The 288,358-nt window shown below is 37.8% G+C and overlaps 9 protein-coding genes and 2 pseudogenes across 21 annotated transcripts in view; 6 read left to right on the top strand and 5 right to left on the bottom strand.

Moving 5' to 3' along the window:
- Nemf (nuclear export mediator factor) overlaps positions 1 to 22,801 on the top strand; it is a 47,317-nt gene extending 24,516 nt beyond the window's left edge. The window contains exons 17-33 of the mRNA XM_046461794.2: positions 2,259 to 2,362; positions 3,333 to 3,395; positions 8,359 to 8,471; positions 9,784 to 9,841; positions 10,218 to 10,276; positions 10,359 to 10,479; positions 12,167 to 12,446; positions 13,069 to 13,111; positions 13,244 to 13,293; positions 15,670 to 15,817; positions 17,287 to 17,364; positions 17,723 to 17,920; positions 19,814 to 19,846; positions 21,237 to 21,337; positions 21,436 to 21,479; positions 21,553 to 21,632; positions 21,869 to 22,801. Coding sequence (XP_046317750.1) covers positions 2,259 to 2,362; positions 3,333 to 3,395; positions 8,359 to 8,471; positions 9,784 to 9,841; positions 10,218 to 10,276; positions 10,359 to 10,479; positions 12,167 to 12,446; positions 13,069 to 13,111; positions 13,244 to 13,293; positions 15,670 to 15,817; positions 17,287 to 17,364; positions 17,723 to 17,920; positions 19,814 to 19,846; positions 21,237 to 21,337; positions 21,436 to 21,479; positions 21,553 to 21,632; positions 21,869 to 21,946 — 1,651 coding nt within the window. The 3' untranslated portion in view covers positions 21,947 to 22,801. The remainder of the gene's footprint in view (positions 1 to 2,258; positions 2,363 to 3,332; positions 3,396 to 8,358; positions 8,472 to 9,783; positions 9,842 to 10,217; positions 10,277 to 10,358; positions 10,480 to 12,166; positions 12,447 to 13,068; positions 13,112 to 13,243; positions 13,294 to 15,669; positions 15,818 to 17,286; positions 17,365 to 17,722; positions 17,921 to 19,813; positions 19,847 to 21,236; positions 21,338 to 21,435; positions 21,480 to 21,552; positions 21,633 to 21,868) is intronic.
- A 427-nt stretch (positions 22,802 to 23,228) lies between these two features.
- On the bottom strand, positions 23,229 to 35,665 carry Klhdc2 (kelch domain containing 2). Of its 4 annotated transcripts, none has more exons than XM_046461795.2 (14): positions 35,463 to 35,665; positions 34,790 to 34,979; positions 31,607 to 31,686; positions 29,186 to 29,303; positions 27,458 to 27,573; positions 26,866 to 26,947; positions 26,614 to 26,697; positions 26,075 to 26,155; positions 25,942 to 26,000; positions 25,461 to 25,570; positions 25,009 to 25,081; positions 23,898 to 23,985; positions 23,758 to 23,810; positions 23,229 to 23,538 (listed from the first exon to the last, which is right to left on the bottom strand). In XM_046461795.2, exons 2-14 carry the CDS (start codon positions 34,940 to 34,942, stop codon positions 23,415 to 23,417), a joined length of 1,221 nt encoding a protein of 406 aa, XP_046317751.1. In that variant the 5' UTR covers positions 34,943 to 34,979; positions 35,463 to 35,665; the 3' UTR covers positions 23,229 to 23,414. The 4 variants fall into 4 exon arrangements, with proteins under 4 accessions (XP_046317751.1, XP_046317752.1, XP_046317753.1 ...); XM_046461796.2 differs by lacking the exon at positions 35,463 to 35,665 and adding an exon at positions 33,367 to 33,457 and having other exon boundaries at positions 34,790 to 34,928; XM_046461797.2 differs by lacking the exon at positions 34,790 to 34,979 and having other exon boundaries at positions 35,463 to 35,663.
- Positions 35,666 to 44,857: 9,192 nt separating this feature from the next.
- Klhdc1 (kelch domain containing 1) lies at positions 44,858 to 96,054 on the bottom strand. Of its 2 annotated transcripts, XM_046461758.2 has the most exons (13): positions 95,921 to 96,054; positions 84,150 to 84,220; positions 83,581 to 83,698; positions 80,696 to 80,814; positions 70,346 to 70,424; positions 67,805 to 67,888; positions 64,683 to 64,766; positions 63,965 to 64,023; positions 61,493 to 61,605; positions 59,683 to 59,755; positions 54,818 to 54,902; positions 53,126 to 53,178; positions 44,858 to 49,101 (listed from the first exon to the last, which is right to left on the bottom strand). In XM_046461758.2, the coding sequence occupies exons 1-13, from the start codon at positions 96,014 to 96,016 to the stop codon at positions 48,915 to 48,917; spliced, it is 1,221 nt and encodes a 406-aa protein (XP_046317714.1). In that variant the 5' UTR covers positions 96,017 to 96,054; the 3' UTR covers positions 44,858 to 48,914. The 2 variants fall into 2 exon arrangements, with proteins under 2 accessions (XP_046317714.1, XP_046317715.1); XM_046461759.2 differs by lacking the exon at positions 67,805 to 67,888.
- A 22-nt stretch (positions 96,055 to 96,076) lies between these two features.
- Pole2 (DNA polymerase epsilon 2, accessory subunit) lies at positions 96,077 to 140,995 on the top strand. Of its 2 annotated transcripts, none has more exons than XM_046461351.2 (19): positions 96,077 to 99,867; positions 112,172 to 112,272; positions 114,063 to 114,138; positions 115,847 to 115,924; positions 116,053 to 116,146; positions 118,916 to 118,990; positions 121,936 to 122,019; positions 122,644 to 122,700; positions 123,796 to 123,844; positions 124,738 to 124,810; positions 127,012 to 127,184; positions 128,231 to 128,320; positions 128,712 to 128,766; positions 129,342 to 129,401; positions 129,491 to 129,568; positions 131,546 to 131,654; positions 132,526 to 132,702; positions 134,980 to 135,047; positions 139,752 to 140,995. In XM_046461351.2, exons 3-19 carry the CDS (start codon positions 114,074 to 114,076, stop codon positions 139,768 to 139,770), a joined length of 1,404 nt encoding a protein of 467 aa, XP_046317307.1. In that variant the 5' UTR covers positions 96,077 to 99,867; positions 112,172 to 112,272; positions 114,063 to 114,073; the 3' UTR covers positions 139,771 to 140,995. The 2 variants fall into 2 exon arrangements, with proteins under 2 accessions (XP_046317307.1, XP_046317306.1); XM_046461350.2 differs by lacking the exon at positions 96,077 to 99,867 and adding an exon at positions 108,081 to 108,869.
- Positions 140,996 to 143,538: 2,543 nt separating this feature from the next.
- On the top strand, positions 143,539 to 151,194 carry Dnaaf2 (dynein axonemal assembly factor 2). 3 transcript variants are annotated; one of them, XM_058584514.1, is made up of 5 exons: positions 144,778 to 144,982; positions 145,387 to 145,530; positions 147,676 to 147,777; positions 148,889 to 149,032; positions 150,435 to 151,194. In XM_058584514.1, the coding sequence occupies exons 1-5, from the start codon at positions 144,914 to 144,916 to the stop codon at positions 150,927 to 150,929; spliced, it is 954 nt and encodes a 317-aa protein (XP_058440497.1). In that variant the 5' UTR covers positions 144,778 to 144,913; the 3' UTR covers positions 150,930 to 151,194. The 3 variants fall into 3 exon arrangements, with proteins under 3 accessions (XP_058440496.1, XP_046317300.1, XP_058440497.1); XM_058584513.1 differs by having other exon boundaries at positions 143,539 to 145,530; XM_046461344.2 differs by lacking the exon at positions 147,676 to 147,777 and having other exon boundaries at positions 143,545 to 145,530.
- A 1,417-nt stretch (positions 151,195 to 152,611) lies between these two features.
- Positions 152,612 to 155,813, bottom strand: Mgat2 (alpha-1,6-mannosyl-glycoprotein 2-beta-N-acetylglucosaminyltransferase). The gene is made up of 2 exons (XM_046461347.2): positions 155,668 to 155,813; positions 152,612 to 155,390 (listed from the first exon to the last, which is right to left on the bottom strand). The coding sequence occupies exon 2, from the start codon at positions 155,334 to 155,336 to the stop codon at positions 153,993 to 153,995; it is 1,344 nt and encodes a 447-aa protein (XP_046317303.1). The 5' UTR covers positions 155,337 to 155,390; positions 155,668 to 155,813; the 3' UTR covers positions 152,612 to 153,992.
- A 60-nt stretch (positions 155,814 to 155,873) lies between these two features.
- On the top strand, positions 155,874 to 157,276 carry Rpl36al (ribosomal protein L36a like). 2 transcript variants are annotated; one of them, XM_046461348.2, is made up of 2 exons: positions 155,874 to 156,017; positions 156,822 to 157,276. In XM_046461348.2, exon 2 carries the CDS (start codon positions 156,853 to 156,855, stop codon positions 157,171 to 157,173), a length of 321 nt encoding a protein of 106 aa, XP_046317304.1. In that variant the 5' UTR covers positions 155,874 to 156,017; positions 156,822 to 156,852; the 3' UTR covers positions 157,174 to 157,276. The 2 variants fall into 2 exon arrangements, with proteins under 2 accessions (XP_046317304.1, XP_046317305.1); XM_046461349.2 differs by having other exon boundaries at positions 155,968 to 156,125.
- A 3,202-nt stretch (positions 157,277 to 160,478) lies between these two features.
- On the bottom strand, positions 160,479 to 171,839 carry Lrr1 (leucine rich repeat protein 1). Of its 5 annotated transcripts, none has more exons than XM_046461338.2 (4): positions 171,443 to 171,721; positions 168,273 to 168,374; positions 165,726 to 166,447; positions 160,479 to 163,126 (listed from the first exon to the last, which is right to left on the bottom strand). In XM_046461338.2, the coding sequence occupies exons 1-4, from the start codon at positions 171,653 to 171,655 to the stop codon at positions 162,886 to 162,888; spliced, it is 1,278 nt and encodes a 425-aa protein (XP_046317294.1). In that variant the 5' UTR covers positions 171,656 to 171,721; the 3' UTR covers positions 160,479 to 162,885. The 5 variants fall into 5 exon arrangements, with proteins under 5 accessions (XP_046317294.1, XP_046317295.1, XP_046317296.1 ...); XM_046461339.2 differs by having other exon boundaries at positions 168,273 to 168,371; positions 171,443 to 171,720; XM_046461341.2 differs by having other exon boundaries at positions 162,968 to 163,126; positions 166,013 to 166,447; positions 171,443 to 171,809.
- Positions 171,840 to 181,142: 9,303 nt separating this feature from the next.
- On the top strand, positions 181,143 to 182,700 carry Rps29 (ribosomal protein S29). Its single transcript, XM_046461336.2, has 3 exons — positions 181,143 to 181,287; positions 181,521 to 181,620; positions 182,592 to 182,700. The coding sequence occupies exons 1-3, from the start codon at positions 181,226 to 181,228 to the stop codon at positions 182,598 to 182,600; spliced, it is 171 nt and encodes a 56-aa protein (XP_046317292.1). The 5' UTR covers positions 181,143 to 181,225; the 3' UTR covers positions 182,601 to 182,700.
- A 33,741-nt stretch (positions 182,701 to 216,441) lies between these two features.
- Positions 216,442 to 217,181, bottom strand: LOC124104575 (transcription initiation factor IIB-like; annotated as a pseudogene).
- A 598-nt stretch (positions 217,182 to 217,779) lies between these two features.
- LOC124104571 (cytochrome c oxidase subunit 7C, mitochondrial-like) lies at positions 217,780 to 226,543 on the top strand (annotated as a pseudogene).
- Positions 226,544 to 288,358: the final 61,815 nt, after the last annotated feature.

Below are 288,358 nucleotides of genomic sequence, written 5' to 3'. Positions count from 1 at the left end.
TTCCAGCACAACTATTCACATTTTTTTTTTTTAAGAGAGAGTTTTTTATTAGTTTTTGGGGGTCACAACATTTTTATTTTATTTTTATGTGGTGCTGAGGATCTAACCCAGCGCCCCACGCATGCCAGGCGAGTGCGCTACTGCTTGAGCTACATCCCCGTCCCCCAACTATTCACATTTTATAGTAGAGTATTAAAATGCTGATTAGGGGACTGGCGTTTTGGCTCACTGGTAGAGTTCTTGCGTACCATGTGTGAGGCACTAGGTTTAATTCTCAGCACTGCATATAAATAAATAAATAAATAAATAAAGGTTCATCAATATCTTAAAAAAAAAAACTTTAAAAAAATGCTGATTGGAAGTGGTTGGACTTGTATAACGATCCATGTAGGCCATTTTGGATAAAATTCTTGTGGTCTTTTGCTCTTTTCTTCTTGATGTTCCAAAATGATTCTTTTATTCCCTTGCTTAAGGTGAAGACCTGGCTGTCAACATGTGGGTAGCCCAGTGGGAATAATAGTCTGGGGGGGGCTTAGTATCCAGTATTTTTGACATTTACTCTTTGTTTTGTTTTATATGTATCACATGTATTATGTTACTCCTACATCTGTTAGGATGTGGAAAGGGAGTTACAAACATATTTACAGCTAGAAAGAAAATACAGGGAACTAACTGAATAGATTTTCAGCCAGTCCTCCTGTTTCTGAAGTCCCATCTTAACCCCTATCTTCCTTTACTACTTGTAATACTGTTTTTGAGCTTTATATGAATTAGACAGTGTAAATTGAGTTGTTTCTTAGGTTTTTCTATTGTTAGCATAAGCATAAGATTCAGCTTCTTGAGTCTGATCACTTGTCTGTTTTGCATCCAACAGATTTTTTTTTTGTCTCCTCTCTTTTAGTATGAATTAATTTGACATCTCTTTTTATCAATAGGATAGCCTATGATTTTCATTTCTTATAATATTCTTATTAGGAATTAGTATCAAGGTCATATGGCCTCACAAAACAAGCTAAGAAGTGTTCCGTTTTCATTTGCCCTTAAATGTTTGATGAAGTTCACTTGTGAAGCTCAGTATTTCTAGAGTTCTCTTTATGGAAAAGTTTTTCATTATGGACTGAAATTCTTAGTAGATATAAGGACTATTCAGATTTTCTAGTTTTGCTAAGCAGAATTTTTCTAAGACTTTGAAAAAGATTGGCGAAAGGCTTGTTCTGCTTAAGAACTTTCAAATATTGTAGATTTGTCAATGTCTTCTTTTACTTTACATACACAAGGCTATGTAATTAAGAGATACCTATCTAGAAGTATTATATCTTCCTGATGAATACAGCCTGTTATCAACTTTAATGAAATGTCCTTCTAATTTTAACTATTTTTTCATTCTTTGTCAGGGGTTATAACTAAATCAGCTTTCTTTTTGGTTCTTGAATGATATATCTTTTTCTGTCATCATATATCAGCCTTTTAGCCTTATATTTTTAAGAAATGTGAATCTATGTGTACACATACATATATACATGGATGTATATGTGATAAGGATGTATATATAGATATATATCCATGCTGTTGTCATTATTTTCCATTCTGATAGTCTTTGCCTTTTTTTCTGGGGCCTTTAACACATTTAGATTTTATATATTCTCTAGTATCTTTAGATTTAAATCTACCTATTTGCTGTTTGTCCGTCTTGTCTCGCTATCCCATGCTAGTGAATGAATCTAGGGCCTCACACATGCTAGGCAATCACTCAGGCACTGAGCTATATTCCTAGTCCCACTTGTTCTATATTCTTTTTTGTCCTCTTTATTACCCTCTTCAGATTAACTATTTTTTATTGGCTTGTTACATATTTTTTATGAGGATGATTATCCCCCATTCTTTGTCCTTGTGTTCATCATTTTACAAACCCTTTACTATTGGCTTGATTTTTTTTTTTTCTTAAAGAGAGACAGAGGAGAGAGAGAGAGAGAATTTTTTTTTTTTTAATATTTATTTTTCAGTTTCTGTGGACACATCTTTATTTTATTGTATGTGGTGCTGAGGATCGAACCCAGCGCCCCGTGCATGCCAAGCGAGCGTGTTACCGCTTGAGCCACATCCCCAGCCCCAGCTTGATATTTTAAAAATAATTAAATCATCAAGATGTCTTAACCTACATAATCAGGGTTGTTTCCTGATTTTTTTTTTTTAAATGGTGTGAATATAGGCAGCCAAGAAGAAAAAAATATTAACTTTGTTTTCTTTCCATTTTATAGGTTTGAGAAGTTTCTGTGGTTCATAAGCTCAGAAAACTATCTAATAATAGGTGGACGAGATCAGCAACAAAATGAAATAATTGTGAAAAGATACTTAACACCAGGTAGGTAAGATTAAAATTCTAAAAAATTCTCTTAATGTTTGTACCAGTTATCTCAAAATGTTAGGGACTGATTTTCATCTGTATTCTTGTTTGATACTTTACAGTTCATGTGTTGAAGATGTGCTTTGCCACTTAATTCTCATTTAAAGTGGATATTCCTAAAGTAGTACTGCTGAGCTAACCTGTGGTGTTGGACTTTTTATATATATATTTATTTTTTAGTTGTAGTTGGCCACTGTATCTTTATTTCAACCCTGTGGTGTTGGACTTTTGATCTCCTACAACAATTATAAAATAGTTTTTAATCCTCCAATGGCAGCGTAGCAGTATTTTTAAAAGTTTAATTTTTCAGCTGGACATGGTGATGCGCACCTGTAATCCCAGTATCTTAGGAGGCTGAGGTAGGAGGATCACAAGTTCAAAGCTAACCTTGGTAAAAACAAGGCACTAAGCAACTCAGTGAGACCCTGTCTCTAAATAAAATAGAAAAAAAAGGGCTGGGGATATGGCTCAGTTGGTTGAGTGCCCCTGAGTTAAATCCCTGGTACCCATTCACCCCACAAAAAAAATTTAATTTTTTATTGTTGAAGTTTGTAACAATTTTTCACCTTTAGAAATAGGAGTTAAGGGCTAGGGTTGTGGTAGAGTGCTTGCCTCAAATGTGTGAAGAACTGGGTTTGATCCTCAGCACCACATAAAAAAATAATAACAATAAATAAATAAAGTTATTAAGAAAAAAGAAGAAATAGGAGTTAAAACCAGGTGCAGTATCATATACCTATAGTTATAGGTACTTGGGAGGCTGAGGCAGGAAGATTGCTTGAGCCCAGTTATTTGAGATCAGGATTGGCAACATCGTGAGACCCTGTTTCACACACACACACACACACACACACACACACACAAAAAAGAAGAAGAAGAAAAAGAAATAGGACTTAAAGTATCATTTCTTATTTGTCTTTTTTTTAAGGTGACATCTATGTACATGCTGATCTTCATGGAGCTACTAGCTGTGTAATTAAGAACCCAACAGGTAATAATAATATATTTGTTATTCAAAATTTAATTCCATTCCTTAAATTTTTTTTTTTTTAACTGTAAGATTTAATAAAGGATATAGTAGGGGCTGGGGCTATAGCTCAGTTAATAGAGTGCTTGCTTTTCATGCGTAAGTCCCTGGGTTCAAGCCCCAGCACCACAGACACACACACAAGAATAAAAGGTATCCTATGAAGACAGTAAAATAATTATGAACATATATGCATCTACTAGAATTACATGAAGCAAAGCCAGACAGTACTAAAGGAAGAAATAGATCTATAATCATATTTGGAGACTTCAAAATCCAGCTTTTAGTCAATTATTAGAATACTTAGACAATCGATTAACAAGGAACTAGGAGTCTTGAACAGCACTATCAACTAATTAAACTCAACAGAAAGCTCTAGAACATTCAATCTAATAATAGAATATTTATTTTTCTATAATGAACATTCTTTGGGATAAGCCATTTTGATAGTTTGTAAAATAAATCTTAATAAATTTAAGACAGTTAAAATCATGCACAATAATTTTTCTAACTTTAATGGAATGAAATTAGAAACCAGTTGTATAAAATTTGGAAAATTCACAAATATGTGAAAATTAAACAACATAATTCATATATAATATATCAAAATTAATGAGATTATTTAGAGGAAAATTTATAGCTATAAATTCCTATGCTAAAAAAGAGGAAAAAACTCAGATCAATGACTTTATACTTTGTCAGAAAAATAACTCAGAGCTAGACAAGGAAGGAAATAATAAAGATTAAAGTAGGAATAATTGAAACAAATAGGAAAACAATAAAGAAAATCAATAAAACAATTTGGTTTTTTAAACATTGGCCTTTTGGAACATATATCCCCACCCCGTGTAAAGGAGGACTGTTGGTAAATGGAAGACTCCCACATGCATGGATTGGAAGTCCTGACAGCATTACTACCCATAGTAATTCATAGGCTCAGTATAATCTGTCTCAAAATTCCAGCTGCCTTTTTCTTTTTTAACAGAACTCCTCCTAAAATTCATATGGAAATGCAAGGAACCCAGTTTAGCGAAAGCATTGTTGAAAATTTGGAGGCCTTACACTTCAGTAATCAGGTCAATATGATGTTGGCATAAGGGCACACACATAGATCACCAAATAGAATTGAGTTTCCAGACAAACCCTGTAGTTTATGATTAGTTGATTTTCATCAAGGGTGCCATGACCATTCTTTGGAGACAAAATATCGTTTATCTCTCCTTCTAAAATTTTAATAGAATTGATTTTTAGACGAGTTTTAGGTTCCCAGCAAAATTGAGCAGCAGGTACAGAGCTTTACTGTGTAACCTCTTCCCACACATGCATAGCCTGTTATTATCAGTATCCCCCACCAGAGTGGTACAGTTGTGAAAATTGACAAGCGTATATTGACACATCATTCTGACCTAGAGTCCATAGTTTATAGTAAGATTCACTTTAGCTGTACATCTTATGGGTTGGAATAAGTATAAATGCACGTATCTACCATTATAATATCATATAGTCTTTTTATTGTTATAAGTCCTCTGTGCTTCACCTGTTCATCCCTAACCCATGGCAACCACTGATTTTTTTTTTTTTAATTTTTATTTTAATTATATTTTTTGGTACTGGAGATTGAACCCAGGGATGCTTTACCAATGAGCTACATCCCCAGACCTTTTTTTTTCCTTCCATTTTTTTAATTTTGAGAGAAGGTCTTGGTTAAGTTGCAGAGGTTAGCCCTGAACTTGTGATCCTCCTCCTCAGTAGCCCCCAAATTGCTGGGATTTGATAGTTCATTTCTTTTTAGCATTGAATGATATTCCATTGCTAGAATTTATCAAAATCTATTTATTCATTTCACCTACCGAAGGGCAAGTTTTGGCAGTTATGAATAATGCTGCTATAAACATCCAGATGCAATTTTTCATATAGATAAACATTTTCATTTGGGAAAATACCAAGAAGCAAAAGTTGCTAACTCATATGGTAAGAGTATATTTAATTTTGTGAGAAACCACCAAACTGTCTTTTCAAGTGGCTGTACCCTTTTTGATTTCCAGTGATAATGAATGAGAGTTCTTGCGTTCCACATCCCTGATAGCCTTTGGTATTGTCAGTGTTCTGGATTGGGCCATTCAAATAGGTATATGGTGGTATCTCGTTTTAATTCACATTTTCCTGATGACATATAATGTGGAGCATCTTTTAATATGCGTATCTATATATTTTCTTTGGTTAAGGTCTTTGGACTTTATTTTTTTGTAGTACTGCAGAATGAACCCATGGGTGCTTTAACCACTGAACTACATCCTCAGACTTTCTTTTTCTTTTGAGACAGTCTAAGTTGCCAGCATTGGGCTTGAGCTTGAGATCCTCCTACCTCAGCTAACTCAGTAATGTTGGGATTACAGACATGTGTGTACCACCATGCCTGACTTTTGAACTGTGTTCTTATTGTTAAGGTCTAAGAATTGTTTGTCTAACAAACTTTGGGTAACCGTTTTTCATCTGATATATATCTTTTGCAAATATTTTCGCCCAGTCTGTGGTCTGTATTTTCATGTAATAATCTTTTTATCAGTGGTACTGGGTAAATTAGATATCCTCATATAAAAGAATGAAGTTGGACTCTTCCTTTACACCATTTACAAAAATTAGCTCAAAGACTATAAGACTGTTAAAAGTCAAATCTTCATAATCTTGGATCATGCAATCATTTCTTAGATGTGACACCAAAATCATAAGCAATCAAAGAAAAACAGGTAAGTTGGACTTTATCAAAATTAAAAACCTTAATTCAAAGGATGCTATTAAGAAAATCAAAGACACCCACAGAATAGCAGAAGTATTTATAGATCATTTAATAAGAGACCAATATTCAAAGAACACATAAAACTCAACAGTAAAAAAGGAAAATTACCCAATTAAAAAATGAGCAAAGGATGGACACAGTGGCACATGGTTGTGATCACAACAGCTTGGGAGGCCAAGAAAGGAGCATCACAAATTCAAAGTTAGTCTCAGCAACTTAGCAGGGCCCTGTCTCAACATAAAAATAAAAAATGACTGGAGATGTGCCTCAGTGATTAAGCACTATTGCGTTCAATCCCTGGTACCAAAAAAAAAAAAAAGCAAAGGATTTGAACAGACATTTCTTCAAAGATAGACAAATGACCAAGAAACACATTAAAAGATGGGGGAAATGCAAATCAAATCCACAGTGAAGTGCCAATTCATACTCACCAGATGGTTACCAGGAAAAAAAATGGACAAATATTGCTTAGAATGTGAAGAAATTAGAATCCTTATACCCTGTTGGGGGGGGGCTAGAAAATGATGCACAGCTGCTATGGAAAATGATTTGGCATTTCTTCAAAAAGTTAAATATAGTTGTGACCCAGTGATTCCTAGTTTTATATACCCAAGATAATTGAAGACATGTATCCATTCAAAACTTGTTTACAAATATTCACAGTGGCATTTTTTATAATAATCAAGAAATAGAAACAACTATGTTCATTTATTAATGAATAGATAGACCAAATGTGGTGTTATCCATACAGTGGAATAATTGGAAGTATCTGTGCTCTAACATGGATGAACTATTTTTTTTGTTTTTGCTACTGGGGAATGAACCTGCATCCCCAGCCCTTTTATTTTGAGATAGGTTCTTTCGATCTCACTAAGTTGCACAGGCTGGCCTAGAAATTGTGATCCCCCTGCCTCAGCCTCCCAAGTTGCAAGGATTACAAGTGTGAGCCACTGCGCTGGGCTAGCATGGATGAACCTTGAAAACGTGCTAAATGAAAGAATACAAAAGACTATATATAATTCAGTTTATATGAAATGCTCAAAATAGGCAAATCTATAGGGGCAGAAAGTTAGTGATTGCCAGGAGCTTCATATAGGAGGGAAAATGGAAAATGGCTGCTAAAAGATGCAGATTTCTTTTTGGGAAGGATGAAAGTGTTCTGAAGTTAGATAATGGTAATGGTTCCACTACTTTATAAATATACTAAAAACCTTTGGATTGTACACTATAAAAGGTGAATTTTATGATCTATGAATTACATCCCAATTAAAGAATATTTGAAATCTAAGGGATAGTACTTCTAAAAGTCTTCAAACTTGAGATTTTTCTAAATTATACTTTATGGAATGAAGTTAAAATGATTGATATAATTGAAAGGATATTTCTTTTTTTTATTGGTTGTTCAAAACATTACAAAGCTCTTGACATATCATATTTCATACACTTGATTCAAGTGGGTTATGAACTCCCATTTTTACCCCGTATACAGATTGCAGAATCACATCGGTTACACGTCCACGTTTTTACATATTGCCATACTAGTGACTGTTGTATTCTGCTATCTTTCCTGTCCTCTACTATCCCCCCTCCCCTCCCTTCACATCTTCTCTCTCTACCCCATCTACTGTAATTCATTTCTCTCCCTTGATTTTTTTTTTCCCTTTCCCCTCACATCCTCTTATATATAATTTTGTATAACAATGAGGGTCTCCTTCCATTTCCATGCAGTTTCCCTTCTCTCTCCCTTTCCCTCCCACCTCTCATCCCTGTTTAATGTTAATCTTTTTCTCATGCTCTTCCTCCCTGCTCTGTTTTTAGTTGCTCTCCTTATATCAAAGAAGACATTTGGCATTTGTTTTTTAGGGATTGGCTAGCTTCACTTAGCATAATCTGCTCTAATGCCATCCATTTCCCTGCAAATTTGAAAGGATATTTCTTCTGTGATATTTCTTATGTACATAGGTCTTTTAAAAGCCTTTCATGTAAATATATTTCAATTAAAACAATCATTTTTTAAAATCTTGAAATAAAGCATGGTGTTAGTATTTAAGATAATTGAACTGGTTATACTATATCTTGCTTTGTAGAAAGTATGTACTTGAGTATTGAAATGTAGCATTATTTTTATAGGAGAACCCATCCCTCCACGGACACTGACTGAGGCTGGCACAATGGCACTTTGCTACAGTGCTGCTTGGGATGCACGAGTTATCACTAGTGCTTGGTGGGTGTACCATCATCAGGTAATAAGGGCCGTAGTCCTTTTTTCTTTATTAAGAGCTGTACTGTGTATCAAATTTTGAGGATATAAAAGTAAATAAGGAAGGCAAACTACTTGATTTGCTACTTCCTTGATAGATCTTTCATGTAGGTGGAGAAAAATACATGTCAGTTAAAAAGTACTATTAAAAAACCTTAAAGGCATATAATGAAATAGAGAGTAATAATGGCTATCTATCACTATAAAGTATCAGGGATCTCTTTCTGGGAAGGTAAAGATTTGAACAAAGATCTAAGTGAAGAGTGATCCATTGCAGTTATATAGGGTATATATAATCCCATATATAACATATAATGGGATATCAGTTACGACTATTATACTGGCCTAGAAGGTCTTTTTCCTCTTCATCTTTCTTGGAATTTTCTTTTGCCCTTTGAAAAAAGCAGATATATCCTATTGTGGGGTTTTTTTGTTGTTGTTGTTTGTTTTTTTTTGTTTTTTTAAGTTCACTTGGTTTTAGTAATTGACCTTTTTTATTGTTAATGCTGTTATTTGATGATACTTCATTCCATATTTAACTTTGCATTACTATTGATTTCATTTTCAAGAATTATGATTGATAATGATATACTTTTACAAGGTCCTAAAGTTGTATGATAGGATAGAATTTATTTGTATTATCTTCCTATAGAATTAGTTTAATTAATATTATGTTTTTAGGAAATTAATAATACTTGAGGGAATTATATCTTCTGCCATAATACTTTGTTATAAAAGTAGTTTGAATTCTTTTATAAGGAGATATATTTAAGCTTTTGTTTGTTTTCCTGCTAAGAATTGAACCCATGATCCCTCTACCACTGAGCTACACCCCAGCCCTTTCTACTTTTTATTTTGAGACAAAGTCTTATTAAGTTGCCCAGGCTGATCTTAAACTTGGAGGTCCTCCTGCCTCAGCTTCCTATGTAGCTAGGATTATATGTGTATGGTACCATGTCCAGCCTCAGGAAAGGATTTTACTTAATAAATATAGCTTTATTTTAATATTTTGTAATAAACTTATTAAGCTATCCTTTTCTCATTATATCTCATGCTAGAAGAAAGGAGTGGATCTTTTCCAGAGCATTTGGAAACATTGATATAATAGATCCTTCTTTCTTTGTTGTTGCCAAAGGTGTATATCTATCGTTGAAGGGAAGTCAATATCTTTAGTGTTGAGAATTTTTGCTATTATGAATTTTATAGTGTTGCTTATTTGAATTATGACTACTTTCACTTCTTGAATAGAAAAAAAACAATATTTCTTAAGAATGTAACATTATTGTGTTTGTTAGGTGTCTAAAACAGCACCAACTGGAGAATATTTGACAACTGGAAGTTTTATGATAAGAGGTAATGGCCTGGCGTGAAAAATGTCCCTAACTTCCCAGTGGATTATGGAGTCAGGTTTGAGTATCATCTGTAAATATTCTCAGAACAGAAATTCATAACTTTGTGTCACATATGAAGTCTTATGAAATAAGCAAATTTTTTCCTTGTCATCTTTTTTATAGATTATTCAGGGTCTGACCCAAAACATAAGAATAAGCATGCATATTTTTTCTTAATTATTGTTACTATACCTAATGCTAGATTCTATAAATGGGAAATGTTCCCCATGTCAGAGTAAGAGACAAAATGGGTATGATCATTGGTGTCATATATTTTGCAGACAAAAAATGGAGAAAACTAATTTTTTTAAAACATCAATGTATATTATCTTTTGTAGGAAAAAAGAATTTCCTTCCTCCCTCATATCTAATGATGGGGTTTAGCTTCCTCTTTAAGGTACTCTTCAACTTCTTCCTTTTTTTCCCCCCTCATAATTCTTACCTAAAATTCTATAAATGAAAAAGAACTATTTCTATAGGTAGATGAGTCATGTGTTTGGAGACATCGGGGTGAACGTAAAGTCCGAGTGCAAGATGAAGACATGGAGACACTGGCAAGTTGCACAAGTGAACTCATCTCAGAAGAAATGGAACAACTAGGTAATTCACACATTTTAGTAAATTTGCTTGTGATATTTTTTATTTTCTAGTTTTACTTCTAAATCCTTAAGTAAATGATATTTTGGGATAATTAAAATTTCAAAGAATATTCATAAAAATACCATCTATCAGTTTGGTTTTGGATATGTTAAATATAGTTATTATTTTAGTGTGTTGAAAAGTATTTAATTGGATCCATAACTTACATAATTTAGTGTATATATAATAAAACTTCAGTGTTTAATGGCTAATGTATAAATTTGTTTGACAAAAAAAGGACTCAGGTATTTATGAATTATCATTTATATTGGGGGTTTAGGAATTAGAAATGATAATAAAGTTGGGCTGGGGTTGTGGTTCAGTGGCAGAGTGCTTCCCTTGCACATGTGAGGCACTGGGTTTGATCCTCAGCACCACATAAAATAAATAAACAAAATAAAGATATTGTGTCCATGTATAACTAAAAAATATTTTAAAAAGAAAGAAAGAAATGATAGCAAAGTATCTTGGCATGGTGGCAACATGTCTATAATACTAAGTACTGGAGAGGCTGAGGCAGGAGGATCACAAATTTAAGGCCAGCCTTGGCAACTTAGCAAGATGCTGTCTCAAAATAAAAAATTACAAAGGCCAAGAGTGTAGCTTGGTGCTAGAGCACCCCTGGGTTCAATCTTTAGTACTGCAGAAAAAGGACAAGAAATAATAGAGATGAATTTATAAGAAGTACAATTTCTCATGAGAATTTGAGTTGATTTTATAATATGTTTCAAGTAGAAAGCAACTATAGTTGCTGGAATACATTTATCTTAAGAGAGCTAGGGAAAGTTGTTCTCTAAATTACTTTTGCAGTTATACTTTTTCCTAGAGTTGTTCATTTATAGGAGTAATATTGTATTGTTTCATTTGTAACTAATACTGATTGATGGTTACTATTTCTCTGGCACTGAATAAAGTGCTTTATATTTATTTAATTTTGGGGGTGGGGGGACCTGGGATTGAACCCTGGGGTGCTTAACCACTGAGCCACATCCCCAGCCTTTTTTTGAATTTTATTTAGAGGTAGGGTCTCGCTGAGTTGCCTTTTTTTTTTTTTCTTTTTTAAAAACATCATAATTATTAAGTTGCCCAGGACCTCACTAAATTGCTGAGGCTGGCTTTGGACTCTTCATTCTCCTGCCTCAGCCTCCTAAGCTGCTGGGATTATAAGCATGTGCCATAATTCTCCGCTTATTTATTTAATTTTTATGTAATTTTCATGACCATCTATGACAGATGGGTGGTGGCATTTCATTTTACAGGTGGAGCAGATGGACCCTACTATTAGACAGCACACCTGCTATGTGCCAGTTATATAACATGCATTATTAATTCAGTTTTCATTTGCAAATAATAAAAGCTACAGAATTTATACAACTGATTTTATTGTCTTACTTTTGGGAAATACCCAAAAAAGGCAGGTTACAGTTTTCATGTAGAAGTGGTAGCAATGTCTATAATATCTACTTAGTTCAACCTGTTGATTGTACAGATTATCCTTTTGTCTAAGAGTGGTCCCCTATGAGAATGATCAGTGATCATTCTGGTGATTTTCGGGTGATCTTTTGAGACAACAGGGAGTAGAATTGTTCATATGAAGTTTTCAAGAAAATCACATAGACTTGTCAGTTTCTTTACGGTTATTTTATAGATGGAGGTGACACTAGCAGTGAAGAAGATAAAGAGGAATTACATGAACCTCCTGTAGAAGTAGAACTTGTGACTCAGGTTGACCAAGAGGATCTTACTGTTCAGAGTGGTGGTGAGGAACTAAATGAGGAACTAATTCAGGAAGAAAGCTCTGAAGATGAAAGAGAATCTGAAGTGATTATAAAAGATCAGGAGCCTATCAGTGATATGAAGGATGAAAGAGAAGAGACACTAGAGTATCCTGATACTACTATTGACTTGTCCCACCTTCAGTCCCAAAGGTAATTAAATAGACAACATTTTAAGTTTTATTTTGTAAGCTGTGATGACAAGTTAATCCTTATAAAGACAATGCCAAGATTGACTTCAATACTTTCACCCTTCATTTTTCTGTTATTCAGTGCTATTGTTCTTTTTTTTTTTTTTCCACATTTAATTTCTCTAAAGAAATTCCCAGGACCAGGGTAGAAAAATACATTGATATTAAAAATGACCAAAGTAGTTCAGAATAGAAACAAATGATTCTAAAGGCTAGTAATCCATCTAAAAAAGAGGTGTTCTAGTTATTAATGTCTTAATGATCACCAAGTAACAATATATAGTTTTAAAAAAGTGTTTTTATTGGGGTTATAAATAATGGCTTAGGAGTCAGACAATCAAAATTGAGTCTTAGGATGTGCCTTTGGGCAAGTTACTTATGTGTAAGCTTGTTTCCTTCTTGGTGAAAAAATGTGGAGATATGAATGATTTGATTGTACTTGTAGGATTATAAGTAATTAAGAGCACAATGAATTCAACTTATGTATAGTTATAGTACTCTTAAAAATAAAATACAAAAATAAAAGTCATTTAGAGTATGATATGAGAATGTTTTCAGGCTTTATACTCTTCTTGTTTTCATAGGTCCCTTCAGAAATTGGCTTCAAAAGAAGAATCTTCTAATTCAGTAAGCTATTTTAAGGTTTTATTTAAAAAAATTACATTTTTCTCAATATTTTCTTTTTAATTTTACTTTTTGAAAAATTCAATGATATTGTTGAATAATTTTATTTCTTTCTTTTTGTTCTCATTTTAATAGAATGACAGTAAATTACAAGGCCGGAGACATTTATCAGCCAAGGAAAGAAGGTAAATATATTTGTATTATCTAACTGAAAGGCATTATTTATTTAGTAAGTGCTAGAGTTCAAACAAGGGCTTCGCACACACCAGGCAAGTGATATGACCTATAGCTATAGCCTTTTTAAAAATTTTTTTCTTTTTGAGACAGGGTCTTGCTAAGTTGCCCAGGCTGCCCTAAACTTTGTGATCCTGTTTCCTTAGTCTCCTTAGTAGTGGGGATTGTAGGGGTGCCCCCACTCTGCCTAACTTTTTGTATTTTTTTTAAATGATAGCTCAGCTATCACAGAATACTTGACTATTTATTCTAAAGACTTACTTTATTAAAATTACCAAGACAAGCACAAAGCTTTATTTTTAGATATTCAACTCTTTAATGTTTTTCAGGTTTAGGTCCCTAATTTATTATCAAGTAATAAGACTGGCCTTTTGGGCTCGGTATGTAACTCAGTGGTAGAGCACTTGCTTAGCATGTGCTAAGCCTGGGTTCAATCTCCAGTACTGAAAAAGAAAAACTAAAGGACCTTTTATTATATAAACATGTATAATGATGATTATTGTGTATTAAGCAGACAGATTAGTTCTAGGATAATACTGACAGGAATAAATAAGAATACTTGAAATTAGGAAAAAATTTAAGTCTTTTTTTTTTTTTTAATAGCAGGTCTCTGGAGGCACATAGAAAGGCAGAGGAAGGGAACAACTCCTACAGGATGGGAAAGACATAAAGTACTCTAGGAGGAATGAAATAGATAATAAAGTCCTTTTGGTTTAGAAAGACAATCATTAAAAACAATTACAGAGAACCCTCAGTACATCTCAATACATGGTGCTCTACTTATACTGAGTATACAAAGAGGTTTACATATCAAATTCATGCCTTCAAGAAATTTTTGAGTCATGTATTCAGGAAATACTTATCAATACATTGTATTGTCAAAGTGATACAGTAGGAGTGAGAGATTGCTTTTAAGTTTAGATATTTTGGGAAATACCATCAGAAATATACCTTGAAGATATAGTAGCCATTAAGTATATGAAGAAAGATAAAAGACTCCAAGGAAAATTAGCATTAATGAAGGGGAGAGAGATTTGGAAGTAATATATATGTTGCTTTGGGAAAATGATAGACTAAGGCAAAAGGAAGACAAAGTTCACATTAGTGAACAGATTATGGGAAGACTGAAGAGGTGAATTTGGACCAAAAGTGGAGAACATGGAATGATAAGCTAAGTATTTGGCACTTTATCCTGAAAGTTATGAAAATAACCTTTGTAGGATTTTGAATGGGAATGTAACATAGGTAAACAATTAAAGAATATTAATATAGAAGTTTAGGTAGATTACTGGGAATACATTGAAGAAAGTTTGGCAGTTGGTGAGGTCCTAAACTGGGAATATGAAGAAAAATATAGCAATGGAATGTTTGCTTCTTCCTTAATCTATTTATTTTTTGTATCCATTTATTTATTCAATAACTAATCAACAAATGTTTTATTGAAAATGCTTAAGATCTGCCAAGGCCGTTTTTGATACAAAGACTACAAATCCTGGCCAGCAAGGTTTTCTTTTTCTTTCTTTCTTTTTTCTTTTTTTTTTGGTCAGTGGACATTTATTTCATTTATTTACTTATATGTGATGCTGAGAATCGAACCCAGTGCCTCACACATGATTGACAAGCACTGTACCACTGAGCCACAACCCCAGCTTCACCAACCCTGTGTCTTTATGTCAGAGGACATATGGGATATTGTACTTTAATCCCTAAATTTGGAGTGTAGGATGTTTTTGGACATAAGTATTATGAAATCAGTAAGTTCTTAAGGCACATAGCTATGAAATCTGGACAGAGGACTCCTTAATTTCTCATCTAAGAACAACTTCAAAATTCATTTGGAAAATTGATATAGAAGTAAATATAATAAGCCATATTTTCCCTTCTCTCAATCCCTCTATCCCATTAAAAAATATATATATATATTTATTTATTTAGTTGTAGATTGACACAATACTTTTATTTTATTTATTTATTTTTATGTGGTGCCTCACACAGCTGCTAGGCAAGTGTTCTACCACTGAGTCACAACTGCAACCCCAAGGTTTTCAATTGAGTGAGTGTGGGTAGATGAAGGATAAGTCAAGGGTGACAGAATGTTGAGCCTGGATAACACAAAGAATGATTAATCTATTACAGCTGAAAAATTTTCAGCTCTTTTCTATGTGATTCTTTGAGCCTCTTTGTATGTATACTATTCTATAGTGATTATCAGGTTAAATAGAAATCATGATCTTTTATATATTGTGCATGTTCTCTGAATTTTTTTTTAGGGCACTAAGAATTTGGAAATTCTAAGAATTTGCTTTTTTTCACTTCATTTGTTTTAGGGAAATGAAGAAGAAAAAACTTCTAAGTGACTCAGGGGATTTAGAAGCAATAGAGGGAAAGGACAAAGAAAGTTCTGTACACATGGAAACTCAACAGAACACAAACAGAAATGTTGCAGTTGCACAACCAATGAAACGAGGACAAAAGGTAATAAACTTTGTAGTGATCTGTTTGATACAGTATGATTCACAAATGAAGTTGTGAGATTGTGAGTTTTTTTAAAGTTTAAATGAATAGAAGATGTAGGCAAAAAAAAAAAAAAGAGTCTGTATGACTTCCTTTGATGACTAGCTAGGAAGACAGTCTTTAGGGAACATAGAGAACTCCAGCATCTCCTCAGAAGCTCTCAGTTTATGTAGGAGTTGTACTAGGGATTCGATCCAAGGTCTCATACATGATGGGGAAAGTGCTCAACCACTGAGTTACCTGTAGCCCCAGAGCTGATCTTTATTGAGAGAACTTAGTTTCTTTTTCAATTATCAATGTGATTTTGGGTAGAATTTTTATTTATTTTATTAAATGGAAATGATGAATAAAAAAATAATCTATATAGAATATACTTTTTAAAATGCTGTAGCAGGGGGCTGGGGATGTGGCTCAAGCGGTAGCGCGCTCGCCTGGCATGCGTGCGACCCAGGTTCGATCCTCAGCACCACATACAAACAAAGATGTTGTGTACGCCAAAAACTGAAAAATAAATATTGAAATTCTCTCTCTCTCTCTCTCTCTCTCTCTCTCTCTCTCTCTCTCTCCCTTTCTCCCTCTCCCTCCCCCCTCTCTCCCTCCCTCCCTCCCTCCCTCTCTCTCTCTAAAAAATAAAAAAGTTAAAAAAAAATGCTGTAGCAGTATTACGAAGATTATGTGCTAATATGTTACTATATCTTTTGAAAAATTAACTCAGGGCTTGGGGTTTTGTAGCTCAGTGGTAGAGCATGTGCTTACCATGCTCAAAGCCCTGGGTTCAGTCCCCATTGCCTAAAAAAGTTAGTCACTGGTAAATGCCTAGGCCTACATTAGCTGATTTCCTGTTCTTCCTTTATGTGTACCATGATTCTAACTAAATGTAATGACTGCAGTAAATTTACTTCTTTTTTTAAAAAAACTTTCAGATTTTGCTTCATTTACTCCCCACAATTTTTGCTGAGACTGAAAATGCCTCCTTTTTAAAAACTATCTCAGAAAAATTTGTTTATACTTTTCCTACATTTTTTAATTTAATTTTAGTTTTTTGGCGGTGCTGGGGATTGAACCCTGGACTTTGTGCAGACGAGGCAAGCACTCCACGAACTGAGCTATATCCCCAGCCCACCTTCCTACAATGTTTTAAATGTTAATTTATTCTTATTTCTATATGTATCTTCTCTTTACCATATGGCAAATTCTTTGAGTATGACTATGGCTTTATCCTTCTTTGTATCTGTCATATTGTTTATAATGGTGCTTTGTTCAAAAAGTTCTTTGCTATGTGTGTGTTTGGTGGTACTAGAGCCTCACATGCTAGGCAGGTACCCTACCACTTAGCTACATCCTCAGCTCAATAAGCATTTTGACAGAGTTAAAGAGTCACCTTTTCTTTACAAATATTTGTTGACCATTTTACTGTTGAATTTTTGTAGAGTAAAATGAAAAAAATGAAGGAAAAATACAAAGACCAGGATGAAGAAGATCGCGAACTTATTATGAAATTGCTGGGGGTAAGTAACATTTAGAACATTTCTTTTGCTTTTCAGTGGACACCCAGCCCATGCTTAACTTGTGATAAACATTCAGTACATCTTTATTAAAAATCTTTTTTTTTTTTCCTTTTGTTGTACTGGGGTTTGAACTCAGGGGCATTCTACCACTAGGCTACATCTCCAACCCTTTCAAAATTTTTATTTTGAGACAGGCTTTTGCTAAGTTGCCCAGGCTGGCCTTAAACTTGTGACCCTCCTTCCTCAGGCTCCCAAATCACTGCAATTACAGGCGTGTGCCACTACATCCTGCTGTCTTTGGGAAAATCTTGACAATAATATTGACAACATTAACTAAATTTTCCTCTATGAATTGAAGTCTGCAGGTTCAAACAAAGAAGAAAAAGGGAAGAAGGCGAAGAAAGGAAAAACAAAAGATGAACCTGTGAAGAAACAGCCCCAGAAACCTAGAGGTGGACCCAGGATTTCAGAGAGCATTAAGAAAGAAACTCCAGCCCTTGAGGTTTTAACTCATGAGTTACAAGACTTAGCTGTAGATGACTCACATGATGACAAGGTAAGGCTTCCACACATGTGGGCTTTTGCTTTTTACTTAGGGTGACCAACCAAGACAAGTGGCAGCCGTCTTACTAATGAAAAGGCATCTTAGAAATGCAACCTGAAAGCCTAAAATTACAGTGTCTAAGCACAAAAATGGTAAGTGTTCACTGCTAATAAAATATTTGTCATAAACCATTAGAGAATATCAGTTTTATGAAGAGGATTTGATTCTGATAGGAACTTAATTAAAGTAAGACGAAGAATTAGGCTTATCTTAAAGATGAATGAAAAATTAATTTTAAAGCATTTTTTGTATAGTATATATTATCTTAATATATGTTGAAAGTGGTTACATAATTCAAGGGCCAAATCCTAAGGTGCAAAAGCACTGAGAAGTTAACTTTTTCAGGGTTGGAGGTGTAGCTCAGTGGTAAAATGCTTGTCTGGCATGTACAAGGTCTGAGTTCCATCCCTATCATCACCCAATTCCTCCCAGAAAAAAACATTTTCCAGATAAGATAGTTGTCAATTGTTTTATCAACTGGATACAGTAAATCCAAACTTATATATCATCTTGCATGAATATATACATCTTGACATTCTGAGCATTTATTTTTACAAATTTGTGTAAAATACAGGATGAATCAAATTTTTTTACTTTCCTGATCAGGATTGTTTTTATTTAAAGCTTGAGTATAATTTGTGCTTAGGGGGCTGGAGTTGTGACCCAGTGGCAAAGCACTTGCCTAGCATGTGTGAGGCACTGGGTTTGATCCTCGGCAGCACATATAAATAAATAAATAATAAAGGTACACCAACAACTAAAAAATATTAAAAAAAAAAAAATTGTGTGCTTAGTATAGGTGATATAGGGATTTTATATTACAATATTTTCTTTTTTTTCCTCTCCTGAACAATGTTGTTTAGTAATTCTAAAAACTCATTTTGGGTCTCATTTTTTTACCATATTCTGCAGTTTATTCTGTAAATCCTAAATGCACATATATTCATAAGATAATAATTATTAATGTTCTTTCATGGGTAGGTGCTATGGTCTGAATGTCGGTAATCCCCCCAAATTCCTATGTTGTAAACTAAATACCCAATTTAATAGTACTAAGAGGTGAGGACTAGAGGAATGGGATTAGTACCTTAAAAAAAAGGTTGAAGGGAACACCCCTTCTGCTATGTGAGCCAGCAGCAATGTGCCATTTTTGAGGCATGCCCTTACCAGACACTGAATCTGTTGGTATCCTGATCTGGGATTTCCTAAAACTGTGAAAAGTATTCTGTTAAGTTTTCCAGTTTAAGGTATTTCATTCTAGCAACCTGGACAGACTCAAGTTATTTTCAAATAGATTTTTCATATCAAAGTAATAAAATTATGTATATATCTTAGTATTTGAAAAATTGTCTAAAACTATTAAACAGAAATTTAAAAATAAAAGTTCTTTTCATCAGAATTTTCCATTTTCTTTTCCCTTGACAAACATATCAAGCTTAATTATTTTAAATTGTTCCTACAGGGGCTGGGGATATAGCTCAGTTGGTAGAGTACTTGCTTCACATGCATGAGGCCCTGGGTTCAATCCCCAGTACCAAAAAAAAAAAAAAAAAAAAAAAAAATTATTCCTACAATTTTCACAGCTATAAGATGTACTGTATGTGAAGGATTTTTTCTCTCCACTTCAGGGAACTGTCTTTTTTCTCTTTGAATGGCATTGCTTTCTGAAATATAAGCACACACACCAATCCACTTCAGAGTATTGGTACACTAAATAATACAACCTTGGTGCCCCTACCCTGTGGGTTGGATATGACAGTCTTATTATTTCACTATTTCTTTCTCCGCATGGTTTAATGGTTTCAAATTTCATTGCTGACTTTTAATTTTCATATATTTGAACAGGAAGAGCAGGATCTGGATCAACAGGGAACTGAGGTATGATTTTTATATTAAGATTACTATTACAACAGTTTTCTTATAGTCCTATCCCAGAATATTTGATACAAAACTTCTACCTAATTAAAACTTAAGACTACATGATCTTGAGTCAAACTTTCAGGATTTGAATTCCAAGCCTGCTGGATATAACTGTGTAAACTTGGAAGTAGACTTTGTGCCTCAGCTTCCTCATTCTTTGTGCCTTATTGTTGTGTTTAGTAACTGTACCTACTAGGAGACTTGTTTTGAGAATATATGTGATACATTTAGAAAGGCATATGACACAAAGCCAACACTCAGGTCACCATTTTGTCCTAAATTTAAGTTTACTGACTCTAATACATAAGGTCAGTCTTATAGGCAGCCTACCCACCAAATGAAAATTCTAAGAAGCCCTGGGATTTCTTCTGAAGAACAGGTGAAAAGGCTATTCTAGCCCGGGTTTCTCAAATTTGGTACTGTTTACAGTTTGGAATGGATAAAACATCCCTGGCTTCTTACGTACCACATGCCAGTAAGCACTTCCCCTTCTTTTTTCCCTCCCCTCATTGTAAAAATCAAAACTGTGTCCTCTGGGGCACAGAAATTATTGGTTAAGAATCACTGGTCTCTGGGCTGGAGATGTGGCTCAAGCGGTAGCGCGCTCGCCTAGCATGCATGCGCCCGGGTTCGATCCTCAACACCATATACAAACAAAGATGTTGTGTCCGCCGAAAAACTAAAAAATAAATATTAAAATTTCTCTCTCTCTCTCTCTCCCTCCCTCCTCTATCTCTCTCTCTCTTAAAAAAAAAAAAAGAATCACTGATCTAGCCGAAATCCCATTTCCCTGCAACAGATTTAAATCTATTTGTGGCCAGATGTGGTGGCACATACCTGTAATCACAGCTGCTTGAGAGTCTGAAGCAGGACCTCCCAAAGCAGCTGTGATTACAGGTGTGTGCCACCACATCCGGCCACAAATAGATTTAGAGGCTAGACTGCACAAATTAGCAAGACCCTGCTTCAAAGGGGCAGCAGAGTGTTGCTCAGTGGTCAGGCACCCCTGAATTCCATCCCCAGTACCAGAGAAGGGAAAAAAAAAAATCTAACTGTGGTCATTACCATGTATCATCATAATCCACAGGATTGTTCTCCATCTCGAGTAATTTTTAGGCATTGCTGTCATTATTTAGGCTATATCAGAAAAAGTTAAATATATGTTGAAATTTCAATTGACTTAGAATTTTCCTCATTCTTTGTTTTTGTGGTGCTAGGGATGGAACCCAGGGCCTCACAAGTACTAAGCAAGTGTTCTCTACCCCTGGGCTATATCCCAGCCCCTAGTTTTCTTTTTTTAAGGCTGTTGTAAATTACTTTTATAATTGTTTTTATTTTCCCCTTTTAGGAAAATCTGTTTGATTCTTTGACAGGCCAGCCACATCCTGAAGATATCATACTATTTGCCATTCCAATATGTGCCCCTTACACCACCATGACAAACTATAAGTAAGTTACCATTAGTTTACTCAAAATAGTTGACACAGTGACTTTTACGAGCTGTTTTATAATCTCTATTTAGTAACTCATGCAATTTCTTTTTAAAGGTATAAAGTGAAACTTACTCCTGGAGTTCAGAAAAAGGGAAAAGGTAATTTTTTAAAATTATGATTTGAAGCAGTTCAGTGACTGAACAGAGCCAGATTCTTGTTTTCTGTTTACAGCTGCCAAAACAGCCTTGAATAGTTTTATGCATTCCAAAGAAGCAACAGCAAGAGAAAAAGACTTATTCCGCAGTGTGAAGGTAAAGTTTTCCTTCAAAACTCTGGAGACTGGTGGTATAGTTAAACATTTTCGCAGTTATTTTCCTATTGCTTTATAGAAATGCTGTCTTAACTTGAAACTGAAGCAGTAAAATCATTTCCACTAAAAAATTTTGGATATGCCTTTCTTTTCACAGCAGAGGATTCATAGTTGTCATAAAAGAAACATGATTTGCCATATAGAATGTGAAAATATTCAGCAATTTTCTTTTCTTAGGACACAGATTTATCAAGAAACATTCCTGGCAAAGTGAAAGTATCTGCACCCAATCTTCTGAATGTAAAAAGGAAATAGCTGAAATGAAATCCTAAAATATTTGAGAAGAGTCAATTTTATAGCCTTTTGGAAGTTCAGAGATGAAAACACCATGTAACAGGACTTCCACATTTAAAAATGAACTAAACATTGCCTTGCTGTATTCGCCAAAACGACTTAATTCTTGTTTTTTTCCAGTTTTATATAGAGGAAACACTGTCTGATAGGATTTCCTAAAATATTTGTGAAAAGTTAAATGCTAATTATATTCATCTGTAGTTATTCTCCAACATTATCTTGAAGTTTGGGAGGTTAATATTAAGTATTCATTTCATGATGTAAAGAAATTGAACAGTGAAGTGTGGCTCAGTTGCTTAAACTACTGACTTGGTAATCTACTGTATATAACATCTAATATATATATATATATATATATATATATATATATATATATGCACACACATATGTATTTGTGTGTATATAATATATAGAGAAACAGGCCAATCATAAGGGTTTTTTGTTGTGGGAATGGGGGCGATTAAACATTTAGGATTGTGTCTTGAAAACCTTGTCAAAAAATATAGTAGAGCAGATGTAAAAAATACTAATTCTTATGACTCAGAGCTTGAGAAATAACACCTAAAAGAAACTGGTATTGATCATTTCAATGCATTTATACATCTTCATTTTTCATCTTAATTTCTTCCTTGTAATCTCATTCAGTTCTGTACCATTTTCTTTTCCATGTCTAGTAGTTATCAATAGCATGTAATAGAGTATCAACCTGTAATATCAGAAGTGCACTTTAGGCTTACCACTAAAGATTCCTGACCCAGCTTTCTTCTTCTGTCTCCTATCAGAATGGAGAATAAAGTCATACATTATTTCCATTCATTTATGAGCTATAAAATATACTTTTTTAATTGATTGGACAACATCTGTCTATCTTCAACCACTTTCTTGTCCCAGCCCCTGCACCAAAGTGTTAAGGTCAAGTATTGAATAGCTGTTGGTCCCTCTAACAATTTTTAGTCTCTATTGAGAATAGTTTTCCATTTGAAATTAATGTTAAAAAAAAAACCATTTTATTGTATTTATGATGTTAGTCTATAAAATTATGGACTGTTCTTGCTATTTAAAGAAAAACTAAAATTCCAATGTTTTCTTAAAAAAAAAAAACTACCATTTTGATAATGGTAAGATTATTTAGTATGTTTCTATAGATATATATCCTGAAGTTAACAAAAGGAAATGTAATAACCAATCTTTGGGGTAAAAAGCCTAAGTGTTACTTTTTTTTGCTTTAATAGAGGAAAGTTACTGGTGTTAAATACATTTATTGTAAACTTTAGACACAAAAATAGGTTCTCTAGGCCATTCACATGCACATTAAAATCAAAAAGCTGCAAACTACAACAATGCATATAATTATACAAATGATGCCACTCTGTGATGATTACAGGATTGTTGTCCATGCAAGAAGATCTGAGGCATTATCTATGACGCCTTAAGATCCAGAAGTGTTGTTACTACCAAACCTCTGATTAACACTGTGAAGTAAGTGTTTTGGAAGGCAGTTCCACGAGTTGGCTAACATTTCTTTAAAGCAAATGACTGCTTCTAAGCTTAGCCTGAAAAGTGGACAAAAGAAAAATAATTTCACTTTGCTGTTTAAAGTACATTAACTTGAATTTAAAATTAAATAAATAAATAATAAACCTCTTTCTTTAGGAACTGATTACATCAATGAAGATTCATTGCTCTTAAATAATCCATAAACCTGTTTTTTTTTTTTTTTTTTTTTTTTTAAGAACACTGAAGTGTCAAGTGCCAAGGAAAAATTTACTTACCGTACAAGAGATTTTGGTTGAACTGAAAATATAAGAATTTCATTACTGTGTGCCTGAAAAATAGAGGTGAACACATTAAAAACAAAAAGGCAAGTGCATCACAGATAAGTTTCAGTAGTAATATGAAGTGGTATACTTACAGCTCTGTGATGAACCAGCAGGTTGTTGGCACACCCACCAAAAACAATCACTTCTCCTTCATCACTAGCACAAGCTGTATGCCATAGCCTGAATTTTAAAAAAAAACTTGAATTTGAAGTCACCCAGAAGACCAAATTGATCATTCACACTCATAACTAGTGAAATAAAGATTAGAGATCTTAAGATAGTTGTTGTGCCTAAACATGACCATGAGAAATAAAACCTTAAGGAAAAGTAGCAGAAGTAGAAAAATCAGTGTTGATTTTATATGGATATTATTTGTCTCTGTTTCGTTTATGGAGTGAAGAGGTTTGAATTCAATGATGTGTTTTGTAGGTCTTTGATAGCAATAAGTTAGCCTTACACAGAACATCTGAGGGGTGCTGAAGTTCTGCCCCAATAAGCTGAAAGTCTTAAAGCCTGATAATTCTATAGAAAAGTCATTTGAACCAAATGAAATCTTAGTGGCATGCCTGTACTTGGATTAGAGGATTGGGGGAAAAATGCAGGTGATATATCTAAATGTGCTTTGAACTCCATTGCTGAGTAAATCATTGTCCTTAACAGTTCATTTGACAATGATAATTTGATTTATCCTGTTGTACGTTGCTATTGTAAATCTAATCAGCAGTTGTTTTACCTTCCCATACATTAAGATTTTTAAATTCTCCCCTTACAAGTTCCTTTTGTTTTTGTTTTAATTACAAACTTAGGTTCGGTTCAACTCAGGTAAACAACTTGCTTTTAAGTTTTAACTGTGTCAATAATTTTTTGATAGCAGAAGGAAAGGGCAGCCCTATTCTTCCTACACAGATAATAACAGAAAGGCATTTGATACTCAAATTAATATTGGTTTTTCTTGGCTGGGAATATAACTCCATGGTAGAGTACTTGCCTAGCATGTGCATGGCCCCTAGGTCCAATCTCCAGTATCACAAAAGAAAAACATTGGTTCTCTTTGAGAAGTATGATGTTAAACCTTAATAGATACCAAGATTTTTTAAAATAAGAATATGGGTAAAATATAGCTAAAATATCCTCAGTTCTTATTAGTCTTGCACATTTCTAGGCCTAATTCAGTATAAGAATTGTCTTTTAAATAGTTCATACCTTGGTTTTTCAGTATAGGGGTGATTAAACTGTATCCATTCATTTTTACTGATGCAGTAAGTCCAGGCATCACCTGATTGAAGCAAAATTTAAAAAGCTGTGATGTATGTTTATCTTTCATTATGACATTGATGTTTAAAGGGCACAACTTGTGCAAAAAAAGTAATGAAGTTTTTCCTTTTTTCCCCTCCTTTTTTTCTCTGCAGTTAACCACCTCTGCATGTTACAGCCTTCAGGGCTTTTACATACTGCAGGTCATTTCTCTACTGGAGGAATGGATTTATGACATAATATGTACAATGTAGCATAATTTCAGTATGTATAGGATCAAAATTAATAAACCTCCAAGCCAACTCTATACACTCTTGATACATCTAAAATAAAATGATTTTCAGCTATTTATTTATTATATGTAAGTGATATATAAATATTTAAGTTTTTTAAAGACTCACTTAGTGGCTGTTTTTCAGTGGTAAATCCTCCAAAGAGAAAAAGATGATCTGAAGAAACTGGTGTTAGTGAGTGCCAGGATCGGCCGACAGGGCATATGCCTTGTGGAATTCTGAAAAAAAGTTACAACATCCGTTTCAAAGTAGCTACTATATTTAATGCAGACAAATATTTAAGTTTTCTTTTAAAATTTAGATGGGATTATTAGAAAAGGAGACTTAAGGGTCTTACTGCCGTCCCCCCCCCCCCCCCCCCCCCCCCCCCGCTGAAAATAAGGCAAACATTAAAGCCCATGCTTGCTATGCCAGGCACATAGTTTTTGAAACTGGAAATAAAATTCCATCCTTAAGAACCCTGGTAATCATGTTTATTAAATTCATAAAGAAGATTAAAGCAAGTTTATTACATACTAATAATAAGGTATAGGGAGAAAGGGTTTTTTAAAAAAAACTTTTCTGAATAATTATCTAAAGTGATACTTGCAATTCATTCCACTCCCATGTATCCAGATTAAGATAGTGAAGATCATTCATTCTAGCATCCTAAAAAAGGATAATTAGGTAGTTACATTTTGAGGAATTCAAAAGTAAGCTATTGAAACTGTTTATATACTCACTCGGTATCTGCCTCCAAAAACAAAACCTTTGTTTCCAACAGTTGCACAGGCATGGGCAGCACGAGGTGAAGGCGCTTTACCCTATTAAAAAGTAATAAAAGCAATTTAATAAATAAGTGAACTATTTAGAAATGGGGAAAATCCAGTCTTGATGTAGAAAATTATATGCAAAATACTTGAGTTTTTAAAAGCTGAAGCACAGACTTCTAGACAACAGCAATACTGAAGACTGATGCATTATTTAATATGTATCAGAGGGAAAGGAAATCTAATGTAAGTTCCCATCTAGAACTAGATTATATATTACCAGTAACAGCTGCTATTATATACCATCTATTAGGTAATAAATGTTGGGTTAGTCTCTATATACATTCATTAAACTACTCTTGAGTTCTAAGTTCCTTGGAGAATAATGAAAACTCTGGATTGTCTCTCCAGAAAACAAGAAATAATAGTTTCACATCATCTCCAACTCTGGCATATTCCCCTCTCCTCTAAATAGCCTTGTTTTAATGGTATATTATTGCTTATTAACTCACAGTAGTTAGAGGCTGGCTCCAGGTAAATGTTTCAGTGTCTAAAATATGTACATGATCATTCCATCCTCTTGGATGACTTGAATTCTACAGAAAAAAAAAAAAAGACCCTCTTTGAGTTAGTTTACAGATAACGTTTATAAAATTACACAGCCACGTTCAATTTATTAATAAGTGAACAAAACTACTAGTGTATATAAAATGTATTATGTCAACATACTAAGTAGGCCATATGCAAACATGAAATTTACTTACCCAAAAAGATGTTTCATCAAATTCAAAAGTTCCCAATACTTTATCTTCAGGTAAATAGCCATACCCTCCAAAAAATATTAGCCTGTTTGATTTAAAAAAAAAAAAAAAGACACTAAAAATTCAAACATCTACAGGATAGGACCCAAGGAATTTTTCTCACTATTTTTTTGCAATATTATGGATTGAACCCAAGGCCTTGTGCATGCTATGCAAGTGCTTTATCATTGAGCTGCATACCCAGCCCTTTTTTATCTCATTTTTAAAATTTTGAGACAGAGTCTCACTAAGTTGCCCAGGCTGGCCTCGAACTTTCAGTCCTCTTCCTCAGGCTCCTAAGTGATTTTTTTTCTTAATTTGACATATAGTACAAGTTGAAAAGTTACACTTATATATATGAATATACTTATTCAAATAATAATAGCTAACACTTAACTATATCTTAAGTACTGTGTTAAATGCTTTTATGTGTTAATATATTTAATATTCATATTGGTCCTATGAGTTATATTCTATACTGTTTATTGCGTAGGATATTTGAATGGTAAACTACTTTCTGCATAAAAATCCAAACCTACATTACTTTCTAACTCACTTGTTTTTATATACCCAGACACCAAGTTTGTCCTTTGATGATGGAGGAATTCCTTGGCAATCAATTCTTTCCCACTGTAACACTCTATCTGTAGACCTTGAATCCAGCATGTAGAACTGTCAGAAGCAACAAATTCAGTTAGATTTCGTTATGTGGAAGAAATTCAACTTTATTTAGCGATTAATTTTACTGTGGCTTATAATAATAAAGGTGCCATCTAATTCAGTGTTACTGAAATTGTGACTATAGACTGACTGCCAGGTGGGTCGGAGTCAAGATTACTAAGAACTTGTGACAGAATGTAAATTTCTAAATCACTAAGAACACAGTTATTTCAACTAATTTTTCATAGCCACCCTTTTATGATGAAGGAATCAATAATGTGTTTATTTACCGTCTGGCATAAGCTCCTTATTTTGCTGTAGACAGGGACTTTGAGTCAAACTGATTTGATTTATACAAATTAGGACAGTATTACCAAAAACCAAAATCAAGTCTGTCAATTTTACCTTTAAGTTCAATTTAATAAACACGTCTTCAGTGCCTACCTGGGAGCTCCTAATTCTGGGAGCTAAAGATCCATCAGTACTTAAAAGGTTAAATGTTGTCTACCCATCCAGGTAACTGGATATATTGACATATCAGTCACTTCTCAAACACTCAAGCTTCCTTTTGGTCAAACTTAGAACATTGAATCCTAGCCATCTGTGACCACCCTCTAAAAATCACAGCTCTCCTTTCCAAGCTTTTTCAGATTGTGTCAAAGTTATTTTTCTCCCCCAGGGCTCTGAAAAATACATGGCCAAACTACAGCTCAAACCTCTTAGGCATAGAACCATTTCTTCAAACAAAAATCTTGAAAGCCCAATATGTAAAAACAAAAGTGGAGTTAATACTTGTTTAAATGGGGGAGGAGGGGCAGTGTGGAGCCCACCTAACACTACACATTCATTCTTCTCATGGGTACCTCAAAGAAATCCCTGGTTTCTAGAAGCACAGTTTGAAACCATCTAAACCATATATCACACCTACAAAAAATCCCTGGCATTTCCTTGAGTAAAATATACTTGATTATGTCTCTGCACCATTGACTACCCCTATTATTCAGTTTAAACATTACCTCTTGGTTGACCAATTCTTTGGTTTTCTACCAAACCCAATGTCAAGGACTCTTTTAGAGTTAATAGTATTTACTATATTATTACTTGTGTCAGGCTGTGTGCATATAATCATTTACTTATGTGTGTCCCTTCCAGATTGAACTCCTTGAGGTAGAGAATTGTTATCATTCATTTTTCTCTGCAGTGTCCAACTCAGCATATAAGGTGCTTACTAAGTTGCCAAATAAATGAATTAATAGGAGTCTGCCTATATCATGTGTTCTTCTGAATCTTAAATCTGTCTCTTACTGGTCTGAAGAGAACAAATGACAATTTGGAAAAAAAAAATATATGAGCAAAATCTGAGCAGCAGTGTCTTAGGGTATCATATTATAGAAATGTTACTATCTGAATTTTTTTCAGTGTCAATTTATCCTTATGACTTTCTGAGTGTTCTGTTCATCTTTACCCTTCCCTCCATGATTACATCTTGTTTCCAATTTGTACCCTAATCAAAGTACATAATATTTTTAAACTGGAACAGATATAAACAATAACCTGACTTGGGTAATGTGAGGTCGTCTAAAAGAATAAACTTGCCTTGAGCCATAATTCTTAGAACACTAACCTTATTTGTATTGCCTCTTGAATGGTGACCTCCAAACAAGTACAGGACCCTGTCTACACACACAGCACAGCTTCCTGACATAGAAGGAGGAACATCACCTTCAGTATTAATTTTTTTCCTGAGGGAGGGAAATTGAATATATATAAGTTTACCAAAAATTAAGAAAGGCAAAGCTTCATTTTCTTCTATTTATAGTCCCTCAATAAAGGGAGTAAAATAACAGGGCCAGTATCTCTAGGGTCTCTTAGACCTGAAATCAATTCAAGGGATGAACCTTTCTCCTCTTTTTCTATTCTATGGACAATGAATAGAGCCCAGCTGGTCCTACTTGCAGGCAAAATGAGATTCTGAAACCCTAAGTGTTGTGTTACCTTTTTTAAAAAAAAAAAAAATTTAAAGTGTTTTTTAGATGTTGACAGACCTTTATTTTATTCATTTATTTATATGCAGTGCTGAGAATTGAACCCAGTGCCTCATGCATGCTAGGCAAGCATTATACCACTAAGGCACAATTACAGCCCCTTATGTTGCACTTTCTAAAAAATATTTTTAGTGTAGATGGACATTTTATTTATTTTTATGTGGTGCTGAGGATCAAATCCAATGCCTCACATGCTAGGCAAGTGCTCTACAACTGAGCCACAACCCCAACCCCTTGTGTTATACTTTATTATTCTGGGAACCATTTTATATTTCTCAAACTAAACTATGCTATTTATTCACATGGCCATAAGCAGCTGTTTTATTTTCAAGTCAAGACCACAGGAGGAAAACTTCAACATTCCCAGTCTTGATAGACTAATTCAGTCACCTTTTAGCCATTTGAATGAATCTGATTCAGATTCTTATGTAATACTCAAACACCTAAGTGGTGGTGTTTATTTACTTTTTGCCAGGCACTTGTGAGTGCTTTGGTAAGTATTGACTCATTCTGAATCTAAAAATGAATCTGAATCAAAAAATTCTAGGATTCATAATATTAATAGCACATTCAAGGTCCTCTGTTCACACAGATACATTTATCAGTTCATCTTTGCTAACCCTGAAATTTGTCTTTTTTTAAAATTTATTTTAACTTGTTTATTCATTTTGGTAGGTTTATTTTTAAAAAACGTTTTGAGTATATGTGTGTGCTATTGGGATGGAACCCAGGATAGATGAGCCACATTCCTAGCTTTTAATATTTTGAGTCAGGGTTCACTGTTGCCCAGGCTGGCCTTGAATTTGTAATCCTCCTGCCCCAGCCTCCTAAACTGCAAATTAAAGGTGTATGCCACCATGTCTAGTCTTTAAAACTCTTAATTTAAAAATATGTAGAAGTCCTCTATTAGGGAATACTGTACAAGTAAAAGTTTCCAGTTCTCTAGAAAAAGATTTGCAAATAGCTCATAGTAACGCTGATTTGCTATAATCCAGAAATAATCCTGACTCTTAGTTTAACTCTTAAGTGGGACTTCCCCTCCATTTTTGTCAGTGTTAGGACTTGACCCAGAGCCTCATGCTTACTAAGCAAGTATTCTCATCATTGAGCTATAGCCCCAGTCCTCAAGTGGGCCTACTATTCTAATATTCTTGTTCTTAGATTTACAATAGGTGAAATACCAAAGTGCAAAGTTCTCACAAACCAAACCATTGGAAACCCTTTTATAAATCCCCAAACATGGTTCACCCAGCATTTTGAGCAACATTTTAATTTGAATGACATGTTCTTTATTTATCACTGTTGTGCAATTGGCAAAAAAGATATTCCAGTTTTATATAAAAGAAAAGATTCATTTTGGTTTTTAAAGAGAACATACTCTTTTTTTCTTTTCTTTTTTTAAGGGTGATCCAGGGTGATCTAACCACTGAGCTATATCACCAGGCCAGAATGTACTCTTTTTTAAGAGATTTGTGCAGAACTTATTTTTAGCAGATAAAATTCTAAGCCATCTAAAACCTAACAATTCAAACAAACTAAATCTTAAGATACCATGTAACAGAAGACATATATCTTAAGATGTCATGTATTTAAAAAGGGTATATGGAACTTTTATCATCTTTTCATTCCAGGGTCTGAAGCTGCTGCCTCCTGGTACTTTACAGAGCTCTGAATAGTATTTACAGTGCCCTGAATAGAAATTTATTCTAAGGTCATAAAAGTATCTAGTAATTACTGAACTGTTTCTGAAAAGATATTTTAAACAGAAATGAAACAGTTAAACTAGAACATTGTTTTCAGAGTAGCATCTTTTTTTTTTTTTTTTTTTTTTTTTTTTTTTTGGTGGTAGTGGTTCTGGGGATTGAACCCAGGGCCTTGTGTATTCTAGGCAAGCACTGTACCAACTGAACTATATCTCCAGCTCCTAAAATATTTTTTTGCTTTGCAATGTAATTTGGGTTTTTTTAGTCCCTCCCCCCCCCCCCATAATACCCAGTTACCATCTTCCAGTCTCCATGTTGTAGATCCATAGTTCTTCTCTAGGCAGATAAAAGTCATATAATCCTCTGACTTGATTACTCTAAGAAGAATCAAAACAATTGCAAATAACAGTAGTTGATATTTTAAGGAGGCATATTATGAAATTAAGGATGCAATTATGAAATTAGAATGAAAAATAAATAAGCCTTACACTTAGATTAAATGCACAATTCTCCTAGACTCTTACCACATACTCAGGGTAAAGCTTAATGTAAATAGTCCTTAATACACATTTTTTTATATAGCATTGTAATGGTGCAAAGAGTTGAAAGGCCTCTGGGAACTTGCTAAGGCTGCTCTATCCTAAACAGACCATGCATCAAATTTCAGTTGCATGACTTCAGGTGAGATTGGTTATCTGTGCTGTGACCAGCAGACTACACAAAGTGGCCAACTCATGCCAACATATGTGTGGTGTTCTAAACAGGTTTTCCTTTCACTCATTTTATGACAAGAAATAGAGGGCATAACTGCAAATATGTGAATATTGAGTCTTTATGCAAAACTGTAAGTTCCTTATTTTATTCCGATTCCCTTCAGGTATTAACTCCTAAAGATAGCTTACCATATGCCAGAACCAAATGCTGTCCACAAATCTCTTTATTTAATACTTACAACAAAAAAGTAGTTGATATTACAACAGGTTTTTTTGGAGAGTTAAGTAAATTGCCCAACTTAGCAAGTTATGGTGGAAGCAGGAATTCTTCTTTCCTGAACTTTGATGACTGCCTCACATTTTCAGTCTTTGATCCTCCCTGTACACTTTGTCTTTTTTCTTTTTCTTTTTTTTTTTTTTTTGCATTTCTTAAATTATTATTTTTTACTTTGAGATATTTATAGATTCACATGAATTTGTAAGAAATAATTCAAATAATTCTTTTGTACTTTTTACCCACTTTTTCCCACTAGTAACATCTTACAAAGCTGGAGTACAAGCTTGCAACAGAATACTACAATATTAATAAAATTCACCAATCTTATTTAGATTTCCCACTTGATGTGGGAAAAATGTAGAACTAGGTACTCCTTGGCCACTTAAGCAGTGTCAACACAAACCGTAAACTGAAAATGCAGTTCACTTAAAATTAGTGTAAAAGTCCAATAAATTTGGGTAGTAAACTACAGCAATAGATCAGTTAACCATGTAAACATTTCTTTTTCTACTCTATCACTTAAGTGGTAGGAAAAAAAGAATGAGAAAGCATTGAAAGTTAACCTGCTAACCTCAAGGAGACCAGCCTGGCCTGGGGAGGAAAACCCACTACTTATGAAGGAAGCCAAAGTTTACTACCCTTGAAACAATTCCCAAGGGTTTCCTGTGCCTGCTGTCAAGAGTACCAGTAAAAAAAAAAAAATTATATATATATATATATGTGAAGGAGGGAGGGCATTTGGTAATCACGCACTTCAGTGACTGCCTCTCATGAGTCCCCCAACCTCATAAATTACCCCCAGGACCTCATAAATTAATCAGAAATCTGCTGTGATGGTCCTCTTCCTCCCCACAACCTGAAAATCCTTTTCCCTTAGTGCTGATTTTTACTGATAGAATTATAAAGTAGTATTAGACTGAAGTGTGATTGAATGCTGTTTCCCCCTCAAGTATTTACATTTTAATAATGATCACTACATACTTAATCCCTCCCTCTTTACAATTGCATACCCCCAATCCTGATCTCAATGATACCAGCCTGACATGAAGGAAGCCAAAGTTTACTACCTTTCAAACAATCTCCAAGGGTTTCCTGTGCCTACTGTCTCCCTCTTCACAGTTCCATTCCCCAACCTTCTACACACCTATTCATGGGAAGCTGGGGAAAACATGGCAGGTTAATTAGGATTGGCAAAGAAAAGTACTTTTGCAGTTGAACCAAATGACAGTGTCAGGACAGCTGTCTTTGGGAGCTACCTCAAAATTGGTCAACTGTGATCAGATCAATTGTACCATGAGCTAAACTTACCAGGGTCACAAAGCAACTCATTTAAGGCAAGGTGCAAGAAACTAGATTTCGAGTCTTCGGTAAGGGGAGATCCTCCCCATCCAACCAAGGCCTCCGGAGTGCGAGGCTAGTCTACAGGTCTACCCCTGAAGCAATTCCCTCAGCCCCCGTCAAATGAAACCTCCGCGGTACACGTGATTGAACTTGGGGTCTCAGACATATTAGACAATGCTCCCTTTGACCACTTACAAAACCAAAAAGGAATAAAGGATTTCGTGGTCGAAATGGATCACAGCCAACCCAGCTAATAAGAGAATTCTAGAATGTAGAGTGTCACTGGAAAACTAAAACCAATAAAAGAACAGAACGAATGAGCGAGCACGGTTTTACACTGAAGACATCTGGGTAGGATTCCTCGGTGGGCGGGGCGGGGCGGGAGAAGCGGTGCAACTGGCTCTAAACTGAACTAAGCACGTTTTATGATTAGGGTGTCAAAGAGCTGCGATCTAATAACATGTTGCTAGGGGTTCTTGGTTGGTTAGTGGTGGAAATATTCCATTAATTTTCTAAATGGAGGTTTCTTCTTAAAAACTTCAACCCTTTCACTCCTGAAACCAGAGGGAAAATGGTTGTGTTCAAACAATAGTCTGGTGTAGCTGGTACTGCTTACTGCACATGGGGGGAGGTTGAAGAAGGCGATTCCGTGGCCTTGCAAAATTCCAGGGTATTCCTACACCTGGGCCACCCCGAAAGTGGGCAAAGCTACCTATGGCCCAACTGGCCTCAGCTTCATAGGTAAAGTTCTCCTGAGTAGTCCGGACAAAGGGTCCGGGTGACCTCATAACGCCATCTCCTTACACACCCCCAACCCTTTTAAATAAAACCTGTTCCGTGGTCATCCACCACCAACCCACATTAACAGTGCCCTCTCCAGAATAACGCTCCAATAGCAACAATGCGGGGGGGGGGGGCGCGGCAAGCGGGCTTTGTAAGCTGAGGTTGACGTGACAACCGCCGTGGAGCCTTGAGACGGGTTGGGGGACTCACGAGAAGACACCCCCCCACACACACACACACACCCAACGGGTAGAGTCGCGTGGCGAGAGATTTGGGAAGCGCCCTGGACAGCCCGCTCCTGCTGCCCGCCTGGCCACTGACCGGCTCGCGCACCAGCCAAGCGAAGCCCGCCGGCCCCCCACTGACCTTGTAGCCGCCCCAGACGAACATGTGGCGCCCGTCGCTGACGGCTACGTGGCCGCTGCGCTCGGCTGGGCAGGCGAGCTCCATGGACTCATAGCTCTCAAAAGCTGGCCCTGGCAAGTCATCCGCCCGCAGATCCTCGTTGCCATCAGCCATCTTGAGGCTGCACTTTCGTGCACCAAGAATGTCCACACTTGTGAGCCGGGAAGAGACAAAGAAAAGGAAAGAAATGCAAAGCGGCGCGTAGCCAGGAGAAGGCAGAGGCGATGACAGGCGCGGCGTGCAGGCCTGCTGGCCGCCAGTGCTGTCTCCCGCCCTGCTCTTCCGAGCTCAGATCTCCACCGCCCCGGCGCCCTGCGTGCAGTGGGTCGGGGGCGAGGGACAGCAGGGGGGCCCAGGGCAGGAGCAGCGAGGGGAGGGCTGCCCAGTCGACTGGCTAGCTCTAGCAGCCTTGCGCCCCGCCTCCAGCAGTCCAGGGCCCTTGTTTACGCCGCGGCCGGAAGCCGCCGGTTCCGCTGACGCGGCTCGTCGGGCTCCAGAATTGCGGCCGCGCTCAGCGCCCCCAGCGCCGGGTCCTCCCGCCGCCGCGGTCGCCGCAGCCCGCCCCGCCGCCCCGGGCCTGGGCCTGGACGCCTACGTGGCCCCGCGAAGTCCACGCACGCTCCAAGTCCCCTACCTTGAGGCAGCTACAAGGATATGCTAGGGTTTAGCCAGATTCGCGCATTCCTTTTTCTTTTGGAGAGTTTTCCTTTCTAATTGAAGGGTGTTTTCAAAGGGTTCCCAGTCTGGACAAGGCATCAAAATTGCCCAACAGGAAGTTTCCAATCTTAGCTTCTCAGATAAGGAGTAAATGCCCGCTCTCCTGCGAATAGGAGGGTGGCGCCTGGGCCCGGTGACCCCAGCTCCAGTGACGCGCAGCTTCGCTGAGCGATGCCAACTGGGCTCCCTGCAGGTTCTGCTCGGGCTCCGCGGGAGTTCTGATTTTTATTGCTGCAAACTGTCTCTCAGTTTGGAGAATCGTATTAAAAGACGTATCATAAACTGTAACCGCTCAGCTCTCCAGAAGGAAAGCGAATCCTGTTCACAGTTTTTTGGGGTTTTGTTTTTTCTTATATAATACATTTAAGTTAGGCCAAAAGGAAATTACAAATTATCTAAACTACATAACTCACGTGTAACGTAATAGGGGTTGGACTAGAATACATCTTAAATTCCTAATTTAATGGTGCCTCTAGAATTTGCGGTGGGAGTGGCGTGCTTTATCGTCCTCTCTTTCCCCCTTCTTCACCCTGGAACACTACACAGAACAGCAATACACTGAACAACAAAGCATTTTTTTTTTTCACTTAAATTTTCGCTGTCTGAAACTTTCTCTGCTGACATTATGCTCACTTGAATTCAGAGAAGAGAGTTACTTAATAGGACTAATTTAAGCCTCCAAAAAGAAACAAATCCTCTGGTAGCTGTTGAGACTTTCTTTGCTACTCACCTTGGTTTGTACAAGGCTCACCAATGTGGCTCACCAGGATTTATTGGAGTAGTGTCCCTTCCGATGTGATGGATTTGTGCTTAGTACAATTTTGGGGGGAGTGGGGGTGCCGAGGATTGAACTCAGAGGCACTTGATCACTGAGTCACATCCCCAGCCCTATTTTGTATTTTATTTGGAGACAATGTCTTAACTGAGTTGCTTAGTGCTTTGCTGAGGCTGGCTTTGAACTCTTGATTCTCCTGCCTCAGCCTCCGATCCTCTGGGATTACAGGCGTGCCTGCTTAGTACAATTTGGGGTTAGAAAGGTTTATTGTGAAGCAGCTTTGCAAATCTTTATCAGGTCATTTTGACACGAGAGAAGAAGCGTCCGAAGCGGAGTCCGAAGAAGAGTTCCCGGGAAGAAGGGGGGGACTCGACTCAGTACCAGCGGGGTTCTTGGCATAGAAGGGAAAATAATTTCAATACGTGCCAGCTGGGGACATCGACGGGTCATTTAGAAACGTAGGTTTCTAAAGGTCTCACACATTCAAGGGAGAATGCAGGTCCTCATTCAGAGTGAGAGACAGGTTTGAACGGTTCCCTTGCAGTTATTTTAAGGGAAACTTGGTGCGTGGCGACGGTGGCGCACGGAATTCCAGCAACTCCGGAGGCTGAGGCGGGAGGATCACAGGTTTGAAGCCAGCCTCGACAAGTTAGCTAGGCCCTAACCAACTTAATGAGACTTTCTCAAGATAAAAAGGGCTGAGGATGTAGTACAGTGGTTCCCTTGGGGTCAGTCCCCAGTGAGTAAGTACATACATACCTATGTAAAGGGGTGTCTATGTAGGAAGATCCCAGTCTGGCAATCTCAAGATGGTTTATGGTGGTCTGGACAGTCAAGATCTTCAGGCTGACATGGTTTTCCTTATCTGATCATTCAGTCGTGCTGGAAAAGTCCCCTAAATTATCGTTTTCTTGAGACATCATATTTACTCTTGCTTCATCTATTTATTGGGGGGTTTAATTAATGATTCACAGATAAAATTACAGATTTCCCAGGCATTGGGGAGTAACAGGCTGGCAAGGGAGGACAGCTCAGGGAGCGAAGGGGCTGGAAAAATTTGAAGTATTTTTGAATTAAAATCTTTTTTCCTTTTCCTTCCTTTGTGGTTTTTTGTTTTGTTTTGTTTTGCTTTATTTTGATTTTTGGCATTGGAGATTGAACCCAGGGGTATCTAACCATTGAGAAACATCCTCAGCCCTTTTTATTTTTTTACTTTGAGACAAGGTCTCACTAAGCTGCTGAGGTTGGCTTTGAAATTGGGATCCTCCTGCTGCAGCCTCCTGAGCTTCTGGGATTACAGGTGTGTACCACCCCACCCTTTATGTCTCCTTTCTATTTATTTCTTACGCCTTCTATCCTACCTCAACTTTACTAACAACTTTTGTGTTGGCTCTCACAGTTCTTGGGATAGAGTTCAAAATTCTTATCTTGGTGAGTACAGGACCCAGCATGGCCTGGCCCCAGCTTATCTTCCAGCTCCATTTGAGGGGCTGTCCATTGCTCCTTCCAGTTTACATTAGCATTCTCTTGGCTCTTGAAACACATTTGGCTCTTTGTAACTTAGGGCCTTCACATCTTGTGGTTCCCTATTCCTAGAAATCTAAATCATCTGTCACCTCTCAACTTAATTCAAATTTTCTCAAGGAAACCCAGATTCCCCCAGGCAACTTTTAGTTTCCCTGTCAGAAACTGTTAGCTGCTTCTGCTTCTCCATAGCACTGAGTCAACTAAAACCAACATATAATTATTTGTCATTCTTGGTTCCCCTTACTAGATTGTAAACTTGAAGTAGGAGCCTATTCAAGTGATGATCCAAGTTATAAAACTACCTCCTGTCACAAAAACATGAGAAGTTTGTTTTTCCTTTGGATGAAGCTGATTAGCTAACAGTTACCTTAATTACCAGGTGACTCTAGGATGAACTATGTGCGACAAATGGAGCTGTTAAGTCTTGAGAACTAGCTATTGTTTACCTTGAGAACATGTATGTATTGGACTGTTTCTGCATCACTGTATAAAAAGATGATATTTCTTTGATTTTGTGATCTCTTAGTAGCTTGCCCATGATAGACATCACATTTTGGTTTAATGTATTCAACAACCAAAACTGTTTGCATTATCTGTTTTTGTGGAGAGATGTTCTGGGTTGAGAGATTTTGTTTTAAATTCTATTTCACCAACAGGAGCATTCAGAAAATATTTGTCACATATATGAGTTGCCATAGTAATTAGAGATATGAAATTGGGAATAGACTGAAGAATGCTTTCTAATAGCATACTTACAAAATTCTTATGAAAGACTCCTTCTTTGAACTAGGTCATTGATTCCTATGGAATTATAAGTTTATACATTACATTCTATCCTCAGAATCCTAAGGGATCACAGCATCAAGGGGACTGAATCCAGAACCATAAACAACATCTCTGGGTGCGTGAATTAATATATGTTTTACCTAGAGTCAAATATGTACAGATGCTCCTCAATTTTGGATAGGGTTATATCCCAGTAAACACACTGCAAATTGAAATCATTACAAATTAAAAATGCATTTAATACGCCTAAATTACTGACTATCATAGCTTTAGCACATAGCACACTATAGAATACCGGTTGTTTACACTGCTGGTCACATGACTGACTAGGAGCAGCTGCTCACTGCCACTTTTCAGCATTGCAAGAAAGAGTGAGTCACATAATCCACAGCCCAGGAAAATATAAAATTAAAAATTTGAAGTATGATTTCTATTGAATACAAATCATTTCTGTACCCACTATAAAAATATCACTAGGTGGAAGCATTGTAAGTTGGGGACCAACTGTGTGTGTTTGTGTGTATGTGTTTACCATTTAATACAACACTATAATAACCACTTTTAATTTCTGTACATGTATCAAGCCATACTCTTATTATACTTATGAGAATGAAAACAAAAAGTCTTAAAACACATTAACTAGTTGTACTCTAAGCAGAATTTCTCAAAGAGGAAGCATGGCCCCAGGCTCTCTGGATACCTGGAGATCTTTAAAAGGAGTTCCTCAAGTAACTCATGCAGGGGATGGGGTTGTAGCTAAGTGGTAGAGCACTTGTCTGGCATGTGTGAGACACTGGGTTTGATCCCCAGCACCACATAAAAATAAATAAAATAAATATAATGTGCCCATCTATAACTAAAAATATTTTGAAACAATCAGTAAGGTGAATACAGAGCCTACAGCTTGGTAGTAAATTTTTACTACTTGAACATCAGATAGAACACTAATCTCTAGGGTCTATCAAAAACTCAAAAAGCTAAACATCAAAATAACAAATATCCCAATCAATAAATGGGCCAAGAAACTGAAGAGACACTTCTCAAAAGGTGATATACAATCAATCAATAAATACATGAAAAAATGTTCAACATCTCTAGCAATTAGAGAAATGCAAATCAAAACTACTCTAAGATTTCATCTCACTCCACTCAGAATGGCAGCAATGAAGAATACAAACAACAATAAGTGTTGATGAGGATGTGGGGGAAAAGGCACACTCATACATTGTTGGTGGGACTGCAAATTGGTACAGCCAATATGGAAAGCAGTATGGAGATTCCTTGGAAAACTTGGAATGGAACCCCCATTTGACCCAGCTATCCGACTCCTCAGTCTATACCCAAAGGACTTAAAAACAGCATATCATAGGGACACAGCAACATCAATGTTTATTGCAGCACAATTCACAATAGCTAAACTATGGAACCAACCTAGATGCCTTTCAGTAGATGAATGGATAAAGAAAATGTGGTATATATACACAATGGAATATTACTCAGCAATAAAAGAGAATAAAAATCATGACATTTGCAGGTAAATAGATGAAATTGGAGAAGACAATGCTAAGTGAAGTTAGCCAATCCCCCAAAATCAAATGCTGAATGTTTTCTCTGATACAAGGAGGCTGATTCATAATGTGGTTGATAGGGGAAGCATGGGAGGAATAGATGAACTCTAGATAGGGGAAAGGGAAGGGAAGGGAAGGAAGGGGTCAAGGGGTGTAAAAAATATTGTGGAATGAGATGGACATCATTACCTTAAGTACATGTATGAAGACACAAATAGTGTGAATATACTTTGTATACAATCAGAGATATGAAAATGTGTGCTCTATATGTGTAATATGAATTGTAATGCATTCTGTTGTCATATATAACAACTTAGAATAAAAAATTTAAAAAATAAAATATAAAAAAGGCCTGGGGATGTGGCTCAGTGGTTAAGTCCCCCTGGGTTCAATCCCCAGTAGCCCCACACACACTAAAAAAAAAAAAAAAAAACCTATAAAAGACAGGAAAATCATGGCAGACAAAATAGAAACAACAAGGGCAATAGAAAACAAGAACAAATAGTTGGGCATGGTAGCCCATGCCTATAATCCCAGTAATTTAGGAGGTGGAGGCAGGAGGGTTACAAATTCAAGGTCAGCCTCAGTAAATTAGCAAAACCCTGAATCAGAACAAGAAAGAAGAAGAAGAAAGGAAGGAAGGAAAACAGTGACAAATATGGTAGATATTCATCTAACTATATCAATAATCACTTTAAATATCAGTGGTCTAAATGTACCTATTAAAAGATAGAGTTTGTCAGAAAGCACCAAAAACAAGACTCAACTAGATGTTGCTAACAAGAAACTCACTTTAAATTTAAAGACACATATAGATTACAGGGTAAAGGATGAAGAAAGATATACCATACTAATAGAGAGTAGGAGTAGCTTTATTAATTTCAGATAGAGCAGACTTCAAAGCAAGGAAAATTGTCAGGGAAAAAGAAGGGTATTACATAATGATGAAGGATCAACTCCAAGAAGATGTAACAATTCTTTATGCATATGTGTTAGACTGTTAAAGTACATGAGACAAAAACTGATAGAACTGCAAAGAAAAATAGACAATCCACTACTATAGTTGGGAACTTTAATAACTCTCTATCAGAAATAGATCCAGTAGGCAGAAAACTCAGTAAGGACAGAATTGAATTCAACAGCACCATCAATCAAATGGATGTAACAGACATCTATAGATCATTTCATCTAACTGCAGCAGAAAACACATTCTTCTCAGGCTCACTGGAACATTCATGAAGATAAACACATGCTGGGCTATAAAACACACCTTAACAAATTTAGAATAAGAGAATTCATATAATGTCATCTCAGATCACAATGGAATTAAACTAAAAATCAATAAAAGAAAGATAGCTGGAAAATACCAAAATACCTGGATATTAAACATGTTTCTAGGGCTGGGAGTATAGCGCAGTAGTAGAGTGCTTGCCTAGCATGGATTAGACCCTGGGTTCAATCCCCAGGACTAAAACATAAAACAAAAGAACACATAGATCAAAGAAGAAATGAAACAAATAACACATGGATCAAAGAAAACAATCTCAATAGAAATTTTAAAATATTTTGAACTAAGGAAGATGAAAGTACAACTTATCAAAATTTGTGAGATTCAGTGATAAGAGTGACTATAAAAGAGTAAAATGTAAAACATGGAGTGTATATATTAGAAAAAGAAAACTGAAAAAAATCTGAAATCAATATCTAATATTCTGCCTTAGGAATTCAGAAGAGTTAGTTAAACCCAAAGTAAGCAGAACAGAAATCATAAAAATTAGAGATGAAATAAGTGAAACTGAAAACAAATTAATAGAGAAAAATCAACAAACCCAAAGCAGATCCTTTGAAAAGATCAATAAAATCAGTAGGCTTATAGCCAGGTTAAACAGAGAAAAAAGAGAAAACACAAATTCCTAATAACATAAGTGAAAAAGGGGACATGATTTCAGATGCCAAAGATATTAGAAGGATAATGAAGAAATATTATAAACAACTATATGTCACACATTTAAAAATCTGGAAGAAGTGAGCCAATCTTCCCAAAATTCATCCCAGAAGAAGTAGGCATATGAATAGACCTACGTCTATTAAAGTATTTGAATCAGTAAATAATAATCTTCCCAAATACAAAGCAGCAGGCTCAGATGAATTCAACAGTTGAATTTTACCAAATATTTAAGGAAAAATTTATACCAATTAGTACAATCTCTTACAGAAGATGGAGGCATAGAAATATTTATTAATTCCTTTTATGAGGTCAGTATTACCCTAATGTCAAAACCAAAGACATTAGGGTATAAGAAAACTATAGACTAAACTTTTTTATGAACATAGATGCAAAAACCCTCAACAAAATCTTAGCAAATCAAATCCAAGAATATGTAAGTAATTATATATAATTTCACATAATTATACACAGTACAACCAAGAGGGATTTATCCTGGGCATGTAAGGCTGGTTCAGCATTTGGAATCAATCAATGTAATCAATCATATCAACAGGCTAAAGAAGAATTACATGATAATATTAATAGATGTGGAAAAAGCATTTGACAAAATTCAATACCCATTCATGATGAAACCTCTCAACAGACTAAGAATAGAGAGGAATTGCTCAATTTCATAAAGAACATCTCCAAAATACCTACATCATACACCATGGTTAACATCATACATAATAGTGAGAAATTCAAAGTTCAATATCAGGAACAAGGCAAGGATGTCCCTTCTCACCACTGCTTTTCAACATCATAGTGGAAGCCCTATATAATACAGTAAGACAAGGAAATTTTGTACAAATAGGGAAGGAAGAAATAGAAGTGCCTTTGTTTGAAGATGACATGATCACCTATATAGAAAATCTGACCCCCTCAAAAAAAATGAAAAAAAAAAAACCTCTCTGGGAACTAATAAGGTTGCAAAATACAAAATTAATATAAATTGCTGCCCCTGTCCAGTGCAGGCAGCTGAATTAAGGTCACTTGTGTGAATTCCAGGTGATGCAAAATAAAAAACAGACATGAAATACCTTTACACAAGCTTCAGGCTTTCCCTGGCTCCTGGCTTCAAGCCTCCCAAAAAAGGAGAGCAAGAGAAAGTCACCAGAGGCTGACCACAGAGAGGGCAAGCAGGGTGGAAAGTGGGCTTTAATTGGGGGGATTCCAAGAAATAATTCCAAGAAGATGTAACAATCCTTAATGCATATGTGTTAAACTGTTAAAGTATATGAGACAAAAAGTTCTATCTAAAAAAGGCAGAAGGGGTAGGATTACAAGGGGGCAGGTAAGTGTAACTCAACCCCAGCAGGTACACCTACACCTGAAGCCACGCCTTGCTATCCGAACTGGGACAATGCCCAAGTCACTACAAAATGTAGTAATTGGTCAGAGGCCCCTGCATCAGGACTTGAAGGTGTGTTCATTCAGAGCAGATTCCCACAATAAATCAATCATTTTCCTACACATAAGCAATAAGCAAGTATAATTTGACATTAAAACCATTACTATTTACATTAGCACTCTCCAAAACGAAAAATACTTAAGTGTAAGTCTAACAAAATATGTTCAAGATCTATATGAGGAAAACCACAACCCTCAGATCAAAGATTTTCAAAAACTAAATAAATGGAGAGATTTTCATATTTAGAAATAGCAAGACTCCTAGATGACAGCTCTTTCCAATTTGATCTATAGATACAATATAACACCAATCAAAATTCCCTAAAGTCATTTTGTGAATGCTGACAAATTGATTCTAAAGTATATATGGAGAAGCAAAAGATCCAGGGTAGCCAAGTCAATATTGAAAAAGAAAAAAGTTTGGAACTGATACTACCCAACTTCCAAGATTTGCTATAATGTATGATATTGGTGAAAGAATAAACAAATAGATCAATGGAACATAATGGAACCTAGAAATAGACTTGCATGAATACTGTCAACTGATCTTTGATAAAGAAGCAAAGATAATACTAACAGAGCTAATGGGCTTTTCAAAAAATGATGCTGAAACAACTGAACATCTATATGCAAAAGTATGAATCTAGATAAAGTAAGATCTTAAATGCTTCACAAAAATTAAATCAAAATGGAAAAGAGACCTGAAAGTAGAATGCAAAACTATAACATTCCTAGTAGGAAAATATTTCCAGGGAAATATCTGGACAACGTTGAGTATGGTGATCTGCTTTAGATACAACACAAAGCAGAGACTATGAAAGAAATAGTTGAGGGCTGGGGTGGTAGTTCCTCAGTGGTGGAGCGCTTGCCTGGCATGTATGAGGCACTGAGTTCAATCCTCAGCACCACATAAATAAATAAATAAAATAAAGATATTGTGTCCATCTACAACTAAAACTATTTTTTTAAAAAAAGAAATAGTTGACAAGATAGATGGACTTCATTAAAGTTAAAAACTTCTCTGTATAGGACAATGTCAAGAGAACAAAAAGACACACTATAGATTGGAAGAAAATATTTGTAAGTCATTTACGGTAAAGGACTAAAGTTCTATTATCCACAGTATACAAAGAACTCCTAGAACTCAACAACAGTAAAATGAACAATCTGATTGACAGTTAGTAAAAGACCTGAACAGCACCTCATCAAAGATATTCAGATGGCAAGTTAAATAAATGAAAAGATGTTCAACATCCATGTATCATTAGTGCATTGTAAATTTAATCAACAATAATATACTATCACACACATATTAGAATTGCCAAAATCCAAAACACTGGTAACATCAAATACTGACAAGGATATGGAATAAAGAAGAAACTTGAATTCATTGCTGGTGGGAATGCAAACTGCCAACACCTAATTTGGAAGAGTCGGGTAGTTTTCTACAACACTACCTATACTCTTAACCATATGATCCAACAATCTTGCTCTTTGGTATTTATCCAACTGAATTTAAAGTTTATGTCCACATAAAAATCTGTGTGTGTGTGTGTGGTGTGTATGTGTATGTGTGTGTGCATCCAGACAATGAAACACTGTTCAGTGTTAAAAATGAACAGGGATTAAAAAAAAAAAAAAATGAACAGGCTGTCAAGCCATGAAGAAACAGAGAAAACTTAAAATACATATTACTAACTAAAGAAGCCAATCTTCACTGATTATACACTATAAGATTTCTACTATATGATATTCTGGAAAAGCAAAATTATGGAAATGGTTAAGAGATCAGTGATTACCAGGGGTAAGGTGAAGAGAAGGAAGAGTAAGCAGAACACAAAAGATATTTTGCGGTAATAAAACTATTTGTATAATACTACAGTAGTGGACAAATGTCATACCCATCCAAACCCATGGAATGTATAACACCAAGATTAAACCCTAATGTAAACTATGGGCTTTGAGTGATTTAAAAAATTTTTTTTTGTGCCCACATATAGAATTGCATTAATATAGTAGTCACCATTTAGCCATGGAGGATATGTTCTAAGACCCCCTCCCCAGCGGATGCCTGAAATCACAGACAATACCAAACCACCATATATATATAATTTTTTCTTATATGTACATATCTATGATAAAGTTTAATCTATAAATCAGGCACAATAAGAGATTAATAATAATAATTATAAAAATAGAATAATTATAAAAATGTTATAAATGCTATGTGAATGTGATCTCTCAAAAATATACATATGTACATGTATACATATAAATACATATATATATATATATCCCCCCTAAGGCTGGGGATCCAATCCAGGGCCTTATGCATATTAGGTAAACACTCTACCACTGAGCCACATCCCTAGCCCTCACTTCCTTCAAAATATCTTAATTATTCAATGAACTCTAATAATATTTTTAGACTATAGTTGACCACAGGTAACTGAAACAGCAGAAAACAAAACTTCAGATGATGGGACTACTATATAATTGAAATATAGGCACCAAAAAAAGTGCTTAAAGAGGAATTATGTTTCTTAAAATTGGTTACTCCCGTCAATGTTCCAAAAGTCTAAACTTTGTTGACAGCATGAACTACCCTGAAAATTCTTAGTAATTTTAGATTACTTATCTCTCAGACACTAATACACAAACTTAAATAAGGTATTAATGAAAATGTCACTACAAACTGACAGTACAAAGTCCTAAAGAATATTTTTCAGCTTCTAGATGTGAGAGGCTAATAATTTTTAAAGGTGTTTGTGCAAATATTGTTTGTGCAAATACTATTTGTAAAAATGTATACCATTTGATGTGCTACCTATTGTATCATTAAAATTATAACACCTTAAAAGAATCCTTCCTAACAAGTGAAGAACATCCTAGGATTCTTTTTCCTTGAGAACCCATTTTGTGATCCATCTGAGAAAAACCATTAAACCTGCTAGAATAATCTTCCAGAGAGACAGTAATAAGGTATTAAGAAGTAAAGTCGTGAGGCTGTTGTTATCTTCTATATACCCTGGCTTCTATATACTGTGGAAATCAGTGGCACAAAAGTTGATAGTAAAACATCAGCTGGTAAGAAGTGACGAATGAAATACCATTTAGTCTATGGAAATTAAAACTTTCTAATAGCAGGGAAGCCCTGGTTTAAGCCAAAATTCAGAATATGAAGGTAAAGATCAGAATTTCAGTCATTCCTACCCTAGACTACCTTAAGATACATAACTTTTTGAAGCAGCACAGAATATCAAATCAAATAAAAGTAGTACTAGGGGTGGGGATAGGTTATATATAGGTTTCATTCCCAAAGTCGAAACAAAAATATGCATTTTGAGGGGGCTAATCCAACTTTTAATGTTTTGAAAAAAACATTTAAAAACAGAAGTGCTAAAAAAAATAAAAAATAAAAACAGAAGTGCTCTTTTAATGGGCTGGAGAAAGCATCCATATAATCCAGAAATCATTTTAAAAGGTGTTTGTTCCATTCAATGTCATCCATCACTAACCAATTAGGTTTTGGGGTGTGTGTGTGTGTGTGTATTTTTTTGTGGGGATGGGGGTCGGGTGGGGTACCAGGGATTAAAATTAGGGGGTTGGGTGAGGTACCAGGGATTAAGATTAGGGGCACTCAATCACTGAGCTACATTCCCAGCCCTGTTTTGTATTTTATTTAGAGACAGGGTCTCACTGAGTTGCTTAGCATTTCTCTTTTGCTGAAGCTGACTCTGAACTCTCCATCCTCCTGCCTCAGCCTCCTGAGCTGCTGGGATTATAGGTGGCCCCCGTGCCCAGCAGATTTTGGTATATTTTTGCCTTAACTATAAAATGCTGACTGAAGGTCACAGTAACAAGATCATTTCTCTTAAGATGTGTGTAACTTGTGAGATTCATTTTCTAAATCTGATATGCAGATTAAAAACAGTAAGAAAAAATCAAAACTTACACTTTTTTTTGCACAATCAACTCTAATAACTGGTTCACATTGACAAAATTATGAAACAGTAACTCCATATTCTTTGTACAATAAATAAAAATGTAAACACAAATATTACAATACATAAATAGAAGCTTTATACATCCAAAATACAATACATATATAAAATATATATCTAAATTTAATGACACTACAAACTATAATTTTCACTATAAATTACATATTTCAATGTAGAAATATATTTTTCTGACATTTTAAACTTCAAAAACAACTTGTAAGGTGATAGTGTGGAGAACAGTTTTATATACAAAGCTTTGTAGTAGTTAATTATACCTAATAATGGAAGGGCATGACTGTGATAATATGAAGAAAAATATCTCAATTATGGCAAAAGTACTATTTGATTCAAAGATACAGGGTTCCATTTCTCGGTAGATGGTAAATACTTTTATTTTAAAAGAATTCAAAGGATTTTGAACATCCTGATGTTTTAAGCATCAACTCTATGGAGCAGACTGAGTCAAACTGAGGGCTTTTCATAGTCAAATTGCTATATTACCACCCCATTTCATTGCTTACAAAAATTATTTTTCCAAGGCAAAATGTATTTCAACATGTCTCAAAAGTTAATAAATATACCACATCCCAATATTCCAAAGCCTGTATGATAAAATAAACCTTCACTTTATATACATTAAAACTTGGCCTCATGTGTGTGTGTGTGTGTGTGTGTGTGTATAACTGGACAAACTAAATAACTTAATTGGAGTCAGAATTGAGGACATGTATTTCTCCACCCAAAGGGTGAAGAAAAGTTACAATGTTGCCTAAGAACACTTTACTAAGTAAGTGCCAGAAGGGCTGGAGTTAATACAGTACTGGTATCTGCCTATTTTATGCTTTTTGACCAGCTGTATTAGTTATTTAAGGAGAAGTTTTTAAATAACTATTATAGGAGACAGGTAATTTTAAAGCAACTTGAGAGAATTTATCTTTCTGAAAGTTGGTATGTAATGTTTATACACATATCTACAGTTATGTTAGGGAATTTCTGAAGTCCTTAGGGTAATTTTTCTTCTCAAATTTGCATAATCTTTCCAGTAAAGAGTACACATTGATTTAATATCTGTTATAACTGTACTTACTTTCAGAAAGCATACTTGTTCTGTAGATTATAAGGACACTGGTTTACAAATATAATCTGTATTTATATCTCATTTCTGTATATTCCATGCTATATAATAACTTTAACAGAGCATTTTGTTTCATATTTTATCCTTTAAATAAAGCCTGCTATGGGGGGGTAAATGTATACTCTGATTGAAATGTTATGTTTAAGTGTATTAGATATATATAGAGTATATAACAATTCAATTGCTACTGATCCACTGATACTTATTTTCTGTTTCATCTTTTTGGGCTCTTTGTTCTTCTCGGTGATTGGCAGCAGTCCAAAATGTGATTTTTTTGAGTACTTGTTGGAGAAGTTTAGGAGGTAATAGAGATATTTGGCTTTTTAAAATAATAGCATTTTTACCAATGCAGTCTAGGCATGACCTGTAAATAAAACATAACAGAATTATTAGTTGTTTTTTTAATATCATTTTTTAGTTGTAGATGGACATAATACTTTTTAATTAATTAATTTTTTGAGAGAGAGAGGAAAGAGACAGAGAGAGAGAATTTTTTAATATTTATTTATTTATTTTTAGTTTTCGGCAGACACAGCATCTTTGTTTTTATATGTGGTGCTGATGATTGAACCCAGGCCACACGCATGCCAGGCGAGCGCGCTACCACTTGAGCCACATCCCCAGCCCCTAATTTATTTATTTTTATGTGGTGCTGAGGATCAAACCCAGGGTCTCACATGTGCCAGACAAGTGTTCTACCACTGAGTTATGACCCCAGCCCAAATTATTAGTTTTCTAACCTGAAGATATAATATAAAATATTTACAGGTTTTTGTGTGTGTGTGTATGTGTTGGGGGGCAAGCAATCTATCACTGAACTAAACCCCTAATAAAAATCATTATAAAAATTTTACCTGACATTGTACTTCCTTTGTATTGTCTGGAACATAAGAGGATTTTTTTCCCCTAAACACTATAATAGTCATGTATTTTTATTGCAGAGAGATTGTATCTGACCCACATCCAATGGAAACCAAAAATATGTGTGTGTATACATAAATTTGATTCACACACACACATACTGGGGATTAAACCCATAGGTGCTCTACCACTGAGCTACACTCCCAGCCCTGTTTTAAATATAAATACATATTTTATATATTTATATAAATATATAAATATAAACAATGGGATGATCCCACAGTCCGTTAGATCACGTGATGTGAAAAGACTAATTGCGTCCTATTGTATCGCAATTACAGTAAGTATTAAATGTCTCCTGACTTCAAATAAAAAGAACATGTTGACTGCACTGTGGACAAGCAATTATGTCAAGATAACAGACTTCACATAGTAAACACAACTAAATTCGTGCTATATTTGAGTTCTGATATATTAAACTATGCTCAGCAACAAAAAGGAATATACCCAAGCATAGAGAGCACTGCACTCAGTATCATGGATGACACAAAGAAGCCAAAAGACTGGTGGTCACCTTTAGTTTAGCCTGAAAGGCAAGCCCATCTAGTTGTCTGCTGTTTTACTTTATCTCATTTCTATATTGATTCATTTCTGTCGCACCACCCTGGCCAAATTCAAACCATGGATAAAATGAGTCAATCATCTCTCTGTACCTGTGATCTAGCTGCTGAAGAAAACTGTTTCTGCAGATGTGTTACCTCTACATATCAGTTATAGTCTGAGCTGAGCATTACTCTGTTAAAAAATATCCTCGTTCAGCATCTTCTTGTAGTCATCTCAGTACCTTTTCAAATCTCCACCATCTTTAAGTTCATATCTTCACCTCTCTTTTTTCTTATCAGATGACCTCACTTTCAACTAAAACTTTCTCAATACCCTCTTCTCCAACCAATAAATATTTGTCTTTATACCCATACTTTCTTCCTTCTCCTCCATTTTTAAAAATATTTGTTTTAGTTGTAATTGGACACAATACCTTTATTTTATTTTTATGAGCTGCTGAGGATCAAACCCAGCACCCTGCATGTGCTAGGTGAGTGTTCTTCCCGTGAGCTACAACCCCAACCCCTTCCTTCTCCTCTATTTTAAAAGAAAAGTATCATTCCTGCAGTCAAGGCTAATTTGACTGTTTGCTAAAATTTACTTCCTTAAGACTATGCCAATTTTTCCTTCAATGTTTTGTGCTTCCAATAACTTAATCCCTAATGGCTTCTTCTCATCACTATATAAACAGATACTCCTCCTTTCTTATCCATGCCATTTCATTTCATTTCATTTCATGCCTTTCTATGTGGGCACTCAAATACTTCTTAATCCTTGTATATGAAGAACTTGCAAACTAGTTAGGGAAAGTAATAGTCACAGTAAAAGTTAAAATATTAGTATAAGCCATCATATTTATAGCAGTCGTTTCCAAACTTGTCTGCATATCAGAATTAACTTGAGATCTTTAAAATCAATCTCCAAAGTACAGGCCACACCCTACACCAATTAAACCAAAACGACTGGGGGTAGAACACTGGTATCAATAGTTTTTGAAGCTCCCCATGAGATTCTAATATGCAGACAAGTTTCAGAACTATCACACTAAGCCAAGGAGCAGTCAAGAAAGACCAAGAAATTTCAGTTTGAGCTAGTCTAATGTTTTTTCAGTGATTCAAGTTGAAGAACATTTGGAAGTTATAGTATACTCCTTGAAATACTGCATGTCATCTCTTTCTCTTTCTCAACCCCTCATATGCCTTCACCCATATTATTCTCACTGCATAAAATCCACATCTATTTGCTGGGCAACTTTGACTTCTTTTAAGTCCTTCTTCCCAACTGTCAATAGGCAGGAAAAAATAGGGGCTTTTCCTACAATCCTCCCAGAAAACTCTGTACATACATTTGTGTGTGTGTGTGTGTGTGTGTTTGTGTGTGTTATTGAGGATTGAACTCAGGGCTTTGCACATGCTAGGCAAGTGCTTCACCACTGAGCTATATCCCCATCCCTGTTTTGAAACTTGATTTTGAGACAGAGTTTCACTAAATTGCCCAGGTTGACCCTGAATTTGCAGTCCTCCAGCTTCAGTATTCCAGGTGGTTGGGATTATAGTCTACTGCATCAGCCTTGTATATTGTTATGGTTTAGATATTAGGTGTCTCCCAAAAGCTCATGTGTGAGAAAGTTTAGAGGTGAAATGACTGGGATATGAAAGCCTTAACTTTATCAGTACATTAACTCCCTAATAGGAATTAACTGGGTAGTAACTGTAGGCAGGTAGGGTATGGCTGCAGGTGATGGGTCATTGGGGGACATGCCTTCCGGTACACATTTTGTCCCTGGAAAGCAGAGCTGTCTGTCTCTGCTTCCTGGTGGCCATGTCCTGAGCTGCTTTCCTCTACCACATTTTTCTGCTATGATGTTCTGCCTCTTGTTGGGCCCACAGCAGTGGAGCAAGCCATCTGTGGACTCAGACCTCTAAAACTGTGAGCCCCAAATAAAGTATTCCTCCTCTAAAATTATTCTTGTCAGGTTTTTTGGTCACAGCAGCAAAAAAGCTGACCAAAACATACATTATCTATTTATATTTTTCTTTTTGTGCTATTAGTGCTCTACCCGTGAGCTATATCCCCAGACCTATTAACTAATTGATTAATTTTGATACAAGGTTTCAAGCTGTCTAGGCTGGCTTTGAACTTGTGATGCTCCTGCCTCAGCCTCCCAAGCAGCTGGAATTATAGGTGTGTGTCACCTTGACCAGCTACATACTCCTTTTTAGAGCAAGAACATATGAGCCAAGAAAGTATAAGTCATACCATCAATTTAATAATGGCTTTGAGGTTTAAAAAAATTCTGCTATATTAAATGTGTGAATGTATGTATGTGTGTGTGGTATATAGAGATACGATCAATATGACATATTCTGATTTTCAGAAGATAAAAATTTTAAGAAGGATTAGAATTAAGGAACTACAGTATGCTTAATATTACCAAATGAACTAAGAGCAATTTTATAAACAAAATAAAAAATGTGATTGTACTACATATTTTAATTTTTTTCTTTTCTTTCTTTTCTTTTTTTTTTTTTTTGGTACTAGAGATTTAATCCCAGGTGCTTTACTACTGAGCTATATCCCTAAGCCCTTTTTGTTTTTTATTTTGAGACAGGGTCTCACTAAGTTGTTAGAGCCTTGTTAAATTGCTAAGGCTATCCTTGAACTTATGATTCTTGTGACTCAAGCTCTTGAGCTTCTGGGATTACAGGTATGAACCACGATGCCTGGCTGTTTATTATAATTAAAAATAATAACACTGGTATATGATTTACCAACATAAATTTGATTTTACTATTAAAAAGACAAATATTTTCTTAGGTTCAAGTCATACAAACTACCTGAAAAATATATCTCTTCCAAAAAAGGAGGAAAAAGGAAATGATACATTCCTAGCATGTATATATAAAAATACTGGATTTGCTTACCTGAGTAGTGAATAAGGCTGTGTTTGAAAGATCAATAAATCATTACAGTGACCCTAAAACATAAGAAAGGTCTTATCAGGGATTTTTATAAAAATAACATTGAGTCAATAATATAATGCTTTATTGTATTTTACACATGTAAAAACATAGCATAAAGCAGCAAATAAATCTCTGACTGGTAACACATATACATATGCATGCACGCAAACAAGGATACCCTCAAATATACACATATATATGTACACATACACCTGCTATGCACAAACTTTGGGTATGTGGTTACCAAACTTCATTGGCCAAAATTCTACCTAATCAATAGCTTATAATTGCAAATTTAAAAATCAGAAATATGTTCTTTTCTGAGAATAGTGAGTTAAAAAGTGACACAAGTAGTGGTTTATAAACACTTTTTTTTTAACAAAAGCATTTTCTTCAAATTGCTCTTATTTTAAAAATCTCTGCTTTAGGGCTGGGGATGTGGCTCGGGGTAGAGTGTTTGCCTAGCATGCCCAAGGGCCTAGGTTCAATTCCCAGACCACACACACATAAAAAACAAACAAACAAAAAAGCAAAACTCTTCTTTATCCTATTTCGAGATAGTTCCTTTGAGGTGCTAGGGATCAAACCCAGGGCCCTTGCATATGCTAGATAAGTGCTGTACCACTGAACTAAACCCTTTAGCTCCCTTCCTGAGAATTATTAATTTAAAAATTAAGCAGCTGGGGTTGTAGCTCAGAGCTTGCCTAGTGCTTGTCTAGCATGTGTGAGGCACTGGGTTCAATTCTCAGCACTGCATATAAAAAAAAATAATAATAAAGATCCATTGACAACTTAAAAAATATTTTAAAAAATTAAGATCCTGAAGATTTTTTGAATAATGAGTCTTTCATCTAAAAGTTAATAATGGTAGAAGGGTCAACAGAAAATTTCTATAAATCCTTTCAAATAGATCTTTAGAATTTCATAATTTGTGATCCAGATTTTAGTTATAATTTAAACTTTGTCATCTAAAAGAAAAGAAGATTTCTAGTGACAAAAAAGAGAAGACAAAATATAAATTTGCCCCTCCCCTTTCTTTTGTGGTCTTGAGTATCGAACCCAAGGCTTTGCACAAGCTAGGCAAAAATTTTGCTATATAAGTACAAAATTATGGTTTTAATATTTTAAGTAATTAATTTCATTTCTGGTGGTAAAATCCAAGGGTGTCCTACTACTGATCTACATCCCCAGCAGTCCTTTCTTTAGTTTTCATTTTGAGACAGGGTCTTGCTCAAAGAAAAAAAAGAAAAGGCTCAAAGAAAAAAGCTCTTTGTAATAACTAATGAAATTAATAGACCTATTTGGATTTCTTTTTTTTTTAATATTTTATTTTTTAGTTTGTAGTTGGACACAATACCTTTATTTTATTTATTTATTTTTATGTGGTGCTGAGGATTGAACCCAGGGCCTCGCACGTGCTAGGTGAGCACTCTACCACTGAGCCACAACCCCATAACACAGACCCCCTATTTGGATTTCTAAATCCAAAAACTCTTGAAATGTTTTACAAAAGCCACTCATTCTTAGGATTAATAACCCCACAGAGTAACATTTTATATTTTGCAGTATTAGAATAGCAATATTCTTGTTGGGTAGTTATTTATTTTGAATAACATAATTCCAGAGGAAACATTTAGATATAAGATTTCTTACTGTATCCAAGGAAAGTAAATCATCTTTGCTCCCACCAAACACCATTATTTCGTTTTCTTTTCCCAAACAGGCTGTGTGCCATAACCTAAAATTGAAAATTATAAACAGGGTGAAATACAGGAAGAAACTGTACATTACATAAAGTCAATTATAAACTGTATACTCTAAAATTAATCCATTTTAAAACAGGCATGACTGAACTTGAACCTTTGGCATATCTTCAAAGGGGTTAGATTTTAAAGATATTTTTAGAGTTCTTTAAATTGTATCATTTTGATTAAGGAGGTGATTCCCAATAACTCTTTCTATTATATCCCCCAACCTTTTTTTTAACCCTTTTCTTTCATACATATTATCCTCAAAACACAATAAATTAAGAAGGAACTGACCCCCTTATTGCTGACAGAGGCACCTTTCCCAATTCTCTTATTAACATCTGCCATGTTACTGTTCTCATTACTTTTGCCTCTTTCTTTTCTGCTTATTCACATCACCTGACAAATCCAATGTGCTACTCTCTTCACATTTCTATTGTCAAATCATTCATCACTCTGGGTACAGAATACCATATGTTCCTTTTTTTTAAATCTCTAATCTCGGGCTGGGGATGTGGCTCAAGCGGTAGCGCGCTCGCCTGGCATGCGTGAGGCCCGGGTTCGATCCTCAGCACCACATACAAACAAAGATGTTGTGTCCGCCGAAAACTAAAAAATAAATATTAAAAAAAATTCTTAAAAAAAAAAAAATAATAAATAAATAAATAAATAAATCTCTAATCTCTCTAGCTACATATATCTAATAAATAATACTTTTCAAATACTTTTTTACTATCTGACCATTAAGAATTTTATTGACTCATATTTGTACATATTTATGAGGTATGAGATATAGTATAATAATTCAATATATGTACACAATGTGTAGTGATCAAATAAGGATAATTAACATTTCTATCTCCTCAAACATTTATAATTTCTATGTGTTAGGAACCTTCAGACTCTTCTAGTTATTTTGAAATATCTTGTAAATTGTGTAAAATATAGTTAGCATGGGAATTTCCTGATTAGGAAGCATCTGTGCTGCCAACTCTTTTTTCTAGCCTAATATTTTATGATCAGTCATTATTTCTTTTTCCCCCAAATGTTAATTCTTGCCTCTCCCCAGTGAGTCCTCTATTTCAACCAACTCTGCTTCCTTGCTTACCCTAAGGAAAAAACTTATATTCACTTCCAGGCTTTTGTTTGCCGTCCCCCCCACCCCTTTTTTTTTCTTTTGTGGTGCTGGGGATTGAACCCAGGGACTTTGTACACAAGCCCTCTACCAATTGAGTTATATCCCCAGCTGTTGTTTGCCCTTTTTCCTAAGCCTAGAATAAGTCATTTTCTCTGGGCCTTAAAAAAACAGGCTCAATATGAAGGAAGTGTTTCAAATAATCCATCTAACTGGTTTTGCTGCCATTTCTGATCAGCATCTTTCAACATTTACATGTTTATTTTGTGCTCTACTAACTCACATTTGAAGATTAATTGCTCTATATACTACTTTAATTGTCTTCCAGCTCCCTAAAAAGACCATGAGGTCTGTGAGGTCAGAAATTGCCACAGTGGTATGTTGAAACAGGCTCACTGGCTAGGTGAACCAATTGTGCATATCTTCATCCAGCTCAGAATCATTTTAATATCTTGAAATCAGCTATAAAGGGAGTATTTACACCTGTAGTAATCAGCAAAGGCTATACATTAGGTGCCTCAACTTTGAGAGTAGTTGTAACTGTATGCCAGCAAACCACTGAAACTCGGGTATGCTAATTTTATGCTTCTTTAAAAAAATATCCAATATGGTATTCTGTACCCAGTTGGTGCTAAAAAAAAATCTTAATTAGCAAAAGCAAACACAAAATACTGATATAATTTATTCAGTGATTAAATATGCAAATTATTTCATAAAGGAGTAGAGCAATTAATGTTCTTTTGTAAATGGTCTGATAGCTCATGTCCATCTCCAATTTTACATTATTTAACAAGAAAAATTTTATAGTTTATTTATAAAGTTCATAATTTCCAAAAGCTCTACCTCTCAAAAATCTCAGAGTACATGCAGATTCTCAATTTCACATGAGAAACTAAGGATTTTACAAAATCATTGCTTTGACTCATTACTTTTTTATTTTTGGTGGTGCTGGGGATTGAACACATGGCCTTGTGCATGCAAGGCAAGCACTCTACTAACTGAGCTATATCCCCAGTCCTTATTACTTTTCTTAATAGACCAAATTGCTAGAGTAATAGATACCCAAAACAATTATATATTGTCATTTCTTTTATTACCATATCACTTATTTTTTAGCATATTAATCCCTTTTACTTAAATTCTGCACGTGCAAACAGTAGGAGTATGTACAATTTGTTAAGCCACATATTTTCCTCAATCATGCCATAGCCAATGACAAATGCACTTGGGACCCAGGATAAATCAAGTTATTAGATATGTTCTTTTGGAAATACTTGCTCAGTTCTCCAAATTATATGTTAGAATGCAAATTGGCATAAATTCTCAACAAGAACCCAAATTATGTTGTGGGTTTGGAGAGGATTAGAAGAGAGATTAGGTAAAAGAAATGGAATATAATGAATGCCCCATATAAGGAAAGGAATAGATTAATTTCCTAGAGAGACAGCTATGTATATAATGGCCTTGGCAATACTCATGGGATCCAGCAGAGCTTTTGGCTCTCTACACCAACACTTTATCTCGTATCTTTTACAGACACATAAAAAAGGTTCTTTGCTGACAACCACTTATATGGGTTATTAGGTATGGATTTACAGATGGTCTTTGAACCAGGCATAGTTTTATCTAAGGTAAGGCCTGAAGATAGTGTTATGCTGTAGAACAGTGGTTCTCAACCAGGGGTAACCTGTCCCCCAAGGAGACTTTTGACAACACCTGTAGATATTTTTGGTTGTCATCACTTGGGGAGAGAGAAGGCAGTGCTACTCACATCTAGTGGGTAAAAGCTAAGGATGCTGTTAATCATCTTGCAATGTACAGGACACCCCTAACAACAATTATTGAACCAATTATTTGGTTCAAAATGTCAATAATGCTAAGATTAAGAAGCCTTGTCTCAGAGTTCTAAGAGGATAATTGGGCAGCTTACATTTCAAATTATATCTTGGAAAAGTTTGCACAAAATGCATTTAGATGTTAATTGTCACTTTCATAAAAATTAGTAAACACACACACACACAAATATATATATATATATATATGTTCTCCTTACACTCAACTGTATCCCACCTGTTCTCCTCCTCACCTCATACCTGAAGATAGATCTGCCTCTGTCTTATCTGCCTTATGGAAACTCTGGCCTGGATTTCATCATCGAAGAACACTGGAAAGCCTTTCCTGCCTTGATTTTGGTGACATCTAGCTTGGAACCTGATGTTTTTTCTATAGACTGATAGTATATGTCCTCTCACAGCTGCTCTAAACTTATCACCTAAACATTCTAATAAAGCATATTATTTACATGACACATCAACTGAATCAAAAGAAATCTCTTTACATAGCTCTAGTTCTAACTAGTATATTATTGATAATAGTTGTGTTGCTCTAATTATTAAGAATTGAAATATAAAATAGGAGCAATTTAAAAATTAAACATTTTTACTACCACTTTGGTCTATAATTAACATATTTATAAAATCAAAAATTAGGAGAAACTTAGAGATCATCTAGTCCAACTCCTTTATTTCACAGATGAAGAAATTGATGCTCAGCTTCTTTAAGTGACTTTTTAAAGCCAAAAAACTAAGCAGTAACTGAGCAAGGACTAGAAATCTGGGTCCCCATATCTTAATATAAAACTCTTTAAATTAAACAAATATATTTTTAAAAAGCCACAATTGTTAAAATAATAAATTCCAATGAATTTTATACATGAAAATAAAATAATCAAATATGTAAATATAAGTTATAGATTATAAGTATATTGATAGATTATAAATATATAGTAAATATTAACATAGATATACATACCAAAATATATATAAATATTTTAAGTCTTTTTCTCAAAAAAGTTACTTAAAATTATCATTTATTAAATAACAAAAATACATATCATTAATTTGACTGCACACTAACATAAATCATCTATAGTTAAAAAATCTGAAATACATGGCACGGAAAGGCATAAAATTTGTTACTGACTACAATGATAATTATGTGCTGAATCTGAATTTCCTATGAAGATATTTTTTATTATACTATTCAACCAAATTTGAAAAAATAAGAAATACAATACTACTGTGGTTTCTTTAATATAATAATAGTATACTGTTCCTATAATTTTTATTATAATATACTACAAATATCTAACATTTTCTTTTTCAAAAAATTCACATTAATAAATACATTAGACCAGTAATCAAAATAATAATTTGCCATCTACTAAATCAATATGAAATCAAATTTCCTCATTAAATTTCTTTAAACTTCTAAAAACAAATTACTACTATTAAAGCCAACCCTATTCCTATCTACTGATTAAAAATATTAACATTAAAATATTAAAATTATGAGATATTTTAAATTATCTTTTTCATATTTATCAGGCAAGATTTCACATTTACCTAAAAGAATAACATTTTTAAATATGCAAATATGGATAAAAACTAGATAGATTATTTTTAACAGTCAGATATAATTAAAATGATATTTGAATTATATAACATAAAGCTCATGTGAAAGATATCATTCTGAATGTTTTATGATTTCAGTGGCAAACAGTATAAATTGAGTGCTTTATCTTAATACTTTAAAAATTCTTAATTATTTTACTACTTGTCAACTACTAGACTTACCTGGGTCTTGTGTTAGGTAAATGTATAAGTTGTTTCCAACAATTTGTTATTGTATTATGAATCCAACCATCACCTGAAATATTATGACAGTTTAATTAGTCCTCTGGATACAATTTTAATTTTTTCCATATTTATCATGTTACATTTATATGATTATCTTTCCTGTGTGTGCATATCTTTTTCATAAATATTTCAAACACACACAAAAGTAGAGTGATCTACCTCCTAGATGCAACAACTATCAAGGTTTTGAGCTGGTGGTGTAGCTCAGAAGTAGTGTTTGCACTTATTATCACCTGCAAAACCCTGGGTTCAATCCCCAGCATTAATCCATCAAAAAAAAACTGTTTTGCCAAATGGGTTCCATTTATCTCTGTTATTCTTATTGTTGAATTCATAATAAATCAAATCCTATATCTCCTATCATTTTCCCCAAACACACTTCAGTATGATTGCTTAAAAAATGAACACTCTACATAAGCACAATGCCATTATCAGTCAATAGAGGATAATTCTTCGGTATCCATATGATCAGATCTTAAACTTAATTGATGACAGAGGAAACTGACTAGACTAAAAGTTAAGATATTTAATTCCCATAGTCAATGACCAAAAATAGCAAATAGGAATTAAAAACTTTAGATCTCGTGAAGTTAACGATGTTAAACAACCTCTAGCAAAATGTACATCTTAATTTTTATTATATTCCAACTTTCTTTTAATTAAAAAGCTCATAAATTGGAGAAAAAATAATCTGCAAGAATATTACCATCTCCTACCAGGAATTGTTATTTCTCCAACCAGCTCTAAAATTAGGTGGCCCACACTCCCCGCTAAATGCATCACTGATACGAACATCTCCTGTTGAAAAATAGTTGTTTCCAGATTCCATATAAAATTATACAAATTATTTTAGTGTTACATAGGTTTCTTTTTTTAGTATATTTTTGTAGTTGTAGATGGACAAAATGCCTTTATTTTATTTATTTTTATGTAGTGGTAAGGATTGAATCCAATGCTTCACACGTGCTAGGCAAGTGCTCTGTCACTGAGCTACAGCCCCAGCCTATATAGGTTTCTTGATAAAAACATCTTTAGCCATAGAAAACTTCTGAGTTAAGAAAATACAATACATCCAACACCTCAAACCAAGAGGTGAATATTCTTGGTCACTCATCTACCCTGATGCCACAATTTTACTGCTTAAAGAAAAACACAATTAAAAAACCCATAGCTATTAGGATCAGCAGTGAAAGGAGTTAACAAAATTCTGCTAATACTTTCCTTTATAATTCTATAACAAAAGAGAAAAAACTGGCTTTCCACTTTGTATTTCCAGAGCCTTCTAGGAAGGCTGGTCTTCTAATCTCCATTCCAGCCTATAGTATAAGCATCTGGATCAAAACCCAGGAGGACACAGAATCACAGAATACTACAGTGGTAAGGGGCTTTAATTCAGCTAGATTCACCCTTTTCTTCTTTTCTTAAGAAAAGAAGAAGTACATGAAGATCCAAGGATATTGAAGCAGAGAGCTTCTCTTCCCAATTAAAAAAATTTTTTTTTCAGCTGTAGATGGACAGCATGACTTTATTTTATTTGTGTTAAAGATTGAACCCAGTGCCTCACACATGCCAGGCAAATGTTCCACCACTGAGCTATCTCACCTCTTTTTTTCAATTCTTAATGCAATGCAAGCATGAAGTTAGGGATAAAGAAAAAAAGGAAGACTTAACTTCACTTTAAGCATGAAATAAAATTAAGAAAAAGGAATGAGAGGATATTTTATATGCTTAACTTTAACTGACTTACTTAATGGAATATTATCTGCACTTAGTCCTCCAAATAGGAAAAGTTTATCATCAGCTATTGGTGTTAAAGTATGCCATGACCGATGTTTTGGACTTTCTCCATTAATAGAAATCCTATGACAAGAGAAAATAATTAAATTTAATTATTTTAATTAAATTTATTTTATTTCAACTGCATTAGTCAAAATAAAGTTTTATTTATTTGTTTGTTTATTATTATTTTGGGGGTAACTGGGATTGAACTCAGGGACACTCAACCACTGAGCCACATCCTATTTTGTATTTTTTTTAGAGACAGGGTCTCACGGAGTTGTTTAGTGCCTTGCTGTTGCTGAGGCTGGTTTTGAACTCTCAATCCTCCTGTCTCAGCCTCCTGAGCTGCTGGAACTGCAAGCATGTGCCACAGCACCCGGCAAAATAATAGGTTTTTAATCATCTCAGAGTGTTTATAAAACATTCTTAAGTTCTTAGATAAACTTGAACAATTTATTTCCACTTAATGTCCATTTCACTTGTTCATAGAACAAAGAGTGAAATTAAATTTCAATTTCCATTTAATTCACAATGCATATTTAACATCACTTTTGTTGATTAATAAACACACTTTCCCATTTTTTGACACAATTATTTTCATGTCTCTTATTTTTTTTTTACTATTGTTTCATGTTTAATTTTGTGTTTTTAGCTGGTTTCCACATGCTATTGTTTTTACTCTGGTCTACTTGTTGTATAAGTTCCGAAAGCATTATCTTCCCCTGAAAATACTAGCTACTTTACCTTCAAAATAAAAGTATGCATGCCATTGCAGATGCAGGATAAAACTCTAAAATTTTCAAACCAATAAACTCTTCTTTAATAAAACAGAAACATAAATAAAAAACATAAACAAAAGCTGGAAGCAAAAAGTTTTAAAACCAGGAGAAAAGAAAACACTATTCTTCAGCATTCTGGAATGCGCCATAGCAACATGGGCCAGTTTTAGAGAATGTAATTTATTTTTTCCAAAAAGAAATATTTTTATTGTTTTTAAAAATTATTATTAGAAACACTTTGGTCATAAAGCATTTAACAACCACTAAAATACTTTTTAAAAAGGAGAATTCTCTTATAATCTTGTATCCCACCAATAAGAAATAATATTAATTTGGTATATCTCTTTAAGACTTTAATGCATATATTTATTAAAAGTACATACATGGGAGCATATAATCTGTTCTGTAACTTTTTTATCTCAAATAATATGCTGTATAATATTTCTGTAAAACATGGTTTCCTTTGGTATTGGAAGCAAAACAGCCCACTGGGCAAGGTATCATGATTTAAACAATCTCTACTTGCAGACACGAAAATTAATTTCAATTTTGGCTTTTATTAATAATGTTGAAACATCTTTTAACTATGTACACATGTTCACACACATACACATACCCTTGTCATTGTTTTTGGAAAAATATGAATCAAAGAAATTATATACACACACACAGACACACACACACGCACGCACGTACACACGTATGTCTTTATATATGTGCAATTATATGTGTATGTGTATTTTTTTTCAGGTAGTGGAGATTGAACCTAGCACCTTGTACATGCTATGGAAGCAATCTCTGAGATATATCCCCAGCCCTTTTCATTTTGAGACAAAGTTTCACTAAATTGTCCTGGTAGCCTCAAACTTGTGATCCTCCTGCCTCAGCCTCCGAAGCAGTTGAGATTTCCATTTTATATTTTAAACATATTTTCAGGCTACCTTCCAAAAAAAAGTGCCCCAATTTGTACTACCAATTATGTTGTTACATTCTACCACACACTGTCATAATTATTTTTATCTGATAAGAGAAAACTTACTTTTATTCCCTTTTCTTTGATAATCTATGTAAAACCAGTAATTTTACATAATCTATTTTCTTTTTTTAAAATATCTTTATTTCACTTATTTATTTTTATGTGGTGCTGAGGATCAAACCCAGAGTCCCGCACTTGCAAGGCAAGTGCTCTACCGCTGAGCCATAACCCCAGCCCACATAATTTATTTTCAACTGTTAGTTTTTTCTTTCTTTTTATGGTACCAGAGATTAAACCCAGAGACACTTAACCAATGAGCCACATCTCTAGGCCTTTTAATTTTTTCCTTTGAGCCAGGGTCCCTGTTATGTTGCTTAGGGCCTGATTAAGTTTCTGAGGCTGGCTTTGAACTTGTGATCCTCCTGCCTCTTAAGCCGCTGGGATTATAGGCATGTGCTACTGTGCCTGGCTCAACTGTTAGTATTTTCATGTTTTATATAGTTCAGTTAAAGAACAAGTTCTGTTTACATCTGTATATTCCTTGCTTAGACATATAATCTGAAAAACAAATACCAGTTCAATTTTAGGAACACAAATTTGGATTATGGCTGGACACACACATACACACACACACACACACACACACACACCTACAGATTAAAACATACTAAAATTTCAAACTTACCTTCCAGACCAAGTCCAGGTGTCTAAGTTTAGATAGTGCAAGTCATTCATCCTAGTTTGCTAAAATAAAAATGTTAAATTGGACAGTGTTTTATATCTTTTATGGTCTAAAATATTAATTGTTGCTTTTTGTATGAGGGATAGAACTCAGAGGTGCTTAACCACTGAGCCACAGCCCCATCCCTTTTTTATTTGTTCCTTTGAGACAGGGTCTTCATAAGTTGCTGAGGATGACTTTGAACTTGTGATCCCTCCTGCCTCAGCCTCCCGAGCCACTGGGATTACAGGCGTGTATCACCACACCCGGCTTAAAATGTTAGTTTTAGATTAAAAATAGACTATATCTGTCCTACTCAACATCAGAAATTTAAATATTGGGAAATAATGCAAAGCATTAATAAAATTAATATGAGCTCCCAAATTAATGTGTCAAAGGGCAAAGGAAGAAATGGGTTTAAACTAACAGGGTTTAAATTATAAAAAATTAAACTTTTCTGAAACTGGACTGAAGTGAAGGATTTTCCTCATTAAAATATGATTTATAATCATCTGTGATTGCTTGTATATGGCCTGTTTTGAAAATAAAAGATAAATAAAAGTTATTAAATGTCATTTTAGTTTCTAGATTATCTGAATATTCCATTGTTCCACAAAATCAGTGGCTAATTTTTATAACAAGTACCACACATAAAAATACCATTTCCATTAAAAACACTAACCAAAACACGTCCGCCAAAGACATAACCCTTATTTCCAAGAACTGCACACGTATGCGCGGCTCGTGCCTGTGGTGGAACTCCACCCTGCAAGCAGAGATTAGAAGAGTACAAAGACTTAAATCATCTGTAATATAGTCACATTCCAATGCTTAGTATGAGACACACCTGATCAGTAAGCTATCCATACCTATGTAATTCAATTAAAAACCCTACACAGAAGTTCATTCTAAATAATAATATAGGCAAATACAATTCTTTAAGAATAAAATTTACTCTTCCTGATTTTAATGTGCTATTCTAAAATGTCAGACATTATTAAACAAAATAAAATTCACATAAATTTTGGATCGAAACATAAGACCATAAAAAAAATCAAATTAAAAATTCTGTCACATATACACTCAGTCTCTCTCTCTTTCTCTCCGTCTGTCTGTCTGTCTCTCTCTCTCTCTCTCTCTCTCTCACACACACACACACACACACACACAGAGTTAAAATTTGAAGTGAGCACTGTATAGTGGGTGATCTCAGAGCCTAAAAAATTAAATATGATCTCCAAACTCCTCAAATTCATAAGAATTTCACTATTGCCTTGTCAAACAGTACTTTATTGCTTCCTAAAACTCTTAACACTAAATAACTGTTCTCTACATTTTACTTTGAAAAAATAATAGATCTTTTCTTTAGAAAAGTTCTTAATTGGTGGTAAAAGAGAGAATGGGTAGATAAATGAATAAGATTTTAAGGAAAAGGAGCTGGGGATGTAGTTCCGGGTAGAGCCTGTTCTTAGCATGTGTAAGGCTTTGGGCTCAATTCTCAGTATGAAAGACAAAAAGGTAGGGCTCAGATGTGGCTCAGCGGCAGAGCGCCTGCCTAGCATGTGTGAGGCACTGGGTTTGAACCTCAGCACCACATATAAATAAATAAAAAATATAGGTACATTAACAACTAAAAAGTATTTTTTTTAAAAAAGTAAGAAAGGTAGACATACAGAAGGAAGAAAGGGAGGGAGAGAAATTTGAAGGAAGAATAATTTGAACAATTCTATGTGTTTATGAATTTCCCCAAGTTATGCTAAAGCTTCTACTTATTTAAAAGAATCAGGTATCAGTGATTAATGATGTAAGAAAAGAAATTATCCTGCAACTCATGAAAGCAATTACCACTAGATGAAAGACCCTCCTCCAACTGAATCCAAATCTATTGAGTGAAAATACATTTTTTTTCATAGTGTCAGTTTTGGCAAATTGGTAGGTCCTAAAATGAGAAAGATTAGGTTCATTATTTCTAAGCCTTACAGGCCATACTAAACTAAAGGCAAATGTAAGGAGTGATTATATTTTTACCCAAGATGCATTATGAACATTTTCAGCTCACTGGCTACTAAATGCGGACATGGAAAATTTAAGCTCTACATCCAACACCATAACTTACTATTCATTTTAAGATTACCTGAATACCTGTTTCAACTTGATAAGAAATAATTCAGATTTCACCTATATAACACTTAAGTAAATGAAAGAGAACCATTGGAGAGTTTTGGTTTCTAGCCCTTCTATCAAAACAAAGCTTTTATTATTATCCCATCACAGAAGCTCCAGGTTCTAACTTATTTTCTAAGGAAATAGAGGGTTAAGAGGCCTCAAAGAGATCTAGGATTAGTTTCAGTAAACTTAGATCCACTAATATTTGTCTCCACCTACCTGCTGACAGGAAATCTTAACAGAGGTAAAACTCTCTTACTCCATTAATAAAAAACCCAAATCTTAAAATTCAAATGCTGATTGAAGCAAAATTCAATCTTCAACTATAAATAACTGACAGCTGATTAGTTCTACAATTAGAAATGTAATGAAGAGAACAGAAAAGCACTGGAAACCTGAAATTTACTGCCTGGAAAGAGATTGCAGAGAAGGTCAAATTCTATAACACTTAATATTGTAGCACTTTCCATGATTTTCACCAACAGAAGTTGGACTGTGAAAACTTTTAGTCACTTGTGCATACTAATAGACAATGTTAGTTTTGCCTGCTTAGCATTCCTTTCTGTTCACCCTAGGATGTGTAAAGCCTTGGGCTCAATTACACCTTAGTATGTGTAAGGCTTTGGATATTGAGCTTATCAATCATAATACCCTGCTCTCCCTGGGGTGGACACAGCAAGTTATCCCCTTGGTAACAGGGGTCCTATAAAGAGTAGGGACAATACCAGGTAGAACCAGAGTCTTCTTCTAAGACTAATTTACAGGCAATGAGAGAGCATTATACCAAGAAGTACTGGCATAGCCAGGGCCCTGTTCTCTCCTAAATGGCCCCAGCTGTTCTGCAGTAGCTGTAGCGAAACAAGAACACAAAAAGGGAAAAGCAGACACAAAGAGACATGAAAAGTATTATGATGGTGTTGAGAAATGTGCTCCAGTTCCTGGTGTGCTGGTCTGTGTAGGATGTGTGAGCCACTCCAAATTGCTTAAACTAATTTAAATTTGTGCTTGGTTACTAGCAAATGAAAAAACAAGGATAATGTATTTTTGTCATGCTGTAATTGTATGTTGCTCTGATTTTAAGGGTTTATAAAAATGGTGTTTAAAATCATGGGCTTTGTAATACAATGACTTTTTAAAAGAATTTTTATCAAATTAGGGCATGTTACTTGTGGGTAAAGAATGATGACAGAAACAAAAAGAATCACAATGGCATCTCTTTAAAAGATTTTTTTTTTCTAGAAAATCTTATCTGATCTGGAGAAATTTTTTTTTCTCTTTCTTTTTGGTGACACTAGGGATTGAACATATGATCATTCAGCCTCTGAGTTACATCCTCAGTTCCACCTTTTTTTTTTTTTAATTGTAAATTTTCAGACAAGGCCTCACTGAGTTGCCCAAGCTGACCTGGAACTTGAGATCCTCCTACCTCAGCCTCTTGAGTTCCCAGGATTACAGATGCATGCCACCTCACCTGGCTATATATGATTTTCTTTTAAATGGTGTTGGTGACAGATTCAAGATAACTACTTTGTATGTGATTATAAACCCAATTGATAAATCCAAATAACTGAGTTTTTAAAAGATTTAAAATGTATCAATGAATATATGAATATGAAGGATACTTTTTGCAACACTTACTTTAATTTCTGGTTGAAACCAAGTCAGTGTTTTTGTATCAAATACATGGACATCATTATGCCATCCCCAGAATATTTGTTCTTCCTAAAACAGAAATTTTAAAAATATCTGAAAGCTTTTATAATTTTTACATTATTGTTACAGCTTGGCACATATTTACTAGTAAAATAAAAATAAAAAACATTTACAACAATGGAGTTAAGTGTTATCACAGTCATCGAGTTAATGCACACACCAGTGTCCCAAAAAGTATGGTGTTCAGACAAGTAGTAACATCACGGGACAACTTTTCTTCTCATATAATTGCTTGCTTGCAGTGAATCATAATTTTATTTGTAGACAATTTTTACATTTTCTCAAAGGATTGTCTTTTTTAAAATTTTGAGGACAAGCTGACAGTAGCACATATTTGTGATCTCAACCTTTGGGAGGTTGAGGCAGGAGGATTACTTCAGTTCATGGGTTCAAAACCAGCCCGGGTAACATTGTGAGATCCCATCTCAAAAAAATAACAACAACAAAAGCCAACCAAAAAATAATTGGACAGAATGGATTTATACAGGACAGAATGATTTTATACATCTTGGAACCTTTTTTCCTTAAAACACATGCTCAAAGCCTAATTAATCCTTGCCATAATAAATTATATAGATTATACAGGTTATACAGGGCTATACTTTTTCCAAAAAGTTCCAATCACTTCTAATCCACCAAGCAATTTATTCTTGTGAGTCAAACTTATGCTTTTTGCTTATTGTCCTTGTTATCTTCTTCTTTTTCCTTCTTATTGATGGTCCTGGGGACTGAATCTAGGAGTACTTTACCACTGAGTTACATCCTCACCCCTTTTTATTGAAACAGGGTCTTTCTAAATGGACCAGGCTGGCCTTGAACTTTCAAGCCTCCTACCTGTCTTCCAAATAGCTGAGATTACAGGGGTAAGGTACTACACCTGTATTATTTATCTTTTTGTTGTTGTTGTTTTGTTACCAGGGATTGAACCCAGTGGTGCTTAACAACTGAGCCACATCCACCAGCTCTTTTAAATTAATTTTTTTTTTAGTTGTTGATGGACCTTTATTTATTTATTAATTTATATGTGATTTTGAGAATCGAACCTAGTACCTCACCCATGCTAGGCAAGTGCTCTACCACTGAGCCACAACCTCAGCCCGTCTTTTAAATTTAATTTTTTTTTTTTTAAATTTTGAGACAGTGTCTCGCTAAGTTGCTTAGGGCCTTGAAAAATTGCTGAGGCTGGCTTTGAACTTGCAATCCTCCTGTCTCAGTCTCCCAAATTGCTAGGATTACAGGCGGGCACCACCAAACCCAGCTTCATGTATCTTTGATAGGACTTATCAAGTAAGTCAAATAAACCAAACAATTTACTTAGATTAGAATCCAAATTTAAAGATCTAGTTGTTCTCCAGAAACTTCAGGACATGTTCATTAGGTTAACTGTACTAGGGGAGGAAAAACAATTGAGTTCACCAATGAGTAAAGATAACTAGGTGTAAATAATAGTAAATTATATTCTTGAAAATTATTAATAATATTTTGAATAGCAGAGTTTTAAAAATATTTCATTTTAAAAATTCAAATATGCAGAAACATGGAGAATTAAAGATACCTATATACATTTACATTGAAAATGTAGAATGATAATAAAATTCAAAAGAAGGTAAACTGAAAAGAGTTATTGTGTATCTTTTGGTGGTGAGAACAATTTTTTTTTCTTTTGCAATACTGGGGATTGAACCCAGGGGTACTTTATCATTGGGCCACATACTCAGCCCTCTTTATTTTTTCTTTTGAGACAGGATTTTGCTAAGTTGCTTAGGTCCTTGCTAAATTTCTGAGGCTGGCTTTGAACTTGTGACCCTCCTTCCTCATCCTCCCGAGGTGCTAGGATTACAGATGTACTACCTCCCCCAGTTCATTCTTATGTAGAAGCCAGTCTGAGCTATGAAAAATTCTGGTGTGTGTCCAATAGGAGGCTTGTCAATAATAGCCATTTTGGTTAAACATAAACAAAAAACAAAATTCCCCCAAGTTAGGTTAAAGCATCTATTTATTTAACAGAAACAGGTATAAGTGATTAATGATATTAGAAAAAAATTATTCTGCTGAACACGGTGACACACGTCTGATGTTCTCAGCAATTTGGGAAGCTGAGGCAGGAGTATAGCAAGTTTGAGTCCAGCTTGGGATACTTACTGAAACTCTGCCTCAAAATAATAAATAAAAAGGGCTGGGGGTGTAGCTCAATAGTAAAGCATCCCTAGGTTCAATCTCTAGTACTGAAAAAAAAAAAAAAGAAGAAGAAGAAGAAAGAAAAATTAGTGAGAGGAACAATGAAAGTTATTATCAAAATATGAGAGATCTTCCTTGACTGAATCCAAATCTATAAGAGTAAAAATACATTTTTTCACATAGTGTCAACTGGTAGCTCCTAAAATGAGAAATATTAGGTTCATTATTTCTAAGACTTACAGGCTATGCTAAATTAAAAGCAAATGTAAGGAGTGATTACTTTCTTACCCAAGATGCATCATGAACATCAAAACAGTCTTGAAGTTCATTGTGTCTCCTGCACCCATAACCACCAAAATATATTAATCTGAAAAACAATACAGAGGGACACACTTTTGGTTTGCTTCTCATTTGTTCATTGAAATAGATCTTTTCTCTCACCCTAAGAACCTAAATAAGCCAAATAAATGACAAAAGTATTGTATTAAAAATAAAAAAAAACTAAATCAAAGAGCTGAGAGAACAGAGATCTAAATGAACCAATTTCAGAAAATGATGAGCTCTCAAACAGCAGAGACCCACAGCTGCATTCATCCAATGTGTAACAGGAGGAAATAGAAACAAATACACACAGAGATTATAAAGGGAAACCACTCATTGTATTAACAGGTACATGTAGGCTGGCATGGCAAATTAGAATCTTAAAAAACCCAGCTGCAGAAGGAGTTGGAACCCTTTTTTTCTTTTTCTTTTTTTTTTTTTTTTTTAGTTTTTAATTTCCACACCTCTTTTGCAAACTTCTAAGGATGGCCCAGGATCAATTATCAAAAGCTGGAAGCAGGAGGTGGGGGTGTAGCTCAGTGATAGAATGCTTGCCTGGCATTCAAAATGCCCTGGGTTCAATCACCAGAGGTGGGGGTGTGTGGGAGAGCCAGAAGAAGAGGAGGACTGCTGAGCAAACCTGCTTGAGGCAATTTCAGCTTTCAACTATTAAAGTTTGGGATCTGGACAGGAGATTTGAAAGAAACACCTGAGAGGCATGCCAAGACTATACCACATAGGGTGTTCACTCCAAAGGTCAGGGGAGGAGATGAAAAGCTGATCTCTTTCAAATTGCAGAAAGCCTGAGTGGGATACCAGAGCAAAGAGAACTTCTTAGGGACCCAAGGACCTACCAACTGGTTTTAAAACATAGATCTCTCATAGTTTTGAGAGGTAGGGATGCAGCTGAATGCAGCTGAATGCAGCATAGCTGAAATCTTCAGTTCTTAAATATGGGTCTCTAATGAAAGACCTGCCCTGCCTCAAAACATTTTAAGCCACTGGTAAAAATGGATAAAACTAAGGCTACAACACAGCCCAAACACAGATCAACTACAGATTAGCCTGACTTATGTCCCATTCTAGCAGTCTAAAAAAAGAAGAACTGGCATATCCCTCTCTGGAGATAAAGAAAATATATTCCAATCTTTACTATTCTTTCATATAAAATGTCTGGTATATAATAAAAAATAACAAAATACATAAAAAGGAAAAAGAAAGTGGTTCATGATCAAGAGAGAAAAGAGTCAACGAAAGTAGACACAGAGTAGTCAGACAACCTGAATTATCAGAAACGGTCATTTAAAATAACTGTTAATTTTAAGAAAAGCTCATTCTCCAAGAAAGGTCCTAGGTAGCTAAATGTGTGCCTAAATTGCAGAATCTGGTAGCCATTTGCTGACTGGAGATCATATTCAAACTTTGTGTTCCTGGAAGAACCACAAACTGAACTTTGGGCCTTTGTCCAGGTGTGTTCCTGTTCAGCTGCCAAGATAAATAGTCTGAAAAGTCCTATTTCATCACGGAAACCTGAACAATGAACTATTATTTGCAGTCAAAATTAAATATCAACCAATTAGGAATGAGCATGCTTGCATCCTTCATTTGCATAACAGTCTTTAGTGGGTACCTGGTCTGGAACTTTATCTATATTAGCCAGTCCCTCTCTTTGCTCCTTTGGAACAGTTTCCTTTTGTAAGGAAGGCTGTGTCTCCCTGGTGAGGAAACTGCTTATTGAAATAAAGCTTCCATTTTTGTCTGAAATTCTTTCCTACTGAATTTTTGTTGACAAAACCATGATTAAAATGCTAATAGACCTGAGGTAGAAATTTAGGGATACAGAGAGAAGACTAAATCTCTAAAGGAAAAATATCCCTGTTAAACTGTAGAACAAATAATTTGTTGTTTGGTTTTTTTTTTTTTTTTTTTGATATATGGACTAACTTTATTTTTTTTTTAAATTTTTTATTGTGGGTTGTTCAAAACATTACAAATTTCTTGACATATCATATTCCACACTTTGATTCAAGTGGGTTATGAACTCCCACCTTCACCCCATACACAGATTGCAGAATCACATCAGTTACACATCCATTGATTTACAAATTGCCATTCTAGTGTCTGTTGTGCTCCGCTGCCTTTCCCATCCTCCCCCCTCCCCCCTCCCCACCTCTCCCCTCCCCTCCCCTCCTCTCTCTCTACCTCCTCCACTGTATAACCCTGAGGGTCTCCTTCCATTACCATGCAATTTCCCTTCTCTCTCCCTTTCCCTCTCACCTCTCATCCCTGTTAAATGTTAATCTTCTTCTCCTGCTCTTCGTCCCTACTCTGATCTTAGTTACTCTCCTTATATCAAAGAAGACATTTGGCATTTGTTTTTTAGGGATTGGCTAGCTTCACTTAGCATAATCTGCTCTAATGCCATCCATTTCCCTGTAAATTCTATGATTTTGTCATTTTTTAATGCAGAGTAATACTCCATTGTGTATAAATGCCACATTTTTTTTATCCATTCGTCTATTGAAGGGCATCTAGGTTGGTTCCACAGTCTTGCTATTGTGAACTGTGCTGCTATGAACATCGATGTAGCAGTGTCCCTGTAGCATGCTCTTTTTAGGTCTTTAGGGAATAGACCAAGAAGGGGAATAGCTGGGTCAAATGGTGGTTCCATTCCCAGCTTTCCAAGAAATCTCCATACTGCTTTCCAAATTGGCTGCACCAATCTGCAGTCCCACCAGCAATGTACAAGTGTACCCTTTTCCCCACATCCTCGCCAGCACTTGTTGTTGTTTGACTTCATAATGGCTGCCAATCTTACTGGAGTGAGATGGTATCTTAGGGTGGTTTTGATTTGCATTTCTCTGACAGCTAGAGATGTTGAGCATTTTTTCATGTACTTGTTGATTGACTGTATGTCCTCCTCTGAGAAGTGTCTGTTCAGGTCCTTGGCCCATTTGTTGATTGGGTTGTTTGTTCTCTTATTGTCTAATTTTTTGAGTTCTTTGTATACTCTGGATATTAGGGCTCTATCTGAAGTGTGAGGAGTAAAGATTTTAGAACAAATAATTTGTAATCAACTCTTGAGTCAGACAAAGGAGTCTAAGAGACAGAAAAAAAAATATAATGATTCAATGAACAGCCCATAAATTATTTTGTAACTTTCCAGTTTCCTGTAAGCTTTCTGGAATTTGACAAAACAGAAAAAAGACCTCGATAGAAAGAAATCAGCCATTTGATTGGACCATGACACTCTATCACAGTCACCTGACTACCTAACCTCCCAGGATCATTAATATAGGCTGAAACTTACCAGACCAGATCCCCTAAGTGGAAACATGATCTTCCTCAATTCTAGCCATGAAAGAAGACCAGTCTTTCTGTTTTGTTTTGGTACTGGGGATTGAACTCAGGGGTACTCGACCACTGGGTCCCATCCCCAGTCCTATTTTGAATTTTATTTAAAGACAGGGTCTCACTGAGTAACTTAGTACATTGCTTTTGCTGAGGCTGGCTTTAAACTTGTGATCCTCCTGCCTCAGCTTCCTGACTGCTGGGATTACAGGTGTGTGCCACTATGCCTGGCAGACCAGTCCTTTCGAATAATATAGTCTATCTAATTATGTACCCTAATAAAAGCTTGACCTTAAGTCCTGGTTTCTTGTTTATGAAATTACTGACATTCTGCCCTGAAAATACAAACTTTGACTTTCTATAATAAACTTCCTTCTTTGCTATGAAGACCTGACTTGTCCTTAAATTCTTTTCTGTCAGGAGCTGCCACATAAGAGCAGGGTACCCTCAGGCTTGAGCAATGGGGATGTGGGACTGGCTTCTGTTGTGCACAAAAGCAGGTGGACTTCACCTACACCCAGCAGGGGAGTGAAGCTCTGGGAGTGGGTGTTACCCAATGAGAGTGGGCTGCCTTCTTGTTCTTTTTTAATACTACCCTTTATCTTTGTTGGATGGAATGCTCTATCCAATGGCTGTCTTCAATAAAAACCAGGATTCAGGACATGCTCCCTCTTTCTCGCCTACCTCCCATATTTTTCTCTTGCCCCCCTTTGTGAGAGCTTAAAGCTGAGGTGGAGGAGCTGTCCTGAAAACACCCCAAAAAAGGTATTTTCTATGTCTGTGTGATTCCTTCATGCCACCCAATTCACCCGAATGACCCTGGATATGTAGCCCACATGGGACGTGGGCTACACTATTCTGTGCTGGAGTCAAAACCTGAAAGTTTCCAATAGATGTCTCCTGGGCCTCTGGAGACTTCCCTGGATCCCTACATGGTGACAGACCTAATGGAAAAAGATGGACAATACACACACACACACAAAGGGTAATATCAGCAGAGACATGGCACCATAAAAAAGAACTAAATAGAAACGCTAAAAATGAAATATAAGGGGCTGGGATGTGGCTCAAGCGGTAGCGCGCTCGCCTGGCATGCGTGCGGCCCGGGTTCGATCCTCAGCACCACATACAAACAAAGATGTTGTGTCCGCCAAATACTAAAAAATAAATATTGAAAAATTCTCTCTCTCTCTACCTCTATCTCTCTCACTCTCTCTTAAAAAAAATAAATAAAATAAAATTTTAAAAAAAAAATGAAATATAAGATGTCAGAATTAAAAAATTCATTATCTGGGTTTAATGGCAAACTGGACACAACAATGGAAAAGGTCAGTGAATGTGAAGACAAGTCAGTATATCAATAAAAAATATCCAAATTAAAACATAAAGAAGGGGTGGAGAAAGAAACTGGAAGTTCAAGCTCTGTGGGCCATTATCAAATGATTTAAAATGCATGTAAAAGGAGTTCCAGAAGACAAAGAAATGTGTAAAACAAATATTTGATAATTACTAGAAACTTCTTAAAACTCATATAAGATACCAATTTGTCAACCCAAGTAGTTCAGCACATTCCAGGTAGGATAAATATAAAGGAAACTATACTTGAGCTTTTACTTTCTTCTTTTTGGGGGAGGTACCAGAGGTTGAACCCAGGTGCACTTAACCACTGAGTCACACCTCCAGCCCCTCTTTACATTTTATTTAGAGACAGGGTCTCACTAAGTTGCTTAGAACCTCACTAAGTTACTGAGCTGGCTTTGAACTTGCAATCCTCCTGTCTCAGCCTCCTGATACACTGGGATCAGAAGCATGCACCACTGTGCCTAGCATACTTGAACATATTTAATCAAATAACTAAAGAGCAAAAATAAAGAGCAGATAAAGAGAAAAAAAAGATATTCACAGAAGAGGAAAATCACAAATGAGAGTCCATTTTTTCCTGAGAAAAATTAAAGCCAAAAAGCAGTGTATTATCAAATCTTTAAAGTGCTTAAAGAAAACAAGACAAAACAACAACAAATCCTGTCAACTTAATCGGTCAAAGAAAAAAATTACCAGAGAAATTAGAAATTACTGTGAAATGAATAAAAATGAAAACAAATAGCAAAAATTATGGGATATAGCAAAGTTAGGGCTCAGGGGAAAATTAATAGCTGTAAATACTTACATTTTTTAAAAATCTCAAATAAATAACAAAACTGTACCCAATAAGGCTCTAGAAAGAGAAAGGTAAAAGAAGGAAATGACTGAGATTGAAGGGGAGGGCTAGGGATGTAATTCAGTGAAAGAGCACCTGCCTAGTGTGTATAAGGTCCTGGATTTACCCCTAAGCAACACACACACACACACACACACACACACACACACGGAGAGAAGATGAATAGGAAAAAAGGTCAAGAAAAATAATAAAACAAAAAAGTTGCTTCTTTGGAAAGATAAAAAAAATGGACAAATGTTGATCTAAATTGACTAAGAAATAAAAAAAAAAAGCTGATGATATAACTCAGTGGTAGAGTGCTTGCCTAGCATATTAGATATGGAAAATGACAAACCCCAAAAGTAGTGAGACCTGGAAAAAGGGAAGTGAGAAGAAAAGCCATCCATTGAGAGCATTTATCCTTTCCCAATACATTCTTTCCTGGTGATAAAACAAATCCTGAGAAAGAGGTGTCCATCAGACCTGGAAAAGCGGTCTCTGGGAAGAGGCTGAAGCATTAATCCTTCTGTCAACAAATCCTTCAGATACCAACCACTGACCCCAGGCCCTCCATTAGGTCCAGTAAGATAAATCCCAGAAACTGACCACTGACCCTAGACTCCCTCCCATTTCGCCCCATAAAAGAGACCCAAAATTCCTAAGCACTAAAACTGACCCCTTTACTGATTCATAAAACAAACTCCAAATTCCTGGGTGCCCAAAGAAAATTGATATCCTCACTAGACCACCTCTCATAATAATTTATATAATCCCAGGTCCTTTCTTTGTTCAGGGGTTCATTTTCCATTAGGAAAGTGGGTCCCACCACAGCATCATTTCATTCCTATATCCTCTGCTCCTGTGTGAAACTTTGTTCTTGAATAAAGCGCGGAGCTGATTTATGAGGTTTGTGTTGCTCCTGGTCTTTTTGCGCTAACATAGCATGCATTGGGTCTTGGGAATTTGAGGCCAGCCTGGCATAGTGAGCCCATGTCAAAAAAAAGGGGGAAATGAAAGAGAATATATTATTATTATTATTACTGACATTACAGAAATAAGAAAGATTATATAAGAATTCTATGAAAAACTATACATCAACAAAGATGAAAAATTCCTGGTACTAGATGAAAAATTCCTGGAAAGAAATATACTACAAAAAATAGCTCAAGAAGAAATAGAAAATGTGAATAAATATAGCACATATGAAGACTTATCAGTAATCAAAAACCTCCTCATAAAGAAAGGTCCAGGACTAGATGGCCTCCCTGGTGAATTCTACCAAACATTTAAAGAAGGATTAATACCAATCCTTTTCAAGCTATTCCAAAAAACTGAAGAGGAGGCAAACTTCCCAATTCATTCTATGAGGCCAGCATTGCCCCAAAATCAGATAAAGACACTACAAGAAAACTAACTATGTCTGAAAAGGGATTAATATGCAACTGTAACTCAACAACAAAAGAACTAATAACCCAATTTTAAAACTGAACAGAGGACTTGAAAAGTCACACTTCTCCAAACAAAATTTTTTTAATATTTCTTTTTAGTTATTGATGGACTATTTATTTATGTATTTATTTACATGCAGGGCTGAGAATTGAACAAAGGGCCTCACACATGCTAAGCAAGCTCTCTACCACTGAGCCACCACCTTAGCCCCCTCCAAAGAAGATTTTTTTTAAATATTTTTTTTAGTTGTAGTTGGACACAATACCTTTATTTGATTTATTTATTTTTATGTGGTACTGAGGATCGAACCCAGCATCTTGCACGTGCTAGGTGAGTGTTCTACCGCTGAGCCAAAAACGCCAATAAGCACATGAAATGACAGTCCACATCATTAGTTGTTGTTAGGGAAATATGAATCAAAACCATGAGATACCATTTCATACCCCCTAGAATGACTATTATAAAAAAAAAAACAAAAACAAGCCAGGCTCGGTGGTGCATGCCTGTAATCCCAGAGACTTGGGAGGCTGAGACAGGATAGAAAGTTCAGAGCCAGCCTCAGCAACAGCAAGAGATGTGGCTCAGTGGTGGAGTGCCCTGAGTTCAACCCCCGGTAACCAAAAAAAAAAAAAAAAAAAAAAACCTGAAAAGGCTTGGTGAGGATATAGAGAAATTGGAAACTTTGTACATTACCAGTGAAAAACAGTTTGATAATTCCTTGAAACATTAAACACAGAATTACCATATGACCCAGCAATTCTATTGTTAGGTATATACTCCAAAGAACTGAAAACAAGGACCAGAACAACACTTGCATGCCAATGTTCATTGTAGTTTTATTGACCACAGTCAGAGGTGAAAACCCAAGTGTTCATCAACATATGAATGGATAAACAAAAAACAGTGTGTGTGTGTGTGTGTGTGTGTGTGTGTGTGTGCGCCCGCGCATGCGCGTGCACACACATATGCACGAGTGCATGTAATGGTATATTACTCAGTCATAAAAGTAAAGAAGTTCTGACACATGCTACAACATGGTGACCCTTGAAAACATTATGTTAAATAAGACAGATTCAAAAGAACAAGCACTATGTGATTCTATTTATATGAAATACCTACAATAGGAAAATTCATAGATATAGAAAGGACAACAGAGGTTACCAGGGGTTGGGAAGAAAGGAGAATGGGGAGATATTGCTTCAAGAGTACTTTAGAGTTTTTGCTTGAAGTAATGAAAAAGTCTGAACCCCATAATGGTGAAGGTAGCACAAAAATGTGAATAATTAATGCCATTGATTTATATAATTAAATGATTAAAATGAAAAATCTTATGTTTAATATCTTTTAAAATAGGTATAGCAAAACCAGAGATCCAATGGCACAATTGGTTAGTGCACGGTACTTATAAAAAAGGTTTAGTAAAAAGTAAGTATCTTTCCTGCTCTCACTTCTCCTGCCTAGGGAAACCAATGTTACCAGTTTCCTTTATATACATTACTAGAAAAACTTTAAAGGACCAAACATACTCTGTGGGGCAGATTAAGTTCTGCAGAAACAAAATTAGAAAACCCTAGGGGCTTAGAAAATGAATTTTTTGTCATTGCTACAGATATTCACAAATATATTCTCTTTTGCAAGTTTAGACAAAGCTCAGAGATAGGGTTCAATGACTAGTTTACCCCTAGCCCTCATAACACTTTTTCCAAACTGAAATGACAAATGAGGAAGGGCTAACCAAAAAGTAAATTGACAAAGTTGTCAATCACTCTTCTATAGTCATTTTTTTTTTTTGGTACTGGGATTGAACCTAAGGGTTACCACTAAGCTATATTCCCCCATTCCTTTTTATTTTGAGCTGGGGTTTCACTGAATTGCTTAGAGCCTTGCTAAGTTGCTATGACTGACCTGAAACTTGTGATCCTCCTGCCTCAGTTTCCTGAGTCACTGGGGTTATAGGTGTGCACCACTGCACCTGGCTCTGTAGTCATTTCTTATAATTTTATGTTGCCTCAACATCCATTTTTTAAATATAAGTTGAATTTTCTCATACCAAGAGCAGAACTCAGCTACCTGTGCCACAGTTTCCAGTTTTATATCTTCTCCCAGTTCCTCAATGTGGTTGACACAGACATCTGCCTTAGATAACTGCCTTCTGATGACCACTTCCCTATGCAACAGCTAGATATAACCTACTTGACTGGCTGACTCCTTGAACCCACCACTATCACCCTGCATGGACTGCACAGATATTCTACAATGACCACCTTTCAGTCACAGTGTGACCTCCTGGAACTTGTAACCTCCAAAAACTTGTTTTGTTTTTTGTTTTTATATGGGGGATCGAACCCAAGGGTACTTTACCACTGAGCTACAACTCTAGGCTCCCCACCTTTTTGAGACAGGTCTTACTAAATTGTTTAAGCCTCACTAAACTGTTGAGGCTGGCATGAATTTGTGGGATGCTGGGATTACAGATGCATGCCACCATGCCTGGCATGTGCTTGCCTGCTTTAAACCTACCATTTAAAATTCCCCCTTGGGAAATGTTTGGATAAGGCCTTGTACTCACATAGGAGAATACTATGCAGCTATAAGAAAACAAATTTTCTAACTACGAATATGGAAAGTTGAACAATTTTCATAGTATACTGTTAACTAAAAGAAGCAATGGAGTTCCGAAGAGTAGAGAGAATATGCTGATATTTGCATGAGGAGGAGTGGAGAAACAGGCATACATACATACATATGTATTTGTTTCTAATTGCATAAAGTAACACCGATGCCAGTGGTTTCCAAACTTGTTCGTACTTTGGAATTACTTTAGGAACTTGAAAAAACCCTACCCTAAGAGACTAGAATTTAATAAGTATCACATTGGTTTGGGAATTATATAATATCCCCAGATGATTCCAAAGGCAGAAAAGTTTGAAAACCATTGCCATAAGAACACAAAAAATCTTAATAAAATCAGTTTTTATGTAAGTGGTGGGTGAAAATAGGGTGGTGGGGTACATATATAGAAAACAGATCTTTCATTTTATGCTTTTTAATATGATTTTGATTTTTGTCATATTAACTATTTAGAAAATTTAGGAATAAATTCTTTAATGTAAAACACTCAAATAATTGCTTCCACCATGTTTGTTTTCATGATATGGTTTTTACTCAGGGTTTAGAACTCCTAATGCCATCAACACCAAAGCAAGGGTACAAATATATCTTGGGGAAAAAAATCATACTTTCAAATTTTCTCTATTTTGGCCAAAAGCTTACTTAAAATAAGGATTACAGTAATGCACTATGTGTAGTTATTACATTACCTGTCTTTATACACCCAACAGGAAAGTTTATCACGAGGTGTGGGTGGCTGTCCTTCAAAGTTGGTGATTTTTTTCCAAACATAGGTGCCATCTCTTGTTCGCAAATTGACAAAATAAAGCTTTTTAAAAATGAGAACATTATTAGCATATAAGACATTTAAAAATTAAGTCTGTATTAAGGAGAACTGTCATCCAAAAATTAATATTATTCTTTATATTTTTAATAGATAAAAATTTTACATACTAAGAATTATAGAATGAATGAAAATCACACCGTGTTTTAGAAGGAAATTATATATAATTTATCTGTTCTTGCCCTATAGATATCAATTAAGAGTGTAGTTGATTCTGAAGCAGGAAGACATGGAAGAGAAAAGCAAGCATGCTGCATTTCCCATTTGTTTTTAAATTTTTATATAGTTATCTTCTTTTAAAATATTTGCAAACTTGGAAGATGAAATGATGTATTAATGATTATATTTTCCTGCACTCCTGAATTAAAAGAAAATATTACTCAAGATTTTTTCAAGATGGCAGAATAGAGAAGGTCTTTTTCCTGGGATGCTCAGTGGTATGAAACTAAGAAAACAGGCAGCTTCTCAGCAAGGTTGATGAAAAGAGAAAAAAAAAAAAAAAAAAAGGCAGAGGGACTCAAATGAATTCAGCAAAGTAGCAAGATATAAAATTAACATTTATAAATTCATAGACACCAATTGCATTCCTAGACACCAATGATGAATCAAAAGAAAGAGAAATTAGAAAAATTATTTCATTCACAGTGGCCTCAACAAACAAACAAACTTGGGAATCAATCTAACAAAAGAGGTAAAAGATCTCTACAATGAAAACTACAGAACACTGAAGAAAGAAATTGAAGAAGACCTTAGAAGATGGAAAGATTTCCCATGTTCTTGGATAGGCAGAATTAATATTGTCAAAATGGCCATACTACCAAAAGTGCTATACAGGTTTAATGCAATTCCTATTAAAACCCCAATGATGTTCCTCATAAAAATAGAAAAAATAGTCATGAAATATAAGAGGCCCAGAATAGCTAAAGCAGTCCTTAGCAAGAAAAAGGAATCAGGAGGCATCACAATACAAGACCTTAAAGTATACTACAGAGCTATAATAATAAAATAGCATGTTACTGGCACCAAAACAGACATGAAGACCAATGAAACAGAGTAGAAGATACCAAGACAAACCCACATAAATATAGTTATCTCATACTAGACAAAGGCACCAAAATTATACACTGGAGAAAAGATAGCCTCTTCAACAAATGTTACTGGGGAAACTGGAAATCCACATGTAGTACAATGAAATTGAACCCCTATGACTCATCCTGCACAAAACTCAACTCAAAGTGAATTAAGGACCTAGGCATTAGACCAGAGACCCTATCCCTGGTCTAATATAGGCCCAACTCTCCATCATGGTTGCTTAGGAATTGACTTCCTTAATAAGACTCCTAAAGTAGAAGAAGTAAAATCAAGAATAAATAAAAGGCATGGTATCAAACTAAAAAGCTTCTTCCATGGCAAAGGAAACAATCAAGAATGTGAAGAGAGAGCCTACAGAATGGGAAAAAAATCTTTGCCACCTGTACCTCAGAAAGCATTAATCTCCAGGATACATAAAAACTCAAAAAACTTAACACCAAGGAAACAAATAACCCAATCAATAAATGGCCAAAGGAACTGAACAAACACTTCACAGAAGAAGAAATACAAATGATCAAAAAAATATGAAAAAATGTTCAACAATTCTAGCAATTAGAGAAATGCAAATGAGATTCCATCTCACTCCAGTCAGAATGGCTATTATCAAGAATACAAGCAACAATAAATGTTGGCAAGGATGTAGAGGGAAAAGGTACACTCATACATTGCTAGAGGGACTGCAAATTGTTGCAACCACTCTGGAAAGCAGTAAGGAGATTCCTCAGAAAACTTGGGATGGAACCACCATTTGACCCAGCTATCCCACACTCTTGGGTATATACCCAAAGGACTTAAAATCAGCATACTACAGTGTTACGGCCATATCAATATTTATAGCAGCTCAATTCACAATAGCTAAGCTATGGAACCAACTTAGGTGTCCTCAATAGATGCGTAAGACAATGTGGTATATATACACAATGGAATATACTCAGCCATAAAGAAGAATGAAATTATTACATTAGTTAGTAAATGGACAGAACTGGAGTCTATCATGCTAAGTGAAATAAGCCAATTCCAGGTCCCAGGGTTGTGGCTCAGTGGTAGAGCGTTTGCCTAGCATGTGTGCCTAGCTGGGTTCGATCCCTGGAGCCACATAAAAATAAACAAATAAAATAACGGTATTGTGTCCATCTACAACTACAAAAAAATTTTTTTTAAAAAAGAAAAGAATAAGCCAATTCCAAAAAACCAAAGGCTGAATGTTCTCTTTGATATGTGGATGCTAACATACAATAAGGGGAAGGAGAGAAAAGAATAAAAGTTCATTGGATTAGACAAAGGGGAATAAAGGGAAGGGAGGGCGACAGGAATGGGAAAGACAGTAGAATGAATTGGACATAACTTTTCTTTTTTTTTAGTTTTAGATGGACACAATATCTTTATTTTATTTATTTTTATGTGGTGCTGAGAATCAAACCCAGTGCCTCACTCAAGCTCCACGAGTGCTCTACCACTGTGCCACACCCCAGCCCCTGGACATAACTTTTCTGTTTATATATGAATACATGACCGTGTAACTCCACATCATGTTCAACCACAAAATAGGATCCTAATTAGAATAAGTTATTCTCCACGTATGTATAATATGTCAAAATACATTCTACTGTCATGTACATCTAAAATGAACAAATAAAAAGTAAATTAAAAAAATATTACTCGATTGCTGTATCCTTTGTCATCATATCCTCCAAAAACGTACAGCTTCCCATTAATGCAAGCACCACAGCTTCCTGACATGGAGGTAGGGAGTTCTCCTTCCATTAGATGCATTCTCCTGCAGTAAAAATGACATGGAATACATTAACTTTTTCCAAAGGCAAATAAAAATTCCCCTTAAACTTCTTGAGAATCTTTTCAGTGAAAATTCCTATTGTCAATTAAAATTAAAATGTAATGGTAGTCAATACTGTAAAAACTTTAAGAAGATCCAACACAGAGATCTTTCAACCAGCTTGGAGGAAAAAAATCACAAAATATTCATACATATCACTAGAAATGGGAACTAGAGCATTGGTCTTGAGAGAAATAGTAATGGACAAAGAATGGAGAAGGAAATAGAGTAGGGAAAGACAGTCACAGAGAATAAAATATTGAAAGAAAAGGAGAGAGAGACTTATAATATAAATATTGCAGTATGTCCTACGTATGGTCTCAGATCCCTGTAGTCTATGAAAACATTTATAACAGATATTAAGACTAGACACTCTGCAATTTAAATTACTTACCATAACCCACTATCAATATCATAGGTCCAAATTTCATCATTAGGCAAATATACTTCATTGTCTTCAATTGACTAAAAATACAGAATACATAAAATTATGTTTATTGATCAGATAGTAACAATTCAAAAGTTCCTCAGGATAAGAAAAACTGTAATTAAAATACAACAAAATATAATATCAGTCTCAAAGACTTTTAAATATAAGATCAAAAGGAAATATTTTCAAAGAGAAAACAGGGAAAATAAATGTTTTAAAATCCAAAAATCAAATATATGAGTCTCAAGAAAATGATTTGGGGTTGTTACACTTTCCAAAGGGATTTTGAATAAGGGAAAATACCAAAACAATAAAATTTATGCAGAAGAGCAAAGATTATAAAGCCAGGAAAAAAGGATTTAGAAAAAGGGCAATACATTTTGAGAAAAAAGAAGGAATTAAGGAAGAAATTTTTTTTCAAGATAAAATTGTAAGAGCACTGCCTCAAATATCTTAACTCATATGAACATATCTGTTGAGTGACTACTATATGCAAAGCATAGTGTTAGGTGTTTTAAATCTAGAATCTAAAGATCAAGATAAATGTAACTAGTCAAAATGATAACTCAGAATTTGAAAAAATTCTAAAGAAGCTGATAACATAAGTATTGCATCCTAATATTTATGATGAAGAGAGAAATAAGAATAGTATAACAATATCATTTAGGTTAAAAAAAAAAAAAAAGAATTAGGAGCTGGGAATATAGCTCAGTGGTAGAGTGCTTGCCTAGCAGGCATATATCCCTAGATTCAATCCCCAACACCAGGTAAACAAACAAACAAACAAAAAGTCAAGTAAAATAAATCCTTGGCTGGGTGTGGTAGTGCATGTGTATAATCCCAGCTACTCAGGAAGCTGAAGCAGGAGGTTCACAAATTTGAGGTCAGTCTCAGTAACTCTGTGAGACCCTCAGCAACTTAGTAAGACCCTGTCTCAAAATAAAACATAAAAAGGACTGGGGATGTAGCTCAGTGGTAGACTGCCTCTAGGTTCAATCTCGCAATACCAAGAAAGAAACACAAAAACAAATTCCTTACATAAATTTGACATGATTTCTTAGACTGTATAAAATAACTTAAAAGTAGGTCTATTTTATTTATTTTATTTTTTATATTAATTTTTCAGTTGTAATTGGACACAATATCTTTATTGTATTTATTTTATTTTTATGTGGTGCTGAGGATCGAACCCAGGGCCTCACACATGCTAGACGAGCGATCTACTGCTGAACCACAACCCCAGCCCCCAAATTAGGTCTAATTTAAAATAGCAGTTTAAGAATTTCTAAAACTATGATGCAAAAATTATTAACATGCTCAGTAGATTCAGCTGTTTCTCATTGCTATGTTAGTTAAATTTTAAAACTACAATCTTTGACTAATAATTCTATGTTGGTCTCTGCTTCTTGCTCTCCTCATTCTCTTTCTGCCTCCCTTCTTTTTCTTTCCCTCCCCCACCCCACACAACAGAAAACCTTTTTATTAATTCCAAGGAAACTTCCATTCATGTCTAGCCAAGGAATCCATATTAAATGTATAAGTAAACAAAAAATTGTCAGAAGGTAAATTAATGATTCTAAGGTTTAATGACATCAGGCTCCAGTAGCCTCATGTGTACCTGATCACTCAAGAAATATCAGAGAAATGAATTTCTTTTCATGGTTTGACTAATTCCCTTTAATGGTTCCCTACTGCTCTTAGTATAGCCTAAGATTCTTATGAATCTGTATTACATTGGTACCTACCTCCAAATCTCAATTTGCCTTTTACTCATTATGCTTTATTTAGTCTTCTTTCAGTTCCTATGCCTTTCAGAGTTCCTTGCTGTTAATCTATGCTTTTTTCTCTCTCTCTCTTTTTTTTTCTGTTTGCTTAAACTTTTGGTGGTTTTAGAGATCAAACCAAGGGCTTCATGCATTCAACGCAAGCACTTTACCAATGAGCTACATTCCCAACTCCTCTCTTCTTGAAATGTTCCTTCAAAATTTGTTTAACTACTCATTATTTGGGAATCAGTTTAAATGTTACTTCTCTAATCACCCATCATAGTTTAAGAAATTAAGGTCCCTATTCAAATACTCTCATACAGTCTTGCACTTCTCCTTTGAAGTTCTTTCTTTGTGTCACACTAACCCACCACTATCAACACCACTAAACTTCATGCTTTACAAGTGCACAGATCATGTCTATCTTGTTACTGTTAATTTCCCAGAGGCACAGATCTCACACATAAAAGGCAAAGAGAACATTTGTTGATTGAGTAAATGGGTCAGTCAATAACCAAGTCGATAACTGTTAAATTGACCTATTAACTTTAGTTTGATAATTTAGATAATTTTCACTAATTTATATGATGAAAAATACAAATGAAACACAGAATTAAACAGTCTGGAACCAGTTCCTTTATACTTTATCAGAGGCTTCACTTCTACACTATTCTTTCTTTTCTACATCATCAACAATTCTTTCTCTACTGGATCATTCCTACAAATATCCAAACATGCCTTAATATGTACTCATCTTCAAAACACAAAAACAAAAACTTTCCCTTAATTCTTCTTTTTATCTCCTCCCTTTACAAACAAACAAAAAAAACACCTTTCATGATGAGTTTCTTTCATACATAGTATATGTCTCCATTGTATCACCTTTCATTTTCTTACCAACCCCATTCTAATCTGGCTTCTGAGTTGTCATTCCACTGATACTGTTCTCCCTTAGGTCATTCTATAAAGAAAATTAGTGAACTTCTCTACCAGAAATGTAGCCCAGAAAGAGGAACTATATTTTTAAAAGAAAAGAGACATGGAGCAAGAGGAAAACTAAGTCTAACAAGAAATACATTACAACAAAATAGAATGGGGGAAGAGGCAACATTTGAAGAGACAAAAGCCAAGAGTTTTGTAAAGTTGTTGAAAGTCATCAATTCTGAGATCTAGGAAGTCCTAACAGGTTCTAAACAAAATAAACAAAAATCCATACCTAGACACATCAGGACTGAAGAAAAAGGCATATTCCTAAAAACAACTCAAGAAAAGACAGATCACCTTCAAATGAACATGAACTACTATAATTTGAATCTTAAATATCCCCCACAGGCTTGGTCCCCAACTTGGTGCTCTTGGGAAATGGTGGAAATTTTAAGAGGTGGGGCCTAGTGCGAGGACTTAGATCATTGAGAGAATAACTTTTAAAGGTGTTGTGCAACTTCTGTCTGTCTGTCTGTCTCTCTCAGCTCTGAAGATTGAACCCAATGATATACAGCCCCAGCTTTTTTTTTTTTTTTTACTTTGGGATAGGTTTCACAAAGTTGCAGAGGCTGGCTTTGAATATGTGATCCAGGAATTCTGGATAATTCGATGAACAAAGCTGAAAAAATTTACATATATAAAACACTTCACCTAATAATTAGAATGTATGTTTCTTATAATAAATAGCATGTTTCTGAATACTGACCACAAACTAGTCTTTAAAGGAAGCCTAAATATATTCAAGAGAACACACTTTCTGAGTACAACACAATTAACAAAACAAAACTGATTATAGAAACACCATGTTTAAAAATCTAGGATTTTTTTCCCCTAAGCAAATTATAGGTGAAAAAAGAAATAATGGGAAACAATAAAATATGTAGAACTAAAAAATGACAAAATACTGCTTGCCAAAATTTGGGAGATGCAGCTAAAGAGATACTTAGAGAAAAATAGACAGCCTTAAATATTTGTACTAATAAATTTAAAAATAAGAAAAAAGATTTGAACATTCAATTTCAGAAGTTCAAGAAATAACAGCATAACAAATCTTGAGTCTTAAATAGAAATCAGGAAGAAAGAAAAAGGAGCAGATATTAAAATATACAGAAAAAATGTGAGAGGAGTAAGTAAACCAAAAGTTGGTTTTTCACAAGTCTAACAAACGTTTTGCATGATTACTCAAGGTGGGGAGGAAAGTTACCAATAAGCAATGTTAGGAATGGGAAAAGGGGACATGCCCTCTCTCAAGATAAAAAAATATAAAAAAGAGGTGGGAATGTGGTACAATGGTAGAGTACCCCTGGGTTCAATCTCTGGTACCATAATCAATCAATAAATATAGGAGGGGCTGGGGTTGTGGCTCAGTGGTAGAGCGCTCGCCTACCACATGCAAGGCCCTGGGTTCGATCCTCAGTACCACATAACAATAAATAAAGGTATTGTGTCTAACTACAACTAAAAAATAAATATTAAAAAAAAATAAATAAATAAATAAATATAGTAAAATGAAAAATAAAATAAAAAGGATTGGGGATATAGCTCAGTGGCAAAGTACCCCTGGGTGTTTGTTTCCTAGTACAGCCAAAAAAAAAAAAAAAAACCTAATTAAACAGAATGAAAAGTCTAGAAACAGATCACACATCCATGAAAATTTGATGTATGACAGAACAGTCTTGGAGGTTAGCAAGGAATGGGGGACATTTTAATATATGACATGAGGTCAAGTGGTGACCCATAGGAAAACACTATGAAACTAGATTTCTACTTTAAACCAAAACAACAACAACAACAACAACAAAAAAAAAAAAAAAAAAAAAAAACAAGCAAAAATCCAGGTTGAAAAAAGTTTTAAACAGAATGCAAAACTAAAAAAAGTTTAGAAGACAATGTTGGACACTTTATGACCTTTACATGGGGAAAGATTTCTTAAACAAGATGCAGAGAATACAAAGCATTAAGAAAAAGTTTGATGGGCTGGGGATGTGGCTCAAGCAGTAGTGCGCTTGCCTGGCATGCGTGCGGCCCGGGTTTGATCCTCAGCACCACATACAAACAAAGATGTTGTGTCTGCCGAAAACTAAAAAATAAATATTAAAAAAAAAAAAAAGTTTGAAATTACATTCTTTTTTTTGGTACTGGAGATTGAACCCAAGGCCTTGTGCATGCCAGGCAAACACTCTACTCTAAGCTACACCCCCAGCCTGAAATTACATTAAAACTAGGGATGATGGTACACACTTGTAATCCCAGAAATTTGGGAAGCTGAGGTAGGAGAACTGCAAGTTTGAGGCCAACCTCAGTGACTCAGTGAGACCTTCAACAACTAAGTGAGACCCTGTCTCAAATAGGGTTAAAAAGGGCTGGGGCTGTAGCTCAGTGGTAAAGTGCCCTTGGGTTCATTCCCCAGTACAAAACAAAGCAAAACAAAAACAAAAAACAAAACAACCCAATTATATTAAAACATATAATTTATGTTCAACAAAAGAATTATCAAGACATATAAACTGGGCTGGGAATGTGGCTCAAGCGGTAGTTCGCTCGCCTGGCATACACAGGGCGCTGGGTTCGATCCTCAGCACCACATAAAAATAAAGATGTCGTGTCCACCAAAAACTAAAAAATAAATATAAAAAAAGACATATAAAGTATAAACTGAAAAGACATATTCAACTCATTCAACCATATAATTAAAGTATTTGAATAGTCAGACATGGTGGTGCACACCAGTAATCCCAGTGGCTTGGGAGGCTTAGGCAGGAGGATCATGAGTTCAAAGCCAGCCTCAGCAATTTATCGAGGCCCTAAGTAACTTACCGAGAGAGCCTGCCTCAAAATAAAAAAGGGTGGGGGATGTGGTTCAGGGGTTAAATGTCCCTAGGTTCAATCCCAGGTACAAAAAAAAAAAAGTATTTGTACAAATCAGGTAACAAAAAAAGAAAGAAAGAAAGAAAGAAATAGACAAATGAGCAAAAGACCACATACCAGCATTTTCACAGAAAACACAAATAGTACATAAAGTTAGAAAAACCACATTTATCAGTACCATGATAGAAGAACAAAACACAAAATGCAATACCGTATTATACTCACTGGATTCACAAAGATTTAAGGGCAGATGGTACCAAATGTAGTCAAGGATGTGGAACAAGCAGAGAAATGGTGGTAGTATAAATTGATACAATTATTTTGGCAATGGTCTAAAATCTCCAAGTAAATTTGCAAACTCAGTGACCTAGCTTTCCATTTCTTAGTATATTCCCTAGAGAATGTTCATGCCTGTATGCATGTGCAATAGGAGACTTGCTATAAGATTACTCATTGTAGCATTGCTCATAATAGCAAAACAAAACAAAAATACAGAAACATTCAAATTAAAATACTCACCAACATGGATAAATAAATTTACACAGCATAATGTTATACAGGATATACGTCAAATGAATGGATCTAGGGATGATTTCAGTGTATTTAACAACTGGGTAGAATGGGCATTGATATTTAGAATGGACAACAAATACCAATAGGTACAACCATACAAGAGCTCATCCACTGATTAAGCAATATATAAATCTAAAAACTAAAGTCATGAAAGAGGGCTGAGGATGTGGCTCAAGCTCTAGCGCGCCTGCCTGGCATGCATGCGGCCCAGGTTCGATCCTCAGCACCACATGCAAACAAAGATGTTGTGTCTGCCGAAAACTAAAAAATAAATAAATATTAATATTCTCTCTCTCTCTAAAAAAAAAATAAATAAAGTCACGAAAGAAAATATGCTATGATTCCAAAACCATATAATATTTTGTTTAGAGATACATGTGTGGTAAAATTGTAAATAAAAGAGTGATTAACACAAAATTCAAGATAGTGGTATGGGAATGGGGTGGAGAGAGAAGTGTGATCAGTGGAGGATAAACATCAAGCTTCCAAGGCACTGGTGGTAGTCTACATCTTAAAGATAATTAGATGTTTATCTTTAAATGATATTTATTTTATGCATTCATTTGTACATCTACTTCAAATTTTAAGAAACAAGTATTTTTGTTTCTTAAGCAGTTTTGTATGCAGTCACATTACAGAGGCACACACCTGTAATTCCAGTGGCTTGGGTGCTGAAACAGGAGGATTGCAAATTCAAGACCAGCCTTGGCAATTTAGCAAGGACCTAAGCAATGCAGTGAGACTTTGTTTCAAAGCAAAAAAGCAGACAGGTGTGGTGGTACAAGCCTTTAATCCCAGCAATTTGGGCTGAGGAGGAAGATTATAAATTCAAAGCCAGCCTCAGCAATTCAGTGGGGGCCTTAAGCAATATAGTGAGATCCTGTCTCACAATAAAAAATAAAAAAGGGCTGGGGATGTGGCTCAGTGGTAAAGTGTCCCTGAGTTAAGTCACCAGTACCAAAAAAAAAAAAAAAAAAAATCAAGCAACTCACAAAATTATCAGAGAGACTAGAGGACTAGTGTCTGATTTATATAAAAAAAGAACAAGGTCTGAAACTACTATGGCATAGGGACAGGTATGCAGTCACTGGAAAGCACCATACTGCAAGTTAACATTGCCTTTTATGCCAGGGATCTTGTACTTCTGAAATTGTATTGCCAGGCTAAGAATCCTGTATGGGTCCTGGATTTTTACTTCTTTATTTTAAAATCCAAATCTAGCACAGGTTAACCAACAGGGTTCAACACACTTGCCTACAATTATGCTGCAATTGAGGGTGGAAAAGTGGGCATTTGAGTTTTTTTTATTGAATACCTTCTGTTGGCTATAATCAGTTCTAGACATGTGATATCATAGGTAAAAACTATCTTTGTAGAACTTACATTCTAAACCCAGAGATGGGATAGTCAGACCATGAATACCACAAATAGAGAAAGGAAGTTCAGATTTGGGGCATTTAAAAAAAAAATGTCTTCTACATTTACATAGACAGCCTATGTGACCAGTTATGAATAAAGTAAAACTATTATGTTAAGGAGAATATACACTTAAGGTTTTTAATACACATTGTCAAACTTTCCCTCAAAAAGATTACACCAATTTGTACTCCCATTAATAATGTATTAGTAATTTCCTTCCACATGCTTTTCCCAAAAATTATTTTCCTCCTCCTCCTCCCATTCCCCCTCTTCTCCTTTTTCCTTAGGTATCAGAGATTAAACTCACGGATGCTTTACCATTGGGTTACATCCCCAGACTTTTAAAATTTTTATCTTGAGACAAAGTCTTACTAAATTGCTTAGGGCCTAAATTACTGAGAGTGACCTGAACTTGCCATCCTCCTGACTTTGCCTCTCATGTTGCTGGGATTACAGGCATAATGCCACCACACCCAGCTCCCCAAATTTCTTTTTAATCTCTGCAAATCAGATAAGAAAAAAAAATAACAACTTCTTATTTTCAGTTGGGTTTCACTGGTTGGTTTTTTGTTTTTTCTTGGGTACCAGGGAGTGAACTCAGGGACACTCAACCACTGAGCCACATCCCCAGCCCGATTTTATTTTATTTAGAGACAGGGTCTCATTGGGTTGCTTAGCACCTCGCTTATACAGAAGCTGGCTTTGAATTTGCAATCCTCCTGTCTCAGTCTCCTGAGCTGCTGCGATTACAGGAGTGTGCCACTGTGCCCAGCTCACTGGTTCATTTTTTTTTTCTTCAGCATTGGTTCATAGTATACATGTATTTCTTCTTTGTTAAATTGCGCTTTTCCGTTGCTCATTCTTCAATGGGGATATTGCTCTATCTATCATACAAGTTGCAAATATTCTCCCATTTGTCATTTGCCTTATTTTGTGGAGTTTATAAATCAATTTTTAAGCTGGGTCCTGTAGTGGTGCACACCTATAATCTTAGGAGCTCAGAAGGTTGAGGCAGGAGGACTGCCAAATTCAAAGTCAGCTGCAGCAACTTAGTGAATCCCTGAGCAAGTCATTGAGACTCTGTCTCAAAATAAATAATAAAAAGGGGGGCTGGGGTTGTGGCTCAGTGGTAGAACGCTTGCCTAGGCACTGGGTTCAATCCTCAGCACCACATAAATGTAAAATAAAAATTGTGTCCACCTAAAACTTAAGAATAAATATTTAAAATAAACAAATAAATAATAAAAAGGACTGGGGATGTGGCTCAATAGTAACATGCTCCTGTGTTCAGTCTTCTGTTCTAAAAAGAAAAAATCAATTTTAAATTTTTTCAAGCTGATCTGCCAATATTTCTCTTTATAGTTTTTTTTTTTCCCCAAACTCAGATTTTCTTTTTCCAACTCAGGATTTTGCAATAGTCATATATTCCTCTCTTTTTGTGGTTTAATTTTTCTTTATTTAACTGATCAATCCTAAGACTCAAATATCATTCTTCTCCAGTTATCCTAGGACCATTTGTTACACAAGTGAATGTTTTTCCATATTTGAAATACTTCCTTTTAAGTACAAAATAAGTTGTATATGCTTGGCTATTTATGTAATTTGTTTCCCATCCTATAGTGATTTCTCTTTTGTATCAGGGCCACTAACTTAATTACTATAGTATTTCCTACCTTCATTCTTTTCAAACATTTTCTAAATGGATTCTTCTAAATCCATATACAAAACAGAAATCTGTAACCATATTTAAGCAGATTTTTCTATAAGGAAATTTCAGAGCAAAATGTATTAATATCAATTGTTGAGGAAAAGAACTATTTAAATTATTAAGGTTGTAAGAAGAACACAGCTTACATAGATGTACCTTTTTCTCCCAAAATTTGGGAAAATTACTCACAACTTTAAATGTTCCTAGTAGTAGCACTCAATTTTGTATGAATTTCAGTACTGTGGAAGATCTAGAACTAAGCAAAAGAGTGTACTGGCACCAATTAGGATTTAACATTTACTTTTTTTTTTTTTTTGGTACTACTCTTACCTCCAGAGGTGTTTTCAGATACATTGTTCTTTAAAACCTGTTCATAGTAGGACAATAAGTAGTTTAGATGTATATCTGTGACTTCTAGGACATATGTTTGTTGATTTTAACATAGTTTGTGTTAATGAGGAGGAAAATTATGATTGTTACACACAAATGTAGACTCATTTGATCAAAAAACAACTTACTACTAAAATACTTCCAGATGCAGGGACTTTTAGCTCTTTGTGCGAAGGCTACTCTCAAACTATTGTTGAAGGATAAATACTTTTTCTCATGATATACTATCTTCTTTTTTGCTTCCTACCTTCTTTTCCTTTCACTTACAACTAGAAATGATTTAACTGTTAATGATATCTGGAATTTAAAAAGTAGTACACTGTGGATCTAAATTTGTATTATATTATCCAGGGTGGTTCTGATAGCATCTCTGCTTATTGGATAAGAGCATGAAAGGAAGTATTTCAATTCAGGAACAAAAACTGAATTATTATATTAACGGAATTAATATTATCAATTACACAATTTTCAAGATTAAACTAAGATGTAAAAATTCACGCATGTCATTATGGGCCTCAAAGCATTCTACATTGATATGAGACATTTCATTCATGAGTTTAAAGCAAATCTATATAAGATTAAGTGAAATTTTTTTACTTATTACAAATAGCAGATGAAATTTGACACCTTTACAAGTGTCTCAAGTGGCAGAACTCAACCAAAACACTTCTTGTGCAACAGCATCATTACATCTTGACTATTTTTTCATCAAGAACAAATAGTGGAGGCCTGCAATCCCAGTGGCTCAGGAGGCTGAGGCATGAGGATCACGGGTTGAAAGCCAGCCTCAGCAACTTAGCTAGACCTTGTCTTAAAATAAAATAAAATGGGATGGGAATGTGGTTCAGTGGTTAAGTGACCCGGGTTCAATTCCTACTACCAAAATCAAAAAAAGATGAAAATATTAAACAGTATGGCATAATCAATTAATATTAGCGTATTAAATATAGTCTGAGTATTTTCATAATCTGTCGTCCTTGAGGTCAAAAGGCCATTAAAGTGACTTATTCCCATTGTCTCTCTGTCCTTATTTATAAAATGAAGATATTAATTACTTTACAGGGTTGTAGTGAGGATCATGTAAGATTAGGGACATAAAAGTTCCTAGCACCATGCCAGATATAGTAAACACTCAAAGATTAATTCTAATTTTTCTGATACTACACTAAAGTAAGAATAAACACACAAACAATAAAAACCCACTTGGATGTGAGAATTATTAACATGCATAGCATGTACTTTATTTCAGTGCTCCTCAGTCATGTTACAGGTCTGTCACATAATAGTATTCAGTCAGTCAGAAAATGTAGATTCTATTTTCAGCAGAGCTTCCAGATGGCTTTATTTTTGATCTGTAATCTAACAGGATGGCATATATTCCTGAATTGTTTTCCAGTTTTACAATTCTTGCTATAATCCTAGATTATAGAAGCAAAACACACACACACACACACATTCCAACCTCCATGGTAATAAGAATTTTCAACCATAATACTTTAGCATATTGTTGCTAATAAAGTCTATTTTGAAAATCCAGAAAAAAATATATATATATTTGTAATTACCCCTTGGCAAAGAAACGCCGCCAAAATAACCTAGAAATATTTAGCTGCTTCAGCGATTTCGATATTTTATTTCGAAACGCACCGTGGAAATTGGAAACATAAAACAATACAGAACGGCGCCCACGGTCTTTTCAATTCTGCGCGGGTATTTAAAGGTAACTAATCTCGCTGTAACTGTATTGGACAAACCGGGGGTTACTGGACAGCTGGGGGAGGGGAGGGAGGGCGTGGACCGGGGTTTGAAGGTTTTAGCAGTGGAGGCGACGGCGGGCCGGCGTCGCGCCTGGGGCGGCTGGGAGGGCAACGGGAGGCGGAGTGGGGAGGGCGCGGGGGCGCCTGGCCCCGGCCCGGGACGCACCCGACCTAGGGAGCGGGTGTGGGCGGGCGCTCAGCGCCCCTTCGGCCCTAGAGACCGTGCGGGCTCCCTGCGCGAGTCCGCCCCGTCCCGCCTCTTCCCCTTACCACGTAGCCCCCCCACACGTAGAGGAAGTTTCCGTCCACCACAGCGCAGTGGCCGCTGCGCTCCTCGGCCACGCAGAACAGCTGCGAGTCCGCCATCCACGCCGTCGCTGGCCCACTACACGGCGTGCCGCAGCCCCTGCCCACCGCGCTGCCTCTCCTCGGGTCCGGATTGCTGCACGCACGAACGGAACGCGTCGAGGGTCGAGATTGGTGGGAAGGCGAACCAGTGCGGCTGCGCCGTCCCTCTGCGGACTCGCTCACAAGGCCGCGCCAAGGGTGGAGTGGCCAGTGAGGGATGCCTTGGTTCTTAGCAGTGAGGAAGAGGCCTTAGCTTCCCCGGAGAAGGAACAGGCAGATTTCTTTGCACTTGAGGTGTTTTGGCAATTCAGTCTCATCCAGCTTCCATTTCATAGTCAGATTCCTTGATTTTTCTCAAAATGTCTTTGTGCAGTTGGTTTGTAGCAGGTTATATTTGGTCGTTGTGTCTCAAGATTTTTTCCGATATCTTTGTTAATTTTGAACAGTTTCCATCTATTCTCTCTTGTGGCACTTATTTGTGAAATGGGTTAGTTTTCCTATACCTGAATGTGGTTTCTCATTAACGTGTGCTTTCGTCCTGCCTATTTTTCTTAAACTGGAAGGTTGATCTAAAAGCTTTAGCGTCTGGGTCTGTTTTTTTCCAAGAACACTTCATGCTGCATCACAGTAGAAGGATTAGTGATACTTCCATTATTTCATTTAGCAATAGAAGTAAACATGCGCAGAGACGCAAATATTCCCCCTTTTTCTTACACAAAAGGAAGCATACTATATACACAACTCGGTAACCTGTTCTCCATTTAACGTTATATTGTTCCATATCGGTGTATTGTGATCTTCCCCAATCCTTTTGATTGTTTCATAGCACTCTATTGAGTGGCTGTGTCATGATTTTTTCAATCAAGTGCTTATTGATGGACGTCATTTATTCCCAGTTTTTTGTTGTCACAAATAATTTTGCATGAACAACATTATGCACATGTGATTTTGTAGTTTTACAAATATGTTTTTGGAATAGAGTTCTGGAAGTGGAATTGCTGGGTCAGAGGATAAAAGCATATATGATTTTGCTAGATGTTGCTGAAGTTGCCTCATAGGAATTATACTTTCACCAGCAATATATGAGAGTGACTGTTTCTCATAGCCTTCCCAACAGAGTATATTGCTAAAATTGTGGCGCTTTGCTAAAATGATATGCTAGAAGTAGTAGCTCAGTGAAGCCCTTGGATTTTCAGCTTTATGCGAGGACTTTTCTGTTAGATTTCATACCTTGAATAACTCTTCAATTTGTTTCCTATTGTCTATACTCCTTGAGGGAGTATAATATAAATGAATGCAGTTTCAGCATTTGTGTCTGTGATATTAAGGGAAACGTCAGTTTTTATACTTTGCTTACCTTCTGATTTCCCTTTTTTTAAAATTAAAAAAAAATTTTTTTGTAGTTGTAGTTGGACAGCATGCCTTTATTTTGTTTATTTTTATGTGGTGCTGAGGATCAAACCCAGTGCCTCACACATGCAGGGCAAGTGCTCTGCCACTGAGCTACAGCCCGAGCCCCTCCCATTTTTAATAAGATTTTTGTTCCTTTTCTTTTTCAGGGTAATCTTTTGTTAGCCTATTGATTGTGTGTGTGTGTGTGTGTGTGTATGTGTGTATTTTACTGGTGATTGAATCCAAAGGTCCTGAACTACTGAGCCACACTTCTAGCACCCTCTTTTTTTAGGAACTAGGGATTGAGCCCAGGGCGTGTAACCATTGAGCCATGTCACCATCCATTTTTATTTTTATTTTTTTGAGACAGGGTCTTACTAAGTTGTTTAGGGCCTCCCTAAGTTGATGAAGCTGGCTTTGAATTTATGATGCTCCTGCCTTAGCCTCCTGAGCCACTGGGAAGACAAGTGAGCACCACTGCACCTGGCACGCTAGCCCTTTTTATTTCATTTGAGACAAGGTCTTGCTAAGTTGTTTAGGTTCCCCTGAAACTTTCGACTTTCCTGCCTCAGCCACCTGAGTTACTGGGATTATAGGCACATGGCACTACAGCTGACTCAGTTGATGCTTTTTTAACATTTATTTTTATGTTTGATTAAAAATAGTACATTTTTTAAGAATGGGGATTAATTCAGGATATCTAGTCTGGACATATTGCTAGAAATAGAAGTCCAAGTATCATTTTAAATATAAAATTTTCTTTTTTTATTTAAAGTATATTTCAGAGTATCTTCACTTAGATAATTCATTCTTCAATTCTCAATTTAAACATCATTGGAGATCTTCATTATGTAGGTTAGGTCCACCTGTTACATCCTCTCATAGAACCCTAAACTTCATAGCACACTTCTCTACCTATAATTATATATGTTATATTCCCCAATGTATTATAAGCTGCCTGAGAGAAGAGATTTTCTGTTTCATGTTCAGTGATATATCTTTAGCAAAAACACAGTGCTTATTCATTATTAGGTGCTTACTAAGTCCCTTGGACTAGATATATTCTGGCTTACCAGAGTAGTGTAATGCCAGATTCGATTTGTGGGACCCCAGTAGACATCCAGGAGCCGAATCTGATGCAATCACACAATAGTCTTTATTGCAAGCTCAAGCCTGGTCTCACTCACTACTGTTCCCGATGCAGCGATCCCAGGGAGTGAGACCAGGTCCTTTGTTCAGTGAGATTTATAGTTTTTTTTGGTATACTCTATGCCTCACAACATCACACAGCAAGTCATTTCACACCGAGGGAAAATCAAACAACAATTCTTAACATTGATTAGCACATTCACTGGTGGGAACAAGTTAGGTAGAGGTGATTGGTTAGTACAAGAGAGGGATTCATTTGAACTAAATTGGTTTAAGCCTCGAAGGGTGTATGTGCTAAACTACATGGTTTCCCAACATGTTATCAACCATCATAAACTAGTGGGGGGTCATCTGGCATCCCAGGTATTTTCTCTGTTTCATGCTGATTGGTGGTTGTTAGGGGGTTGCTATGGGTCCTCACCTATCCTAACTGAGTCACCTCTTCTGTTATTTGCAGACAAACAACTCGGCAGGGTGGCTATCTGCCTAGGAGTGCTCTGTGGGTTTTTCCAAGGACAAGGGTCACACCCCCTTCCTTGGACAGGCTTTGCTCTGAGGCAGAGGCTGGTTTCTCAAAAATGGAGTCATATCAGTTTCTCAGAAGAAATTTTGAACCAAAGGTTATAACACTGTAGATGAACATAGTAGCTGGTTATAAGAATGTTGAGGAGACATCATCGACAGGCTATCGATAGAGCAGCATCTCTTACCCTGGGATATGGACTTTGAAACTCCATAGAGAGGCTTCAGAACCAGTAAATAAAGTGTGTGTGTGTGTGTGTGTGTGTGTGTTTAAAGATTCATAGCTTTTATCTAGCTTTCAGAGAGGAGATCTATGGCTTTCATTAGCTCTGTCTTCTAGAGCAAGAGAGTGGATGAAGTCAGGGTATCTTTGTTTTTTTTTAACTTGGTCCCTGGTGGCAGTGCTATTCTTAGCATACATAAAATACTGACTTTAGTTTTGGAATGTATACGTGGAAATGTCTACCCGGTAGATAGGTATGTTGGTCTGGAGCTTTTTAGCAGTTTTGCTTAGAGATGGAGATGTTGGGTTTATCATTGTACAGACAAGTTTGTGGGAGCTGTGAACATGGATAAGATTTCCCAAAGAGTATGTTGAGTGAGATGACTGGGAATTCCAACATTTCAGTGGAAGAAAGAAGAAAAGAAGATGAGAAGAATCAACCACAGTGATGGACAGTCAGGAAAATATAGTACTATTGAAATGAGGAAAGAGACTGTTGTAATAAGATCAAGAGGGTCAGCAACCTTGCAGAGATCAAATAAGATGATAACTGAGAATTTACCATTAATTTCACAAGTGAAAGGTAATTGATGAAACCACAATGAGATACCTGTATACTTTTATTAGAATGACTAAAAAGATTGACAACACCAAATATGGGTGAGGATACAGAACAACTAGAACTCTCATACACTGCTAATGGAATAAAAATGGGAAAATGTTTGTAGTTTCTTAAAGTATATAACTAAATATTATAAGGTAAAAATATATGTACTCCATGACCCAGATATTTTACTACTACAATTTACTCAAGAAAATTTAGGGCTGTGGTTGTGACTCAGTGGTTGTATGCTTGTCTAGCATGTGTCAGGCACTGGGTTTGATTCTCAGGACCACATAAAAAAATAAATAAAGATATTGTGTCTATCTACAGCTAAAAATATTTTTTAAAAAGAAAATTAAAATTATGTATCCACAAAATGACTTATACAAATAATAGCCCCAAAGTGGAAAGACCCTATATTTTCATTGTTTAGGTAAATAGATAAACAAATTGTATATATTTATACAATGATATGCAGCTCAAAAATAAAAAGGAAGAAAATCTACTGAAACTTGCATGTAATAACAGGGAGGAACTAATACAACTAATATATATTAAGTTAGTGAAAGAAACCAGACACAAAAGACTATTTGCTATGTGATTTATATGAAATCTAAAATACGTAAAACTAGTCTAAAGTAATAGCAGAAAAGTGGTTATTTGGGGATAGAAACTTTAAATTGATAGAAAAGAGTACAAGGGACATTCTGAAGGGATGTTCTATATCTTGATTGAGATGGTAATAGTTACATAGATATGTATTTTTATCAAAATGATTGACTTTCATATTTCAGATTTGTACATTTTTCTTAATGTCAACTATACCTCAGATAGATACAATCACACATATATATGTAACATGTATATGTATCTCCTCATTCCATCATTTATTGTTACTAGTAATATTGGTATTGCATTCTTATTTCTTAAGAAGCAGGGTCTTGCTTATGTTACACAGGCTGATGGTGAACCCCTGGGCCCAAGCAATCCTCCTGTGTCAGCCTCCTAAGTAGCTAGGACTATTATGAGAAGCCACTTCAGAAAATACTCTATGTCCAAATTCAAATCAAACATAGCTTTATTTACCTGGCCAGGGACTGTCGCCCACCCATAGAGACTGAAGCTCTATGGGAGAACAGCCATTTCCTGGCTTGTGTCTTGGGAATTTAAGGACAAAAACCACAGCTCAGGGACTTTCCTTAGCATCATTCAAGCAAGTCAATCATAGAATTTTTAAGACAGCAATTAGCACAGCAACTCACAATCGCATCTTGGGTTTGAGCAGGTGTTAGACAATTGTATCCTGAGTTTGAGCAGGTGGTTAGTGGGGGCAAGAATCTACTTCAAAGTCTTGAGTCACCAAGACCACCATATCTTGGGTTGAGTGCACTTTGTGGGGTACAAAGTACAGAAATCAATCTATTATAAGAAAACAGCTTTCATTTCAGTTTCTCAGAAACAGCTCTTGTAACAGTTTTTTTTATAGAAGGCAGCAGAATGGAGTCCTAGGCCTGTCTATGACAGTTTTTGCTTTATAATTATCTTAACTCACTTATCAAATTCTATATCTATGATCTATATTTTTTACTAACCTATAACCTATAACTTACACTCTTATTGATTGTATTTGTCATTTCACACCACAGCAGGACTACATGCACATACCACTGCCCCTAGCCTAAGTATTGCATTTTTGAAATGGAGCACTTGTCCTCCTGGACCTTAAAGTCTGTAGTGAAGGATGTAAATTATAAACAGACAGTTACCAAACTGTGCAGTAAGTACACCCCCCCCCCAAAGTCCAGGGTGGCTTGGGGCTACAGTAGAGGACTCTTAACTCATATTTTGGGGAGTTCCTGAGAGGAAATAAAATCTAAGCTAAGAAGTAAAGAATGAATGGATGTTGTTCAGTCTAGTGGAAGAAAGAGGGAGAGAAGTGCTCCTAGAGAAGGAATAGGAGAGGAAGAGAGAGATGACTTGTTCACCTTATTCCAATATAGTGAGACTTTAAAGCATTTTAAGTTGGGAAATGACTTGGTTAAAAAATACATTTTAGAAATTTATTCTAATGGCAATATTGGAGGCAAAGAGGCAAGTTAGTGGGTCAGTTATGTCTGGCTAGAGAGGGTGATGTCTCAAGTGAAGGCCTTCACCCTGGAAATTCCGAGAAAGACATGGATGGGTTTGAGAGATACTTAAAAGGTAGAACTGCAGGGACATGGTCACTTATTGGTTTATGAAGGAGGAAGAACAGAAAGGAGTGAAAGATGGTACCTTATATACTAGCTTGGTCACTGGGTAGAAGCTGGGTAGAACACTTCACTAGGCTACTGAACACGGAAGAGGAACAGGTTTAGGAGTGATGACAGCCAGTGAGTTCATTGGGGCATAAAGAGTTAGTTTTGAAGTCAAGGGATGAGGATTAGATATGGGAATTTTGAAATCATCAGCATATGGTTGTTTATTGAAGTATTGGGACTTTATGAACTAGCATGTGAAGGAACCATAGGAAGAAGCTAAAAATTTATGGGACAAATGGAATCACTGTCAGATTGTGATAAGACGTTGGGCAATTGTGATCATTTTTTTTCCTCTTCAATTTTTTATATGAAATCTATCAGCCAGGCATGGTAGCACATGTCTGTAATTCCAACTACTAAGAGGGCTGAGGCAGAAGGATCTCCAGTTCAAGGTTAATATGAGTAATACAGGAAGATCTCCATCTAAACAAATAAAACCCATGAAATCTATCAAACATACAGAAAAGTTGAAAAAACTGTTCAAGGAATACCTATGTATCCTCCACTGAAATGATTGCTAATATTGCCATACTAGCTTTAGGTGTGGCCATGTTTTTCATTTTGTTGAATTATTTGAGAGTGGTAGGTATGATATTACACTTCAATATGCATTTTCTAAAAACAGGGACCTTCACTTACATATCATAGCTAACAAAATTAAGCTATTCCTTAATATAATCTGATATCCAGTTCATAGACAAGGTTCCTGAATTGCACTATAAAACAACTTTTAGAGCTGTTTTTTTTTTTTTTTTAAATTTCAAACCGGGTTGCAGTCATAGTTTATATAGTGCATTTGATTATTAAGTATTTTTAAGATCATGTATTATCTATTGCTGTGTTACACATTAGCCTAAAATTTAGAGACTTAAACAATAGAACTTTATTATCTCACACAATTTCTGTGGGTCAGGAATTTGGAAACAGTGTGGCTGGTTTTAATCTCTCCTCTCCCACAAAGGTTGTAGTCACAATTTTGGCAAGGGTTGTTGTAGTCTATCACAACCGGTGCAGTGTTTACTCAGTTTCCCTGAACTAGGGTGGTGAGTTGGATTAGAAATATTAAAAGAATGAGAAATTTAAGAAATAAAGTCAAATACATGGAAATAAGTGAAAAGCAAGGGGTGAGGGTCTGGGGCTGGTGGGATAATCCAGCTCTGATGGAGACTATTTAACCAGGGGAATGAAAACCCACAAGTTTATTTCATAGGTATGGGCATTAAAGGGTTTCAGTGTGAAAAACTTCTTGAGGTAAACAGGATGAAGTTAAGAAAAACAACACAGTTGGGGCTCAGCAGGTTACACCCACACCCATCTCTTCTATCTACTGGCAGCTGGGATTTGAGATCAAGGCTTTTGAACTAGAGAATTGCATGACAAGCACTGAAGTTTCATATCAACAGGAGTCAAGCTGCAAATGGGCGTTCCCCTGGCATCCTTGTACCACGGGGTTCCGCAAAGCGGGCTCACTGTCCAGGTTTCACTTAGTTCAAAGCAATGATTGATTGATTTTTAAAATTAATTAATTAATTTATTCTAATTAGGTATACATGACAGCAGAATGCATTTTGATTCTTTGTACACAATTGATGCACAACTTTTCATTTCTCTGGTTGTACACGGTGTAGCATCCTACCATATGTGCAGTCATACACGCACCTGGGGTAATGATGTCCATCTCATTCCACCATCTTTCCTGTCCCCATGCTCCCTCCCCTCCCCCGCTTTGCCTAATCAAAGTTTCTCCATTTTTCCCATGCGCCGACCCCCCCCCATTATGGATCAGCATCCACTTGGCAGAGAGAACATTCGGCTCAAAGCAATGATTTATTAACTGCTCAAGACAGTGGTCATCTGAAAACTTCACTCAGGCTGGAAGATAAAGCTTCCAAAATTGCTCATGCACACTGGCACACAGATGACAATTTGGTGCTGGCTGTTGGCCATGGAGAGAAAGAGAGACATAGACTGGTTTAGAGATACTTAAAAGGTATCTCTTTTGATTTCTTAACATGGATCTTTTCACTGACTTGCTTGAAGGCAACTGCTTCCCCAAGATAGTGACCCAAGAGGGAGCAAAGCTGAAGTAGTTGCATCTTCTATGACCTGACTTTGGAAGTTTTATCTATCTTGTCCACAAAATCCTATTGGTTGCGTAGGTCAGGCCCCTGTGGGAGGTAGTGCACAAGATCTGAATATCAGAAAGCGAAAATCACCGGGGGCTGTCTTAAGAGGGTGGCTAGCATAGTCTGGGTCAGTTCTTCTGCCTGGTTCCTTTCACTAACTTAGAGGAGAACAAGCCAGTTGGCTTTTAGATTATTCTACCTTTTGGATGTGTCTGAATGTTTCCTCTTGGTGTATTTTTTTTTTTTTAAAGAGAGAGAGAGAGAGAGAGAGAGAACTTTTAATATTTATTTTTTAGTTTTCGGCAGACACAACATCTTTGTTTGTATGTGGTGCTGAGGATCGAACCCGGGCTGCACGCATGCCAGGCGAGTGCGCTACCACTTGAGCCACATCTCCAGCCCCCTCTTGGTGGAATTTGGCTTGTTCCATTCTCCTCTGTATTTCCTTAAACTAGAAGTTAGATCTGGCCTTGATTACATTGAGTTAACAATTTTGGCAAGAATATTTTACAGGTGATTCTGTATGTGTCATATTGCATTATAAAAGGGGCATGATGTCAAATTATTCCACTATGTGTGATGCCAAGTTTCACACTTGGTTAAGGTGGTAACACCTTGATTAACATCCCATTGTGATAGTACTGTTTCTCCATTGTGACTATCAAGTAATCTATAGGGTGATACCTTGGGACTGTGCAAATGTCCTGTTCCTGAAACATTTAACCTAATGGTTTTATCTTTTATATCTCTGTTTCCTCCACCTTCCTGCCTACTGGTAACCATTTGATTCTTGTTTATCCTTCTAGTGGTTAAGCAAATAAAGCCAATTTTTCTTATTTGTGCACTCACATTTGCAAATTCACGGATTCACTGAAATTCATTTGTAACTCTTAAATTATTTATTTTTAAAATTTATTTTAATTAGGTATAAATGACAGCAAAATGCATTTTGATTCTGGTACACAATTGCAGCATAACTTTTCATTTCTCTGGTTGTACATGATATAGCGTCACACCCTATGTGCAGTCTTATATGTACCCATCTCATTCCACTATTTTTCCTGCCCCCATGACCCCTCCCCTTTGCCCAATAAAGTTCCTCCATTTTCCCCATGCCTCCCACCTCCCTGTTTTGGATCAGCATCCACTTATCAGAGAGAACATTCGGCCTTTGGCTTTTTGGGATTGGCTTACTTCATTTAGCATGATATTCTCCATCCATTTAACTGCAAATGCCATGATTTTATTCTCTTTTAATGCTGAGTAATATTCCATTGTGAATATATACCACAGTTTCTTTATCCATTCATCTACTGAGGGCATCTAGGTTGCTTCCACAGTTTAGCTATTGTGAATTGAGGTGCTAGGAACATTGATGGTGGCTGCATTAGTATAGTAAGCTGATTTTAAGTCCTTTGGGTATAGACCAAAGAGTGGGTCAAATAGTGGTTGCATTCCAAGTTTTTTAAGGAATCTCCATTCTGCTTTCCAGATTGGTTGCACCAATTTGCAATTCCACCAGCAATGTATGAGTGTGCCTTTTCCCCCACCTCCAGACCAACATTTATTGTTGTCTGTATTCTTGACAACTGCCATTCTGACTGGTGTGAGATGAAACCTTAGAGTACTTTTGATTTGCATTCCTCTAATTACTAGAGATGTTGAACATTTTTTCATATATTTGTTGATCGAATATATATCTTCTTCTGAGAAGTGTCTATTATTATTGTCTAATATTATTAAGTGTCTAATATTATTAAGTGTCTATTATTATTAAGTGTCTAATAGACACTTAATAATAATAGACACTTAATGACCTATTTATTAATTGGGTTGCTTGTTTTGAGGGTTTTAATTTTTTTGAGTTCTTTATATATCCTGTATCTGACTGTATCTGACTGATGTATGTGTGGCAAAAATTTGCTCCCAAAATGTAGGCTCTCTGTTCACCTCCTTGATTGTTTCTTTAGCTTTTTAGTTTGAGTCCGTACCATTTATTAATTCTTGATTTTATTTCTTGTGCTTTAGGAGTCTTGTTAAGGAAGTCAGGGCCTAATCTGATGTGATGAAAATTTGGGCCTACTTTTTCCTCTCTTAGGCGCAGGGTGAGATATAGGGGTTTAATTTCATTTTGTTGCATATGGATTTGCAGTTCTCCCAGCACCATTTGTTGAAGAGGCTATCTTTTCTCCAATGTATGTTTTTGGCACCTTTGTCTTGTATGAGATAACTATATTTATGTTGGTTTCAGATAATTTATTTTGATAAATACTATTTCATGGTCATTTGAGAACATTCTCAGAGCAGAAAAAAAATTTTTTTGAGTTGTCTATCATGCACGTTCCTAACTGGAGGCTGAACAAGGCAGCATGACTTTCATTTTTCTTTCTTCTGTTTGTAGCTGTAGATAGACAAAATGCCTTTATTTTATTTGTTTTGTGGTTCTAAGGATTGAACTCAGTGCCTCATACATGCTAGGCAAGTACTTTGCCATTGAGCCAGGCCCTAGCTCTGTTTTTCTTTTTTCATTTCTTTTACCATAAGCAACTGAGCCTTTTGAAGTGTATTTAGTGCCAGAGTTTCTGCATTTTTGTGATTTTTATAGGTGATATTGCTGCTAAAATTGCTGCTTCCCAGTGTAGTGCTGAAATACTGTCTAGTATTACAAGTTACAAGAAGACTGTGATATGCCTTATGGAAACAATGTATGTGATAGATAAGCATCCTTAGGTATGAGTTATAGTGTTATTGGCACTTAGCTCAATGTTAATGAATCAATAATATATATTAAAGATGTCTTTAAATCAGACTCACATAAAATAAGGCTCTGTATGGATCAATGGATAAAATGTCTCCAGAGGCTCAAAGAATCCTGTTTTTTCTCTAGCAGCAATGAATCAGCATTCCCTAATTTGTTATTGATGGCTACTTTATAGAACATAATCTAATTATGGCAAATAATAAGAATTAACATTGTTTTTATTAAATATCCTTTATTAAATATTAAATATCATTTTTAACATAAAAGTTCAAGTTGTTTTGCTTTTTTTTGAAACTTTTTTGTTATTATTTATGTTATTATTATTTGTTACAAATACATAGATAGGGTGCAATGGAGCACACCTGTAATCCTAATGACTAGGAAAACTGAGGTGGGAGGATCACAAGTTGGAGACCAGACCAAGTAACTTGCTAAGAACCTGTCTCAAAATAAAAAAGGGCTGGTGATACAGCTCAGTAGTGGAGCACTTGCATAGTGAGACCCAGTGTTTTATCCCTAGTAGCATACTCACACACAAAAGATGCAGAGAATACTGTGTACAAAAATCACTTTTTCCAGGGCTTAAGGTTTAGCTCAGTCGTGCAACACATGGCTGAGGCCCTGGGTTCAATCCCCAATACACATATAAGAACTTTGGGGCATATTTTTGGGGTTTAGTATGTTTTCGATTTTAAGTTTACTTTTTTAATTTTTATTTTTTTTGACTATATAAACACATACATGGATCAAAAGTCTCACTATAAAGAAAGGTTTCACTTTCATCCGTTTTCAGTTAATCTTTTATTTTCAGAGTCTAGTTGAACTTTACAGAGGTTTTGAAATGCAAAACATCTACGTATATATGTGTGTGTGTGTATAAATAAACACACACACACTTCTTTTCATATATGCGTGTACATATATTTATATATTGATTTTTAACCACATGCCCTGGAAATCACTGTATACAGCTATTTAGAAACGATCATGTTTTATTAGGCTGCGTGTTCACTTATAAGCACTACGGTTTATTCAGTTCATTTTGAAGTGTGGCAGACAGGCACTCCACTTGCAGGAATCAGATTTAACAATGCAATCATGGCTCCACAACTTGTTGAATGTTGCATCTTGAGCCAGCCATTTATAATCTTTGTGTCTCGTCCGTAAAATGAGGCTGTTGTGGGATAAATAACCCACAGCTCATTTGCTGTTGCGAGCAGCACATCAATTAATACACTTAAAGTGCTTATGAGAGCTCAAGGCATAGCATAGAGGAAGCCTTTGACTAAAAAGCCGGGTGGGTGGAAGTGATGGAGATTTGTACAGTTTCGAGTGTGCTGGGAAAACCTGCGGACGTCACAGAATATTTCTAGGGCCTGTGTGATGTAGGAAAAAGGACACAGGCTTCCCCTGAAGTTCTCACAGCCTTGGGTCCGGGAAGTTTCGCCATTAGGGAAGGTCGAGGACACCAACGAGTGCGCTGAGAAGCTCAATGCTGCAGTACTGCCAACAGGGAAGCACGTTCCCAACCAGACGCTCAAGCCCTTCAGTCTCCCGGTAGTTGAGAGCAGAGTGGTCTCCAGTGTCAGTCCACAGATCTGAAGCAGCTGCCCGCCCGGAACCACAAATCAGCCGGCAGTGGTTGCAAAAAATTACTCGAAGTGCGCCGGGGGCGGAGCGCGCCGGGGAAGGGGAGGAGCCACGTCCGTGGCGCCAAATCTCAAGCATGGCGCCTGAACGAGTGCGGAGCCGAGTGCTCTCAGCCTTCAAGCTGCGTGGCTTGCTGCTCCGAGGGTGAGTCTGCCAGGGCAACTGACCTGGTGGGAGGGTAGATTCAGGGCTCGGCTGCGGCGCCGGGGAGCGGGACACGCCGCGGCGCCCCCAGCGCTCAAAGAGGAGGTTTGACCTTAAATGACAGACCCTTAAAAAAGCTAGGTCAAACTGGCATGATCTTGAGGCTGCAGTGCTTTCCTAGGTTTCCCCGACGTTCGTGGGCAGTCAAATGCTTCTTCTTGGCGGGGCCAGGAGTTCCTGGACACTTGAGCCTGAGAAGCAGCGATCTGTCTCCTAGAAGTCCTTTAGCACTGGGACTTGGGCACCTCTCAGTCTGCGGAAGTATCCGCCTCTGCCCGAGGCGAATCATAACAAAGCAACTTCACATAGTTACTGAGACATCAAATTATGAGACCTGGGAGGTAGGAATGATGGTGGAATGAGATAGACATCATTACCCTAAGTACATGTATAAGACACGAATGGTGTGAAAATACTTTGTGTACAACCATTGTCTTGAAAAATTGTGCTCTATATGTGTAATATGAAATGAATTGCATTATGCCATAATGTATAACAAATCAGGAAAAAAAAAAAAAAAGAGAGACCTAGGAGGTCTCTACCATGCATGTCAGGAGTTGCTAATTTATATTGTTGCAGAAACTGTGGGCCTCCCAACCCTCCCGGGTTGGGAGTTTTGGATTATTTATTATTTCCAGTATAATTAAATGGATTTTTTAGGTGTCCACTTGGATTCTTTGTAAGATTCCCTTTATAACGTCTCAGAAAGTCAGGTTTCCTGACCATATGTGTTTTTTAGAACATATCGAATGACTATATCCAAGATCACGCTCATTAAATCTGCGTTGTATTTTTATAATACAATTTTATACATATTTAAATGCTTGCTGAATCAGGTTTTGATTGCTGTAATGTATGTAGAGTTTTTTTGTTCTGTTTTGGATTTTCGTTTATTTATTTTTAGGGATCTCAGGTATGGACTCCAGGGCCTCATGCATGCTAACAAGCACTCTGCCACTGAGCAACATCCCAGCCCAGTTTTGTGGAACTTATAACATTGTTTTGTGTTAGTGGTGAACAAAAGCCAGTGTGAATATACCCTCCAAGAAAATAATGAATTCTGTTCAGTTGATTTCTGACATTTTCTGACAATTGATCAATATGAGCAATTGGTCAATTAACTTTTCTTTTACTTGGAATTTGACCTAAAATTAAGCTGTTTTTCATTCATTAAGTTAGAAATCCACTTAAATCTTTTAGGTGCAAAGCACTGTGCTGGAGCAACTGGGGTAAGACATTGCGGAGCTTTAGGGTGGAGGAAGAGAGTATATTACCTATTGCTGCATAACAAGTTACCTTAAAACTTAGAGGCCAAAACAAATAAGTGCTCTACATTTCCTGGGGGCCAGGAACACAGGTATGGCTTAGTATTTAGTTTCATTAAATTAATTTTAATTTCATTAAATTTATTTAATTTCCTTTGTGAAAGGATTCCAGGAAAGAAGTGCTATACAAATGTATGACAAGGTGTTTAAATTGCTATAGAATGAAGGAAGGGCTTCATTGAAGAAATGGTTTGGGTTGAGTGTTAAAGAATGGGCAGGATTTGACTAGATGGAGGGAGAGGATGAGGAAATGGCTGTATAAAAACCCTGAAGCAGGAGAGCACCAGGAAGGCCAAACATAACTACAGAGAACTTGATGAGCTATGGCAGGGGCCAGATCCTCTATGACTTTACAGGTTTTGGTCTACCTTAAGAGCTGTCACCTTAAAATGTTTGTGATTTTAGGGATTCAGTCAGCAAATATTTATGGGCCACCTTCAAGTGTGCTTAGGTACTGGTAAAGGATGACAGTTTCAGTTCTCAAGTTATCTATAACTCAATTATCAGTTATCTATAATTGGAGAGATGTGATATCCACATTTGAAACAATAAGCAACCCAACATAGAACAATTAATGTTGTGATTATAACAATAATATTGATGTAAAGTATTAAGTCGTGTGCTACAAATACAGAATAGTATTTAATTAGCTAATTGTTTAAGCAGGTGGTGCTGAGCATGATTAGTATTTAAATCAGGAATTCATTGATTTTAATATGGGAGTTGCTTCTGTGATTATATTCAAATATAATTTTTGTATATAATATAATTTTTTATATAATATAAATTTAAATATAAATTTGCTTATTTTTGCAGTGCTAGGGATCGACTCAGGGCGTGATAAAGTTTTACCCAAAGTTTTTGGAGCCTATTTTTTAAAAATAATTTTACAATTAAAAACAATGATGAAATTATTGGAATTTACTTTGAAAAAATGCATTATCAATTACATATATAAATGTTCATTATGTTCCAGATATGGTGTCTGATATTTGAATTGAGGCAAACAAATTCCTGCCTTAAAAGTAAGGTAATGAGGGCTGGGGTTGTGGCTCAGTGGTAGAGTGCTCACCTAGCACGTGTGGCCCTAGGTTAGAACCTCAGTACCACATAAAAATAAATAAATAAAATAAAGGTATTGTATCCAACTACAACTAAAAAAAAAAGGTAAGGTAATAAATAATATGAGGCTATTGTGATATATCAAACTTAAAGGGTATGTACATGTGATTTTTAACAATTTCAAAAGGAAGGGGAGATTGCAGTAGGGTGGACTGATCTAGACAGGCCTTAGAGGAAGGATGTGATTTGGGGTTTTAAGAATTGTTATGTTGCCAGGTGTGGTGGCACATACTTATGTCAGTGACTTGGGAGGCTGATGCAGGAGGATCACAAGTTCAAAGTCAGCTTCAGCAACTTAGTGAGGCCCTAAGCAACTTAGTGAGACCCTATCTCAAAAGAAAAATTAAAAAGGACTGGGGATGTTGCTCAGTGGTTAAGCATCTCTGGGTTCAATTCCTGATCCCCCCCCCCCCCTCCAAAAAAACAAAAAACTAGGCTGAGTGGTAGAGTGCTTGCCTAGCCTGTGTTAGGCACTGGGTCAGATCTTTAGCACCATATAAAATAAAAAAATGAAATAAAAATAAATAAATAAATAAAAATAAGTAAAATAATAAATAAATAAATAAAAGTATTGTGTTCATGTACAACTAAAAAAATTTTCTTAAAAAAGAACTGTTGTTAGCAAGGGATAGAAGGATAGTTTTGTACAGAAAGTGCAGGAAAGGTAAGTACTGCTTGAAGGGAGGAGTGAGTGAATCTTAATTTAATGCCAGATTGATGAATGTGTGCCGCTTTTTGATATAGCATTTTTACCCTTTCATTACCAGTGACCTGCCTCTTCTTTCCTTCTCTTAGTGAAGCTATTAAGTACCTTACAGAAGCTCTTCAATCAACCAATGAATTGGAACTTGAAGATATCCTGGAAAAGATCATCGATGCAGTTGAAAAGCAGCCCTGTAAGTAACATTTTCTTATAACTCCTAAATTGTTAATATAGCTATATATTATCAATTAGATTTTTAGATTTAAATAGTTGAGGATTCTGTATTAAGACTCTCCAGTGTTATGAGATATGCATGGTGGTATTTCTTCCCAAATTAGTTCAGTTGTAACCTCAGGATATTCCCTAGGATCCTTTACAGACACCCCACCACCACCACCACCACCCGCCACCCCCGTGGTGGAGTTATCATGGCCATCTTTTCTTTTTAGGTTAAGTACTCCTAAATGGGGAAAAGGAAAAGTAAAGCAGGGCTAACTCTCCCTTGCTTTTTTCAGAGATCTTTTGGTTGAATTCTTTATCTGATACCATTAGCCTGGGCCTATAAAGGAAAAATTAATGCCCTTCTCTTTGGGAAAAAAATTGTTCAGTTTTATTGCCCTAAAGGATAGAAGTAAATGTGACTCATTTTCATGTTGTTAAGAAGTGAGAATTTTTAATTATGTAGCAAGTTACATATTCTATAATGATGTTATATTCTATAATAATAATTCTATAATAATGTTATTTTCTGCTTTTTTACTTCTAAAAGCAGGATTTTAAATATACCTTTGCTTTAAAAATTCTTTATAGCCAGCATGGTGGTGCATGCCTATAATCCCCGTGGGAGGCTGAGACAGGAGGATTGCAAGTTCTGTACCAGCCTCAGCAATTTAGTGAGGTCCAAGCAACTTAGCACAACTCTGTCTCAAAATAGAAAATAAAAAAGGGCATGCATTAATTCATTAACCTAAGATAACACATGGCATGTTGTCTGAAGACATACCGTAGTAGTTAAGGCTGCCCACTTTGGAATTAGGCCTGAGTTTGCATTGTTCTCTATCCCTCTAGTTATATTCTTGGGTGGTTACTCAACTTTTCAAAGTTGTACTTTCTTCATCTATAAGATGCAGGCATATTAACATTAGTGCTACAGAACATCTGTCTAATAGAATAATGCTTGTAAAGTTCTAAGCAAGTGTCTGTCTAATAGAATAATGCTTGTAAAGTTCTAAGTAAGTTCTGTCTATACATTAACTAGTTGCTTAAGTAATGGCAGCCATTATTATTACTATTATACTTACTGAAATAGAAATTGTGATAAAGTTATACTAATGTAACCTTTTTAAAATTGGGGGCTTACATAAATGGTTTTTATAAGTAAGTTTATATTATTAATCCAAGTCAGAAATGCTCCAAAATCTAAGACTATTTGAGTTCAACAGGATACCCTAAGAGGAAAATTTCATGCCTGCATGTGACAGGTCACAATCACAAGCTATGTGTATAAGGTGTATAAGAATTTCATGTTTAGACTTGGATCCCATCCCCAATATAGCTCACTATGTGTATGCAGATATACTAAAACCCCCCCAAATTAGAAATCTGAAATACTTCTGGTCCCAAGTATTTTGGATAAGGGATACTAAAGCTATGATGAGAATTCCTGTATTAGTATTTGATGTTATTTTTAACTAAACAGCTATCTAGGAAGAAATACTTCCTTGTTTCTTAAAATTTGACATTGAAGCCTGGCATGGTGGCACATGCCTCTAATCCAGCAACTTGGTAGGCTGAGGTAGGAGCATTGCAAGTTCCAGGTCTTGGCAACTTATGAGACCCTATCTCAAAATTAAAAAAAAAAAAAAAAAGTTGTGGTCTGGGGTTTTAGTACAGTGGTAGAGCACCCCAGGGTTCAGTATTTAATACCACAAATTAAAAAAAAAAAGTGAAAAATATAAATTGGTTTTGAACTTCTCTTTTCAGTGTCATCCAACATGATTGAACGATCTGTAGTGGAAACCGCAGTCCAGGAATGCAGCCAGTCTGTTGATGAAACTATGTATGTGGGTACAATGAACTTTGCTCCCTAATGGAAGTGTTTTTGAGTGCTTTTTTTTTTTTTTTTTTTTAAATTTGTTCAACAGGTATTTATTTATTGTTGAGTTAATCACTTTCTTGGGGAAATACTTAGTGGCCAAAATTTTTACAGTGAAGAGATAAGGCTGGGCTGGGATTGTGGCTCAGTGGTAGAGTGCTTGCCTAGGCAATTTAGCATGACCCTATTTCAAACAAAATAATAAAGGCTGAGGATGTGGCTCAGTGGTAGAGCGCTTGCCTACCATGCTTGAGGCTCTGGGTTTATCCCTAGTACCACAGTGAGAAAGAGAGAAAAAAGAAATTAAAAATGATTACACTGAAGTTCAAGGGTTACAATTTAAAATGGGTATTACCCATTGTTTATGATAAAGTTATCTGTTGTTTCTGTCAGGCTATTTATGTACTGTCACCGACCAGTATAGAAGTCCAGTGGAAACTGAAGAGTGAAAGGTCTTTGTAGCTGCAGTTGTCAGAAAGTCATCATATCAAAGCATGAGAGAGGCTCTCAGTTTCATAGATTAAGAAACTAATGTGCCAAGAGTGATAGAAAATAGTGGAGCTGTTTTTGGAATTTAGATTTTCTTCAGTTCTACTGATTCTTTGCTACTCTTGTTCATACCAGGGTGGTGTGAACCTTGTTTGACCATTTTCAATTTGGGAGATTAACATAATGTTTTAGATGGGAACACTTACGAAATGGTGGTATAAATTTTTTTTTAACCTCACTTAAACATCATTGTATTATTAACAGAGTCTGAAATTAAGTTATTTCATTGGTTTTTCTATCTAACACTATATAAATTTCAAGATATGGCCAGTGTGGGGGCGTTATTTTTCTATTATAAAACTTCCTTAGACACTTTCCACATAATCTTCTAAATTTAAAAAATTGTTGGAAGTGAATCATATGCTTCTTTTATGCTTCATATATTGTGGCTTATAAAAGAAGTAGATACAGGGAGAGATTTTAAATGTGTCTATTATGTACAAATGTTCTTTCAATGGATGACATTCTTTTTTTTTTTTTTTTTTTGTAGTTGTGTATGGACAGCATGCCTTTATTTTATTTGTTAATTTTTATGTGGTGCTAAGGATCGAACCTAGTGCCTCACATGTGCTAGGCAAGTGCTCTACCACTGAGCTACAACCTCAGCCCAGATGACATTCTTAATTAGAAATTAACTTGATAATTTTTTTTTTTCTTGTGAGAATTGAGAATGTTTCCTTGTCTCTTCCAAGGAGAATGTACAAGTTAAAAACTTTACCCCTGTTATCTTTTTCTTTTTTTCTAAATATTTTTATTCATTCATTATAATTATACATAATAGTGGGATTCATTGTGACATATTTGTACATGTCTATCCCCCATGTTATTTAAAAAAATTTTTTTTTATCTGTAGATGGACATAAACCTTTAATTAATTAATTTATTTTTATGCGGTGCTAAAGCTTAAACCCAGTGCTTCACGTGTATTGGGCAAGTGCTCTACCACTAAGCTACAACCACAGCACTAGCATGTTATTTGTGATACTATAAGAAATTGTGTACATGGACTGAGAAAATGTGAAAGATCTGCTGTACATGATACAGGATTATAATGCAAGTTATGTTTACCTAGAATATTTATGTTTTAGTAAATCAGCTCTGTGTTTTGTGGGATGTTTTTCAGAGAGCATATTTTCAATATCATAGGAGCTTTTGATGTTCCACGTTTTCTGTACAATTCGGAAAGAAAAAAATTTCTTCCGTAAGTATATCATCTATTGATTTTAAGTTAATTTAGGATGTGCATTTTTTTTCAAAAGGTATGTGATCTCATGTTTCACTTTTGGCCTATCTTTGTGATAGTAAAAGAAATCATTTTTTTTTCCCTAGTCTATTAATGACCAAACACCCTACGCCAAATTTATTTGGAACTGCAAGAGATAAAGCAGAGCTATATCGTGAACGATACACCATTTTGCACCAGGTAAGTTGGAGGGTGGAAGCATTGGTAATGTGAGGAGAAAAAAGACCAATTTTGCTTTCAGAAAAATCTCAGGAATTTTTTAAGGATGGAATTTTGTAGTGCAAAGTTAGTCTTTTAATAAAATATTATTGGGCTCACTGAGATTGAGACTATATTCCTCTTAGCAATGATGATAAAAGTAGTGGCTAACTTTTAATAAATGATTTTGATAGGCCAGGCACTGTGTTTAGTACTTTACATACATAATCCTCTCACACTACTAGGTATGTATAAATGTTATCACTATCCCTTTTCACAGATGTAGAAAATGAGGCCTAGAGAAGTTTAGTAACTTGTCCCCTTGTCTAGTAAGTAAGTAGAGATAGGATTTTAATACAGTCTGCCTGACTCTGGAGCCCAGTCTTTGCCTACTGTACTATATACTACCTTCAAACAAAGTGGAATTTTGTATGTGTTTTAAAAGAAGATGCATTCAGTGGAAAAGTCAGGGAAAGCTTCAAGGAGTAATAGCATTTTACATGGTTGTGTGTAAATGGAGAAAAGGTAGTCATAGCCCAGTGTGGTGGTACATACCTGTAATCCCAGGAGCTTGGAAGACTGAGGCAGGAGGATCGAGAGTTCAAAGCCAGCCTCAGCAAAAGTGAGGCACTAAGCAACTCAGTGAGACCCTGTCTCTAAATAAAATAAAAATAGGGCTGGGGATGTTGCTCCGCAGTCAAGTATCCCTGAGTTCAATCCCCAGTACCGAAACAAAAATGTGGCCCTAACAGTGAACAAAGACCAGCAAAGCAAAAAATGGATTCTGTAGAGTAGACGTTGAGCAGTCAGGAGTAGCATAAGGTGTTTGGAAAGGCAAGTGGGAACCGAATCATGGGATCACTTTGGATGCCACTCTTGGAAGTTGGGACTTTGTTCTTTTGGTACAGAGAGCCTTGAAATACCAGACAGAATCGGTCACAGCTGGGTCTTGTGAGTGCTTCCTCTATCAGCAGATTTGAGAATGAATTAGAGTGTGAGAGAAGACATGGGAATCTGTGGAATTACTCCTGGCATAAATTATTGTCTGGATAAAAGAAAGTAGCAAGTGGGGTAGAAAAAGTAACAGCTCTGGAGCTGCAGAACCATCATTCATGGTGACTGATTGAATGTGAAGAAGAAGGGAGAGGTAAAAAAAAGATAAATACGGGATGGGTGCACATGCCTATAATCCCAGCGCCTATAGTCCCAGCAGTTTGGGAGGCTGAAGGAGGAGGATCCCAAGTTCAAAGCCAACCTCAGCAACTTAGCAAGACCCTGAGCAACTCAGTGAGACCCTGTCTCTAAATAAAATATAACAAAAGGCTGGGGATATGACTTAGTAGTTAAGTGCCCCTGGGTTCAATCCCTGGTACCAACAATAAACAAACAAACAAACAAGTCTAGAGGTTTGCTGGTTTCAAGCATGGCTAGATCCAGGTGCTCACACAATGTCATGAGGCATCTGTCTTTTCCTGTGTTCTCTTTCTGTAAATTGATTATACTTTCAAACAAGTTCTCTCTTTGAAGTGACAAAGATGGCCAGTAGTAGCCTTAGCAACTCTCTCTTTCCAATAGTCTTAACAAAAGTCTCAACTCCCTCTTTTCTAATAGTCGTAACAAAAATCATGAATATATCTCCTGTTGGCTTAGCTTGAGGCACTAGATCATCCCTGGATCAGTCACTAGTCAAGAAGATGGAGTACTTTGATTTTCTAGGCCTTGGTAGCTTGTCCGTAAAAGGGGAGAAGGGAGAGCAGCCCTACCTATGCTATATGAATGAGGGCGGAGGGAGAGGAGTACTGATTCATCAAATAGTTGCTCTTACTAATCTCTTGTCGTGTCTGACATTCTGCCTTGTGCACCCTATGACAGGCTGTACCAAACTCTACATAGCTTCCCACACTCTCCTTTACTCTTATGCTTCTTTCTTTGGACATGCCTATCTCTCTTCCTGTAGTGTTGCAGCCTGCTTTTACTCCTTTTTTAAAATTTATTTAGCATCTTGTTAAATGACACCTTTGACCCATTGCACAGTCAGTTCTCACAGTACTTTGTTGTACAGTGGCATAGCTTTTTCACTGACTTCAGTGCTTAGCTTTTTAATATTTTTCTTGTTTTAAAAGCTATTAGAGGAGCTGGTGTTGTAGCTCAGTGGTAGAGTGCTTGCCTAGCATATGTGAGACACTAGGTTTGATTCTCAGCATATAAATAAATGAACAAAATAAAGGTCCATCAATGTCTAAAAAAATATTTTTAAAAAAGGTACTAGATATTTGTATATTGATAAATTATATGGGTTTTCAATTTTGTTGAGAATAGGTAACAGGCTGGGTGTATACCTGTAATTCCAGCAACTTGGGAGGTTGAGGCAGGAGGATTGCAAGTTTGAGGTTAGTAGTGGATGTAGCTCCTGGTTAAATCTCCAGTGCCAAAAAAAAAAAAAATAGGTAACAGTTAAGTCACAGTGTTTCATCATCATACTACTCAACTGCATCTTAGATCCCTGCCTCCCAGTACTGAGGGCTGAACCTAGGGGTGCTTTATCACTGAGCTATACCCCTAGCCCTTCTTACATTTTATTTTGAGACAGGGTCTCATTAACTTGCTGAGGCTGGTTTCAACTTTGGAATCCTCCTGCCTCAACCTCCTCAAGGGCTGGGATTACAGTTGTGCACTATTATACCTGATCTGAATCTTAGTTTTGAATGTCTGCTTCTATAACTCAAGGGAATCTTTTTTTTTTTTTCCTAGAGGACCCACAGGCATGAATTGTTCACTCCTCCAGTGATAGGTTCTCAACCTGATGAAAGCGGAAGCAAATTCCAGGTTAGAATATTATTCTAATTATTTAGGGGGGTATAAGCATAAGAGTTTAATTTTGATTGCTTAATTTTAATTCACTGTATTTTACATGAAAGTGAACTACTGTAAATGTTTAACTAGCTGGCCTGGCTGTGTGCCTGCTGTTGATAAAGTCCACGCCTACTATCCTGAGTCCTGTAGTTGTCCATTGGAAGTTGTACTTCTTCTTTGGAGCAAGACTGAATACCAGGGTAGACCCTGGGTACTCTCTGGCCTCAAAGACAGTTCTTAGACCTCCCACTCCAGTGCTGGATACTGTACTGGCTTTCTGACCAACTTTTAACATTACCCTTCCTGCCCTTACTCATCTGTGAAATTCTGGCCCCTGCCCATCCCTGTCATGATCACCACATACATGGTCAACTAAAACCTGATACACTATGTCAGTTGGAGTGAATACTTAAGGAAACACTGGCTTCAATCACCAACACACACACACACACACACCCAGAGATTCAAAGGAAGCAACACTTACAGAACGAATGAGAATACAGACTGGCTCTAGAGTTGGTGAAACTTGAAGAAAGAGAAGATGTTTTCTGTTGAGTTTGAGCTCCTTCCATTTCTATACTCTTGTATTTTGGAAAGCAGGTACCAAACAGCACTTTCACTTCATTTCAGCAATTTACCCGGCCACTGTCAGTCCATCTGTGGCTCTGTCCCATTTCTCTAGCATGCAGAACCCTGCTAGGGACTAGTTCTTAGCTTCTACTTCCATGTAGGTTTCATTGTCATTAGGCTTTGAAGAGATTTTAATGTTCATATTAGATTAGAACTCATGAGTAGTCTGTTAGAAGTGAAATAGTGATACCGGATAACATACAAAGAAATGTTCAGTGGCAGCACTGCAAAGAGATAACACAGTGTTTGACAGTTTCTGCTTTTTACTTTTATTAAGTATACATCCTGTTATGTTTTGGAAGTTGACATGATTTATATTTCGTTACTGAAGACTGTTCTGTCTGAATGTTTTCCTTCTACATATTAAGTTTTCTGTGATAAGTCAGATGCCCACAGCCCAGAAGCATTTTTAATCTTTTCTTAGCTTAGCTAAATGATTCATTGCTCTTTTCAATCTTTCTGTTTAATTCTATATCTGTGCAGGTACATTTCCTATTTAAACTACATTTATAATACCTGAACAGTAAACTGCCTTTACAGACTACAGAAACTGTATTCAGAAATATATTGTCATATTTTTGTATTCCTATGTTGTTTTAGTCTCTCTCCTTCTTTCTTTTTTTGATAGCACTGGGAATTGAACCCAGGGCTTTAAGCATGGAAGGCAAGTGCCCTACCACTGAGCTACATTCCAGCCCTAAGCTCATGTTTTTAAGTGAACTCCAGTAGTAAATGTTAATGATAGGGTTATGCATGTCTATGTGCCTTCCTTATCTATATTCAAAATTTTTTAAATAGTAAACATGGATAATTTACAATAAAAATATGGCAAAGATAAAAGAATGGTATAGGAATGAGAAATTATATATCTTTTTATCCAGTGATTCCATCTGGAATTTGTAGAAGTCCTTCAAGAGTTATCCAAACAGCAGGCCAAGGAAGGTACTTAGAAATATTAAGCATTGTTTTCATTGCAGAAAACTGGGAACAACCGAACTGTTCTTTAATAAGCTTTTCATAAAATGTTGGATGTGCAGTAGTCTGTTGGTATCTGAGAGGGGTTGTTTATGGGACTGCTCCCCTGAGGACACTGAAATCTGAGGATGCTCAAGTTCTTTATGTAGTAAGATGGCATACTATCTGCATATAGCCTAGACAGCTCCTCCTTTATACTTCATATCATCTCTAGATTACTTATAACACCTAATACAATGTAAATGCTATATAAATAATTGTTATAATGTATTGCATAGGTACATGTTCAGTGGAGGCACAATTTTTTTTTTCAAATATTTTTGATCCAGAATTGGTTGAATCCACAGAAGTGGGATTCATAGACATGAAGGACTATATGTGTATTTATGCATATGTAAGAATATGTGTAGGGGGCTGGGTTGTAGCTCAGTGGTAGGACACTTGCCTAGCACACGTGATGGCACTGGGTTTGATCTTCAGCACCACATAAAAATAAATAAAGATGTTGTACCAATCTAAAATAATAATAATAATAAAGAGTATGTATAGGGGTTGGGGTTGTAGCTCCATGGTGGTAGCATACTTAACCTAGCACACATGAGGCACTGGTTTCAATCCTCAGCACCACATAAAAACAAATAAATAAAATAAAGGTTAAATTCTTAAAAAAAAAAAAAAAAAAAGATTATGCATAGGAAAAAAACATGAAAGAATGTTTTAAAAATAATGCCTGAATAAACTTTCTGATTAAAATTATAATGGTCAGATTGAGCATATAAATCATAAGCTTTCAAAATACTAAATTGAATCAGATTAAACTTTAAAAAGCTAATTTTTGATAAGTACCAATCAAATAAATAAAAATCAATATTTTCTATATTAAAAAAAATAAATGTTCTTATTTTTTAGAATAAGTAGTCATGCAGCTTCAATCATTGATCAAGACCTGAACTGATATATTTCCTTAAGCATAGTTTTTCTGATCCATCATATACTTGATAGTATACCTTTGTAAGATAAAATTTAACTTTCTAAGTTTCATTTTATTTTTTTAATATTTTTTAGTTGTGGATGGACCTTTATTTTACCTACGTTATGTGGTGCTGAGAATTGAACCCAGTGCCTCATACCTGGTAGGCAAGCGCTCTTCTACTTAGCTACAACCACAGCCCCTAAGTTATTTTTTAAATTTTATACTGTGATGTAGCTGTAAATAATAAAATGTGAACCTCAAATTTACTTATTTATAAAATGATTGGTTTTTAAAAGAATATGTTTTCAATCTTTAAGAATTTGTATTGTTTTTATTTTAGCTTAAAACAATAGAAACCTTATTGGGTAGTACAACCAAAATTGGAGATGTGATTATTCTTGGAATGATAACCCAATTAAAAGAGGTAAGTTAAACTTAGTAGGCATCAGACTTATTTTCAAACTGATGTTGAAATGTTGGTGCCATAGAGCATTTCTGAAGAGTACAAGATCGTCTTCTTCACTGAAAACTCTTACCTCATTCACCAAGTTAGCATTTTTATCTGTGCTTGGTTTCCTGAGCAGACATCAGGAAGGAGGATCTATCTATTCCAGGTGCTCAATTTGCATAGCCTGAAATTAGGCTCCAGTGTCCTCTAGTTGAACTGAAATTCTGGGTTTCTGTACAAGCAAACTGCACACCGTATCCTGGTCCCCTCAAGATGCTGGTGGCTCCCATAGATGAAGGCACCCAGGAGTCCCTCTTGTGACCTTTCAGTCTGTAGCAGTCATTCCTCAGGGTACCTGTGAGGAATCTGAGTCTCAATCTAGTGCTTAGTCTGAGGTCGCCAAACTAGTATAGTAAATATTAAAGCCTCGACTAGGAATTGCCAATATGTAAGAATCCATGTTCTCTCTACTACATTCAGTTGTCAAACTTGTCAGTATTTTAATTATTTGGTTGTAGTATTGATTTTTGCATAAGTATGAATATAATTCATTTCATTTTTGCAAAATTGTGAATATATTTCCATTTCATTCTGTTTTAGGGAAAATTTTTTCTTGAAGATCCTACTGGAACAGTACAATTGGATCTTAGTAAAGCTATATCCTTCAATTTAAAAAATCAAGTTAAAAAATTGTAGCTCAGTGGTAGAGAACTTGCCTACCATGTGTGAGGCACTGGGTTTAATCCTCAGCACCACATAAAAATAAATAAGTAAAATATAGGTATTATGTCCATCTATAAAAAAAATAATAATCTACATTACAGGACTGGAGGTATAGCTCATTGGTAAAATGCTCTCCTAGCATACATGAGGCCTTGTGTTCAATTCTTAGCACTGCAGGAAAAAAAAAAGAAAGAAAGAAATTAATGGTGAAATGTAACTAATTGTAACTTATTTTTATATACTAGTAGGATAGGAATATAGACATAGAATTCTAAACACAGATAAAACTACTTTAATTCCTTTTTTTGGAGTCTAGACAATCACTGAAGAAGTTTATAACACATTAAGAATGATTTCAATTGTCAGTATACCAAGCTTCTACATCTTAAATTATTAAAAATTATTTAAATCAAATTATTATTTAATTTAAATTATTTAAATTAGTTATTTAAATTATTTAAATTAAAATTATTATTATTTAAATTAAAATTATTTACATTATTTTTTAGGGCATTTAAACCTAAAAAACCTAAGCTGTGGTCTAAGCTGTAGACTATATTCATAATTTAAAATGTTTTTTGTTTCTTCTTTTTTTTGCTTGATAAACAGAAATTTATTTCTCACAGTTCTGACTTCTGGGAAGTTCACAGGCTGATTTGGTTCCTGGTCAGGACCTTCTTCCTGGCTTCTAGACAGTTGTCTCATTGCTGTGTCTATACATGGCGGAAGGAAAGAGCTCTTCTGTTCCCGCCCCACCCCCCTCCTTTTAAATCAACTTTTTATCTATTTTTTCTCCTTCCACATTTTTTATTGGTGCATTATAGTTATACATAGTGATGGGATTTGTTGTTACATACTCACACATGCATACAATATAACTATAATTTGGCCAATATCACTTTCCCCCTTCCCTGTCAGGTGCAAAATGTTTGAATTTATTATTTAGAAGTCTGTCTGGGCTCAAAATGTATGTTGACTTTATTACCACCATAAGGGTAGAAACAATTGTTTTCCTCAATGGTCGTGTACCAGTTCCACAGTGGTTTATACACAGAGGCATGCTTCGTTTTAGCAGAGGGTAAGTCAGTATACTTTTTTCCTTGTCTTCCTCTTTGTTCTATAGTAAAAACCATTTCTACATTGGGTAAGTTACGTTGAAGTTGACATGATATAGTTTGGGAAAACATTGATGATGAGAACTTCTTTCTCTGTTGTTAAATTTCCTGGTTTTTACTGAGATTATCTTTTTTTTTTTTTTTTGAGAGTATATTCTTTGTTTTTTTTTTTGGTTCTGGAGATTGAACAGGGGCAGATCTCCAGCTCTTTTTTTTTCCCTTATTTTGAGATATAGTGTCTCACTAAGTTGCTTAGGTCCTTGTTAAATTGCTGAGGCTGGCCACAATCCTCCTGAGTTGCTTGGATTACAGGCATGTGCTACCACGCCTGCTCTGGAGAGTATATTCTTGAGACCATAAAGTAAATCTTAGGCTGATAACAGGCTAATAGAAACCTTTTGGTAATAAAAATATTTAAAATTAGTAGAGATAGTAGTGTGATGTTCAAGTATACTAGAAATTGCTGGATTGTGTACTTATAAAGGGTGTATGGTATGTGAATTTTATCTCAATAAAGTTTAAAAAAACTCAGATTATACATAGGGGTCGTAAAATGAGATATTTCCTAATCTATGTATCTAATCTCCATATTTCAGCATGACTGAAAATTAAAAAAAAAATAGGATCCCCAGCACAATGAGAAGTCTGTTTTTATTTAAGGTGCTCTTATTTATTCAATTTAGACTTTCTGTGACTCTGAAGTTGTTATGTAGCTCAGTTGGATTGGTGGTACCTTTTGTAGTTAGTTAATAGCCGTGAGGTTATAGCCTAGGATTACTACTTTGTGTAACAGTTTTGTCCTTTCGCACAGGGAAAATTGACAAATAGAAGTGATTTGTTGCCTATCTTTTTTCAGGTTGGTTTGAAGATCAAGTATTTCATGTCAACGCCTTTGGATTTCCACCCACTGAACCTTCTAGTACTACAAGGTATAAAAATGTTTGACTTCAACTCTACAGGGATTTTATTATACTGGCAGTAGTAAATATAAGGTATATATCATACCGCAGTTATTACAGGTCTGAGGCTTTGTGTCAAGATGGAAAAAGCAATGGAAATGTGAGAAAATTAGGTTTTATAATAACGTAACTGTGGAATTAGCATTTTGGCTGGATATTAGTGGCTGTAGCATGTCTGATTGTTGGCTTTAACTGGAAAAGATTTCCAGTCTGCTTTTCTTACCTGTCCATAAAGATTGATGAGAAGTTTAAGTGAGGTCAGAGAGATAGGAAAACACTTAGAATATGATTCCTATATTAATATAAAGGTTTATTTATTTTTTGTATTCTACAAATGAATGAAAGTTCCAAGATGCAGATCATAGCACCTTAATATAAACAAAAGCATCCTAACATTGCAGCTACTCCAAAAGGGCCTCTCTGAGGAGTGTCAGTTCCCTTTCACTCATGGTATTTGAGCAGAGGCTGAATGATGGTAGAAGTTTAGCTGGGACCTAAGAGTTGAATGTGATTTGTAGACCTCCTCTCCCGGCCCTACAGTGTTAAAAAAGTTTTTTTAAAGCTAGTTTCCAAGGTATATTAATTAGATTTCTCATAAAAAGTCTTGTTTTCTGAATTCTCTTGAACTTTCAGATCTGATGATTATGGCATCTGAATTCTCACAGGGCAAAACTTAAACCATAGTGACTGCCTACATGGGCAAGGCATGTATGTGTGTGCTAGTTGGCCTTAGCTGACTAATGCTTTGATATTTAGTGTTATGTTCATGGAGCCTATAAGCATTTGAATATTCCTCTTGCTCCCATTTTTACACCTTATATTTTATTAACCAAGGAAAGAAGATATTTGTAAGGCTTTTTTCACCTTTAATTTCTCAAAAATCATCTTAATCAGTGTCTTTTTGTGATGCTCTGATTTATGTTTGGTGTAAATTTAATTCAAATCATCATACAATTATATCTACTTACCACATTCCTCTAATAACTGCAAGATTTTCATTAACATCAGACCTCTGAAAATGCCATGGTCAGTTGGTGGCAGTAGTAACAGTTATTATGTCTGAATACTCACATTATAGTAAGCACTGTGCTCTAAGGGCTTTCTGCAAATTATATCTTTTATTCCCTCTAGTAACCATGAGCAATAGGTATGAGTTTAGCCATATTGCATTTGAGGAATAGGGGTTTTAAAGGACTGATTAATTTGTCACATATCACACTTGTTAGTATCAGAGATGTGCTTTGATCCCCAAATTTCTGACTCCAAACATTATGCTACATTAGATAAGTAATTGAATCATTGAAACAGTTTCAGGGCATGGGGGGCTAAGGGTGTGCTCAGTGGTGAGTATGTGTCAGGCCGTGAGTTCAATCCCCTGCACACAAGGTTTTCTTCATATTACAAATGAAGTACATGATTGCAGAAATTAATTAGAAAATATATAAAGGCATAAAAAAGAAAAGTATTATCTGGAATTCTATTAAAACAGACTATTAAGATTACTTAATATATATATTACATGTTAAGGATATTATACATTAAGTATAATATATTATACTTAACAAATTAAGTCCAATTATATATAAGTAATATATATAATGTAGGTATTATGTATATATATAATACTTAGAATATTGTTTATATTTATACATAATGTATATATTATTTGTGTTCATAAATTTACAATACTACATCTAATATATGCATATATAGCATACATCAAATAGATTCTCATTATTCATGGTTCTAGCTTTCTCAATAAAATCTGTCTATAAACTAATACTTGTAGCCATGGTGGTTCCAAGAACATGAACCAAGAAAGAAAGATATTTGTAAGGTTAGAACAGTGGAAAATTTGAGTTGGCCAGGCATTCATAATCCCAGCTGAGGTGGAACAAGGTGACATTAGAAGATGACCAGAGGAAAGAGACTGAAATGGGCAGTGCAGGGTAGTGCAAGCAGCTCCAGCTCTATGGTATGTCTGGTGGAAGTAGGAGTCTGTATCTAGTCCCTTTTTTGGCACTATAAAAGGATGCATTCTGGGCATTCCTTTGTAACCTGTTTTTTAAAACTTAATACTATGTAGTCAACCTTTTCTGTTAACTGTGAATTATTGTATTATTGCATGATTTGTGACATTTAGCATATTTTTAATTATTATAATTACATAGGGCATACTATGGAAATATTAATTTTTTTGGAGGGCCTTCTAATACATCTGTGAAGACTTCTACAAAGCTGAAACAACTGGAAGATGAGAACAAAGATGCCATGTTTGTATTTATATCTGATGTTTGGTTGGACCAAATGGAAGTATTGGAAAAACTTCACACAATGTTTTCTGGTAGGGGGTTATTTTTTTCTACTCTTTTTTGAACTGCTATGAGAGTTCATGTATTAAAACTAAATTCTTGCCAAGTTCTAGCTACCCAAGAGGCTGGGGTAGGAAGATTGCTTGAGACTATCAGTTCGAGAACACCCTAGGCAACATACTGAGATCTGGTCTCAAAAAGCAGTAAAATAAAAACAAAATGATAAATTCTTTTTAAAAACGTACATTTTTGAGTACTCTGTTTAAAGAAAAAAAAACCTGTATCAGGAATGAGATATTTTAAATAAAATTTTATTTTAAAGATTTATATTTTTACGTTTGAAAAATAACTATATGCCAGGCATGTGCATGACTGTAATCCCAGCTACTTGGGAGACTCAGGCCAAAGGATTGCAAATTTGAAGCCAGCCTTGGCAATTTAGCCAGACCCTATCTTAAAATAAAAAGAGACAGGGATATAGTTCAGTGGTGGAGTGCCCTTGTGTTTGATTAAAAAAAAAAAAAAGGAATGAAAATAAAGTTATATGTGTGCATGTTCATAATAAATTAGAATTAGTCATAAGTATAGTATAACTAAAGAAAATGGATAAAATCTAGGGCTTTGAAATCTAACAGAACTGAGTTTAAATGCCAGCCTCATACCTTGGGCAGATTATATAATCTCTTCATAAGTCTAGTTTGGAGGAAATTTCTGAGGATTAAATAAGCCATAGCAGGGCTGGCACATACTGAGTTCTCAGTAAATTGTTATTATTATTATTATTGTTTGAATAAAATAAGGTATTATTAAGATAGATTTTTCTTAATTAAAAACTTATAGTAAGGGGGCTGGGTGTATAGCTCAGTGATAAAGCACATATCTAGCACATGTGAGGCCTTGGGTATGTTCCCCAACATTGTTAAAAAAAAAAAAAAAGGAGTCTTGAAAAGCCAGGTGCAGTGGCATGCCTGTAGGCCCAGCTACTTGGGAGGATAAGGCAGGAGAATTGCTTGCCCATGAGCTGAAAGGTTTTAAATTTGATTTCCAGAGTAGAAAATGATGTTCTTTTATTCCCCAGGCTATTCACCAGCACCCCCAACCTGCTTTATTTTGTGTGGTAACTTTTCATCAGCACCATATGGAAAAAATCAAGTTCAAGCTTTGAAAGGTATTGATTATTAATAAGTGTTTATATATAGTATAAACTAAATTGATGAAAAAATTATCCATATTTTAATTTCACTCAAAAGATGTAGGGTTATATTTAATCAAATATAATTTGAGGTGGTTATAGCGGTGCATGCCTATTCCAGTGACTTGGGAAGCTGAGGCAGGAGATTGATAAGACCAACCTCAGCAATTTAGCGAGACCCTAAGGACTTAGCGAGACCCTGTCTTAAAATAAAACATACAAAAAGGGCTGAGGAATGTGGTTCAGTGGTTAAGTGACTCTTGGTTCAATGTGGGCACACACCCCCCAAATATATATGTAATACATATAATTTGATTTTTATTTGTATTATATATAACTTAAATTTAATATCCTTTTAAATTTTTAGATTCTCTAAAAACTTTGGCAGACATAATATGTGAATACCCAAATATTCACCAAAGGTAATGATTTCTACTGCTGTATTTTTTATTGAAATAATTTTATTTAAAAAAAAAAAAAGAGTCTTAAGGTTTATACCAGTAATTATTAAGAAACCAAGAAAAAGTTGAGGAAATTGAAAGAATTAAGAGATAAAATTATCCTTACATCATAATATGTTATACTTCTATAGATTCATAGTGAAAAGTATTGAAAAGGAGAATTATAATTTCAGTCACATTTTTTGATGACATTACTGGTCCAGAATTCTGCGTTTCAATATGATAATCACTGGTCACATGTGTCTCTTTAAATATGAAGTTAAATTAAAGTTGAATAAGATCTGAAATTCATTCTACCAGCCATACTATCTACAGTGCCAGCACTCTATAATTGGACAGTTTAAATACAGGACATTCTATCATCGCGCTACTAGACAGTGTTGGGCTAGAGACATTTAGCAGTTTATTACAATGCATAAAATTTTAAAGATTAAAAACCCCAGGAGTGAATTAAAGGCAGTGACTGTTTTTAGACTGCTGGATGGTGATGCCATATTATTATGCTTTAAAATGAATTATGTTGAATTTCACTGCAGTAGTCGTTTTGTGTTTGTACCTGGTCCGGAGGATCCTGGGTTTGGTTCCATCTTACCCAGGTAACTTTTATTTATATTTTTACAACAGTCAAGAAAATTCTGCAAAACTTAAAAATATATACTTTATCAGATCAATTGTTTTTTTGTAGGCCACCACTTGCTGAAAGCATCACTAATGAATTTAGACAAAGGGTACCATTTTCAGTTTTTACTACAAATCCTTGCAGGTAAATAATAGTTATTACTCTTATACATTTTTCCTTTCATTAGAAATTAACTTCTGGGGGCTGGGGTTGTGGCTCAGTAGTAGAGCACTCTCCCAGTACTTGTGAGGCCCTGGATTCGATCCTCAGCACCACATATAAATAAATAAATAAATAAAAGGTATTGTGTCAACTACAACTAAAAATATATACATTTTTTAAAAAATTAGTTTCCGGTGCAGCTGGGGATAAAGCTCAGTTGGAGTGCTAGCCTCGGATGCACAAGAGCTTGGGTTCAATCCCTAGCACCACCAAAAAAAAAAAAAAATCTTCAAATTTGTTTACGTATTTTGACTGTTAAGGAACAATATGAAAAGAAATTTTGCTTTTATTTTGGATTACTCAAAACATTGAAAACATTTTAAGTACATTTAAAAAATTTTCCAATAGTAAATTTAGGAACTTAAATAATAGATGGATTTTTAAAAATAGATAAATATCATTTCTGTATTGCCAACTCTCATATTTTGTCTCTAGCTCACATCTTTCTCCCAGACTCATGGATCCAGTTTCCTACTTATTCTCTCTCCTTGGTTATCCAGGAGACAAGTGAACTCTGATCTTCCTCCCTGCCACCACCCCCTTATCTCTTCTGCAGCCTTCCCCTGTCCTCGTTGATGGCACACTTAACCTTCTAGTTGTTCAGGCCAAATCACACAGTTTTCAGCTAGTCCTGTAAACTTCAAAATACATCCAGAATTTTATCACCTCTCTATCCCTCCTGTATGACTCTCTACTAATCTTCTCTAGCCTGGAATACTATAATTGCCTCTTAATTGGTCTCTGGTTTCTACCATTTCCACTCTATGGTCTATTCTTTTTTTTTTTTTTTTTTAGTTGCTCAAGACAATACAATGATCTTGACATATCATACATTTGATTCCAATAGGGTATGAATTCTCATTTTTCCACGTGTATACATTGCAGGATCACATTGGTTATACATCCATGGGTATACATACAGCAATCCTAGTTATCAGTTGTATTCTGCTGCCCTCCCTATCCCGCCCCTCCCTCCCTCCCATCACCTCTCTCTACCCATTCTACTGTGACACTTATCTCTCTCTTTTTTTTCTTCCCTTCCCCCTGACACCATCGTATATATATTTTGTGAAACCATGAGGGTCTCCTTCCATCTTCCGTGAAATTCCCCTTCTCCCTCCCATTCCCTCCCACCTCTTTTCCTTGTTTCGTGGTAATCTTCTTCTCATGCTCTTCCTCCCTACTCTGTTTTGAGTCACCTCTCTTATATAGAGAAGACATCTGGCATTTGTTTTTTATGGATTGGCTAACTTCGCTTAGCATAATCTGCTCTAATGCCATTCATTTCCCTGCAAATGCCATGATTTTGTTATTTTTTTGTGCTGAGTAATATTCCATCTATTCTTAACACTATCTCAAAGTGAGTAAGGCATATCATGTCCACCTTCCTGATCATGACAAATGGGGCCCCTCATATATCCTTACAGTGGTAATCAAGGTCCTACAGGCATAATCTGACTCCCTATTATTTCTCTGACTTTCTCTTTCCCCTTTTACTCCCTTCATACCAGTCTTACTCTATTCTTCAAGCATGCCAGGCATGCTCCAATCTTAGGGTCTGTGCTGTACCCCCATTTCCATTTTTCTTTTTTATTTTAATTTTTTTTGTAGTTGTAGATGGACAGAATGTCTTTATTTTATTTGTTTATTTTTATGTGGTGCTGAGGATCAAACCCATTGCCTCATGCATGCTAGGCAAGCACTCTGCCACTGAGCTACAGCCCCAGCCCGTATTCCCCCTTTCTTTTTTTATCATATATTTTTTTCTGAGGAACTCAAATTCAACTTGTTCTCATTCTTAAATGTTTTTATTATTGCATTATACATACTATTGGGAATCATTTTGATATTCATAAATGTATATGACATATTTTGTTCCATTTCAATTTATTTTCTTAGAATTCAGTATTGTACACAAGAAATTATCATCTTTCGTGAAGATTTAGTGAATAAAATGTGTAGAAACTGTGTCCGTTTTCCTAGTAGCAATTTGGATATTCCTAATCATGTAAGTAAAGAGTACTTTTCTTTATTAAACTATTTTATGTTATATTATACAAAATGTTGGTAAGCCACTTAATAATTTGCCTTTATATGTTGAAGTTTACTTGTGGTTCAAAATAATTTGAATATACTTTTGTCAGTAAGTTAATTTTTGTTAGTCATTATTTCTCAGCTTTCTACTGAATAATTCCCTAATGGGTCCGAGGAGAGCCCAGAATAAGCAGATTTCTTTGAAGCTTTCTGCGTTGCCTTTAAAATTATTAAATTGTGCTACAAAATATATGTACATATTTATCATACTTATTACATATTTCCTATGGTGTGTGCACATCAGAAGGATGAGTAATTTTTAGTCTTGTAGCTTCCAGGTTCCCTGACATGGAGTTGTCAAGGGTTACATGGTTACATGTACCCTCATTTGAGAAGTATGGCAGTAGATTCTACTGAACAGTTTTAAATTTTATTTTATAATATTTAATGTTATGCAAGCTAAATACTGGATCTTGGCTTTATTCAAGCTATGAGATATTTTTGGGTGAAAGAATTAGTAAGTTTATTATATGGTTATAAGTACACATAAGTGAATAGAATGTGTAGAAACTGTGTCCGTTTTCCTAGTAGCAATTTGGATTAAAATAATCCAGTGTGACTATTTGTGAGAATTGCCATTATGGTATGTGATATCAGATGAAAACTTATATATTTTCCTAAGATTCAGAATAATTACTTAAGATTTTATGTTAGTATTTCCCTAAGTTCTTCCTAATTATTTCTCAAATTTTCTAGGTCCTTTTGATAATTAGTATTTAATTTATAATTATTTGTGTAGCTATTTTCAGTTTTACAAATGAAATGAATGTTATGTTCTGTTGTAGTTTATAAAGACTATCCTGTCTCAAGGACATCTGACTCCTCTACCTCTTTACATCTGCCCAGTGTATTGGGCATATGATTATACTTTAAGAGTGTATCCTGTGCCCGATCTACTTGTCATTGCAGACAAATACGATCCTTTCACCGTGACCAATACTGAATGCCTCTGCATTAACCCTGTAAGCATGGAGTTAACATTATATAGTCATTATTTATCAAGATTAGAGCACATTTCTATAAATTTAGTATATTTAATTATTATTGGAGTAAAAATATACTATTAATGAAGCATTGAATTAATTTGATATACACAAAGTTCTTAAACTTTCAGTACAGGATGTGAGTATAAAGTGATGATATTTAAAAAAATATCATACCCAAACGTAAGTCCAAATGAATATTTTTGCCTTCAAAGTAACTTACTTCTTTTCTGGGAATTGTTTTTAGAACCTGTATCTTTTTTTTTTTAATATCTTTATTTTATTTATTTATTTTTATGTGGTGCTGAGGATCGAATCCAGGGCCTCACACATGCTAGGCGAGCGCTCTACCACTGAGCCACAACCCCAGCCCTAGAGCCTGTATCTTATTCCCTTTAGCCATATTATATTAATGGTTCTTTTTTTTGGTACCGGGGATTGAACCCAGGGGCACTTAACCACTGAGCCACATCCCAGCCTTTATTATTTTTTTTTTGGTAATTTTAAAATTTTTTTTTAGTTGCAGTTGGACACAATACGTTTATTTTATTTATTTATTTTTATTTGGTGCTGAGGATAGAACTCAGTACCTCGCATGCACTAGGTGAGCGCTCTACTGTTGAGCCACAACCCCAGCACCCCTAGCCTTTTTTTGTATTTTATTGAGGCAGGGTCTCACTTAGTTGCCAAAAGCCTCGCTAAGTTGTGAGGCTGGCTTTGAATTCATAATCTTCCTATCTCAGCCTCCCAAGCCGCTGGAATTACAGAATATTAATGGTTCTTGTCCTTTGAGGAGAATTGTGACTTTGGGGAAATTGTCCAAGTGTCAAAAGCCCAAGCCTGATGAATGAAATTTAATTGAGATACATTCTGTTTAATTTTTATGTAGAACTTTTCAAATTAGTTCACAATGTTGAAGTTGTTTGTTAAGCAAATAATTATCTTCATTAGTGATTTTTCAGTCTGCATGCTTCCTTGATTCTTATGACTTTTAGATTTTAATACTTTTGTTTAATAATCAATTCTAGAAATATTTTGCCTTACTATTGGATACTACTTTCGTCAGATACACATTTTTATTTACAACAAAAAAGGCACACATTTTATATAGTTTTCTCCATGAGAGAGCTTCTAAATTTGGCACTTTTGATGTGTTGGACCAAATAATGCTTTGTCATGAGGGCTGTTCTGTGCATTGTAGGATGTTTAGCAGCATCTTTACCTCTAGCCACTAGATGCCAGTAGCATCCCCCACTTGTGACAATCATAAATGTCTCTAGACATTTTCCAAAATGTTTCCTGAGGTTCAGAATCATCCCTGGTTGAAAATTGCTGTTCTAAGGATGAACACAGTTAACTAATTTGGCAGCCTTGCTTAAAATTTGTAGCCTAATTTTTGTATAATTTTATTCACAGATATCTTTCATAACAAGGCTATTTCCTTATTTAAAGTTAACTTTTCCAGTGGCTGGAGGGGCTAAGGAAGGAGGATTGCAGGTTCAAAGCTAGCCTTAGCAGCAAGGTCCTAAGCAATTTAACAATATGCTGTCTCAAAATAAAATAAAAAGAAAAAAAAAATAGGCTGAGAATATGGCTCAGTGGTTGAGCCCCTCTGGGTTCAATTCCTGGTACCAAAAAAAAAAAGGCAGGGAGGTGAATGGTGAATTCTTATAGTTAATGTACCTTGTATCTGTGAGTGAGTGTATGACTACCTCCTACACCATCATCACAACTTGCTTTTGACACTGATTCATCTCCTCTTGATACTTATTCACATTAATGAATCCTTGCCGTGGGCCACACATTGATTTAGGGGTGGGGATACAGACACTGAAAAGGCAGAGCCGCTGCTGAGTAACCTTAAGAGTTTCATAGTAGGGAGTTATATTTGTGATTGCTACTCAGTTGCCTTGGGGGCACACCAGATTTTCATTGTGGAGAGAGGCAGGGAAGACTTCTTGAATATATGTGTCCCAGGTGCATATTTAACATCACACAGTATCATTTATTTCTTAAACCAAGTAGTCACTCCTAAGCACTCCCAGTCTTGTTTTAGCATAAGACTGCCTAGTCAACTTGAAGACTTGCTTTAAGTAGAGATATAGTAACAACCTTCTCTCCACAAAGATGCTAAAATCTGTCTCATTGTTTTGTAATCACATCTTGTAACTTTCATGAAAAAGAATTTGCTTAAAAAAATAGGGATTATTTTATAAAATTTGATTAGTTACTTACAGGCATTTTTCTCCCCCTAAGGGCTCTTTTCCAAGAAGTGGATTTTCATTCAAAGTTTTTTACCCTTCCAACAAAACAGTAGAAGACAGGTAAGTGTACTCAAAAAAAAAAAAAAAAAAAACCCACACACACCAAGGGGCTTTCTCTGTTATATTGCTAGCAACCACATATTCTATAAGTGTGCTGAGATTTTTAAGTGCTGACAGTTGGCCCATTGGAAATGTTCTAGGCTGAACTTACTGTGGTCATGCTGGTGGCATCGAAGTCAGTGTACCTGGGTAGGATGTTTGTATTGAGATAGATCAAGAACTGTTTGCTAAGTGCAACCTTAAGCCAACTGTGGAGGTGAGCTAGTTCTTGTAGGCCAACTTCTAAGGAAGCATCCTTCTTGTAGAGGTCAGCCCTGACCTCTGCATGGTTGATTCTTAAAGCCTTATCAGCTTAAATTGAAAGCAAATAAATAGTGAGGAGCTGGGTGTGAGTGTTGTGATGGTGAGGGCTGAAGTTGAAAGAAGGTCTTGGGAAAGAAGAAAGAATAATCATCATCTGGTGAGTAGTGATTTAATCACCCGTATCAGAATCATCTTGGGTCCTTGTTTTGAAAATGTTAAATTCTAGCCAGCTGCAGTGGCACATGCATGTCATCCCAGCTACTTGGGAGGCTGAGGCAGGAGGATCACAAGTTCAAGGCCAACCCAGCCTCAGCAATTTAGAGAGACTCTGTTCCCAAATAAAAATTAAGGACTGGGGGTAGCTCAGTAGTAGAGTGCCCTGAATTCGGTGGTGGTGGTGGTGGTGGGGGGGGGGGGGGCGGGTAGTTGAAAAATCTTTCTCCAAACTTATCAAATGGCTCTCTAGTTATAGGTCCTAAGAATATGCATTTCTAACAGTTTCTCTTGGATTCAGGCATCCTAATGTGTGATTTCTCAGGTAACTATTTTGGTAAAGCAAATCACATATACATCTTCTGTTTAAGAACAAGTGACTAAATTGTCCTCTAGGTTCTTTTCACAAAGTATAACCTTGAACATACAGCCCAACTGTGGCCTTTTTTTTTTTTTTTGTAATTAACAAATTATTAAAATAAAAATGAATACAATACCTTTATTTTATTTGTTTATTTTTATGTGGTGCTGAGGATCGAACCCAGGGCCTTGCACGTGCAAGATGAGCGCTCTACCGCTGAGCACAACCCCAGCCCTTTATGTAGATCTTAAAAATAATTTAGCAGGGCTGGGGGTTGTGACTCAGCAGTAGAGTGCTTGCCTAGCATGTGCGATGGTGCTGGGTTTGAGCCTCAGCACCACATAATAAAATTTTAAAAATAATAATAATTTATGCATATATTCTTACTGCTTAGTATTCATGAAGGATATTCATTCTATGAAATATTCTCAATTTTGTTCTTGGATTCACCTATTTGACATGTTTGGTTTTTACTATATTCCTGATAGTGCTTAGTTCTTGGAATATAGGCAGACAAATTCTCAAAAGAGCACAGATATTCTAGCCTCTAATTCCATAAGTCTAGTATGTGTTTGACTTTACCTAGCCCACATTGTATATGGAAAAAAAGTGATGAAATGCCTTTAGGATAAGGACATGTGCTCTTTTCCAGTTCTTGTCTATCTATATCTGGCTACCACTGAGGGCATCTGACTTCCTCACATCAAGATTAAGTCATCACAGAGGGCTGTCAGTCTGGAGCATATAGTCTGTATTTGTGTGTGTGTGTTTCCGGGAATTGAACCCAGATCTTTGTGCATGCAAGGGAATCACTAAACAACTGAGCTACATCCCCAGCCCGCATATTGTCTTACAACAGTTTTTTAGATTGACTTTCACTAAAACTGAGATTTGGTATAAAAATTTTACATGTAAAAAATTTAGTCTGTTATGAAAACCAATACTGGGATCTCAACAGCTCTCAAGACAAATCTGTCTGTCCCAAGCACAATTTTTATTTTAGAAAGACTTTCTTCCTTTGTTTTAACTGTTAGAGAAGCACTAGCCAAATATGCAGCCCATCTCTTTATTTGTAGACAAGTCAGCCCTGGCTTCATATCTTCTTTATATTTTCCCTTTACCTGAAATTCCTCAATTGCTTACTTTTATCTTTATGTCTATCTCTGCAAATCATTTTATATATTTCTTAAAAATGAATTGGGATATAAACAATTACAGCTGGAAATTGATTTATTATGATAGCATAAGACGTTTCAGCTACATTTAATTGCCATGAAGAATTGTTTTCTATTTGGTTATTAATACTTTTAAGTACCTGTCATTATTTATTTATTAATTTTTAATTGCCGGGGCTGGGGATGTGGCTCAAGCGGTAGCGTGCTCGCCTGGCATGCATCCTGCCCGGGGTTCAATCCTCAGCACCACATACAAACAAAGATGTGGTGTCCGTCGAAAACTAACAAATAAATATTAAAAAAAAAAATTTTTTTTTAATTGCCTTTTAAAAAATAAATGACAGTGGAATGCATTACAATTCTTATTATACATATATAGCACAGTTTTTCATATCTGGTTGTATAAAGTATATTGACACCAATTCGTGTCTTCATACATGTACTTTGGATAATGATGTCCATTGCATTCCACCATCCTTGCTAACCCCCTGCCCACCTCCCTTCCCCCCCACCTCTCTGCCCTATCTAGAGTTCATCTATTCCTCCCATGCTCCCCCTCCCTACCCCACTATGAATCAGCCTCCTTATATTAGAGAAAATATTTTTCGGCTTTTTTTTTTTTTTTTTTGGTTTGGCTAACTAACTTCTCAGTGCCATCCATTTACCTGCAAATGCCATGATTTTGTTCTCATTGATTTTTTTTTATTAGAGAGAAAGAGAGAATTTTTAACATTTTTATTTTTTGGCGGGCACAACATCATTGTTTTGTATGTGGTGCTGAGGATCGAACCCGGGCCTCACGCATGCCAGGCGAGCGCACTACCGCTTGAGCCACATCCCCAGCCCCATGATTTTATTCTCTTTTACTGCTGAGTAAAATTCCATTGTGTATATATGCCACATTTTTTTTTTTATCCATTCATCTACTGAAGGGCATCTAGGTTGGTTCCACAGTTTAGCTATTATGAATTGTGCTGCTGTCAACATTGATGTGGCTGTGTCCCTTTAGTATGCTGTTTTTAAGTCCTTTGGGTATAGACTGAGGAGTGGAATAGCTGGGTCAAATGGTCGTTCCATTCCAAGTTTTCCAAGGAATCTCCACACTGCTTAGGTACAGTCATTCTTTTTTTTTTTTTTTTTTTTTTTTTTAGTTGTAGTTGGACACAATATCTTTATTTTGTTTATGTGGTGCTGAGGATTGAACCCATGACCTTGCACATGCTAGGCGAGCGCTCTACTGCTGAGCCACATCCCCAGCCCGGTAGTCATTCTTAAGTTTCTAGTAAAAGCTGGGCACTGAAGTGCACATCTGTAACCGAAGTGATTTGGGAGACTGAGGCAGGAGGATCTCAAGTTCAGAGCCAGACAGGGCAACTTAGTGAGACCCTGTCTTAAAATTAAAAAATGTTTTTAAAAAAAATTTATTAAATTTTTAAAAAATTTAAAAAGAGAAAGGGCTAGGGATATAGTCGGTGTCAGTGTTTGCCTAGTTAGTACAAATCCCAGTGGGGGGAGAGGGTGGGGATTTCTAGCATAATACTTGATTTATTTGTTGTTGAAACAGTTGGTTCCTGTATCTTGTCTGGCTTCGGATAATGAAAAGCCTTCACATAAAATTTCCAAACTATAATTTGGTATTGGTAACTTGAAAACTCTTTTGAGTGCTGCATCAAACAAATTGATGTACATTAATTTTTTTAGAGAACTGGAAAAAAAATATCAAGACAGACTGAAATTCTCTGGTCTGTCTGCTTAGTTTCTCCTAAGAAGAGGCCATTTGTTGGAATATTTGTGAAATCACATTGTGGAGTTAATCACAGAATGTAGGCAAAGTAGATAAGGTTAGCTCTGTTTCACCAGTATTGGTGATATAGTGGGGAAATGCACATTCTTACACAGTTGGTCTGAATGAAAACATTTATCAAAATGTGTACTTACTCAGAATTTATTTAAATTTCAAAACCATAGAGGAATTACAGATGTGTATACCAACTGAAAAAGGCCTAGAAGGGCTGGGGTTATAGCTCAGTTGGTAGAGTGCTTGCCTTACATGTACAAGGTCCTGGGTTTGATCTCCAACACCACAAAAAAAAAGAAAAAGGCCTAGAATAGTATACATTATTATATGTATCACTATGCAGTTATGTACCACTATGTACATATTTTAAAGCACAAACCCATACATACATGCCTGTAATACATGCCTAGTAATAACTAGACTTTATTTTCCTTTTTATTAGAATACCTTTATAAGGTATACATTTCCTTTTTTTTTTGGTACTGGGGATTGAACTCAGGGGCACTTGACCACTGAGCTACATTCCCAGCCCTATTTTGTATTTTATTTAGAGTCAGGGTCTCACTGAGTTGCTTAGTGCCTTGCTTTTGCTTAGGCTGGCTTTGAACTTGTTATCCTCCTGCCCTAGCCTCTCCAGCTGCTGGGATTACTGGCATGCACCATCACACCCAGCTGTACATTTGCTTCTGAGGAACAGAGATAGGGTTTAAAACAGAAAATTTTTTAGTGTTGCCTTCTGAATTTGGAACAATGTTGATCTATTTTGAAAACTAATTAGCTATAACTAAAAATTAAGAAATGTACAAGAACAGATTTCTAAAATGTTTAATTTCATTTTTTTTTTCTATTTTCAGCAAACTTCAAGGCTTTTGAGAGTTTTAAAGACCATATAAAAAAAAAAAAGCATCAGTTTTCTGCTTGGTTTTATGTCTTAAGTGATTTTGATATTATTAAATTATGGTAAACTTTAAAAATATTCTTGAATATGTATTTTATGAAATTTTGATATTGTTATACCAAATACAGTGGTACATTTGAAAATTTTTATAGGAAAAACACTTCCAGCATTCTTTAAAAAAAAAAAAGGCTGATTTAAGAGGCCCTGGGTTTGATCCCCTGCACTGCAAAACAACAAAATGTAGATATGTATAAAGATATATTCTAGCTGGTTGAGCTGGTGCATACCTGTAATCCCAGCAACTTGAGAGCTAGAGGCAAGTTCAAAGCCAGGAACTCAAATTTAAAGCCAGCCCCAGCAACTTAGGGAGGCCCTAAGCAATTAGCCAGAAGACCCTGTCTCAAAAAAAAGGGCAGGTGAGGATGTGGTTCCATGGTAAAGCACCCCTGGGTTCAATCCCCGGTACAAAGAAAAAAAGGCCCTTCTAATGAAGCATGCATTTAAAAACTAAAACTAACGTTAGCTTATCAGTGGAATAAAGGCACTTTTAATTTACCAAAACAAAAAACCCCTAAAGTTAATTTTGGTATTAGTCACTATTTTTTTTTCCCCACTCTTCTGTTATTACCTTGATACCAGTGAGCATACCCAAGAATTACTTGTTAGTGTATTTTAAATCACCTTTGGAACATCAAAATTTTGGACAAGTCTGACCTTAGTAAAGGTATTTTCAAACATAAATACAACATACTATTTAAATGCATCAAATTACAAACTGGTTGTTGGATATAACAGCCTTGAGTTTCTGACTCCTTCAAAGTTTTATGTGAAATTATGTGTGGGGACAGGCTTGTGTGTATGTGTTGGGCCCATAATTCTCATTGGAGTCTCATCTCGCTGGCCCTCTTCCTTGTCAAATTTCTCAATGTGGTAAGTTTTTTTTCTGTGCATTTTTTTTTTCCCTGCAGAGATATTTTGGGAATCACTCTCTATATAATAAACTTACTTTTTTCTTCACTGTGCTGTATTTATTCATTAAATGAGTACCTAACATGTTCTAGGTCCTAGAGAATCCAGTGGAATACCGGAAAGACAAAGTCCTAGATTTCATCTTGCTTACCTTCAAATAAATACAGCCAGACCCTAGAAGAAAACACCAACTACAAAACCATGGTGAAGATTAAAAAAATGTGGGCAACTGTAACTGAATGGCAGTTACAGGATGAGGTTAAAGAAGAATCAAGGATTACTTAGGTTTTGGTGTTAAATAGCTAGGATAATATTAGTTGCTGAGACTGGGAGAATAACAGGTTTGAGAGGAGAAAATCAAGTTTTGTTCTGATCATGTTAATTTGAGATGCCTACTGAACATCCAGGTAGAAAAATCTCTTAGGGATCAGTGGTCAGATAGCACTGAAGATGTGTTGGTGTCACTGAAGTTCCATGAGGGCAAATATTTTTGTTTTTATAAACAATTTGTTAAACTTTAAAATTAATATATGAGATACACAAAGTCCCCTATTATCACTGGACACCTCAATGAGTTTTAACAAACTGCATAGCCAATTTAACAATATAACAAGATTGAAACAGTCCTACCCCAGAAGTTCCCCCTTTTCCCTTCTTGTGACAACACTCCATCCCCCTCAAAAGGGAACTCACTAGATCTTTTTAAAATTTTTTCTGTTAATGTTATTGATTGACATAGTTATGTAGCCTGACTTCTAACAATGAGATTTGTTTAGGCAAATTTTGTCTATTAGATAATGGAGTCAAGCCATCTGTATTATTTTACATTGTTTCAATATATTATGTTAGTGATACTCATCCAAGAGTACTAGTTGCTTGACATCCTTGTTTTTTTGTGCCAGTGCTAGAACAGTGACTTACTTTCCTATGTAGTAGGTGCAATAACTACATAAATAACCTGTTCAAAGGACTAATCTGAACGTAGATGCCATTTAAAACCATGAGCCTCAATAAGATCATCTTGGAAGATATGTGACTAGATACGAGGACTGATAAACAAGCACATTTAGAGAACTGGCAGAAGAGGGACAAGTGAAGGAAAATAGAGAGCTTGGAGTTCTATACACCAAGAGAAAAATGTGTTCCAAATGGGAATAGTAAGCTGCTTTGAATGCTGCTGAGAGATCAAGGCCTAGGTTTGGGAAAGGAAAGGAGTTAGGAATTCTATTTTTGGTCATTTCAAACCTGAGAGACCTAAGGATTACTTGTTCAAATGGAGAACTCAAATTTGAGCAGCTGGATAAAAGGAGTCTATAGAGTTAGAACCGGAAATATAAGTTTGGTATTTGTAAGCATACATATATTTGTGGAGCAAGTATAGGTGGAGAAAAAATAGGGTCCCAGCCTTGGGGCATCTCTACTTAGAAACTGAACAGAATAAACTTGCAAAACAGACTATGAAAGCATATAAGGTAGGAGAAAAATCTAGAAAGGGTCTTATCACTGGGGTAATGCCAACATCTGTTGTGTTAAATGTTGCTGAGAATAGAAAAATGATAGGCCAGCTACCAATGAATAAATAACCACCCGTCAATAAATATACTTTGAGGCTGGAAGTGTAGTTCAGTGGTAAATCTTATGCTATAGGGATGAGACCCTTGGTTCAATCTCCAGCACCTAGGGGGGAGGAGGGATTTCTACAAGATACTTTACAATGGCCACATAAACTTCCCTTGTATGTCTCTGCCAAAATCTGTTTCATCAGTTCTTTGTTGAACTATTAGATTCTTCCCAAACTTTTAGAATCATACTATTTTAATAAGTATTGGGTCAATTATTCCATGGGTATATGGGCTAAAAAAAAAAAAAATGCACACTTAAAATTCTACTCCCACCCTGAGAAGAACAATAATCATGAAAGCTTTGCCATTTTGATAGGTGACACGTGGCATCTTACATTTTGCGTTATTTTAAAAATTTTTTTTAGTTGTAACGGGTCGCGATGACACTCACGCCTGTAATCCAAGCGGCTTGGAAGGCTGAGGCAGGAGGATCAAGAGTTCAAGCCAGCCCTAGCAATTCAGCATGACCCTGTCTCAAAGAACAAATAACAAAGGGCTAGGGCTGGGGATGTGACTCAGTGATCAAGTGCCCTTGAGTTCAGTTCCTGTTACCAAAAAAAAAAAAATTTTTAGTTGTAGATGGGCATAATATCTTTATTTTATTTACTTTTAAATAAAAGTGGATGAGAACCTAGTGTCTCACACATACTAGGCAAGTGCTCTACCACTGAGCTACAGCTTTACATTTTACATTCATTGGCATATTTGTTTATGAATACTCTGCCCTTATCTTTTGCTCCAAATGAGCTTTTACTGGGTAAACTGTATGGCAGATTATCCAGAAGATAAAAAGGAGGAAAATTAAGATTGAAATGTTTTAGTAAAGTGAAAAAACACATGTAAGTCAGGTTAAAAATCACAGCTTGTGAACACACTGGCTGAGCAACCTTGATCAGGTAACTTCTCAGGTCTCTCGTTTGTGAAAATTTTAACTTAAAAGTCAACAATGAATGGGATCTTGTACACAATACTGGCAATTATGACAATTTTACGATAGACAGCAGAAGTAAATGCATCATGGCACAAGCATCTAAAAAACGGCAAGTAATTTCTTGGTTTGAAGAAATAATGAGGCCGTTTCTGGCACCTCCAGCTGATTGCTGCTGCTCCTTCCGGGTGTCAGTGGGGATTACTGTGGCAACCAGCACGCGCTGCTCAAGGCTCAATCCTGCGGCCGTTACCGACCTCAGCCCTTTTGCTCTCCGCGTACTAGAAACTCTGCGGGGCACCCTGCCCAACCAGTCTTGGACTGATCACCCCTGGGGTGAGGGCGAGGAGCTGCGGGGCAGCATGGCGAAAGCGGCAGCCTCCTCGGCGCTGGAGGATTTGGACCTGAGCGGAGAGGAGGTCCAGCGGCTCACCTCCGCCTTCCAGGATCCGGAGTTCCGGCGAATGTTCTCCGCGTACGCCGAGGAGCTCAATGACCCAGAGAACCGGAGGCGCTACGAGGAAGAGATCACCGCACTGGAGCGTGAGCGCGGAGTGGAGGTGCGGTTCGTGCACCCGGAGCCAGGCCACGTGCTGCGTACCAGCCTGGACGGGGCTCTGCGCTGCTTCGTGAATGTATGCAGCAACGAGCTGGTGGGCGCGCCCAGCAGCCGGCCAGGCCCGGAGGACGGCGGTGGCGCGGCGATGGGTAGCCACTGGTCCCTGCCGTACAGCTTGGCGCCTGGCCGAGAGTACGCGGGGCGCAGCGGCACCCGCTACAAGGTTTACGATGTGGTGTTCCACCCAGAAACGCTGGCGCTGGCCCGGCGCAACAAGCGCTTCTGTCAGATGCTGGACGCCACGGCCCTGGAGGCAGTCGAGAAGCAGTTCGGCGTCAAGCTGGACCGCCGGAACGCCAAGACCCTGAAGACTAAATATAAGGGGACCCCAGAGGCTGCCGTGCTGCGCACGCCCCTTCCGGGGAGCGCCCGGGCCCCACCCAACAGGAAGGAGGATCCTCTCTCAGATTTTCCCTATCCCTACCGGTACCCAGCGACAGCCCAGAACTCCGTCGGCCCGGGGCCCCAGGTTCCCAAACCTGCGCTGGAGACTCAGCAGCCCGCCCCCACAGAGCCCCGCTGCAGCGTGGTGCAGCGCCACCACGTGGACCTTCAGGATTACCGGTGCTCCCGGGACTCGGCCCCGAGCTCGGTGCCGCACGAGCTGGTGGTCACCATCGAGCTGCCGCTGCTGCGCTCGGCTGAACAGGCGGCGCTGGAAGTGACGGGAAAGCTGTTGTGTCTTGACTCGAGGAACCCCGACTACCGGCTGCGGTTCTCGCTCCCCTACCCGGTGGACGACAGCCGTGGCAAGGCGCAGTTCAACAAGGCCCGGCGGCAGCTGGTGGTCACGCTACCAGTGGCGCCAGTCGCGCGCCGCGGGCCCCCTGCGGCGCCGGAAGAGTCGGTGGGCCAGTCCGGAACTGATGGCGTGGCCTGCGCTTCCGCTAGTGTGGGGAAAGCGGGCCCCATGGGGGACCCCAGCCCGGATACCAACGGGATCCAGGTGGTAGACGCTGGGATCGCCACCCCGGGTGCCTATGAGGTGGCGTCTCTGTCAGCGCGCGCTGGGGAGGAGAGAGAACTCCAGCCGGAAGAGCGAGGTTTGGGTAGGCACTCGGTGTCGCCGCCAGGCCTAGAGGAGAAGTCGTCCCCAGGAGCTGGGAGCTCACCTGGGGATGGTGGCGCATGCTCCCCTAGTATTTCATCCCTGGCCCTTGACCAGGAGTCTCCTGTAGGAAGAGGGAGTGCGTGCGGAGATATCAGTGTAGAGACACACGAGGACCTGGAGGGCCCGGGTGGCGAGCCTTCTGACCCAGCAATGGGTGGCCCCGGCACCGAGAGCAGGGAACCTTTGTGTCCTCCTATGCAGTGTAATCAGGATGAAGAATCCTTGACTCTGCTAATTCAAGTGCCTCGGATTCAGCCTCGAAGTCTTCAGTGGAATCTGAACCCCCTTTGGTACAAACTGTGCTTCTCCACACAAAACTCGGTTTATTCCTTCTTCTTGCAGTTTGCTCCAGAAAATAAATTAAGTACCAAAGAACCCGAGATTAGCGTTTCTTCAAACAATGCAGTGATAGTACTGGCCAAATCTCCAGAGAGCCATGGACGTTGGCGAGAGTGGTACTATGGTTTGAACAAAGATTCTTTGGAGGTAACAGTTCTTTCTAGAGTCTTAATGTTTGAAATATTCCATCTCTCTTCTAAAATTTACTGTTACAGGCTCCCTCTCAATTTATCCTAAACAAAGCATTTTCTATAACTTTTCACGTTATGCTGGTACTTGTTAAACGTATTTTCAGGAAGGTTTACACGTATCCTCCCTGATGGATGGGTTTCAAATCCTCAAAGTTGTTGGTAATAAAGTTGTTTTCTTGGGCTCCATTGACTCCGAAAGAGACCGAACAGATTTTCAGTGATTCCTGGACCTCTAAAATTAAATACAAAAAGTTGAGAGTAATGTCTCTTGGAGAAAAGGACTAACTTTAGTCTCAAATGTTTGTGACCCAAATAAGTTTAAGAAGCACTCCAAAGTGGCAAGTAGGAAAATCACTTTTTCCAAGCTTAGAAAGTGAGTAATAATAAATTTGTTTCTGAGAAGAAAAGTAACTCGGCAAGTGCCACATAGTTCTTAGGTGAGAAAGCAAACTCAGATGTTGGATTAATCTAAATCCCAGACAATTTTCTCTATAGGGTGCTCTTAGTAATTTTAGTCACAGATTTTGGTGAGGTAGACCTCTCTGGTGGGTGCTATATTGTGTTCAGAGTTTCTCTTTGCGTTTCTTTTAATCATCTTTAGGACCCTATTAGTATTTGGCACAATGGCTGGCATTTAATGAAGTGTAAATAGTATTTGTTGAGCTGAATAGCACAGAACACTAGAACTGGACTGAGCATTATCTAGTTTATTGAGGATAAATTTTGATGAGTAACTATGTCCTGTTGTAGTTCTGCTATGCTTTTTAGGTTATTAAATTCTTGAATTTCACATTTAATACTCCACTGTTACGAAAAATATTAAAAAGAATACTTAAAATTCTAAAGATTCTTTAAACTCAAATGAGCAATTGGTGATTTTGATTAAGGTTTGTACCAAGAGTCAAGTTTTCAGAAACACTAATTGCACAGCTTGTATATTAAATATTAAGCTTTTGACCTTGGCCTTTAACCTGTCAGAAATTTTCACTTCTTCCTGCTGTTTTTCTATAAATCTGCTAATAAGTTAGCTCTGTATTTTATGAGTTGGATATCTGAGAAGTGGTTAACTTGAAGCCCTCCAAAAATGGTAAAATAAATAGTTGGGGAAGATATTTTGTAAGAATATAAAATATGAAATTCAGTATCTGTTTATGTCAGCAGAAGGGGGAAATTTAGGAAAGGGCAGTAGTTTTCCTGTAATTGTTTTAGCAAATAAAAATAACTCGATGTGGGAAGAAATTTATGGACAAGCAGTTAAGAGAATATTCAAGAATATGTTTTAATCTGATTTTCTAGCATGCTAACATTTTAGCAAGGAAACTAAATCAAAATGGAATTATTTCTTTGAAGCTTGAAATAGATTTATTATAATTACTTCCATTAGTCATCATATTTGTTATGATGCTGATGGGACCATGATGTCCAGTTCTTTTGCTTTGCTTGCTTACAGGACCAGGCTTTAAGTGTTAAAGTACATTAATTTTAAAAATTATGAGTAGTGAGCCATATATAAGGATATTATGTATAATAACCATAATTTAGAAACTTTTGTGCTTCAAGACCAGTATTGTTATTTTACACATATACAAATAACTAAATATGTTTCTTTAAATCTTAAATATTCACTGAGAATTTTCCTAGAACTTCAGGGCCAGTGAAATAATTATCTTTTTAATAAAGTCAATCATTAGAAGTCAAGCTTGTGTAGGTATTCTGCATTTTAATCATAACCAGTTCTATTATAAATATCTTCCTTGGGTTATCTAAAAATATTTGGTGCGTTTTTTGCAGTGAAGCAAAGACGAATCCCCTTTTCAGAAGCATGAACCCTAGAAGGTGCTGGAGATATAGGTCATTGGTAGAGTACTCGCCGACCATGTAGAAGGTCCTGGTTTGGATCCTTAATACCATAAAAAACAAAGTAAAAAAAAAAAAAAGAATGAACCTTCTGTAATCAGTATTATTCTGGATCTTCAAATTATAGCAAGGCAAATTACTCTCACTGTAAAATTTTCTTTCTTTTTTTTTGGTACTGGGGATTGAACTCAGGGGCACTTGACCACTGAGCCACATCCCCAGACCTGTTTTGTATTTTATTTAGAGACAGGGACTTACTGAGTTGCTTAGTGCCTCCCTTTTGCTGAGGCTGGCTTTGAACTTTTTGAGCCTCCTATCTCAGCCTCCTGAGCCACCGGGACTACAGGTAAGTGCGAATGTACCCAAACCCACTCAATGTAAAATTTTCTGTTTTCAAGGTTCACTTTTTTTTTCTTTTGGTACCACGGATTAAACCTAGAGGTGCTTAACCACTGAGCTACATCCCTAACCCTTTTAAATTTTTTATTTAGAGACAGGGTATTGTTAAATTGCTTAGGGCCTTGCTAAATTGCTGAGAATGGCTTTGAACTTTCAATCTTTATGCCTCAGCCTCCCACGCTGCTGGGATTACAGATGTGTGCCACTATGCCCAGTCCAAGGGTCACTTTTGTATAGTATGTGTTCACAGATTAAATATTGTTTAATATAACCTGGCACGATGGCATACTCCTCTTGTCCCATTGACTCTGAAGGCTGAAGTAGGCCTCAGCAACTTGGCAAGACACTGTCTCAAAATAAAAAACAAAAAGGGCTGGAGATGAAGCTCAGTGGTAAAGTGCCCCTGAGTTTAATTGCCAGTAAACACACACACACACACACACACACACGGTGTAATATAAAAAAAGAACTTAAAATGAACTGTGTTTATTTTGTAATTATAAAATTTGTTTATTAAAAAAAAGGTCAGGAAAATTAATTTTATTTGGGGCAGCAATGAACTGATTTTATGAGTTAAGTAATTTTAAGTATGGTTAATATGTTTATTCCTCCCACACCTTAACTATAACATTTAACATGAATATGAACAGATTGCAAAACTAAATTATAATTTGTAGTGGAGTTTGCACTTATAACTCTAGAAGTGAGGTTATTCTTAAGAAATATTAGGAGGAAAAAAGCATAATGTGTAAGTAGTATTATCTAGTAGAGAAATACACTTCAGATTTAATAAACCTAGAAAAACTACCAAGGCTTTATTTTCCCCCCTTTTCAGGTTTTTTAAAAAATAAATTATGCATACACTTTTGGTATAGTTTGTATTGTTTTGTACAGTAGTAAATTTTCTTTTTCAGTATAGCCCTTAGAAATAATGTTAAGATAAACATTTTCAAAAGTGTAACCCTGATATGTGTGAGAATTTTTGTGAGCTGTCTTCCTAAGTATAACTGTCCACTGTGACTTATAAGATGGAATATTTTTTTTCCTTTTTCCTTTAGGAAAAGTTGTTTATTAATGAAGAAAATGTTAATGAGTTTCTTGAAGAGGTCCTGTGCTCTGCATTCATACAGAAAATGCCCCTGTCCCCACCATTAATTGAAGTTCTTCAGGTTACTGATGAGAAGATTCAAATTCACGCAGAGGTAAGATTATAATGGGCTTTCTAAGAGAAGTGACTACTGGAAAGGTGGAAGCCTAATAACTTAAATTATTATTCCTTAATCTCATAACTATGAACAAAATGTAGATAATAACTGGGCAGAGTGATTGTGCTAAACTTTATTTAATCCCAAAATAATCCTCCAATTAGAATCAAATATTTAGGATGTGTGAGTTTGCCCAGGGATGAATACAAGTCTTTTTTTCTCCCAAGTTGTGGAGATTATGTCATAGAATTTGTTCATTCTTTCCAGTTGAACCCAGTCTTTTAATATAGGATGCAAAAGTAACTGACACCACTGAGTGATGTGTGAATTGGGGGAAGGGTAACTGATGAATATAGAAATTAAAGAAAACGCAAGAAATTCAACAATTCCCTTATAAGAATGTCTGTTAAAAGGTTTTGTAGGCAATGTTAAAAAAGCTTGGATCATTTTGTTCTGAAGGAGAAGACAGTGATTGAAAAGATTTAATCAGAAAGTTAAACCCAGTTAAAAAAAACTGGCAGTATTTAGAGGATAATGTCAAGGGAGAAGCCTGGAAGCATATGTGCAGGTTTGCAAGGTTTATCACAATGAGATAGGGATTTAGGATAAAGAGAAGTACTGAATCTTAAGGGAAACACCCAGAAGCCATTGAGATGCAGAGAAAACAGTTGTAAATCTTACCCAGGTCCTTGTAATACGAGGGAAATATGCAAGCGTAGGGCAAACTGGCACAAAAATGTGCAGCTCCACCCTGGCCTCTAGTCCAGCCTCCGATATAGCTTTTCTATAAATATTGGACCTCCAACCCAAGACAGGTCTTCTCACTCTTGAGATAGCCCACATTCTCCCTTTAATGTGTATCTATCTTCCTAAATAAACCTGTCTGTACCTTTGGCTTGGGCTGAATTATTTTTCTGTCACAAAATTGTTTGCTGCCTTGTATGCCAAGAACCCTGCTGGTCCTGAGTTGAGTTCCCCCTTTCCTCTTGGAACTCCTTGTACCCTTCTCCAGGGACATTTCTTCTCCTTTGGCAGCCACACTACTTTTTAAAAAATCTGATTTTCAGAGCTGGGGATGTAGTACAGTGGTAGAGTGCTTGCCTAGCACATGTGAAGCCCTGAGTTCAGTTCCCCTACACACAAAAAGTTTTATTTTCTCCATTGTGGTAGCACACACCTGTAATCTCAGCTACTTGGGAGGCTGAAGCAAAAGGATTACAAGTTCAAGGCCAGCCTCAGCTATTTAGTGAGACTCTGTCTCAAAATACAAAATAAAAAGGGCTGAGGGTGGCAAAGTGACATTGGTTCAATCCTTAGTAACAACAACAAATTTCAGGTTGCTGCAATTTAATTGCTGTTATTTCAAATAATTATTAATTTTTTGTTTCTCTTGACACAGTTACAAGAATGTGGTAATCTTGATCAGCTTCAAGGAAAGGAAAAAATCAATGAAGAGTGTCATCTAACTGAAAAAGAAAATGTAGAACATTTTACCACCTCTACAACTGATTCTGATTCATCTATAGCAGTTAAAGCACTAGAAATAAATACTTGTGGTTCAGTAGCAGGATTGCAACAAGAGTCTCTTGATGTTTCTCAAATGCTATCTGGAAAATCAAAGCAACCTGAAGCAAAAATGGAACCTACTTTTATTAAAGAGAAAGGTTCTACTTACTCAAATGAGGACAAAGATAATTTAAAAGAACCGGTAATAACCAAAGAAAAAGAATTGGATGGACATCACAATTTGAACAAAACTATAGTTCACAATATACCTGATTTTGATAGCATAAAAGAAACCAATATGCAAGATGGTACTGTGCAGATTATTAAAGATCATGTGACTCATTGTGCATTCACTTTTCAGAATTCTTTGCTATATGATTTGGATTAATTCTATATTATTCGGAATTTAAATGTTGCGTAAAAAAATTTTGGACCTAAAATAATTTCTTTCTGTTAAACATTAAAACAAAGGTAGTCAATTTGGAATTTTAATTCCAATAGGTAAACTGTAGTTTTGTTTTTGTTTGCCTTTAAATAGTTTTAATTTTGGAGATGTTTTAGAATTCCTCTAGTAGATATATTTTTTGAAGTAGAGATGTAAAACAGTTTTAATACAATGTGTGTGTGTGTGTATAAATATACATATATATTGACTTCTGTGTTGATTTTTGCTGCTTCTGCTTACCCTTTAAAATTTCAAAATATTCACCAAGTTGTGTTTGTCACACAAAGTAATTCTCAAGAATGCAATGAACTAGAAATATGAATCCAAGTATGGGAGTAGAATCCTAAACCTGTTTGTTTTATAAGTCTCACTATAGGGTGTAGTTGCTGAAACAAGAGCTTGCAGGGGGAAAGAACTTAACCATATTGATAATCTAAATAATTACAATACAAATATCTAAATCGAATTTTTAGCATTTTTGTTTGAAAACTATATTTTACTAATATATGTTGCACAAACTACATGAGGTTAGTTTTAATGATTTTCAAAATTCAATTTTTAAAAACAATTTCTTGCAAGTTAAGTATTAAAACATCTTTTGGTTTTTTAGAATACATTTGAGAATTTAGAACAGTTTAATTTTAATTTTTAAAAAGCTGACAATTTGTTTTGAAAAGAAAAATTATTTTACTTATATTATCACATCAAAGCAAAATCCATTCTTTTATAATCAATTTTTTAATAACCCAACTAAAATATGAGGCAAAGGGGAAATCCTAATGTGTTTCTCACAAAAAATTTTAGGACAGTGGGGCTGGGATTGTAGTTCACTGGTAGAATGCCTAGCATGCATGAAGCCCTGGGTTCCATCCTCAGCAACACATAAAGATAAATAAATAAAGGTATCCATTAAAAAAAAAAAACTTAGGATACCAGGAAAACACTTGATCTAATCACTAAACACAAGGCCACTGGCTGCTGTGTCCTGTTCTAAACATAGCTACTAATTCAGACTCTGGTCTTAGCTCAATTCTGGAAATGGCCTAATTTCTTTAGTCATTTAAACTGGAGATGTCAGGTCAGGGATCAAAAACTGGTATAAAGCCTGGTAATTATAATCTCCAGACAAAAACTGGCACTAGTGGCGCACACCTGTAATCCCAGAGGCTCACGAGGCTGAGGATGGAGAGTTCAAAGCCAGCCTCAGCAAAATTGAGGCACTAAAGAGCTCAGACCCATCTCTAAATAAAATACAAAATAGGGCTGGGGATATGGCTTAGTGGTTTATGCTCCCGAGTTCAATCCCTGGTACCTCCCTTATGCACCCCCCACCAAAAAAAGAAAAATACTGGCACTAGATTGGGATGTGAAGGTAGTAAAAAGGCAGCTCACAAAGGAACTGTCTCACCTTAGATGAGCATATATATTTTTCAACCACATTCTTAAGTTGATGCAATAGAAATTTGAGACTGTTTTCTTAGGTTGAGGGCTGAGGATATAGCTCAGTTATAGAGCACTTGCTTAGCATACATGAGGTACTTGGGTTCAACCCCCAGTACTGATAACAACAACAAAAAAAAGTTTTCTTAGGTTGAAACAACCAATAGTATTATCTACACAGAATATAGCTTTTGATGAGTAATTTTTTTTATTGAATGTAGTAATAAGGGAAACATATACAAAATATGGAGTAAATTTTAAGCCTGTTACCTATTATTTACTGTATCCATCTTTTTTTAAAAGTACCTTGCCAGGCATGGTGGTGCATGCCTGTGACCTCACCTACTCTGAAAGCTGACACATGAGAATCACAAGTTCAAACACAAGGGTAGCATAGGCAACTTAGGGAGACCCTGTCTAAAAATACAAAAATAAAAAGGATTGGAAATGTATGTAACTCAGTGGTAGAGTACTCCTGAGTTCAACCCCTAATACTGGCGACGGGTGAGTTAAAGCTGGCACTAGAATGTGTTGCACTTTGGCACAACTGAACTTTGTATCATTTCTGGCCTTAAAAAACAATTTAGGCTGTATTTCTCTTACACAGCAGCTTTTTTGTTTATTATGTATGCCTGCCTAATTTGAAAGCTAAATAGTTTCTTCCACAGTGAATGCACTGTCATGAGCAGGGTTTTATTTCAAACTTATTATACAATGTATAGATAGTAAATATTAAGATGTAATGCTTTTAAAAGTTCAAAACTTTTAAAATATCTTTACTAAATTTGGTATAAGGAGTAAACAAAATTTGTTCTGCAAAATGATTAGGAACCTTTTTATGCAAAAATGAGTATTTTATTTTGGTACACTAAAAGAAAAAAAAAAATCAAATCCATTGTATTTCTACACTGAGGTGAAAACAATGTTTAAACTTGCTTATCAATCAAATACATTCCAAAAGAAAGTGTGTTCTATGAAGGTTCCAAAGCACAGGCAAATCTTAACACAATATACAGGAATCAGTAATACTGAAAATGACTGTTCTGACAGGGTGTTTAGCAAATATAACTTTTGAATTATTCAACCAGTGAAGCAATCCCTTCCTAATAACTGTGTCAAGAGTGAAACTGGGTTGTTCCATTAATACTCTTGTGATTTCATTGTAACATTTTTTTACTGCTATCAATTTTAAATTTGCTGTACTTAAAATAAGTTTTTGAAAGTGGAAAAGTATACAAAGTTTCAGATAAAAAGATTAACAGATGCAATTTAAATAAAACTTTCCCTCTTCCCTCATATCAATTAACAATAATCATTACTTTTAACAGAGACAGACTGAGCTTTAAAATTCAACTCCCAAAATGAAAACTTGTTTTACATCTTAATCAGATATAACTGGAAAAGATTATTATATTATATATTTGGATACCTTTTACAAGAAAAAAAAATTTTTTTGTATTAAAGCAGAAACCAGTTCCTAAATCTTTTATTCAGTTGTATATCCTGTTGAGACAAATATCAAAAATAGAAGACTGTCACTTTTGCTTTTGTAATTGACTTTTTTTTTCACTGCAGCCTTCTATAACTTTTACAGAGTTCATGGTCCCTAATATCTCCCCACCCTCCATTTTTCCTAGGTGGGGAAATAGCTACCACAGTAAACTTTTCACTGATAGTTAAAGTTTCTGGAAACATGTACTGTTTGTTATTATTTAAGAGTAACTCAATTTGGGCACTCTGGGTGGAAGGCCTACATGTTTTCTTGTGATGCATTCCACAGTCTCCAGCATGAAAAATCCTAGGAGCTTGAGGAACCAGTACTTTCCAGAATTTTGGAAGACAAGATACAGTCAAATATTGAAGAGTCCAGTCCCAGTTATAATCATCATAGGTACAGAAAGTGTCTGTGCACTCAATCAGTTTCTGATATGCATCCCGGGTCAAGGCTAAACCCATATTGTGCTCTGTGGATTTCCAAGTTTTCACATCTACCTTGTCAGCAATGCCATGGAAATTACGACTGGCAGTATAGGTCCCCAGTGAGATAACATCACACTCAGGGCACTCTTGCGCCTTCAATTTCCACATTTTTTTGAAGACATGGTAAAAGTCTGGAGCTAAGTAGTGGTCCTCTTCTAGGAAGAGTATAAGGCCAGTGTAATCTCGAAGAACTTTGACCCTTTCCCATACGAAATGCAGCTTCCACCACCAATGATGTTTGGTTTGGGAGAATTTGGCCTCTCTGTAATGGCCGAAGGAGTCAGGATACTCAGCATTAATACACCCCAATTTCAAAGCTGCATTCTTCTGCAGGTCTCTAGGGCAATCTCTAGGATCACTCCCTGGAAACTCGTTGGGGTACAACTGAATGCTGAAAGGAAAGAACACCTGAAGAACAGGGCAGAAATCCACCCCAGCGATCAAATGATTGATCTCTGTCGACCAGAAGTCATGGCTAAAAATGACGAGGACGTTGTCAATGCCCTGGGCTTTTCGAAGTGAGTCCAGTAACAGTCTGAGGTATTCCGGCCGGTTATGCACCTGGACCACCAGCACCAGCTCCCGGGGGGTCCAGGTGCCAGCCTTATCTACATTCCTCAGCGTCTGATCAAAGTTCAGCTGGTACACGAGGGACCGGTATCGCAGCGTAAGGTTGTCCGCCTCCGGCTGCGGGACCGCGGGGACCAGTGGAGCCGCCGACTCGTTGGAAACCCTGCGGATGCCCACCGACACCGCGGGATGGTCCCCACCCCGGCCTCCCGCGCCCCGCGCGGGCTCGACGTCCAGCAACGGCGGGGCAAGGGCTTCGTTCTTCCTTTGTCGCCCATTGCTGCTCCAGAGGACGAAGCCGCAGGCTGCCACCACGAGCATCAGAATTAGCACCTTCCGTTTGTAGATGCGGAACCTCATGGTCTCCAGAGCCGAGGGCACAGGCGGGAGGGCGCGGAAAGGAGCTGTCGGCCTCTGCAAGGAAGGGGCGGGAGGGCGATCGCCCCGGCCTGTGGTTGTAGGAACTGGCCCCTGCGGCTGCCCCGCTAACTCATCTCGGGCCTCGGGGGTCCTGGGGCTCGAAGGCTCTCAGCTGCCCCAAGTCACCCGGGATCCGCACATCTTCGCCCGGCAGCTGCAGCGGCCCCGCCGCTAGGAGCCGCGGCTCCGCGTCTTCTCGGTCCTCTCCATTCAGCACCACTGGTCCCGGAAGAAGCCCAGCCGCAAGCCCACCGCACCCCAGCTTCGTTACCTGCGCCTCCAGCGGCCCTGTGTCCTCTGCGCTCTCATCCTGACTCGGGTCCCGGACGACCAAGACTGAGCGACCACGTAGCCTCGCCCCACTACCGCGGCGATCGTTCTGACAACCCGGTACTGGCCCGCGGAGCGCCACGGCCCTTTGGCCCACACCCCTTGGGCCCTCCCCATAGGCCGTTGGTTGGCGCTTCCCAGACGCGTCCGGAGGCGACTGGCCGTAGTAGCCAGCTGCCTATTGGCTCGCAGTCCTGTCGCTCAAGTTCAGTTCCTACTTCCGCTCCATTCCTCCCTTTCCTGTAAGGCGCGAGCGTGGCGAGGCGAGGGCTGCGGCCGCGAGATCTCTGGGTAAGTTAGCAGCTGGACTGTAGCGGTTTAAACACGAGTCTCCATTGCTCAGAACCCGGGGAAGGACCTTGTAAGAAAGGGAAGGCGAGACCCGCTGCTTTGGCTTGGGTGAGTTTAAGAATTGGTTTCTCTGGTTAGGAAAGGAGTGTAGGCATGGCGGCTACTGGGCCGCGAGGCACGCCGCCTGGCTAAGGACACGTCAGCCCTGATGCTGACGGGTGACGGTGCTTCGGAGGGAAATCGTGAAACCAGACCGGTGTGATTCTTGGAGAAGGAACAGGGCGGATCGTAGCAGAAGCTACTATATCCCGCATTGCATCAGTCACCCAGGAGCTAGAAAATGGAGGAAGTGGGGGGGGGGGGGAGGGAGTCGTAAGGAAATTCTTGTCTTTACCCTCTTTGGAAGAAAATTGGGTAAACACTGCATTTTTCTTTCTGGGCAGCACACTTTCTATAGACAACTGTGTGTACTGATTACTCCCAGTGCTGATGCTCGTGTGTTTAGTGAGTAGCTCTATAAATAATCCAGTAATTTAATTATGCATAAGGTGTTGGGCATTGAATCCAGGGGCTCGCACGTTTGGCAAGCGCTGTTCCACCAAGCTGCATTCCCAACCTTGTCCAATAATTTTAAACATTCTAAAAGTGTGCACTTGTATGTACAGTTATCCATGGAGAAAATGAGTATTTGTTAAACTTATACATTACTGATTTATGAATGCTGTTTTTTTCTGTAAATATTTGTATAAAACGTCTCACTTTTCAAAATGTTTAATGTGTGGTACGTTAAATACTTTATTACAGTTTTCATCGCGTAGACACCTCTGCTGTAAAGATGGTCAATGTACCTAAAACTCGAAGGACTTTCTGTAAAAAGTGTGGCAAGCACCAGCCTCACAAAGTGACCCAGTATAAGAAGGGCAAGGATTCCCTTTACGCCCAAGGAAAGAGGCGCTATGATCGGAAGCAGAGTGGCTATGGTGGGCAGACAAAGCCAATTTTCCGCAAGAAGGCTAAAACCACGAAGAAGATTGTGCTAAGACTTGAATGCGTTGAACCAAACTGCAGGTCCAAGAGGATGCTGGCCATCAAGAGATGCAAGCATTTTGAACTGGGAGGAGACAAGAAGAGAAAGGGCCAAGTGATCCAGTTTTAAACTTTTTGATTTTTTTTTTCCCATTTAATTTTGATGCGAAAATACTGAAACTAGAAAAATTACCTGTAGGGAAATAAATGACAATTATATAATCATACCTAAACCTTTTGTGTGAGTGTGTGTGTGTTTACTCAAAATTGCATGTTTAATGTAGTTAGGGCTTTAGAATGTGGTTCTTAATTTAAATTCTTTGAAAGTGAATTAAGGTTTATCCTCTTCTGAAATTCTATTTAAAATTAGTTCCACGAATTGGAATTTTGTGTTTATAAAAAAATCCTGCCTTGAATTTTACAACCAGGTTATAGACATAAGTCATGTTCTAGGGGAAAATGCACAGAGTACTATTTCCTTCTTTGTTTCTGGTCAATTCACATATACAGTAGCCATCCATTATCAATTGGGGTTACTTACAAGATCTCTGGTACTCTTATAGTACTGAAACCAAAGTTTTTTTCATTCATATATAGAGGATGAAGCTTAATTCATAAGTTTGGCATAATGGTAAGAATAAAAATTATGATTGTGTTTACAGGGTTGGGGCCTACCAGGAAACTGAGGCAGCAAGAACTCCCTTAGAACCCTGATGCTCATGACAGTCAGATTTCAGATGTATTGCTCAGAGTAACAGGAAGAATTTATTAGAAGGGATACACTCCCTTGAGTGTATCCATGTAAAAGTGCAAGGGTACACTCAAGGGAGAAAGTGGGTTTTCAGAGGAAAGGGACAGTGTGCTTCTATACTCCAGTTTTAAGTTGTTTTTATGTGGTGCTGAGGATTAAGCCCAGTACCTCACACATGCAAGACAGATGCTATACCAACTGAGCTACAACCCCAGCCCTCCTATACTCCAGTTTTATTGGGGACCCCAGAGAAATTTCCATAAGAGTCCTGACCAGGTCCACCTCATCACTTTTGACTGGCATTAGGATGATATCAGATTTTCAAGCCCCCCCCCCGCCCCCTTGCCATGAAACTACACTGACTTATATAAATTCTTAATTATAAATCATTACAGATAGAGGAATTCTTCCTGAGTTTCAGGATCTGGCCTATGAAAAGGGTCACATAATCTCCCCTTCGGGGTAGCTTGAATTACTCTTACGGACATTATTTTGGGCCCGCATTTCTGCAGTATATGACATATACTGCAGATAACAGGTAACTTTGCTAACGAATATGATATATCCTGACCACTTAAAGCCAGGTAGGGCTGCAGGTAAATCATTCCTTGGAAAAGAAAGCATGTGGGAGTCGGCACAGTGGGCCCATTTTATAGAATTATTCCCTTAACCTCCTGTCCTCTTATCAGTTAACACTGTAATAAAATTGCCGAGATTTTCTCTGGCACTTAGGGGCCATTGAGAAAATAAGAGCTATTTGGACATAAGCATTGTGACAGTTGTATGATATAACAGATGACTACAGAATAATAGGAAGTATACACTGTGGATACACGGGACAAAGCATGAGTTCAGTCTCGGGCATAAAATTTCATCATTGCTAATCAGAGTTGCTTGCAATTTAAAACTTAATGAAAATTATTTCTGATATTTTCCATTTAATATTTTCAGAATGCAGTTTGACATGGTAACAGATGATGTAAAAGAGGATGTTGTGTATGTTTGGTGAATTTATAATAAAAAGTAAAGTTTTTTTGCTAGAATTCAAATTGCCACTAGCAATACAAACTTACTTTTTAAAAATTTATTTATTTAGTACTGGCGATTGAACTCCAGGGCACTCGACCACTGAGCCACATCCCCAGCCCTATTTTGTATTTATTTAGAGACAGGGTCTCACCGAGTTGCTAGGCGCCTCACAGTTGCTGAGGCTGGCTTTGAACTTGTGATTCTCCTGGCTCTGCCTCCCAAGAGGCTGAGATTACAGTTGTGTGCCACTGCACCTGGCACAAATTTACATTTTCATTCAATTATTCCTCAACCAGTATCTGGTCTCAGAGTCAGCTCTGAGAAGAAACTGTTTTAATGGTCACATCTGAATAAAGTTTTTAATAAGAAAGTGTCCTAACAGCCAGGCGCAGTAGTGCATGCCTGTACTCCAAGTGACTTGGGAAGCTGGGGCAGGAGTGTTGCAAGTTCAAGACCAGCCTCAGAAACAGTGAGACTCTGTCTCAAAAAATAAAAAGGACTGGGGATGTAGCTCAGGGGTGTAGTGCCCCTGGTACCTAAAAAAAAAAAAAAAAAAATTAACATTTGAAATAGAATCACTCATGAATATTGAATTTTAAGGGGGAAAAAAATGCCCAAAGTGAGAAACATTTTAGGAAAATGAAGGAGTAATTCTCAAAGAGTCTTCTAGATATAAGTGTGGTACTACATGCCTGTAAATCCAGTGACTAAAGCAGGAGGATGGCAAGTTTGAGGCCAGCCTGAAAATTATGCAAGACCCTGCTTCAAAATAAAAGTAAAAAAGGTGGGGGTAGAGCTCAGTGACATCCCTGGGTTAAATCCACATGTTGAGTATGGCCTTAGGCCTGAGCCTAAGCAACTCCATTTAAAAAACTCCAGTTTGAAACCTGCAGTCTCACCAGGGACACACACCCACAGAGCCCTCCAGTAAGGCCTCAAACAAGTTATTTCCCCTCACCCTGGCAGGCTGTCCTCACCTGGTAAGAGGGAAAGGCAAAAAGATCAGGGTGGAGATCACCAGACCTAATGTTTCTGACCCCAGTGTAAATGATGTCATGGAGAAATCCGGTGGTAGTTGATAAGGATTGAAAGGGGGGTCAAAAGCCCAAAAATTTAGTATAAATAGAGCTAATGAACAGGGATTCAGCCAGCTGAAACAAGGATGCATTTGAGCTGGAAAGCCTGATGAGGACCTGACATTCCATCACTTGTCATTGTTTCCTGAGCCTCTGCTTGATCCTCACCATTCTCAAAACCTCCTCTGGACCCTGGTGAGAGCTGAAACTCCTCCCTATGACCCGCCACCCCCACCCCCCAACCTGTTGTCCACTCCACGCCAAGAAAAGCCTGCCTTGGTTCTGGAGCTGATCACCCGGGTCTAAGTGAGTGTGCATCTGCTGGACATAAAGCCTAAGGTTTAAGACCTTTGAAATTAGCATGCAGAGGGAATGTCTGTCATTAGCCTGTCATGATTAAGTGTGTTTTGCAGTGCTTAGAATTAATCTAGAATTGTTTGCTGTGAATTAATCTAGCATTGTTTGCTATGAATTGATTATGTCTATTGCAGTGCCTTAGCACTAAGGATTGTCGTTTTCTTGATTAAGAACCTATAGAATGAAATTGTATTAACTTGAGTGAATAAAGCATTGAAAGGCTCAGAAGCTCATGGACATTCTTTATTTCTCCCCTTGACTGCATGTCGCAATTTTGCCCCCTCGAAACACCCCATCACCACACACACGGACACACACAAGACAAAAAGAACAATAAAAATGTTGCAATAAGAACAATAATAGAGGGAACCTACCTACAAGCCCAAATAATATGTGAATACTAGAAGGTTTTTTTCCAGTAATTTTTCCCCTTTCTTTCAAAAAACAAAACACAGTTATGAGGTTATTGCAATGGTCTAGCGGAAAGTATGATTTGAAGTAGGACAGTGGGAATGAACAGGATAGGAGTTAGTACTGATTCTGTTTCCCAGGATTAAGTCAGTTCCTTTTCCATTCTCTGTCCTAGATCAAATTGTTCTTTAGCTGGTGTACTGCCACCACTTTTTAAATTAAAAACTTACACAAACTTAATAGCAAAAAAACCCCCAATACAGTCAAAAGACAAAAAAATTCTACTAAGTACAGAATGTAATCAGTAAAAATGGCAAACTTCTGCTACCTCACTCAACCCTAAAAGTAAAAAAACTACAAATTAAACAAAGATTATGTGAAGGGCATTCTAAAACTTGTAAAAGCTTTATTCTATTCCTACTTAATGCTTGGTGAATATAATTCCGTATATAGAATAATATATGTAAAAACACCAAAAATGAAGTGCTTAACAACTTAAAACTGAGTATCTCTTATCTAAAATGCTTGGGACCAGAAGAGCTTTGGATTTTGATTTTTTTTCCCCAGGATTTTAAAATATTTGTGTATACAAAATTAGATATTTTGGGGATGGGCCCAAGACTAAACACAATTCATTTGTTTTATACATAAGGAAACATTACATATATATGCTTACACTTTATACACAGCCTGGAGGTAATTTCATACATTATTTTAGCATACTTTCATTTTTATTAGAACATTATAGTTAAACATAGTAGTTGGGTTCATAATACATGGAATTCCATTTCAGTTCACATTCCCCACCTTTGCCCTACTCTTCTCCTTACCCCCATTCTCCTTCCTTTACTCTAATGATCTTCCTTTTGCTCATCTATTCATTTTTTATTGGTTCTTTCTGATAAATGTGAAATTCCTAGTATACATTTATATATGCACATAGCATGATTTTTAAAAATTCACTCCCCATTTCCTCCCCTTTCCCATCACTCCCCTCCCCCTTTCCCTCTCCTTTTTCTATTCTACTGATCTCTGTATGATTTCTGATATTCCCCTCCTCCTTCATTTTGCTCAAGCTTCTACATGACAAGAAAACATTTGACCCTCGATTTCCCGAGGCTGAATAATTTCCGCCCATTTACCAAATGCCATTTCATTCTCCTTTATGGCTAGGTAAAACCATTGTGTATATATATCACAATTTCTTAATCCATTTATCTATTGATGGGCATCTCAATTGATTCCATAATTTGGCTACTGTGAATTGTGCTGCTTTATACAATGGGAGGGGGGGGCTGTATTGCTATAGTATGCTTCTAGTTCTTTTGGAATAATACTAAGGAGTGGGATAGCCAGGTCATATGGTGGTTCCATTTGCAGTTTTTTGAGGAATCTCCATACTGCTTTCCAGAGTGGTTGTACTAGTCTGTAGTCTCATCAACAATGGGGTACCTGCATTTTGACTGCAACCTGTTATGAGGTCAGGTGTGATTTTCCACTTGTGGAATGTCAGTGCTCAAAAACTTTTAGATTTTGGAGCACTCTTGGGATTAGGGACACTTAATATGTGCAAAGTTTAATAATAAGTTTTCACTATTATTTGGAATTAGTCCTCCAAAGTGTATTTTATGTATAATAATACTCCCTTAATTGATATTCAAACAGAAAGGTGACATGAACATTCTTACAATTAGAATGATTGGGATTAGTATCTATTTAACATTAAAACCCAACCGTACAAATCTGGAAACTTTATGGTGAAATCAATACTGCAATAAATGAATAAAAAGTTAACCCCACAATAATATTAAGATCAGTTTTAATGAAATTAAAGTTTTAAGGTCAAGTGACTTGAAATGTTGGCATAACACACATTCTTTTCCCCGAGTAAGTATATATAAAAGGCTTCCCTTGGACCTAGCACGGTGCTACACCCTGTAATCCCAGCAGCTTGGGAGGCTGAGGCAGGGCCATGAGTTAAAAGCTAGCCTTAGCAAACTAGCGAGGCTTTAAGCAACCCTGTCTCTAAATAAAATTTTAAAAAAGGCTGGGGATGTGGCTCAGTGGTTAAGTGCCCTCGGGTTCAATCCCCAGTGGGGGGAAAAATAAATAAATAAAGGCTTCCCTTTTTCCAATTTGGCACTGCAAAATCATAAGTCACAAAGGAATCCCAAGCTTACTTATAACTAAATGAAATTTCTTTTTGTGGCATCACCTATTACTTTAACACATCAGAGGAATTTACATAGCAGGTTAGAGAACAAAAGTAAGAGGTAATAGGTGCTTCTGTACCACCCATATTATCTACTAAGACCACAGTGTGAGCAACAGAGTGGAGATTCATGGTAGTAGTTCCTTGAACGTAACAGTTCAGACAATATCTTCCACAAACACAGGTTTTTGCAGCATCCAAATCTTGGCAAAGATGGTAAGGAATGATATGAGAGCCATATGGAATCCTATTGGAAAAAACAATGTTAAAGACATATTTTATGATAACTAGATTTCAGACTTTTATATTAGAAAGAAATTATTTGTACACTGGATTATAATGATGGAAAAATAAAATTACAATTAAGGGGACTTAGTATATTGTAATTTCCTGAAAAGTGTGGACAAATATACTAATTAACTATGAAAGTATCTTTGAGCATGACCACTTAATAGCACTATCACACACACCTATGTATAATTTACTTATATATGTAAATATAATATATGTGTGTATATATACATATACATATACATCTCTCTCTCTCTCTCTCTCTCAAGGGCCTTGCTAGGCAAGCACTCTACCAGTTAGCTAAATCCCCAGTCCTTTTTATTTTTATTTGGAGACATGATCATGCTGTTGCCCAGCCTCAATTTGCAATTCCTCCTGTCTCAGCCTGAATGTTTGAATGTAGGACCCAGTTTTGTTTTCTTAAATTCCTCAGGCGATTCCAATGTATAGCTAGCTATAATTAAGAATTTCTTGCCAGATGCAGTGGTGCACACCTGTGATCCCAGATACTTGAGAGACTGAGGCAAGAGGATGGCAAGTTTGAGGTAAGCCTGCAAAACCCTGTTTCAAAATTAAAAAAAAAAAAAAAAAGGTTGGGGATATAGCTCAGTGATTAAGCACCCCTGGGTTCAATCCCCAGTATAAAAGAAAAATTCAGATATCTGATTTAATTCATCTACAGAGTGGTGACTGATTATCTGAAGTTTTAAAAGATCCTCAGTGCAAAGTAAAGTTTGAGAACCACTGCTTTGTAATAATAGTTCTTCTTCCTTTTTTTTTTTTTTCCACTATTTTTTAGTTGTTGATGGACCTTTATTTTACTTATTTGTATGTGGTGCTGAGAATCGAACCCAGTGCCTCACACATGCCAGGTAAGTTACCACTGAGCCACAACCCCAGTCAAGAAATAATAGTTCTTAATGATGGAGACGGCAATGGAAGGGTAGTGAAATGGATTTTAGTGGGGTCCGTAAGAATAATAAAGTATGCAAAAATTCTGTTTACTCATTTGTGTATTTTTCTCAATTCTTAACTTTGGTCAATTTTTAAAAGATTCCCTGAACCGTTAATAAGGAGAAATATGATCATCCTACCATTTTATAGGCATTCAAAAATATTTTGGTTATCATCTTAATTTCCACACCTATATGAAAGAAGTATGAGGGTTGGGGCTGTGGTTCAGAGGTAGAGCGTTCGCTGTGGTTCAGATGTAGAGCGTTCGCCTACCATGCGTGAGGCACTGGGTTCGATCCCCAGTACCACATACAAATATGTGTCCACCTATAACTAAAAAATAAACATTAAAAAAAAAAGAAGCATGAGCAAAATGAACAACTGGAGTTTAGAGTCTCATGAAACGAGCTGCAGTTAGTGTTCAAAGTCAAGAGGAAGAGAACCAACAGCTACCGAGTTGTTCTATTATGCCAAATGCTTTGGCATTGCATTTGCTCATTTATTTTCACAACTCTGTAAAGTTAATATTATTATTTCTATTTCACAGATGGGAAAATTTAATCAAGAGGTTTAACTTGCTAAAGTCAAACAAAAGGGTAAAGCCAGGAATCAACCCCAAATCTAACTCTAAAGACTACACACTTTACCATTATGCCAGAATGGAGTTTTCAAATTTAAGGGTGCATCAAAATCACCTGGAGGACTCAATAAAACACAGGCAGATCCTGGTATGTCTGGGGCATAGTCTAAGAACTTGCCTAATTAACAAGTTGGTAGGTGATGCTGCTGCTGCTGCTTCTGCTCAGAGGACCACACTTTGAGTAACAATGACATTCATTCTATTTATGAAGGGCCTACTATGTGCCAGAAGCAGAGCATCCCATGTTTTAGACCCTAAAGAAATAATGGAGAATAAAACAAAATTCAAATGGTATACACCTGTAATTCCAGTGGTTTAACTTGCTAAAGTCAAACAAAAGGGTAAAGCCAGGAATCAAGTGGTTTGGGAGGCTAAGGCAGGAGGATCGCAAGTTCAAGCCAGCCTCAGCAATTTAGTGAGGCCCTACACAACTCGGGGAGACCCTGTCTTTAAATAAAATACAAAAAAGGGCTGGGGATGTGGCTCAGTGGTTAAGTGCTCCTGGGTTCAATCTCTGATACAAAAAAAAAAAAAGAAAGAAAAATTCATGCCCTCACAGATCTTACATGCTTATTAGAAAATCTGACAACAAAGAAACAATATGTTAAAAAAATATAGTGTCAGGTAATAAATATTATGACACCCCCGAAACAACAACAACCAAAAAACCAAGCCATGTAAGGAGGAAGGAAGTGAAGAATACAACTTTTGATAAGGTGGACAGATAAGAACTTTCTGGAATGGTACTTAGGCAGAAAACTCAATGAAGTGAGGGAGAGAGTAGGAGAATTTCCTGAAAACCATTCCAAGCAGAGGTAAGGAACAACAAAAAGGCCATCATAGCAAGGGGTCAGGTTGTACACAGCACTTGAAGCTATGCTAGACTTTGACTATTATTCTGAATGATAAGAATATTAGAATGTTACCAAAGATCCAAATTTAATTATTATGAAAGTCTTACCTATTATATAGTATGGCTCGTGCAGAAGATTCCAATAAACTTAATGGCACTTGCAGTTTTATAACTGGAAAGACCTTTGGCTGTTCAAAAGTATTTCCAAAAAGATCCAAATACTCAAGGGATAGGTTTTTAAATTCACATGGCAAAAATGAAAGCTTATTTCTAGCTGCTGACAAAAAACGAAGGTTTGCTAGCTGTCCTATCTTGAAAGGAAACTGAATCAATTCATTATCATCAAGTTTTAAATCTGTAAGTTCTCGCAGTTGGCAAAACTGCACAGGGAGTACCTTGATTTTGTTTTTGCTGAGATCCAAACTCCGAAGTGACTTTTGGAGTGCAGACTGACACAAGGCCACACTAAATGACTCCAAGTGATTGTCATTCAGGTTAAGTTCTTGAAGGTGCATGAGGTCTCCAATTGTCGCTGGAAGCTTTTTTATGTGGTTGTGACTCAAGTCCAACTTCCTAAGGTTTTTTAAACAAAGCATACGCATGTCAACTCGAACAAGCCCACAATAAGAAACCTGAAGGTGTTCCAGAGAATATGGAAAGTTCTTGCTTAGAGGATAGTCCTTTTTGGAAGTGATAACCATTTTTGTTTTAAATTTTTCAAATTCTGATGTTTTCACTGGTGTGAGTGTGGAAAGTGATGCGTTGATATCACAGCCTTTATGAACCAGTCTCACAGCTGAAAGGAAACTCTTCAAACTGCCAGAATTGGCCTGAATAAATAAAAAAGTTATAAGATCATAAATTCATTTTTAGATAACACATATGCTAGTTCTTCCCATAACAAATCCTGCATTTATATATGAAAGTCACACATTATTTTATTGAAATTGGCTGTACAAAATATTTTTTTTAGTATTTTATTTGGTCTAAATTTCAATTTTAAAAGTTTCTGAAAAAATTTGAGAATTATATTTAGCATAAACAGTCTAAATAAAACTATTCAAAGGGAGAATTGTTAAGAGTATAAAAATGAGATAGGCCATGCTTACGTATGTAATGCAAAATGCTCAGGATGCCATTCACAGATACTAGGAGTTGAACAAAGAGATGGCTCTTCTCAAAAACAACAAAGTAGCATGGCACAGTGGTGCATACCTATAATCTCAGAGGTTCCAGAGGCTGAGGCAGGAGGATCACAAGTTCAAATTTAGTTCAACCATTTAGCGATGCCTTAAGCAACTTAGCGAGAACCTGTCTCTAAATAAAATACAAAAACAGGGCTGGGGATGTGGCTAAGGGTTAGAAAATACAAAAGGTAGAGATCCAGCTGGAGAGAATGAGAAATCACTTATAAAGTGGCATTTGAATTCAATCATCAATAAAAATAGCTAATACTTATAGGATATTTTAGAAGTTTCCTAAAATTTATAAGTGAGGGACAAATGAACTTTGAAAAACTATGTATTCCTATTTTGTGGGAATGTGGGAGTTGTGTAGAATATTGGAAATATAATATAGTATTAGGATACATTGTGAATGAGCTTGGATATCAAGACAAGGAGGGAATGATCAAGCTGTGAGAAATTGCTGAAGAATTTTGAGCAGGAGCCAGGCATGGGGGTGTACATCTGTAATCCCAGCTACTTGGAAGACTGAGGCAGGAGGATCATAAGTTTGAGAAGCCTAAGCAACCTGGCAAGACCTTGTCTCAAAAAACAAAAAGGGCTGGGGCTACAGTTCTGGGTAAAGCGTCTCTGGGTTCAATCTACAGAATCAATCAATCTATGCATCAATCTATCCATTCATCAATCAGTCAGGCTAGGAATGTAGCTCAGTGGCAGAGTGTTTACTTTAGTTTGCAGAGGGCCCTGGGTTTGATCTCTAGCTCTGTGGGGAAAAAAAAAAAAAAGTTGAGTAAGATATTGCTCTTACTCTCTGGGAAGGAGAAAGAAGGGGTGAGAGATGGCAAAGAAAATAGGTTTTAAAACATTTTTAATGGTTTAGTTACTTTAAAAATGATTATAGTAAATAAAACACAAAAGAGATGGTTCTCGTTGCATTTTACCCCCCTTTTAAAATCAAATTTGTTTGGTGGTACTGGGGATTGAACCCAGGGACATGCTTCCACTGAGCTACACCCTCAGCCCTTTTAAATTTTTATTTTTTAATTTTTCAGACAGGGTTGTGATGGCCTCAAACTTGCAATCTTCCTGTCTCAGCTCCCAAGTCATGAGCCACTGGGATTATAGGCATGTGCCACAGTACTCAGCTTAAAATGAAATTTGTAACATGAGGTTTAGGTGGCAAAAATGCAGTCCTGTGCTACTTGCTATTACAGTTCCAATTTAAGAACACTATCTATACTGGGCACAGAGGCAAACCTACTTTTCCTCCTTGTCTTTGGAGCCTCCCTAAGGCAGCCTCTGCTCTCTCCTAAGGCAAAAAATACACACAAGCATATCTGGGAAGCTGCCTCTTCAACATACCTGCAAGAATCCTCCCTTACTTAGCTATGTGAGATATCAGAATGCTGGAATAGCTTTCTTCTTTAAAGAAAACAGAGTCAAGCAACCTAACCTGTTTTCAATACCATACCTTACTTAGACAGATATCAACAGGAGGCTCCTTTAACCGGATAGTAGCTTTCCCTTCATCTGCAAATTTGGTGAAGAACTGCTCAATGTTTTCCTTTAGCTGCTTAAAATCAATGGGGAAAAAAGGACAAAAATAGTATTGTTATTCAATAATTCTTACTACAACTAGAATGTACCAGTTACTTTGCCATGTTTTGATTGGGCTTTTAGTCCTTAAGTCTGGGTGTTTTACAGTTGCCTCCCACTAGGTTATAAAAGAATTCCATGACAGGTGAAATTGAGTCTTTTTTATTTCTGTATTCCCAGAGCTAGAACAGTGACTGACACATAATGAGTACTCAACAAATTTTCACGACTGATGTCACATTTGCTTTAGACTTCAACAACTATTTATTGAGAAGCCACTATGTACCTCATACTATGATACAGGCTGAGACATAGTAGCGAATAAGACTGACATGGCAACTACACTTAGAGTTGACAGTATGATATGACAGTTTTAAAAAGTAATTATAAGCATGACAAATATATCGTGTAGGCTGCTATAATCTTGGCAAGGAAATCTTACATAGTCTATAGGAAGGTGACCTTAAAGGTGAGATTAGAAGTATTTGGGTGATGTTGAGCAACAGATGCAAGGAAAATGGATGGAACAGCATTCCTAGGAGGAAAAAGGTAAAGCCTGAGGAAAAGGAAAGCTTGACAACTATGAGGAACTGAAAGAAGGTAATTCAAGATGGTGGAGAGTTCTGGAGAAAAGGCAGAAGAGTATGGAAGGATAAGAAGAAATCAGACAATGAAAGACTTTGTAATGTATATTAAGAATTTTAGACTTTACCCTAAGAATAATGAAATCCACTGTGGGTTTTTTTTCTTCTTCTTCTTTTGGCAGGCGGGGATGCAGGGGAGTATACAGGATTGAACTCAGAAGTGCTTAACCACTGAGCCACATCTCCAGACCTTTTTTGTATTTTATTTAGAGTCAGGGTCTTGCTAAATTGCTGAGGCTGGCTTTGAACTGGTGATCTTCCTGCCTTAGCTTCCCCAGCTGCTGGAATTACAGGTGTGCACCACCATGCCCAGCCTAATGAAGGCTTTTAAAATAAGAAACATGATCAAATCTCTTATTTTTAAAAATTCCCTTAACTGCAGGGTAAAGCCTGAACTATGAGGAACAAGAGAATGGGACAGAAGAGGGACAATGGAAGAAGGAAGGAGAGCCTTTTAAGAGACTAGCCAGGAAAGTAATAGTTCAGAGCTGGGATGAAAAATGCTTAGGAAGTAGAATTCAAAGGATTCAATGATATAATGGATATAGGGAGGCAAAAACTTTAAGGTTTCTGGATGGTAGTGCTATTTAATGAGTTGTCGAACACTGACAAAGGCAGGTTTAGGGTGACAAGAAAAATTAATTTCTAGATATTCTGAATTGAAAATTTGAAACATATTCAAGTAAGATCTCCAGTAGGTAGTAGATTTGAACTCACAGTTAAGGAAAGAACTAGCTAAGATACAGGTTTAGTCAGATGGATGGTAGCTTGTCACAACGCAGGAAAGTAAAATGTCCCACAGTTAGTACTAATGTCTATTCTTCATGGCCCAGGTCTGGCATTACCTTAATTCATCCAGCCAATGTTTATTGAACACCTACTAGGTTCTGAGTACTATTGTACCATATCTGCCAAACCTTCTCAAGCTCCTGTAATCAGAATTCATCTCTCTTCTTTTTAATAGTCTAGTAATAGCACTTATTATAGCCCATCTTGTATTATAAGTAGTGGCTTCTGTTTCTCCCTATGATTAAGTCAAGTTTCTTATCTCACAGTTTCTAGCATTGCACCCTGCACACAATAAGTCTTCAACTAAAGATTTACAACAAAATTTGGTTAGGATTCTGACCAGCTTGTCTATTAATGCAGCAAAAATTTAAGAAGGGAGAGTACAGGGGCTAGGATTGTGGCTCAGTGGTAGTGTGTTTGGCACGAATGGGGCATTGGATTCAATTCTCAGCACCACATACAAACAAATAAATTAAATAAAAGTCTATTGACAACTTAAAAAAAAGTACATTATGAGTTTTTTAAAGAGACAATACCTACACTGGGCATGAAAAAGGTCAGTTTTGGGGAACTTAATCGTGGAGAAAAAGAGAGGCCCAATTCTAGTTACAAGTTTCCTTCTGACATTTAATGGTTCTCTGAACTATAACATGTTGAGTAATTTCTAAATTCTTTCAATTTTTCAAAAAAAAAAATTGCATGAAGTGATTCCATCAAAATTTAGACTTTCAGCTACTTACAGCAAACATTAGGTGGTTATGATAGTAACACTATTTTTCCTCAACTAAGTATTCACTGTGGAATATAATATGTAAGGAAAAATAATCCTAGAAATTGTATAATACCCAAAGTTAGAAGCAAGGTGGATGATGAATTGTTTGCTTGGTTTTATTTGTAATAGCTATGAAAATATTCTGTTTTCACAAAATAATATAGTGCCTGGTAATAGAAGAAACGGAATTTTTATAAAGAAATCTATATTTGAAAGTTTTGAAACTTCAACTTCTAACAGCTTCTAGAGTTTGTCACAGCTCTACAGAAAAGATCTGGGCCTAAGAAATCAGGTCAAACATTAAAAAAGAGGGAACGGGGACATTATAACCAATAACTTACATAAAAATATGAAAATGCAACCCAAAGCACTACTGTACAGTTTTACTATTGTACTAATTGGGCCTACGGACTTTGGATGCTATTCATTATCTCTTAAAGGCGGCTGTTTAAAAAGAAGTTGGGAAAAACACAATTTACCATATAAAAGTGCAGTTACTTCACTGTTCCCTCAAATTAGCTGCTTCACTTGCAGTTGTTTCACGCAGTGACATTTTAGAGGATTTAAAAGGGCGGGGTTGCTTTCTACTACTGAATAACGACGACGTAAATTCAGCCACAGAAATGGGCAAGAAAAACAACGAAAAGGTGCATTCTCAGAAGTTTTCGGGCGGGTAAGTAGCCCCACAAGACTGTAGGCCTGGGTGGTGGTGGGACAAAGGGGCCGGGCCGAGCTCCCCAAAGCGGAAGCGGGTTCCGGAACCGCCGATGCGGCGGTTGATTTGAGACTCAGCGCGCGCCTGACTCCCCTGGCATGCCTGCCCGCTCCATCTGCACTCACTTCATAGCGGGTCCCGCGCTTGTCCTTCATGGTAGAGATTAGTAGGCAGGCGGGGCGCGGGCTGCCAGGCTCTCCCCTCGCGCGGGGCCGCAGCTGACTCCCGGGCGTCTGCTGACAAAGGCTCAGTATAGCTCGGACACCCTTGCCTCGGTTCCTGAGCCCCAAGGCCGGCAAGTGCCGGCTGATCACCTCCACCTCGCAGTGCAGCTTCATCTCGCCCTGGCGGCGGCATCAATCAAGTCACTCCGCTTTAAAACTTCCTCCTTCCCGCCACGCCGCGCCCGCCGGGGTCCTAGAGCAGGAAGGCTGCCCGCGGATCCGCCTGTCGTTGGATGAGCCGACAGCACTGGGTTTAAGCGTCCAGCGCTAGCCGCGTCCACTCTCTTTGTCCAGCAGAGCCCTTCCTGTGGTCGCCGGTCAGGGGAGCGCCGTCATCGGCCTTCTCAGGACCTGGCTCTCGCCTTTCGAAACCGGCGGCAGGCGAGGGCGCAACGTCCTCTCTCACGAGAGGTGCAGTTGGCTGCCGTGGCTGTTATTGTTTGGTACCGATTCCTACAGTCTCCACGGTTGACCGCTGAGTTTCCCAAAGCTAGGCAGGCATCCCTCTGTTTATGGGGAAATTACGAGCTGCCCCAGAAGCCAGAGAAGGCGCGGCATTTCCTGGGGAGGACGGGCTGGCGTTTTGGTGGCCCACTTTAGTTAGAATCCGACACCTGTCAATTCAGAGCGAAGCTTTAAATGACAGTATTTGACTTGGCAATTCCGGTTAAACAAATCTTGCTTTGCCACGGAGGGTGGGTTGAATGCAGTGATTGACTTGGCTGCATCCGAGACTAGGAAAGATCGTCCAGACCCCAGGTTCCCTTCCCACTCCTTATTCCTTTATTGAGCCCCTGGAAGGGCGCGGACTGAGATGTGGAAGGCGCGTGGGCCACAGACTTTAAGAGGCCATAGTCTGGGGTCGTAGTCTGGCTACCTTAAGGTTTGCGCTCCGGGAGCCTCCCTTCCCTTCTCTCACTTCTGGCCTGGTATTAAACATTCTATTTTGTGTAAGTTGTAGTTTGGTAATTGTGAATTCGCGTTCTGAAATATCAGTTTTTCAGTTGAACTGTGACGATTTCATGATTCGTCCTTAAATGAGCATTTCTGTTTACATACAATAATTGAGCCTAAAGTGTTACCTGTGGATTCTGCATTCTGAAAATAGTACTTGGTTCAGGGAAAATAATGATTAAGACAATAAATTACCACCACCCTCCATTTAGTACATGTACACCTAGTAGAGCATTGAAACTATTCATTGTTTAGCAACATTAATCTCATAAAAACGGAGAAAACTAAAATGATACCATAGAATTTTCAGACAGCCTTTGTGGGAGTTGTCTTATTTTTGTTCTTTGAATGGATAATAACAAAAGAAAATAATAAAACACCAGCCTTAAGGGAATATTACATTAAATATACTCTGAACCTGTAGGTACAGTTGGGAGCCAGGAACATCTTAAAACTTGTAAAAGCCATAGTAATTTTAATTAAATAGATTAGAAATGAATAAAAATTGATAGACCCAGCCTAATTCCCTCTTAAGATTGGGAGCCATCCCATCACAAAGGCATGAAAAGTTAATTTCGGCTTTACTATAAATTACTGTGTTTTCTAAACTTGCTTGGAATGCCTGCCTGTGCCTTGAACTCACCCATGCCTGGCTTTCCCTGACCAGATAACAACCCTCTCTGAAACTCTAGTGGAGCCTCATTAATTCTGATGTTGAGATCTAAATTTACTCCCTAAGTGCTGGACCATTAACCTACTACCTGCCTTTGTGTTATGCTTGTCAAAATTCTGTTATCTGTAAGTTCTTAAGACACCCTCCCTTTTTGCAACTTTCTGTGCTATAAAGCTGTGCTCCTAGAAAGATGCCATGCTGTCTTAAATTCCCACGGGTTTTGGGAAAGACAGCCCTGGCCAGTCTTTTCTTTGCATCATGGTTTAACAAAAATAAAGATTTTTTTTAAAAGCCTCCATGTTTTATTTGGTGTCACTTATGTACCTAAAGCATGAATTCAGTAAATAAATGTTAAATAGTTTAAATATATGCAAATCACATAACAGTTCAATGGTGATGTTAGAGAGGAACAGTGGCATAGAGCTACCAATTATCTTCTTGTCAGATTTTCAAAAGAAATGTGGGATTGCAAAATTTTGAAAAATAAGATTATCTTATTAAGTAAATTTAAATAAGATAATATTTGGAAATAAAGTAAACATCAGTTTTTGAGACCTCATTCTTCTTTTCTACATCTTCCCCTTAGTCCACTTAGTTTTTAATAGTTGAAATACTTGGATCTGACATTCTAGAGTATCCCCAAAGTTTTTTTTTTCCTTAGTGGGCTATTGGTGAAGCAGAGGATTCTATTGATACTGCGGGTTATCGGTGATGAGTCTTACTTCCCCACATGTTGAAGTTTGAACATTAGAGAAGCACCCTGAGGCAAGCATATAAAGCAGGGTTTATTTAAAAAGGGGTAACATAGACTTGTCCCAAGAAGGAGAAGGGTATCCTGGTGTCTTGAGAAGCGAGGTGTTCTACCCTTCTTATATGTCCTAGGCTTCCTTTGTTCTCCTGCCTTTTCCCCCTTACAAGACTAAGCCCAGGAATGCTGGTGGGAGGGCCAAAAGGTGGGAAACAGGTGGGCTGAAGGGGGAAGGGCAGGGTGGAGTAGCCAAAGACACGTGAACAACCTTATAGCTCCCTCTAGGGAGGAGGAATTCCTGGGACCCGTTACCTTGGCTACTGGTTGGAGCAGGGGCAGGTTCTTGATAAGATCCCTCAGGATCAGTCTCTAACTTCCCAGACTCACTCAAAATTGGCCTCCTTGATGAGACCTGACTTGATTCACTATCTACACTGACTGCCTGTCTAATTCTGGCTTCACTATGAACACCTATTCACACTTTTTTCTCTTTACCATCATACTTATGAAAACTGCCCTTTGATCTTTTCTAACCTCAATTAGCTCAAGCTAGATTCCATTGTAGGCTGTCTGAAATGGAAATGCGGAGTTAAATATTAGGCTTCAAGTTTTATTTTTAAATTTTTATTTTTATTTTTGCAAAAGGAATAAAATAACATGTAGATTTGTTTTCCTTCTGTAAAATTAGTTGTTCTTTCTGGCCTGAATACCACATTCATTCCCTCCCTTGTTACTGGGGGAAAACCCAAATAAACCACTAGCTTCATTCGTGCTTAGTTGAATTTAAAATAACTAATTTTGGAAGTCACACAGCTTGATCCTCTCTATTAACTTTGCTGTAAATAACACCTCTGATATGTGGCTTATAATTAGAATGGTTGGCCAGTTTTGCTAATAACACTTCCACCAGGCGACCAGCACACTGGTTTCATTAAAGAGGTTCGTGGCATAAAAGTTAACTAGTGAGATCAAAATAAAACACACAAACTCAATTACCTTTTTCTATGACCAGGTCCTAGACGGCTCTCACCTCTCTGGCTTACACCTCGAACCACCCGGTAGGGCAGCAAGTCTTACTCAGGGCTAGCAGGAGAGAGAGAGAGAGAGAGAGAGCACACCAGGGAGTGGCCTTTTATTGGGGAACAAGAAATTCAGGGGAAAATTCCATCCAATGAAGGTCGAGGGGGGCAGCATTCCAAGGTCAGGGTCAGTGATTAGCCTCAGGGTCAGTGGTCAGTCACACCCCCACACGGACAGACTCTCGAACCTGGAGAGGGTGGGGAAAGCTCCGACACAGTTTAGCCAGAGTGCCTCACACCCAATCCGGGAGGTGCCCAATCATGTGCAAGAATGGTTCCCCACAAACACTAACTCTTTACTTGGGCCTGCAGATGTCAGTTGGGTAACTGGAATGGGATGTCTTCATCTTATGTCTGTCTCCTTTATTGCCTCAACCTTAAAGTCAGAGTCTACTCAGCTCTGTATGCAGACTTGTTAACAAATAGACACCTGAACATTAAACCTCTAGTGCTCCCTTGCTCTGATGATACTCTTTGATCATATCTTGTAGGTTGTATTTCTGTAATAATTTCCTAATGAATACATTTCCATTTTCAGAGCCCTTCAATTCAGAGCTGTATTCTCTGCAGAACTATTGCTAAACTTACCTGTTTTTTTTTTTGTTGTTGTTGTTTGTTTTTTTGGTATCAGGAATTGAACTCGGGGGTATTTAACCACCAAGCCACATCTCCAGCCCTTTTTTGTATTTTATTAGAGATAGGGTCTCACTAAGTTACTTAGGGCCTTGCTCAGTTACTGAGGCTGACTTTGAACTCGAGATCCTCCTGCCTCAGTTTCCCAAGTCACTGGGATTATAGGCATGTGCAGCCATACCTGGCTTATCTGATCTTCTTTCTTCAATATATTTGTTCAAACATTTAAATTTTTTAAAAAAAATTTTTTAAAAGAGAGAGTGAGAGAGGAGAGAGAGAATTTTAATATTTATTTTTTAGTTATTGGTGGACACAACATCTTTGTTTTTTTGTATGTGGTGCTGAGGATCGAACCCCGGGCCGCACGCATGCCAGGTGAGCGCGCTACCACTTGAGCCACATCCCCAGCCCCTGTTCAAATATTTAATATTTATGTGTTCTTGCCTATATCAGCCCCTATACTAGATGTTTAGGAGGTAAAAATGAATTTATAGTATGTATGGAAAGACAAATAAGCCAACAATCAAACTATAATGGAACATATTTTAGGTGAGGTCTTAGAGGAGTATAAAAGTAGCCAGATGAGGAAAACTTGAATAGCTTGAAAGTTTTGGAGTACTATTGAATATTTTACAATGGGTGATAAAATTCAGATTTGTGGCCCGACATTAGTGGCACACCATGCTTGACTGACCATCTTTTTATAAAAACATTTTTTTTTTAGTTGTAGATGGACAATACCTTTATTTATTTATTTATTTTTTATGTAGTGCTGAGGATCGAACCCAGTGCCCTCCACATGTGAGGCAAGCACTCTACCACAGAGCTATCGCCCCAATCCCTTGACTGATCATCCTAACTATTTTGTTGTCCTATAGGATTTGGGGAGGATGTCTGGGTTACTTGGGCAAAATTATGATTAAGATCACTGTCCTCTTGTCAAACTGGATTCCTACAGGTGAGAAAAGCCAAACAGGAGGCATTAGAGATGCTTCTACCTGGGAAAATAGTAAATTAAAAACACATTGCATCCCTGGAGGGACTGCAGAAACTAGTGCAATCAAGGACTTGAAAAATACAGAGGTGGTGATTCCTACTACATCTTTATTACACCTTTATTTGGCCTGTGCAGAAAATAAATGAATCATGGAGACTGAAAGTGGTTTAATCAGGTGGTAACTCCAAAGGCAGCTGCTTTCAAAGGCAGGTGGTGACTCCAAAAGCAGATGTGATTTCATTGCTTGAACAAATGATACTTATTATGCTTGTAAGTAAATTACAACAAAAAAACTTGGTATGCAACTATTGATCTGGTGAATTCTTTTTTTCTCCATATCTGCCCATAAAGCCCATTAGAAGCACTTGTTTTCATCTAGAAAGTCCAGCAATACATCTTTACTGTCCTCTCTCAGAGTATGTTAACTCTCCAGTCTTGTCAGAATTTAGTTCACAGGGATCTTGATCACTTTTCTCTTCAGTAAGATATCACACTGGTCCATTGCATTGGTGACATTATATTGATTAGACCTAGTGAGTGTGAAGGAGTAAATACTCTGGACTTACTGGGCAAGACATTTTTGTCTCAAAGAGTAGGAAAGAAATGCAACTAAAATTCAGTAGTCTTTTATATCACTGAAATTTCTAGACGTCCAATCTAGACCTATGGGGTAGATTGAGATATTCCTTCTAAAATAAAACATATATTATTGCATATAGATCCTTCTATAATCAAGAAATACCTACTAGGGGCTGAGGATATAGCTCAGTTGGTAGAGTGCTTGCCTCACATGCTCAAAGCCCTAGCACCACACACACACACACACACACACACACACACATTCATACACACAAACAAAACAAAAACAAAACAAAACCCAGAAACCTACTAGGATTTTAAGGCAACACATTCTTCATTTGACTGTGTTATTCTGGTCTATCTACTGAGTGACCTGAAGAGCTTGAGAACCTATACATTTCTCCCCTGAAAAATCACATACAGGGCTGGGGATATAGCTCAGTTGGTAGAGTGCTTGCCTTGCATGCCCCAGCAACACACACACACACACACACACACACACACACACAATCACATATATTATCAGAAAGCTCAACCCTAAGTTTATCACTTGTCTTTTCTTCTGAGAGGCAAGTGTTGCCCATACTCTTTCTTTGAGGTTCACTCCTTTCTGTCCTGAAATAAATATTTTCTTGTGCCTCACCTTCTGATGCATGCTGAAATTATTTTCCAAAGTAACCATCAAAAACCTGCCTGGGCTAAGTTGAGGTCTCTTTCTCCTTTGGAGGGAACTCCTCAGACCCTGTCCAGTGATGGGAAATTATAACAACCTGATCTAGGCAGAATAACCCAGACCCTTCAGAAATAAAGTTTTGGATCATCCTCCAAGTTAAAGAACCATGACCCACTGATGAAGGCAAAGGGACTACAGAATGGGTGATAGACAAAAATACTAGTTACGATCATGTGACTCATTACAGAACAAAGTACTATAATTATTAAGAACTCCTTTGTCTGTATATATACATATATTAAGCAAATATCTTTGTTTTTATTCCTCTCATCACTTTACCATGTATCATAAGTTATACTGACTTTACACCAGTATTTAAGTATTGTTAATTTATATCATAGTATTTAAGTTATGGGATCCTCAGAGAAGATTAACATAACTCAAGGACTTTACTTCCTCTTCTGGAAAGGGGATTAATGCATTTTAAGTTGTATGAAGGATAATTATGTTAGGTAGGGCTACTATCTTGGTATTTTCCTTATTTGAGACTAAGTATGGTTTTAGGAGATGCATGTGAGTGTCAGGTCAACAAAGGGTGAACTTGTGATGTTTAGTTTTAGGTGTCAGTTTGACTGGATTAAGGACTAACTAGAGCACTGTTAAAGCATTATTTCTGGACATTTCTGTGAAGGTATTTCTGAAAAAGATTGGCATGTGAGTTGTTGGGCTGAGTGGGGAAGATCTGTTCTTAATAATGGTAGGCATCATCTAATTAGCTGGGAGCCTGAACAGAACAAAAAAGGAGAGGAAAAGATTTTCTTTTTTTCCTCCTGGGGCTGGAACACTTTTTCCTTCTTCCCATGGACATCTGAACTCCAGGATTTCCAGCATTTGGACTTCAGGACTTACATCAGTGACTCCTTGGGTTCTCAGGCCTTCTTCCTCAGACTGAGAGTTGCACCATTAGCTTCCCTGGTTCTGAGGTCTTTGGACTTGACTTATATGTTACCAGAATCCCAGGGTCTCCAACTTGCGGATGGCATAAGTCACAAGTTTCTTAGCCTCCATAATTATGTGAACCAATTCTCCTAATAAATTCCCTCTCATAAACCCATCTATATAATGTCTATATATCCTACTGGTTTTGTCCCTCTGGAGAACCCTAATAAATTATGTGCATGTGTGTGTATGTACACACATATATGTATATGTACACACAAATATATATATCTTTATTTATACATAAAGAAATAAGAATCTAGGATAGTGGTGAACAAAATAGCTTTGAAACAAATATGAAGGTCAAAGTTTTTTTCTTTTCTTGCATATAAACTACAGAATTAGCAAGCTATTAAGAGAGTGGGCTTTGGACTCAAAGAAGTTCCCAGATAAAGATATATGGCTGGCTTATAAACATAGGAAAACATTTTCTGCCTTATCAAAAATCAAATTGAAATAGTGCTTCCCATTTCTAGGCTATGAGAAAGACAAATATGAGAAGTTTGTTAGTTCACACTACTGGGAGACTACAGGAAAACAGGCACTCTATAGGTAGGAGTTTGATTTATTATAATTTCTATGGGGCAAGCTGTATATATATGCCTGTGTTCTTTGGCATCACTTCCAGAATTTTTACTTATAGACATAGTTTTTTCTATATATTTATATCTAGATAGCTACTTTATAAGACATGATTTTACATACATTCTTTGTAAGTCTAATTTCAGGCTGGTACAGTGGCACAGACTTGTAATCCTAGTGACTCAGGAGGCTGAAGCAGGAGAATCCTAAGTCTGAGTGCAGCCTCAGTAACTTAAATAGGCCCTATGCAATTAGCAAGACCCTGTCTCAAAATAAAAAGGGCTGGGGATGTGGCTCAGTGGTAAAGTAAAAGCACACCTGATTTAAATTCCAGTACCAAAAAAAAAAAAAAAAAGGAAAAGAAAGAAAAAGTCTTATGTTTAATAGTATTTCTGTATCTATATCCATTTCAGCAAATGTTAATATTTTAATCAACTATTTATTTTAAGTAAAACATACATACATTAGATATATTTTTAACCCTGGGCCCCTATTTCTACCTGCAAACTAAGAAACCATGTGTTTTAAATATTCCACTGAATGACTGGGGGTGTGCCTCAGTGGTAGAGTGTTACCTAGCATGTATGAGACCCCAGGTGTGTGTGTATTACTTGTAATTACATGTATATATTGTATTTCTTTTCATTTACATGGTATATCTAATGCTTCTCACAAACAAATAGAGAAAGCATCAGAAAGACATAAAAATTATGGAGAAATATAAGTAAAATGAAGGAATGAAGGTGAATTCAAACCTCCTTGGGTGAACATTTCTTTGCATACTTTAACTTATGTCCATATACACAAAAATTCAGTCAAGTGCATTTAGAGATCAGATACATTATGGGCCATAAACTTGAATAATATTTTCTGGAATGGTGTGGGTGTATTTCTTGGAGAAAGGTGTCAACGGCCCCCCCCCCCAAAAAAAAAAAACCCAAACCAAACATCAACCCAAAATTCAATAACTACCACCAAACTGAAAATGTATTTAGTTTATTAGAACTTAAAGAAGCTCCTATCTTTGAATCCTAGTTAGTCGAGTTTAAGTTGTTTTAAAAATTCACGCCAGTAGGTGTCAGTGCTGAGTCGAGGTAAAAATTCTTATTTTAAATGTAAAATGGTAATGAAGAAATGGAAAAGTTTCAATCAATAAAGTCAATAAAGATACTATAACGTAAAAAGTTTCTTAAGGACTGAAAATTCTACTTCATGAAAATTTAAAAGAGACGGGGTCTCGCTATGTTGCCCAGGCTGGAGCGCAGTAGCTATTCACAGGCGCGATCCCACTACTGATCAGCACGGGAGTTTTGACCTGCTCCGTTTCCGACCTGGGCCGGTTCACCCCTCCTTAGGCAACCTGGTGGCCCCCCGCTCCCGGGAGGTCACCATATTGATGCCGAACTTAGTGCGGACACCCGATCGGCATAGCACACTACAGCCCAGAACTCCTGGGCTCAAGCGATCCTCCTGCCTCAGCCTCCCGAGTAGCTGGGACTACAGGCGCGCGCCACCGCGTCCGGCGGTCAGACGCGGCGCAAAAGGAGATTATAGAGTTTGAGCGGTGGTGACGTCATCAACCGCGCCCGCCTAGAATGTTTAAAGAGAAACTTTCGGCCAAACAGCATTGCCACGCTGCGCACGCGTCACTTTCAACAATGCATTCTGGGTAAGCTGTGTCCTGCCAAAAAAAAAAAAAAAAAACCCTGAAGAGCGCATGCGTGCCCGAGCTCGCTCCTTTTGCCTCGTTGCACCCTTGAAAGCAAGATGGGTCATCAACAGCTCTATTGGAGCCATCCGCGAAAATTTGGCCAGGGTTCTCGCTCTTGGTAAGAAATAGGTTGTGGTTTGAGGGACGGGTTGCTTTGGATCAGCAGGCTGCTGATAAACCCCAGGTAGAGGAATCCGCGAGCAGCGCTTGGGCTAGACCGACTCCGAGCTTCTGCCGACGCCATTATGTGCTGGCGATGCTGCCGCGCTGGTGGCAGGGCGGGTGGTGGCCCTCAGAGTGCGGAATCGTAACTTTTTTTGACCTACAAAAATGCTCTTTTTTCTTTTATAGCCGCGTGTGTTCAAACCGGCACGGTCTGATCCGGAAATACGGCCTCAACATGTGCCGGCAGTGTTTCCGTCAGTACGCGAAGGATATAGGCTTCATTAAGGTACGCGTCTCCGGACGCCGACTCCATGTTTCTGAGCTGAGAATGTGGTGGTAGTTCCTTAGTGAGATGAGCCCTAGGCTCTGTTCCTGCTTTAGGTAGGAGGGTTCCTGGTGGAGTTTGGTGCTTATCGGCCATATAAAGTACCCAGACGTGTTTTAATCGAATGTGTGTTAATCACCCCGAATGCTTTATATTTTTTTACGCTGGACTGACTGACCCGTAAGGTTGGAGGCCAGACAGACTTTGTAAGAGTGAGCAAGCAACTACTGAAGGTCTCTCATTTAATAGTTGTATGGCCTTGATCAAGTTAAACATAGATTCTGTGTTGGTGTGTTTAGCGGATATAAGTTGTTGGTGTGAGATCTGTGGTGCAGCAGAGATAGAAAGTTGTTTCTAAACTCAAGACTTACAGTGTTGACCAAATAGGTTATCACTCTATGCCTAGTGTTACAGTGTAGAAGTTCGGATAACTCAGTAGGACCACGTATGTCACCAGTGAAAATGAAGCGGGGGTTGGGGATGTAGCCCTGTGTTGAAACTTACCCAGCATGCTCAAGGCACTGGGTTCCATACTGTAAAAAAAAACAAAACCAAAACGTAATGAGAGAATGAACTAGCTCACTTACTTGCTCTGTGACCAAGTTTATCAACAGCCAAAATGAGCTATATATTTACAGTAATAATCGTCCGGATCATTTTTTTTTTTTGGTAGTGTTTTGTATTGGGAAGTATTTCTTTGAGGGAAGGAATGAGAATACTAGTACTAAAAACCACAGTCTGAGGCAAAGTGTATGGAGTAGCTTGTAGTAAATATTTGGTAAAGTGATTGCTTAGATTAAACAAGGTAAATCTTGGTAATTCATTCAGGTAGGCTGTATTTCCAGTTAAGTGTTCTGTGAGGAGCCATTTTTTTGTATCAGGTTAAGATTTAAAGCATTTAAAAAATAATTTCCTGTGTGCTTTCTTTTCAGTTGGACTAAGTGATCTTCCTTGAATGGATTACCCAAGACAGCCATCCAGTGAAGGAGAACATGCTCACTCTTTGTACATAAAATAAAAGTTCTAAAAAACTTCCAAAAATGTGTTTTAATGTGATTAGTATTGTTAATTGGTTGTAGAAATCTCTTCCAAAATTTTTTAAGGTGTATTATTTTTTATGAGTTGTGTGAAAGCATACTGAACTTGATAAAAAGTTTGTTTTTATTCTTTGAAAAACATGTTTCATTGAGACAAATAGTCTCAAATAATTGACTTACTGCAGGGAGCTGGAAATGAAAAACTGAAAAGTGATTTTGGGAAAGAAGGTCACAAAACCTGCATTTGCCACAGGTTTTAGTCCTATTTTTAAGGTAATTTCATAGATGAAAGCTTGTTAAATTATATATTTGTATGTTGAAAGGAGCAGTAATTTGTTAATGTGTGCAGATACATGGTTGAAGAAAGGAGTAATCTTGGAGAATTTTAGTGGGTGAAGGTGCCCGTTGTAATGGTGTTGAAGGCATTTACTGAGGACTCAAAGATGAAGGGTAGAGATTGTGTAGGTGAGGATTCTGGGAATGAAAGTAGGCTCTTACTGAAAGTTGTCTTTGGACTTGGCAAAAGAAAGTGTGGGTACCTGGGATCTGATTAGAAATGGAAAGTCTTATCTACTTAATCTAAACAGGAGCCTATATATGCTTGCCTGCATGGGGCTAGGCTAATAGCTTGTTAGTCACAAATTCAATGCATAGATCCTGTTGTGAAGAGTTTCCAGATGGGGCCTTGTAAGAACAGTAAAGTGAGTTGGAGGTAAAACTTTGTCCTTGGGTATCAATGGTATCTTATATTTTAGGGCCTAAGCCTCAAAGTCTAGAGAGCAGATATACATGAAAGAAGTCTGCCTCGATCACTTGGAGGCTTCACAAGTGGGATGAAGAGAATTTAGCAAGGCTCTGAGGAAGCCAAATGCTGGGAGCCATTAGCCAAGTAGGTGTGACAATTTCCTTGCCAGCGTACCCCATGTTGCTTAGTGGAAGGACTAGTGGAAATAGGACATTTTGCAGTGACATTGCATCTAAGGTGACCTTGCTCAAGGACCAAGGCGGATCCGAGTTTAGGGCGTTCCCAGTTTAGGTTCCAGGTTTAAGGTTATTCCTGCTGGGAATAGGGCATATCCTGCTGCCTGAGTTCCCCTTGAGTTCTCACGGGATTCAGACAGTATTTTTTGGGAGACAGAAGCTCAGTGAATGTGGATTTGGGCAGAGAACGTGGATTTCCCCAGAACGTGATTGTAGACGGCTGGTGTGAGTTCGGAATAAAGAGTTGCTGTTTGAATCTACAAGCTGTGTGGTGGCTCGTGATTGTGTGCCCAGCCAGACTGCTGCAGCCAAACAAGGAATCAACTTGGAGCAGTTATGAAAAAATGTTAGGAGGCACAATTGAGGGTGTAGGGAAGTTTTCTAATAATGCAATGAGCTGGGTGTTATAGATTGTGAGAGTAGATGAGAAGCTGTCAGCTGAGCAAATGTAGGAGAACTTGGGAGACTAAGTTCCTTGACAGACAACATTTAGTGGTGATTTAGGATGTGAGATGTGTTTTGTCGTGAGTCTCTGTTCTCTGATCCAGTGTAAAGGCCTTAAAAGTTGAGTAAATGTCAGGGTTATGCAGTGCCTTAGGGAACAAGTGGGAGGGAAACTAAAGTTTCCACTCTAGCCCTTTTGTGTATGTGTTTGTAGTGGGAGGGAAGGCTGGTATGGTTTGGTGGTCTGGCTTCTCTACTAGGGGTTGAATAATACCTGATAAAGATTCTCTTTTAATATTTGTCATGTGGGGAGCTGAGGCAGGGGGATCCAGAGTTCAAAGCCAGCCTCGGCAACAGTGAGGCACTAATCAACTCTGAGAGCTTTTCTCTAAATTAAATATAAAATAGGCCTAAGGATGTAGCTCAGTGGGCCAGTACCCCTGAGTTCAATTTCCAGTACCAAAAAATAAAATATATGTCGTGCCAGATCTTACACTATGCTTTATATGTATTTCCTAGAGTATTTTTCAGTAGATATCATCCTTGTCATCTGAGGAAACTAGAGCTTAGAGATTTAGTAATTTCCCCAAGGTTTTCCAAAGATAAAACTGGACTAGAACTTTGGTCTGACAATAATGCTCATGCTTTTAACACCCACAGTATTATAAGGACTGTCTACCTTTTGTAACCAAACGTTAGTTATTTGAGGATTGGAGCTTTATTTTCATATTTATTACAAAAGTTTAATAAATGTTGGTGGCAAAATACAATAGATGCTATTAAGAGAGGCCAAATAACTATCATCGGGAGCATAGACTATATACTCTTAGGTTTGGGACTTGACTCAAGTCTGTTTGGGCTTATGTAACAGAACACTAGGTGGCTTCAGCAGTAGATGTGCATTAAAGTTCTAGAGGCTGGGAAATCCAAGATCAAGCTGATGATTCTGTGGAGAAGGATATTTCTGAAAATGGTGCTTTCTTGCTATATCCTCACATGATAGGTGAATGCAAATAAGTTTTGGGGGGCTTATAAAGCCATTAATTTTATAGGGGTGGTGCTAATCGCATCCCAAAGGCCTCATCTAAATCCATCCTTATGATGTAGGATTTCAACATGAATTGGGAAGGGCGGGGGGTCCAAGCATTTATGCTGTAGCAGCTCTTTTAATAAAACAATTGTGAGATATAGTTCCTATTACAAATGAGGTGACTGTGGCAGAAAAAAATAAGTAATTTTACCAGGATTGCATTGTCAAGTTCATAGAGAAGCTGGGTGCTGTGGGACATGCCTATAATCCCAGCAATTCAGAAGTCCAAAGCAGGAGGATCACAAGTTCAAGGCCAATCTTTAGTGAGAGGACTATCTTCAAAAAAAAAAAAAAAGTGCTGGGGATATAACTCAGAGGTAAGGTGTCCCTGGATTAAATCCTGAGTTGCGCGCCCCCCCCCCCCCCAAAAAAAAAAAAAAAAAAAAACAACCACCCACATTAGGAGGTAGTATCTTGAAACTAAGGGAAAGCATTAGTAAATATTGGTAGTGGCAAAATAGCATAGAGAAATAATTTTCGATAAAAAGAAAATTGTATATGTGGTACAATTTCACTATGATAAAAGTGCACAGGAAAAAGTGAAAATACACGAGTATGTTAGTAGCGATTGCCTTTGGGTGATGAAATTATAGGTGATGAGCTTTGAAGCACTGTCAGATTCCTGAGGTATCTAGTGACTGCAGTAGAAGAGTACCTGGAACAAATATTGCTAGTCAGGCTTTTTTTTCCTCTCAGACCAGTTTATTGTGTTTTAGATTGCTCTGATAGTTCTTACTGTCACCATGATTTCCTTCTGCTGATTTCAATTGCTACCCAATAATATTAATTCTATGTGATCCTGTACAAAACAAATTTGACTTCTCTGCAAGAAAAAAGGTTACATATTTGAGCTGAGGACTCTTTTTCCTAGAATCTTCAAGTTTCAGGATAACCATTCGAGATTATTTCACCTGTCTCTAAGACAGAAGAGATTAGTGTTCTCTTAATTTCATTCCATCTAGCTCCTGATAGTACCTGATACAGCATCTTTTACAGGACAACTAAGCAGTAAAGAATTGAATGAATGAATGAATGACCGACCAGATTTGGTAATTCTTGAATTTGTTTGGATATCATTGCTTCACTTTTTGTGAATCCTCTTTCACCATTACAGAAAGACCAGTGACATTGGCCTTCAGACAACAGCTGACAAGATGGCTGATATCCCAACAGTTTTAAAGCAGTCAGCTTTGTGTAACTGCTGCTAAAACATATTTCTTGCTGAAAACTATTTTTAATAGTAATTGGTGCCTTAGGGATATGACTTTGGAGTAGGCAGAACAAAGTTGTTCTAGTATGATTAAGAAGGTTATAGCAATGTTTGATTTTCTTCAATATACAAAAATTGAAAAAAAAAAAAAAGGAAGACTGAATTTTTTTCTTAGAGTTAACCTAGGGTTAATCTAGAATATAAAAGATTTAATTTGCTGGTAAACTGTGTGTGTGTGTGTGTGTGTGTGTGTAGGAATCAAAGCTATTTTGAGGCCAAAAGATTATTGTTTGTGCTAGTTCCAGGTGTCCTGTGTTTTAGAGTTTTAAAAGTAAATCGGAAGCGACAAACTTAATCTAGATGCGTAAATTATCATTCACTGTCTTGAACTTAAAAGTTATTTGGTTAGAAAATATATTTAAAAAGCTAGAGCCTTTCCGGCGGTGACAACCTCCCCACGAGAACATGCCTCTCGCAAAGGATCTCTTTCATCCCTCTCTGGAAGAGGAGAAGCGGAAACACAAGAAGAAGCGCCTGATGCAGAGCCCCCAACTCCTATTTCATGGATGTGAAATGCCCAGGATGCTATAAAATCACCACAGTTTTTAGCCATGCACAAACAGTAAGTTTTGTGTGTTGGCTGCTCCACTGTCCTCTGCCAGCCTACGGGAGGAAAAGCAAGGCTTCAGGAGGAAACAGCACTAAAAGCAGCCTAAATCAAGATGAGTGGGAAAACATCCCAAGAAACACATTTTGGATATAAATAAATAAATAAAAAGCTATAACTGGTTTTGTTTATTGAAAATCCTTTTGTTAAATTCAGCCTATTATGTATGTCAGTAGTGACCAGTCCTTTGATTCCAGACTGTTGGATTCCCTGACAGATGTGTTGAAGGCCTGAGAACCACAATTCTCACCTACACTATTGTTTCTATTAGGCTCCTTAGCCCCTGGACAGCCCCCTAACTGCTTACAAAGGCATCCCTGCTTGCCTATATAGTTTGAAAACTACTGATCTTAGGACATGGACTCAAAGTCTCTGGCTCTGGAAGCGGAATGAGTGGATCTTAAGTGGACCCTATCCCAGGAGTCTAAAGGACACATTTCAGGAAGCTGTGCTCTTGGCTAAAATGATGAACATTTACTTCACCTTTGTACATACACCATCTGGTTATGTACCTTCCAGGATTCCTATTCTTTCCGCAGAACCTCCTATTTCTGTATGGGTAACTTCTCCTGACCCAGTTTTTTTTTTTTTTTTTTTGTCCTGGAGATTGAACTTAGGGACACTCAATCACTGAGCCATATCCCCAGCTCTATTTTGTATTTTATGTAGAGACAGGGTCTCCAAAGTTGCCTAGCACCTTGCCATTGCTGAGGCTGGCTTTGAACTCAAGATCCTCCTGATTCAGTCTCCTGACTGAATGTTTTTGATGTTCTTGGTCAACTTAGACCTGGTATGCTCCAACTAAGGCTTATTGAAAAACATTTACTAATTTAGATAAGTCTGAAATACATAACATTAATAAACAGGAAAAGGAGTAAATTTCCATTGAAAGAGACTATATGGAGTTGCTGAGGTCTGGAAGAAAGGGGGGAGAGTATAGAAGAATCTGGGAAAATGGGGGTCGAATGAGAATGGTGTTCCAAGAAAAATTGTACCTTCTTTTTGTTTTATATATACTTTTTAGTTGTAGATGGACACAATACATTTATTTTTAAAAATATTTTGTTGTAAATGGATACAATATCTTTATTTTGTTTATTTATTTGTATGTGGTGCTGAGGATCGAACCCAATGCCTCACACATATGAGGCAAGCGCTCTACCGCTGAGCCACAGCCCCAGCTCCTACCTTTATTTTGATGTGGTGCTGATGATTGAACCCAATCCAGTGCCTTGTATATGCCAGGCAAGTGCTATACCACTGAGCCACACCCCAGCCCCAAACTGAACCATCTTTCTGCTTGTAAATTATAATGGTTCTGTCGCCAGGAATGCAGGATCCCAATGATCTCTGAACATGTCTTAATGCAGGCCGGTAGTCAGGAACTAACTTTGTAACTTCTTACTTTATATAACCTGGGTTCAGAAGGAGAGCACCAAAAGTATATACATGATTTTAGCTGTTGCAGCAGTGAGAGAAAAGAAGAGGAAGACTTAGTTTAATAACATTGTAAGAATGGAAGTACAAGTAACGTGATGCACACTGTGTTACCCAATAGTAAGTATGCTGATAGTGTAAACAGCTCCCCTGTGTAGACTAGCTAAGACTCCACTGCCAGACATGAAGCTTTAACAGCAAGCACTAGAAAAGTCAATAAGCTTTTCCCCAGGGAACCAAAGATATGTGGGTTACTAAAATCCTTAAAGTTGACCATAAAAAATAATATCTCATTATATTAATGGTAAAGAAGCTTTGTATTTTGTTTCCTAAATAATAACAAGATGGCAAATTAAAGGAGTAGTTGACAGACTGATAAACATTCATGGCAGCACAGACAAAAGAATAGAATAAAAGAAATGGAATCCATTTCTTGGCAATCTAGTTAGCTGAATTTCATAGACTGAGTCTGGTTCATCTTGTGTTCACGTTTCACATACCCACAAATCCCAGTGCATGGTGACACTTGTGCATCTGTTCTTCCTTTGATGGTAATTAACTCTTATTAACATTCATGAAGATTAAGTGTGGATATCTAGTGTTGGTGATGTATTCAGTCAACCACAAAAGGATAAGTTTTGGAAAAACAGATTCATTTTTAGAACTGCAGCCAAAAGGTAGAGCTGGTACACTCCAACAGGCTGACAGGCTTGAGATATGCATGGAGTGTTTCACCCAGGGCACGAAGGATACAGAAACCATTTTGGATTTTACCCTAATAGGACTTTGTCTTAGGCCAGTTCTGTCAAATATCTTAGTTTCTGAAATTCTGAATGGTCCTTGCCTAGGGCGGTTCCGTTAGTGTTCAGTCAGGACTCCGGGAAAAAAACATCTTTTATATCATGGACTGAAAGTGAAGCATCCTTCTTTTTTAGACATTGCTGTTTTTCAGCTTTCACATTCCTCTGTCTTCTTGCCTTCTGTTGTCAGGGCAGAGGCATGCAGAGGCATTCACAGCCCTTGGAAAAACCACTGCTATTGTATATCTGAATTGTTATCTTTTGGATACTGCATTTGAAAGATGTCTTCAGATCTGAAATTTTATAACTCCAGGATTTTATATTTAGTTAGTTTTTTATAGAATAGTTTGATATACATCGTCTCCATTGATCTTCACAACAGCTTTGCCAGACAATCAGATCAATGATTGTTGTACATGTTTTATGGATCATAAAACTGAGAATTGTAGGGATTAAGAGTGACTTAGTCAGACACACAAACACAACTGATAAGTTGTGGAGCCATAATTTGATTGACTTCAAGGCTAAGGATTTCTCTTTCATACTGGGTTGTTGATGCTACTTACCCTATTTTTGGGGGAGGGTATTTTTTGTGTTTTCTTTTGGTAATCTCTTTAAACACAGTTTCCTTTAAAGTTTTCTATGTGGTCAGGAGCCCTCATCATCTTATTCCTGAGTCTTACAGCTTCTTTATTACCAAGGGAGCAAAATATGGTAAAAGTGACTGCTTCTTAATTGGACCTTCATTATCAGTTTTCTAAATATACTTGGTCCTTGTTAATGATTTTAATTTATTCCTAAAAACACTACCAATAAGTTAAAAGATGTTAAATGAAAAAAGTTTCATTAATTCTATTAGAAAAAATGATGTGTTCCAACTCATCACAAAGTACTGAAGTAATTTTCAGAAACCGGAAACTATATCAATTAAACAGTGGGGAAAAAAGCTTCTAAAAATAATGTACAATAATTTCAGAGTATTCTGAAACCAACTGGTGTACTGAAATTCATATCTTGCACTTCTAGAGTTAGCACAGACCCCACAGGTTAAGTTAAAGGGCAAGGTCTACAGGGAGGCTACCATCCTTGAGTAGTTTGGGAACCTCCAGTCTACCTGCAGTGTTCAACAACTAGCTACAAAACCCTAATGGTTTCCACAAATCCTCTCAGGTTTCACAATTTGTCAGAACAACTCAGTTTTTCCTGGGAAAACACTCTATTTATAGTTATAGTTTTATTATAAAGAATACAAATTAGCTGGGCACAGTGGTGTGTGCCTATAATCCCAGTGGTTTGGGAGGCTGAGGCAGGAGGATTGTGAGTTCAAACACAGCTTCAGCAACTTAGCAAGACCCTAAGCAACTCAAGTGAGACCCTGTCTCTAATAAAATATAAAAAGGGCTGGAGATGTGTCTCAGTGGTTAAGTGTCCCTAGGTTCAATCCCTGGTACCAAAAAAAAAATATATATATTTTTAAAAAGATATAAATCAGGACAGCCAAAAGAAGAGACATACAAGGTGAGGTCTGACAGGGTCCCACACATAAAGCTTCCATATCCTCTCCTCATGGGTTCAGAGTGTATCATTCTTCCAACACATTGATATGTTTGTCCACCCAGAAGCTCCAACCTTCTTCAGTGTCTATAGAGTTTTTATTGGGGCCTCACTATGCAGGTATGATTGAATCATTGATCAAGTGATGGAACTGAAACTCACCTGCGTACCAACTCCCCCACTCTGGAGGTCAGTTTGCCTCAAAGGTCCAACCCTCTAATTATATGGTTGATATTTCTGGTTAATGACACCCATCCTGAATCATCATGTTCACATAAACTGAGATACGATCCAAGGGGCTCCTGAATAACAAAGACACTTCTATAATTCAGAAAAATCCAAGAATTTTGTCTTTCTCCTAGGAACCAATAACAAAGACCAGTCAATTCTTTTTTTTCCTAATATTTTTTAGTTGTAGATGGACACAATATTTATTTAATTTATTATTTTTTTAATGTGGTGCTGAGGATTGAACCCAGTGCCTCACACGAGCTAGGCAAGCACTCTATCACTGAGCTATAACCCCAGTCCCTCAAATTCTTTATTAGATAACAAAGCATATGAAAACATTGTAAAATTATATTCTTATAATTTATGCATGTGTGAATATGAAACAACAAATCCCACAACTATGTACAACTATAATGCATCAATAAAAGCATGGAAAAAAGCAAACGTTGTATGCACTATGTAACACAATGAATACAAGTTTATTGGAGTGTCCTTTGGTAGAAGAGAGGTCTGAGGGGTTTTCTTTGGAAGGTATTTTTTCTGCATCATTTTTTTTTCAGCTGTTTCAAGGCTTATTACTGTTTTGCACTTGGAGTTCTCTTAAAAATAAACTTGTGCTGGGCATGGTGGTGCATACCTCTCAGTGGCTCAAGAGGTTGAGGCAGGAGGATCATGAGTTCAAAGCCAGCCTCAGCAATTTAGTGAGACCCTAAGCAATTCAGCAAGACCCTGTCTCTAAATAAAATATAAAAGGACTGGTGATGTGGCTCAGTGGTTAAGCATCTCTGGGTTCAATCCTTGGTACCTATCTACTTAACTAATTAAGTAAATAAAATAAAGTCGCAGTTCAGAAAAATATCTTTAGGGCATAATAAATGCTAAATTAGTGGAAATAGCACTCACACCCTGACTCAAGTGTCTCAAGATGCTTCTCTCTACTCATTTGGGGTATATATACTCAAACCAAGATGTTTTGGGTTCATCCAAACTTTGATCACAATACATGCTTGTTCCATATGAAAGTCTTGCTTTGCTATATTTGTTGGTGAGTATGTCTTTGCCTGAAGTTATATTGTTGAAAGATCAGTGCTCACAGTGTATTTATTTAGAGTGTTTAGAATAAAAGAAAAAGTTATTGTGTTTTTATGTTGGGGGTTCCTAAGACCATCACCCTCAGGCTCAGTGATTCACTTACAAGGTTTCACAGGACTCAGAAAAGCTGTTATTATCATGGTTTAGTTTAGTACAGTGTAGGGGTAAACAGAAAACTTCCCAATCTCAAGGTTCACTGGAATTAACTGACAACAGATTAAATAGGAGACAAGACACACAAATTTATCAATGTGCACAGGGGAGAATCACATAAGTGTTATTGCTCAATAACCCAATGAAATCCAGATGCTTATGATAAAAGAAACATTCTGAGATGTCTTAAATTTAATTATAATGGCCAGAGGGTGAAGGGAAGAAGAGAGAAGGGAATTTCATCAGTTAACAGTTGCAGATGGAACCAACAAAAAGACTCCTTGTTTCGATATGAGATTTTGCTATGTTGCCCAGGCTGGCCTTGAACTCCTGAGCTGAAGTGATCCTCCTCCTGTCTCAGGCTCCCAAGTAGCTGGGGCTATGGATGTGTGCCACCATGTTCAGCTTCAAAAAGACTCTCACATTCCTGAATGTATGTTGAAACCTTGACTTCAATCAAACTCTTATGGCCCACCACCAGGCCCACCTACCCTCTTATTCATAAACTTTTTGATTGTTAACCCCAACCAATCCCCAAAGCAACAGTCACTTCTCCGTATGGACTACCCTTCTATTCCAAAGCTTTCCTTGCTTATCTATAGCAAGTGTAGGTTCAGGGTAAACAATTTTGTTGAGAGCCACAGCCAAGGGGCCCCAGCAAACTTCCAGCTGCCAGTTGATGATTGGCTCACAGCGGCCCCAGCAAACTTCTAGCTGCCAGCTGATTGGCTCCTCTTCAGTGATGTTCATTGGGCTGTTTCCCAGCCCTTTCAGAGGACGGAGCTGCTCATTGGGGGACTATAGCAAGTGTAGGTTCAGGGTAAACAATTTATAATTTCCTTCCCTAAACTTTATAAGAATACTCTCAGCTCTAGGTCTGGAAGTCACTTTCTAACTGTTACCTAGCCCTGCTGCTAGTATTTCTGGAATCATGTCTTAGGACCTGGTCCCTTTTACATTTTTTTTTGCTAGCATCTGCAATGGCTCAATAAACTCCTTTATTTCAGTGCTTCCTTAGTGAAAGGACACTCTCAGAGTCCATGCAAAATCCAAAGACCATGCCACACACCAGAATCTCACACAAGAGATTTATTATTGTTAACACCAGGCAAACCAACAAGGCTGTCCCTCAGAGGACAATAGCAGTGTGTGGGCACTCAGAGCAGCTTTACAGCCCACAAGAGGAATTTCATAAGCTGTTTAGGAGTTGTGTCATAAACTGGGGTGGGACTGATTGTAAGCTGTTTAGGAGTTTAAGCTGGGATGGGGTTGATTGTTTAGCAGGCACGTGTTCTTACAGGAAGTTAAGCAGCATTGCCTCAGAATCAAAACTTTGGAGCCTCTAGATAAAATGGCGAATCTGACGTCAGTATTGATCTGATGATAATATTGATCTGACGCCAATACTTAGTCTCAAAAATTTTGGTATAACATTTATATGCCCTTTTTCATAGGGGAGAGGGAAATGGAGAATGTGACTTTTTTTTTTTTTTCCCCCTGGTACTGGGGATTGAACACAGAGGTATTCTATCACTGAGCTACATTCCCAGCCCTTTTTATTTTTGATTTTGAGTCAGGATCTTACTAAGGTGCTCAGGCTGGCCTTGAACTTGTGATCCTTTTGCTCCATTCTCCGAAGTTGCTGGGATTATGACCACTGTACCTGGCTGCATGTGACCATTTTGAGTGATCATAATTTCATTTATAGGAGAATGAATGGACCTATAGACAGAAATTATCTTGTGAAATGATTCTCCTCAGATATGAATGAATCCAAGGGATACATGTTATAACAGTTATCCAAGTGTGATTACATTCTTCCGGTATTTCTTTCTTGATAGATAATGAGACTTCAGGGAGGAGACCAAAAATTTCTATTGGCAAAGATTCTTTACTTGACTAAAATTTAGTCAGTCTCCTGAACCTTCTCCTAGGCCTATCTGTGTACTTCCTTATAAAAGTGCTTTTAGCAAGCACTCTGTTAAGTCAATTTAGCAAGAGCCCATTCTCATTATCTGATCACCTTCAATGTCTAATCCTCCACTGTCCCCCTGATCACCCTGGCCTGTCTTCAGCAAGAAGTTACCCAGACTCCCTCTTGCCCTTAATATTTTCTCTTAGTGATTTTCTACCCCGACCCCCACCCTGCTCCTTGGCTATAAATTCCCATTTGCACTTGCTGTGTTTGAGGTTGAGCCCCATCTCTCTCCTTCATGCAAAATCCCATTGTAGTGGCCCTTTATGCTTATCTCAGTGGTCCTCAATGAAGTCTGCCTTACCTAGGCTTTAACAGTATCTTTGGGTGGAGGCTCTGCCAATTACTGCTGTGGGACATACACAGACTATTAGAAAAAATTTTCTCTTTTCAACTCAATTCATAAGATTGCATCACATGACAGAGGGGTGACTGCACAGTATTTTTTCTGTTGGCCTTTCATATTAACCTCACTCAAAATCTGCATTCCAGATTCTTGAAAAGAAAGAATGCTATATAGTTGACCTTTATTTAATAAGAAGACACCTCAACTGGTGCAGAGGGGTCTCTTACAACATTATAGATTGACCTTTCAAATAAGGACTGCTTCCTGTTGTGGAGGAGCCACTGTGCTTCCTGTTGTTCAAGTGTGTGTGTGTGTGTGTGTGTGTGTGTGTGTTTAGCATTACTGAACATTTGTTAAATGTCCAAAAAAATCCATTTTAAATCAAAGCAGTGCTTCATCCTAATATGCCCCAGGAGAATCTCCAAACAGCTATATAGGCTTACGAAGCTAGATGGCAGAGTAATCACATACTTAAAAGGCATCATATGCAGTTGTAGAGAAGCTAAGCTTTTCTTCAGTTTTAAAAAATGAAATTCCTTATTTGTAAAAAATAAAAAAATGGATTTGATTTCTGAATTTAAAATAAATGGTAAAATATTTGTAAAAAATGAAATCCCTTGGGGCTGGGTTGTAGCTCAGTGACAAAGCACTTGCCTAGCATGTGTGAGGCACTGGGTTTGATTCTCAGCACCACATATAAAGAAATAAAATAAAGGTCCATCAGCAACTTAAAAAAAAAAAAAGAAAGAAAAAGAAATCGCTGCTTACCTGAGTGGTAAAAATGAGGTAATTTAATGTAATGATTTAAGAGAAACAATTTTTAAGATTAAAAAAAATCAGGAACATTTTCCTTATGTTAGAGTTTTGCTAATTATAACCAACTTCATTCATTAGGCTTCTTAGAGTGGTGAGGTGTACTAGAAATGTGGACTTGGCAGCAGCCTTGGTAAAGAGTCTCTTTTAAGTCCTGTACTGACCAGCCTGGTACCCGAGTATCTATTCATAATATTTCTTTCTCTTCCTCATGCTTTCATCTGTTAAGTGCGCATCAACTCCTTTACATTACATGATAAGTGACAAATGCAGATGATTTGGAAGCAACTAAGATATTTGATTAAAAAGTTCCACAACTGTGAGAATATGGAATAGGGTAATAGGTATCTAAAAATTTGGAGTCAGACTATCAAGCTTCAAAATCTCAGTCCTGTGATCTTGGCCAACTTTTATAACTTCTTTGAGTCTTGCTTTTCTTATGGATAAAAATGAGCGTTAGAATAGTACCATGTCATAGGGTTGCTATTGTTACTGTGAGAATGGACCACTGTGATACTGTGATATTATAAGAAATATAAATAGTTTATGCCCCCAATTCTTAAGACTCTTGGAATCTCTTGAGTGATGTGTTTTATAAGCTAATGAGATGACTGGTGACTGGGAGCTCCTGAATAGTCTCAGGATGGAAAGCCAGTTACTGCAATGAGAGAGTTGGGACATTCCACCCCATTTCTCATCCTCCAGGAGAGGAGAGAAACTGAAGTCCATCGATGATCAATGGCCAATGAGTTATTCAACCATACTTACGTAAGGAAGCCTCTATTTAGAACCTCAAAGGACTGGGTTCCAAGAGCTTCCAGACAGCTGAACACACGGAGGTGCCCAGATGGCGGTTGTGCTAAGAGAGGACATGAAATCTCCCCTTTTCTTACCCTATATGTTGCCCCATGAATCTCCTACATCTGGCTGTTCATCACACATCTGGTGTCAGAAGTATTGTGCTGAGTAAAGTGTTTAGTAAAGTGTATAGTAAAGTGTTTCCCTGAGTTCTGTGAGCTACTCTAGCACATTTATTGAACTTGAAAAGGGGGTTGTGGAAACCGATTTTCAGCCTGTCAGAAGTACAGAGCACAACCTGGGGCTTGCCACTAGCATCTCAAGTGAGGGGAGTCTTGTGGGGTGTGGGGTTGAGTCCTGCCCTTACCCTATGGGTCCTGACACCATCTCTTAGTAGATAGAGTCAGAATTGAATTAAATTCTAGGATGCTCAGTTGCTATCTGCTTGGTGTGTGAAATCCTCACACATCTGGTGTCAGAAGTATTGTGTTGAGTGCGTGAGATTAAGAAAAACACTTTATCTCTATGAATCTGTATCTCTATGAATCAGTTTCTGTGCATAGCCATCTGTACCTGTTAGTTACTATCACTACCATCTTTTATGTTTGCAGTTTTGCACTTAAATATACACACAAATTCTCCACACATTCTGATGGGTAGACGTTATTGTCTATTTATGACGGAGACTGGGCCAGAAGGGTCATCCATTTGAAATGGAGAGCTGGAAATAGAGTCAGACCCAACTCCATGTTTAGGGCTTTTCCCAGTTACATGCTACTTCCCCCAAATGAAAGCAACTTCAAATGAGGCCGGTTTAGGATCTTTTTGAAATGCCAGTAATTCTAAACACTCCTTATTATGGTTTGGTTAGTGTCCCCCAAAGGCCCAGGTGTTGAAGGCTTAGTCCCCAGTCAATAGAATTATTAAGATGTAGTGACATTTTTAAGAGTTAAGACTCTGTGGGAGGTCTTAGGTCAGTAAGGACATTTCCTCGAAGAGGACTGTGGGATACTGATCTCTTTTTCTCTTTGCTCCCTGGCTGCCATGAGGTGAGCAGCTTTCTCTACCTCTTACTCCCCATCATGATAGGCTGCCTTACCATAGGTCCAAAAGCAATAGGTTCACCTGCCCAGGCACTGAAACCTACAAAATTATGAGCAAAAGTAAACCTTTTCTCTATTTTAGCTTGATTATCTCAGTTTTTTTGTTATAGTCATAGAAAGCTAACATACTCCTAGGTCAAATATCTTAAAAGCTAGGCAGGATAGGAAAAATTGTCCACTGTGAAGCCACACAGAGAGCTGGGGATCTGGAGGCATATCTAGAGTTTAGGAACACAGTCTGCATTCCGTTGAGAGGGTGCACAGAGGATGACTAGGAAGAAAGAAGCATGTGCCTGCAGTCCCAGGGCATGGTGAGCCTGCAGTGAGGTCCCTGAAGCTAGATGTCTTCTTTGTATCCCATGTCCTAGTGCTCTGCATGATGTGTTCCTAATAAGTATTTACTGACATGTACGTATTAACACCCTAGGAAGGAATTTCTTTCTTTTATAACTGTGTTGAGGTAAAAAAAAATCACTAATGTGAGAATATGTATGGCTCCATGCTGGAGCTCATCAAAAGAATTCTGCAAGGGACAGCTCAGGTCCTCTATCCCCCTCTCCAGTAGGAGGTGTCCCTGTGTGTGAGAGTATCACAGTCATAAATTAGGATCCTGCATTAGAGTGTTCAGGCTGTTATTATAGAATACCATAAAAGGTGGCCTAACCAACAGGAATTTATCTTCTCACTGTTCTGGAAGCTACAAGTCCAAGATCAATGTGCCAGCTGGGTTGGTTTCTGATGAGGCCTCTCTTCCTGACTTGTAGCTGGCCGAATTCTCTCTGTGTCCTCATGTGGCTGTTCCTCTGGGTACCTTTTTCTTCTTATAGACACCAGTCCTATTGGATCACCCATCTACCCTTGTGGCCATATTGAACCTTATTTACTTCTTTAAAGGTCTTGTCTCTAAATACAGTCAGGCTGGCTGCTGGGGATTTAATATATAGATTTGAGGGCAAGTGGAAGGGGATAAGGGGTGTTTGGTGGTGCACTATTCAGTGTAACAATCCCCTTCATTATTAATTGAGAAGCATGGAGGAAGTCTCTTAAAATGATTTTTACGGGCTGGGATTGTGGCTCAGGGGAAGAGCGCTCGCTTAGCATGGCTTGGACCCGGGTTAGATCCTTAGCACCACATAAAAATAAAGGCATTGTGTTGTGTCCATCTATACCTAAAAAATAAATATTGAAAAAGAAAAAAAGATCTTTACTATTAACTACTGTACTCTGTGGCACAGCTCCAGGTCTGGATCATGTGGGTATATAATCTTTGTAGAATCCCAGGGATTCATAGAGGCAGAGCTGCCTATAAACACACCAGGATAGCTGGAAGAAGCTATCCTGGAATGCAAATTCTCTTTGGCTTTGAAATTGAAAGCTGGTTGATTCACATTGTCTCATTCCTCACTGGTCTTTTTGATTTCTTCCCATCCAAATAAAACTCAAGCAGGATTACTTAGCACGGTTTGTCAGCTGTTCAATCTATGAATTCCATTCCATGTTAAGCCTTCAATCTCTATTTGCAGAGGAAAAGCCTTTTCAGAAATCAGACTGGTGAGGGAAGATTTCTTTGGGTAGGCACCCTCAAAATCATCCTAGGCCTCCTTTTAATATTGACCTTGGCCTTGAGAATAGCCTTGATTTAGTGTCTTTGGAGGGGGCCAAGAAGCGAGGCTGAGGGATGTCTCTTCTTTGGTGGGCACCCACGTTTGTGAGGTATGTTGGAAGTCCATTTCTGTATGCTAGGAATCCTGTTCATGCACAGATTATATGGTGGATTCTCTCTCCTGGCTCTCCCTCTTTGATGCTTAATGTTGGCCCTCTTTTTCAACTTGACCGTCTTAGTTTATTTTCTGTGCTATAATGGAATAATCTAGGCTGGTAATTTATAAAAAATAAAGATTTTAAAATTGTTATTGTCGTCGTCATCATCATCATCATCATCATCATCATCATCATCTATGGCACTAGAGATGGAATCCAGGGATGCTCTACCAGCCCTTTTATTTTTTATTTTGAGATAGGTCTCTGGCCTTGAATTGGTGATCCTCCTGTTTCAGCCTTCCAAATAGCTGGGATTACAGGTGTGTAGCACCATACCTGGCAAAAATCCAGGTTTATTCAGCTCTCAATTCTGTAGGCTGGAAAGTTCAAGGTTGAGGACCTGTATCCAGTGAGGAACTTCTTACTGGTGAGAAGTCTGTAGAGGACCAAGATGGCTTAGGGCATCACATGGAGAGAGGCCACATTCCAGAGACAGAGAAAATATGGCTTTTATAACAGACCTACTTGTGAGAGAACCCATTAATCCATCTAACCATTGATACACAATTAAGTTCTCATGACCCAATGACCCTCTAAAAGTCCCACTTCCAAATACCATTAAAAAATGACTTTTTGGATTAAGTTTCTAACACACGAATTGTGGGGGACAAACCTTCAAACTATAGCACTAACCTTACTCTACCTTTCCGTATTTTAAAGATCAAGACTCTCTGGTGCTCATTTGGCAATTTCCAGCCAGTTGATCTTACCTTAATTAGAATTTAATGATATTCATCTAGAATCATCTCCTCACAAAGCCTATGTTATTTCCATTTCTTTATTTTTTTTTAAAGAGAGAAAGAGACACACACACACACACACACACACACACAGAGAGAGAGAGAGAGAGAGAGAGAGAGAGAGAATTTTTTAATATTTATTTCTTAGTTATTGGCAGACACAACATCATTGTTTGTACATGATGCTGAGGATCGAACCAGGGCCGCACACATGCCAGGCGAACGTGCTACCGCTTGAGCCACATCCCCAGCCCCTGTTATTTCCATTTCTGATAGTTTTATTGACAACGCAGTATTGGAATTATATCCTCCACATTAATGGGAACATCTGGAAAATACAAAGAGAGCTACAAGGAAAGCCTGGCTTTCTGTTGGACCCCCCAAATGGCATATTTCTCTTTTCACTGTTGTTCATACATACTAACATTGTTTTAAAATTCAATACTCAAACTTTACTGCACCTGGAGGTAGGTTTGTTTGGTAAAATACTTATACAAATAGTAATATAAAAAAAAAAACACCCCAGGAAAGGAAGCTAGCTTGGACTGAATCACACTACATATAGAAAGGTAATGAACAGAGGCCCAGTGGAGTAGTGCACACCTGTAATCCCAGCAGCTTGGGAGGCTGAGATAGGAGGATCATGGGTTTAAAGCCAGCCTTTGCAAAAGCGAGGCACTAAGCAACTCAGTGAGACCCTGTCTCTCTAAAAAAAAAAAAAAAAAAAAAAAGTAAATAAAAAATAGGACTGGGGATGTGGCTCAGTGTTTGAGTGTCCCTGAGTTCCATCCCCAGTACCACCCCCACCCCCCAAAAAAAGAAAGGTAATGAACAGACGAGGAAGAATGTACCATCTTCTAAACGAGTGGCAGAGGCAAAGGCTTTGAGGGTTACAATGAGGCAGGAAGACCTTCCTGTAGGCTGCGGTAGCATGAATGACTTTGGGGAGGAGACAGGCCCTGATAGGGCCTATCAGCAGAAGGAGGTGAGGAAGGGGTCCAAGCAATTCTAGGAGAAGAAGGGGATGTGGGGGCAGGAGGCTAGGATAGCTTGAGAGAGGGACGGAAACCCTGTGAACAGTACTGATGGCTTACTAGTTGACAATTTTGGAGTCCTTTTCTGTTCCTTGTACATTTTAACACACTTTACTTATGTTAACCTTTCTAATGCTTATCCATGACCTTGGGAAGTAGTTGACATTATATTCATGGCACAACTGAAGCTCAGAAAGGCTAGGTCACTTTCCTAGGGTATCCCAATCAGTTTTGAAACCCATGTTCTCAATTACCAACTATTTCCTGTGGACAAGGTATGTAGGCCAGGCTGGCAGGAGGTAAGATCTCTTGGCACTTAGAACACTGGGCAACTTGGGGGCCTTAGGAGAGTGAGAAGGTGTTGGTCATCATTTAAGTTTCCCTGGCTTTCAGGCAGTCCGGACTGCACTGACCCTGATAATTGAGGGCTGACATTTAGGCTTGTGGCACAATGAAGAATGAGTGCTCACTTGCCAAGTATCTCTTTCTCTGGAAAATAAAACCAGAGTAACTCCACTGTGGTTTCCTCAAGGAGAGGGTAGAAGGATTTTTAACCACTGGGAAATGTTTCCCAGGTAAAGGAAAGCAGGGAGGGAGTGGAAAGGTAGTCTGAGAGCAGCCTCAGAGAAGGCAGAAATAATAAAGTGCACAATAGGAGAGGAAGGGAGGAGGACGTGGTTAGAAGTGAAACTGGAGTTTCTCTGCTTCCACTGTGTGTGGGGTGTGTGTAAGCTGCAGGCCTCTGCAGCCTAGAAAGCCTGTCGTAGTGTTTGCAGCTAATGAAGGCAGGGATGGCTGCCAGCAGCATCTCTGAGGGTTGCAGCTAGCAAAGCCCAATTCTTCTATGCTACCATTGAGTGGTTTGCTGCTGCTCTTAATGACAGGCTGTGCCCTCCAGTGTTGCAGCAGACCCCAGAAGCTTTCTGCCAACTTCTTTCCAGGTTCTTGTCTCATGGATTCAAAGAATGAAATCCACAGATGATGAAAATGAGTGCAAAGAGTAGGAAGAAAAGACAGAACCTCTCACAGGGTGAGAGGGACCTGATAGGGGTTGCTGCTTGAGTGTGCTAGTCTAGGGGTTTATATAGCACTTGGGTCATGCTATTTATGCTAATTAGGGTTTGGAAAAATACTAATGCTATTGGTTAATCCATAAGTCTGAACTTCCATTCAGGTCTACCCTACTTCTAATTCCTTGCCGCTTGTCTGCAATTAAAGCTTCCCAAGAAGTTGAGGTTAAGGATCATAGATGATTGGGGATTCAGAGTTACTGCTGTATGTGGAGCAGGCATCTGCACTGGGCTCAGCCAGGCTGCTGCAGTGTGACAGGTCAGTGTACCCTGGCTTGCCTCAGCCCGAGATTGCTGAGACTCAGGCAACTAGATGTAAGTTTTTAAAAGGTTTAAGTTTTTAAGGTTTTAAAATGAACAATGTATAAAAGACAGCACCTATTGTTTCTGTTGCCTATATTAGACCTATGTAAGCTCTCATTTTACAAACTTAGTTAGACAAAGCTAAACCATTTAGTTCTCAGGCATATACACATCTCTAGCCACAAATATTTATGGTGTCTACCTAAAATAATAGTTGTATATTTAACCAGTTACAGAGCAATTGTTTAAAAGACCTTAAAACAGGTACAAACCTTAATTTTTTAAAAATATTTTTAGTTGTCAATGGACCTTTATTTTTATTTTTTAATATTTAGTTTTTAATTATAGGTGGATACAATATCTTTATTTTATTTTATGTGGTGCTTAAGATGGAACCCAGTGCCTCACACATGCTAGGCAAGCGCTCTACCACTGAGCCACCATCCCAGCCCCCAAACCTTAATTTTTTAAGACTTAGTTTTCTTAAGTAATAAAACCTAACAGGCACAGGGATTATCTTGATAGGTAAGCATTGAATATCTCTTTTAACAAACATTTGTGAAGAAAAGTTTAGCTTAAAAACTTCAAGTTAGGGCTGGGGTTGTGGCTCAGTGGAAGAGCACCTGCCTCGCATGCGTGGGGCACTGAGTTCATTCCTCAACACCACATAAATAAATAAAATAAAGGTATTAAAAAAAAAACTTCACGTTACCTATGAAAACCAAGATTTCAGACAAGCCTAGTTAATATTTTAAGCCAGTTATTTCTGGGGCTGCATAGATTCTGTGGTACACAAGTGAGAAAGGTGTTTTTAGCATAGGAGTAGATAAAGAAATGCTTGGCTCATGTTTTGGGGGTAAATGGGTTGTCTCTTTCCCAAAGACCTTGGATCAGACTGAGACTTCATCTCAGGATCCAAGATACATCAGGTGAGGCACCTTCCACCATCGAACTGGGTCAGTCTGAAAGTGAAAGAAAGTAGACACTTCAACAAGTTGGGTCAAACTGTTCTAATGAGAGAAGCGCAAGCAGAACTGGACCTGCATCTCTGTGTCAGCGAGGAGATTGATCAAGCTTCCTTCAGCAAGACTGTGTCTAACTGCTTTTAACTGGCCTACGGGTGCCTGGTATTTCTTTTTTGTACAGAGGTAGATTTTTCTGGAAGGAGTATAGAACTCCAGAAAAACAATGAAGAGTTCCATTGGTCTGTTTCACTCACCCTTCCAAAGGGCCCCATGTTGGGCACCAAAAGATGAAACCAAAGTTTCTCTGCTTCTACTGACATGTGGGGTCTCTGTAAGCTGCAGGCCTCTGCAGCCAGGAAAGCCTGCTGTGGTGTCAGCAGCTAATCAAGGCAAGGGAGACCTGCCAGCCTCCTATCTGAGGGTTGCAGCTGGCAAAGCCCAATCCCTCTCCACTACTATAGGGACATTGTGATTGCTACCCCCAAAGGAGGACAGAGGCTGGAGAGAAACAATTCCTGCTATTAAAGATCTAAAATGACAGAGGGGTTGACAGTAGCCGAGAGCAGCCTTCTTTGAAAAATGTGGCTGCTGAAAGGAATTCCTCTGTTTGCAATGCACTTTACAGTTTGCCAAGTGCTTTTTTTTTTTTTGACATCGACCCTTTTGACAAATCATTTTTATTTAACAGGTTAAGAGGAACTCTAATAAAAAGGCCTTGGGATGTGGTGGTAAGGTGTAGGAGAGTTGGGATCACTCTGCAGTCCTATGGCCAGGTCTGTCTCTTGGTTGAGCCTGAGTCCTGGGGCTGTGAACTTCACTAGTGCCTCCCATACCCTGTAGGTGGGACAGGGTGGCTGGGGGTGCTGGGATTGGGCATTTCCTTTCCCTGGTTTGGCCAGGCTCTGGAACACCCTAGTAGGTTAGGCTCTGGCAAGAAGTTTCTCCAAGGCAGGCTTGTTAACAAGAACAGAATGCTCTGGTAGGTTTCAGAATGGTTTCTTTCTCCTCCCCTGCCTGGAGACTGGAGGAGATTTTTCTCTAATCTTTCCCATGAGAATCTGGAGGAAAAACTTAGGGCTACCTAAGGGGCTACCCTATGACTGGGCATCAGAGGTCTTGACTCAGCCTGGTCCACACTGAGCCTTCAGCGATTCAGCAGTTTTCTGACCCCAGAACTGGCTCCTCCAGAGGGTTTGGCTGTGGCAAATTGTGATTCTCTTCTCTGCCTGTCTGTCTCCAATTTTGGAGGCAACTGTTTGCCCTGTTGCTTTGCCTCTTTGACAGATCTAAGAAGAGTTGTTGATTTTTCAATTTGTTCACCTTTTTACTTGTGAGGATGGAGTGGCAGCTCCCAAGCGCCTTTTCACAAGCGAGGGGCTTTATAACATCGATTGCAGTGATCATATTCCGTTCTTTCTGGTCCATTTTCTGCTCAGACTAACTGAGCCACTAACATGTGTCAGAAGCTGTTCTAAGCTCTCCACCTGCATTATTAATAACCCCACAAGGGTAATTCAGACTTAGATTGGTTGCCTAGAAGCAGAGTATACATTAGTGTTTTGTGTACATGAAACTTCTAAAAAATACCACTTTTAGGAAAATCTAATAAGGGGAGGAGGAAAACAGAATATAGAAAAAAAGGTTCTACACAGGATGGAATTTCAGCTGTAGTCTTAGCCTGATGCATGGGAGCTCTGGAGTGTGAATTGCACTGTTTCTTGTTGAGAAAGGGACTAGGGCTTTTGTACCCTAGCTACATTATTTACAAACCATAGTGAGGGCCTTACTACTTGTTCCATTTTACAGATGAAAAAACTGAGGCACAGAGAAAGCTCTACGAGGTAGTTGGGGTACCAGCGATCATTCTTATTTTTCAGATGAGGAAATTGAAGGTCAGATACAGTACTCGTCCCCGCCCCCCCCCCCCCCCCCCCGCCAAGCCGGGTCTTGCTCTTCTTTTTCCTAAAATGTCTTTCTCTGTTAAATTAAGCAGAAGTTTTTTTTTTCACTGACCTTATGATATATAGCAGGGGTTGGGGGCCAGGGAAGCAATCACCTGATTTAGGAAATGTATAGGGTACTTACCTGAATTCTTTATTTTATTTTTAGTTATACATGACAGTAGAATGCATTTTGGCAAAGTATACAAACATGGAGTATAATTTATTCTATTTAGGTTCCCACTTTCAGAGTTGTACATGTGGAATTACCCTGATTGTGTATACAAATACAAGGCTAGAAAAGTTATCACCACTTAATTCTACTGTTTTTCTTATTCCCCTATATCCCCTTTGTTTCCCTTTGTCTAATCCAATGGATTTCTATTACTCCCTTCCACAACCTCCCTTGTTTTGGGTTAGTATCCACAAATCAAAGAGAACATTCAGCCTTTGGTTTTTTGGGATTGGCTTATTTCACTCAGCATGATATTCTCCAATTCCATCCATTTACTGGCAAATGCCACAACTTCATTCTTCTTCATGACTGAGTAATATTCTGCTAGGTATATATATCACATTTTTTAATCCATTCATCTGTTAAAGGACATCTGGGTTGCTTCCATAGCTTGGCTACTGTGAGTTGAGCTGCTGTAAACATTGATGTGGATGTATCACTGTAGCATGTAGTGTTTTTAAGTCCTTTGGGTATAGACTAAGGAGTGGGATAGCTGGGTCAAATGGTGGTTCCATTCCAAGATCTCTAAGAAATCTCCATACTGCTTTCCAAAATGGTTGCACCAATTTGCAGCCCCACTAACAATGTACGATAGTACCTTTCTCCCCACATCCTCGCCAACATTTATTGTTACTTGTATTCTTCATAACTGCCATTCTGACTGGAGTGGGATGGAATCTCAGTGTAGTTTTAATTTGCATATCTCTAATTGCTGAAGATGTTGAACATTTTTTTTCATATAGTTTTTGACTATTCATATTTCTTCTTCTGTGAAGTGTTGGTTCAGTTCCTTTGCCCATTTATTGATTTTTCTGGTGTTAAGATTTTTGTGTCTTTATATATCCTAGAAATTAATGCTTTATCTGAGGTACTGGTGATGAAGATTTTCTCCCAATCTGTAGGATCTCTGTACACATTCATGAGTGTTTCCTTTGCTGTGAAGAAGCTTTTCAGTTTGATACCATCTCATTTATTGATTCTTGATTTTACTTCTTGCGCTTTAGCAGTCTGTTGAGGAATTCTGTTCCCAAGCTGACATGTTGGAGAGTTAGGCCTACTTTTTCTTCTAGTAAGTACAGGGTCTCTGGTCTAATGCCTAGGTCCTTTGATCCACTTAGAAATGAGTTTCATGCATGGTGAGATATAGGGGCTCAATTTCAATTCTGCTACATATGGATTTCCAGTTTTCCCAGCACCATTTGTTGAAGAGGCTATCTTTTCTCCAATGTACATTTATGGTGTTTTGTCTACGATGAGATAACTGTAGTTATGTGGATGAGTCTTGAAGTGTCTTATATTCTGTTCCATTGGTCTTCAGGACTGTTTTGGTGCCAATATCATGCTGTTTTTGTTACTGTAACTCTGTAGTATAATTTAAAGTCTGGTATTATGATGCCTCCTGCATCACTTTTCATGCTAAAAATTGCTTTGGCTATTCTTGGACTCTTATTTTTCCACAAGAATTTCATGATAGTTTTTTTTTCTATTTCTGTGAAGAATGTCATTGAGATTTTTATAGAAATTGCATTAAATATGTATAGCACTTTTGGTAGTATGGCCATTTTGATAATATTGATTCTGCCTATCCAGGAACATGGGAGATCTTTTCATTTGCTGAGGTCTTCTTCAATTTATTTCCTTAGTGTTCTGTAGTTTTCATTATAGAGGACTTTAACCTCTTTTTTTTAGGTTGATTTTCAAATATTTTATTTTTTTAAGCTATTTTAAAGGAGATAGTTTCCCTGATTTCTTTTTCAGCTGATATATCCTTGGTGTATAGAAATGCAATTGATTTGTTGATATTGATTTTAAACCCTCCTACTTTGCTGAATTTGTTTATGAGTTCTAGAAGCTTTCTAGTAGACTTTTTTTTTGGGTCTTGTAAATATAGAACCAGGTCATCAGCAAGTAGGGATAGTTTGAGCTCTTCTTTTCCTATTCATATCCCTTTAATTTCTTTATTTTGTCTGATTGTTTTGGCTAGGGTTGCAAGGACTGTGTTGAATAGGAGTGGTGAAAGAGGGCCTCCTTGTCTTGTTCCATTTTTAGAGGGAATGCTTTCAGTTTTTCTCCATTTGGAATGATGTGGGCCTTAGCATACATAGCTTTTAAAATGTTGAGGTATATTCCTACTATCCCTAGTTTTTTTTAGTGTTTTGATGTTTTGAGCATGAATGGATGCTGATTTTTTTTTTTTTTTTTACTGAGAATTGAACCCAAAGACACTTAGCCACTGAGCCACATCCCCAGCCTTTTTAATATTTATTTAGAGACATGGACTTGCTGAGTTGCTTAGGGCCTTGCTAAATTGTTGAGGCTGGCTTTGAACTCATGATCCTCCTGCCTCAGCTTCCTGGGCTGCTGTGATTATACCATTATACCATTCCCCGATTGAATGCTGAATGTTTTCAAATGCTTTTTCTGTGTCTATTGAGATAATCATATGATTATTGTCTTTAAACCTATTGATGTGGTGAATTGTGATTATTAATTTCTGTATGTTGAACCAACCTTGCATTCCTGGGTTGAACCCCACTTGATCATGGTGCTCTGTCTTTTTAATATATTTTTGTATGTGATTTGCCAGTATTTTATTGAGGATTTTTGTGTCAGTTTTCATCAGGGATATTGGTCTGAAGTTTTCTTTATTTGAGGAGTCTTTGTCTGGTTTTGGTGTCAGGGTAATACTAGTCTCACTTATCTGAATTCTTAAAAAAATATCATATGTCAAAATGGGAAAACTTATCTTGTTAATAGGGGAGTGGTCCTAGCTTTTACTTAGATATACTTTAAGTTACTGGCTGCATTTCTCTCAAGTGAATAGATTTACTGGTTTTTTTTTTTTTAATTGCAAAGTTGTGATAACAACATCCTGCCACTCTGAATTCCTACTTACAGAACAGTTAAGAATTCTATAGGGAGAGCTTATACATGGAAAGAATTCAGGTTGTTATTATGAAAAATCAGGCAATTATTTATTACCTTTATTAACATTCTGGAAGAAGCTATGTAGGAGGCTGAGGCAGGAGGATCACAAGTTTGAGGACAGGTAGGACAGTTTAGGAAGATCCTGTCTCAAAAAAAAAAAAAATGAAATAGCTGGGGGTATAGTTTGATGGTAGGACACTTGCCTAACATGTGTGAGGCAATGGGTTTAGTTTTTAGATCCATTAAAAAGAAAAGGTTCTGGAAGAAAAGGGATTACAAGTTAATAAAGAGGTTATAAACTTCAGCAGGAAAAGAAGGAGAAATGTGGGAAAAGTTATTGTTTTTTTTGGGGAAAATAACTTGAAATGGGGTTATATTTATTTATTTTTTCAGAGTGGGATTTTGGAATTAGTTTCTTGAAAACTTTGGGAATATACTATGAACACAAACAAAAAAAGTTTGCGTCGAAGCGGAAAATAGCTCAGACTACTAAAACATGTGGTCTACATTTGATACTTTTGTTTCTTATTCCCTAGTTTCTACTAAATCCTCCTAAACCCTCATCTCTACCTAGTCGTTTGCTGGTTGCTTTCAGATTCATTCTCTATTCTTCCCATGCTCTGTCTGCATCGAACCTGGATTTCTGTTTTGTTTTTGTTTTCCTTTTGCAGTGCAAAGGATGGAACCAGGCCCCGTGTACACAAGGCAACTGCTCTACCATGGAGCCAAACCCCAGCCCTCAAACCAGGATTTTTGAGTAGGCTTAGCCCATGGGAAGAGTGGGTGGAAATGCCAGGTGGTTTTTCGTGGTGGCTCCATGTATAATCCTTGGTCCTATAGACTATGCTCTCTTCCTAAAGGTCCCCACCTCTGCCTTTGGGGTCCTAGACTCTGCACTTGTCCAAGTACCCACTGGTAGTCTTGGTATGGGCTTTGGCTTTGCCTCACCTTTTTGTGTCTCATTATTCCTAGCAGAGGCAGAACCTCTGGTATTGCTAATCTCAAATCATTGTTCATTTGGTTTTTTAGTTCTTCCATTGCATGGCTAACCATTTCCCTGTATTAAATTCCTCCTGCTTAAATTGCCTCCCCTCGATTTTTAATTATTTGTTCTGTTTATTATTACAGCTCTGTTCTCACCCTGTTTTTTTCCCCCACACTCTTTTAATTAGATGAATTAATCTACTCCCATTTCTTTAGCCTTCATCTTTGCCTCACATATCCTTGTGTTTAGTACCATTTTTCTGCTGTTCTAATGGATGCTCCCACCTGCAATGTTGCAAAACTTTTGAGATTTTGATGCCCTAAATTATTTAGAGAACTGAGAGGACAAAGCAGATAGTGGGGATCTCTTTTGCTCAGAGAAATATGAAGATTTAAATCAGTGGCAGGAAACAGCAATAAGTATAATAAATACTGCGGGTAAGTCACAGAAAATTTAGATGATTTTTCTGCTTTCCACCTGTGTGGTCCAGAATCTCAAGCTGAAATGCTATAGACATCCAGGCAGGTAACATAATTGAGTGAAGTGAGCTGGGTAAAAGAAAAATGGTCTCTTAATTTATGTTCTTTTGACATAGAAATGCTTTGTGTGACTATAAAAACACAGGATTTTTTTTTTCTTTTTTCGTGAGGGAAAAAATGCTCTCTTTCATTTTTTTTCAGGAAAAGTTCTACCCCTTTGACCACTTTTTGTTTTCCCACTTAGTAAAGTCATAAATATAGACAAATACATTTCTCTTATGAGAAACCACTCCTGCAAACCTAATGGTGATGGACAATTCAAAAGTGAAAACATGCCCTTCACCTCAGTGTTAGACATGTGTGGGAGGTGGAAGGGCCTGGAAGGGGTAAGCCCTGTTCATAGGGGTGCAGGTTCTCAGCTCCAGATGAGTGTTGTCCTATGGAAATGGATCTGGTGTTGCTACATTTTTCAGGTTTTAAAAGAAGCCAGAAATATATATTTTATGTGGTGTTTTCTGATTTGAAAATATTTGGGAATATTCCAATATCTGATATGAAAACATATATTTACACCTGTGTTGTATGGGCCAAACAAAACATGTCTACCTGTTGAATTTGTCTTGTGGGCTTACAATTTGTTTTGTGACTTCTGTTCTTGTTCTAGCCTGCGTGGTAAGCCTCAATTCTGTTTCTTTGAATCAGCGCCTCTGAGCTGAAGGCTTGCTGGGGTATTACTTGCTATGGTCTAAGTGTGTCACCCTTGAAATTCATAGGTTTAAACCTAATCGCCAATGAGATAGCCTTACGAAGTAGGATTGTTGGGACATGATTAGGTTATAAGGGCTTCGCCCTCTTGAAAGCCATCAGTGCCCTTTTAAAAGAGGTCCCAGAGATCACCTTGCTGCAACCATGTGGCCAAGCTAGCAGGTTCCAGTGAGTGGTGAAGGAGATCTCCCCATCACCTTTTCTCTCACCACATTAGGACACAGTGAGAAGCCATCCATAAACCAGGAAGAAGTTTCTCATCTGATATCAAATCTCTGATGCCATGATCTTGGACTTCCCAGTCTCCAGTAGGAAATACATTTCTGTTGTTTATAAGCTACACAGTCTAAGGCATTTTGTTACAGAAGCCCAAATGCACCAAGACACTGCCAGGGATTTCCCTTAATCCTCCTTAACTCTGTAGGATATTTGTTGTTTCTTCTGCCACATCCACTCTTCAGCCTTCCTCCTAATCTCTGTCCTGGGAGTCTGATCAAGATTCACTGCACCAATAGCCTTTCTATCTGGCTTCATATAGGGTTCAGTCAGCCAGAGGCACAGTAGGACACAGGGGGAGAGTGACATCTTGAAGTCCTCTGTTCTCATGGCTGAATGGTGAAGATCATTGCTCTTGGACCAGGGCTGTGGCTGTCACTGACAAAATTACAGATGGACAAAATTACACACTCCTGTTTCAACCTGCCTTCCAAAAAAAGCTAAATCTACATTTCTTTTTTTTTTTAAAGAGAGAGAGAGAGAGAGAGAGAGAGAGAGAGAGAGAGAGAATTTTAATATTTATTTTTTAGTTTTCAGAGGACACAACATCTTTGTTTGTATGTGGTGCTGAGGATCGAACCTGGGCCGCACGCATGCCAGGCAAGCGTGCTACCGCTTGAGCCACATCCCCAGCCCATAAATCTACATTTCTTCAGCCACTTTTTCCCCCCCTTTGGTACTGGGGATTGAACTTAGGGGCACTTTTACCCAGCCCTTTTTATTTTTCATTTTGAGACAGGGTCTTGCTAAGTTGATGAGGCTTGTCTTGAGCTTGCAATACTTCTGCCTCAGCCTTCCCAGTCTCTGAGATTATTTGTGTGCACTAGTATACCTGGTAGTGAGAAACTGATGTGACTCCGTTTTTGAGAAACCAGCCTCTACCTCAGAGCAAAGCCTGTCCAAGGAAGGCGGCTTGACCCTTGTCCTTGGAAAAACCCACAGAGCACTCCTAAGCACATACCCACCTTGCTGAGTTGTTTGTCTGTGGGAGGCCATCCTCGCACTTGATTTGAGTTACCTCCCTGCCTGGGTGAGAGGCGCTCAAACACAGTTGTGTCAGAGCCATTCCCCACCCTTTCCCAGGTCCGAGGGCTTGTCCGTGCAGAGGCGTGCCTGGCCACTGACCTGAAAACCCAATCATTGTCCTTGACCTTGGGATGCTGCCCCCCTTAACCTTCATTGGATGGGATTTTCCCTGGATTTTTTGTTCCCAATAAAACTCACTCCCTCGCGTGCTCTCCTTCTCTCACTAGTCTCTCCTGTAAACCTCACTACCGCATTAGGTGGCTGGAGGCAGGAGCTAGGAGAAGCCTTCTTGGAGCTGGTGTGAAAGGTAATTCTTTAATTTAAAACTCACTAGCAATTTCTTATGAACCAAACCCTCTTTCATGAAGCTCCCGCTGGTCACGTGGCAGATTTGTCTGCAAATAACAGGAGAGATCTGCAGTGCCAGGTGTCCCTGACTCAGTTAGGCTAGGTGAGGACCCATAGCAACCCCCTAGCAACTACCAATCAGCATGAGACAGGGAAAATACCTGGGATGCTAGATGACCCCCCAGTAGTTTATGGTGGTTGATAACATGTTGGGAAACCATGTAGTTTAGCATGTACACCCCTCGTGGCCTAAACCAATCAGTTCAAAGGAATCCCCCTCTTGTACTAACCAATCACCCCTACCCAACTTTTTCCTGCCAGTGAATGTGCTAATCAATGTTAAGAGTTGTTGTTTGATTTTCTCGCGGTATCAAATGATTTGCTGTGTGATGTTGTGACACATAGAGTATCCCCCCAAACCTGTAAAATCTCACTGGACAAAGGACTGGGGCTCACTCCCTGGGACCGCTGCGTTGGGAACGGTTGTGAGTCCAGGCTTGAGCTTGCAATAAAGACTCTTGTGTGCTTGCATCGGATTCAGCTCCTGAAGGTCTATTGGGGTCCCATGAATCTGGCATTACATTCTCAACCAATCTTGGTATAGAGTCTTCTGGTTGCAATTATTGTCAAAAATACAATTTTTTTCTTTTCATTGATCTCTCTTGCCTAGGATTGTCACATCAGAAGAAAGGACCTTATGTCTCATTGTCTTCACTTCCTCTAGCTTTTTAAAAATGTAACAATGGTAAAAACTGGCATATTTTTTGCAGTTAGAAGTTCTAGATGAGTAGAAGGTTACTTTTACGTCTTTAAAGTAGTGTCTGCATTTCATAAACACACTTGGTCTTTCCCCCTATTCCTTCATTTTCCCAAGGCAGGATAATCACAATCACAACATTTTGATTATGCTATTATGAAGCATAAGATCTGCCTCTTAATTCCTGTCTGCTTTCTCTCTTTGTGGTCATCTCCACTATCTCATCCCTTATTCTTCTACCATCCATCAGCCTGTTCCTGGTATTTTTCTTTATCATTCCAGATGAAATGTCACTGTGTATTCATCCTTAAGTCTCTTGCTAACATCCTTACTTCCTCTGTCTCCTCATCTTGTAGTAACACCTGCCCTACAACCTTAATCTTATATCTTCTTCTTCTTTATTTATTTATTTATTTATTTTTTTGTACCAGGGATTGAACCCAGTGGTGCTTAACCAGTGAGCCACATCCCCAGCCCTTTTTAATATTTTATCTAGAGACAGGGTCTCACTGAGTTGCTTTAGGACCTCACTAAGTTGCTGAGGCTGGCTTTGAACTTGAGATCCTCCTGCCTCAGCCTCCTGTGCCACTGGGATTACAGGCATGTGCCACCGTGCCTGGCATAGTTCATATCTTCTTTACATCTAAGGTACTCCATCTCCAAAATCTGAGATTTTGAGAGGTGCTGGAGGTAGTCACAATTGGGGGTACTGTGTAGATGTAGGTTAATGGAGTGCATATTTTCTTCAGTCCTCTCCTGTTTTTCCCAGGTTCCCATCTGCATTCCAGCCACCTCACTGTCTACAGGCAATCTTTCCAGGGAAGAGACAGACAGCCATTGTTCCATATACACATCAGCCTGCGTTGGCACCAGGCTGCCATTCCATCCTTATGCTTTGATGGTGAGTCTCGAGGCACAGCTCATCCTTGAGCTGAAGTGCTACCTCTCCAGTCTCCTCCTTACCTGTCTCCCTGGAATTTCTACCACTCCTTATTTCAGTGAAGTGCATTGTCAAAGCCCAAGTTCTGTGGGTAAAAAATCTGGGCATCATTCTAAATTCCTCCTTTAACTTTTCTGAGACTCTTCCAATTAGTCTTTTCTATTCTATTTTTAAAAAAATATCTCTGGTACTGATCACCTCCTCTCCACAACTATTGCTTCTTCTCTCTGAATTGAGATCCTCCTGCTTTTTCCATTAGAAGATTTCTAAAGCTGTGTGACTTGCCTCCCTGGGACTGCCAGGCCTGCTCAAAGCTTCAGGATTCCCTGCTGGGTGGACACACCCGCCAAAGCACAGTGTTCAAGGCTCCCAAGAAACCAGCCATGGAAAGCTTTCAAGAAAAAAAAAATCCCTTCCTTGACTTATTCAGAGATCAAAGAGGCCAATACAACCACAGACTGGAGAAAAAAACCTGGCTCCATTGCTATTAAAATCCATTCAAAGGCTTAGTCTCCTTAAGCTCCCTGCAGGGTGATATTAGAATTTCCCCAGAGGTAGATCCGACTAGAGTCTTTCTGATAGTTCAGACTTTTACATTTCACTATTTTCCTTTTAGAGTGGGAAACAGCTCATGAACATAACTTCTTTACTGTTTTTTCCCCCGCCCCAGCAGGTGTGTTAAATATTTTCCTGTTTCCCACCCTCTTTCAGCTGTCAGTGAGATCATTCCTATATTTAATTGGATTCTTTCCCTCTCAACTCCCATAGGCAGCACTTGGCCAAGAACATAAAGAGGAGGTGTGGGCCCTGGGTCCAGGCAAAGTGTTATGTGTAGTTTCTCCTGTTCAGACTTGAGGGCTCTGTCTTACCCATCCTTGTGCCATTAGGCAAAGCTCTAAGCTTCAGGTTTTGGCTCATGTGTCTCTTCTGTGACCCCCAGGTAGGTGTGCCCTCCAGTGTCCCCAGACGTTGTACAAGCCTCCTCTGCCCTCCAGCAATCATTGAATTCTTTTTCTTCATTGACTGTGTTTCCTCAAGGCAGTGTAAGCTCTGTGAGGGCGGGGGTATGTCTGTTTGTCTCTATGTTCTCAGGGTCAGGCATATCCTAGGCACTTTGTTAGTTGTCAAATGAATGAGTCAAACTTCACATCCCTATCCATTTGCAATGCAAAGAATAATCCAACCCCAAAACTGGTTTTCTCATTTGGATGTATCAACGTCTGCCTCATCACCTGATTAGAAATGTTCAAACTTTCTTTTTCTTCATTTCCCAAGACCGAAAACTCAAAAGTCTTTATTTCCCCCACCTCTTTCTTAAATAGCCTGAGATCTACTCCCTATTGTCTATTACAACACTACCACATTTGTCCAGGTTCCTGTTTTCTCTTTCCAGGAATGAATGAATGAATTAATTATTGGTTATGCCCTCCTGTCTTAATCAATTCAGGTTGCCACAGATTGGATGGCTTAAATAATAGACATTTATTCTCACAGAGCTAGAGTCTGGGAAGTCTAAGATCATTCTTGGATCACCTCCCCAAGTCCCTCCTTCTTAATACCATCCTATTAGGGGATGTACTAGTCCTCAGGCCATTAGAACTTCAGCATATGAATTTTGGGGGGACACATACATTCAGTTCCTAATAACTATTTTAGTGACCATTTTATACCACGTGCTGATTGGTTTTAAAATTCTACTCCAGGAATTTTTAACCTGGAGTTCAGGGATGCTCAGAAAGTCTTATGGATGGTTTAAAGTCCTGAAATATTATGCAAATTACTTAATATTTTTTTCTGGACAAAAGGTCTACCTTTTCTTTTGCTTTTTTTTGCTATTTCAATGACTTTATTAAAAAATTTTTTAAAAAGTATATATATATAACATATATTAATATATATATGAAAATAATGGAAAAAAAGGACCTCTATCAGGTGTATTATTTGTAATGATGTATGTTATAATTGTGTATTATAAATTAGATATAACATGAAATTATAACAAAAACTTTGATTTGGAAAAATGTTTTATTCAAGAATCACATCAGGGGCTGGGATTGTATATCAGAGGTAGAGCGCTCACCTAGCACGTGCGGGGTGCTGGGTTCAATCCCCAGCACCACATAAAAATTACAACTAAAACAAAACATTAAGAAAAAAAGAATCACATCATTTCAAATACCTTCCAAAATAGTTTTCTAGATCACTTCAAAAGAAAGCAAATCAGTAAGACATTTAAATCATTATATATGTTTCACTAGTATATGCACATAGAATGCCAAGCAATAATATTTAGCTTTGGAATGGGTACCATGTCTTTTTTCCTCAGTATAGACAGCCCAGCATTTTGTATAAGCTATGTCAATAGGCAAAGTTCCATGTACATGGGTTTGACATTAGCTGCCTAAATTTATAGCCGTGGTAGTTAATCCACTGGGCTGTCTAATTGAAGTCTGGGGTTTGAGGATAGCTGTAAGATGGTCTGATTGTAACATCAGCAACACCAGCAACACCAGCAACATCTCCAATTTCATTTTGGGTCCTCTTCTTGGCCGACACCTGTGAGGTCATGTAAATAGCTGTTGCAGCTGCAGAGGTCAGGTTCCTCCAAGAACCAAGACCAAATTCCACAGCCTTATTATAGCTGCCATCTGTACTTGCTTTGAAAGTTCTAGGAACCCTTTTTGTCTTCTGCAGTATAAAGGCAAGCAGAAGCTATGGCGTTATTAATTCTTCAGGAGCTCTTTTGTTCATAACTTGCTTGAATAAATAATTTGTTTGATCAAATGTATTTTAAAGGAGGTTGATTGTTTCTGCTATAGTAGTGATTTCCTTGAATGAATTCATTGCTGCTTTCTCAGAACTACTCATTTTACCTGGATTCTGGTACTTAAAATTGCCAAACTCATCCAGACCATCTTGTACCTTTGCCAATCACGGTAGACAAATCTATCACTCAAAAGAGGATTCTGAGGATCTCCAACTTGAGATGGATCTTTTGTTGCTTTGTCATTACTGAAAGGTCTCCATTCAGATTCCACAAAAGTAACTTGATCACCAACAACCAGGTCACCTTCAGGACAGATCATTTTGCCAGCTCAGCCGTCTTCTACTAAAAATGCAACTGAATGGCTTGGACATACAAATCTTGGAGGAAAATCAGAAAGACTGGTAGACATCATCATCACAAAACTGTTGTGTTGAAAACAGGAAGAAATTATGATCTCTGTTGACTTTCAGAGGGGTCTGGGCTGCCCTTCATTGGTCTTATCACCTCTGAATTCTTCTTATCCCCAAACGAGTGTACCTGGGCTGGGGTCCCCTCCTGAAGGACACTGCCTTTATCATGCCAGTCTCTAGTCCAGACGCGCCTGTCTCCTTCAACCCTCCTTTATCAGGTCCCATCCTAATTTTCCAGCCTTATGTTATACTCCCCTCTAGTTCTGAAATATTTGGTCTAGGAAGCCCTGATCCCTTCTGTCATAATCCCAACTGTTTTGCACTCAGCCAGCACTCTGGGTGCTAGGGCAGGGTGAGAGAATTCTCTTTTGAACACTGATAGAGAGCTATAGAGGGCTGGGCAGAAAGTGGAGGAAGCTAGGTACATGTTAAGAAGTGTACCCAACCCAGGATCCTTGTCTGACCCTGCAGAGGCAGAGTTTTATAGCAGGGGAATTATGGAATGTGTTTTCTGGAGAAGAATTCCTAGAGATCTTGTTTAATCAGCTGAGAGGATGGAAGCAAGTAGTATTTTGGCTGATGTTTTGGACCTATCTGTTCATGGAGGATGACAGGAGCACTCAGATGTGGACGGTGAAAAAGCTGACACTGAGTCCAGGTGGAGAGAGCTCCGATGAGAATGCACAGGGAGCACCATTCCAGGGCAGCATCAAGAAGACTAGTAGAAGGTAACTGGTCAGACAATCAAAAAGTATTTTTGAGTAGCTACTTCAGACCTGGCAGAACTCCATTCATTTTAGGAGCTGGACTTTAGTCACAAGAAGGAGACCAAAGGGATGGAGTTGATAGTAGAATAATTGGACAATGGGTGGATTATTAAGGTAGAGTTAGTTACCAGAGTCCAGCTAGGAATCTCATTTATGCAGAATAAGGCAGGAGTACAATTGGACTTGGAATATGCAAGGCCAGCTCTCCCATCTTAATCCCAAGGAATAGTGCTAGAATTTCAGGCATCATGGAAGATGGATAATACATTCTATTTATTGAGTGCTAAGTATTATTCAAAGCACTTCATATGTTTTATTTCCTTTAATCCTCACAATGACCCTATGTACTATCATCTTTTAATTTTTTTTTTTAAAAAAGATGTTTTTTCTTTCACATTTTGTTTTTATTGTGTATTATAGTCCCAGTCCTTTATTTATTTGTTTATTTACCTACATACATGACAATAGTGGAATGTATTACACTCATTATTATCCATTTACAGCACAAGTTTTCTTAACTCTTTTATTTTGAGACAGGGTCTCACTAAATTGCTGAAGGTCTTGCTAAGTTGCCGAGGCTGGCCCTGAACCTGCAATCCTCCTGCCTCAGTCTCCCAAATTGATAGGATTACGGGCATTATCCACCACACCTGGCTTCATTCTTACTTTTTAGAGGAAGAGACTGAGGAATGAAATGATTAGGGAATAACATACTCAAGGTCTCACACACATATTTAGTTAGTGATGGAGCTGGCCTTTGAACCCCAGCTAGCCATTTTGAGCAGGTGACCTTACTTCAGGCCCCCAATTCAACTCACAGGCAGTTTCCACCTCTGCGCATCTGACTCCAGGGTGTGCCGCAGCCTATGGGACACAGTGAATGTTGCTGCCTTACTAAATGTTATTTATTTCTATTGCCCTGACTCCTCCATTGCTGCAGTCCTCGGCCCCCCACCTCTTACCCTGTGGATGGCCCTGACATTAAGCATTGGTAAGGCAGAGACAAAGTGGGGAAGGTTCAGAGAAAAACAACAAAAATGATTCAGGAAAGAAAGGGGTTGATGTATGTGGAAAGATAAAAAGAGATATTTTCATCTGACTGGGCTGGGTGATGGCTAAGAAAGGATGTGAACACCCGAGAGGGCAAAGAATGGGCTGAATCTGTCTTTGTTTAGGTACTTTACAGCTCCACCATCAATACTTCTCTTTCTGTGGTCTCATGCTCAAATCCAACAAAGATTTATAGGGTGTAGGGGACTTTGCTTTTAGATTCAATGTGTTTCCAGAGGCTGCGTCTTAAGTGGATCAATCGAGAGGTAAAAACCTGGGGGCACTGTTGCTAGTGTCTTCATCTGAGCTGACACATTTTGGCATCCTTGTTGAAAGTCATCAAATGAGTGGGATAAGATAGCAGGGTATGATTTTTATGCCCGAAAGAGAACTTAAAGATCATAAAAAGGGGCTGGGATTGTGGCTCAGCGGTAGCGTGCTCGCCTAGCACGGGCGGGACCCGGGTTCGATCCTCAGCACCACATAAAAAAATAAAGGCATTGTGTTGTGTCCATCTACACCTAAAAAATAAATATAAAAAAATCATAAAAAGCTTCATTTTATAGGTGTGAAAACTAAAGCTCTAAGTAATAAAGTGATCTGTGCAAAGTCTTACACAGAAGTTGGTGACAGGGAGGCAGGAAGGCATCCTGATCGGAAAGAACAGCTAGAACCAAAGCTGTGGAAAAGAGCCAGGTTCAACCACAACACAGATGTATTGAGGGACCCCTTTATAGGGGACCCAGCTCTAATCTCCAAGATTTAGCCACCAATCAGACTGACAAGGGTCCTGCCCTCTTAGTGCTTACCTCCTCATAGAGGCCAGAGGAAGGGATGAATCCATGGTAAATTGGCTGTCATCCCTCCTGGATGCGGACTCAGGCAGCCCCAAATCAATGGACAAAAACAGAACTCTGCCAACTGGTCTCTCTAATGCATGACCATTTATCTCCAGTGAACCCCCAATGGAGCCTTATTCTTTATTTATTTATCAATCTCTCTGTAAATTCTCTAACATTTCTCAGTTAAGTGATAGGGTCTACATTCCCTTCCCTTGAATCTGGATGGGACCTTCTAGTCTTCTATGGGTAGAACACAAATAGAATGGACACCACATGAATTCTGAGGCCAGTTTAGAAAAGGCCATGAAGATTCTACTGGTTTCTCTTGGTATGCTGGGAACCTTCAGCTGCTATGTGATTACACACACACACACACACACACATTGCTATACAAACAAAAGTTATTTATCTGTATGCATGTATACACACATACACACATGCATGCATATTTGTATAAATATGAACCTTGAGGTTATGAGGTGTGTCAGAGAGTTAAGGCTATGTGACTACATATATATATATATTATATATATATATATATATAGCTTATACAAATTTAATTTTAATATTTATTTTTCAGTTTTCGGCGGACACAACATCTTTGTTTGTATGTGGTGCTAAGGATCGAACCCGGGCCGCACGCATGCTAGGCGAGGGCGGTACCGCTTGAGCCACGTCCCCAGCCCACACACACAAATTTAAATAAATAAAAATAAACAGAAATCAAGATATCTCTAAGGATTATCTTCTCATCCCAGGAACCAGACTTGTGTGTGAATAACCTTGCAGGATGACCCCAGCCCCATCTACCATCCGAGTGCACTCTTATGAGGGACCCTGAGTGAAAGCTACCTAGCTGGGGCACACTTGACCCCCAGATTCATGGGCCAAAGAAGTTATTGTTACTTTTCCAAGTTACTATTTTGGGGTGATTTATTATATAGCAGTAGATAATGGAAATACTACCCTTCAGAAGTACTATTTCATACTATGTCTTTTCTCAAATCTCTAATATTGTTTCTTACTTGTCCCTCAGCTGATAATTCTTTGTCATAATCCATTGAGAAAAGAGAAGCAAGTGATCAGAGATTCCTTTACCACCCCACCATCCAAACCCACATCCCTGCCAGCAACTGTACCCAAACTATCTACCCTTCTGTTGCAGGGAGTAAAGAGTGAGGTGTCCATTATCCTACCCAAGGCCAAAACCTCTGCTTGGGCAGGTGTCCTCATCTGGGTTGACTGACTGCTCCTGTCCTGAACTTTTTTTTTTTAAATATTTTTTTTTCAGTTATAGAAGGACACAATATCTTTATTTTTATGTGTCACCGAGGACCAAATCCAGCACCTCACTTGCGAGGCAAACACTCACTGCTGAGCTACAGCCCCAGTCCCCTGTCCTGAACTTTGAACCTTGAGGTTATGAGATGTGTCAGAGAGTTAAGGCTATGTGACTAAGTAGCAATGTCTATGGCAATGTCTGGGTGGTGTGGTCACCATGCTAATTTCCTGGGGCACCATGCTGCTAGTGTTCAGGGCTGCCTTGCACCCTGCCCAGTTTTTGATGGCTCCCAGCATCCCCATCTACTTTGTGAGCTGTTTGATGCCTTCAGATGAATTCCTCTTCTGTTCAAAGAAGCTAGAATTTTTTTTTCTTTTGACCAAGAACCCTGACTTATGAGTGATTACTCATTTTACAAAAGGTCTTAAAGGACTTGCCATAGGTCTTCCTGCCTACCTTTTCTTTCTTTTTTTTTTCCTACCTTTTCTTTCCAATGAGGATTTCTCTTAAAATGTTTATACAGAAAGTATAAAGGAAAACACAAAACTGTTTATGCTTCCTGGTAGGTAACTTTATATAGCTAGTCTCTAACTATTGAATAACTAACACTATTAATATGGTTAGAAATCCAAACTGTTCTTGTAGGTTCACATTGAAAAGGCCACCTTCTGTTCTACTCTCTTTCTCTAAAGGAAATCACATTTATGTCACCACACACAGACACATTATGTATGATTTATATGACACTATTTGCATGATTCATTTATTCAATTTGGGAGCTTAGGGTCCATTCTGGGGATACACTGGTGAGCAAGACAGACATAATTCTTATCTTCAAGGAATTTATGTTTGTGGGGCATATGGTCGCCTTCATGAGGCCCCTCAAAAGCATCCCTTTCCTTGTCCAAGTTCTGATCAAATTGAAATATAAAAGGAATGATAGGCAGATGGAGACCATTATTACCTTTATCGTTGCTAAAGGCTATGTTCAAACACACAGCCATGTTCAAACCAGATGGACTTAATGCCCATGTCCAGAGCTGGGCAGCTGTACCCACTCAGCCACAGGCAAGGTTGATCATAGTGGACTTCCCCACTGTGAAGATGGGGAACAACCTAGTGAAGATATTGCAAGGAGGAAAGAGCTCCTGAACCCCTTGGGCTGCTTTCTCCCAAGAGGTAAAAAGAGCTCGCTGAGCTGAGTGTAGTCAGTTATTCTTCTTCAATTTACAGATCACGTAAGTCCTATACCTTCCTTGGCTTGTATGCATAAGGGGCTGAGAGGGGCCTGTGGTGTGTCACTATCCAGGCTCCCTCCATCCACAAGGGCATTTTTAGGAAGGGGACAAGTATGCTTTCCTCACAAAGAAAAACTATAATAATAATCCAATAACCAAACAAATAAGGGTAAAATTCCTATTGTGACAAGTTCCATAAATGGAAGTGTATGGTAATTTACTTAAGCGTTTATTGAACATTTAAGTTGTCCTTTTCTTCTTCTTTCTTTCTTTCTTTTTCTTTTTTTTTTTTTTTTGGGTACTGGGGGTTGAACTCAGGGACACTTGACCACTGAGCCACATCCCCAGCCCTATTTTGTATTTTATTTAGAGACAGGGTCTCACTGAGTTGCTTAGTGCCTCACAGTTGCTGAGGCTGGCTTTGAACTCATAATTCTTCTGTCTCAGCCTCTGAAGCCGCTGGGATTATAGGCATATGCCACTGTGCCTGGCTTGTCCTTTTATTTTCTATTACAAAAATGCAGGAGTGAACATCCTGGGACACTGATCTAGGAACGTGCTTGTCAACTAGCTAGTGATAGGTAAATCCCCAGGAGCACAGTTGCTGGATCAAAGGAAATGTGTATTTCCAATTTCAATAGCTGTAGCCAAATTATTCTCAAGAATAGGAATCCAATATAAATCCCCATGACAGGGTGTGAAAGTAGTTACAGGCTAAAACAATGGATGCCCAAGTCTAATTTAAATGATTCAGATGGCATGTTCATTTTATTCGAAATCATATAAAGTGATAACAACAGATATGTTTGTAGAAAGTTTTCTGAGAACTTTATTCATGTCATCTTATTTAACCCTCATTCTTGTCGGGAGAGTATTATGGTTGCCATTTCACAGATGATGATGTTGAGGCTAAAGAAGATTATACTGGTCCTGGGAACAGGTTGTAAATGGTGGAGTGTCTGAGCCCTGGAAGTTCTAGATCCTTGGGCACCACAATGTTGCACCGTAAAAGGCTGTAAAAAAGGAAAAATTGTAATAAAACGGTGGTGCTGTATAAAGATGAATTCTCTTAAGAAAAGGTGCTGTTTTCATGCAAATTCTGCTTATAATAAGGAGCATGAAAGAATCATCAACAATGTGTAGTGTACATAAGAACTGCTAAATAAAATGTTTTCCAAAGATTTGCATGAAACATCAGCTGGGTTTTGATGCTTGCTGGTTGTTTAAAATGTTTATTCATGTTGAACAATGTTTATTTATTGAATGTACCATCTATTTAAATCAAATTATCTCCATAACTGAATATTTATATGAATGCTTTATTGAATATTCCTAAACATTTGCCCAAACCACAAACGATTTATTCACAGTTATAAATGTTCACTTCTTTAGAGTAAAAAATTGCTTAAAAGGAACTTAAAAGCAAATTGACACTTCTGTAGTTTGTGAACATCTGCAATGCTTTCTGCACGCTAGCTGTTAGATATTTCTGCCTTAGAAAATGGCTGGATATTCTAATTATTTATGTTCAATAAAATATTTAAAATTTACATAGCATCTCTTTTATTGTGTCATATAACAGCAGCAGCTCTTGGCTCTAGGACAGGCCAGTGGATGGATTTTGAGATTTTTTCAGATACCTCAGCTTTGCGCCAGCATTTAATTAGCTGAGACCCCATTTATTTTGCTGTACACTCCAGGGCGATGAACATTAGGTCTTAAATAACCCTGGGCTGAACAGATGCCAGTATGAGCTGTGAAAAAAGCAATAAACAAAGTGATGTAGTGCCTCGCAGTTTTATTCACTGTACTGATGTTTCCAAGGAACCAGATTTGGAAACTTTACTGAGGTGTGTAAGGGATCATTGACCCCTAATTAATGGATATAACTGTGGACTTGCTCAGAGGAAGTCAAGCAGTTCAGAAATCTGAAGGCCAAGGTGAGGAGCCTCGATGTTCTCATCTGTGGGATGGGTTCCAGGGAAGAGTGAGACCTGAGCGGTGGTCCTCTGGATGTTGATCTCTAGGATCCCTTTGGCTGTCTATGATTCAATGATTTGAATGGTTGAGTCCTAATGCTGAGAGAGACTTCTGTGCTCCTTCTCTTTTGAGTGTGCCAGTGACTTGTCCCAATGAGCACTGTTTTATGATTTTTGAACAGGTGTGGGCCCCAGTTTTCCAGGATTACCCCCTGTGTCCTTTCTCCCTGAGCACATGCATCCAGTCAGTGTCAGCCTTGACAGTGCCCTGACTTGGTTTCTACTGTTAAAGTCATAAACACATTGGGAAGGCTGAGAGTGAGTCGTCTGGGGGCAAAATGTGTACATACCTGCTCGCAAGGCGGTTGGGAAGCCTGACTAGATAACCTAACTAGCCATCCTCTCCTCCCCACTCCATTGGAGGGGATGAAAATTCTTGAGGTAAGGGGAAAGTTACCCCCAAGGTGAGGTCTGTTGCAATGAGAAAATAAATCAGAAAACAGGGCTGGGGTTGTGTCTCAGTGGTAGAGCGCTCGCCTAGCATGTGCAAGGCCCTGGGTTCAATCCTCAACACCACATAAAAATAAATAAATTTCTCAACTCTTAATTCTCTCCAGCATCCTTCCTCAAGGCCCTCTTTCTTGTCTTAATACTTCTCCCAGTGCAAGAACAATAAATGAAAAAAGAAAAAAGAATGTGGAATAGTTAATGACGGGGGAGAAGTAAATTAGACGACGTGAATTATCCCCAGGCAGGAATGCAATAGGGGTAGACCGGTGAGCGTGGACCTGGGTGGGGCTGTCTCTTACTCCCAGCACTCACTCACCATCCTAACAGGGCCACATTTTAGGAAAGTAGGAAGAGAAGTATAGATTCTATCCAATGTTTCCCTTCTCCTTCAATTTGGCTTTAAACTGCTCATATTGCTTCTCCTCTACTGTAAGGAAAAAGAAGTCATCAAATGTCCCCACATTCGTTGGTGATGGTGGAGGTGGCAGGAGTGTCCTGTGTGAATGGAAGCCAGGAGCTGCTATTCTTTGCCTTTCTTTGGCCAGGCTTTTATTTGTTCCTATCCATGTTCATGATTGCTGTAGACTCAAGGACCTGGGCCCTCTGCTCCTCTCTGCTCTTGCCTGTCCCTGCATCCTGTTAAGGTGGCTGGCAACAGAGGTCAAGCTCACCTTGCTGGGATGCATGACTTGGCTTGACCCCCACTTCTCTTTCTGGGATTGAGAAGGTCAAGTTCAGAAGGCTGATTGACTGGCTTTCCTAAGAGGGAACTTTTGCCAAATCGTGCCTTAGTCATTTGTTTTTCTTAGCTATAAGGGGGTTGTTAACTGTGTGCCCAGAGAGATATTTCTAGTCTGGGTTGAGGTTTGGGGATTTAGATTAGTTAGGAAAAGTCACCTAATTGGATATATCCTCTTGATTTTAGCTCATGTTTTCCTTTGTTGTTGTCTTATTTAATTAAATGTTCACAAAAATTATATCATATACAAAAGTATGTCTAGGGGGCTGGGATTGTAGCTCAGAGGTAGAGCACTTGCCTCACACTTATGAGCTACCAGTTTCGATCTTCAGCACCACATAAAAATAAATAAAATAGAGGTTATTGAGCCCATCTGTAACTAAAAAATAAAATATATTTTTTAATAAGTACGTGTATTAACAATTAAGATTCCCCCTCCTCAATTGCCATAGTTTGTCTTGTATCATGCCTTGCTTTTTCAGCATATCAATAATTAAAAGTGATTTTAAGAAAATGATGATGTTTAATTTACTACTTACTACCTGCTCAGTGAGCTTGAAATTGATGGTGGATCAAAAATAATGAATGACACTTGGGACAGAGTTAATAAACCAACACAAAGCTGTTTTTTTTTGGACTGAGGAGTGAACAAGTATTTTAATTTTATTTTTCAGCTTTATTCAAGACATGATTATTAACTATAATTACCATGCTGTACATTAGGTCTCCAGAGCTTATTCATTGAGTAACTACAAGACTGTACCTTCTGTTGGGGCTGAGCATCTGGGGGTTCAAGACCTCTGTAGTCCTTCAGAGTCACTATTAGGAGGGCCTCAGGAAGAATTGCCATTTTCAGTGTAAAATAAGTGGTGCTTATTGATTGTGATAACCTTACACATTGGATCAGGATTTGCTGTACCTATCTTTATAGTCAGATACCAACTGCTTAAGAAATAACTATGTTTTACTTGCTCCATTTAATAGATATGAAGACTGTTTTAACAGGTACAATCTCTTTGAAAATTGCATCAAACTCTTGGACTCATAGCAAAACTGGATATGTTTGTAAATAAACTAATGACATGAAAAAAATAAAAAGATTGTACCTTCTGATCAACATCTCCAACCTCCAGCCCTGCCTACTCTTTTATTCTCTGTTTATTACTGAAGAATTTTTTAAAAAAATTTTCTTAGTTATACATGGACACAATATCTTTATTTTGTTTATTTATTTTTATGTGGTGCTGAGGATCCAACCTGGTGCCTCACAGGTGCAAGGCAAGCGCTCTGCTACTAAGCCACAATCCCAGCCCCTACTGAAGAAATTTTGAAACATTTTTCATGTCAGACATTCAAACCCTCCTTATTCTTAAACACTTGCTTAGACTTCCCAGCTTATGGGTGTGTCTATATATGTGTGTGTGTCTGATACACAAATAAATAAATATGGTTATTTTCAACATTTAACTTTCCCAAACAGTGCCGCATTGAAGATCCTTGTATATATATTCTCATGTACAATTCTAAATGTTTCTTTCTGTAGGATGGGATTCTTATCTAAGGAATATTTATTGCTGATCAAGTTTGTTAATGTTCTTTGTTAAGAAGTTCTTATTTCCAGTCTAAGCAGTATGGAGATTCCTTGGAAAACTGGGAATGGAAGAATCATTTGACCCGCTATCCTCAGTCTATACCCAAAGGACTTAAAAACAGCATACTACAGGGACATAGCCACATGAATGTTTATAGCAGCACAATTCACAATAGCTATACTGTGGAAACAAATGAGATGCCCTTCAGTAGATGAATGGATAAAGAAAATGCAGTATATATACATAATGGAATATTATTCAGCATTAAAAGAGAATAAAATCATGGCATTTGCAGGAAAATGGATGGAGTTAGAGAATATAATGCTAAGTGAAACTAGCCAATCCCAAAAAACCAAATGCCAAATGTTTTCTCTGATATAAGGATGCTGATTCATAATGGGGTTAGGGGGGAAGCATGGGAGGATTAGATGAACTCTAGATAGAGCAAAGGGTGGGAGGGGAAGGAAGGGGTATGGGGGTAGAAAAGACAGTGGAATGAGATGGACATCATTACCTTAAGTACATGTATAAAGACACAAATGGTGTGACTATACTTTGTGCACAACCAGAGATATGAAAAATTGTATTCTATATGTGTAAAATGAATTGAAATGCATTCTGCTGTCATATATAACAAATTAGAATAAAAAATAAATAAATTAATTAAAAAAACAACAAGAATAAAACACACACACACACACACACACACACAAAGAAGTTCTTATTTCCAGTCTAGAACTCTTTTAATAACTTAAACACATTTTTTTTTCCCTGCAGGTTGGGTGGTTTTACCTCCCATCATAAGATTAAGTGATGGTATGTACAACTTCAGTTATGTCCTAAGACTAGGAGAGTTTTCATAATTTAAGAAAGAAAGATTTTTTTTTTGTTGTTGTATTCTTTTTTTTTTTTTTTTTTTTTTGTACCAGGGAATGAACCCAGGTGCCCTTAACCACTGAGCCATACCCCAGGCCCTCTGCCATCATTTTTATCTTTACTTTTCATTTTGAGACAGTGTCTTGCTATGTCACTGAGGCTGGCTTTGAACTCACAATCCTCTTACCTTAGCCTCCTGTGCCACTGGGATTACAGGTGTGTTCTATGGTGCCCAGCAAGAAAGAATATTTCTGGTTTTCCTATTTTATCCCTTTTGGCAGATATTACTAAGAACCTCCTCCCTGGCAGCCTGGTATTACCCTTTTCCATATTTCTTAATAACAACCCAGAACTTGCCAGGACAAGTATAGAACAGGGTAAAACTGGATCTCCCAGTTTCCTATGTATAGCCGGTATGACTTAAGTCCAGGAAAGCTATTTCTTCCCTGACATAAGGGGCAGATTCAGTAGCACACATCTCTTTCTGCTAGCTTTTTGCCTTTCCTCCTTCTTGGTAGAAAGACTCAATGATTTCAGAATAAACAGCTGTCTTGTGACTGTGAGGACAAAAGCCACAAGTTAAGGATGGAGGAGCAGGAAGTTAGAGAGAGGAAGCCTGGATCCTTGGAGATTTCCTTGAAAAAGCTGCTTGGGCCACAGTCTTTCTGCTTCTGGATTTTTGGTTTTTGGTTCTTATGTAGCCAAATGGTCTTAACAGAGTCCTATCTTAGTTCCTGAATGGACATAACTCTGGGGATGTAACTAAGTGGTAGAGTGCATGCTTAGCACACATGAGACCTGGGTTCAATCACCAGCACCACAAACAAAACAACCCAACTCAAATTACTCTTACAACTTTTTTTTAAAATTCTAATTTGTTATATATGACAGCAGAATGCATATCAATTCATAGTACACATATAGAAACATTTTTCATATCTCTGATTGTATACAAAGTATAGTCACACCATTTGTGTCTTCATACATGTACTTAGGGTAATGATGTCCATCTCATTCCATTATCTTTCCTACCCCCATGTCCCCTACTTTCCTCTCCCTCCCCTTTTCCCGATCCGAATTTCCTTCATTCCTCCCATGCTCTCCTCCCATCCCCTTTATGGATCGGCATCCTCATATCAGAGAAAAAATTTGGTATTTGGTTTTTTTGGGATTGGCATAATATTCTCCAACTTCATCCATTTACCTGCAAATGCCATGATTTTATTCTCTTTTAGTACTGAGTAATATTCCATTGTGTATACATACCACAGTTTCTTTATCCATTCATCTACTGGAGGGTTGATTTCACAATTTAGCTATTGTGACTTATGCTGCTATAAACACTGATATGGCTGTGTCGCTGTAGTATGATGTTTTTAAGTCCTTTGGGTATGAACCAAGGAGTGGGATAGCTGGGACAAATGGTGGTTCCATTCCAAACTTTCCAGGGAATCTCCATACTGCTTTCCATATTGGCTGCACCAATTTGTAGTTCCACCAGCAATGTATGAATGTGCCTTTTTCCCCACGTCCTCACCGACACTTATTGTTGTTTGTATTCTTGATAATTGACATTCTAACTAGAGTGAGATGAAATCGTAGAGTAGTTTGATTTGCATTTATTTAATTGCTAAAGATATTGAACATTTTTCATATATTTGTTGATTGATTGTATGTCCTCTTCTTCAAAGTGTCTGTTCAGTTCCTTGGCCCATTTATTGATTGTTTTTTTTGGGGGGGTTTTTTTGCTGTTAAGATTTTTGAGTTCTTTTTATATCCTGGAGATTAGTGCTTATCTGATGTGCATGTGGTAAAAATTTGCTCCCATTCTGTAGGCTCTCTGTCCACCTCACTGATTGTTTCTTTTGCTGAGAAAAAGCTTTTTAGTTTGAATCCATACCATTTATTGATTATTGATTTTACTTCTTGTGCTATAGGAGTTTTATTAAGAAAGTTGGGGCCTAATCCAACATGATGGAGATTTGGGCCTACTTTTTCTTCTGTTAGGAGCAGGGTCTCTGGTTTAATTCCTAGGTCCTTGATCCACCTTGAGTTGAGTTTTGTGCATGGTGAGAGAGAGGGGCTTAATTTCAATCTGTTGCACATCTGACAACTTCTTATTCCCAACTTTCAAAATAGTATGTCCTATGTCGAAGACTAACATTTTTTTCCTGATAAAGTACTCTTATTGCTCATTTTATTTGTCTTTTTTAAAATACCTTTATCTTATTGTTTATTTTTATGTGATGCCGGGGATTGAACCCAGTGCCTCACACATGCTAGGCAAGCACTCTACCACTGAGCCACAACCCTGGCCCCTTATTTGTCATTTTTTTACTAGTGTTTTTTGAAACAATTTTTCAGTTGCCAATGGAACTTTATTTATTTATTTTTGTGTGGTGCTGAGAATTTGAACCCAGTGCCTCATAAGTGAGCTGAGTGCTCTACCACTGAGCTACAAACCCAGCCCTATTTATTAGTCTTTGATGTAATTAGTTTTTGAATCATTATACAAAAATAAAAATATCCCAAGGATTGAAACAAGAATTTGTGCTTGTTTAAATTTTTTTTTGCCTTTCTTTGTCTTTGACATTGGTCTTCTGACTTATGAGAAGCTGCATATAAAACTTCTAACATGTGGGACATCTTTTTATGAGGAGCCCAGGAGGAAGACTGTGTCAAATCAAGATTTGTTGTCAGTTTATTGTCTTTAGAGAATATAGAGTTGATTCTTTCCTCTTGGTGCCAGGTTTGAAAGGGGGCTGTCAAACAGCAATAATGTAATTGTGTAAATATTTTGTCAAAGTAAAAGCTTATGGGAAAAACGTCTTTCATTTTGTTGATGAGTCAAGTTTACTTTTTTTTAAGTTTGAATTTTTTTTTGTTTAAGTACTTATTTTTTAGTTGTAGTTGGACACAATATGTTTATTTTATTTATTTATATGTGGTTCTGAGGATCGAACCCAGGGTCTCACATGTGCTAGGTGAGTGCTCTATGGCTGAGCCACAACCCCAGCCCTAAGTTTGAAAGTTATTGATGCTATACTTCGAAAGAATGAATCCACAGGAGCCATTTCATTCCAAGTCATGGAGAGAGGGGCGAGAATGTGTCTGGTGGGGTAGGCATTGCTGGACGATGCCGTGGGAGCTAAAATGAGTATGTCTGGAAAAGTCTGGCATTATCATACATTTGGAAAACAGGGTGATTGAGTTCCTAGGGCTGCTGTAACAACAGACAATTGTTGTCTTTTAGATTTGGAAGCAAGAAGTCCAAAATCAGGGTGTAAAGATGTCCCTGTTCCCACTGAAACCTGCAGGGGAGAATCTTCCGTTGCCTCTTTCTAGCTGGTGGTGGTTGACAGTTAATCTTGGGCATTCCTGGCTTACAGATGTATCACTGCAGTGCTCAGTCTTCACACAGCATTCTCCCTGTCTGCACGTCATCCTCTCTCTGTGTATATCTCTTTATGTTTTCAGATTTCTCCTTTTTTACTTCTACAAAGACCCTATTTCCAAAATGGGTCACAATGTACTGGACAATTAGGGTTGCCGTGTATCTTTTTTGGGGTGGAGGCACAATTAAACTCATAACACAAATGTGTTAGTTAATTTTATGGGTTAACTCGACCGTGTTATGGATGCCTCAATAGTTGGTAAAACAATATTTCTGGGTGTGTCTGTGAGGGTATTTCTGGAAGAGATAGCATTTGAATAGTCAGACTGGGTAAAGAAGACACCCTCACTGATGTGTATGGCATCACACAATTGATTGAGTGCCATACAGAAGAAGAAGGTGGAGAAAGGGTGAATTCATTCTCTTTGTGCAGGGACCTCTATCAGCTCCTGCCTTGGATGTTGATGCCCCAGGTTCTCAGGCCTTTGGGTTTAAACTGGAGCTACAACACCAGCTTTCCTGGGCCTGCTTGCAGACACTAGGTTGTAGGACTCCTCAGCTTCCACAATTGCATGAATCAGTACCTTATAATAAATCTGTTTCTACATGTCTATATTCTATTGGTTCTGTTTTTCTGGATAACTCTGATTAATACACAGATTTTCCAAATATAACATAAATAATCAGGAAAGAGTTCCTCTTACGTATATTCCCTTACTAGAATTTTGGAGTAGAGGGGCAAAATGGTGTGTAAGAGTTTGTTTTGAGAGTGGTTAAGACTCTTTGAGCGTCTTTTAGGATTCCTTTCCTTGCTGTCATGTTCCATTAGGACCATTGTCTGGTCCCAGTTAAGTTCCATTCAGGCTTCTGTGTCTATTGATGCCTCTGTGTTCTTAGCCTCTCTGACTCCCTCCTTCCCACCAAGAGTGCTAGATATAAAAAGGCTCCACCTCTCTCCCCTTGGGTTGGAGTTCCAAGGGACTAAAGACCCTTCCAGTCACCATCGTCCATTCTCATACGGGGTCTTGACATCAATGGAGAGTTACCTCAAACCGCCATCTGCAACTTCTGGTTTTTTCTCTTAAGGCAACAACTCTTTTTATTTGGGTCTTTTTTTTACATACAGTTACTGTAATGAACTGTTACAAACTTGGTGGCTTAAAACAATATCAGTTTATTCTCTTTCAGTTCCAGAGGTCAGAAGTCCAAAATTAGTGTCCAAAATTTGGGGGCCCAAGTCAAGGTGTTAGCAGGGCTGTATTCCCTTTGGAAGCTCTTTCTCCCAGCTTCTGGCATTCCCTGGCTTGTGGCCTTATTGCTTCAGCCTGTTTCTTTGGTCATATTACATTCTCCTCTAAGCATCAAACCTTCTATCTGCCTCTCCTTCTTTGTGGGTTGCTGGAAATCGAACCCAGGGCCTCATGCATGCTAGACAAGCAATTTATTGCTGAGTTATTCCCCAAATCTCCCTTTGCCTCTTTACAATGGTACTTATGATTGTATTTAAGTCCACCCATAATTGAGGATAATTTTCCCATCTCAGGATTCTTAATCACACCGGCCGAGTCTTTGTCATGTAAGATTATAGATTTCAGGGATTCTGGCCTTATATCTTTGAGCATCATCCTTCAGCCCATCATAGTAGTACATGTGACAGCTATGAAGCTCCTTCAGACATCAGGGATCCTCTCTACACTTGGCTGCAGGTCTTGGATAGGACTTTGTCCCAGTGGGTGAATCCTCTCCTTGTTACCAAGGACCCTAGCACTCTCCTTGGCCATGGGTGAGTCAGCAGACTATGGAGACTGAACTTCATGCTGCCAGAAGCCTCTGATCTTTAAGAGAACCACAGTTAACAATAAATGGAGGACCAGAAGATCTTAGTTAATTGTTTTGGCCACAGAGGTGCACAGAGGTGTGTGTGTGTGTGTGTGTGTGTGTGTGTGTGTGACATGGGTGTCACTGTGCCTCTGTTAAAGAGCAACATACTGTATTCTGCACTCTTGGCTATTGCTCTGGACTCAGGAACAGTAGAGTACTGACTGTTTGCAGGGGTGCATATAGAAACCTCATCCTGACTGTGAAGTCCTTCTTCTCAACAATGGAGGGAAGCATCCTTTTCTTAAGTTTCTGGTATCCTTGGGAACCCACTGCTTGGAAGCCACCAAAAGGAGACTGGAGCCACAGACAGGGCTCAAGGTTCTTGCTCTTCTCAGTGAGGGACCATTAGTTCAGTGCTATTCTGTGTAGGGCTTTGAGGGAGGTGTGGCTTGGCTCTGAAGTTTTCCTTCAGGCCTGTGATGTCTTGTAGAAAGCCCCAGTGAACATGTTTTCCCCCCATCTTTATCCCTGGGATTTGGCAATGCTGTTTGCTATTGATAAGGTTTTGGGAGAATGGTATATTTTAATAAAGGTTATTGGTTTTACTCCCCTGGTGCTTCTTTAATTAGGCTGCTGACACCTAGCAAGGCAGAGTTTTGACATTGAGAACAAGGGTTAAAGCTGTAGTTAGATCCAAACTTCAAGTCGCTAAGGACCTAGGAGGTAACTTTGCTGTATCCAATTAGCATTTAAATTTGAATTAATCAATTTGGCTCTTGGTATGCAGAACTTTCCCTTCATTTTACTGTTTCCAATCAGTAACCACAGTGGCACTGAGAGTTATCTATATAGGAACAAACATAGGTAGTAAAATGTATCCTCCTTCTTGTCTTGTGTTAGTTTTTTTAAAAAAATATTTATTTTTAGTTGTAGGTGGACACAATACCTTTATTTTATTTTTATGTGGTGCTGATGATGGAACCCAGTGCCTAATGCATGCTAGGTGAGCGCTCTACCCCAGCCTCTTGTGCTAGTTCTTAATCTCCACATATATTCTTCTGTCCCAACTGGTTTTTCTGTCTCTCCTCTATCCCAGGAGGCTATTCCTAGTCTATGCTTAGGGTGTAGCTAATACCCCTTGATTCACTATGGAGAGAACAGATGTAGCTAGCATCTTCATCTCCTTAGGTATATCCCATTTAGGTTAATTATGGTGGGTCATCGTCTTACTGCATTCTGGACATGGTCCCTACATGGGAAATGTAACAAATGACACTGGGGATGGTATATAATATCAGCTACTCTCAGGCTGTGACCCTGTGAAACCCTGGCACTTTACCTCTGACAAAAGGCAATGAGCACAATAAATAACTGAACAAATAGAGCTATCTGTGTTTTATCTCTGTTTAAAGTTCTCACCCAATAGCTTTTAAATCATTGGCACCTATTATTACAAGAAAACTCTAGTACACAGCAAATGACAGACCAAGGAGCAGGTGAATGTTGGTGGGAAACTCTGACCCTGCTGATCTGACTTGAGGTTGAGAGTTGATTTTCCTGTGGACCACGGTAACTCAACAGAAGTAATGTTGCTGGATCACAAACACCTGGTATTTCAGGTGATCTTTTTTTTCCCCCTGTTGATATGATGGAGTAAATACATCATGGTGTCAAAAGGATTTGAGTGACTGGAAGAGAGATAGTAATGAAAGACTTTACTTAGCTGATGTGCATCAGGGAGCACTTAAGGAACAGGTGACCACCCCACCCCACCTCCCAATCCGGCCCTAGTTGGAGCAGAGTCAGAATTCTGACTGGGTAGGGGAAAGTTTATCAGAAAAATAGAGTTGTTAAAACTGCAGGTTGTCTGGCAGTGGTTTTAACAGAAACTTACAGTTAGGGGCCATTCTTATTTTCATGTCCCTTGTTTCAGCACATAACTATTTCAATAGTATTTAAGTATTCTCTGAGGCCCCTTTTGGGTGAGCTTATAGTTTATTGGCTAGTTGAAGTTCATGGGGGGTGAAAGAGGTAGTTGGAAAGGAGAAAAGAGAGCCAAGGTGGAGGACCCCATACTGTATTTGGCATTGGTTTGCCTTGGTCCCTTCCCTTCGTGGTCTTTGAAGGGCATGGAAGCTTCCAGCACCCTGCCACTTTAGTGTTTTTGAGAATAAGGAGGATGCATGATTGGCTTCACGTGAATCCGTTTGTAGAAAGCTATAAAGAAACTTGTTAGATCCAACTGTTAGGATTTAATCACTGGTTTTTGTTTTGCAGAACTGAGAGCCTCACATATGCTATGCATAGAGCTCTATCATTGAACTTTATCCCTAGCCCAATAATTTCATAATTTTAGACATACCCAGTCTTCTTGTAGTACTGGGGATTGAACACAGGGATGCTCTATCACTAAGCTCTGCCCCAAACCATTTTGAGATGGAGATCTTGTCATGTTGTCTAGGCTGGCTGTGAACTTGTGATCCTTCTGCCTCAGCCTCCTGAATTGCTGGAATTTCAAGTGTGCACCACCGTGCCAGGCCGACTACTCAGGCTTTCTTACAGAGAAAGACTAATCTTAAGAAGAGTCAAGTGTGAGTGATAAGAACTTTAACAATATTTATTGAACACCTTTTTATTCCTGGTACTTTACATACATCTTAAAGATGACTTACATCTACAAAGTGAAAAGCCTGATTTTAAAAATTTTAGGCAAATAGTCTACTCAGGTGTAAATGGAACAGATTGTTTTGAGTGATTGTAAATGGTAGTTTTGCCTCAAGATGGCGCTCATGGTTCTCATGATCCTTGTTTAAATTTTCTGTATTGTACAATAATTTCTATTACTCTATAAATTATTTCACAATTTATAGACTTATTTAAATGTATTTTTGACAATTCTATTGTATGTCTTATGGTTTTAAAAGTTATATTTCTCTTCTGTGTTTGGCAGGACACTATTTGTTGGTGGTCTGGGGATATAAATTTGGGGCCCTGATTCCCTCTTTTTATAACCTATACTCCTGATGTTATGCATTTTCTGGAAATTATCTATCTATCAAAGTGATTGTTGTCTTCTAAAGAGAGCCCCATGGGAGAGATAGTGCACATTTATTCTACTGCTATTGTTGCCTAAGGCATAATGGGAATTCTTTTCAGAACTAGTATTATGGGCTACACATATTTAAAAATTCAGTCTCATTGCTTTATGGTCATTTTGTATGAAAAAGTGGTTTTAATAAGTGCTATTGTTCACATTATTTACCTACTTTAACTGTGAATCCTACTTAGCTGTTCTCTGTTATAGAATTCTTACTTTAAAGGAAAAAAAAAAGATTCCACTACTTAGGATAGACAAAAGGACATGCTACAAACCTTGAAGGTAATTGTAAAAAAGAATTTCCCATACGTTTTGTGCATCAGCATGTACTATTGTTTCAATAAGCAGACGGGCACATAAGGAGGCTACTTGGAAGGTCATGTGTTTGTTAAAAATGCGTAACTGGGGCTGGGGATGTGGCTCAAGTGGTAGCGCGCTCGCCTAGCATGCGTGAGGCACTGGGTTCGAGTCTCAGCACCACATACAAATAAAATAAAGATATTGTGTCCACCTAAAACTAAAAAATAAATATTTAAAAAAATGCATAACTCTGCTAATCAGAGCGGTTGGGTCATAGAACAGAATCTTAAGTCCAGGAAGAAAGTACAATGGGTGGAATTACTGTCTGGTTATAGTAAAACTCTTGCTTTAGGAGAGGAGACATAGTGGAGAGGGGTCATAGAGAAAATGGGACGAAGAAGCACAATCACCTCTTAGGATTAAGACCATATGGGCCTAACTATCATGGTTCAACACTGTATCTGCAAATTTGTGCATATATGCAGTGCCTCTATTTGCAGTTAAGAATGAAAGGGGCTATTCTGCCTGTTACAGTTTAGATATTAGGTGTTTCCCAAAAGCTCATGTGTGAGACAATACAAGAAAATTGAGAGGTGAAATGATTAGGTTATGAAAGCTTTAACCTAATCAGTGCATTAACCCACTGATTGGGATTACCTGAGTGGTAACTGTAAGTAGATAGGGTGTGGCTGGAGGAGGTGGGTCCTTGGGGGGGTGTGTGTCTTTGGGGTATATATTTTGTCTGTGGGGAAGAGGAAGTTCTCTTTCTGCTTCCTGGATGTCACGTTCTCAGCTGCTCTCCTCAGCCACACTCTTCTGCCATGACATTCTGCCTCACCATGGGCCCCAAAGAATGAAGTTGGCCATCTGTGGACTAAGACTTCTGAAACTGTGAGCCACCAAACTTTTCCTCCTGTAATTGTTCTTGTCAGGTCTATCGGGCACAGCAGTGAAAAAGCTGACTAAAACCCTGCTTCACAGCAAAATTGATAGAATTACTTTTATAAAGCCTTTGTTTTTATTTCTAGAGCTCCAAAAGAAGTGAATCTCAGGCATAAAATCTGAATTGAAAAAAGAAATGTAGTTCAACCTTCTCAGGATAGGTCGCTTCTCAGAAACTTCTAGTTACATAGATCATAAAGAATGCTGACCTCCTGGGATAACATGACGTATCTGAACCTGAGGAAAAACTTCACATTTAGGAACTATTTCTGACTAATTAAAAGCATTTCTTTTCCCCACTGTCTTCAGACACTATTAGAAAACTGTACAAAAACCCAGTCTTCTTGAAAATCTACAGCTGTTTAAAAAAAATTGAACTGTGTACTGAAATAATTGAATTCATTCGGGAAATAATAAAGAGAAAGAGCATACGCACACCTAGAGTGCAGTTTGTCTAGCTTCTATCAAAGGTAACATTTTGCAAAACAATGGCATGCTATCACAATCCAGTTATTGACACTGCTTCAATCTACCTGGTCTTATTCTGATTTCTCCAGCTCTGCTTTTGCTGTACTAATTTGTGTCTATGTGTATGTCTAGAACTAAGCATTTTTTCCCCCCACAACTTTCACCATTTTAAAGCTTACAATTTAGTGATTTTCACATATTTACAATATTTTGCAACCATCCCACTCCAGTTCTATGAAATTTTAGCAAATATGTACATTAGTGTGTCAACTACTGTGGTCAAGATGCTGAACCTGTGCCCATTAACCACATGTATCTTCCTTTCCTTCCTAACTCCTGGCCCCACCAAGGATCATTAGAACATTTTCATTGTTAAGAAGTGAAATCTGAATGACTAATACTATTTAAGAAAAAAATTGTTTAAACACTGGCTTTGTGGTTCTTGGGCACACACCTATCTGGGAACTGAAAGCATTGGGTCTCAGGAAGGCAATTTTAATAGGAGCATTTGTTTTTCCTTGGGGTCTAATTATTCACACCTCTTGGCTTTCATTGTTTTCTAACCACCTGCTGAGTACCAGTGAAGCTGCAAACCACATCTCAAGTTTGTGCAGGCTGGAGGTTGGGGGAGTAAATTGCAAATCAACCTAAAGTCCACTACATGGGAAAGTAGCTTGTTGGAGTCAGGTTTGGTATCCCTCCCAGGTAGTTGAGTAACACCATAAACAATTACTACAATGTGGTTGACCCCTTTAAAAAAAAAAAAAATATATATATATATATATAATGCCTCGTAAACTATAAGTTTCAGGATGTTAGGCACTGTATCTTAACACTTAGAACATAAAGTTAATAATAATTAGATCAACACTATGCAATCTTTATTGAGTTCCTATCATATATCAGATAGTGGGCTAACTATCATTTACTCATTCCATCATTGAGACCTCCCCCATATTCTGTAAGCTCTGTTTCGCATTTGCTGATTTTATATATTAGTAAGAAAACTAGGGCTCAGAGACTGTCATTTGACCAAAGTTACTTGGCAAATCAGTAAATGAACTAGAGTTCTGATTTTATTATTATTCACATGAATTCTATATGAAATACTTTTCTTTGGGCGGGGAGAGGAATTCACAAATATTTCTCTGGGGAACTAAAATTGTTCTTTAGCAATTACTACTGTTTTGGACAGTTAAAGCATAGTGTGATTAAGTAACAGTTAAAAAATTCTGTCAGTATTTTGTTAGAAATCATTTTCCTATTTAATATGCAATTTGCTGATTTTTTTTTTGGTGGGGTGGGAACGGGGGGATTGAACCCCACGGCCTCACACAGGCAAGTGCTCTACCACTGCACTACCCTCTTTGGTAGTGATCCTCCTACCTAAGTGGCTGGGATCACAGGTGTGTGCCACTGTGCTGTGTAGGATGGCTGACTTTTAAAGTGAGAGTTTTATTTCTCAGAACATTTAAGTATAAAAATAAGTTTAAAATACTATTGTAAATCAATGGGAATATGATTTTACTTGAAAAAACATATCCACATATGTACAATAACCTTTCATAGAATAAGGCTCTTCTGTGCCTCAATGTGTCCTTATTTTCATGGAAGAAAAATTATATGCAGTTCCACAAATAGACACTAGGCGATGCTCTTGTAAGGCAAACTTGGGCTTTCTTACTAAAAATAAATTTTGGGTTTTGCTGGTAAAGTGTAGGCACTAAGTTGATTCTCTCTCTCATTTAGTAGTGAGATGTTCAACCTGCTAGGCTTGAGAAATAGAGAAGAAATGATTTATTCAGATACTCTAAAAGAGACATTACAAGGAGCAATCTTGAGACCCTTAGGAATGTAGGACTTAATGGGGCACCATATTATGTAGAGTGGGCCCAGAACACACGAAATCATCAAGTGCTTTGGAAGTGGATAGTATTCAATCCTATTTTGAACATTTTAAGCTCAGTGCATATATCTATATCTTTAAAATAATATTATCTTGTTTCCAGAATATTCTACTGATGCTATTTGGAGCAAATAAAGGGTGCAAGAAGCAGTGGGAGAGGGAACATTTAGCAGTACAGTCTGAGAAGCTTCATTTTCACCTACACACAATGCATGCCACAATCCCTGTTTTTTTTTTTTTATATTTATTTTTTGGTTAGACACAATACCTTTACTTTGTTTATTTTTATGTGGTATTGAGGATTGAACCCAGGGCCTCCCACATGCTAGGTGAATGCTCTACCGCTGAGCTACAACCCCAGCCCCCCACTTTTTTTTAAAGATTTATTTATTTTTTTAGTTGTAGGTGGACACAATACCTTTATTTTATGTGGTGCTGAAGATCGAACCCAGTGCCTCACTCATGCTAGGCTAGTGTTCTAGCTCTGAGACACTACCCCAGCCCCACAATCCCTGTTTTTGCAAAAGTTTAGTGCTGTATGTTGCAGAGTGCTGCATAGATTCAGGGGATCTGGATCCTTGCCCAGGTGTCCTTTGAGTTGTGGGTTATCTCAGGGCAGATGAAGGAGGTATTCATTTCTCCTTCCCTTCTCCTTCCCACTGGTCATGGCTATTCGTCCCTCTCATTCTCTGCTACCTCTCACATGTGCCTTAGGAGCTGTCTTCTATAGTTAAAGGGATTTGACTTTGATTTTTGTTAATGGTCATGGAAAAATTGTCAAATATTCTAACGATGTGAAAAGAGAAGAAGGAACTCATCCTACAGTAATTAAACTAATTCTCAAGTTTCTTTAACAATGTTGTTCTTAGGATTTAATTTAGTATGAGAGATTCTTTGGGGAGTCATTTCTGATAGGTAAATTTGATATTCAAAAAGAATTTCTCTTGATGGTAGGGGGACATATTCTTTTTTCTCTCCTCACCCTTTCTTCACATCTTATGTAGTCTGCTGAGGATGCTAGATCTGTTTTTACTTTCATTGCTATTTATCATCTATCCATTCATCCAACCATCTCCCTCATTCTAGCTGCTTTATTTCAATGGATAGACATGCCTCAGCATACCTTATGCCCCGCTGTTTCAGTGACAGTTTATTGAATCAATAAGCTGTCCTCTGATTCTTTTTAACTTTGTACTCTAGTTTCTGCCTGAGTACAAGAAGAATGTGTCCCTTCCTCACCAAGTTAGATACTAAGAGACAGGATACACATCTTTCCAGAATCAAAAGAAAAAAAAATAAAAAATATAGATGTGTATGTTTTATAAAGAATAATTTCAGGGCTGGGGTTGTGGTGGTTCAGTGGTGCAGTGCTTCCCTAGCATGTGTGAAGCACTGGGTTTGATCCCTGGCACCACATAAAAAGAAAAACAAAATGTATTGTGTCCATCTACAACTAAAAAAAAATATTAAAAAAAATAATTTCAGCCTGGGCATGGTGGTGCACCTGGTAATCTGGGTGACTTGGGAGGCTGAGGCAGGAGGATCACAATTGAGGCCAGCTGCAGCAATCGAGTTAGGCCCTAAGCAACTTAGTGAGACCCTGTCTCAAAAAATGAAAAGGGCTGGGGATAAAGGTCAGTGGTAAAGTGCCCCTGGGTTCAATCCCCATACAAAAATTAAAAGAAACAAAAAGAATAATTTTAGAATGTGGAATATTAGCTTTGAAACCCACTGGCCAAATTCCTGCTCTTTTTTAGCTTGGGACGATTGAAGTGGCCATGTGGACCTTGCTGTGTTTGCCTTCTCCCCACTTCTGAGCTAGATTTGAGTCTGTGGGGGAGTTCCCGTGCTTCCCAAATAGACACGCCACTTGGAAGACAGGACTTGGATTGGAGTGACCAGGTAGCTTTACCACTTTGCTGGTCATGGCTTCTGAACTGTTTCTACCTAGGTTGAACTCATGAATCTTTCATTTTTACATTCCACAAGGTTTTGATATTATTTAGCTGCCACAAGGAAATGGGACTCGGTGATGTTCGGGGGACAGAAAGAACTGTGATCCAGGTTTACATTGAATCTACGATTCTGGCTACTGAGGGCACTGGTGCCAGTTTTCTCACTGCTTGGTCCTAGTAGGTAATTGCAATGCCAAGCATTTGAGCCGCAGGTTTTGATTGAGGCATTGAATCTGGAAGACTCTGTTAACTTCCTCAATTCAGAGATTTGTATATTATCTTCAGTACCCTCAATATCACTGTTAATAGAGGTTAGTTGATCAGAAAAGTTCATTGTCTGCGAGAAATACTGCTCTAGGTGTAAATTTGAACAGAAAAGAGGAAAATCTTTGGACTTGGGGTCTTAGAAGAAGATGGGCTCAGAAGTGAACCTACATAAAGATACTGAGGGTCTGGGGTATGGAGAAGGCCAAGAGAATCTGACAGGGAGAATAGATTGGGATCAAAGGCAAATCATATCTCCCCCACAGGGTGCTGTGGCTCAGTCCCAGGGATGCCTAAGTTCTGGGCCAGGGCTGGGCAAGTGCTTAGTCTGTCTACAACACAGGCTTCTGGATTCCTTTCCAGGTCCACATGCCCTGTAAAATTCATACTTATTTCTCTGGGTGTGGTGGTGTGCACTTGTAATCCAGGATACTTGGGAGGCTGAGGCAGGAGGATCACAAGTTTGAGGCCAGCCTCAGCAACTCGGTGAGACACTGTCACAAAATAAAAAGGGCTTGGAATATAGCTCTGTGGTAAGGCATCCTGGGTTCAATCCCCAGTTCTGAAAACAAAAATCAAACAAAACTCAGCACTTCCCAACACTTTTGTGTACATCATCTCATGACTGAGACACTGTGGCAAAACTGAGGCAGGGATGTCCTGGCTGAGCCTGGCCATCGTGGATCCTCCAGAAATGCCTTTGGGTGCACGTATCTGTCTCCATCTCGGACCTTCCAACTGAAGTCGTTTCACATGTGATCTTCCAAGGAGGAATAACCTCCCATTCTCGAGGTTATTTTTCTTTTGCAATTCTCTCTCAAAGCTCTATGACTGATTTGGTCCTGGGGTTCTTGGCTGGGCGAGACTTCTCCTGGGAGGTAAGGGAGAGTTTGATTAGAAAAAGATCTCTTGCCTATGGTGGCGATTATCATGCTTTATCAAGGGACACAGTCTTCACCTTAGACTGCTCCCCAGTTTTAGTGCTTTGCCGGAGAAGCCAGTCATCAAATCCCCATTGCTGGCAAAGCTTCCTTACCGCTGCTCTGCGGTTTGAAATGGAAAATCACCTCTCTCTCCATCTCTAACCCTTCAGCTAAACTAAATGGTTCTGAGGGAGGCTTTGCACAGGGCTTTGAAACTACTCTAGAGTGCTTCAGGTCAGGTCAGGGAGAGAGTTTTTAGTGAGGATTTTATTAGCACAAATTTGGAGGCTTTGGTTGCATTTACTGGGAAATAGGGCCCTTAGGAGCACATCCTCTGTGGGTACCTCTTAAGATTGTGGATGCTGAAATGCATGGAGCCAGGGGCCCAGAATTCTTTCTTCTGATTAAATGGAGTTAGCTGAGGGCTAAACAATTTCAAGAGATGCAGCTTGCGTGCTTTAAGAGTGAGGTTGGGCTGAACAGGATAGAGGTAAGGTCTGGGGGCCTAGGGAACAGGAAGTTATAGGTTCCCACCTCAATATAACTTCAGTGACTTCGATGTCAAGCACTTTGGCTTTTTAAAACAAATCTGAGGCCATGTACAGGATTGTTGCCAAGGAAACTCCCTGGCTGCTCATTGGCTCAAGTGAACTCCTCAAAGGCGGCTTAACTTCTGCATATGCGTTCTCCCGGCTCTAGAGACTGGATTACTGGGCCAGGGCTCCCTGGGGAAGGCTCCCCTGCTGGGCCAGAGGCTGCTGAGGAAAGATCTCTCACTGACCCTCTGTATCTCTCCCTAACCTGTATAACCCAGTTCTGTAGCAAATCTCTCCATAGCGTTGTCCTGTGTTGCCCACATAGTTCTCTTCCAAACGAGAGAAGTGAAGGTGGGATGTATGTGCAGGCTTCAGTTTGTTCAAAAGTTCCTGATGTTCTAGATATCAGGACCAGAACTTCAATTAAAGAAAAAAATTAAATCTCTGTCATCCCATGCTATAGCTAGGGTCTACCTTTTCAAGGAAAGCACTGGCAGCCATCATTATTTTTAGAAGGGAGCTCCTTGACTAAAAGCATCTGTTTATCCTCCTCCCCATATAGGATCTTTTATTTGGGCAAAGTGATGGTTCACCCCAGAGACCCTTTTTAAAAAATTCTTACACCTCTAAGAGGTAAAAGACATACAGCTATTGTATTCCTTAACACTTTAGTCTGAAATAGTTTGGCTAATAACTTCCTAATGTAGCTAGCTGAGGGATAACAGGGTGAGGGGGTTGTAGGTGTATGTGTGTGTTGGGGGCATGGCAGTAGATGAAGAGCATCCTGGCATCTGAGCTGGTGAATGGGATGCTCCAAAAATAATTTCTTCCTTTGCTGCAGTTTTCCTCAAAGCACTGTTTCAATGACCTCCTCCCTTCCCATCTTTCTCTCTCTGCTGGTAATGCCAATCCAATTATTGAGCAATGTAGGCAAGTGGGCAAGTAATTAGAGGTCCAATGGGAAGCATTTCACTGTGCCTACTCTTTGTACTTTAAAGTGACCTTTAACGTTACTAATTATATTGTCTTCTCACAGCTTTTAATCTTTTTTCCCCTTGCTTGTAAATGAATCGGCTATTTTTTTTTTGGAGTTTTTTTTTTTGGGCGGGGGGGGGGAGAAGACAGAAAAAAAACCCTCATATCTAGGAAAGACTTGAATATTTCTCTTCCTTGGGATGGTGCCTTAATTCTGGAATTCAGGTTGTAGATAGGCTGCTAACTGGTAATCACCAGCCTGGCTTTCCAGTTGTTAAAATACTGATGAACTCTTCATCCTGGTTGGAGCTAGCTGCTGTCTTGGAGCTCCTGGCTGACCACCAGTACCTTTTCTGAAGGCCCCACCTCTCCACAATATAATTTAGCACTCAAAAAGACAGTCATCACTGGAAGCCTCCCCACTTGCTTTAGTTCCTTGGTCAGTAGAAGGCTTCTGGGGGCAGTGTGTGTGACCCTACTTTTCTTTGCCAAGCTCTATTTAGAGCCACCCATATCATAACCCAGGGGACTGTGGGACTCATCTGACACCTTTCCCATTTTTATAAAAAAGTTTTATTTGAACTTAGCCACACTCGCACGGTGTGACATGGTGTTATGGCTGTGTCCATATGAAGAAAGGTGGAGCTGAGTATTTGCAACAGGGACCTGGTTGCTCCAAAGGCTTGAAAGATGTATTATCTGGCCCTCTGCTGAAGAGTTGACTGACCTCTGTTAATCCACTGTCCACACTGACATTGAGGAGATGTCTTGCTGAATATTCTGTAAACATGGCGACTGTAACTTTGGCTTCTCCCTTGACCCTCCTAGCATCTTGCATCCTCCCTACTTCTGATAATAAATGAAAAAGGCAACAAAGAAAGGGGGCTTGTAGTTTTTTTTTTTTTTAAACAAATGCCAAAAAAAAACCAAAAAAACCCTATGAGTATTTCTGACATTTCAAAAAAAAAAAAATGTTGTTCGTTCCTTATTTGCATGGAGCTTTATGTGGTTCAGAAAGCTCATCTGTAATCCATTTGAGTTAAAGTCCCATTTGTCACTGCTGTCATGATGGTAAAATATATTTGAAACCTTTTTGCTTCAAGGAAAATGGAAGGCTTCACTGCACTTGACATTGAGCTGAGACTTTGCCACTCTCAGAGAAATGTCAATTCTGAGAAAGACTTGTGCAAAATGAGAGTCGGACAAAATAATTATCCTTGAGAAAGGGTTTTGCTTTTTGCTTAAACAGGATTCATTTTCATGAAAGCCTATAGGTTCCTAAAACAACAACAAGCTGTGAGAGGGTTAGTGTTGGGGTCACCTCTACAGGCGGCCTGGACTTCACTCACCTGCTTAATGGCAGGATCAGTAGCACGGACAATGAGAGATGGCAGAGAAGTTCAGCTGCAGGTCCATATTTGTAGTCACTTTTAGAATAAAGACTTTATTTAGGTAAAAGATGGTGAGTGTTTTCTGGGGGCAGGGGACATCAGTAAAGCAAAATACAATGAAGAAACTTTTTTAAAAGAGCATTTAAAATCCCTGTTTCACTTTTGAGAAAGTGTTTGGTGTTTTTGTGTTCTCCTAAATTGAAGCCCTTTTGAAGGTCTATGTTAGGAGGGTCAGGAACCTGGCCACTTTACCCAAGATCTCCTTGGCCACCTTCTGTGACTGTCACAGAAGTGGATTGAGCAGAAAAGGTGTCTCTCTTTACACTCTGGCTTTCCCTGAATCAGAGGAATTGTGTTTTCAACCTTTCTGTTTTAACAATTAAGAAAAGTTCCCATTTAGGTCTGTTCAGAGGTTTAGTTACCCCAATCAGAAGATAATTAAAAGTAACCAGGTGACTTAGCAGTCATTTCCCACAGGGTTTACACTAGTGGCCAGCTTAGGCTGTCCAGGTGAAAATGCAAAGTTGACAAGGCCTTATGTGAGCTTGCTTTCAATTTACAGATAATCTGCATGTTCCTAAAACCCCCAGAGACTCTTCTCGGGCAGTTATCACATTATCATGTTATTGCTTCTCTAATGTTCCATGTCAGTCTCTTTCCCTCTTGCTCCCATCCACCCACTCTTCTCCACTCCCATTTTCTACTCATATATTAGAAAGAGAAGAAAATCAAGAAAAGGTGGGTAGGAAAAACTAGGACACAAAAGAGAAGAAAGGAACAGTGACTGTAGAAACCTGAGTAGAAAAAGAACAAAGACGACACAACCACTGTCATTTCAAGAGGCAAAGGGAACATTAGAAATGCGTGTAATAGGACGTAATAGGCTTATGTCCTATTCTGAGAGAGTTCCACAGGGGCTGTCTCAAAGGGGATTGTTGAAGGCCTAAAGAGTCTTCAGGGAAATGTCAGAAATAGGCAATTTTTACAGGTCATTTTGTTTTGAATGGGTTTTTACATAGAGAAGAGTTGGCTTTTTTTTTTTTTCTTTTTTAGGTTGAGAGTATAAAAAGAGAATAAGGACTAGGTGTGTATGTACATGGTGTGCATGTGGGCTGTGTGTGTGTGTTTGTGTGTGTGAGGTGTGTCGGGGAGCAGAGGGTGGAGGCAGAGGAAAGGAAATAGAAATCATACTTCTATATAAGAGCAAGGCCTCAGGAAGAACAGGTCTGGATTCACATCCTGGCTTTTCTTTTTCTTTTTTTTTTTTTTTAACTGTATCATCGTTGAGTCTTAATTCTTTCACCTATGATATGGGACTAATAATAAACATCCCCTTAGCACAGGACATTGTAAAGCTGTAATGAAATAAAACACTTAAAGTGCTTTAAAGTATCAGATCTGACAAATAATGTGTGTTTCCTCCCTTTTCGGTTTCCACCTAGGAATTCTGCTTGTTTTCCTTTCTTGTTCTCTCTCTCAGCACAGAGCAGACTGGCTCAGACCTCATTCATATCGCAGATCAAGTAAAACTTTCTCCGACACAGACAGAGCATATATTCTGTCTTTAGAAGAGATACCCAAAAAAGGAACTGGTGCTCTCCTTTTGATGAGAAGCCAGGAATACACCTGGGGCACACAACCAGAACTGTGGAAAAGATGATTAGTTATCTGAGTGTGGGAAGAAAGCAGAAGCCGGGCTATCAGCTTTGAGCTGAGTTTAGTTGTGTGTTTAGTACTCCTGTGAGCTGGTTAGTTTTGCTTATAAACTCCCCTGAGGCTCTACTCTCTGGAAGTACAAACTAGTGAATAGGCCAGGCCAGTCTCTGCCCAGAAAGGCCCTGGAGAGTGGGAGGCAATGGGGGGTGAGCCCACTAGGACCACTCCCATTTGCTGTCCTTGTCCCAGGGACCTCCTCTGGGCTTTGAAATCTACGGGAAAGAGCACACTTGGAAAAGGCAGTCTCCTTAGCTGATAATTCACCAGCTCTGGTGTTTGGAGGGGAAGGTGAATGCTTGTGGCAGCATAGTACTTGTTCTCTCCCTCCCAACCCCCCAATGGAGGCAACACCAATTTGTTAGAGGCCGTTAAAAAGCATCGTTGAGCCTGCACCATCATCTTTTGAAAAATGTGCTCTTTGCAGTGTTGATTTTAGGCTGAGTGGAAACAACTTGCCTTTTTGACTGAAGATTTGGAAGTTTATGAAATTGGGAGCGTAGAGGAGGCTAAAGAAATTATATCAGTTGAAAATGTGTTTGGTTGAAGGCAAGAAAACCCCAGCTCATAAGTGGCTTGAACAAATGGATGTTTGTTTATTTACCAGGGATTGAATTTAGAGTCACTCAACCACTGAACCACATCCCCAGACCTATTTTGTATTTTATTTAGTGACAGGATCTCACTGAGTTGCTTAGCATCTCACCCTTGCTGGGTTGGCTTTGAACTCACGATCCTCCTGCCTCAGCCTCTCAAACTATTGGGATTAGAGGCGTGCACCACTGAGCCCAGCTGGGTGTTTATTTTTTTCACATAGGAGGTTTAAAAGTTGATGACTGCCATTCTTTTTTTTTTTTCCAAACATTTTTTAAACTTTATTTAATTTATTTATTTACTTTTATGTGGTGCTGAGGATCGAACCCAGGCCCTTGCACATGTGAGGTGAGTGCTCTACCGCTGAGCCATAACCCCAGCCCCATGACTGCCACTCTTATTTCATGGACTCAGCAATGTCAGGCATCTCTGAGGATCTCATAGCCCTTTTTTTTTTTTTTTTTTTTTAATTGTTTTTTGGGAGCAAGATTGGCCACCCCAACTCCAGAAACAATCAAGCAGAAAACAGAGTAAAGGGATAACGCCAGCTAGGCCTGTTGTATTTACCAGGGGAGCAGAACCCTTCCCTGCAGATGTCTTCTTGTATTTGATTGACTGGGCTGTGTTACACGGTTATCTCTAACACCCGAAGAGGCTAGGAAGGAAAGTAGAGGCAAGTGTCAAAACATAATTTTTGAAGAAATTAAAACATGACTTTCATACTGATAAATATAAATGTTGGCACATATTCACTCTTTATTAATGGGGCACTAGCAGGCTAGGTTGAGGTAGTTCAAAGGAGAGTTTGAGGAATAATTTGATGAAATAACTTTGCTAGATGGAGACAAAGTGTTTGTGTCCAAGAGGAGAGTAAAATATAACCGTTGGGGTCAACTTCTCAAATAGACAAAATCATTGGCTTCTGGACTGGACGCAAATACCTAAGTTAATGTGTAACATCACAGAACAGGGTCCTAATCAGCAATATAGCAAATCAAACAAAGATGTATTCTCCTAGAGAATTAAATAATCTAAGTGGTGCCCATTAGGCAATGCTCCACGGTGATATTACAAGAACAGGCAACCATCTTCCTATTTCAAGTTTTGGAAAGTTTTCTCGAGACTAGTAAGGGTGTTGGTAATGGGTTTGTTGACTCACTGTAGGAGTAGCTATGCAGGGGGCATGGCAAAGACTAAAATTTGCCATTTGGATTTTTATGGTTAATTTTGGGTCATGAAACACTTTTGATAAGGTAGGACAGATACTTTAAATTCTATATATCCTTAAATTCCACAGATACTTTAAATTCCTCAGTACTTTAGATTCCACATATGCATGTTGCGCTTTTGGAAAACTGAGCATTCAAATCCAAACTTAAAACCATTAAATTGAAAGGTATATATTTTCATTAGAAATGGATCCTGTGCTTCACAGGAGGATTTGCCACCAGTATTACATCTATTAGTAACCACTTCTCTGAATTTATTTAAAATGTTTGATTTAAAAAATTTTTGATTTACAGCAGCTTTGCAGAAATACATTGCTCGCATGGAGTATGCTTGAGATCCGAATTTTATTGTTGTCCAAAGATGCTTTTCTTTCTGTTGTAATTATGAAATTCTTTAAATTGCATTTGGAAAGCTTGTTTTGAAACCTCTGCAAATCTCTCAACCACAAAGGTCTTATGGAAAGAATTTCCCAGTGAAAGAAAGTGTCTTCATCTGATGTCTGCTGGTCTTTTTACATTGTTAAAATTTCAGTGAGAAATGGAAAGGCCTCCTCCCATCTAGGGGGAATAAAATAAATTGATTTATGATTTTTAACAAGCATGACTGAGTAAGGAATCATGCCTATATAATTTCAAAGTCATGAAAAGATATTAATCATATAAATTTCCTCTAAGCAGACATTTGAAACAGATCAGATGCCCAGCTAATTGATTACACAACTATAGGATAGTCAGCCAACAGAGGCAGGGTAGGACAGTTTAGACTCAGTGTCTAAAGATTTAATACCTGGTGGGAAGCAGGGAATTGGAACAAAGGTGGTAATGAGGGATAATAGAAATCAGCTAGAAAGGGCAATGGACATGTCCCTATTGATTATGTAGTATGTAAAGAGAAAAAGTGATTAATAGAAATGAGAGAATGAGAAAAAGGAATGGCATCTTTCTTCCCCCCCCCCTTTTAGCTGTAGGTAGAAGCCACACTCTTTTTTTTTTTAATTTTTTAATATTTACTTATTTTTTAGTTTTTGGCGGACACAACGTTTTTGTTTGTATGTGGTGCTGAGGATCGAACCCGGGCCGCGCGCAAGCCAGGCAAGCGCGCTACCACTTGAGCCACATCCCCAGCCAGAAGCCACACTCTGGTAAAGGAAAGTCCATCCAGTTAGAAATAATACATAAAAAATAATAATACATAAAAAAAGGCACAGTTGCTTTACAATGGAAATGCAAAAGTCTTAACGTTTGTTCTGCCAGATTTCTAAATTCATGTGTTCCTTTTAGTTATAAGTAAAATAACTTAAAATTCACGCAGCTAAACTTTTCAGGATTAATACCAGGCTAGTTTTTTAGTATATCTAGCTTGGAATTGCTTAAAGGGAATAGTGGTTTTGATTTTTCTAGGTTATGTTTTAAGGCTCTTATGTGGAAATTCAGTGCCCACAGACTGGAGAGGAAATAGACAAAAGAAAGTGTTTTTTTTTCAGTTGGTGAGATGTCTGGATGGTCTGTAATGGGTGTCGAGGCAACTGAGAATTAACTCTAATTTACTTGAAGCTGGCTGAAGGGGTTTTTTTTTTTTTTTGAGTGGTCTTCGTGTGCTGCCCACGTGGTTGGCATTTCCTTCTTTGATCTTTGTCCCACGATATTACACGCAGCATTATAAACGTGGGCGGGAAGGACAGGGGAGAGACTGCCCCGGCAGAGCCATCTGTTCCTGTTACACAGACCATCCATTTCTGCTGGTCGATGAATACTGCATTCATCTTTGGCAGTGACCTCTCTTGCACTCCATTACTGGATGGTGTGTTTAAAAGCTCTGGTACCTCGAACGGATGTTTCTGGAGAGATACACTTCTTAAACTAGCTCTCAGGGAGAGACTTTTGTTCCTGCCCAGTGTCCTTTTTTTTTAACTTTCTCATTTCCTTTTTCTCTTTCCCATTCCTCTCTGGAGAGCTCGGAGCACATTTTTTTTTTTTTTTTCCTCCTAAGGGCTTAATTATTCTGTCTTGTACTCCATGGCTGCTCTGTAGGTGGCTGTTGATTGTAGGATACCCCATTTGTCTTTTGTAGGCACTAGGCTGCCATTATTTCTTTATTACAGCTTAGGACTCTGAAATGCCCAAAGTCATGAGGCCGGACCAGAGCCTGAGGCCCCACAGAACTCATGTCTTTAGACTTAATTGACTGCATTTACGTTTCTATTGCTTCTGCAGAGAACACATACACATGTTGGATGATACCACTTTGCTACCAACTCCCATGCCTGTCCAAAAAGAGAAGTTCTGAAAATAAATGAGGTGCTTACTGTGGATGCAGGAAGGGCTCACTGTTTTGGTGGGAAGACATCACAGAGAAAGCCAAGTATGCAGAGGCTGCTAGTCAGTTCCTTAACATACAGTAGACAAAACGGGGGTTTATAATCTGTTTTAAAATGTGGACTTTTTCTGCGTTCTCTTCCAAACAAAAGGGTGGACTACACACACATCACACATTGAGACCACTTAAACACATATTGCTCCTTCAGGTGATGGCTTTAAATACTTAGGAACCTTAGCAGAGCAAGGGATCTGACCAAACTATGTGAACTGAGGAGTGTGAAATATAGTGAAAATATCTCTCAATTCAGGTATTCTACTTCAGTTACTATATTTTAAATTGTGGCTCCTTTGATTATCATGAGAATCACCATGAATGTAACGTCCATCAAGACCCATAGCTTATTTTCTCATAGATGAATACAAGTCCAGTTTCCCCTTGTCTTACTTTTTAAATTTATTTTTTATTTTTTAAATTTACAGTTGAAATGTTAAGCCCAAGGGCTGTATTTGCATATCCTTATTGCCTTTCATTTTTCTGAATATTACAGGTAATTTTGAATTCCTCTTCTGTCATCCACGAAAATCTTGGAGTCATTCTTACAGATGGCTAACTTCTCACATTTATACCCATTCTTGGTTACCTCAGCCTTAAAAATATATTGAATGTGGAAATTGCTTCTCATGTGTTTGCTACTATCACTCTAGTGTAAGCCACTGTCATCTCTTGCTAGTGCTAATGTATAAACTGTACCTGGCCTTTTGGCTTCTACTCTTATTCCCTTCCTCTCCTGTTCTAGGTTAAGTACTTTCCTTCTGCGAGGAAGAGAAAGGACATAGACAGACAAAGAACTAGCAATTTCAGTCGTAGGTCAAAAATAAATACAAAGTCCAATTTGCCAGGTCTCAGCAACAACTCCCCAGTCAGCTGCACATGCCACTGGTGGAAGGAAGGGGCTCAGTGCATGTCAAGGTGTCCTCCTGGGGCTACTCCTTGCTCCAGACCTGGCTCTCTGTTTAGGAGGCACAGGAGTTCTTTTTTTTTTTTTTTAATATTTTGAGTGATTTGAGCTCAAATAGCATGGGGATTTTACTGATAGAAATAATAATGGGTAAGCAGTGGTCAAGCTTGTGACTTGGGTGAGTTTTCAACACTGCCATTGAGACTGGACTATGATCTTACCAAACAATAGTTTGGTGACTTGGAGGTAAAGAGACCTTATTCAAATGCCAGGATGTGTCAGAAGGAGAAATGATCAATAACAAGGAGAAATATAAGGAAGCAGTTGGATTTCCTGGTGTCTAATGCCCAATGAAAATCCAGAGGTCAGAGCATATAACTGAGGGGATATAGCTCAGTTGGTAGAGTGAAACCTGTCTAGACTGAAACCTGTCTCCTGATTGTTACTGCTACCTACAGAGGGGGTAAAATAGCAGTTATGTGTAAAACGGAATCAGACCTGGCCAAGAACCAGGCTTAATGTGGAAACCCAAAGACAAACAGAAATCCAAATTGAGTTACTCCTGGAATAAAAGCTATAGATTTTATTCCAGGAGCTGAGAAAGGCAAATGAGGGTAGAAGAGATCTGAGTGGGTATTTCTCAGATAACATAACTTATTTAGCTCCAGTGGGTGAAAGGAAAATAGATAAAAGTAGTAAGAAACAAAAGAATTTTATTTTGCAAGGGAAGAACAGTGTGCAGAATTGGCTCTCCCAGTTAAAAAGCATGTGTTTAAGAAAAAACAAAATCCCAATTCCTCCAGGGTTACCACTAATTAGCTCTTCGTGATGGAGAACAACAGCAGTTTTCTGTGTAATTATTCCATTTGTAGGGTCATCACTTATCTGTAGATGTTGGTGTTACAAAAGTCAAGGGTAAACACATCCTCGAGTTAGCCCTTTCTGGCAAAGGGCTGGAGGTCTTGTTTATTTTTGAGGATTAATGCTGAATAGGACATTCCTGTTTTTAAAGTTTATCTCAAGTTATAAAGTGTTTTCTTTTTTCTCCTGACTGTTATGTGGTGTAATGATAACAATGGTGGCAAGGCAAAGTGTTGGTTTTGCTTATTTATTATATTTATTAGTTTTTTGTTTAATGTTTATCTTCTGCCATTAGAATGAAAACTCTATGACATGAAAACATTTTCTTTGGTATGTTTTTGTTCTCTGTTGTGTCTTAGTATTTAGAACAATGTCCTGGCACATAGTAGGTAATTATATAATAAATATTGTTTGCGGTAGATGATCTTCATTTCACCTTTGGGTCATCCATAAATTTGAGAAACCTACTTTCTGAGTCTTTATTCCAGTTGTCGATAATGCCATTGAACCTCAAGGGCAAAGTCTTTGAACAGATCATCATTAATCCAATAATTGACAGCTCTTGGGGACAGTTAATGGAGCGATTTCTTTTACACCAATGTCCTCACATTCTTTGAATATTGAAAGCTTCACGGTAGATGAATTGGTCGAAGAGACATCACTTAGGGCTGTGAGACAATACAGAATGGTAATATCTGTTCAAGAAAAATCCCTACAAGGCAAGAGTTGATTCCCTCTCCTCCCACACATGGCAGTCTAGACAGCACTGTTCATTGTAGTGACAGTTACCAATATCTTATTAGAAAGTCAGATTAATGGAATTTTTTTTAGAAAAACTTTCTAGAACATTTCTTTAACCACTGAAATTGGTGTATTCAATAATGAATCACCTATTATTCATAAACTATTAGGCTGGACATTAGGGATTATGATTCTTGCCATGAAAGAACTACAGAGCACTATGGAAATAATCATGATGATATGTTGAAGGTGTCTACCATGTGCTATGAGAGTACGTGACAAGACTGGTTGAGAAACAAGGAAGGCCTCTGCTTAAATTACCCACATCCCTTGCAATAGGGGCTCTTATGAAGTCAGAGGTGGTAGGTAATGGAAGAGACAGAGATGCCAAATATTCAATATTTCCTGTCATTATTGAGCAGGTAAATAATCTTCTATATACTGGATTATAGAGATGAATGAAGTATAATCTTAAACTTTGAGGGACTTCAGTCTTTGTGGTAGATGGACATAAAAATAAGTGCTAAAATGGAAGTGTATATACACATATATATGCTATGAGATCAAAGGGGAGAGTGAGGCAGAAGGTGGTTAAATCTTGAGTTAAAGCTTTTTTTTTTTTTTTGGTACTAGGGATCAAACCCAAGCACACTTAACCACTGATCCACATCCCCAGCACTTTTTTTTTTGTATTTTATTTAGAGACAGGGTTGCTTAGGGTCTCCCTAAATTGCTGATGATGGCTTTGAACTCTCCATCCTCCTGTCTCAGCGTCCTCGAGTCTCTGGGATTACAGGCATGGGCCACCACACCCAGCCTGAGCTAAATCTTATTGTGTTTCCTAGGTAGACCAGGTGGGGAAGGCATCTCAGGAAGAGAATGTGCTTAGAGAAGGGAGTCTTGTAAAAGCTAAAACGTGACTAGGTGAGATGAGAATGAAGGCAATAAGCACAGGGAAAAATTTAGATGGGTTGATCATTTACTATTTCCTCTGTAACATCCCAACACAGAACTTAGTGACTTTAAAACAACTATTTCTCTCATGATTCTGTAGACCAGCATTTTAGGTTGGGCTCAGATGGATGGTTCTTTGGGTCTTAGCTGGGCTCCTTTATGTATATTCCATTGCTCATGGAGGGATGGGGTGCTGGCTAAGGGCTGAGCTAAGGTAGTCTTAGCTGGGATGACTTCTGCTCTATGTGGTATCCCATCATCCAGGGGGCTAGAGCTGGCTTGTTCATGGAGCAACCAAGCAGGATGCTGGGAAAGTGGACAGTATGTGCTTAATTAACCTTCTGAGCTTAGGATCTGAACTGGGATAGTATCATTTCTGCTGTATTTTGATAGATAAAGCAAGTCACAAGATTAGCCCAGGTTTATGGAGTGGGGAAATAGACTTCTTAATGGGAGAACCTCAAAAATTCACATTGCAAAGAATGTGGATTCAGGGAGCTTTGAACTGCTGTGAATTTTTTTTTCCTATTTACTACATTTGAAAATGGAGGAAAATCTGACAATTTCACTTCTTTGCAAATGAGGAATGGGGTAGAAAACTTAAGTAATATGTTTGAAATATCAAGTATTAAATATTAGAATAGGGGCATGATCAGGCAAAAATGAATGAGAATAAAAAACATTCATTGAGTTATAACCACACATTGTAAACCAATCCTGTTTAGGCTGATTTTCCCCCCCCCCCCCCCCCCCCCCGTCTGTTGACTGTAAATAATAGAAAAGATTTGCCTACAATACCATGACTAATAGTTTTTCTCATGACACACACAATACTGGCAAAGACTAGAGTTGTCTCTTGTAGCATTATTTATTGATTCATAAAAGACTTGACTGGAGGTTTTGAATTTAAGTAATTTTATATCCAAGTATTATAGGAATGATTTTCACTTTTATTCATTCATTCACTCATTCAATAAATATTTATAGCATACCTACTCTATACCAGGTACTATTTAAATTATAGGAAACACTAGTAATCTGTTATGTGGATGTGAGGTGTTCCCCAAAACTCACGTGTGAGACAATGCAAAAAAGTTCAGAGAAGAAATGATTGGGTTGTGAGAGCCTTAACCCACTCAGTGATTTAATGTTTTGATGGAATTAACTGAGTGGTGATTGGAGGAGGTGGGGCATAGGGGGCGTGGCTTTGGGGTATATATTTGTATCTGGTGAGTGGAGTCTCTCTCTCTCTGCTTCCTGATCACCATGTGAGCTGCTTCCATCTGCCACACTTTTCTGCCATGTTGTTTAGCCTCACCTCAGCCCCAGGAATGGAGCCTGCTGTCCATCGGCTGAGACCTCTGAAACCGTAAGCCCCTCAAATTTTCCTCCTTTACAATTGTTCTGGTTGGATCCTTTAGTCACAGCAGTGAAAAAAGCTGCCTAAAACATGATCCAAATGGAAGATGGCTTTTGTGGAGATTACATTTTAGTGAGAGGGGACATAGACTAATCAAGATAAATGAGAAAAACATGGTATGCTCATGAGAAGCATGAAAGAGACAAAGCAAGAAGTGGGAATATAAAAAAAAATTCAAATTGTTACAGTTTTAGAGGGAATGTCAAGGATGCCTTATTGTGAATGTGCCATTTGAGTGAAAACCAGAAGGGAGTTGTGGAGTGGTGAGGACAGATCATAGGTGCCAGTGGTCGAGTAAGGGCTTGGTCTTTTCTCAGAGTTGAAGTAAAAGAGTGAAGTGAGCTGACAGAATATTTGAAGTCTTATGTGGCCGCTGTCTTGAGAATAACTTCACCCTTGAGATGTGGGTTAAGGGTTAAGAACATGGAGGACTGTTAGGAGCTGTGTCAGTAGTGCAGGAGAGAGATGTTGGAGGTGGCAATTGAATGGTGAGAAATGGTCAGATTCTGGACACACATTGATCACAAAGTCTGCGGTTTCTTTTTTCTCCGAGGGCTTTTTATTTTTTATTTTTGGTGGTGATGGGGATCAAACCCTGGGCCTCAAGCACAATAGGCATGTGTACTACATCCTTACCTTCCTGTCTCTGTGACAAAATACCTCAGATAAACAAAAAGGAGGAAACATTTATTTTGGCTCATAGTTTCAGAGGTTTCAGTTCATGGTCACTTGGCTCCATGGCTTTGGCCTGTGGTGAGGCAGAACTTCATGTAAGAAAGCATGTGGTAGAGCAAAGCTGTTGACCTCAGGGCAGCTAGGAGGCAGAGGAAGAGGAGCCTAACTTCCTTCTGCTAGACTCTACCTCCTAAAGGCTGCTCCACTTTCACTAGGGCCACAAGCTGGCCGGTGATGCCTTTGGCATGGGGCCTTTGGAGGGACACTTTAGATCCAAACCATAGCACCAGCCCTTCCAATGAGCTATAAATACTTTGACCAAATTATTTTCGGGGCTCATCCACAAATGGTACCACCTTTTCCTTGATTTTTCTCAACAAACGTTTTTTTGGCAAGTATTTTAGGAGAGTATATTGAACAGGGTAAACGAATGATCCCTGAAGTTTTCATGGGATAAACAAGTCTATGAGGAAAGGAGTGAGGTGAGGATGAAGTGAAAAGGCAAGAGGGACATTCTTGAGCTGCTGACTTTGGGCCAGACCTTTGCCATTAGTTAAGGAAAATGGAACCTCTTGCCAAAAATATTGCTTTAGCAGTATGGAGATTCCTTAGATAAACTTGGAATGGAACCACCATTTGACCCAGCTATCCCACTCCTCAGTCTATACCCAAAGGTCAGCATGGTATACTAACGCAGCCACATCAATGTTTACAGCAGCTCAATTCACAAAAGCTAAACTGTGGAAGCAACCTAGATGCCCTTCAACAGATGAACAGATAAAGAAACTGTGGTATATATACACAATGGAATATTACTCAGCATTAAATGAGAATAAAATTATGGCATTTGCAGGTAAATAAATGGATGGATTTGGAGAATATTATGCTAAGTGAAGTAAGCAATCCCATAAAACCAAAGGCCAAATGTTCTCTCTGATAAGTGAATGCTGATCCATAATGGGGGGGGCATGGGAAAAATGGGGGAATTTTGATTGGGTAAAGGGGAGGGGCTTGGGGAGGAGAGGGGAGATGGGGGCAGGAAAGATGGTGGAATGAGATGGACATCATTACCCTAGGTACATGTATGACTGCACATATGGTGCGATGCTTCATTGTGTACAAGCAGAGAAATGAAATTTTTGTGCAGCAATTGTGTGCAATGAATCAAAATGCATTCTGCTGTCATATATACCCAATTGAAATAAATAAATTAGCCTAAAAAGCAAAGCAATATATTTTTTTTATTATTTGGTTTTATCTTAGAGAAAGAAATAGGCAGTTTGGGAGACCACATCCTAAGATTTTCATGAGAGTGGGCTGGTACTATTCATTGGTTAAGAGTAACTGAGTGTCATGTGCCTGGTACATTGTAGGTGCTGGGAATATAAGACACAGTAACAACCCTCGATGCCTTCATGCAGGTCATGCAGATGAGCATAGAGACGATTTTAATTACAGGGTTATGGGTGCATGTGGAATGAGCATTTAACTTGGCACCGAAATGCCAGAGAGGGCTCCCTGGAGAAAGAAAGTCAGAAAGATGAGTAGGAATTAAATATACATCTCAGAAAATAGTATTTTAGGCTGAGAACAGACCATGCAAAGGTTGGGAGAGGAGAAGGAAATGAATCCAGAGTGCCTCAGTGAAGGATGCTGGGAAGTGGTGCAAAATGAGGCCAGATTAGATAAATAGATCTTCATCAGGCACAGGACACACAATATAGCACTTCCATCGAGTTCCTATCCATTGGCCTGTTTTATTTAGTTTGAGCTGCTTGGTTTTTCCTGTTTTCTATTAATAAGGGTTTTAGAGATGAATTGAGAGTGAACCCGAGTGAATCCAGGTTTGCTAACAGTCACTGCAGATTTATTATTGATCTTAACAACCTCTCCTCTTTTTTTATTTATTAATTTTTAATTTATATATAACAATGGAATGCATTACAATTCATATTACACATATAGAGCACAATTTTTCATATCTCTGATTGTAAACAAAGTATATTCACACCAATTCCTGTCTTTGTACTTGGATAATAAGGTCCATCACATTCCACCATCATTTCTAACCCCATGCCCCCTCCCTTCCTCCCACCCCTCTGTCATATGTAGAGTTCATCTATTCCTCCCATGTTCCCTCTCTCTACCCCACTATGAATCAGCCTCCTTATATCAGAGAAAACATTCGGCATTTGTTTTTTTGGGATTGGCTAACTTCACTTAGCATTATTTTCTCTAATTCCATCCATTTACCTGCAAATTCCATGATTTTATTCTCTTTTATTGCTGAGTAGTATTCCATTGTGTATATATGCCAATTTTTTTTTCATCCATCTATTGAAGGGCATCTAGTTTGGTTGGTTTCACAGTTTAGCTCTTGTGAATTGTGCTGCTATAAACATTGACAATCTCCCCTCTTGCCTACTTTCGTGTTTGCTTCTGTTGTCTATTCTCTGAGCATGTAAAAATCTCCTAGAAACAAGGTCCTGCCATGGAGCTTCCACCTCGTAGTAGATAACAGGAAAACAAGACACATTTACATGTTATTGGGGAGTCTATTTTCTTTCTGGCCTTTTTTCTCTATTGTCTTATTCTTATTTTATCAGACTCCCTCTCTGATGATCCGGGAAGAAATTATGCCTCCTGTCAGCCCCAGAAGCAAGAAAAGCCTGCTTCTAAAGACTAGTTCGGACTTGGAGAAGGAGGAAATGCAAGTATCAGTCAGAGAAACTTCTGCTGGAAGAAGTTTACTTTAATAACAGCACACTGTCTCCTCTCTGCAGAAAGCCTGTCCATCCTCTTGCTACCCTGTAGTGAGAATAGAGGTTTTAAATTACTTGTTTATTCCTAGAATTTTTACATCTGAAAGCCATTTTAAAGATCATCTAAATCATTATTTCTCATCTCCAATTGTTCCTCATTCCCCAACTTCTATAAGGTAACAGCCCCAGGGAGGTTAAAGAACTTGCCTGAGAACAGAAGCCCCGTCCAGCATGGAGTCCAGGTGAACCCTCAGGTGAACCCCAGGCTGACTTGGAGTTGAGGGTCCTTTCCTTTCATGTGTTGACACTCACCAGAGGCAGAAATCAAATGATAAAAAACAGCAGCCTCAAGATCCTGTGGGTTCTCACTTGACACAACTACTGGATTACTTGTTCATAGCACTTAGGCAGTTATGTGCCTTTGTTAAGGCAATTGTCTCTAGACACTTATGCAAGTTTACCAAATGGGGCAGTGGTATAAATCCTGACATTTACACAGGGATATTGGAAAATGATTAGTTACTGGGTGAAGTATTTTGCTATAAAAACTTGCTATTAAAAACAACAACAAAAAATTCTCTATATAAGAAATATATTAGAAAACATGATATATATTATTTAAAATATCATTACATTATGAGTATAAATATTAGAAAGTATATAAATAAATCTATCTATGGATATCTATCATCTAACCATCCATCAATCATCTGTCTAGATTTACCTGCAATTTTTCTAGGAGCCTATTTCATCAAGCGAAGCCTGTTCATAGACTGGGATTTTATAACTCACTCTAGCTGTGTTAAAAGGCTCAATGAAAGTTTTTGATTTTCATGCTGAACTCCACAGCAATTTATGGCAGGTCAATTATGGCTTATCCCATAGGGTTCCAGCTGAGCGTTATGACTGAGCCAGCAAACATGGGACTTAGGTAGGAAATAGGAGATGCTCTGTTTGTGGGGGTGAGAGTAGATATGACTTATTCCGTCATTATTGCACTCTGGCGAGCCTTTCTTATGAAAGGTTGCTTTGAATCTTTAGGCCAGGACCTATTCTGTGATCATTATAGCTTTTCAAGTTCTGATATCTACTTATCTCTTCAGTAGGCTCCTATGTGTTTTAGAATTTTTAACTCTTTATGCTGCTGTGATAAGTAGATGAGCAGAGGGAGCTGCCATACTTTTTTTTTTTTTTCTTGGAGAGTCAAAAAGATAAAGGCTTTTAGGTTATCCAGATAACCTAGACCCATTGCTAACAGGTAGAGATGATCTTAATGGTCACATAACATCAAGTGTTCATACTGAAAGGTTATTAAACATGTCCAGCAGATTTTCAAGCCTGTAAAAATAAAGCGATGTTTCCAAAATAGGTTTTGATATTATTTACTATCAAAGAAATAGGAAGCCCCTAAAATTTGAATAAATAGATTCAGAGGCAGCTACTTACTGAAGAGTAGACTAGTGATATAAGCCAATCATATTTGTTATTTCTGACACTTAGCAGTTAAGTTGTTGAATTTCCATTCTGTGGGATTGGTGAGTTGAGTCAGTCTATAGCATAAACTCATTTTCTCTAAAACTTATCCTATTATTCTGTTAGGATAGGCCAAGTGAAGCAATAGTAACAAATAACCCTTACATTTCAGTAGCTAGAATAACTATTTTTTGCTCATGCTACAAGACCAGTGAGAATTGGCAGGAAGGCTCTGCTTTTTGTCCCTCAGAAATTTGGACTCATGGGGATTCCAACTCAATGTGAGCTTCCATGATCCCCAGGAAGGGGGACTGGAGTTGGGCAAGAGTCTCCCACTGGAAACTAAATGCTTCTGCGTGGAAGAGACACATAACACTTCTGCTTGTTCTTTTGGCCAAAGCAAGCCGCAGGTCCATACCAGCCAAGGGATCAGAGAAACACAATCTGTCAGGGCCTGAAAGAAGAAAACTACCAATGATACAAGTACACTACAGAACATATCAAGTTGGTAGGATGTAGTCTGTAACACTTTGTGTACTCTTCTGCATTTTCAATAAATAAGAGAATAATGTTTTTTCTAGTGATGAGATTTTTATATAAAAGGCCAAGTAGTTATTTAAAAGAATGCTCAGTTATTGCTTCTATTAAGTTAAAATGCATGCTCCTTGGAACCCATGACCATTTAATTTATGTCATGCTCAGAAAACTGACTTACATATTGAATTGTTTTATAATTTCTGCAGTTTGAATTACTCTTCGTGCATTAGGTTTCTCTAGAATTTTTGTAGATTTAATACTTGAGTCTCTCACAGAAAAAAAAAATCCCCCCCCCACTTTTTAATGGGGATTGAACAAAGGGACTCTTTACTTTTGAGGTGTATTCCAGTGTTTATTTTTTTGAGACAGGGTCTTGCTAAATGGCTGAGGGTCTCACTATCTTGCTGAGACTGGACTGGAACTTGGAAATCTCTTGCCTCAATTTCCCAAGTTACTGGGATTATAGGTGTGCGCCACCAACCAGCCAAGAAAAATACCTGTGTACAAAAGAAAAAAAGTTACAGCCTTAAATCATGAAGGCTATGTTTGAATACTTACTATGTGAGAGACACATTACTAGGTACTTTACCTAAATTATCTCATTTAATCTCACCAGTAATTCTATGAAATAGGTCTCATGATTCCTGTTTTACAGATGTGGAAACAGAGACTCGTATTTAATCAACTAACCGAGGGACATAAAATTTATGGAGCTGAGATTTGATACAAGTCAGTTTTATTCTACATCCCAGCATCTATCTACTCAGTGTACTTTGCAGCTTCTATGTTCCCGTATCAATTCTATAGCAGAGCAACTTTTTTTCATCTATATGGGTCTATAAATTTGCTGATATGATTGTTCTTAATAACATACACAGAAACACCTTCTAGAACATCATAACTCTAATTAGGGCTCTTGAGTGATAAGGGAAGGCAGCATGACTTGACAGTTAAGAAAACAGACTAGGGAACTAGCCGGCTTGACAATTAACCTCTCCCAGCCTCAGTTTCCTTTTCTGTTAGATGGGGATCATAAAAGTGCCTTACTTACCTAATCACTTATGAGGATCATAAATTAACTGCTTAGAACAGTGCCTAGAACAGAGTAGATGAACTATTGTTTTACGTAAGTAAAATCGGTGGCTGTTGTCAAGGGGCACAAAGATGTAAAATGCTTAGTTTCTTCCTCTGTAAAATAGATATTACAACAGTACCTTATCAATCACTTATGAGGGTTAAATGAACTGTTATTTGTAAGTATGCTTAGAATGGTGCTTGGAACAGAGCAGGTGCTGTACAGTTTTATGTAAGTGAAATCTGATGCTCTTTGTCTTGGGGCACGCAGAGATGCTGAGGTTCTTCTGGTTAAGGGTGCAGCCACAGAGGTTTGTGAATATGCTTTTCCTAGACTGGAGAAATGTTTTTTTTTTTTTTTTCTCTGAGGAATCATATGGGTTCTTTGGGAGCATGGAAAGGGGCAGTGCTATGTGGTGGAGGCCATCTCTTTTGAAGAGGTTGAGTTTTGATTTGGGGGCTTCATTATTTCTTTTTGCTGAGGGAAAATTAAACGGCATTTCAGGGAGTGGGCAGGTGGCTCTCTGTTGCTGGGTGTCCTATGGTACAGGTGCTCCTTGGGCAGCAGGCCCCGCCAAGGTAGCATCTTCTCCAGTAAGCTCCTGGCCTCTGTTCTTTGTGTCTTTGCCCTTAAGGGCCACTACATGGATAAGTAATAAAAATGTGAACTTCTATACAAGGGAGGGTATGAACTTTTCTTATGCCAACTGGTAATTTTTTTTATAATTTATTTTACAGTAGAGTGCATTTTGACACATTGTACACAAATGGAGCACAGCTTCTCATTCCTCTGGCTGTACATGGTGCAGTCACTCCAGTAGTGTCCTCATATTTGTCTCTTTCTACCGTCCTCCACATCCCACAGCTTCACCCCTCGCTCCCCTCTATACAAACCAAAGTTCCTTTATTCTCAACTGGTAATTTTGAAAACAGTGAATGCCGGGCTGGTTTTGAGTACATGAGGATGATGGACATTTTGGAAATTGGGTTATGGTTTAGGCCAAGCTGCTGACAGCTTGGTATCCTCAGGGAAGGGAACTGGCGTTAAGTGATGACTTTGAGCAGACATGGTGCCGTTTACATACATTAGCTCTTCTATGAATCATCCTGTGGAATGTATCGATTTCCTCCATTTTTAGTGTGAAGAGTCTGAGATTGGGTGGTCAATGACTTGCTCTGGGTCACCTAGCTAGCAAGGAGAGCACAGGAGATAGTTTGAGCTCCTGTTCACCTTCCCACAGGAGAATGTGCGATTAAGCCTGGTTCATTTTTTTTTGTATGTTTTTAAATCAGGTGTTGGAAAGTCAAAAACTTCCCTGAATTTAGAGTATGAGTCTCAGTAATGTGGAGGTGGTGAGATAGTTGCTACTTATTATTTTTTAAGCCAAAGAGTTAGAATCAATGAATAGGTTCTGTGATTATAAAACATTAAGATCCCGAATGAAGATTCACAAGAGAATATGGGCAGAAAATCAGGAGTATATCTTTTAGGTAGATGAAAGTGATGCAGGTTTTGACAAGATGAGGGCAAAATCTCCAACCTCCAGTTATACTTTGTAGAAGAGGTGATCTGTGGAAGGCCCCATGTATTTTTAGGTGGTTGGTTGGCCTTTCTCTTACTCATTTTCTTAAACTATTCTTTGGAAAAGGTGCTATCGAGTTCAAGATTAGTACCTAATCTAGACACTCATAGCTTGGAAGAAGGCTGGGCATGAACTCCTTGATAGCAGAACTCCTCGGGTCTCGTCCATCTAGTACAGACCTCATATGTAGCTGGGTCTTTTGAACAGATGGAACTGAAGGGGTGTCAAGCAATTCTTGATGGTCTGTGTTGAGTATTTCTCTAGATAAAACAGGATGTACCCTCATGTTTAAACTTATAACTTTTCTGTCTTTTTTTAAAAAAAATCATGGACAGGACAGATGTTAGGTAAAACTCATAGCTAAGCATATTCAGCAATGCAGTTTGAAAAATTTTTATTTAGTAGGGATGTTCTGATTTATGTTTTCATCTTTATATAGTGAAACTGAAGTCAATCTCTATATATGTACAAAAATAAATATAAATAAATATACATACATACAAAATTAGCATATGTATACACACATGTATATATACTTTTTATATATACTATTTTATTTATTTATTTTGGTGCTGGGTATCAGATCAAGGACATGGAGCATGAGTGTGTAAATACCTTACCACTGAACCACACCCCCAGCCCCTAAGTTTCTATATTTGATCTGTATTTGAACCTTTTCTTGCACTTTGTTTATATGATGATCACCCAGATTTTTGCTATTTTATTACAGTGGTTTAAACTGAAACATAACAGCCATTGTGAAGCTAAGTCACTAAGTAACAATGAAGACAGTGATAACACATAAGCTTTTCATTCTTCATTGTTTTATTTTTGTGCTAATGGAAACAATATCTGTTAAAATTTTTTTTTCAAGTTGGGAATGACATTTCAGTATAATTGGTGAAATTTAATGTCCATTGCTAAATAATTGCCATTTTGTCCATTAAATTTTTATTTTTTATTTCTGAATTTAAATTTTATACCTGTTAAAGCATTATACAAACCCTTTCATTTTTTTAAAGTGTTAAATTTTTTTTTTTAAATTTTAAAAAGTTGTGGCAAAATACACACAACTAAAATTTTGCCATCTCTTTTTTTTTAACTACACACTATTCCTGCTAAGTACATTCACATTGTTGTGCAGTTAATCTGCAAACCTCTTTTCAGCTGGCAAATAGTAACTCTGTACCCATTAAACAACTCCCAACTACTCCCCACTGCTCTGACCCTTGGCAAGCACCATTCTACTTTGTTTCCATTAATTTGATTACTCCAAGTCCCTTGTATAGGTGGAATAATACAATATTTTTCCCTTTGTGACTGGCTTATTTCCTTTAAGCATAATGTCCTCAGGTTGGTCCATATTTTGGCCCATGTCAGAATTTCCTTCCTTTTTAAGACTGAGTAATATTCAATTATATGATATACCACATTTTATTTATCCATTCATGAGTGGACAGGTGAGTTGTTTCTACCTTTTGGCTGTTGCAAATAAAGCTGTTATAAACATGGGGATACACATCTTTCTAAAGCTCTCCTTTCATTTATTTTTGGTAGTGTTGGGAATTGAACCCAGGGCCTTGTGCATGCTATGCAAATACTTTACCATTGAGCTTCAGCCCCAGCACCTGCTCTCAGTTCTGTTGGATATACACCCAGAAGTATGATTGTTGGATTATATAATGATTCCATTTTTAATTGTTTTTAGGAAGCACCATTCTGTTTTCTATACCTCGAATTCACTTTTAAACTATCTTTTATTTTTATCAAAATAGCTTGCACACATAAATAACAGATAATACCGAAAGGATTTAGTTACCCTGCCCATTTGCCTAAAATAGTTATATCACAATTTTGAGTTAAATGATTAGCATTTACATTATTATGACTATTGTAAAATGTTTTACGTTGCTGAGCCAATATGAACCAAACCTAGTATGATAAGTTTCCTTTCTTCCACTAATTTTTCTTTTCAAGCTGACTATATCATTTCAGGATAATCAGTGAAATTTAAAGTCAATCATTAAATGTTGGAGATTTTTGAATGGTTCTTTTAATTATTCCTAGAATTATTCATATCTCACTTTTTATTTGTCTAAAGTCCCTAGAGCCATATTTCCCAAATGCTTCAATAGAGCTGTTCAATGCCCATTACTAATTTTTCTCCCTATGCTGAAACACTTCATCATTCTTAGTTCTCTTTCCCTCACTAGGTCTCCTTTTTCAACTCCGTTGTCTTATTTCTTTCTGGCCTGGTTGGGTTCTAGGTTATAAGTACAGCTGATATCCTGGGCTTGCTCCTACCTGTCTTGTGTAGTAGATTCTGTGTGTCTGAGGTTTCCTGTCCTATGTAGACTTCTCCTGCCCTGCTTTTTCTTCCTGTAAACTTCCATAATTTTTATTCTAGGAGTGAGTCTTTCTTCATTATGCTTTAGACTCAGTGGGTTTTTAAAAATTTTTCATTGATAGTTCCCTCCGTGTTTATCTTTGTTCTCTCTTTTGGTGAAAGAGAGAAACTTATTAAATTTAATATTATTTAAAAAATTTTTAATTGACACATTTGCATACGTGAGTATGATACATGTGTGCAAGGTATGAGATCTCTGTTCTGTCATCTCTATTCTGTTGTAATGGAACTTAAATCATTTTTTAAAAAATTTTTGTTTTAGTTGTTGATGAACCTTTATTTTATTCATTTATTTATGTGGTGCTTAGAATCAAACCCAGTACCTCACACATGTGAGGCAAGCGCTTAACCACTAAGCCACAACCCCAGCCCCTTAAATCATTTTAATGTTATAACTCTAGAATGAATTCTATTTTCTTATTTGCCTCCTATTTTCCATTTTTTTTGTCTTTTTGTTTTACTTGGAGAGATTCCTTGGCTGAGATCATATTCCAAACCTTACTGTTTTTCTTTTTGCTTTCATGTATATTTAAAAAATCCCAATAATGCCTCTTAACTCTAATTGCTATATAAAAAAAAGAGCCCTCATTTCTGTTTCATGGATGTACTATTTTCTTTTTACTCTCAGAGGACTTTAATGTGGATTTAAAAAGTTTCTTTTTTCCTTTCCTTGCAGTTTATTTCCTCCAAGTTCTTTATTTGCTTTTATAATCTCACTCTTTGGGGCTGAAATTTCCCCTAGATTTCTAGTGATCTGTAGTGGTCAATTCACACTTAAATATGAGGCACAAAAATGATGATAAAAAGCTCTCTGTAAACACAAGGTGGGCTTCTGGCAGGTGGTCAGATTGTTAGCAGACCTTCTTATCAGGGAGATCTTAAAGATTAGAGTCTGTTTTAGTCAGCTTTTTCATTAACTAAAGAGTAATTTTAGAGGAGGAAAAGTTTATTTGGCACCAATAGTTTCAGAGGTCCTGGTCCTTAGACAGCCCATGACATTTGTCCAAGATGAGGCGGAACATCATGGCAGAAGAAGGCTCAGGACATGGTAATCAGGAAGCAGAGAGGGAGCTCCAGTCATCAAGGACAAAATACAAACCCCAAAGTCACACTCCCAGTGACCCACCTCCTCTAGCTACACCCCTCCTGCCTACAGTTACCACTGAGTTAATCCATATCGGGGGTTAATGTACTGATTAGGTTAAAAAGCCTCATAACACAATCATTTCGTCTCTAAACTTTCTTGAATTGCCTTACACAATTTTTTGGGGATACCTCATATCTAAACCAAAAGAGCATCTCCAGGGCTTTTCTTTGGGTCACTGTCTTCTTCCCATAGAATCCCCCAGCCTCTTGCTTGAGAGGTATGTGGTGGACTATCAGCATCCTGGATGCGGGGTGGGGTATCTCTGTGGAAGCAGATTTGCACTTAATGCCTGGTTTTAGTTTGGCATCTCACCCCTGCCCGCTATTTTCAATGACTGAGTCTTATGATTGTAATGCTGAATAAAATGTCTTTCTAGATGAATCCCACTTTTTCTTTCTTTGGTGCATTATAATTATAAGTAATAGAAGGGAGACCAATAGAATAGAGGAAGGGGATTGGGGGAGGGAAGTAGGGAAAAGGGGGGGTACTGAGGAATGGAACAAATTGTATCTCATGTATATATTATATTCATATAATATGTTAAAAGATAAAACCTTTCTAAATCTTATATATATATTTTTTTACAGGTGATATTTGAGGTCCTATAACTGATAAGGTTAAAGAATTAGAACAAATAAACACTTTTAACGTTTTGGGGAAGGCAAAAAAGTATCTTACAAAGTTAGATGCAAGGAGAAAAACTAATTATAGAGAGAGGAAGGAGCCTTTTCTCAAGACAATGATGCTTCTGAGAGATGTATTTTTGGATCTGATAAATACGGCTGATGAAATAAGGAAAGATAAGTTGCTAAGCTGATGTTACCTGTACTCTATCGGTGAGTACATGGCTGCCCATATCTGGGCATAGGACAGCCCACATATGGGCAGCCATGGTGAAGGCAGAGTTTGTAGTTTAAAATCAGAGCAGAGATGTGTTACAGGGCAAAGGACTGCTGCAAAACTGAGGCAGCATGGAGACTCCCTCTCCAGGCCCTGATTCTTGCAAGCATGCCTGAAACATTTCAGACATGTTGCTAAGAGTAATAAGCATAAGTTTATTAGAAGGGTGGGAAACGGTAAAGGGGACATTTTCAAGGGAAAAAATGGGTCCTCTCAGAAGAGAAGGACAGTGTGCCTTTCCTGTCCTCCAGTTTTACTGGGGTTCCCAGGGAAATTTCCAGAGAGTCCTGCCCAGGTTCAGATCTTGGTTTTTGACTGACAGCAGAATGACATCAAACTTCCAAGTTCCTATTGCATGTGATATCTTTAGAACACTTTGATCCACGTTGACCAGTTCTAATTAGAACCTATTCTTACAGATTTTATGGTTAGGGAGAAGTATCCTTACCTCTCTGAGACCTGGTCTGTAAAAGGGTCACAAAAGTCTACTCCCACTATCCTTGGCATGGTAACCTATGTTGTTGTTATTGGAGTTTTGGACCTGCATTTCTCCTGTAGATAGCAGGTTGTTTGCTGAGGAATGTAGCATATCCTGTGGACTTTAATCATTCAGTGCTGCAGGCAAATTGCTTTTTTTTCCCCCACATTTTTTTTATTGGTGCATTATGGTTGTATATAATGATGGGATTTACTGTCACATTCATACATGTGCACATTATGACAATATAATTTGGCCAGTATCACTCCACAGTATCTTTCTTCCCCACGTCCCACCCCTATTTACCTTTTCTCAACTGATCTCCTTTTGACCTTTGGTTTTTCATGAGATCCTCACATACCTTTCTTCTACATATGGGAGAAAGCATGACCTTTTACCTCATGAGTTTGACTTGTTTTGCTTAACCTAATGGTCTCTAGTTCCATTCATTTTCCTGTAAATAACATAATTTCATTTTTCTTTATGTCTGAATAAAACTCCATTTTGTGTACACTTCCATATTTTATTTATCCATTCATCTGCTGATGGACACCTAGGCTGGTTCCACAGTTTGCCTATTGTGAATTGTGCTGCTATAAACATGGGTATGCATGTATCACTATAGTATGCTGACTTTAATTCTTTAGGATAAATACTGTGGAGTGGTATAGCTGACTCTTATGGTGTTCCATGCCTAGTCTTTTGAGGAACCTCCACACTGATTTCCATAGTAGTTGTACTAATTTACAATCCCACCAACAGTGTAAAGTGTTCCTTTTTTCTTCACATCCTCTCCAGTAGGTAAATTGCTTTTTAAAAGACAAAATATGTGGGGGTTAGCCCCCAGTGGGCTCCATTTATAGAATTATCCCCTAGCCTTGTGTGCCTACCATTCACTGCTATCTGTTCCCTATCAGATGAAACCTAGAACTCATGATGCAGACCCTGAAACCTAGAGGTCAGAAAGGGCCCACAAGAAAAAAGCAGAAGTCCTTCCTAAGAGCAGGGAGAAATTATGAGGAAGAGGGAGGTTAGAGCATGTAGCATGGTCAGGAACACCACCAAGGGAAGAGGCTAGGCTCTTTTGCTTGCTGCTCCACAAATATTTGGAGTCAAATTGGTAGTGTTATTGTTGGGGTGTTTAGTTGGGGTTCAGGTCCTTGGTGTCCTGCACAAAGAATTGAGCACAACACAGAAGTAACAGGCAAAGTACAGATTTATTTACACTCTGTAAGGTAGAGAGTAGTGGGCTGAGCAAGAGAGAGCAGCTCAAGGCCCCAATGTCTGGGAATTAGTGTCTAAATGCTGAGCCATGAGGTATTCTTTTCCTTATAGGGACCCCATTTGTTCCCATTGGTTACTTAGAAAACCTAATTAGAATACTGTCCAATTTGCCCCCATTGGTCATTTAAAAATACTGAAGCTGTGGCAGGAGTTGTCATGGTGATGGGACTCATCTCCGTGACATGACTCATTCCCTGTCTTGTCTTCCAGCAGCATCGGTCTTATACCCTGTTTCCACCATCTCTGAGTCCCCAGACCTCTACTAAACCTTTCCTACTGTTAAGGAAAATAGGTTATACCTAAAGCCAGCTTTAAAGAAGATAGGATTTTTGAAACAAAAAGTTTCTTCTATCTTTGGAGCCACTGAGGGTGAGGAAAGCTTTTAAAAGAGAAGAGGGGACAAAATGGGACAAAAGGCGGGAAATACACATATGTGGACTTAGCCTGTGATAGACAGGTCTGGGTAGGGGGCCATCTCCAGCTTTCTAGGCATCTGTCAGGTTAGGAGCAGCCTTTTTTCTCAGCATGAGGAGGTTGCTCTCAATTGTAGAGGGGCAAACTTCAGTCTGTTTCAATATTTTTAATGTAGAAGTGGGTCTTAGAAGCTGAGAACAAGAGATGCTAAGTGATTATGATAGCATTGACCCATAACCATGAACCATCTCCTTCTTGCTAAGAGATCAGTGAAACAAACCAGTGTCAGTGATACTGGTCTTAGAGATCAGGAATGGGTCCTTGTTCCCTGGTATTGAAGATTAAATACCTGAGAAACACCAAAGCAAGGGTAGAAAAGCAAGTTTTATTTAATAAAGTGATAGCAACAGATTTCTCCAAAGAGAAGGGGTCTTAGAGCGGGGTCTCCAATGGAGGGGCTGTGTCTTGCTCCTTTATAGACCCCAAAACCCCTCTTTTAATCATTGCCTTCTCTTTCTTCTCTGTGTACATGCCTGGGAACAGGGATGTAGGGGTTAATTGTTAGCAACTCAGAGTGCCCAGGAGTATGATCACAGAGGTTAACAACCCATTGTCCTCTGTTTGATAACTGGTGATAAGCAGTCAACATCCTCTCTTGAGGATCATTCATTACCTACAGGACTGCCTGACCTTTGTCCCTGCCTCAGTTTGCTGAGGAATGTGACATATCCTGTCCACTCAGGCCAGGCAGGGCTCAGGCAGATTGCTTTTTGGCAAAGAAGGCTTGATGGTGGTGGTGGGGTGTTAGGCACAGTGGGCTCGTTTAATAGAATTGTTTTCTAAACCTCATGTTTCCACCACTCTCATCTGTCCCCTTACATTGGTCTCCGTGTTCTGGGACATTGTCTCTTATACTAAATTGCTAAATCACAATTCTGTGAGGCCTTTGGAGGAGGGCTCTTCTGTTCCTTGGGATTGGCCACATGGCTGAGACTTGGGACTTCTGCAAGCCCAGCGGTGGTGTGAGCCTTTCTTTGCCATTAAGAGCAAGCACAAAGGGGGCTGGGGTTGTGGCTCAGTGGTGTTGCGCTTGCCTAGCATGCATGAGGCACTGGGTTCAATTCTCAGCACCACATACAAATGAATAAAATAAAGGTCCATCAACAACTAAAAAAATATTAAAAAAAAATAAAGAGCAAGCCTAAGGCCTTTAGAACTAGAATGCTGGACAATATTCCTCTTCTCAATATTAACACCTCTGACAGGCTGGCTCTTCTTTCTGAAGAATGAGTAGTTGTTTTGTAGTTCTCCCAAAGGGTTCCTCTCCTACTTCCTCTGCTTCTCTCACAAGTTAGCCTTGTTTCTTTTCATTCCTCTGGAGAAGGATGAGCCAGTCCCTGGGACTAGACCCATCTAAAAGTTAACCTTTCCCAGCCCACACCTTAGGCTCTGCAGGGTCAGACCCAGTCTGCAAGAGGCTGGGTAAGAAGAGCTTGCTCCAACCTGATAGATACATGTATGGTATGTTACAGTGAAACCTACCAATTTTACCATTAATGTGTTTAAAAGTATGATAAAGAAAAGCTGGCTTCACTTTCATGGAGGTGCTGTTGGTAGGGGCAGGCAGACATGAGCAGTGAGAATATGAGGTTAAGGGAATAATTCTACAAAGTGGGCCCACTGTGCTGATTCCCACATTCTTTCTTTTCTACAAGGCAATTTACCTGAAGCCTGGCCTGGCTTAAGTGGGCAGGATATGCTACATTCCTCAGAAAACAATCTGTTATCTGCAGGGGAAATGCAGGTCCAAAATGCCAATAAGAAGAACACAGTTACCCTGAAGGGAGGCACTTTTGTGACCCTTAGACAGACCAGATCCCAGAACTTGGGGAAATAAGTATAATTCCTCATAACCACAAAAGCTGTAAGAACAAGTCACAAATAGAATTGGTCAGCATGGGTCAAAGTGACTTAGTCTGATGTCACCTGCTGTCAAAAGTCAAGAGGTAGTCCTGGATGAGACCCTCTGGAAATTTCCCTGAGACCCCAGTAAAACTAGAGGACAGAGAAACACTGTACCTCTCCACTGTAAGAGACCCCGTTCTCTCCCTTTCCTCTTTCCTTTGAATAGACTCACACCTGTTATTCTCAGTGACGTGTCTGAAATCTTTTAGCTTATTCACAAGAATACAGGTTTGAAAGGGGGGGGGAGATCTCTGAGCTGCCTCAGTTTGAATGGGAGACGCAGCCCTGTAACACTGATTTCCTGTAGCAGGTTCTGGTGTCTCCTAGCGGCAAGAGTAGTACTTCTCTGGTCCCCTGGGCAATCTGAGCGCAGACCAAGGGGCTTCTCCAAGCCCAGTTTTACTTTGGTTTCCTGGAAATTTTTTGAGTAAATTAATACGATTAAAAAATTCAAAATTTCTACTATTTTCTAATTGGTCTTATACTTAAATAGTAGAAAGATATAATGATAACATAAATAATATTATTTCCCCTCTAATCTTCATGTATATGATACTCAAGTTTTATCCTATGAATATGAACCCTTCATGGCTCTTTTCCATGAACTTTTTGGGGTTATATATAAACTAGTTTGAGAAATGAAGAATTTGAAAAAAGGATGTCAAACTGTGGCTAAGTTCTTTGGTCTCCACTCATGGGTAATGAAATTTAAGGTCACCAGCCTACTGTCTGAATTTCTGCTAATTTATAAAATAGGGAAGTTAGAATAAATCTTTTTTTTTCTCTCATTAGCACTTTTCTCTCCTGAATTACTCAGAATTTGTCTCAACATTCTGCTTCATTTATGCAAAATCATAGCCTCCCCCCTGCAATCTCCATTGATCTTCTATTTGCAATAACTATGACCAAATGATACTAGGCCTTCCTGTGGGGTTGTTCGGAGCCATCAAAAATAAAAGTTACTGCAAAGCTCTCTGCATTAAAGAGAGAATGACACAAAGTCATATTAATTAATTTTATGCCCATTTGGTTCTGGTTCCAACCTAGCCTTTTCATTTTAACATATAAATGTATTTATGTATGAATGTGAGTGTAATTAGGTTTGTCAAATTATTTCCTTGACTTAAAGTTTCTTCCAGGCATAATGCTTAAGAAAAATCAAAACAATTAAAAAAGCAGCATTATTTTGACTAGTGGGTACCATCAGAAGAGAAATGTGAAGACCTACAATGGCTGCAGGTATTTTGAAGACATGTATATGTGGGTCTGAAACACTGCCCTGGGTTTTCTATGTGCTAGGAGTTGATTCGATATCTCAATGATTGTGCTGGGATTTAGGAGTTTATTTTTCTCCTTCCTAGAGACTTATTTTTCAGAGAGGCAGAAGTCCTGAGGTAGAGTAGTTAGTCTTCCTACAAGACATTACTCCATGCTACATGGGATAATCTATAATGTACTCACAAGATCTGGATGCCAGCTCCATGGGAAAGGAACTTGGAGGACATTGTGGTTTCAAAACTGGACTCTCAGGCAAAGGCCCAGGCCCTGGAGAGAAAGATTTTAGCAAAGATCTCTGTCCAAGGAAACTCGTTCATCCACAGAGACATTTGCACCCTTGTTTTATGAGTGTCCTTATTATCCAGTCAGTAGTATGAACAGAAAATGCGCTTTTCAAAAATTTGATTGTTTTCTGAGGGTTTGTTAGGGAAGAGTCCTACTCTGCTGAGCCTCCTACAGCCTACTTCTCCAGTCCCAGCCCCTCCAGTTCCAAGGACTCCCCAGTCTCCTGTCAAGTTGAATGAATTGCTGTTTCCTAACCAAAGCCATTATACACTTTAGCATTCCTTCTTTCTCTCCCCAGCTGTTCAAATTCTATTTATTCACTGTAACTCTATCATCATCCTCTGCAGGAATCCTCCTCTGGTGGCTTTGGGCGCCACAGGGCATGAGATGTTCACCATGTGCTAATACCCTCGCTCATCACTCCTCTCACATGGATTGTGATCTGGGGTTATAGTCTACTTTGTTGATAGGCTGGCATTCCAGGGAGGGAGTGGCTGGACCATATTCATTGCTGTATCCGCAACTTGATCCAGGCTCCATTAAGTGTTTGCTGAAATGACTATTGTATGTTGTGCTCAGTTAAACCTCTGCTTTTTCTGGACCATTTTGTCTTTAGTCTCTCAAAAATTAGTTGGGCTATATCTGATATTGGTTTGAGTGCATGTGGTATGAAGCCAGTATGCTTAGAGTAGTCATGTGTCTGCTGCTAACTAGCTGAGTGAGTGCTCAGTCTGTCTCCCCATCAGTAAAATGGGGATGATAATAGAATTTAGCTCAAAGTTGAGAATTAAATGAGTTAATAATTGTGATACTAAAGGTAGATTTAATTTTATTTCATGCTGGGATTGAACCCAGAGCTTTGCTCCATGGTAAATATGTGCTCTTAGGCTATACCAATGTTCCCTAAAGATTTTTTTTTTAATAAATAAAATGATTTTGGGGAATCTGAATGAACACAATGAAGGGTTCTGTACTCATATTGTACACAATGATTATATAGGATGCAAATTTACATCCTATATAATGATTATTAAAGATGAGTTTAGAATAGCTCTTAGAAGGAGTGAAAACTTTTTTATTATCAGTTGAAAGACACCACAGGCCTTCAACTCAGGAAAATAAAGCATAATTTTAATGAACTCTTTACCTATTTTTTAAAAAATTTGCAGTTCTCATTTGATTATATCATAATCCAGTTAAAACTTGAATTATTTTCCTAAACCCCTTCCCATGTTTTACAAGGCCCTATGATCTGACCCTGCTCAACCCTGACGGCCTCAGTTCTTGCTCCCACTCCTGCTATCTTGCCTGTGCCAGCATGCAGTTCCAGATATGAACTCTTCTCAGTTGCTAAACCTTCCCCTGTGTTTCCTTAGTGCATCCTTCTCATCTGTATAAACCCACCTCCGCACAGTGCTCTGGTTTTCAATTCAGTTTAAGTATCACCTCTGGATTACTGTGGGGTTCCTTTGCTGCCCTAGCATGCTGCTCTCCCTCTATCAAACCATTGATCACACTTAGTGCCTTTTATTGCTTATCAGCCTTCCCCATCGAATTATAAACTCCAGCCAGGCAGAGACCAAGTCACTCTTGCTTACTGTTGTATCTGGAATATCTTGAACTAGGCTTGGCATGAAGTAGGTACTCAATACATACTTATTGAATGAATGTGTACTTTTAGAAATCAAAGACTTTTAACTCTAACCTAACACAGATTTCAACTATATGGGTGTCCCTGAGTCCTACCTTGTTGCATTGCAATAGTCTCTTAAGGCAGTGAGAAATTGACTTGATCTCCCATCCTGTTTATGGTGGGCAATCTAATCTCTAGCTCATTGGAGGGTGGTTTCATTTGGGCATCTCTGCGGACTTCTTTTTGCAATTCACTTCCTCTGCCTGCTGGCCTTTTTCTTTACTGCAACCTTCTTGGATGCCATCCCAATTCCATTGTTACTCAGGGTATTCCAACTCAGGACAGCACAGTGAGCAGTTTGAAATAAAATGACACATCCCAGTGTTCTTATTTTTGGGATTTTTCTTGTTCAGCTTTGGACTTGGACAGCAGGTTCCTATCATGATTCTGGGCCCTTCTTTGTCTTCTAAATCCTCAAATTCCTGTTAATTTCTTTTTTTTTAAAAAATTTTTTATTGTTGGTTGTTCAAAACATTACATAGTTCCTGTTAATTTCTTATGCAGATCCAGCCCAGCAGTTTCATTGTGTAGCTTTTACTCATCCAGGCTCTGTTCCTAGAATCTTTTTTTTTTTTTTTAATGACCAAACATGTCCATAATCGCAAAGAGAAGGTGGGAGGGTCATGTTGACAGGATGGGCCTTACCATTCATTCTCAACTGTCTTCATCCTTAAGGCTGTGTGGCCTTTCCCATGTTGCTTCATCACCACCTGCTTCAAACTCATTTGTAATATGGTCATTGTAATGAGGGTCAAATGAGTTAATGCAAACAAACACCTAGAAAATTCCATTGCATATAGTGAGTACCTATTAAATCTGAAATTTTTTTCTCATTAAGATATTTTCATAGTAGAGAGTTCTCTTCCTGAGAGGAATTCTTCAGAAGGCTCTTTAAGGAACAGTTCTTTTTTTCACTGTAGTACCAGTTCTGGGTTGCCTATTCTAGGACACCTTCTGATGATTGTCCCCACGTGGGGCCTAGCTAAAAGGGCCAGGACAGGAGTAGACTGGGCTTAGTGCTTGATTCTATTTGCTTTCCCTGTGTGATCTTTTGAAATTAGTTAACTTTTAAAAAAATTTTTGTTTGTATGTAAGGAACATAATATTATGAACACATATAGATAGTAAGAAGGTTGCCATTGTGAAGCAAATTAACATATTCATCATCTCACATAGTTAACCATTTTTAAAAATTTTTTTAAAAAGTATTTAAGGGCTGGAGTTGTGGCTCTGGAGTTGTGGCACTCTGGAGAGTGCTCGCCTAGCATGTTCAAGACCCTGGGTTTGATCCTCAGCACCACATAAAAATAAATAAAATAAAGATATTGTTTTCAACTAAAAGATTTTTTAAATACTTATTTTTATTTTAAAAATGTGCATTATGGAAACAGAAAATCACAAGAAGCAAAGAAGTCAACCAATCACAAGCAGCTTGGTTGGGTGTGTCCACCTAAGTCCTGTATATTCATACACAATATCCCATTTCCTGTGAGTGAAATCTGGTATGCATCATGCTTTCCTATACATCATGAATATTCACCAATATTCGTCATGAATATTTACCACCCCCAAAACTACATGAATATTGTTGATAACCAAGAATATACTACACCAACCCAATCTGTTAGCAAAAATTGTAATCCTGCCTTTATTGGGCACAGAAATTTTACTGACGGCAGAAATGGCAACAGGCCTCTAGACAGATGTATTGGCAGAGTTACAATGAAATACTGCATTCCCTTAATGCTCAATTGAAACCAAGACACAAAGGAACAGAGTACACCAAGAATAATGTTTCTAAGAGTTCATCATCAGATTTTTACTATTAAAATATTAGAAAGAAAGCATGTTGCCAGTGGAATAAAATATTTCAGAAAGTACAGCCAGAAGATGCACACCCATCAGTGACTCTCAACAAGATGTAAATCTGAATGTTCCTGCTCCCATCCCTCCCTGTGAGCCTCCTCCTGCCCCTCTGCTGCCGGCCTAAAGAACAAGTCCTGATACACATTGCCCAAGGGCATCAAAACTCCATGTCTAAGATGCATCTTTTCTATCAGTTATAGTCAAAAATATATTTCCAAGTTGGCTAATTCAGTAGCTCTATTTTTTACCATATACTGTCACCTCAGAACTTCTATGGGACTTAGATGTTGTGAAATAAACTATGAACTTTGTACACAATAAACACAAGTATTGTAACAAAAATGCACATATAGAGTGATTATAATATAAAATTGTATACCAGAAATGGAGATACTAGCAAAGAGCACTTCCTCTTGTCCCCTTTTATCATTAATTATTCAAATGACTAAGTTCAGGACTGCCCCTTGACTAACACAGGTTACTCCCAGAATACAGTTCTTCCCCCCAAAAAAGGACATTTACAAAGAGATTATTTTGCTACTTCTAACATACTTTGGACATGAGAACTCATCCTTTAATATCGAGCAACATTAATTAAAATGCACATCTAGAACAATGTCTGGACAATCTGAACTAATCTAGGGGGCACAGGATGCTTTTCTCTGCATGCTTTCTCCTTCCCCTCCCCCCACCACACACAGAACCGACAACATGCTCTTAAAGACATTGAGTTCAACAATTACATTCCCCAAAAGCAACCTTTCCTATGTGGTAACAAAAGACCCTTATTACTTTAGTCCTCTACTTTTACCATGTGCTGTGCAATTTTAGAATGCATTTTGACACATTATACACAAATGGAGCACAACTTCTTCCTCTGGATGAACATGGGGCATAGTCACTCCCATGATGTAATCATACATGTATATAGGGTAAGAGTGTTCATCTTATTCCACCTTCCTTCCCATCCCCATGGTCCCTCCCCTCCCCCACTTCCCTCTAAAGAATCCAAAGTTCCTTCAGTCTCCACTTCCCCATTATGGATTAGTAGTGAACTTATCAGAGAAAACATTTGGGCTTTGTTTTTTGGGGATTGGCTTATTTTGTAGCATGATATTCTCTAGCTCCATACATTTACCTGAAAATGCCATAATTCCATTCTTCTTAAAGACTGAGTAATATTCCATTGTGTATATATACACCACAGTTTCTTTATCCATTCATCTGTTGAAGGGTATCTAGGTTGGTTCCAAAGTTTAGCTATTGTGAATTGAGCTGCTATAGACACTTGATGTGGCTGTGTCACCGTAGTATGCTGTTTTTTAAGTCCTTTGGGTATAAACCGAGGAGTGGGATAGCTGGGTCAAATAGTGGTTCCATTCCCAGTTTTCTGAGGAATCTCCATACTGCTTTCCATATTGACTGCACCAATTTGCAGTCCCACCAACAAGGTATGAATGTGCTTTTCTCTCCACATCCTTGCCAACACTTACTGTTTGTATTCTTGATAATTGGCATTCTGACTGGAGTGAGATGAAATCTTAAGTAGTTTTGATTTGCATTTATTTCTCTAATTGCTAGAGATGAACATTTTTTTCATGTTTGTTGGTTGATTGTATTTCTTCTGTGAAGTGTCTGTTTGGTTCCTTAGCTCATTTATTGACTGGGTAAATTTTCTTTTGGTGTTAAGTTTTTTGAGTTCTTAATATATCCTGGAAATTAGTGCTCTGAGGTGCATGTGGTAAAGAATTTCTCCCATTCTGTTGGCTTTCTCTTCATGCTATTGTTTCCTTTGCTGAGAAGCTTTTTAGTTTGAGTCCATCCCATTTATGAATTCTTGATTTTACCTCTTGTGCTTTAAAAGTCTTGTTAAGGAAGTCGGTTCCTAAGCCAGCATGGTGGAGATTTGGTCCTACTTTTCCTTCCATTAGGCACAGCCTCTCTGTTCTAGTGCCTAAGTCTTTGATCTACTTTGAGTTGATTTTTGTGCAGGATGATAGAAATTTAATTTCATTTTGCTACATATGGATTTCCAGTTTTCTCAGCACCATTTGTTGGAGTGGCAAGACAAAGTTTTCTTGCTATATACATATGCAGTTTCCTCAACACTATTATATGTAGCAATGGTTATGTCTGAAAGCATCACTCTGGCCTAGAATCTTCTATTTCTTCCACTTCCTTCGCTTCTACATCACAAATGATATAGGTACATGTGGCACTTAGGTTATGTTACAGTTTCACATCCAAAAGTCCTTTTCAGAAAACTGCCTTTCTCCAAATTTTAACGTAAAGTGTACAAAATATGTTAGCTTACTAACTTTTGACATCTTTTGGCAACCTCTTTAATACCTAGAGACTAGGTATTATAAAACTAGGACTTCTTTGTCCAGCATGTACACATATATACAGTGCAACAAAGATAGATAAAATGCACATAACATAGAGGGCAGTGGATAAGCTGAAAATTCTATTACAACAAAGCACCTTTTGCTGTTTCTTTCCTTCTACCTCCCTTAACCCATGGAACAAGTACAGACAGTATACTGTCAGAGATATTTAAATGATTTCATTTCCAAATGCAGTATTTCCTGTCAGCTTAAATCTATTTAGCATGAATCCCACATATAGTAAAATTCTTTAAGACTCAATTTCTTCATCAGTAAAATGAGCACCATGCTGCCCTCTGGGGTGTGTGTGTGTGTGTGTGTGTATGTAGGCATTAAATGAGCAAATGTTTGTAAAGCACTTAGGACAGTATCTGGCATGTAATAAGTACTTCATAGCTGTGATTAATACATTAATTTATGTTTTTAAAGTAAATGGCTATGGCAGATCAAACAGCTTCTGGAAGAATTAACTAGCTCACAGCACATGACGAAGTGAGGTACTATCTTTTGTTTATTTGAGGAGGCTGTTAATCTTGAAGTTCAATGAAGCCCTTACAAAGGAGGTATGGGAAGAGGCATGAGGTCCTTTATGTGAAAGGAATGGCAAAACTGTTCCATACAGTATTTCCACAGAAAGCTGCCCTTTTCTCAAGGGGCCACGGCTCCTGACTAGAGCTTTCCCATCTTCTTTGGTTAGTGCATGGATGAATGTCTCTTGCTATCCAGCAGGGAGGCTGAGTGAGACCCTAATGGAGCCATTGGCAGAGGATAAACCAAGACAGAAACAAAGCTGCATTCCAAATAATGCTCAGTGCCTTTTTTTTTTTGATAGTTTCCATTATAATTCATTCCCATTAGAGGTACTTTGGACCATTTTAAAGCTATCACATTGTAATTTCAGAGCTGACTATAATCTTAAAAGAACACACACAGTTTCTTAACAATTCAAAGAAAATTGGGAAAAAAAAATGGTAAGATTTTTCCATCCAGAATCCAAATTCCAAAACCAGTGAGGTGTTGAAATACTGCTCTGCATTTCATTTGAACACCAGAGACAACACAGCTCATAAAAACCACATGCTGATTGTATAAACACGTATATCAAAGAGGGTAGAGAATCAAAAATCGAAAGGAGGAAAAGACCTTTTGAGAATCAAATGGTCCTGAATTTAGTTTGACTCTTCAGTTAAGTTGTGTAAAATTTGAACAGTTGCCTCCTTGTCCAGGTGGCAGTTAGGTTGTACGACAAAGCATTAGAAGAAGAGCAGCGTGCAGACTACTAAAGGCAAGTGCCTCACATGCTTTTCACTTCACTGATTATTCCATGTCTGGGCCAAGATAAAAACAATTCCAAATTTGTCAAATAAAGTCTCTTGCCAAGAGTCTTTGGACACAATTTTTACTATGTAGTAAAGCCTATGTGGCTACACCACATGGGCCACTTTGCAGATGATCTTGTAGTTCAGGCACACTGCAGAATTTATTCTTTTGAATCAGGCTTGTTGATAGTTTTAATTGAAATAGCTTTGGCTTCTAGAGTTTCTTTGTCATAACTACCTTAGGCACCTCTGGACTAGAGAGGCAACAAGGACAAGGAATTTGATAGAATGACATTTTTTTTTTTCTTCTGCCTGCCACATGGTCTTTCTGCACTTCCCTAAGCTAGAGAAAAGGACTGGGTATAGACTGGAGCCTGTTTCCCCAGATGTACGTAGTAGGCTTCATGGTAGGTGTGGCTTGAATTTTTTCATTTATATGCTGCTACAAATGATCCAGTTACATCTACCCAATGAGAGCCCAAAGGTCCTGGTAGTCATCTCACATGGACTGACCCTGAAATTCTGCCTCAGACCTCAATACCTCCTCATGTCAATCATAGTTCAAGGATTCCTGGGACATGTAGGGTTAGACAGTGAAGCTTTATTACTTTAGTCTATCTTCTTTTAACCTCTCTTGCTTATCTTTCAAACATGGAGATTTAGTGGACCATATGTTTATAAAATGCTTTTTTTTTTTTTGAGAGAGAGAGAGAGAGAGAGAGAGAGAGAATTTTTTAATATTTATTTTTTAGTTCTTGGCGGACACAACATCTTTGTATGTGGTGCTGAGGATCGAACCCGGGCTGCACGCATGCCAGGCGAGCGCGCTACTGCTTGAGCCACACCCCCAGCCCTAAAATGCTTTTTAATTTACTGTTTCTATATTCAACCTAATCAACTCTTGGATTGGGTTCAAATAGTGGAGATGACTCTAGATCTTCTAACAACTACATGTTACTATTCTCCTTATATTCAGCTTGCTATGGTCATACCTTAGACTTCCACTAAAACACTGATTTTGTCTTCTCCTCATTCTGTGGGGATCCTTTATCATGTTTGGTGAAGATACTGGAGTTCTTCTCCCAATTCTGTTACCCTGCCTCCCTCATGTAAATCATGTTTCACATGAACTCTACTTTAACTTCCAATATAAACCTGAGGACTTGTATAATGTGTTTATCCTCAACTGTACCATGAGATAGATTCTATTATCTCCATTTAATTGATGAGGAAACACATTTAAGAGATTAAAATAATGGCTAGGAAGTGGAAGATGTGGGGTGTAGAACCTAGGCTCTCAACTCGTATATTATACTAGTCCCACTCTGCTGGGAGCCATTAGCCAAGTAGGTATGACAATTTCCTTGCCAGCGTACCCCATGTTGCTTAGTGGAAGGACTCGTGGAAATAGGACATTTTGCAGTGACATTGCATCTAAGGTGACCTTGCTCAAGGACCAGGGCGGATCCGGGTTTAGGGTGTTCCGGGTTTAGGATGATCCGGGTTTAGGGCGTTCCCGGTTTAGGACTATCCGGGTTTAGGGTGGTTCCAGGTTTAAGGTTATTCCTGCTGGGAATAGGGCGCATCCTGCTGCCTGAGTTCCCCTTGAGTTCTCATGGGATTCAGACAGTATTTTTTTGGGAGACAGAAGCCCAGTGGGGGTGGATTTCCCCAGAACGTGTTTCTAGAGTGCCGGTGTGAGTTCGGGAATAAAGAGTTGCTGTTTGAATCTACAAGCTGTGTGGTAGCTCGTGATTTTGTGCCCAGCCGGACTGCGGCACACTCACCTTAAACTGCTTTTAGCATCTTGAGTCTTGCTGTTGAAGTTAAGCACCAAAGTTTGACATTTTCCAGTGACTACTGGTGTCAAAGCTAAGCCAGGAATAGCAAGGAAGCTGGAATTATTCCTGAACTTAAATTCTCATATTTTAAAAAAAGTCTCATATAATTTTCACCTTGTCTTTGCATTACCATTTTTTCCCCAAAGCATCTTTAATATTAAACTATTATTGTTCTTTTTGTTTCTCTATTTCCAGTGTCTATTGGGTATATATGGTTCTTCACATAGGGGGAATCTAGCAGAAGTATAAAGACCTCAATATTTTATTTCAATTATGGCTACTTTTTTTTTAATCCATTAATTTCTTTATTTGTTCTAATTTGTTATACATGCCAGCAGAATACATTTCACTTCATTGTTCACATATAGAGCACAATTTTTCAGTTCTCCGGTTGTACACAAAGTAGAGTCATACCATTTGTGTCTTCATACATGTACCTAGGGTAACAATGTCCATCTCATTCCTCTATCTTTCCTACCCCCATTCCCCCTCCCTCCCCCTTTCCTCCCCCTCTCTCTCCCTTGCCCTGTCCAAAGTTCCTCCATTCCTCTCATGCTCCCCCTGCCCCCATTATGGATAAGCATCTACTTATCAGAAAACATTCAGCCTTTGGTTTTTTGGGATTGGCTAACTTCCCTTAGCATTATATTCTCTAACTCCATCCATTTACCTGAAAATGCCATGATTTTATTCTCTTTTAATGCTGGGTAATAGTCCATTGTGTATATATGCCACATTTTCTTTATCCATTCATCTACTGAAGGGCATCTAGGTTGGTTCCACAATTTAACTATTGTGGATTGTGCTGCTGTAAACATTGATGTGGCTGCGTTACTATAGTACGCTGATTTTAAGTCCTTTGGGTATAAAGTGACAAGTGGGATAGCTGAGTCAAGTGGTGGTTCTGTTTCCAGTTTTCCAAGGAATCTCCTTACTGCTTTCTATATTGACTGCACCAATTTGCAGTCCCACCAGCAATGTATGAATGTGCCTTTTTCCCACATCTTGCCAACACTTAGTTTTGTATGTATTCTTTTTTTTTTTAAGAGAGAGTGAGAGAGGGAGAGAGAAAGAATTTTAATATTTATTTTTTTTTTTAGTTATCGGCGGACACAACATCTTTGTATGTGGTGCTGAGGATCGAACCCGGGCCGCACACATGCCAGGAAAGCGTGCTACCGCTTGAGCCACATCCTAGCCCTGTATGTATTCTTAATAGCTGCCTTTCTGACTGAATTGAGATGAAATCTTAGAGTAGTTTTGATTTGCATTTGTCTAATTGCTAGAGATGTCAAACATTTTTTCATATATTTGTTGATCAATTGTATACCATCTTCTGAGAAGTGTCTGTTCTGTTCCTTAGCCCATTTATTATTTTTTTTTGGTGTTAAGTTTTTTGAGTTTTTTATATATTATGGTGATTAATGCTCTATCTGATGTGTATGTGGTACACAATTTCTCTCATTCTGTAGGCTCTCTGTTCTCCTTTGTTTCTTTTGTCAAGAAGAAGTTTTCAGTTTGACTCCATCCCATTTATTGATTCTTGATTTTATTTCTTGTGTTATAGGAGTCTTGTTAAGGAAGTTGGGGCCTAATCTGACATGATGAAGATTTCAGCCTACTTTTTCTTCTATTACGTGCAGGGTCTCCTAGGTCCTTGATCCACTTTGAGTTGAGTTTTGTGCATGGTGAGAGATAGGAGCTTAATTTCATTTTGCTGCACATGTATTTTCAGTTTTCTCAGCACATTTGTTGAAGAGACTATCTTTTCTTCAATGTATGTTTTTGGTGCCTTTGTGTAGTATGAGATATGTATTTATGTGGGTTTGTCTCTGTATCCTCCATTCTGTAACATTGGTCTACAAGTCTTTTTTGGTGCCAAGACCATGTTATTTTTGTTACTATTGCTCTGTAGTATAGTTAAGGTCTGGAATTGTGAGGACTTATGGCTACTTTTTCCTTACCATGAAGAAAGTCACATATTTAAGTTTCAATGATAATCTGGGAAGAATAGTTGTCTCTTTCCACTTTGTGCCTCTATATAGAATACCCAAAACTGAGTACTGTGGTTGGAATCATTCTCCAAAAGTTCATGTATTGAAAACTGACCCTCCACATTTATATGTTAATGGATGTTGGACACAGGGCCTTTTGAACTTACTTATGGTTAGATGAGGTCATGAGAGTAGAGCCCTCATAATGGCATTAGTAGCTTCTAAAGAAGATGACAGACTTGTGCTGACTTTCTTGCTTCACCTAACCACATAATGCCCTCTGCTATGGCACGGTGCTCTTGGACTTCCTGGCCTCTAGAACTCCAAGTAAACTTCTGTCATTTATAAATTACCCAGTACCAAGTATTATGTTATGTAACAGAAAGTGGATGAAGACACCAGGTAATTTATAAAGAACAGAAATTTATTCTCTCACATTTCTGGAGGTTGGGAATCCAAGATCAAGGCACTGGTTATCAGGTCTGGGTTCTCTTACTGTGTCTATACATGGTAGAAGGTGGAAAAGAAAAAGAGGGGTAAACTCTGTTCTCATGTCACAGAAAAGTGAAGACCAACTCTCACAATCCTTTTTTTATAATAGTATTTAATCCATTAGGGTCTCCCCAAAGGCCTCACCTCCCAACACTCTTGTTTTAGAGATTAACTTACCAACACAGAATTTTGGGGGGGGGACACATTCAAACCACAGCAAGGGCTTTCTTTAATATTCTTTTAAAAGTCTTCAAGAATAGATTTTCTGTAATTTGAGAGTAATATTTTCTAGAACAGAAGTAGAAAATTTTTTCCATTGACATTTTTAAATCTTAATTTATAGCTAATATCGCGTATGGCTCGTCTTTGATTTGAAAATCTGTTTTGAAGGGGCTTCAAAGACTGAAGGAGTCAAGTTGATGTGAAATATGATGATACTATTTTATTCATTAGAAAAGATCAGCATCTGCAAATGCCATAATTTTATTCTCTTTTAATGCTGAGTAATATTCCATTGTGTATATATGCCACAGTTTCTTCCTCCATTCATCTATTGGAGGCCATTTAGGTTGCTTCCACAGTTTAGCTATTGTGAATTGAGCTGCTATAAATATTGATGTGGCCATGTCACTATAGAATGCTGATTTTAAGTCCTTTGTGAATAGACTGAGAAGTGGGATAGCTGGTTTGCAGGTAAATGGATGAAGTTGGAGAATATCATGCTAAGCGAAGTAAGCCAATCTCAAAAAACCAAGGGCTGAAAGTTCTCTCTGATTAGTGGATGCTGATCCATAACCAGGAGTGGGGTGGGGGGTGGGGTGGGAAGAATGGAGGAACTTTGATTGGGCAAAGGAGAGAGAGGAAAGGGGGCATGGGGGCAGGAAAGATGGTGGAATGAGATAGACATCATTACCCTAGGTACATGTATGACTGAAAATATGGTGTGACTCTACATTGTGTGCAACCAGCGAAATGAAAAGTTGTGCTTCATTTGTGTAAAATGATTCAAGCTGCATTCTGCTTTCTATAACTAGTTAGAATAAATAAATAATAAAAAAATCAGCACCTGTAGCAAGATTTTTGTGTTGCTTTGGGTGTGTGAAATTGTGTAGTAGGTATTTTTAGATACAAAAATACTAGAGTTTTATTGGCTTTGGGAATAGTAAAACAAAGTTTGGAACTCGGAATAGTTCCTGGGTGTCTGAGCCCTATAGTAGTAGTATTCAAACAACTCTCTAATTTTATTTGAGACAAATCAGATGAACTGAGTACAAGTTTTCCCTGACATTTGTGTCTTAATAAAAATTATGGTTACTGAGATAATACATGCACCACCAAACTACTATTTTATCCTAGATAAACAGAGCAAGTGTGCAATCACACAGTACTGACTCTGAAATCCCCAGATGTGCATGTGGTCTGATTTCTCTGGTGCATGTTCTGATTATATTTAGTCAAAATCCCCCAAAATTAGCCTTTCTGTTTTGCCTCTATTTAATGAGAATGCTTGGCTGTACTTGTTGAAGGAAGGCTAAGATTAGATGCACATTAATTTACTTCGAATGGCAATTGGAAGATCTATCACTATTATGATCCTAGGCTCTGTCATCTGTCAGTTTGCCAAATTTGAAAAAATAAAGTGTGACTACTGCATAGTCTCCCATGAAAAAAATTAAATTTGCCTCAAA

The sequence above is a fragment of the Marmota monax genome, unplaced genomic scaffold (assembly GCF_021218885.2).
Source record: "Marmota monax isolate L192 unplaced genomic scaffold, Marmota_monax_Labrador192_F-V1.1 WCK01_AAM20220418_F8-fsc00001, whole genome shotgun sequence".
In the NCBI taxonomy this organism is placed as follows: domain Eukaryota; kingdom Metazoa; phylum Chordata; class Mammalia; order Rodentia; family Sciuridae; genus Marmota; species Marmota monax.
The sequence above is the reverse complement of the archived record's forward strand: the minus strand, read 5'-3'. Positions and strand labels throughout refer to the sequence as shown.

Bases quoted from the DNA above. Each gene is read 5' to 3' on its own strand.
- Klhdc1 (XM_046461758.2), bottom strand. From the start codon at position 96,016: ATGGCGGACTCGCAGCTGTTCTGCGTGGCCGAGGAGCGCAGCGGCCAC. The intron at 80,815-83,580 runs GTAATATTTTTT...ATTTTTAAAAAG, and splicing joins ACAAAGGATACAGCAATCGA to CTTTATTTTGTCAATTTGCG. The intron at 64,767-67,804 runs GTAAGTGTTGCA...CTCTGCTTGCAG, and splicing joins GGTTTCAACCAGAAATTAAA to GGTGGAGTTCCACCACAGGC.
- Pole2 (XM_046461350.2), top strand. From the start codon at position 108,802: ATGGCGCCTGAACGAGTGCGGAGCCGAGTGCTCTCAGCCTTCAAGCTG. The intron at 122,701-123,795 runs ATATCCTTCAAT...ATGGTCGTGTAC, and splicing joins AATTGGATCTTAGTAAAGCT to CAGTTCCACAGTGGTTTATA. The intron at 131,655-132,525 runs GTAAGTAAAGAG...GTTCTGTTGTAG, and splicing joins ATTTGGATATTCCTAATCAT to TTTATAAAGACTATCCTGTC.
- Rps29 (XM_046461336.2), top strand. From the start codon at position 181,226: ATGGGTCATCAACAGCTCTATTGGAGCCATCCGCGAAAATTTGGCCAG. The intron at 181,288-181,520 runs GTAAGAAATAGG...TTTCTTTTATAG, and splicing joins GGCCAGGGTTCTCGCTCTTG to CCGCGTGTGTTCAAACCGGC.
- Lrr1 (XM_046461338.2), bottom strand. From the start codon at position 171,655: ATGAAGCTGCACTGCGAGGTGGAGGTGATCAGCCGGCACTTGCCGGCC. The intron at 168,375-171,442 runs GTGAGTGCAGAT...ATTGATTTTAAG, and splicing joins AGCGCGGGACCCGCTATGAA to CAGCTAAAGGAAAACATTGA. The intron at 166,448-168,272 runs GTATGGTATTGA...TTATTTATTCAG, and splicing joins TTGATATCTGTCTAAGTAAG to GCCAATTCTGGCAGTTTGAA.
- Klhdc2 (XM_046461795.2), bottom strand. From the start codon at position 34,942: ATGGCTGATGGCAACGAGGATCTGCGGGCGGATGACTTGCCAGGGCCA. The intron at 29,304-31,606 runs GTAACTGGGTAT...TCCCTCCCTCAG, and splicing joins AACATGGAGACTGGAAGATG to GAAAAAAATTAATACTGAAG. The intron at 27,574-29,185 runs GTTAGTGTTCTA...TGCTTCTGACAG, and splicing joins CAAGAGGCAATACAAATAAG to TTCTACATGCTGGATTCAAG.
- Mgat2 (XM_046461347.2), bottom strand. From the start codon at position 155,336: ATGAGGTTCCGCATCTACAAACGGAAGGTGCTAATTCTGATGCTCGTG.
- Rpl36al (XM_046461348.2), top strand. From the start codon at position 156,853: ATGGTCAATGTACCTAAAACTCGAAGGACTTTCTGTAAAAAGTGTGGC.
- Dnaaf2 (XM_058584513.1), top strand. From the start codon at position 143,677: ATGGCGAAAGCGGCAGCCTCCTCGGCGCTGGAGGATTTGGACCTGAGC. The intron at 145,531-147,675 runs GTAACAGTTCTT...TATTTTATTTAG, and splicing joins TGAACAAAGATTCTTTGGAG to AGACAGGGACTTACTGAGTT. The intron at 149,033-150,434 runs GTAAGATTATAA...CTCTTGACACAG, and splicing joins AGATTCAAATTCACGCAGAG to TTACAAGAATGTGGTAATCT.